General features: G+C 41.2%; 1 protein-coding gene across 1 annotated transcript; it reads right to left on the reverse strand.

The window, feature by feature from the left end:
- Positions 1 to 9,822: 9,822 nt before the first annotated feature.
- On the reverse strand, positions 9,823 to 227,250 carry trpn1 (transient receptor potential cation channel, subfamily N, member 1). The gene is made up of 29 exons (XM_072259540.1): positions 227,032 to 227,250; positions 222,688 to 222,789; positions 187,665 to 187,763; positions 125,667 to 125,780; positions 123,311 to 123,415; positions 117,333 to 117,431; positions 107,878 to 107,979; positions 105,580 to 105,681; positions 98,332 to 98,430; positions 96,385 to 96,585; positions 93,113 to 93,214; positions 90,440 to 90,538; positions 87,207 to 87,335; positions 85,711 to 85,839; positions 84,187 to 84,303; positions 81,274 to 81,372; positions 80,175 to 80,375; positions 69,683 to 69,781; positions 58,340 to 58,546; positions 51,075 to 51,176; positions 44,482 to 44,580; positions 40,499 to 40,645; positions 35,290 to 35,397; positions 30,459 to 30,656; positions 28,403 to 28,609; positions 25,858 to 27,226; positions 15,651 to 15,803; positions 13,535 to 13,642; positions 9,823 to 12,298 (listed from the first exon to the last, which is right to left on the reverse strand). Exons 1-29 carry the CDS (start codon positions 227,179 to 227,181, stop codon positions 12,219 to 12,221), a joined length of 4,926 nt encoding a protein of 1,641 aa, XP_072115641.1. The 5' UTR covers positions 227,182 to 227,250; the 3' UTR covers positions 9,823 to 12,218.
- Between the last annotated feature and the right edge of the window lie 46,947 nt (positions 227,251 to 274,197).

The raw sequence follows: 274,197 nt of genomic DNA on the forward strand, positions 1-274,197 counted from the left end.
GGAGCATTTTTTTGATCTGGAACCTATTCGCATAGGAAAAATATCAATTCAAAGTTTAAGTATTGCTGCTGAACAATAGTTTCAAAGATATTCTTACTTTCTCCAGATGTGCCTGTTGTGCTGTATAATTACCAGAAGATGCACATTAAGTAGTTATAGATATTAACAAGCTGAATAATATTTGTTTTCCACACACCATTCAGCTCTGTCAGACAACCACTTTAAAATAGTTATATAATTTGATGTTAAAATGCTTAAATTATATTTTTTGCATGCATTGGCTGTCATTATAAGACTATAAGACATAGGAGCAGAATTAGGCCATTCAGCCCATTGCTGATCCAGATCCCACTCAACCCCATACATTTGCCTTCTCGCCATATCCTTTGATGACCTGACTGATCAGGAAACTATCCACTTTTGCCTTAAAAATACCAATGGACTTGGCCTTCTCTGCAGTCTGCGGCAGAGCATTCCACAGATTCACTACACTTGGGCTAAAAAAAATCCCTCCCCATCTCTGTTCTAAATGGTCGCCCCTCAATTTTGGGGCTGTGTCCTCTAGTTCTGGATACCCCCATCATAAGAAACAAACTTTCAACATTCGTATGTGAAGAGCAAGAGGATAAGATGTGAGAGAATAGGACCAATCAAGTGTGACAATGGAAAAGTGTGTATGGAACCGGAGGAAATAGCGGAGGTACTTAATGAATACTTCGCTTCAGTATTCACTATGGAAAAGGATCTTGGCAATTGCAGGGATGACTTGCAGTGGACTGAAAAGCTTGAGAATGTAGATATTCAGAAAGAGGATGTTCTGGAGCTTTTGGAAAGCATCAAGTTGGATAAGTCACTGGGACTGGATGGGATGTACCGCAGGCTACGGTGGGAAGTGAGGGAAGAGATTGTTGGGCCTCTGGCAATGATCTTTGCATCATCAATGAGGACGAGAGAGGTTCGGGAAGAATTGGAGGGTTGCAAATGTTGTTCCCTTATTCAGGAAAGGGAGTAGGGATAGCCCAGCAAATTATAGGCCAGTGAATCTTACTTCAGTGGTTGGTAAGTTGATGGAGAAGATCCTGAGAGGCAGGATTTATGAACATTTGGAGAGGTATAATATGATTAGGAATAGTTAGCATGGCTTTGCCAAAGGCAGGTCATACTTTACGAGCCTGATTGAATTTTTTGAGGATGTGGCTAAGCAGATTGATGAAGGTAGAGCCATAGATGTAGTGTATATGGATTTTAGCAAAGCATTTGATAAGGTAACCCATGCAATGCTTATTGAGAAAGTAAAGAGGCATTGGATCCAAGGGAACATTGCTTTGTGGATTCAGAACTGGCTTGCCCACAGAAGGCAAAGAGTGGTTGTAGACGGTTCATATCCTGCATGGAGGCCGGTGACCAGTGGTGTGCCTCAAGGATCTGTTCCGGGACCCCTACTCTTTGTGATTTTTATAAATGACCTGGATGAGGAAGTGGAGGGATGGTTTAGTAAAGTTGCTGATGACACAAAGGTTGGGTGTGTTGTGGATAGTGTGGAGGGCTGTCAGAGGTTACGGCGGGACATTGATTAGATGCAAAATTGGGCTGAGAAGTAGCAGATGGAGTTCAACCCAGATAAGTGTGAAGTGGTTCATTTTGGTAGGTCAAATATGATGGCAGAATATAGTATTAATGGTAAGACTCTTGGCAGTGTGGAGGATCAGAGGGATCTTGGGGTCTGAGTGTAGGACACTCAAAGCTGCTGTGCAGGTTGACTCTGTGGTTAAGAAGGCATACGGTGCATTGGCCTTCATCAATCATGGGATTGAGTTTAAGAGCCGAGAGGTAATGTTGCAGCCTGGTCAGACCCCACTTGGAGTGCTGCTCTCACTACTAGTCGCCTCACTATAGGAAGGATGTGGAAACCATAGAAAGGGTACAGAGGAGATTTACAAGGATGTTGCCTGGATTGGGGAGCATGCCTTATGAGAATAGGTTGAGTGAACTTGGCCTTTTCTCCTCGGAGCAACGAAGGATGAGAGGTGACTTGATAGAGGTGTAATGAGAGGCATTGATCATGTGGATAGTCAGAGGCTTTTCCCCAGGGCTGAAATGGCTAGCACGAAAGGGCATAGTTTTAAGGTGCTTGGAAGTAGGTACAGAAGAGATGTCGGTTAAGTTTTTTCCACAGAGAGTGGTGAGTGCGTGGAGTGGAGGTTGAAACGATAGAGTCTTTTAAGAGACTCCTGGATGGCTACATGGAGCTTAGAAAAATAGAGGGCTATGGGTAAAGCCTAGGTAGGTGGAGACATGTTCGACACAACTTTGTGGGCTGAAGGGCCTGTATTGTGCTGTATGTTTTCTATGTTTCTATTCAGTAGGTTTCAATGAGATCTCCCTACATTTTTCTAAATTCCAGTGAGTACAGGCCCAAAGCTGCCAAATGCTCCTCATATGTATGGTGATATCATGTGTCACATGACAGAGTTTGGAGCATGTGCAGAACTGACAGAATGATTGAGAAGCTTGTATGTTAAGACATGGTTGCTGATTGCTGTTAAATAAAAGTTCCAGTTTTAATTCTTCCAGAATGTGTGTCTTTATGAATAACCCACGGTACGTATAAAGAACACAACATGGTGTCAAAAGTCGGTCTGGAAGAATAATTTGTTTTGCTAACATGGGAGAAGCGAAGATAATCGGGAAAAAAAGAGCACAAATGTTTTTGTTGTTTGCTAACAGCTTTAAAAATGGAAGTTTTGCAACCCCCATCAACGCTTCAGCTGACTGGAAATGTAGCTGAAAACTGGAAAAGATTTAAACAGCATTTTGAAATTTATTTATCAGCAATCAGAGCAGATAATAAAATGGAAAAAACAAAAGCTGCAATTCTACTCCACGTGATTGGGGATGATGCAATTGAGGTATATAACTATTTTACTTTTGAAGATGGAGATAATTTGAATCTAAAAGCAATAATCAACAAATTTGAGTAATTTTGCATACTGAAGTGCAATATGACATGTGAACGGTATAACTTCTTTACATGCAAGCAGAGAGCTGGTCAAACAATTGATCAACTTGTTATGGAATTGAGAAACCACAGTAAAACATGTGAGTTTGCAGAGCTGATGGACTCTCTCATTAAAGACAGAATTGTTTGCGGCATTCTGGATAATGCTCTGAGAGAAAGACTCTTAAGAGAACCAGACGTAAATTTGGAAAAAGCTTTGATTCTCTACAAGGCTTTGGAAACTGTAACGTCGCAGGCTAAAGAGCTTCTTATTGAGAACTGCAGCATGCACGCTGTGAATAACTGTGAACATGTTAGAAAAACATAATGAAGCGACTACGAAACCAACAGAGAGCAAGATGTCATTTGAAAGAAAAAAACGTTAGATTGTACTGACCTAAAATGTGTCCAGCATATTGAAAAATGTGCACCAACTGTCGTAGGTAGGATTATTCATTTTTCATGCTATTGCAGAAGTAGAAAGGAAATAAAACATGTAAATGCAGTGCTTGAAAATGAACATGAGGAGTTTTACATAGATGTGCATTGTGAAAACAAGCAAAGTAAGAATGACTTCACTATGCCATTGCAAGTGAACCAAAACATTATTTTGTTTAAATTGGATACTGGAGCACAAGTAAATGTTCTTGCAGAATCTGAGTTTAATGCATTAAAGCCAAGACCAAAGTTACATCAGACAAATATAAAAATGACTGAGTATTCAGGTGCAGACATTCCAGTTAAAGGAACATGTGTGGCGAAAGTATCACACAAAAATAGTGTGCACATGCTTTCATTTGTGGTTGTGCCAAAAGATGTACAGTCAATACTGGGTTTATCTGCCTGTGAGAGACTGAATTTGGTAAAAAGAGTATTAGTCCTGGACAGTGACATAGACTTAATGAAAGGGCAAGAGAGAACAGAATCTGATTCTAACGTGGCAAAAGTAAAAGAAGTCATAAAGAAAGATCCCAGACCCATCCCTTTGTTACCAAACTTGCCGGTACAGTACAATACGGATCTGAAGCCAAAGAGTGATAAGAATCAGGATCCAATTGAAGAAGTTAAAGTACAAGTGAAGGAATTGAGAAGTTTTATTGAAATGATGAAGTCTCAACATAAAAAAGAGATTACACAGTTAATGAGTGAATTGCGATTTCTTCTCAAAGACCTCAAGAAAGGACCAACTTCGGAGTTTCAGTTAACTGATGCAGACCAGACAAAACATGAAAATAACAATGAAACACAAGAACTGTGTGAACCACTTAGAAGGTTTACTTGTGTTCGTAACCCCCACAGAGACTAATAGAGACATGTTAAATTATGTATTTGTTTGGATTAATGTTACTAATTGTTTTTCTTTTTAAGGAAAGGAAGATGTGGTGATATAATATGTCATGTGACAGAGTTTGGAGCATATGCAGAACTCACAGAATGATCGAGAAGCTTGTATGTTAAAAGACATGGTTGCTGTTTGCTGTTAAATAAAAGTTCCAGTTTTAATTCTTCCAGAATATGTATCTTTATGAGTAACCCATAGTATGTATAAAGAACACAACAATATGTTAATTCCTTCATTTCTGGAATCATTGTTGTGAACCTCCTCTGTACTCTCTCTAATGACAGTACATCCTTTCTCAGATATGGGGGCCCAAAACTGTTGATAATACTCCAAGTGCAGCCTGACTACTGTCTTATAAAGCCTCAACATTATCTCCTTGCTTTTATATTTTATTCCCATTGAAATAAATACCAACATTTCACTTGCTTTCTTTATCACAAACTCAACCTGTAAATCAACCTTCTGGGAGTTTTACACAAGGATTCCTAAATCCCTCTGCACCTCTGATGTTTGAAACTTCTCCCCATTTAGAGAAATCTGCACTATTGTTACTTTTACCAAAATGCATTGTCATACATTTCCCAACTCTGTATTCCATCTGCCAATTTTTTGCCCATTCTTCCAATTTGTCTAGTCCTGCTGCAATCGCTTTGCTTCCTCAGCACTACCTACTCCTCCACCTATCTTCATATCATCTGCAAACTTTGCCACAAAGCCATCAATTCCATTGTCCAAATCACTGACAATCAATGTGAAAAGTAGTGGTCCCAACACTGATCCCTGAGAAACACCACAAGTCACCAGCAGCCAACCAGAAAAGGTCCCTTTTATTCCCACTCACTGCCTGCAGCCTGTCAGCCATCCTGTTATCCATGCCAGTATCTTTCTTGTCATGCCATAGGATTTTATCTTGTTAAGCAGCCTCATGTGTGGCACTTTATCAAATACCTTCTGAAAATCCAAGTAAATGACATCCACTGCTTCTCCTTTGTCCACCATGCTTGTTACTTCCTCGAAGAACTCTACCAGATTCATCAGGCAAGATTTTCCTTGACAGAAACCATGCTGACTTTGACTTGTTTTATCATAAGTCTCTAAGTACCTTTAATAATACACTCCAACACTTTCACAACCACTGAGGTGAAGCTGACTGGCTTATAATTTCCTTCCTTTTGCCTTCCTCCCTTCTTAAAGAGTGGAATGACATTTGCAATCTTCCAGTCCTCTGGGACCATGCCAGAATCAAGTGATTCTTGAAAGATCATGCCCAATGCATCTGTTATCTCCTCAGAAACCTTTCTCAGGACTTGGAGAAGTAGTTCATCTGGTCCAGGTGACCTTTGAGTTTGCCTTGCATTTTTTCCTTTGCAATAGCAATGGCACTCACTTCTGCTCCCAGACACTCATGGACCTTTAGCACACTGCTAGTGTCTTCCACAATGAAGTCTGATGCAAAGTACTCATTTAAGTTCATCCGTCATTTCTTTGTCCCCCATTACTATCTCACCAGCATCCTTTTCCAGTGGTCCAATATCAGCTCTCACCTGCCTTTTACTCTTTATTTAACTGAAAAATCTTATAGTCTCTTGCTTTATATTATTGGCTAGTTTGCCCTCATATTTCATCTTTTCCCTCTTATAGCTGTTTTAGTTGCCTTCTGTTGGAATTTAAGACATTCCAAATTGTGACAACTTCCCACTCACTTTTGCTACCTTATATACCCTTTTCTGTGGCTTTTATGTAGTCCTTAACTTCTCTTGTCAGCCACGGTTGCCTAGCTCTGCCATTTGAGAACTACTTCTGTGGGACTTACCTATCTTGCACTTGTGAACTATTTCCAGAAACTTCAGCCATCTCTGCTCTGCCATGTTCCCCTCCAATATCCTCTTCTAATCCACCTGGGCAAGCTCCTCTCTCATGCCTTTGTATTTCCCTTTATTCCATTGTGATACTGATACATGTGTCTTATGCTTCTCCCTCTCAAATTGCTGCATAAATTTAGTTCATATCATGATCACTGCCTCCTAAGGGTTCCTTTACATTAAGCTCCATAATAAGATCTAGGTTATTACGCAAGTTAGTCTAAAATAGCCTTTCCCCGAGTAGGCTCAAGCGTGCTGCTCTAAAATTCTCATAGGCATTCAACAAATTCCGTCTCTTGCGATCCGACACCAACCTGATTTTCCTAATCCTCTTGCATATTGAAGTCCCCCAATACAATTGTGACAATACCCTTATTACATGCCTTTTCCAGTTCCCTTTGCAATTTCAACCCCACACCTTGGCTACGAATTGGAGGCCTATATATGATTCCCATAATGTTTTTTGTACCCTTGCAATTTCTTAACTCCTCCCACAAAGATTCAACATCCTCTGACCCTATGTCACCTCTTTCCAAAGATATAATTCCATCTCTTACCAACAGAGACACACCACCGCCTGTATCTTCCTGCCTATCCTTTCGATACAAAGTTTATCCTTTGATGTTAAGCTCCCAACTATGGCCTTCTTTCAACCACGACTTAGTGATGCCCACAATATCACACTGACCAATCTCCAATTGCACCACAAGTTCATCCACCTCATTCTGAATGACACGTGCATTTAAATAGAGCACCTTCAATCCTACATTCTTTGCCCTTTTGAATTCTGCCTCTGTGGTACAATGTAACTCTGCTCTGTCTGCATTTGTATCCAGTCACTGGCCTGTCCTTCCTTAAATTCATGTTACATCCATCATCTACTTGCAAACCTGCTGGCTCATTCTCAGCTCCATCATACTGGTTCCCATCCCCATCATATTAGTTTAAACCACTCCCAGCAGCTCTGGTAAACCTGTCCACAAGAATATTGGTCCCCCTCAGATTCAAGTACAACCCATACCATTTGTACAGGCTAGACCTGCCCCAGAAGAGGTCCCAATTATGCAGAAATCTGAATTCCTGCCCCCTGCTCCAATTCTTCAGCCGTGCCACCTCATTCTATTGTTATCCTCACAGTCACATGGCACGGGCAGCAATCTTGAGATAACTACCCTTGAGATCCTGCTTCTCAGCTTTCTTCCTAACTCCCTGTATTCTGTATTCAGGACCTCCTCCTTGTCACTGACACCAATACGTACTACGACTTCTGGCCATTCCGCTTCTTATATGATTGGTGGCCAACTATTCAGAAAACTGACTGTGAATGACAATCTTTCCTAAAATTTCAACACTTCTACAGGCCTTTCCCTTGAACTTTCACTGAAGGGAATCCTTCCTTCACCGAGGTTTATCTTGCAGCTTGGAAAGAGAACATCCATTGCTCCCAGCCTACAAGAGCTGCACCATATTTACCATGCTTAGACCCTTAGTGTTTCATTGCCCATCTAAAATTCAGAATCAGTATCTGATTCAATATCACTGGCACATGTCGTGAAATTTGTTGTTCTATGGCAGCAGTACATTGTTATACAATAAAAACTATAAATTACAATAAAAAGTATATATAAAAAATAAATTCAATAAGTAGCGCGAGAAGAGAGAAAAAATGCTGAGGTTGTGTTCATGAGTTAATTGTTTATTCAGGAAGTAGCTGTTCCTGAAATATTGACGATGTGTCTTCAGGCTCCTGTACCTCCTCCTTGATGGCAGCAATGAGAAGCATGTCCTGTGTGAGGGGGGTCATTAATGATGGATGCCGCCTTTTTGAGGTACTGCCTTTTGAAGGTGTCGAGAATGCTGAGGAGGTTGGTGCCTATGACGGAGCTGTGGGTGAGTTTACAAGTTCCTGCAGCTTTTTCTGATCCTGAGCAGTGGCCCCTCCATACCTCACAGTCATGCAACCAGTTAGAATGCTCACCACTGTACTTCAGTAGAAATTTGTGAATGTCTTTGTTGACATATCAATTCTCCTCAAACCTCTAATGAAATATAGCCACTGTTGTGCTTCTTTTGTAATTGCATCAATATGTTGGGCCCAGGATTGAAGCCTAGAAAATTCATTTCATAATTAGTCATGATCAAAATACGCACAAAACTATCTTAATATGTCATTTAGGCACTAAATGGTTCTAATTTGTAGTCATCAGTTCTTTGAAGTCGGTGAACTGAATACTGCTGCCAGGGTACATTAAAGATACACTATAAAACTTGTTTATTGTATGCATCAGAAGTCAAATTTCAAGCTGGGCTTTTCATCCTGACTTAGTCCAAACTGTCTGAGCTGTTCCCAGCACTAGCTGCACAGACCTTAACTCAGTTAAATTCAGCTGCCATTTCAGTTAAAATTGTAACTTTTCACTTCAGGGTAAGGAAAGAGTGGACTAGATCTTCTGCTGATTTCAGTTGCCTCCAAGTTTCCTACTTCATTCTAACTGTCTTCATCCACCTGGCCAGTATCTCCCTAGTAATTAATTTTATTCTTTTGTTTCATTTCACTGTCATCTTGTTTTTTCCAACTTTATTTATAGTGTGTCCCTGTTCTGCTCTTTCATTCCTGTTTATGTTTCTACCTTCAACTGTTGCTTCTGTGTTATATTACATTCTTCTTGATTACAAGGTTTCCTTTTTACTTTAATTTATTGCATTTATTAAACATTTCATTCTCTGTTAAGCCTGCATTCACTCATTTGGGAGAATTGGCTTCTTCCTGTATTGTTATTACTTCAATAGAGCGGCCATGACTCCACCTGCTGTGTGCGTAAACCCACCTTCAGCTTCGTTCCATACACTCTAGGATTGGGTCACAAAAAATAACCCTTGCTGGATCCAAGTATTGAAAACTAAGTGCATTCTGCAAAAGGAAGATCTTCCAATGAGCTCTGCTGGTTAGGAATATGCCTGGTAGAGTCATCAATCAGCCAGAGCTCCATGACAACTTTGGAAAGTGAATGAGGGATCTTTTCAGCATGCTTAGACCCTTAGACCCTTGACATTCTCCACAGGGATCAAAAGATGGAAGCACCAGAGAGTGAGGAAGATACAAGCAAGGAACAGATACTACTGTAAAATTCCACTGAGGTTAAATTGGCAGTGGCTGCACCTTTAAAACAGTCACTCCAGTCTATATTCATGTCTAATGATTTCAATGGAGATAATTATTGTGCTGTTCTTTAATATGTGACAAAATTGGTTTGGCCATTCTGTATACTGCTCTGACCCAATTTCACCCCAATATTATTCAATACATTCAATTCAACTTTCAATTCAAATCACTGCCTTAAGAAGGGTAGGGTAGGTAGTTTATTTTATTTATTTATTGAGATACAGAACAGAATAGGCTCTTTCAGCCATGCCACCCAGCGAACTCTGATTTACTCTAATCCGACTTACTCTGATTACTCCGATCTACTCCGACTTAGTCTAATCACGGGACAATTTACATTGACTGTATGTCATTGGACTGTGGGAGAAAACTGGAGCACCTGGAGGAAACCCATGTGGTCATGGGGAGTACGTACAAACTCCTTACAGACAGTGGTGGGAAATTAACCTTGTTCACAGGTATGGTAAACCATTATGCTAACCACTACGCTATGAGCTACCATGTAGAATGTAGAATGTGCACAGCTCATCATTATTCAGGCTTTTTCAAATTCTTCACAAAAAAATAATTTTGAATGCTTTTTCAAGAAGACTTTATCATAGGTAATTAGTTCACAAGTGTAATCCAAGAGAAAATCTCCATAGTACGATAATATCTTGTTGTTTGTTAGTCCTATTACTAATTACCAAACACTAATGATATTACTAACAAATTCATGGCAGCATACTTTAAACAAAACATTTTCTTATACTGCAGCAAGTTTACTCTATAACAGTACAGATTAAGCTTTTAATTATTTTCCTTCTCCAAAGTAGACAAGGATCTTAGATAAGAAGATACTATAAATAATTCAAAAATATTCCTCCAATTGTATAAATTATCAAAAACATTGAAAATCTTTGTACAAAGCACAGTAATCACATCAGTAACAAAAGTAGAACAAACAGATTAAAATAGTTTTAAATTCAGGCAGGCTCTTGACAAAAATGCTGGCCTGTTTCTTTAAATGATCATGTGATGCATTCAGTCATTCCATTTGCTAGCTTTTGGTCTGTATGACAGTTCATAGGCGCACCTGAATGCTGCATAAATGTGATGGTGGTTCTTGCTTTGGCTATCCATTTGGGCTCTGAGGTCTGTGCCTTCCCAGTTTACTGGGAGGAAAAAATCCTATTCATTTTTCATATTTTAAGTATAAGTCCACGTGTTATTGATTTTCTGCAAGGGAAATAGACACTTCCTATCTACTATATCTAGGCTCCATACAAAATGTGCGATGCTTTATCTAAGCGACAGTCACTGTTGAAATTGCAGAAAGAAATTGTTTATTTATTTATAAATTAACATTTCATCTGGCCTTAATGAAAGTCAGAATTCATTGAACATGGGGTTAGTCTGGTTTTTGAGCGCACTGGGGAAATGATGAACTAAGTGGTTACGGAGAGGAATGCACCAACTAACCAGGCAGGGAGAGGAATGATTCTAGCAATCTTGTTACTAACCACCCCCCTCCCAACACCAATCCCTGCTACTAACCACAATATGTCTACTTACACCACGTCTGTGATGGAACATCTCCTAACCCATGTTTTGACACAACAGGTCAACAGTCTGAGCAGACTACAGAAAAATCAGAAGGAGATGAGCTCTGTGAGTGAACTTGTTGAAATGGGAGGGGAGGGGAGGGTGAAGAACCAAGTGGAGCACAGTGAGATTAGTGAGGTCTCTCTGCACCCTGCATTTATGGAAAATGCCTTATAACAAGCATATTTTATGAAAGAAGAAGGTACTTCAATGAGAATAAATGTGGTTAAAAAATGGAAAGGGAAAATTAACCCAAAAATCAAATGTTGCAACATGCACCTTAATTTTAACCTACCCCGCTGGAACCTTGCAGCAGTTGCCAGAAAGCTTTCTACATTTGGAGATAACTAAATGTTATGTCCAGAATGGCATTTCTGGCCAGATCAAAGAGGCATTAGAAATACACATTTTTTCAGTGCCCTAGAAATGGAAATAAAATTCTAGCAAAATATGAAGCAAGATAGAATGAACAAGGAAATATGGACGACTGGATGTGGGAATAAATAAAAATTAAAAATAAATAATGGCCATTCGGATTCACTAACTTCTCTGCCACCTGGACTAATTTGTTCCTCTGTTTTCATTTCTGATGAAGGGCCTCAGATCTAAAAGATTAACTATTTCTCTCCCCATCGATGCTGCCAATTTGCTGAGTTTATCCAGCATTTTCTGTTTTTGCTTCATGATGGGAGTAAATTGATTTTATGGCTAATATTTCAATATCAGCCATTCATACCTCCCTGCAATCCATCATTTTCCTTCTTCATTTTTCTCAGAGGAAGGTTTGTCTTCCCAGCTTGCAGAAAATATGGACATTATTTCAGTGGCTTGCAAATGAATCTCAAGGTAGTATATGGTGATACTTTGATAGTAAGTTTACTTTGAACTTTAAAATCAGTGAGACGCCTGTCATAACTACACGATGGACTCAATTTGTCTCACGTTACATTGCAACATGGTGCCAAATGGGGAGAATTACATGCTGCCATTTGTCTTACCAAATAAAAACAGATCTGCTAAGCAATTGTACTGCTATGTAAAATCCTTTAAATAAAATAATAATCACTTAATGAATAAAAACCACACTTTATTACACATCTTCAATGGTTATGATGATCCTTCTCCTCTGATTAACGTTACTCGATGAATAGCTGCTTGATGTATGGTTGATGACCTTGAAAGGTGCAGAAACCACTAACTGGTTACGCAGACACATAGCTGAACAATGTTACAATCCTCATGATTTTGAGGTTATCGGGATTTGGCAAGTCAAGTTTGATACTTGGTGCCAAAATCACACTTACAGACCTTTGGTCTTTCATCATGCTGGAGCTGTATCAACACCAGGCCTAAAAATATAAAAGGTCAAAACAGATCTATTTGTAATATTATAGCTGAAGCAATCTTTAATTAATCTGTCACAGAAGATCTTATTTTCCCCCTTTATAGTAATTGAGAATTTATAGATCTAAAATTGAATAAAGGAACAGAAGAACAAATTAGTCTTGGGTTAGAATGATCAATATACTTCACTTCCTCTTTCTTCAGGATACACAATTTGATAATTTGTGGTCTATGCTGTAATCCATAAATTGTGAATGGCAGTGAATGTTACTTGGTATAATCTGCCTCTGGCTGGTCATGGAAGGCAATTTTCAGGATGCTGAGAAATACTTAAGTTTAAACTAATCATCTTCAATGTGACATTGTGCTACTTCAAGGGCTATGCCTTTTACAATTTCCATTCCATTTACACGTAACAACCATAAGTACTTTTTGTTCCACTCTGCGCTGAGCAGCAATCTTGCCATTTCTTTAGCATTTGTCTGTCTTTTACAAGGCCAAGATGTTAGCTCAATGCTCAACCCAGCAAGGATGGAAAGTGTGAAAGGAGCCAGCCAGATTTGAACCTGAGACTGCTTGTCTCAAAGTCCGGTGCGGACGCCATTACACCATTACACCACCGGCCGGCTGAACCATAAATACAGTTGCATATATTCTTTGTAAGCATGCTTATAGAAAACTCTCACTGAAAATGAGTGCCTATTATGGTTTAGTTTCTAGATTACTTGCATCAGGATACCTTTCTTAAAACTTCAAGAAACTGTAGAGAGTTGTGGTCACAGCTCAACAAATCCCAAAGACCAGCCTTCTCTCCGACTACACTTCTTGCTACCTTGGAAGAGCAGCCAACATGATTAAAGACCCCTCCCATCCTGCATATTTTGTCTTCTCCCTGTCTCATTGGGTAGAAATTTAATAGCTTGGACGCATGTACTACCAGGCTCAATCTCAATCTCAATGTATGAAGTCTGTTGAGTGGATCTCATACAATGAAAATGAACTCCTGATCTCATAATCTACCATGTAATGGCTTACCACCTTCTCTGTAATTGTAACACTATATCACGTTTCAGCTTTTCCCTTGTACTAACTTGATGTACTGATGTGGTGTAAAGATCTGTATGGGTGACATGCAAAACAAACTTTATCACTATATCTCAGTCTAATAAACCAATTAGATCCTAGCACCTACTAGAAATGAAACCAACCCTCTAATTGAGAAGAATCCTTTACAAACATACCATCAGTCTGGCCTTTCATTGTTAAATAGCGAAAAGCTACATTGTGCCAGTCAATAATATCTTCAATTTGCATTGGACCATTTTGCCTTATGCCTCGCAAGAATCCAGCTGTGGAGAAGGAAATGTTAGAGGTCAGTTTTATCATATTCACACATATGAGGGGTGATTGGTAAGTTCGTGGCCTAGGGTAGAAGGAGTCAATTTAGAAAACCTAGCACATTTATTTTTCAACATAGTCCCCTCCTACATGTACACACTTAGTCCAGTGGTCGTGGAGCATACGGATTCTTTCTTTGTAGAAGTGGTCCACAGCAGAGGTGATTGATAAGTTCCTGGCCTAAGGTCGAAGGAGGTGAGTTATTAACTTCAAACTTTCTGCATTATCACTCAAAGAGTTGAACTGCATGTGCATGTAACGAGAGCGTCTTGGACCTCCAGGTGGTCCACAGCAGAGGTGATTGATAAGTTCATGGCCTAAGGTAGAAGGAGATGAGTTATACAACTCTGGTTACATGCACATGCAGTTCAACTCTCTGAGTGAAAATGCAGAAAGTTTGAAGTTTTTCCTCATCTCCTTCTACCTTAGGCCACAAACTTATCAATCACCCCTGCTGTGGACCACATGGAGGTCCAAGACGCTGTCATTACATGCACGTGCAGTTCAACTCTTTGAGTGATTATGCAGAAAGTTTGAAGTTAATTACTCATCCACTTCTACCTTAGGCCACAAACTTATCAATCACTCCTGCTGTGAACCACTTCTGGAGGTCCAAGACGCCGACTTCTACAAAGAAGGGATACGTATGCTCCATGACCGCTGGACTAAGTGTGTAAATGTAGGAAAAATAAATGTGCTAGTTTTTCTAAAATTGACTCCTACCTTAGGCCACAAACTTATCAATCACCCCTCGTATCTAAAGAACTATTTTTCTATTGTTTCATAGTCTTCAATTCAAATTTTTGCAAATGGTTTAGATTAAGCTATTGTGTATTTTTTCTTGACTGTTAATCTCAATCCTCATAAATACAAAAAATTTTAAATGAGACAGTAAATCAAGCCATTAAAATGTCCTTTTAATTAATTTTCTTTCATTTTTCCATTCTCTTTCCTGGGCAACTTCTGTATTTATGAATTTTATATTCACTGACAAGTGTGTACATTGTATTTTATCCATAATCCCCAGAAATTGTTGTCAGACAGATTTCACTCTAGAATCAGCAAAAATCTTCTCTGTAGACTTCGCCTCAACTAAGTGATAAGCTCAAATGTGATTAATTTTTCCAATGAAAATTTCAGGAACAAAAAATGTGAAATCATATCTATTTTACTCTAACATTTTAAAAAATGTGGGCATCATTGGTAAGGCCGGAACAATTGCCTTTGAGAAGGTGGTGATTCTTTAGACATTAGTCTGTTGATGAAACAGTTGAATGAAGCAACAATGCTGTATTACCAGTGAGAAAGAGGTGTACAATGGGGCAGAAATTCATCTTAGAGGGAGTGGATTTGAGGGGAAGTGGATGTTCAAAGATAATAGTCAACATCAAACATGGTGCTTTTTATTTATCCACGTTGATCGGCAATTTCACGAATGACAAAATACTTATCAAGTAGGCTTTTTAAAGCTCAGTAATGAAATAGATGCTATTAAACTTCAAAGAGTACAAGACATTTTTCCAGGCCTCCTTATCTTTAATGTTCACATATTGAAACAGAGGCTCGGATTCTGCTGTCAGGGGAAGTAGAAAGAGAATCATTGGCATCCAAATGTAGAGCGAAACTCTTCATTGATCTGCGGTTGCCTCCTGTACCAACACCTATGCAGAGTGTCAATGGCACGTGCTTGCTCCAAAGTTATGTTAATATCTCACAGCTTAAAAAGAAGTGTTTCAGCTGCTAATTATTCTTCACATACAGGCAAAAAGAAATCTGTGCTGTCTTCCAACAACTTTTGCTGCATTATCTATTCAATTTTGCAATTTATAGTCAGTTTATATCTTTGCCCGGGGCTGCTGCCTCAAAACAATAGTGTTTTAATGAGTTCAGAATCCAAAAGTTATTTATACATTGTGAACTTTGTTAATACTTCAGTACAAAAAGGAGCCAATATTGTACCTTCGGGAGAGACTTGTGTTGCTCTTTTAGAGGTGCTTTGTATCCATCCGGCAGATGCATGCGGCAACATGTCAATAGAGCGTGTATCCGATATGGTGTCGAGGTTATCTCCTTCATTCATCAATTCCCGGCCCTCCATAGAGCAGAGTTTACCTATGGGTTTGGAATACAGACACCATTCAAATTTGCCCAGTCTTGAAAACGTGACTGCTACGCATCCATTTGAGAAGGCATGTGAACTGAGGAACGCAAATGGGAATTGAAACTTTTACCTTTTCCTAAAAGGAGAAAACGTAACAAAAAATGAAATATAAATCACTTCAAAAGAGAAAAGATGGATTAATGTAGAGGCCAATTCTGACAGGCAGCTTACCTGACATGTGTGGAGTTCTTTTGATGCTGATTGGATCATTGTGTGTATTTCAGTTTAGAGGGGTGGGGTAACTTTAGAGAAACTTTAGACAATTTGTTAAGGGGAAAAAATTCTCAGTAAGTGAGAGTTCTTTCCCCCATAACAGGTTTCTAAAATCTGAGGGTGTAATTTTAAGTCAAGGAATAAAAGTGTTTGAGGTAATCTATGGAACTTTTTTCATTTGGAGAATGGTGGCAACCTGAAATGCACTGCTTGACAAGTTAATCGGGGCCGGTACTGTCACACCATTTTAAAAGTACTTGGATGAACACTTGAATCACCATGGCATAGAAGATTATGGACCAAGAGCTGATAAAGTATAGATTGGTACTTCATAACAGGAGTAGCAGGTCTGTTTCTGTGCCATGTAACTCTACTGAACAGTGTTAATGCCCATTTATTTATGCAGAAATTACGTCAGAGGATGCAATGATTTTTGAGTGAAGGCAAACATTATTATTGGACTGGACAGAACATGAAAAATATTAGACTGACTAAATGCAGGCAGATGGCATTAGTACGAATGGCAACATGTTTGTTGTAGTCACGATGGGCCAGAGCCTGCTCTTGTGCTATGTTCGATCAGCATAGGTGCACCACAAGGCTATGTACTAAGCCCCCTGCTCTACTCACATTACACCTTTACACTTATGACTGTGTGGCTAAGCACAGATCCAATGCCATAGATCTGTGGCATTCAAGTCTGGTGACCCAGGTCTGTACCAGAAAACCAGGTATGACTTGCAGAGGGCTATGTCAAGCAAAGTTAAATATGGCATTGGGTTTGTGCTAACACTCATTGTCCACTCTGCTGGCATGGTCTTTTATTGATTCTGTTATGATCATTGGATTTATTGAGTATGCCCGCAAGAAAATTAATCTCAGGGTTGTTTATGTTGACATATATATATAGGCATCCGTTAGTCTCATGAGACCATAGATTTGCACCTTGGAAGGTTTCCAGGGTGCAGGCCTGGGCAAGGTTGTATGGAAGACCAGCAGTTGCCCATGCTGCAAGTCTCTCCTCTCCACGCCACCGATGTTGCCCAAGGGAAGGGCACAAGGGCCCATACAGCTTGGCACCGGTGTTGTCGCAGAGCAATGTGTGGTTAAGTGCCTTGCTCAAGAACACAACACGCCGCCTCAGCTGAGGCTCGAACTAGCGACCTTCAGATCACTAGGCCGATGCCTTAACCACTTGGCCACGCACCAACACATATATGTACTTTGATAATAAACTTTCTTTGGAATTTGAACTTCCTATATTCTATGCTCTATAAACTATAGACAATGGAGTGAATACCGGAGAGCGCAAAGTGGAATGTATTTTCTTCCCAATGGTAGAAGCTGATTGTAGCAACCGGATCTGCAGTTTAATGACCTTCGAGTAGTACGAGAGAATGAGGACATGATAGATAGGAGCTACAGGGAGATAGTCACCCCTAGATTGCAGACGACAGGCAACTACATGACTGTCAGGGGAAGGAGGGGAAATGCACAGCCAGTGCAGAGTACGCCTGTGGCCGCTCAGTCCTGCTGGAAATAACAGGCACAATTCTCTGTTCACCCAGCTGCACTATTTTCTAAATGGAGAGAAAATTTGAAAATCAGAGGCACAAAGGGACATGGGAGTCCTTGTGCAGTATTTTCCTAAAGGTTAACTTGCAGGTTGAGTCTGTGGTGAGGAAGGCAAATATTATGTTAGCATTCATTTCAAGAAGACTAGAATATAAAAGAAAGGATATAATGGTGAGGCTTTATAAAGCACTAGTGAGGCCTCACTTGGAATATTGTGAGCAGTTTTGGCCCCATATCTTAGAAAGGATGGCTGAAGCTGGACAGGATTCAAAGGAGGCGCATGAGAATGATTCCAGGATTGAATGGCTTGCCATATGAAGAGCATCTGGGCCAATATTCACCAGAATTCAGAAGAATGAGGGGTGACCTAATTTAAACCTATTGAATGTTGAAATCCTTGATAGAGTGGAGGTTGAGAAAATGTTTCCCATGGTGGGAAAGTCTAGGACCAGAAGAGACAGCCTCGGAGTAGAGGGATGTCCTTTTAGAATGGAGATTAGGAGGAATTTCTTTCATCTGAGAGTGGTGAACCTGGGGAATTTGTTGCCACAGGCAGCTATGGAGGCCAAGTTTTAATGTATATTTAAGGCAGAGATTGATAGATTCTTGACTGGTCAGGACATGAAGGGATCCGTGGAGAAGGCAGGAGACTGGGGCTGAGAGGAAGAATGGTGGAGCAGACTCAATGGGCCAGATGGCCTAATTTTGCCCCAGTACCTTATGGTCTTATGAGATGGGTTTGGCCAAGGTGGAGAACTTACAGTATAGCGAGCTCAAAGCTGAAGTGGGGGCAGTAGAGATTGGTAGAAGCAAGTAAGATGGAACTGAAAAAGGATCTCGTGCTTTCCCAATGTACCTGTGACTTGAGCTTCCTTATGGGTTTGTGGATGGTATTAATCTGGTATTTCTTCAGGATCCTGGTGGTCCTTCTAGGAAACTGGGGAAATACAGGGAAGACGGGCGGTAGTGATGGGTTCCTCCGCATTGTTAGGATTAATACCATCCACAGGCTCAAGTCACAGCTTCTGCAGGTCAAAGGTGACCTGGGACTCAGGATGGCTGGTATTTACAGGATTCCTTGTGTATGCAGAGCAGCGTATATACAGCCGTACAGGTCGCACAGTGGAAACCTGCATCAAGGAGCACAGGAGGTCTATCCATTTGGGTCACCTGGAGAAATTGCTATAGTAGAACATTGCATTTGCAATGGCCATAGGATTGACTTTGAATGCACAAAGCTACTGTACCATGCTAATGATTTCTGGGACTGCCTGGTGAAAGAAACCATTAACAAAGATAAAGGTTTTGCTCTAAGTAAGAACTGGAAGTCAATTGAAAACAAGGTGGGACAGAGAAAACCTGATTGGATAAGGACTAACCAAGCAGGAGAGACAGATGTTGGGGGTATATATACTATCAGACTAGATAAATACCATTGGATTAGTCATTCCCAGGCATCATCCCTGATGAAGATGGCAGTTTGTCATCAAATCATCCGTTAAAATTGATACCTGTACCCAGCTGGAAGCCCAAGAAGACTTTATAAGATGACAATGTTTAAAGATATGTTCAGACAGATAAATTAACGGGTAGGTTATGGAGGGAGACATAGAGACTACAGATGGTGGAAATCTGAAGTGGTACAAAACAAAAAGCTGCATGAACTCAGCAGGTCAGGCAGCATCAATGGAGAGAAACAGGCAGTTGCGTTTTGGGTTGAGACCTTTCATGAGGTTCGTGGGATATAGGAAATATGACTGTGTACTGACAGATGAGATTAGTTTAGATTGGCATCATGACCAGCATAGACTCTGTTCCAGAGCTAAATAATTAATGTTCTATTTATATGTGGGATTGTGGCGAAACATTGCGAAAAAGGTATTAACTATTGTGGTATTGGAATAATGGTTTAAGTGCCCATAATAAGCCTTAGATGCACTGTGATGTGTGATCTACTTTTTCGAAGGTGGCAACAAAGAGGGTGCTGCATTCTTTATATTTGGACATCAAGCATTATATACTGTATGAGTCTGGTGATTTGGAATGGATGGCTATTATCTGGAGCTGTTGCCCGGAGAGGTCGAGTGAGTTTATTGACCTCACCCTGCTCCAACATTTCAACAGCCCTATTTCCCACGGGATTTCTCTCCCCTTCACACTATTGCAATTATGATTCATCATGTTATCATACAAGTATGCATTGACTTCTTTAACATCACAGAGATAGAAATATGTCAAGTGATTGTAGAATAATATCATTCAATCATTTTCAAGCTGATGAGTGGAATCTCTACAGATTAAGTTTGTTTCTGGCATCATAATTCTTGTAACATTTAACCTAATCTATCAATCTACTTAACAACAAGACCAAATGTGACTAAAACTTTCACATGCTATGGTTAGTTTTTGTAAATAGTCAGAAATGTTTTTTTGTGAATGAAAACAAGTTGTCGAGGAATTGAGTCCAAGCTTTAGGGCTGTGTGGCTGGAGGTTCAAAACCATTTGGATGACCTTAAAGAATTGTTGGAGTTTGGGAAGGGTTGTCAGTTGGGATAAGTATTATAACAGTGATATAATCGTGGTTGTGCGGATGGTATGGTCTGTATCTTGGGGCATAAGGGGAAGTGAGAATCAAGATCAAGAAATGGGAAGACGGGCCTGTAATTGTGGCTGAGGATTAGGACAGTGATGAGTCAAATGGCGGAGACAGCAAAGCTACTGCAAACTAGGGAATAGGAAGTCTATTTTTCAGATCAAGATCCTTCAACTGGACTGGGTCTGTGACAATCTGGAGGTTCTAATTAGAATTGTAGTGGAGGGGTTGACTGAGAAGTGGGGGGAGAATGTGAAACAAAGGGAAGAAGGATGGAGGTAAGGAACTTATCAGAAAGGGACTCTAATTCATGTTCAGTGTGAAGACCAAGTTCTGGAACAAAATATTTACCCCCAATGCTTGACAACAAATGTTGGATGAGGGAACTATATAATTCTGTTCATGGATAATATGGAAATGAGGTCAGGGATATAAGAGTGGCAAAATACCAAGTCAAAAGTATAGAATGGTGTGAAATGCCCCAGAAGTAGCCATTATCAAGTTTCAACAGGAAATCAAATACATTTTCAGTTGCATATGTGCTTAATAAAAGTGTTATTCAGATGAATTTCTAGAGGCTTAGGGATTGAAATGAGGACTATAAGAAGGAAAAAGTGAACAATAAGAAGATAGGATTGGTGAAGCAGAAAGACTCAGCTTGTAGAGAAGCTGCATCATAGCTCCTAATAACCCGGGTTAAATTCAAACCTTCAGGACTATCTGTGTGCAGTTTGTAAATTCTTCCTGTTACTATGAAGTTTACCCTAGATGTTTTCCTCCCGCCTGCCAAATTAACCTGGTAAACAAATTTGCCACAGTAAATTGCCTTGTGTAGATCAGTGATAGAATCTGAGGGAAATCATTGGGAATACAAGAAAAAATAGGGGCTAATACATCCTAGCCTTGCTATTGACATCCAGACCCCAACCCCACCCCCACCCAAAATTTAAAGTGGTAAAAGGAGTAATCACAGGGCATACGAAAAAACACAGAATTTTACCCTAGTAAAATGTTAAAGGAATATTTTCACCAGTTGGATAAATAGAATGGAATCTGATGAATCCATAGAAAACCATAGAAACCATAGAAAAACTATAGCACAGAAACAGGCCTTTTGGCCCTTCTTGGCTGTGCCGAACCATTTTCTGCCTCGTCCCTCTGACCTGCACACAGACCATATCCCTCCATACACCTCCCATCCATGTATCTGTCCAATTTATTCTTAAATGTTAAAAAAGAACCTGCATTTACCACCTCATCTGGCAGCTTATTCCACACTCCCACCACTCTCTGTGTGAAGAAGCCCCCCCTAATGTTCCCTTTAAACTTTTCCCTCTTCACCCTTAACCCGTGTCCTCTGGTCTTTTTCTCCCCTTGCCTCAGTGGAAAAAGCTTGCTTGCATTCACTCTATCTATACCCATCATAATTTTATATACCTCTTATCAAATCTCCCCTCATTCTTCTACACTCCAGGGAATAAAGTCCTAGCCTATTCAACCTTTCTCTGTAACTGAGTTTCTTAAGTCCGGGCAACATCCTTGTAAACCTTCTCTGCACTCTTTCAACCTTATTAATATCCTTCCTGTAATTTGGTGACCAAAACTGAACCCGATACTCCAGATTCGGCCTCACCAATGCCTTATACAACCTCATCATAACATTCCAGCTCTTATACGCAATACTTTGATTAATAAAGGCCAATGTACCAAAAGCTCTCTTTACGACCCTATCAACCTGTGATGCCACTTTTAGGGAATTTTGTATCTGTATTCCCAGATCCCTCTGTTCTACTGCACTCCTCAGTGCCTTACCATTTACCCTGTATGTTCTACCTTGGTTTGTCCTTTCAAAGTGCGATACCTCACACTTGTCCATATTAAACTCCATCTGCCATTTTTCAGCCCATTTTTCCAGCTGGTCCAAATCCCTCTGCACGCTTTGAAAACCTTCCTCACTGTTCACTACACCTCCAATCTTTGTATCATCAGCAAATTTGCTGATCCAATTTAGCACATTATCATCCAGATCATTGATATAGATGACAAATAACAATGGACCCAGCACTGATCCCTGTGGCACACCACTAGTCACAGGCCTCCACTCTGAGATGCAATCCTCTACTACCACTCTTTGAGCCAATGTCTAATCCAATTTACTACCTCTCCATGTATACCTAGCGAATGAATTTTACTAACTAACCTCTCATGCGGGACCTTGTCAAAGGCCTTACTGAAGTCCATGTAGACAACATCCACTGCCCTCCCTTCATCTAATTTCCTGGTAACCTCCTCGAAAAACTTCAATAGATTGGCCAAACATGACCTACCATGCACAAAGCCATGTTGACTCTCCCTAATAAGGTCCCTGTCTATCCAAATGCTTGTAGATTCTGTCTCTTAGTACTCCCTCCAATAACTTACCCACTACCAACGTCAAACTTAGCGGCCTATAATTTCCTGGATTACTTTTCGATCCTTTTTTAAACAACGGAACAACATGAGCCATTCTCCAATCCTCCGGCACCTCACCTGTAGACACCGACATTTTAAATATATCTGCCAGGGGCCCTGCCATCGCAACACTAGTCTCCTTCAAGGTCTGAGGGAATACCCTGTCAGGTCCTGGGGATTTATTCACTTTAATTTGCCTGAAGATAGCAAGCACCTCCTCCTTTTCAATCTGTACAGTTTCCATGATCTCACTATTTGTTTCCCTTAATTCCATAAACTTCATGCCAGTTTCCTTAGTAAATACAGACGCAAAAAACCCATTTAAGATCTCCCCCATTTCTTTTGGTTCTGCACATAGCCAACCATTCTGATCTTCAAGAGGACCAATTTTATCCCTTACAATCTTTTCACTCTTTATATACCTGTAAAAGCTGTTTGCATTATCCTTCACTTTGACTGCCAAGGCAACCTCATAAACAACAGGAATTCTGCAAATGCTGGAAATTCAAGCAACACACATCAAAGTTGCTGGTGAACGCAGCAGGCCAGGCAGCATCTGTAGGAAGAGGTGCAGTCGACGTTTCAGGCCGAGACCCTTCGTCAGGACTAACTGAAGGAAGAGTTAGTAAGAGCAACCTCATGTCTTCTTTTAGCCCTCCTGATTTCCTTCTTAAGTATTTTCTTGCACTTTTTATACACCTCAAGCACCTTATTTACTCCCTGTTTCCTAGACATGTCATACAACTCTCTCTTTTTCTTTATTAGAGTTGCAATATCCCTTGAGAACCAAGGTTCCTTATTCCTATTCACTTTGCCTTTAATCCTGACAGGAACATACAAGCTCTGCACTCTCAAAATTGCTCCTTTGAAGGCTTCCCACTTACAGATCACATCCTTGCCAGAGAACAACCTGTACCAATCCACGCTTTTTAAATCCTTTCTCATTTCTTCAAATTTGGCCTTCTTCCAGTTTAGAACCTCTACCCTAGGACCAGATCTATCTTTATCCATGATCAAGTTGAAACTAATGGTGTTATGATCACTGGAACCAAAGTGTTCCAGTGGAGTCAATTGAAGATTAAAGAGAAAAGGTAGAAGAGAGATTTTCACACCATTGGCTGACTACATCAACTCAGAGACAGAAGAATAGACATCTGCCTAAACCCTGCCACCAACTCAGATACTGTAATGGAACAATAGCTAGAGTACATCTCGAAACAGATAGTTCCAACTTCCCCAATATTCAATGCTTTCACCTCAGTGTGAAAGGCTTACAGGAGAAGGGATTTTTAAAGTGCATCCTGGAGAGCTTTTTAAGGTAGTCAGAGAAGGTTTACCCAGACCTCACTTTTGGGACTGTAGCCAGTCAATGCAGGGAGTATCAATGGGCAATCATTTCTGAATTACTGACAACAATTCTCTATGTTTTAAAGTTGTTATTGTAAAAGCTCAAAGACCAGAAATAAGGATCCAAGATTAGGCGAAGGCTGATTTGCATATGCAGACGGAATAGATACCTCGAGGCAAGAATGCATGCAATCTGCGGGAATCATTCAAATTGGATTAGAATAGAACTCTGATTACCTGGCACCTTCAGGACTTGATGGTGCATGGGGCAAGTGATCAGGTTATTTTAGTCATCCTGTCTTTTGAGAGCATATAAACACATTGCATGAAAACAGTGGTGGGGATAACTTCTATCCTGCTGGTATCAGACTCTTGAATGGACCTCTCATATGCCTGAAGGTGAGCTCTTGGACTTCAAATTGACCTGGCCGTGGCCCCTGGACTTTATTTGTCTTACTGAACTGCACTTTCTTTGTCACTGTAACACAGCATTCTGCAGCAACAATCTGCAGGAGAAATTCAGCAGGCTGAACACCATCTGTGGGAGGAAAGGAATTGTTGACATATTGGGTCAGAATCCTGCATCAGAAATTATTCTTTTACTACCTGAATGTACTTAGGCATGGCATGATTTGTCTGGATGGCATGCAAACAAAAGCTTTTCACTGTATTTTGGTACTTGTGAAAATAATAACCAATGCCAATTTTGCATGACTCCAATGAGTCTGTGCCTATTAAAGGCATAAACCAGACTCTGCTCTTTCACACAAATCCCTGGGTTTCCTGTGCCTTTTGGTTTACTTCTGTCAGTTTCCATAGATACACATGCTAGGAAAATAAGGGCTACAATGCATGAATAATGGCTTGAGATGGCAACTGCTTTGCACGTGACTGCAAGAAACTGAAGAGATTTGTGAACACAGCTCAACACATCGTTGAAACCAGTTCCCCTCCCTGGACTCTGTCTACACTTCTCATTATCTCAGTAAAGCAGCTAACATAATCAAAGATCTCACCCACTCTGTTCATTCTGTCTTCTCTCCTCTTCCATTGGTCAGAAGATACAAAAACCTGAAAACACATACCACCATCATCCAGAACAGTTTCTTCCCTGTTGCTATAGTTCCCTAGAAAGCTAAGAACATAGAACATTTCACAGTACAGACCCTTTAGTTTACAGGTGCCATCCTTTGTTAACCTACTCTAAGATCAATCTAACCTTACCCTCCTAAATTGCTCTCCATTTTTCTATCATCCATGTGCCCAACAGGTTCTTAAATTCCCGTAATGTATCTGCCTCAACCCCACCCCTGGCAGGGCATTCCATGCACTCACAACTCTCTGTATAAGGAACTTGACTTTGTTATCCCCTCATACTCTCTTCCGATCACCTTAAAATTATGCCCACTTGTATTAACCATTTAAACCGAGCAATCCACTCAACCTATGCCTCCTATCATCTTCTGTGCCTCCTTCGAGTCATCTCCTGTCCTCCTTCACTCCAATAAGTTTGACTCTTAACCTCCTAGTCTGCCTTGTGATCTTCCTCCTTATTGTTTACCTACAGTTTTTCTGTTACATTGTGACAGTCAGCTACTAGTTACAGTAAATTCTGCATTGCTACTGTTTTACCTTGTTCTACCTCAAAACACTGTGTAATGATTTGATCTGTATGAACAGTACGCAAGAAATGCTTTTCACTATATCTCCCTACATATAATGTGACACTAGTAAATCAATTCCTATTCCAAATTTAACTTCACTCATGAAGTACTCATAAAAAATTTGGTCCACCCTTTCAAATGAATGTAAATCATTGACTTACCCCTACGTTTGCACAGCATTTTGATGTAGTAGAAAAGATTGGTGCATAGATTGAATGGAGAAGGGGTCCCTGATTTCCTGAACATGTCACGGATTAACATGGCCCTCCCAAACTTCCACTCAGTGTCTGACTGTGCCTGGATTCGCTGGTATGTGTCGCTCATCATAGCAATCAGCAAGTTGATCAGGACAATCAGAGTCATGACAAGGTACATTCCAAAAACAAACTTGACAATGAACTGGGTAAAAATGGGCGTCCGATACAATTTGGGTAAGGAGTCTGGATCCATCATACCAAACAGAGCAAAGAAAAGTAAGACAGTAATATCCAATGGGTCTTGAATGTCATAATGTGCCTCTTCAGAACCTGATCTATTTCCAGCAGATGGTTTGAGTGGTGGTGCAGGGTATACAGGTTGGTAAACTGCTACGAGCTGCATGGTGAAAGCTGCATGAAACAGCGCAAGGATGACTGCAAACCTGGCCAGGTCCTTCATCAGGTCTCGGATGATGATAGCCCAGGGGCCGAAGAGGTGGTGGAAGGTGAGAAACTCCAGAAACTGCACAAAGCAGAGGGTCATGGCTACTGCGAGGAAAATATTTCGTGCAAAAAAACAGTGCAGCCGCTCATTGTCCTGGAAGGCAAAAGCAAGCAGGTGACAGAAGACAGCGACGGCTGAAAATCCCAAGAGAAATATCCGAATCCATGCCAATCCGACTCTCTCGCCTGGGTGGGTCAGTTCAGAGGCCAGCATTCCTGAAAGCCAAGCCAGCAGGAGCCATTCATTCCAATAGGGAAGCATCCGACCTTCATATATTGGGCTAAGTGGGGGATAGACTATTGTTAGTATAAACAGCACCAGGAGGAAGATATGAGAAACCAAATGACTCATGAATTTCATAATTGGAATCCTATTGAACTGGTGAATTGGGAGGGAGAAGAGCAGCCAAATAGGAGGACAGATGAGGAAGATAAAAAACAAAAGGACTATTTTCCAGTGGGCCCACTTCAAGTTGCCATACCAGACGTCAGTTAGGTATTTCTGCACCGCTGGGTGAGCTACCACTTCCTTCTGTTCGCACTCTATTAAGGAGTCCAGCATGGTGGTGCCTCGCTGATCCACAGCACGAAGCAAATAGCCAGCACTCTTGCAACCAGACGCCACTGTAAGCAGCTCACTGGCCATGTTCTCACAGTACTTGGCAGCTTCCAGCCACTCCCTGTATCTCTCCTTTTCTTTCAGAGCCGTGATGCCAAAAGCATGGGAGAGTTTGATGGCCGTGTCCATGGGGGCAGCTGAGTGCAGAACAAACTCTTCAATGACCTTGTTCCCATTCAGTTTTCCACAGACCATAAGATCAAAGAGGAACTGCAATAAAATCCATAAGAACTATGTTAGTTCATTAATGCACTGACAAAATCAGAACAATTCAGCAATTGTAATTATATTTACAGTGAATCTTATCCATTGAAATCTCTCAAAAGCTTTCACACAATTAAAGCACAGAGTGTTGGTGTGAAATGATTGCCAGCCCATCTCTTGCAGACTTATGTAGTTTAAACAGAGAAATACAACAACTGGCCAGTTCTCAACAAAAGCTTCCTCATATCCTTCACATAATCTAGCCGATATATTATTTTATTCTTTTTACCGGCTTCAGCTTGCTTGGTTTCCCTAAGGTTTACAAGATTAATACCAGGAATGGGGAAATTGTCTTAAGGAGGAAAGTTGGAGATGTAAGACTTGTGTCTATTGGAGATTAACAAAGTGAGAGTTACTTCTATAAGATCTGCTGAGGTCTTAATGTGGTAGATGTGGTGAGGATGTTTCTTCTTGTGGAAATATCTAGGAATAGGTGTCAGTATTTAAAAATATGAGGTCACCCACTTAATACTGGCTGCAATGTTACTATATTTTTAAAGTAAGAAGACCAAAAATGTAGGTAATAATCAAGCTGAATACTCTGTACAATTGCAATTATGTGTTGAACTTGCCTTCTAGCATTTTGTGATTCATGCATCAGAACACCTAGATCTCTCTGTACTTTACTCACTTGCAGTCTTTCTTCATTTAGGTAATAATCTACTTTCTTTGATTTTTTTAGACAAAGTGCATGACCTCACACTTCCCTAATTAAACCTTTGCCCACTCATTCAACCTGTCCATAACCCATTGCAGTGTCCTGCTTTGTTCAAAAAACACACTTTGCAAAAATGTATACTTATGAAAGCAAAAATATTTAGAAAATGACTTGAAGGCAACATGAAGGAATAAATATGAAGTGTTTTGCTTTCATCTGGAATGAAAGAACAGTAAAAGCATGTTTAATAGTGTGACTCAAAGTGAACTGGATAAATTTTCAAAGAGCTATGGGGAAAGTGCAGAGACAGTAAGCATAACTGAGTTTTCATTTCAAGGCTTCTGAGTAACATTGTGCCATGGTTCTATGAAAAATATATTTCCGAGGTGTGCTATAAAATGTTGGATCCAGGTGCAGTTGGTTCTAGTCTGCACTGTTTAGAGTTTTGAACCTCCATCACCTACCTTGCGGTCCTCTGTCAGTTTCAAGGTTATGTTATTCTTTTGGATTAAAAAACTCACCACCTCCTGGTGGCGGTCAGCTGCTGCATACTGAATGGGTGTCTTTCCTTCCTTACATTCCAACTTGGGAGAAGCTCCATTTTCCACCAGGAACTGTACTGTATCCAGGGAACCAGACTTTGCTGCAAAATGCAATGGAGTCCAACTATTCTGGAAAAAAAGAGCAAGTAAAAAGCCTGCTTAATCCAGTTCTCTGCAACCACTGTCCTCTCACACTTCACTTATTCTCTAACCGTTAGAAAAATTGAGCCCATACTCATAACTGGAGATATTTAACTGAGGCAGGTACATTAGGGACATCTAAGAGTCTCGTAGGTAAGCACATGGATGAAAGAAAAATGAAGGGCTATGTGGGAGAGAAGGGTTAGATTGTTCTTGGACTAGGGCCAAGGGTCATCTCAACATCATGGGCTGAAAAGCCTGTACTGTGCAGTAATGTTCAATGCTCTATGATTCATTTACTATTTGCCCACACCAAGGGGTCAATTATGGTAGCCAGTTATTAATGTCTTTTGGGATGTGGGAGTAAGCCCGAATAATAGAAGAAATCAGAAGGAGAACGTCTGATTCCCAGACATCAAATCTAAACTGTCCACAAACCTATAAACGTTATCTTGCTATTCCTCTTTATTTTATACAACTGCTTATTTATTTACCTTTATTGTAACTTATATTAATTTTTTATGTCTTCCACTACAGTCACAAAACAATATATTTTACAATTTATGTGAGTAATAACAAACCTGAGGTAATGCTGGAGGAACTCAGCAGGCCAGGGCTTACTGGTCCTGTGTTGCTTTGGATTTCCAGCATCTGCAGATTTTCTTGTGTTTATAGTAAACCTGATTCTGGTAACCGGTTGGGGAATGGAGTGACAGTATGGGGTGGAGGTGTAGGGGGAATTTGAACTTTTATTGCAAGTCCCCAGCACATCCTTAGATGTATTGGTGGTGAATGCAAATGGCACATTTCACTGTTTGTTTCAATATACTTGTGATAATTAAATCTGAATCTGAAACTAAAGTGAAAACTTAATCATTTTATATCCTAACTGATCTTGGTGTTAATGGAAAAGTCAAGAAGTTGAAAAAAAATTATTATTTATAAACTGATAATTAAAATTAAAAATACTCTTGGACGTTCTGATAAAGTAAACTAGTTTACTCTTCCTGTAGTCTGTCACCAGTGACCAATCTGAAGAATAATGTTGGCTAGTGCAAAGTTTTACGATGGCCAGCTGTAATATCAGGTTTTGATTTCCACCTCTTTCTTTAAGGAGTTTGTACATTCTCCCCGTGACTGTGTGAATCTTTTCAGGGTGCTCCGGTTTCCTTTCACATTCTAAAGATGTACGGTGAGGGTTAGTGAGTTGTGGGCATGCTATGTTGGCATCGGAAACGTATTGATACTTGTGGGCTGCCCAGTCCACTATTCGTTAATGTGACTTGATGCAAAATGACTCATTTCACTGTATGTTTTGATGTACATGTGACAAATAAAGCTAATCTTTTATCTTTATAATACTATGCTCTTTGATTTAACCCTCTTTGCCCCCTGAACTTCAGCCCAACTCATGTCTTCTGCCTCCTATCTACTGTCCCTACCCCAACCCTTGCAGATGCTTGACATTGACATGAAGCCTTTGCCCTCATTTGTCATGTAAAGGTATACTTGCGATTTTCCTTGATGCTAACCGGGTGATCTAGAAAGATATGTCTATGCTAATCACCAGCTAAAGCTTTGCTTTGTGCTTTGGACTACAGATGAACACCTGAAGTTATTTGAGGTGAGGAATCCGCAGCTAAGTTCTTCTGTGCACTCCAATCTTAAATTTAGAAGTAGCCCCCTTGAAAAGGAATAGGACTGGCTTGATGCAAGGGTCTTGTATTGTGGTTTGGATTGCAATGTTTTATATACAGCATCTAATCCAGTCATGACACAAAAAAGCATGAAAGGAAACTGTCGACAGGGGCAGTGTATTTTGCTCCTTCCCACGCACCTTGTCGATGACATTGATCTCAGCTCCTTGGCCAAGGAGAGCTCGGGCCATCTCAATGTGTCCATTGGCAGCTGCCAGGTGAAGGCAGGTGCATCCCCGGTTGTCCTTCAGATGCAGCTGAGAGGTGGATTTACTCAGGAGGAGTCCGACTACTGCAGTGTGACCATTCTGTGCTGCGAGGTGGAGTGGGGTGGCCCTCTGGAAAAAAGTCAACCAACCACCCTCTTAAATCGACATAGAGACCATTTCATCAATGTGTCTGCATATGAAAATCAACTTACAATAAAAAATGATCGTGGCAAAATAATCTGATAAAATAGGGAATAGCAAATACAAGATGCTGGAGGAACTCAACAGGGCAGACAGCCTCTGTGGAGAGAGGAGTAAACAGTTGGTCTTGGCTTGAAATGTCAACTTTATTCCAGAGATGCTGCTTGAGCTGCTGAGTTCCTCCAACATCTTGTATGTGTTTCTCTGGATTTCTAGCAAATGCAGAATCTCTTGCGTCTATGAATCAGATAAATTACGTTTGTTTAGTATCCTCCTGTTCCTGAAGACACATGCAATGTATTACACCACTTAGACTGTGAACAAAAGAACATTTGGTTCTTTTGGCTATTCTCCTAGCTTAAACTTGATATTATCTGCCAAACCTTCTTAAATGAAGTCATTGCCCATTTGACCTAATACACATGAACAAACAGTGATGACTGCCCACTCATAGACGCACTAGATATCATACTCATATAGACATGGGTCAATAGGTAGCATCGGGTTCAAAGGCAGTGAATTCAAGTCCCACTCCAGATCATAAGTGTAGCTTCTACTTTCTTTTTTCCTATATATATTTACAGTTCTCTGGGGTTGAATGCTCGGATTGATTTTTTTTCTTTTATATGCAAAATGGTTGGCCTGGGTTTTTTTCTTTTTTTAGTGGATACTAATCTTCCATAGTTGCCTTTTGGGTGCTTTTTTTCTTATTGTTATGAATTACATATTGGATTTGTTTGTTTCGCACTGTATAAATCTCCGTTTTGTTGTTGGGTTCTCTCTCTGTAGTTTCTTGTAGAAGTGCATTAAAAAATTAATTTTAAAAATTAATTAAAAAAAGTGTAGCTTCAGGCAATCAGATGGGCCCAAGCTCTGTCAGTCTTTTGGTGGGACATGTGAAAGAGAACTTGAACCAAACTTTGAAATGTTACTGAAGAATGCCATAAAGAGAACTCAACTAGATAGGCCTGTTAGAAACAAATATACTGTAACTGTCATGCTCAAAATAAACGTGACTGTTCAACCATGCAGGAATGGAACTTCATCTGACAGAAACACATATCAGGAATACCAGCACATCAGCAACTCTATACCATTGATGCATTGTAAAATCAGCCACAAAGAATTATATATGCAATTCCAGGTTGTGTTTTCTTGGAAGCTCACTTATGCAATGGAAGTGAAAGGCATGTTTTGTTTTAGGGGTATAATGTATTCTCTGAGAGATTGTAGACTAAAATGCTTGGAGCACATTCAACATCGCTCATAAATAAGTATGAGTGAATATAATTAATAAGTAAGAGGCATGTTTTCTTATTTGGTACATGAGAACAGTTTACACGTATGCATGTGCAATTATGGACATCAATTATGTGTGTGTATGAACAAGTACATCTGAATGAGTGCATAATCATGACTGGATTTATATTATGAGATAAAGGACAGTAAAAACTACAGAAAGGCGGTAAAAGATTCTCACTGATGGAAAAGTTTTACTATAGTAAGAAAATAGTTTATTTCTGTGCCATTATGAATTCCTTTGGAAAAGGTTGGCTCTGGGGACTCAAAATTCATATTTTCAATTGTCATATTCCAATTAAGTAATGTTGTGTAACATTCCCTTTGTCAGGAATTTCACTGGAAGGTGTTGCTTTTAGGTAAATAATGCACTTTATTGAAGCTGTCCATTAAAGAATGCTGCTCCTTGGGTACAGGTCGATTTTCTGTGAAAACAGGAAAGCTGGATGGATATGTTAAATATTTGGGAAGAAATAAAAATAAAAAATTCTGGGTATGCTGGAAGTCAGCAGAGAGGTATACAGGCTTATCATTTCTGATCAATGACTCTTCAGCGGACACTGATGAAATGCCAGTGATCCCAAATATTAACCATTATTTCTCTTTTCACACTGCCAACTAAACTATTTAGCTTTCCCAGCATATTTCATTTCAGACTGTTTGCATATGCAGCATCCCACTTTTGAGATGTTGAAATAAGCTAGAAGGGGGTTCACATGAGGTATAAATCTTTGGGTAAATAATCTGTTTCTTTGCTGCAAAATTTGATGTAAATTCCAGTTTTTTATTTTCACTAATGGTACCTTAGACTTAGCACAGAGTGTTGATTACAGTACTGTGCAAAGGTTTTAGGCACATTTATAAATTGCTAGGGTGCTTTAGACTTTTGCACAGTACTGTATTTCTCACTGGAAAATGAGTTTGTAAATCTGGCGGGAGCAAAGGGTGTTCGGAATGCTGAGGGACAGGTGGCCGTGAAGGAGTGCCAGAGTGGAGGGTGTTGTGCAGGTGCAGAGACACCTAGCCCTGAGATACCTTGCAATTACATTTGTTTCTAAACAACTGCTTTATTGATCATTACAGAATATCTCTCTGTTGATCCCGGCTCCCTTCCTTCTCCCTTTCCTTTTTCCCATCCGTGATTCTCTTCTCCTTTTCCCCTTCCCCTCTCAGTCCACAAAAGAGACATATATCAGAATCAGGTTTATCATCACTCACCTATGTCATGAATTTTTTTTGCAACAACAGTACAGTACAATACATAAAGTTACTACAGTACCGTGCAAAAGTCTATGAAAAATATAATACTTGTTCAGGTGTATTATTTGTCTGTATAAAATAATATTGGAATATCCTAATACCTTTCATTATTACCTATTTAATGCTCAGTATTATTTTGGATAAGTTTGAAATGGAGACTTGATATGTTTCTGCCGCAGGATTAGAAGCTACCTGAAAATAACTCTCCAAACCTGATCATGAAACAATATACAATGCTATATATATATAATTACAGTACTGTGCAAAAGTCTTAGGCATCTGTACAGTACTGTATTCTTTAATACCAATTTTGTACATCCAGTACACATCCCTAAAATGATATGACACATATTAATGCTTTTAAGTATTGAATGTCTTTTGAAACTTTCATTTTTGATAATGGCCAAGGAAGATTGTTCTTAAGGAGAAAATTCAACTGGCTGATTCCCATAGATTTATCAAATATGGAGAAGTATCAAAACTCTTGCAAAATAACTAAAGAACCTAAATGCATATGAAGAGTTGTTTTAATTACTACTTCCCGAATGAGTCATAGAATAAAGTGGCTGGTTTTCTGCTACGTTCCTACCAATCATTGCCTGACGTCATTTGTTATGTTCATTTGTTAAATGGCTGTCACGTCCTGTACTGCACTAATCCTCAGGAATCCTGAGGAGTGGAAGAGGCACTCTCAGTTATTGGAGTCTTTATCTACTTTGACCAATCAAATCATAAGCTTTCAGGCAGATGTCCTTAATGACAATTGCTGAGTCAAGAGCAATAAATCAGTATGTGTAGTTTCAAAGATGACTGATCTCTCCAACAGTTCGTGGAAAACAAGTATTCCAGACTTACTGAAAGTTAGATTTTATACTCAAGCTTGCCCTTCACTCTGTGTACTCGGAGTACTCACAGTTGCCTTTGGAGCTTGACCCAGAAGGAACACGGCTAGCAGGTCATTCTGGCCAAGTGGAATTCTGTTACCGTTGATGGAGTGGTTCAAAGGGTTGTGAGGCTCTAGGTATGTCAGTTGGCAGGTGGCAACTCATCATTTCCATTGCACAACTGTGCCCTAAATTAAGCACTAAGTTCAATTGTCTTACCTAGCCCATCATCCTGCTTTGGTCCACCAACTCACCCAAGGTGTTCAGACACACTCCATTATTCCAGCCAAAGGGTATTAAAATAAGGGCTACAGACTTCAATTGAGAGCAGGAGATGAAAGGAAAGCAATCTAGAAGAACACGGGGGAAGATGCCCTAATTAATAAACAAGAGCAGAAACATTGCAATAACAGAGACTGTAGACTGTAGTGTTAGAGCTCCCTATGATGGCCATCAAGGGAAATCCAATGTTATGACAGATCAGGGCACCCTTGGGTTTAATAACTTGACTTTCTCTGCTGAACTAGGTGCAAACGAGACTTTCACTGCACATAATTTTGGCTCCAGACAATAGTGAAAAATTAGAGATGCTGTCTCAGTAATCCTTTAATCTCAGCACGTTTGCTTCTATCAAAGGCATCTAAGTGAATATTGGAAGAAATATATCAAGCCAGAGACTACCATTTGTTGAAACATCAAACTCCCAGCAGCAATCACCTCAATGCTTGAAGCAATGACTGGGATTGTTTTTCCTACAGTGTCTTCACCGTTATAATGCTGAGAGCTGGAGATGTTTGAGTGGACCTTTCTTAAGAGGTCCAGTGATGAGCCAGATGATCAGTCAATGGTAGATGTGCCACTATCTGATCTTCACCATGTGTCAAACTTCTGCATTTGGCAGCATCCAGATGGAAGTCTGGGATTTCCTTTGATGTGAGCAACTTATAGCACTTAATATACCTTCTCTTTAGAGCCACAGTCTGTCTGCACATTAATATACACCTTATACCATCTCCATGAGCTTAAAAACCTTATATTCAGTAACGTGACAAAAGTGATAAGCCCCGTAATACAGTAACAAACACAAATATATTCATTTACTGAAAGTGACTACTCACCTGCAAGCTGGTTTGAGTATCCACCTGGACCCCTGGGTAATTAAGTAGAAGACGGACCAAGTTTTCATGCCCAGACTGTGCTGCCAAGTGTAAAGGTGTGTATCCTGACTGAAATTAAAGTAGTAATAGCATTAAATCTCGATTCACCTGGATTCACTTTTCACAGTAATAAGACCATAAAACCATACACAGGAGCAAAATTGAGCCACTTGCCCATCGAGTCTGCTCTGATATTTCATCATGGCTGATTCATTTTCCCTTGCAACACCATTCTCTCCTGTCTTTCCGGCCTGACAAATTAAGAACCCATCATCCTTCACCTTAAGTACATCCAATGATCTGGCCTCCACAGCCCACTGTGGCAACAAATTCCACAGATTCACCACCCCCTGCCTAAAGAAATTTCTTCTCATTTCCATTCTAAATGAATGTCCCCCTATTTTGAGGCTGTGCCACCAGGTCCTAGGCTCTTCCACCATAGGAAGCATCCTCTCAACATTCACTCCTTCTTGGCCTTTCAACATTTGATAGGCTTCAATGAGATCCCCCTTCATTCTTCTAAATTCCAGTGAGTACAAACCTAGACCCATCAAATACCCCTCATATGATAACTCTTTCATTCTCAGAAACTTCCTCTGAGCCTTCTCCAATGACAGCCCCAAACTGCTCACAGTACTTCAAGTGAGGCCTTATCAATGCCTTATGAAGGCTCAGCATTGCATCCTTGCTTTTATATGCTAGTCCTCTCGAAATGAATGCTACCATTGCATTAGACTTCATCACCACTGACTCAATCTGAAAATTAACCTTTAGTGAATCCTGCACATTGACTCCCAAGTCCCTTTGCAGCCCAGATTTAATTTTCTGCCCATTTAGAAAATAGTCTACACTTTTGTTCCTTCTACCAAAGTGCATGATCATACATTTCCCAAAACTGCATTCCATCTCCCACTTCTTTTCCCATTCTCCTAATCTGTCTAAGTCCTTCTGCAGCCTCCCTGCTTCCTCAACACTACCTGCCTCTCCATCTTTCTTATTATCATCAGCAAACTCGGCACAAGGTTATCAATTCTGTCATTGACATATAACATAAAAAGTGGTCCCAACACTAACCACTGTGAAACACCACTAGTCACTGGCAGCCAACCAAAAAAGGGTCCCTTTATGCCCACTCTTTGCTTTCTGTCAATCAGCCAATCCTCTATCCATATCCGTGCTAGCATCTTTCCTGTAACACCATGGGCTCTTATCTTGTTAAGCAGCCTCATGTGTGGCACATTGTCAAAGGCTTTTTGAAAATCTAAGTATACAACATCCATCAATTCTCCTTTGTCTGTCCTTCTTGGTATTTTTTTAAAGAATTCTAACAGATTTGTCAGGCAAGATTTTCCCTTAAGGAAACTCTTGCTGACTTTGGCCTATTTTATCATGTGCCTCCAAGTATGCTGAGACCTTATAGTTAACAATCAACTCCAACATCTTCACAACCATTGCGGTCAGGCTAACTGGCCTATAATTTCCTTTCTTCTGCCTCCTTCCCTTCTTGAAGAATGGTGTGATAATTATCATTTTCTACTGCTCTGGAACCATACCAGACTGTAGTGGTTTTTGAAAGATCATTACTACTGCCTACACCGTCTCTTCAGCTACCTCTTTCACCTGAACCCAAGTGGGACCAATATCCTTGTGGGTAGGTTTGCTAGAGCTGTTGAGGAAGGTTTAAACTAATTTGGTATGGAGTATATGGCACTCATAAGAAAGGGGCAGCCATTTTATTTTTCATGTTTTTCTTGAGTAATTGAACTATCGCTTTGATTCCCATTGTCACCTTCTACCTAGTTTGTTCAAAATGAGATAAACCCCTGACTTTGTGTAGAGAATTTGATGAAATTCATGTGTCAAGGAGCAGGAGGACTTCAACATGTACCAATGAGTTAAAAGCCTAACTCCCTTCTTATGCTTATATTCCCTATGCTTCAAGCAATTTATTACTGTTGCCCCACTGCAGAAACAGAAGCCAAGAGAAAATCTGACTCTGCTTCTCTCTCCACAGATGCCGCCAGACCTGCTGAGTATTGCCAACATTTTCTATTTTTTTAAATCTCAGACTTCCATTTTCTGCAGTATATAATAGATTTGTTTTTAATTAAACAATCAGGCCCAATTAAGTAACAAATCATCCAATATTTAAAATGAAAATAGAGAGATTGATCTCTTTGAAATCAGATCCTTTCAAAGTCCCAAACTTGCCATCATCTTACTGTCATTACTTTCTCTTCTCTCCTGCCCCCTTTACAACTTTGCTTCACAGCAAGTATATTAACCCTCAAGTGCTAAGTTAGAGAAGCTCAATTTAAAACAAAACCTTATAACAATAATTACAACAAGCAAAATAACCATTAGGGTTAAATACCATTCCTGATGTGCATACGGTTAAATTTCACTGAAGCTATGAAATAACCATGGCTGAAGATAATGGGTAGAAGTATGGCAATGAATGACACAAATTAATATCAATGAACTAGTTTTTAAGTACTTCACTGAGATTGAGAAATCACAGACTTGTGAATGGTTTGCTGGTATCTCCTTGACTGTAGTTTCCCCTTGATTTTCATGCAGTAGCTGTTTTTGCACATTAATAGGCCATTAGAGCTGATATAGAGAGTCAACTCTAATAATTAATCGTGTAAGCACACTCCAGTAGGTTAATGATTGTGAATCATTTTCTCTTACCCACAAGCTAAATAACAATTAATATGTAAACATATTATGTTATTTTATGATACTTACATGTGGAACACTTCTAATTTTACTCTTTTTTTTCCTTTGCTCTCTTCTTCATTGTATAATCTAAAATTTGTCCCCTGTTGAAAGTGCTAAATAGTGATTTGGAAATTCCATTGGTCTATACTGTGGTTCTGAATTTTGAAGCGAATTACAAATCGCTGGTTATAATACATAATTGGCTTACTACTTCTGAAAAGTGATACATTTCTTAGTAAGTCTTACTTTTAAATGGATTTTTCTTTCCTTTCTTTAATTCTTCAGACCTGACTTGACAGCAAATTCACTCACTTCAAAGCATCTTCATTTGTGGATCTCCTATTTATTTCTCATTGATCAAGAAAACGTTAACAGTGGTCTTGCTACATTTTTTATCATTTGCTGGCTCCAATGAACTTATAGGCAAATTCATTAAAAGTATGTGTGTGTATATATATATATATAATATATACACACACACACACACACATCTATTAAATAGTTAAGCTAAAATAAGTGGTACAAAATGACAGAAGTACAAAAGTAGTGAGGGAGTGTTCATGATCCAAGGTCCATTTAGAAATCTGATGGCAGAGGGGAAGATGCTGTTTCTGAGTCACTGAGTGTGTGCTTTCAGGCCTCTGTGCTTCCTTCCCGACAGTAACAGTGTGAAATGAGCATGTCCTGGGTGGTGAGGATCTTTAATGATGGACACCACCTTCCTAAGGAGCTGCTTCTTGAAGATGTCTTGGATACTGTGGAGGCTGGTAGCCATGATAGAGGTGATTAATTTTACAAATTTCTGCGACTTATTTCAATCTTGTGCAATAGACCCCCCACACCAGACGGTGATGCAGCTGTAACAATATATCATCAGAATCAGAAAAGATTTATTTTCACTGACTTACATGTTAATGAAATCTGTTCTGTGGCAGTAGTAGAGTGTAGAGATATAAAATTATTATAAATTACAAAACTGAAAGTGCAATAAAAAAAGAAATAACAAGGTAGTGTTCATGGGTTTAGGGACCATTCAGAAGTCTGAAGGTGGAGGGAAAGAAGCTGTTACTGAATGTTGAGTTAGGTCACATGAAGCCAAGGGAGCAGGTGGTACATGTTTGTATGAGCAGCTGGTGCTTCTCATATATCCTGGTTATGTGACCATTGACACCAGGCAGACAATCTCTTAAGAGTATTGATAATGGCTGGCGTCACCCATCTTATAAAGCTAATGCCCAAAAGAAGGCAATGACAAACCACTCCTGTAGAAAAATCTGCCAAGAGCAACCATGATCAAGACCATGATCACCCATGTAATACGACATGGCACATAATGATGATTACCAGCAGCAACAGGGATTTACTGCACCAAAGGTGTATTGTTTCTTAACATCTCCCAGACATTGACTTGGGTGTCCTCTGAGTTTGATGAAATTAAGACTAAGTCCTTAGGCTTTAAAAATTTATTTTTGAGAAACGTACAGAAATGTAATATGAACTTTGATCTGACACTCTTTTCAGAGCATTCAACCACTTGAGTCTTTCCTGCCATTTGTTGTTCTTGGCCATATTTTGATACTTCTGCTGAGAAAAAAATATTTTGGTCTTGAATTTAAAATAATGATAAGAGCTAATGACATTACCTTTTGATAAAACGTAACACCTATTGTCTTTCTTTGTTCTGGACAACACAAGCATATTCCTTTAAGTGCTTTTTATAACCTGATATATGGGATATATGGGGTGTCCAGGGAGGGTAGCACCTCTGGTGAAAGGGCTTGTTGTGTCCATTCTGGGGCAGCTTCCTCACCTTTGGTCCCCACTGGAAGCTCAGCTCACACCTTGCTCCAAGTAGCTGTCTGCGTGTGACAGCGGCCACACCCCAGTATACCTCTTCAAAAGGTGGGCCAAACAAGGTGAGGGTAGCTGGCGAGCCTCATATCCATAGGGACATGCTCATCCTAAATCTGCACTGGCGGACTGGGCAGATGAGATCTACAGTGAGATCCAATGGCCAAGAAGGCGGTTCTGCATCGCTCTGTGGAGAGTGAAGGGCATGACAAGGCACAGAAGATGTCATGGTCATCCACTGCAACCAAGGAAGACCCCAGTTTGTGACACTTGTTTGTACCACTGGACCTGGACTTCTGTGGTCAAGAGAGTTGAACTGCCCCAGTGCAATGGGTTTTCCACTTTAAAAACTCTCCTGCACAAATCTGTTGGACATGATGGACAACCACCATACCCTGACCTGAAGGCAAGTATTTTATTTACTTTATTCAGCACCATTTGCAAAAGTATTGAAATCCTTGTTTGGAAGTATGTTTAACTTAAAATACAGAAGTAAGTGGAGGTCTAATAAAATTGCTTCAAATCAATACACCTGATCATAGTGTCCCAGTTTGTTGTTCATAGCAAGTGGAAGAAGGATAGTAACTCTTATTACCTCACTTGGTTGCTTTTTTGCTAGTTGTCCCTCACTGGTGATCTTTGGGGTCTCACTGCATATGGTTGCCGGCATCTTGGTGAGAATCTCCCTCACAAAGTCCATCTGGCCAAAGTGTGCAGCCACATGAAGGGCTGTGAATCCAGTCTTCAGGGAAAGAAAGGAAAGTTTGGTTAGATTAATTGTATTTTAGTTTTATGGAGCTTGGGCTCACTAGTGTGCATGCTTGAAAAAACAACCTAGAATCACATGATGAAATCATAGCTAATTTGTCTTAATATTTTAAGGCTTGTGAGCATTGCACCAAGATTTGCTTTTGCTTTTGGATCAGTTATGGATATTTATGTTCAAAGCAGGCCGCAAGGTGGGGACAAGGGGTGTAGTGCATTGATTCTGTTATATTTTGCTTTCCCAGGTTTAATATACATATTTCTATCTGAGCTGCAGAACATAAGAAATAGGAGTAGGGAATGGCACCTTAAGCCTGTTGCAATCAATAATATCATGACTGATCTGATCTTGACCTCAATAAATCAGCCTTCACAGTCCTCTGAGAGAGAAGGTTCCAAGATTTACAACTTTTGAATGAAGAAGTCCCTTCTCATCTCCATCTTAAATGGGTTACCCTTTCCATCTACTTCAGAGCAGGTGAGCAAGTCAAAGTTGTTTTTAAAGGCTACTGCCACAAAGTTGCCAGATTCTATTCCTATATTTGCATAATAAAATGCTAAATCCACTAATAGCCTGTGAGGAGATCACGTTACATAGAGTTACAGAGTAATACAGTATAGATACAGGCCCTTTGGCCCAATTAGTCCATACTGACCATGGTGACAACCAAGCTGGTGCAATTGGTTTTTATATCTTTAAGCAGTGCCTCTCCAATTGTTTCTTATAAATGATACCTGCTGTGACCATCTTGTATGGCAGTTCATTCTTTATATTCACTGCCCTCTGCATGAAAAAATTGCCCTCAGTTCTCTTTTAAATGCATGCTTTCTCATTTAAGCCTTTGTCTTTTCCCTTCAAACAGGCTCTCAAATTTAACCTAATTACCCGAAAATTAGCCTTTCACTATTTTAGGAACCTTATTGCATTCTTAAAACCAACAGAATTAAGGTCACTAGAGCAGCTTCAGTTATTTGCCCTGCCTTATTCCCTAAAAGGAGCCAACTATTGCTCCCTCCCATAAAGGGTCCTCCATACACAGACTCAGGAAGGTTTCCTGGACAGAGTTTACAAATTACACCCTGTCTGGGGCCTTATCACTCTGGTTGGCCCAGTCAATACAGGAGAGACTAAAACCCTCCACTAATACCACCTTATTGTTCTTACAGCTATGAGCAATGTTTCTGCATACCTGCTCCTCAAGTTACTGCTGACTATTGGGGGATCTATAATGCAGGCTCACTAGAGGGCTGAAAGATGGCAGATGGAGTTTAATGCTGAAAAATGTGAGGTGCTACATCTTGGTAGAGCTAATCAAAATAGGACACTACACGGTAAATGGTAGGGCATTAAAGAATGCTTTAGAACAGAGGGATCTAGGAATAATGGTGCATAGTTCCCTGAAGATGGAATCTTATGTGAATAAGGTGGTGAAGAAAGCTTTTGGTTTGCTGGCCTTTATTAATCAGAGCATTGAGTATAGGAGTTGGGATGTAATGTTGAATTTGTATAAGGCATTGGTAAGGCCAAATCTGGAGTATTGTGTACGGTTCTGGTCACCGAATTATAGGAAAGATGTCAATAAAATTGAGAGTGTACAGAGGAGGTTTATTAAAATGTTACCTGGGTTTCATCTCCTGAGTTACAGAGAAAGGTTGAATAAGTTAGGTCTTTATTCTTCGGAGCGTAGAAGGTTGAGGGGGGACTTGATAGAGGTGTTTAAAATTATGAGGGGGATTGATAGGGTTGACGTGGTTAGACTTTTTCCATTGAGAGTGGGGAAGATTCAAACAAGAGGACATGAGTTGAGAATTAGAGGACAAAAGTTTAGGGGTAACATGAAGGGGAACTTCTTTACTCAGAGAGTGGTTGCTGTGTGGAACGAGCTTCCAGCAGAAGTGGTTGAGGCAGGTTCTATGTTGTTGTTTAAAGTTAAGTTGGATCGATATATGGACAGGAAAGGAATGGAGGGTTATGGGCTGAGTGCAGGTTGGTGGGAATAGGATAGGGTAAAAGTTTGGCACGGACTAGAAGGGCCGAGATGGCCTGTTTCCGTGCTGTAATTGTTATATGGTTATATGGTTATAGAGTGACTCCTCTCCATTTGTTTCTAAGTTCTGCTCATATGGCCTCACTGGATGATACTTCAGGACCGTCATCTGCAAGCACTGCTGTTATGTCCTCACTTATCTAAATGCTACCTCCACCCACCCCTCCAGATTACCTGTACCTCTGTCATGCCTAAAGCATCTGTATCCTGGAATACTGAGCTGCCCATTCTGCCTTTCTCTGCCATCTTTCTGTTCATCCCAGTTCTCAGAGCAAATCTTCGTACTGAGTTTGCCCACCTCACCTGTTAAACTCACACATTGAAATAAATGCAGTTTAACTGAGTTTTCTTTTCTATCCCTTTACAGTGATCATGGCTATCCTGGTTACTAAACTTACTATTGTTGGCCACTACTTTATCATAGGACTTACTCCCACAGATGCCCACACCCTGACAGTGTAGTTCAAAAACTTCAATGTAGCACTAGAACATTTCCTTGCAAGGTCTCTCTTCGGTTCAAGTGCAACCCATCCCTCTTGTACTGGTTATCTCTACCCTGAAAGAGATGTTAAAAGTCCAAGAACATGGGAACAGACAAGGTGGGATAGCTTGAAGAACTGGACAGATAATTCCTGCTCAGTGTTTCCATTCTTTCACTTCCTTCCTCTTCATTGTGTACAGCAAGCACTACTGCCATTATCTTTACATATTGTACTAAGCATTTCAATACATTGCCTGACAATATGTCAATGTTACTAATGTTTCATCTCTAAACATTGCATATGTGAATCAGTTGAGAGGCTGTTACATCAGGCCCAGACATTCAGTAACTAGTGATGGTGGGACCCTTTTGTTTATCTTTTTTCTCAAAAGTATACCTTATCTATAATATATACAATAAAGACAATCGGGGCATGTCTTTCTCTGCATTCATTTCACCTGCATTTTCAGACAAATTAATCCTACTTCATTGAAAACACTATTAGAGAGGTCAAAAATCTTATCACAATATATTCTTGAATAACGTACCAATTTATGAAAATGGTTTTGTGCTCTGCAATTGAAATGACCATTACTTCACAATAATAATCATTTTAGCATTGTTAACTGAATCTGGATTATTTTTACTCAGCTCTGTTCAAATCTGTGTCTATATTCTAGACACAGATTCCCCAATGGCATTATATCTACAGCTCTGAGGAGGAGGAAGGCACAGAAGAAATGGTTAGTCTGGATACAATTTCTTCCTTTCTAGTACATATTCAATCATTATGATCCATGTACTAGGACATTCTCAAATTTCAGTGAGTCCACGTATTGGCCCACTCTTTTCCTGTTCATCGCTGTGTTGTGTAAATGAACTCGGTATTGCTCCATATGCCCAGATCTTTCCAAGGGAGTGAAGATCTGTTGCAATAGTTCTCTGAAACATGATCCTGGTTTAGTTCATTAGTAAGTGTGAATCTCTAGAGACTTATCACAGAAATGCAACAGGAATCATTTAATTTTTACACTGGGTAAGTCTGCTTTACAAGATAACTGGGTGGCAGATTACCAAGTGTAATGATAGAAACTGTTTAGTATGAGTTAGCAGTCAATTATCAGAAAATAAAACTGTAAGTATACAATTGCACAGTAATAACTGAAACTACTTGCAGAAGATACGGAAGTTGATTTTTTCTTAAAATTGTAACAAAATTATTAGCAAGGATCTTGTAAATTTAAATGATGAGATTGTGGAATGAATACTCATTTACTGACTAACCTTTGTGCTGGTTATTTTAAAGGACAGAGTGCCTTTGAGAGCTTCAAGGACATTAATGTGTCCATTTTTAGCAGCCAAATGAATTGCGTTCATTCCCTCCTGGAAAGTGAAACGAAATCAACAAAAATGATTATATACTGGAGGAATCAGAAGCATTAATTATAGTGAGTAAGCAGAATGATTATAATCAAAATATAATCTAACCCTGTCTATTATCTTGCACAGGTTATTGATAGTAAATTGTACTGCAGTGCTACATTCTCAATAGTCCAAGTCATGAAAGAAACTGCTTAAACACGGGTCAACAATAGAACTGAGAGAGGCTCAACATTGGACAGAATGAGAAAATCATCAAAACACAATTGTGGAAGGAAATGTATAAGAAATTAGTGACAAAGACATCTTCTAGGTGCAAGTGAGTGTTGGATGAAATTCTGATGAAGGTTATTGATCTTAACTAGTTTTTGCTCTGAATAGATGATGCCTAGCGTGATAGGCAGCAATATGTGGTTGGTGAGGTGAGTATAAAGGCCATCATACAGTAGTTTGGTTAGCTATGCAACAGGTGGCCTTCATGTCACCTAGGGCCTGAATGCTGCCTGGGATCATCTGGCATTAGGAATGAGCAATGATGGCTGGAGTTTGGGGTCCTGCCAATGCAAGGATGGTGGCCATATGAAGTAATCAGGCAACACACATCAAAGTTGCTGGTGAATGCAGCAGGCCAAGCAGCATCTGTAGGAAGAGGTGCAGTCAACGTTTCAGGCCGAGACCCTTCGTCAGGACTAACTGAAGGAAGAGTGAGTAAGGGATTTGAAAGTTGGAGGGAGAGGGGGAGATCCAAAATGATAGGAGAAGACAGGAAGGGGAGGGATAGAGCCAAGAGCTGGACAGGTGATTGGCAAAAGGGGATATGAGAGGATCATGGGACAGGAGGTCTGGGAAGAAAAGACGGGGGGGGGGACCCAGAGGATGGGCAAGAGGTATATTCAGAGGGACAGAGGGAGAAAAAGGAGAGTGAGAGAAAAAATGTGTGCATAAAAATGAGTAACAGATGGGGTACGAGCGGGAGGTGGGGCCTAGCAGAAGTTAGAGAAGTCGATGTTCATGCCATCAGGTTGGAGGCTACCCAGACGGAATATAAGGTGTTGTTCCTCCAATCTGAGTGTGGCTTCATCTTTACAGTAGAGGAGGCCGTGGATAGACATGTCAGAATGGGAATGGGATGTGGAAATAAAATGTGTGGCCATTGGGAGATCCTGCTTTCTCTGGCGGACAGAGCGTAGATGTTCAGCAAAGCGGTCTCCCAGTCTGCGTCGGGTCTCGCCGATATATAAAAGGCCACATCGGGAGCACCGGATGCAGTATATCACCCCAGTCGATTCACAGGTGAAGTGTTGCCTCACCTGGAAGGACTGTTTGGGGCCCTGAATGGTGGTAAGGGAGGAAGTGTAAGGGCACGTGTAGCACTTGTTCCGCTTACACGGATAAGTGCCAGGAGGGAGATCAGTGGGGAGGGATGGGGGGGGACGAATGGACAAGGGAATTGTGTAGGGAGCGATCCCTGCGGAATGCAGAGAGAGGCGGGGAGGGAAAGATGTGCTTAGTGGTGGGATCCCGTTGGAGGTGGCGGAAGTTACGGAGAATAATATGTTGGACCCGGAGGCTGGTGGGGTGGTAGGTGAGGACCAGGGGAACCCTATTCCTAGTGGGGTGGCGGGAGGATGGAGTGAGAGCAGATGTACGTGAAATGGGGGAGATGCGTTTAAGAACAGAGTTGATAGTGGAGGAAGGGAAGCCCCTTTCTTTAAAAAAGGAAGACATCCCCCTCGTCCTAGAATGAAAAGCCTCATCCTGAGAGCAGATGCAGCGGAGACAGAGGAATTGCGAGAAGAGGATGGCGTTTTTGCAAGAGACAGGGTGAGAAGAGGAATAGTCCAGATAGCTGTGAGAGTCAGTAGGCTTATAGTAGACATCAGTGGATAAGCTATCTCCAGAGACGGAGACAGAAAGATCTAGAAAGGGGAGGGAGGTGTCGGAAATGGACCAGGTAAACTTGAGGGCAGGGTGAAAGTTGGAGGCAAAGTTAATAAAGTCAACGAGTTCTGCATGCGTGCAGGAAGCAGCGCCAATGCAGTCGTCGATGTAGCGAAGGAAAAGTGGGGGACAGATACCAGAATAGGCACGGAACATAGATTGTTCCACAAACCCAACAAAAAGGCAGGCATAGCTAGGACCCATACGGGTGCCCATAGCTACACCTTTAGTTTGGAGGAAGTGGGAAGAGCCAAAGGAGAAATTATTAAGAGTAAGGACTAATTCCGCTAGACGGAGCAGAGTGGTGGTAGAGGGGGACTGATTAGGTCTGGAATCCAAAAAGAAGCATAGAGCTTTGAGACCTTCCTGATGGGGGATGGAAGTATATAGGGACTGGACATCCATGGTGAAAATAAAGCGGTGGGGGCCAGGGAACTTAAAATCATCGAAAAGTTTAAGAGCGTGAGAAGTGTCACGAACATAGGTCGGAAGGGATTGAACAAGGGGTGATAAAACAGAGTCGAGGTAATCAGGGTTTGATCAGCTCCAAGGAATCATAGAGACATAGAGTACTACAGCACAGAAACAAACCCTTCAGCCTATTTTGTCCATGCCACCTAATCTTCTGCCTAGTTCCAATAATCTTTGAAATTTTCTGAGGACACCAAAAATAATCTTAGCTCTTGTAGCCTTTTCTATAATATCAGTTCTCAGCATGAGTGCACTTGGTGCCAATCCTGCCATTGGCAGATGAAATCTGATAGGTATTTTCAGACTATCAACTTTGAATCTCAATGAGGCCCTCACTTATCTCAAGTGAAGGCCTTTTGCTATTTGTGATGTTCCATTGAAGTAGGTCATGTGCGCTTCCATACCCCACAAGGGTTTAATTCTTTATGGCACCAAAGAATACTAGTTGGTTTAGCACAGTAGCATAACTGGTATAGTAGCTCTCATAGCTCCAGTGTGCCAGGGACAGTCCTGAGCTCTGTTGCTGTCTGTGTGGAATATGCACATTCTCATTGTGACTGCACTGGTTTCCTCCAGGAGCTCTAGTTTCCTCCCAAGTCCAAAAGACATGCAGGCTTGGAGCTCAAATGGCCACTATAAATTGCCTCTAGTGTGCAGATGAATGGTAGAGTCAGGTGTGTGTGTGTGTGTGTGTGTGTGTGTGTTGGGGGGGAATCAATAGGAATGTGGAAATAAAGTGGGATTAGTGCAGGAGAGTGCTTGATGCTTTCTGCAGCTTCAGAGGGCTGAAGAACCTTTTTCTGTGCAGGATGAATTTATGGCCCTATTCAGCTCACTAGATCCATGCCTTTCCTCAGGGGAACAATTAACATCAGAGGTTAAGTTTTAAACAAGCATGGTGGCTTCCAGCCATTATCAACAGGGCCTGGGAGCCATTGGAATGTCCTTTGTACCAAAACCTTTCACATTGAAATGTAATAAATAGTCTCATCTGGCAGAAGAGACAAAAGTCTGAAGCACACACCAGAAAGCTCAGGGAGAGCTTCTATTCTACTGTTATAAGACTATCAAACATACCTCATATATGATAAAATGGACTCTTAACCTCATAATCTACATTGTCATAGCCTTGTGCGTTATTGCCAGCCAGCATGGACTTTCTCCATAAATGTAACATTTCTTTCTGCACTCTGTTATTATTTTCCCTTATATTACCTCGACATACTGATGTGGTGAAATAATCTGTATGAATGACACGCAATACAAAGTATCTCACCGAAACTGACTTATACTCCACTATGTTCATTATACTGTGTAGTCACTGACATATAATGTGATATATGCCACAAAACAAATTTCATGTCATATGTCACTGCTAATAAATCTGATACTAATTCTTTGGTACATATGACAATAATAAACCAATTTACAAATTTTATCAACTTAAGTTCACTATATCCCAAACTTTAAATGATTAAAGCTACCATTCAATTAGAATTTTTTAAATATTTGAAAGGATAATGGAATGTTAGCCTTCATCACATAAAGTAGCAAAGAATCAAAGTTATGGTGCAGGTTTATAGACCTGGGCTTAGTTCTTATCTTACATATTGTGATCAGCCCAGACAGGGCAGCAAGGGGAGGATATATTGGCCTTGAGCAGTCAAATAGGTTACTTTATCATGGATGGTGCTGAGCTGCTTTAGTCTGTCGCTTTGTCCACATTTCACAATGTTCTCCAGTTTATTGAATATTGCCCTTCATTGTTGTATCTCTCCAAATCCATTACCACAGACATCAGAGGTTGAATTTTCTACTTTAAATGTTCGACTCATTGCAATATCTATATTCACCCTGCTGAAGTCACAAGTTTTCCTCCTCCTGGAGAGTCAGTTTTGTATCTTCTGTAAACTTTATCATGCTCCCAAATTAGTTTCACATGAACATGTACAACAAAAGGCACAAGTCAAGTTCTGAGACTAGTGAGAGTCCTTTGGTGACATCTTTCCAGCTAGATATATGGATATAGATAGCTCAACCATGATCTATGAATGATGTTGTGTTGCCTGATCTCCTGAGGGTTTCTAGTCGTGCAGCAGTTTGGGGTGGGAACTATCATATGCACTAGTAATTTCAGGGAACTAGGATAACAGCAGGGTGGAGATACATCTCTACCAAAGGAGGAGGTAGGTGCTCCTTCCCCCTGCAGATCACCCTTGGGCAAGGTCTAGTATCTGCTTAGCCCCTCAATTGGGATCACGTAAAGCCATGGGAGCAGGTGGTGGATGGTCATATGAGCAGCTGGTGCATATCACAAGTCCTGGTTTTGCGACCACTAATGCCAGGCAGGCAACCTCTGAAGAGTATTGATAATGACTGGGGTTACCCGTCTTGTAAAGACGCCGCCTAGAAGGTGGAAATGTCAAACCACTTCTGTAGAAAAATTTGTCAAGAACAAACTTGGCACATAGCAAACAAATGAGAATAAAGGCATTGGTCACCAAATCTCAAAAGACAATTTGAACTTCTTCCAGGGTACTCAAACTACTACCAATTAAGACTTCTCTTTCCAGCCTGTCAAGAACCAGGACTGGTTTGCAGGCAAGTTTCACAGACTGATACCTTCTTTGATACTTCTGGATTTGCATAGGGAAAGGTAAGTGACAACGTAGTGGCATTTGTCATTACTAGTGGGACGTCAACCTGGGCATGTTCCTTCGTTTTATTTCCAAGCATAACTGTGCAGAGGCACTCTAGAGCAACACACACAAAATGTGGGAGGAACTTAGCAGGTCAGGCAGCATTATGAAAATGAATAAACAGTTCACATTTCAAACCAAGACCCTTCTACTCCAATACCAACACATGGGATCATAGAAACACTCAGCAGATCAGATACTATCAGTGGAACAGGATTAACACTTCACCTGATGGCCTTCATCAGCATTCAGAAGAAATAGAGTTAAATTTATTTCACATTACAGACAAGGGGGAGGGTGGAGAGAACGAAGAGAGCAAGAGAAACCAAATAGCACAGAAATGGTGATACTGGAAGGGAGAATATGGTGAAGGCATATTAATTGTAAATGATGTCTCTGGATGAGCCATAAACAAAGAAGCTGAAAAAAAAACAGAGGAGAGGAGAGAGATAAAAAGAACAAAATTGAGGAAAAAAAATGTTGGACTTGTGAGGTAAAATAACACTACAGATGCTAGAAATAAAAACAGGAAGTACTGGAAATGCTCAGCCAATCAGCCAGTAGATAACACAGAGTTAATGTTTCTGATTGATGAACTTTCACCAGGACAGGCCAATTTTGATATAAACTGGAATGGCTGGTATTCTGAAATTGCTTAATTTGATGTACCCCTTAAAATTAAGTATTCTGCTTTCTGCAAATTTACTCAGCCTGCAGAATATTTGAGGAATCAAGTTGTAATCCAGATTTCCAGAATCTGCAGTATTTTGTGTTGCATTAATATAAATTAAGTTGGCAGCATTCTGACACTGGACAAAATGATTCACTAACGTGAATGATCAGAATCACGGTGTGCACACACACATCGTTAAGAACACGACTATTGATGCAGGAAAAAAGTGAACATATTTTCTTGATTTCTGCTTTTAATTGGCATGAATAGGCATTATATGAATTGGGGTGGAAAGGGGAAAGTTATAGAATTCACGTGGAGAAAGAAAAAAGTATTATAAAAGCAATGGAAACCTCTAAGAATTATTCAGTAGGTTAATTAATTCAAATTATTGCATAGAAATAGCATGTCAATGCCAGCCAGCATATATACTCCACATAAACTTTGTTCCACTCTACTACATTGAATCTAACAGGATATCTGTCAATTCTTTTTCTCATCCTTTTCTTAATTAACTTCATCTAAAATGTATCCGTCTGCAATATTTGCCTCAGCTATTGGAATGTGGCAGCACATTCCAGAGTCTTATCCAGAATGTTTGATAGATTGTTTTTAGATTATTGTGACTATATTGCATTAATGACCAAATCTCCTCACCTCTACCCTATCCTCCTCCTTCATATCTTTAGGGAGTCTATTAGACCAAAACTCACAGCGTTCTCATCAGTGGCAGATGCACCGGCCTCCAGCAACACCTTAACAACCTCAGCATGACCTCCAGCGGCAGCTAGGTGGAGAGGACTGGAGTCTTTATTCTGAAAAATACCAAATCATGATTATGAAAACAGGGAAAACGTGTACATCAATATGTTTGTGGGTCTTCTTTCCCATCTTTTTTTTATAATCATCATTTCTCTACTATGTTTGTGAAATTAGAAAGCTTTGTTTTTTTAAACCATTATCTAAATCTAAATCTAAAAGAAGAATAGGGATGGCAAAAGGCACCTTTACGAGAATGAGGAGTATACTGACCAATACTAAACTAGGCATAACAACCCGCCTCAGAGTACTGAAATGTTACGTTTATCCAGTTATGTTATATGGCTCAGAATGTTGTACAATATCTAGTAACATGAAGGAACGAATTGAAGCAGCAGAGATGTGGTTTTTGAGGAGAATGCAAAAAATATAATGGATGAAATGAATATCTAATAAGGATGTCATGAACGGAGCAAACACAAAAAGAGAAATAATGTACGAGATCATGAAAAGACAACGCAACTTCATTGGACATGTGATTAAAAAAAGAGGAGTTAGAATGTATGGTAATTATGGGAAATATTGAAGGGAAGAAAGAAAGAGGAAGACAAAGATGATGGAGACAGCAGCCAGAGAACTGGAAATGAACACCAATGAATTGATCCACTTGACCCGAAACAGGAGTGTGTGGGCCATGGCAGTCAAAGCTCAAACTGGGCATGGCACCTAATGATGATGATGATCTAAATTAGTTTTTAGCCTCTGAAGAAAATCAAATGTCAGGGTTGAAATTTATGTTGTTAGGGGAAACCCTGCTGCAAATGAAGCACATCAACAACTTAAATTTAAAATTTCAAATTAAAGATCCTCAATAAGATTAATCAAAAGTTATCAAAAGCAGTTAAGGTGTACAAAACATGTTATTAGGGCCTGATGTCTGTTTTAATGGGGAACTTCTGCTCTTTCAGGGGATTTATCACTTGTTCTGCTTGGCCCATCCAGTTCTACCAATTGTCATAAATTGAACCCTGTTGCTCTCAGTATGGATGGAGTTAAACAAAAGTATCCCAGTTATGTAAGTTATGGATTGAAGGTGTATACAGGTGTATACAGTTTTGGGGGAGGTTGAGCGAATGGGGGTGGCATGTGTGTGTGTGTCCATCACAAGTGATGAGGATCATTGACATCCTTTGTTTGTTATTTGTGTGTCCAGTGGCGACTGGTGAGTCCAATCTGGGCTAGGGAAGTACCTCCCACACGTGGGCAAGTGTGTGAAAGTTCTGTAGCTGAGAGGTCTGCTGCTCGTTCTTTCCACTGTTTCCTTTTTGCTTCAGTGTTGTGATCCTTTTCAGCTTCAGTGGCACCTTTATTGAGAAGGCTGCACCATGATGAACGATTCAGGGTTGCATGTTCCCAAGAAATGTAGTTGATCTTAAGGGCCTTGAGCAAAGTCTTGAGCATGTCCTTGAATCGTTTTCACTGACCACCACGAGAGCGCTTCGCTGTGGACAGTTCCTTGAAGAACAACTGTTTGGGGATGCAATCGTCTGACATCCTGGTGACATGGCCTGCCCACTTGACTTGATGTTTTATCAACAGTGTGTGGATGGTGGGCATGTCTGCTGCAGACAGCATCTCCATGTCAGGAATTCTGTCTTGCCAATTAATTTTCATGATCTTCTGTAGGTGTGACAAGTGGGAGTGGTTCAGTCTACATGCATGTCTCATGTACACATTCCATGTTTCACAGACGTAGAGGAGGGTGGGTAGGATGGCAGCACGGTAAACTTCCAACTTGGTCTTCAGAGTATTTCGCTTTGCCCCAGACAGTGGCACATAGTCTCCCAAAATTGGCACTAGCCTTGGTGATCCTGCAGTGGACCCTGTCAATGTGAACTCCTGAGAGGGTGCTGCCAAGATACGTGACTCTGTTAACTGCCTGGAGCTGCTGGATGTTCACTGAGATGGACAGCTCCTCATAGGGTTGATCTGGGGTTGCTTAGTGCATGACTTCCGTCTTCTTGGTGCTGATGGAGAGACCGAAGCTCTCACATGCAGTGGAAAATTTGTCGATGATGTCCTGACATCTGACTTAGCTTATGTTGAGAGCACAGTTGTCAGTGAATAGGAAGTCTCTTGGCACTGTCTCTTTGACCTTATTAATGGCTTGTAACCTGCACAGGCTGAACAGCTTGCCATCCATCCTCTATTTGATGTGGATTCCAGGATCGCTGTCCCGGAATCCATCAGTTGACATCACACTGAACATCATGCTGAAGAGGGTGGGCACCAGCACACATCCCTGCTTAACCCCACTTGTGACTGAGAAAGCAACAGAACAGTCACCATCATCGAGCACACTGACATCCCGTCGTGAATTTGCCAGGGCACCAAACTTCTCCATGGTTTTCCATAATCCCTCTCACCTCACCTCATGGTGTTGGAAGCCTTGGTAAGATCAACAAACGTGGTGTAGAGCTGTCTGTTCTGCTCCTGGCATTTTTCCTAAAGTTGTCTTGCAGCAAAGATCATGTTGTTAGTTCCTCTTCCTTTCCAGAAGCCGCACTGACTTTCTGGGAGATGACCTTGTTCCAGATGAGCATTTAGTCTGTCTGGCAGGATGCTGGCTAAGATTTTCCCAGCATTAGAGAGCAAAGAGATATCTTTGTGGTTTTTGCATGCTTGGCAGTTTCCCTTCCGCTTGTACAGGTGTACAATGGATGCACCTTTCATTTCTTTCAGAATCTGACCCTTCTCCCAGAAGGACTGGAAGACCTCTGTCAGTTTGCTGGTGATGAGTGAACTACCTGTTTTGTAGACCCCTACTGGTATAGCATCTGCTCCAGCAGCCTTGTCACTTGACAGCTGGCCTATGGCTTTCTTGACTACCTCTTCTTGGGGAAGAGAGTCCATCTTATGGTTGATGTCTACATGATTAAGACGATTAGATAGATAGGTAGATAGATAGACATACTTTATTGATCCCGAGGGAAATTGGGTTTCGTTACAGTTGCACCAACCAAGAATAGAGTATAAATATAGCAGTATAAAACCATAAATAATTAAATAATATGTAAATTATGCCAGATGGAAATAAGTCCAGGACCAGCCTATTGGCTCAGAGTGTCTGACCCTCCAAGGGAGGAGTTGTAAAGTTTGATGGCCACAGGCAGGAATGACTTGCTATGACGCTCTGTGCTGCATCTCGGTGGAATGAGTCTCTGGCTGAATGTACTCCTGTGCCCAACCAGTACATTATGTAATGGATGGGAGACGTTGTCCAAGATGGCATACAACTTGGACAGCATCCTATTTTCAGACACCACCGTCAGAGAGTCCAGTTCCATCCCCATAACATCACTGGCCTTACGAATGATCTTGTTGTTTCTGTTGGTGTCTGTTACCCTCAGCATGTTGCCCCAGCACACAACAGCAAACATGATAGCACTGGCCACCACAGACTCGTAGAACATCCTCAGCATCGTCCAACAGATGTTAAAGGACCTCAGTCTCCTCAGGAAATAGAGACGGCTCTGACCCTTCTTGTAGACAGCCTCAGTGTTCTTTGACCAGTCTAGTTTATTGTCAATTTGTATCCCCAGGTGTTTGTAATCCTCCATCATGTCCACACTGACCCCCCTGGATGGAAACAGGGGTCACTGGTGTCTTAGCCCTCCTCAGGTCCACCACCAGCTCCTTAGTCTTGAGGATTAATTGCTTCCTCATTTATGATAGATGATCTGTTCAGCACAGATTCAGCAAGAACGGACTACTACAGGGATCAGTCCTGGCACCTCTACTATTTAATGCCTACACAAATAACCAACCAACCTTTTCTAACCTAACACGCGCAGGTTTATCTATGCAGACGACCTATGCACAGCAACACAAGCTAACTCCTTCCAAGAAGGTGAAGTATGACTTACAGCAGTCCTTGAAGCAATGAAGCAGTATTATGAAAAATGGTCTCTGAACCCAAATCCATCAAAAACTCAAGTGTGTGCATTCCACCTGAGGAATCGAGAAGCAGCTCGGAAACTCAAGATCTTCTGGTGTGGGAAGGAGCTCGAATACCATCTGACTCCAATTTACCTGGGCATGACACTGGAGAGGACGCTCTCATTTGTCACCCACATCCAAAAACTTTGAGGGAAAGTTGGCTCTCACAATTCTCTCTTGAAAAAATTAGCAGGCACGAAATGGAGAGCTAATGCTCACACACTTAGATCAACTGCCCTAGCACTCTGCTATGCACCTGCAGAATACTGTGCACCTGTGTGGGGCAGATCAGCCCATGCGAAGAAAATAGACCCGTTGCTTAATGAAGCCTGCTGAATAATCACGGGCACACTGCACCCCACACCCACTAACATCATTTACAGACTTGCAGGCATTGCTGCCCCAGAGATCCGAAGACACATTACAACAAAAATTGAAAAAGGTAAACAGAACTCGGATCCACGGCACCCACTACATCATCATGTGCCAGTTTCCAACCGCCTAAGATCGAGGAAAAGCTTTGCTACAGTGGAGGAAACATCCCCCCAAAGATACAGGATTGACACTGGCAACAAACAGAAGCCAAAACCCCACCAAACAATATAGCGCAAGACCCCACAGAAATGTTACCAGACGGGGCACTGCTTGACAGACGGAAGTGGTGCACTCTTAACAGAGCGAGAGCAGCAGTTTGTAGGACGAGAGACAATATGGTGAAGTGTGGTTTAAAGACCAGCGAATCCTGTGAGTGTGGCGAAAATGGTGTAGAACATTGAACATGTTCTGCGCAACTGCCCACTCTCACCTGATTTAGCTGACACTGACCTGCTCAACATCAACCAAACAACACTAGAGTGGCTGGCTGTCTGGTGTGACAAACTATGATGATAAGCACAGATTCAAAATGCTCTGCCCATCTGTCCAGAATCTTGGCTTTCTCAGTGATGAGTGAGGTGCCATCTGCACTTAGGAAGAGGTGAGATCCCAGAAGTTCGAGGGCCGTAGAGTGTTTCTTAGCAAAGAATCTCTTTGAGTCATGTTCATCGGTGTAGCCCTGAATCTCGTCAGCTGTTTTGCAGAGCCAAGAGTAATGCATCTTTGTGAGTTTGGCTTGAACTGTTCTGCATATATTGGCAAATGCTGTCTTCCTGGAGATGCAGGAAGGATCATTCTGATAGGCTCTGTGTAGCCTGTGCTTTTCCTATAGGAGCGCTTTTAACTCCTCATCATTCTCATCAAACCAGTCTTGGTTCTTCCTTGTTGTATGGCTGAAGACCTCAAAGGAGACAGAGTAAACGCGATCTCTGAAAGCAGCCCAGCCTTCTTCCACATCCCCTCCAAGACAAATATCGGCGTGCTGTGACTGGAGGCTTTTAACCAAGTGGTCTGCAGTAGTACCCAATTTCAGCTTGCTGATGTTGAGCTTCTTGGCAAACTTCCTTGCCTGTGGATATTGTTTGAGTTGGATGTGGACATTAAGCTTGGAAGTGATCAGAGAGTGGTCTGTCCAGCAGTCTGCACCACACATAGCTTTGGTCACTCTGACATTGCATCTGTCACATCTTCTGGTGATGACGTAGTCAATAAGATGCCAGTGCTTAGAGCGAGGATGCATCCAAGACAGCTTCTTACGTTGATGATCAGGTCATGCATGACACAGGTTTGCAGAAGAAGCAAGTCATTGCTGTTGCATTTGTCTACCCCATTGTGCCATAGGACTCCATCCCAGATATTGTGGTCTCTTCCCACTCAAATGTTGAAACCTCCAAGGACAAGGAGCTTGTCTGATCTTGGTGCAGCTGCAATCAGGGGATCAAGCTCTTCACAAAACTTGTCTTTGGCTTCTTCTGGGTTGGTCATCATTGAGACGCAGGCGTGATCAGCGTGATGTTACATTTGTTTCTCAGGGGTAGTTGCATGGTTATTAGATGATCGTTGAATCCTCTTGGTAGACTGGTAAACTTTTGGACAAGGTGGTTCGCGATAGCAAATCTGACTCCTGCCATGCATCATTCTGTCCTGCTGCACCCACTTCAGAAGAATATGTAGTCACCACCTTCTTCTGTCAGTTGGCCTTCATCAGCCAGGCGAGTCTTGGAGAGAACTGTGATGTCAATCTTGAACCTCTCAAATTCCCTTGCCACCAAAGCAGTTCTTCTCTCTGATCTGTGAGACTTGGCGATATCCATTAAGGTTCGCACATTCCATTTGTCAATTCTGAGTGATGTCACATTTGTTCGATTTCCTTGATTTTGACTGCTGAAGTGGGATCTCCACCAGCCATGGTTTTCTCACCAAGGTTGAGTGAAGTAGACAATGTTTAGGGAACCTTTTCTAGCCCCTTCCTTGTACTACGGAGGTGAGCAGTGTGGTCTTAAAAGGGCTGCTCAGTCACTCAGGTGACTGCCGAGTTGTTCTGTGACTTTGGTCAATAAAAAAATGACTCATTGGCCTGAGCCACCTGTGTGCAGGTCCACGGCTACAGTTTCCAATGTACCCTCGCTTGCTGCTTCATCATTCACCCATTGCTACAGGACTTGGTGGTAAGAGAGGACAAAATGGAGATCCTGTGTTAGGTAGGAGTGTGGAAGAGATTAATTGGGGGATAATGGTGTAAAGCCAGTATGGGTGGTACCAGGTCAAACAAAGAAAAATAATTGGTCAGGATGAGATGTAACTGGGAATACCAGAGTTGCATCTGAAATTATTGAATACATTGTAGAGTCAAGAAACCAGTGACATGTAATTTTGAAAGCTGAGGTACTATTTCTTAAATTATATTGAAATTTATTGGAACAGTTTATTAGATAGATGACAGAGTAAGAATGTGATGGAGAATTAAAGCCTAAAAGTTTGATGTCATATTTGTGGTGTGAATGACGAGCTCTGCTAGGATCTAATATTCCTCTGCATTTGGCCTACTTAATGCAGTAAAGACCATACAATGAATGGAATTGTTGGGTAAAGGGTCTTTGACCTGAAATTTGAACTCTCTTTGGATGCAGCCTGATCTGCTGGAATTCCCAACATAATTGGTGTTTATCTCAAATTTTCAATATTTGCAGTCTTTTGTTTATTTTTGATGAATTATGCTATTTTGTTTTTAGAAGTATTAAGCTCCAATGTTTATTCAAAATGTATTAAAATGATATTTTTTTTACCTCATATAATCAATAGTTTATATTTATTCTCCCCTCAGTATGAAGCCTATAGTTGTCACCTTATTCCGAGCCATGGTAACTCCAGCTTTGTTGAACTTCAGCAGCTCCTTGATCACAGCAACACTTCCCTTGGATGCAGCGATGTGTGCACAAGTGGACCCCTCCATGTTTGCAGACATCACCAGTTCAGGCTTCTGCTTGAGGAAGAGTTTCACAACCTCAGAGTGATTATTCTCTGCAGCCAGGTGGAGAGGTGTTTGTCCATGCTGAAAAAACAGCACAGAAGGATAATCAGAGAACAGCGGAAGTGGGAATGTGATTAGCAGGCTAGAAGAGTCTCTTGACAAAATAAGAGCTGGCTGTCATTTTGGCACTAATTGGCAATAAATTAGAAATCACTTTCCTGACAGCCATAGGATTGCTAGGAGAAATAGAAAAAAAAATCACACAGGGTTTTACACAGAGAATGATTAGAGTGCATAATTTATCATCAAAAAGAGTAGTAGCTGGGGTTGATAACAAAGCTGCACTGACAAGGAAGCTAGATTAGCACACAAAACTTTGGAAGTAGAACATTCTGAAATAATTTGTAAGCCGAGTTACAGGGATGTAGGTTATGCAGAATATAAACAATGGCATGCACCAACTGACCTGTTGCTGTATTAGAAATTTTAATTAAGTGAACAACAAAAGTGACAAAAACCTTTATTTCTTGTGGGATGTTGTCCTCTATTTCCAGTGAAAAAGTAGCATTGGTGACTTTATTAACTTTTAAGTAATTCATCTGCAGAACGGTGCGTTAGTTTTAGAAGAGTTCCACAAATGATACTGGAATTTTGAAGGCTAAATTATGAAAAAAGTTGACCATCTCCAAGAGTTTGTAAGTCTATATGTTGTTTCAAGTTACAAGCTTTTGCACTTTTACTTTACTGCCATTGATGATATAGCAGCTATGTATCTATTTTCTGTCTGCTTTTTATTTTGTGTTGTGTGTTTATTATGGGTAATCTGTCATGTGGGTTGAGGCGTGGTAGAAGCAATAGAGTTACATATTCATGCTTTGTCTAAATTCAGTTTAGTCTGGTTAGAGTCAGAGGGTGGGTAGGGCAGAGGGTAGGTGATCTTTTTTGTGGCTTAGACCATTATATAATTATTAGACTGCTTATTTTGTTATATTACTGGTTTTAGTTCTGTTAGTTTTTTTAAAATCTCTACACGATTGTTTCTCTCTGCTGGCTTCTTAATATAAGTTTGAACATACTTTCTTTGACTTTGGAACTTCACCATTTTGAAGTGTTCATACAGTGTCAACCCACCCACTTAATCTCTGGGCAGTTTTGTTTATCTTCAAGTAACTGCTACAGACAAGTTTTCAAACTGATCAAATCCAGTCTTTATAATGATAGAAGGTGTTTTTCCCCCTTTCTCCCATTTGAAAGTGTTGTTTCCTACGCTGGTGGTGTAGTGACATCAGCATTGGACTTCGGAGCGAAGGCTCCCGAGTTCAAATCCAGCTGGTTCCCTTGCATGCTTTCCATCCGTGCTGGGCTGAGCGTCGAGCTAGGAACTCAGCCTTGTAAAAATAAGAAAGCCTGCTAAAAAAACGCCGCCATGACGGCGTCCCGATGACTCCACTGGAGTTAAGGGCTTTCTTCTTCTTCTCCTTTCCCATAGAAGAGTTCACAATATTAAATGTCTACCAATCTGTTTAAAACATAGAAATTATAAATCTGGAATTCTCTTGCTTAACAGCCTGTAAATTCTTGGTCAATAAAAATTATACATTCTGCTTAAGGAGGAATATTAAGGCCAGATGTGGAACAATAGAACAAACTGTTGAATTTGGAACAATGATGCAACTTTAGGAGCTGGTCTATCCTTACAGTATCTGTGTGATTCATTTGCCACAGCGCCTAAGTCTTTCTCTTTCAACATGTTGTCCAATATACTACTGCTTGGCCATTGACCTTTTCCAGGTGCATAATAACTTCCAATTTATTTAATGACATCTGCCAGATACTAACTCTATCCTTCATCACATTTTGATCTGATGTATCCAATAATTGAAATACAAGGAGTGATTGATAAGTTTGTGACCTAAGGTAGAAGGAGATGAGTTGTACGGTTCTTGTTACATGCACATGCAGTTCAACTCTGAGTGATTATGCAGAAAGTTTGAAGTTAATAACTCATCAGTTAATAACTCATCGGGGTAATTGATAAGTTCGTGGCCTAAGGTAGAAGGAGATGAGTTATGCTGCTCTCGTTACAAGCACATGCAGTTCAACTCTTTGAGTGATTATACTTTATACATTATACTTTATTGTCGCCAAACAATTGGTACTAGACCGTACAATCATCACAGCGATATTTGATTCTGCGCTTCATACTCCCTGGATTATAAATATTAAATATTATAAATATTTAAAATAGTTAAAATTAGTAAATATTAAAAATTTAAATTATACATCATAAATAGAAAATAGAAAAATGGGAAGTAAGCTCGTGCAAAAAAACCGAGAGGCAGGTCCGGATATTTGGAGGGTACTGCCCAGATCCGGGTCAGGATCCGTTCAACAGTCCTATCACAGTTGGAAAGAAGCTGTTCCCAAATCTGGCTGTACGAGTTTTCAAGCTCATGAACCTTCTCCCGGAGGGAAGAGGGACGAAAAGTCTGTTGGCTGGGTGGGTCGTGTCCTTGATTATCCTGGCAGCACTGCTCCGACAGCGTGTGGTGTAAAGTGAGTCCACGGACGGAAGATTGGTTTGTGTGATGTGCTGCACCATGTTCACGATCTTCTGCAGCTTTTTTCGGTCTTGGACAGGACAACTTCCATGCCAGATTGTGATGCACCCTAGAAAAATGCTTTCTATGGTGCATCTATAAAAATTAGTGAGGGTGTTAGGGGACAGGCCAAATTTCTTTAGTTTTCTCAGGAAGTAAAGGCGCTGGTGGGCCTTCTTGGCAGTGAACTCTGCTTGGTTGGACCAAGTCAGGTCATTTGTGACATTGACCCCGAGGATTATGCAGAAAGTTTGAAGTTAATAGCTCATCTCCTTCTACCTTAGGCCACGAACTTATCAATTACCCCTGATGAGTTATTAACTGATGAGTTATTAACTTCAAACTTTCTGCATAATCACTCAGAGTTGAACTGTATGTGCATGTAATGAGAGCCGTATAACTCATCTCCTTCTACCTTAGGCCATGAACTTATCAATCACCCCTGCTGTGGACACTTTCTGGAGGTCCAGGATCCGTATGCTCCACGACTGCTGACTAAGTGTCTAACTGTAGGAGGGGACTATGTTGAAAAATAAATGTGCTAGGTTTTCTAAAATTGACTCCTTCTACCTTAGGCCACGAACTTATCAATCACTCCTCGTATTTCAATTATTCTATTAAATACTTCCTATAAGTCTAAATCAAACTAATATAGGTTCCTGCTTGAGAACCATTGACTCTTTTAAATACTAGTGCTCTATCAACTATCCCAATCCATACTTACAAATCCAGAGCCCAATGAATTGTTCATTATGATTAATAGCTGCCATTACATTAAAGCCTGAAGCTGCTTAATTTTTTATTGACCTACATCCACTTTGATACTTTCATTTGCAGCATGAAATTATTGATTCTCCCTTTTATGAACTAATGCAAGGTAACCATCTTAAACCCTGTCATATTCAATTCACCTTAAGAATTATTCAAAGGTTTATCGCTAATCATTAATTGCTCTCTAATTCATAGCATAGATGAAAGAAAAAGATCTTGCTCGTGTTACTATAACTATCCACTATGTTCTTTAATATTCTTTTGGTAGATCATAGAAAGAAATTACCTTTTTTTTACCCTTAGCTACAATTTATCTCTATTCTTCTTTTTCTTTACTATTTCTCCCTGAATATGATTTGCCCTTGAAGATGCAGCTTAAATGATTAATAAAATGTTTTACATATATAAAATGTTCATGACTTGGCTTGGTGCTCTTGTATTGTTGTTGGTACAGCGTTGTGAAGATTGTTAACATAAAAAAAGATTGCAGAGAAAATACAAGCTGTAACACTATTAAAATTGAGAAAAAAATTGTGATGGTGAGTTCAGTCAGAATATTACTAACTGCAAAGAATGTGCTGAAACAAGATAATTAAAACTTGCTGAATGTGAGAGTGAGAATATGAATGTTTCTAACTTTACATGTATATAGATGCCTCTGAAGTCATTATAGTTATGCACTCTCTACTAATATGTACCTCTTCCCCTCCCCAATACTTGACTCGTGAAGCTACTGAATAAATCCAGTTCAAGCCATAAGGCATCTTTGTTCCCTTGAATTTCAGTACTGGAGTTAAATTTTCAGTAGTTTTGATTTAACTAATAAAACTGAAAACAGAAATATTGCCCTTATGGCATTCATGTGCCCGAGACTTGAAACGAGTCTGATTCTACTTAGATCCTTTCATTTAGCACACTCACTGGGACAATGTAAACACATGGCAATACAGATGAGAGAAGGGTGTACATAAATGAGTAAAAGGTAGCCACAATACATTTCATCCCACCAGTGCAGTATGCGACAGGCTCTTGGCCCATCACATTGGTACACAACATGATTCCAATCGAACTAATACCACCCGCCTGCATCTTCCTCTCAGCTTACCTCCTATTTAAGAAACAGGGGTAGGTCAATCAGTTCTTCATGCCTGCTTCACCATTTCATTATGGCTATTTATTTTTACCTCTCACTAATCTCCTGCTCAAATCCTAACCTCGTGATTTCCTTTATATCTGAAATCTATTCCTTGAATGTATTGAAGTATTGACCCTCCATTGCCCTCTTGGGCAGAGAATTCCAGAGATTCACTATGTACTGGGTGCAGAATTAGATTTCAACTCTCTCCTGAATGGCCAGAACTTTATTCTGAGACTTTGACCTGTGGTTCTTGACAATACAGAGAAAACATCATTGTCACATCTATTCTGTCAAGCCTTATTAGAATTTTGTACGTTTCAATGACATAAAGTCCCATTTTTCTAAACTTCAGAGAGTATAGACCCCACCAAGTTCACTTTCTTCATATCATAAATCAACCATCACAGAACTATTGCTGTACCCTCTTTATCATTAGCATATCTGTCCTTAGGTAGGTAGAGCACACCTGTATATGTTACACTAAACACTGTTTCAACAGGGCCATACCTAATTGGACAACGGCTTCTCTAGAATTCTAATCAAATCTATGAGTAATAGATTCATAGCGCTTACGGCATAGAAACAGGCCCTTCAGCTCAACGCATCTATGCCAACCCAGTTGCCTAAATGAGCTACTCCCACTTGCCTGTATTTAGCCCATTTCCTCTAAAACCTTTCTACCCATGTAAAACCTGTCCAAGTGTATTTTAAATATTGCAAGCGATTGTAATCTGTACCATTTCCTCTGGCAGCTTATTCCATAAATGTTGTTGTTGTTGGCCAAATCAAGAGTGGTGACAAACTGACATGAAGGAAGGAGACTGAAAATCTCATTGAATGGGGCACAGCAACAACCTCTCACTCAATGCCCGCTGATTATTGGCTACAGGAGGGAAAATCTAGAGGTCTATGAGCCAGTCCTTATTATGGGAGCAGAAATTGAGAGGTTCAGTTGAAAGTTTCTGTCCTGGGACCAACACGTAATTGACATCACCAAGAAGGCATGACATTGTCTCTACTTTCTTAAAAGGTTTGCATACTGTAGAATCAACATGTTATCTAAAACGTTGACAAACTTCTATAGATGCACAGTGGAGAGTATCCTCACTATAGTGGCATCACAGCATGATATGTAAACACCAATGCCCAGGAAGAGAAAAGTCACAGCCTAGTCCATCACAGGCAAAGCTCTCCCCGCTACTGAGCACACTTACAAAGAGTGCTGTCAACAGAAACCAACATCCATCATCATGGACCCCACCATGCGAGCCAAGCTCTCCTTTCACTACTGCAGTTGAGCAGGAAGTACAGGAGCCTTAGGCCCTACACCACGAGGTTCAAGAACAGTTATTACCCTACGTCCATCAGGCTCATAAGAACATAAGAATTTAAGAAATAGGAGCAGGAGGAGGCCTTCTGGCCTGTCGAGCCTGCTCCGCCAGTCAATAAGATCATGGCTGATCGGGCCATGGACTCATCTCCACCTAACTACCTTTTCCCCAGAGCCCTTAATTCCCCTACTATACAAAAATCTATTCAGCCTTGTCTTAAGTATATTTACTGAGGTAGCCTCCACTTCTTCACTAAGCAGAGAATTCCACAGACTTACCACTCTTTAGGAAAAGTAGTTCCTCCTCACCTCCATCCTAAATCTACTCCCCCAAATCTTGAGGCTATGTCCCCTGGTTCTAGTCTCACCTACCAGTGGAAACAACTTTCCTGCCTCTATTTTATCTATCCTTTTCATAACTTTATGTTTCTGTAAGATCTCCTGTCACTCTTCTAAATTCAGTCTCAGGCAACTCAATCTCTCTTCATAGTCTAACCTCCTCATCTCTGGAATCAACCTAGTGACCTAGTGAACCTCCTCTGCACCCCTTCCAAAGACAATATATCCTTCCTCAAGTAAGGAGACCAGAAATGCATGCAGTACTCCAGGTGTAAGGGGACCAGAAGTGCACGCATTTCTCCAGGTACTCCCGTACCAACATGGATAACTTCACTCACCTCAACTCTGAAACAACTTCACAACCTATAGACTCTATAACTATTGAATTTCTTTATCGTCCTGTAAATGCCTGTGAGAAAATGAATCTCAATAGTGACATATATGTATTTTATTAATAAATTTACTTAGACTTTGACTCTGAAATGCACCATTCTCTGTGTGAATAAGTTGCCCCCTCAGGTTCCTTTTGAATTTTCCTCTTTCTACCTGGAAGCTATATCCTTAGACTCCTCTACCTTGGGTAAAAGACTGTGACTATCCACCTTATCTATGCTCATAATGATTTTAAAACAAAGATAAACATACTGTTTATCTTCCTAATTAATTATATTTCAAAGGTTCAAAGGTTCATTTATTATCAAAGTATACAATTCTTGAAATACTTCTTCTCCGGGTAGCCATGAAGCCAAGAAAGAAACGAAAGGCAGCATGATCATCAAAGTCAAATTCAAAGTACATTTATTATCAAAGTATGTATACTTTATACAACACTGAGAGTTGTCTTACAGGCAGCTTCAGAACAAAGAAGCCCAATAGGACCGATTATAACAAAAGAAGACCATCAAACACCCAACATGCAGAGAAAGAAAATGTGGAAACAATAAAAGTAACCAAATAGCATTCAGAACTGAAGTTCACAAAAGTGAGTCCACACTGTGATAGTTGCATGTCACAGCCACAGCTCGGTGCAGAGATGAGTAAACCTTGCAGAGTAACGAGTTGAAGTTCAACGCAGTGACGAGTAAACCTCACGGAGCAGTGATTTGAACTGGACTGTGCCTTTCCTCGGGCCCCCTCACCCTGTCCTTTTCAATCAGGCCCGGTGCTTAAATTGCCCAGACTTTGCTCTCGAACCCGACCTGCGCTTCGATATGCTCTCAGGCTGATGCCCCATCACCTCAATTCAGCCCATGCACAACTTTTTCAATTCAGCTCGGTAATTTAATTGATCAAGTCTCGGATCTTTCCTCACTTTCAGGTTCAGGTCCCGGAATCCGCCCCAGAGACTACAGAGCGCTGGAACACACAAATGGTCTCGAAACAGCAAATCACAGGTTCCAACTGTTCAAGAACTGCACCCAAGACAAAAAAAAAGTAAAAGACATAAAAAAGTGAAATATATAGTTTGATAATCTATCCAGAAGAGGTCAACCAAAGGAGCATTGTACGCAGGTGCCATCTTGACCAGAAGTCCTACATTAACTCTCAGTGATCTGCATTCAAGGATAACCAGGTCCTGTAAACAATAAACATTTTCAATTTCTCACTACTTAAAAAAATACTCCCACTCTCTATGTTTGATTACCTAATGCACTGACCTTGCAATTTCTCCATGGTTTAATCTGCAAATTCCATTGACTTATCACTTCTCCACTTGCAGTCCATATTTAATCATTTAAAACACTCATCCTTGGTTCATATTCCTCAAAACCTTTGTCCTCTTGTAAACCCCTGGCAGCTGCCACAATCACTGGGCTCTGCTTCTTAGAGTTATAGAGCATTACAGCATAGAAACAGGCCTTTTGGCCCATCTATCTGTGACGATCTGTTTTTCAGCCTAATCCCATTTACTAACAAACATCTGGCCCATAGCCCTCCATACTCCTCCCATCCATGTACTTATCCAAACTTCTCTTAAATATTGTCATAGAATCTGCATCCACCACTTCCACTGATAGCTCTTTCTACACTTACATTACCTTATCTCCCTAAATCTATAACCTCCAGTTGTAATCTCACACAACCTCAAGGGAAAATGACTGCATGTATTTACCCTATCTATACCCTTCATAATTTCGTAAACCTCTGTAAGATCTCTTTTTATTCTTCTACTTTCCAAGCGAATAAAACTAACCTATCCAGCCTTTCCTTATAATTCAGGTCCCAAAGATCCTGGCAGCATCCTTATAAATATTTTCTCTTTCAAGTGAGCAGAATGGCACACAATACTCCAAATTCAAACTCACCATCACCTTATTCAACTAACATAACATAATTCCTTTACTCAATACCCTAATTTATGAAGGCCAATATGCCAAATGCTTCCTTCATGACCCTATTTACCTATGACATGACTTACAAGGAATTATGGATCACTATTTCCAGATCCCTTTGTTATACCGCACAACTCAGTGCCCTTCCTTTCACTGTGTAAATCCTACCTGGTCTGTTCTGCCAAAGTTCAACACTTTGCACTTGTTCTTAACTCTTGGTCTTCCCTGAGTCCTATCCCATGTATTCAGTTCTCCAAAGTTCAAATTTCATAGTAAATTTATTATCAAGGTACTTATATGTCAGTATCTGCATGCCTTCCTTTTCTTGTAGGCATTCAAGTAACACAATAGAATCAATGAAAGACCGCACCCAACAGAATGAACCAATGTGCAAGAGACAGCTAACCGTGCAAATACAAAAGAATAAGAAAAATAAGCAATAAATATTGAGAACATGAGATGAAGAGTCCTTAAAAGAGAGTTCATAGGTGGAGGGGATGAAGTTGAATGAAGTTATCCCCTTTGGTTCAAGAGCCTGACAGATGAGGGGCAATCAACAGAAAATCTGCAGATACTGGAAATCTTAGCAACACACACAAAATGACTGCCCATTTTAATTCCACTTCTCACTCCGATTCCGATTCCGATATGTCCATCCATGGCCTCCTTCACTGTCATGATGAGGCCACAATTAAGTTGGAGGAACAACACCTTATATTCTGTTTGGGTAGCCTCCAACCTGATGACATGAACATTGATTTCTCAAACTTCCAGTAATGCTCCCCAACATCCCTCCCTTCTCCACTTCCCATCCCCTTTTCCCTCTCTCACCCCATCTCATCAATCAACTTCAGCACTTTACTTCATCCCTCCCCCTCCAGGTGTCACCTATCACCTGGTTGTTCTCTCTCCCCTTCGCCCACCTTTTAAATCTACTCCTCAGCTTTTTCTCTCCAGTCTTGCTGAAGTGTTTTGGCCGAAAATGTCAACTGTACTTTTTCCCTTAGATGCTGCATGGCTGCTGAGTTCTTCCAGTATTTTGTGTGAGATGAGAGGCAATAACTGCTCCTGAACCTGGTGCGTGTCCTGAGGATTCCGGAACCTTCTTCCTGATGGCAGCAGTGAGAAGAGAGCACGGCCTGGATGGTGGAGGTCCTTGATGATGGATGCTGCTTTCTTGCGACAGTGCTCCATGTAGATGTACTCAATGGAGGGGAGGGCTTTACCCATCTTGGCTGGGTCAGGCTTTTTGGAGAATTTTCTGTTCAAGGGCATTGGTGTTTCCACACCAGATTGTGAATCAGCCAGAAAAATATATCTCCCCCACACATCTATAGAAGTTTATTAAAGTTTTAGATGTTATGCCGAATCTTTGCAAACTTCTAAGGAAGAAGAAGCACTGCTGTGCTTTTGTTGTAATAGCACTTATGGGCTGGTCCAAGAACTGATGCTCTGAAATGATAACACCAAAGACCCTCCCCACTTCTGATCCCCCAATGAGGACTGACTCGTGGACCATGGACCTCCAGTTTCTCCTCCTGAGGTCAATAATCAGTTCCTCGATCTTGCTGACATTGAGTGAGAGGTTTTTGTTATGGCACCACTCAGCCAGATTTTCAATCTCCCTCCTATATGTTAACTCATCACCACTTTTGAATTGGCCAACGACAGTGATGTCATCGGCAAACCTAAATATGGTGCTTAGCCTCACAGGCATAAGTATAAAGTGAGTAAAGTAGGGGGCAAAGCACATAGCCTTGTGGTGCACCAGTGCTGATGGAGATTGTGGAGGAGATGTTTTTGCCAATCCGAACTGACTGGGGTCTGTGATTCAGGATCCAATTGTGCAAGAAGGTATTGAGGCCAAAGCCTTGAAGCTTATTGATTAGTTTTGAGGGGGTGATACTATTGGATACTGAGCTACAGTCAATAAAGAGCATCCTGATGTATGCAGCTTTGCTATCCAGATGTTCCAGTGTTGAGTGAAGAGCCAATGGAATGGAATCTGCTGTGAATTGTTGTGCGGTAGGCAAGTTGGAGCTGATCCAAGATGCTTTTCAGGCAGGGGTTAATATGTTTCATCACCAACCTTTCAAAACAATTCATCACAGTGGATGTAAGCGCTACTGGGTGATAGGCATTGAGACAGGTTACCATGTTCTTCTTAGGCACCAGTATAATTGAAGTCTGCTTGAATCTCTCCAATTCCTGCATTTTGGAATTCACTTTTTTTTCTTGCTAAAAACTTCTTCAAGCTTTTGGTCACCTGTCCTAATTTCCTTTTATGTGGAGTTATCATTGAGAAACAGGCCCATTGGCTGACCAAGTCTGTGCAAACCATCGAGCATCCATTTACACTAGTCTTATAACTCCTCCTCCCAGAGTGCATCATTCAGCTGCATTAGGAGAATAATTTCAAGTGACCAGCTTATCTCTGGGATGTTGGGGAGGGGGGAGGGGGGAGGGGAAAGAACATGATTGAACCAGGGTCAGTGGAGTAGTGAGGCACCTTGCCACACCTCAGCTCAGGGTTTCAGTTGTTTGTTTACACCCTTCTGGAGTGCCCAGACTGTTTTAAAGATCTGAATGAATAAAAGTTATTGATTTGAATTTAGGAGTAACTTATTATACTCAGGAAGCTTCTTTGGAATTTGGCTTCAGTTTCGCCGGGCAATATTTGGATCAAATAGTTTTCAGTCCACTTACGATGTCAGTGGCATTTGCATCCGCCTTCATCTTGAGTAAAGTGTTGCAGACATCAAGCTGCCCATTTGCTGCTGCCAGGTGTAGAGGTGTCCGTTTCGACTAGATGCATTTAAAAATAAATTATTAATATCTGAAACTATAAGAGCAGATCATTACTCACACTTTCATATTTAAATGACAAAACATTCCAATCTTACTTCTTTTTTCCTAATTTTGGCCTTTCCCTTTATGAAGAGACGGATCTGAAGCTTTTGCCACTATTGCCTCTGTTGGGTGACTGAACCCATGCCAGGAGCAGCAATGATGGCAAAGGTGAGATCAGATGTCTCATGTACCTCAATGAAAAAAGCAGCTGATTTTCTCTAAGTATTTAACGTTAATCATGTGAGATTTATTCTGACTATACTCAAGGGGTAACAGTGTGGGGGGGTGGGGGGCGGGAATTCCTCTCCAGTGTCTTGAGCAATGTATTTTTATTTTCTTATGACAGAGAAGGGCATCATTCAGCTGGTCCACTACAGAGCAATCTCATCCGTTCCATTTTTCAATTGTTTCCCTCTAACAAGTTTTCTCTCAAATGCCTTGCTTTCAACAACCCACCATTTACAGTGGCCAACTAACCCATCAACTGCATATCCTTGGAATGTGTGAGGAAACCAGATAACCTGAAAGGAACAGCCACCAGGAGAACATGCAAATTCCACACAGACCAGAGGTCAGAACTGAACACAGGTCACTGGAGCTCTGTGGCACCAGTTCCAATTCCGGTGCCACATCAGTAATTGAACACATATCTGACTTTAAGGATGGGTAGGTTCAGTACAATCTATACACATCAAAACACATTAGGAGATTTGGGTAATTATAGACAGAACATTCTGTAAAGAAAGGACAAATGACAGATGTTAGAAAATAAAACAACACAGCCAGGAACAAACCTTTGGCCCATGATCTGGTGTCACATTAATTAAGCTAATGATGTCTCATTAAGCTAATCCCTCCTGCCTGAATGTGGTCCAGATCCCGCCATCTTTGCATATTCGTGTACCTATTCATCTGCATAATCATGTGCTGATCAGAGAACCTCTTAAAAACTTCTATCATATCTGCCTCATTGATAACGCATTCCAGACACCTATCATTCTCGTGTAAAAATGACTTGCCCTGCACATTGCCTTTGAACTTTTCTCCTTTCATCTCAAATACATGTCTTCTAATACTATATATTTCAAAAGTAACACACACAGAATGCTGGAGGAATTCAGCTAGTCAGGCAGCATCTACGGAAATTAATAAACAGTTGATTTCAGGACTGGAAAGGAAGAGGAAGGGGGGAAGATGCCAGAATGAAAAGGTGGGTAGAGAAAGGAGGATAGCTAGACGGAGATAGGTGAGGCCAGGTGGGTGGGAGAGGAAGGAATCTGATAGGATAGGAGAGTGGACTACAGGAGAAAGGAGAGTGGACTACAGGAGAAAGGAGAGGAGGAGGAGGGGACCCAGGGAAATTGAGAGGCCAGTGTGGGGATCAGGAGAGGGCAATTTTTTTTTAACGGAAGGAGAAAACAATAAGCCATCAGGTTGGAGGCTACCCAGATGGAATATAAGGTGCTGCTCCTTCACTCTGTGGGTGGCCTCCTCTTGGCACAAGAGAAGGGCATGTCAGAATGGGAATAAAATTGCTTGCCCACTGGGAAATTCTGCTTTTGGTGACTGAAGCGGAGCTGCTCGATGAAGTGGTCCCCCAAATTACAATGGGTCTCAACAATGTAGAGGAGGCCGCATCGGGAGCACCGGACACAGTAGAAGACCCCCGCACTTCGAGTACAAATCGATAGTAAATATTAAAAACTTAAATTATAAATCATAAATAGAAAATAGAAAATAGAAAAGGGAAAGTAGGGTAGTGCAAAAAAACCAAGAGGCAGGTCTGGATATTTGGAGGGTACTGCCCAGATCCGGGTCAGGATCCCTTCAACAGTTTTATCACAGTTGGAAAGAAGCTGTTCCCAAATCTGGCCGTATGAGTCTTCAAGCTCCTGAGCCTTCTCCCAGAGGGAAGAGGGACGAAAAATATGTTAGCTGGGTGGGTCCTGTCCTTGATTAGTCTGGCAGCACTGCTCCAACAACGCGCAGTGTAAAGTGAGTCCAAGAACGGAAGATTGGATTGTGTGATGTGCTGCGCTGTGTTCACGATCTTCTGCAGCTTCTTCCTGTCTTGGACAGGACAACTTCCATACCAGGTTGCGATGCACCCTAGAAGAATGCTTTCTATGGTGCATCTATAAAAATTAGTGAGGGTTTTAGTGAGGCCAAATTTCTTTAGTTTTCTCAGGAAGTAAAGGAGCTGGTGGGCCCTCTTGGCAGTGAACTCTGCTTGGTTGGACCAAGTCAGGTCATTTGTGATATTGACCCCAAGGAACTTAAAGCTTTTGACCTGTTCCACTTGCACAACACCGATGTAAATGGGGCCATGTTACTCCTTCTGAAGTCAACAACCAATTCCTTCATCTTGCTGACATTGAGGGATAGGTTATTGTCTTCGCACCATGCCACCAGGTTCTTAATTTCCTCTCTGTACTCAAACTCATCATTACCTGAGATATGGCCTACAATTGTGGTGTCATCAGCAAACTTATATATTGGGTTCATTGGAAACTTGGCTACACAATCATGGGTGTACAGTGAGTACAGCAGGGGGCTGAGTACACAGCCTTGTGGGGCACCGGTGCTCAGAGTGATTGTAGAGGAGAGCTTGTCCCCTATTTTTACAGCCTGGGTATCTGCAAATGTTGTCACAAAACCATCAATTCCATTATCTAAATTATTGACAAACAATGATAAAATTAGTGGTCCTAATTCTGACACCTGAGGAACACCACTAACCACTGGCAGCCAACCAGAAAAGGCCCCCTTTATTCCCATTCACTACTTCCAGTCTGTCAGCCATTCCGCTATCCATGCCAGTATCTTTCCTGTAATGCCATAGGATTTTATCTTGATAAGCAATTTCATGTGTGGAAAAAAACTTTTAGAATCCTGCTTTATATTATTGACTAGTTTGCCCTCATATTTCATCCTTTCCCTTCTTATAGTTTTTTTTAGTTGTTTTTAGTTGGATTTTAAAAGCTTTCCAATCAGCTAATTTCCCACTCACTTTTTCTGCTTATATAGTATGTCCTTTCCATGGCTTTTATGCAGTCCTTCCCCTATCAACCACGGTTGCCTACCCCGACCATTTGAGAACTTCTTCTGTGGGACATATCTATCCTGCACCTAGTGAACTCCTCCCAGAAATTTTAGCTGCCTCTGCTCTGCCATCATCCCTGCTATTATCCTCCTCCAATCCACCTGGGAAAGCTCCTCCCTCATGCCTTGTAATTCCCTTTATTCCATTGCGATACTGATACAGGTGACTTATGCTTCCCCCTCTCAAATTGCAGTATGAATTTAATCATATTATGATCACTGCTTTCTAAGGGTTCCTTTACTTTAAGCTTCCTAATAAGATCTGAGTTATTACACAACACCCAATTTCAGAACCTTTCCCCTACTAGGCTCAAGCACAAGTTGCTCTAAAAAACCATCTCGTGGGCATTCAATGAATTCCCTCTCTTGTGATCTGACACCAACCTGATTTTCCCAATCCCCTTGCATATTGAAGTCCCCCATTACAGACTCAGTGCCAGAGGCACGACGGCTGTTGCTTCCCCCAGGTAGGTCGTTCCTCCCCCCCTGGCCAACAGTACTCAGAATGGAGTATTTTTGAGGGGGATAGCCACAGGGCTGCTCTCCACTATCTGATGTCCTCCCTTCTGTCCCCTGACAGTCACCCATTTATCTGTCTTCTGTAGCCTAGGGGTGACTAGCTCTCTGTAGTTTCTGTCTATCACCTCCTAACTTTATCTAACAAGCCGAAGGTTCCAGTTCCTTAACACAGTTTCTAAGGAGCTGTATCTGCACAGTAATCCAATCAAAGACAGAGGAAAATGCTGTTCTTTGAAAAGTAGGAGGACATCTCTGATGTCCTGGAATGGAAAGCCGAATCCTGGGAACAGATGCTGTGGAGATGAAGGAACTGAGAAAAGGGAATAGCATTTTTACAGCAAACAGGGTGGCAAGAGGTATAGACCATAAGACAGAAGAGCAGAATTAGTCATTTGATCCATTGAGTCTGCTCCGCCATCCAATCATGGCTGATCCTTTTTTCCCCTCTTCAGACACACTCCCTGGCCTTCTCCCCATAACCTTTGATGCCATATCCAATCAAGAACCTATCAAGCTCGGTCCTAAACACACTCAATGATCTAGCTTCCATAGTTGCATGTGTTGACAAATTCCACAAATTCACCACCGTCTGGCTAAAAAAATTTCTCTGCATCTCTGTTTTAAATGGATGCCCCTCTATCCTAGGCTGTGCCCTCTTGTCCTCGACTCCCCCACCATGGGAAACATCCTTTCCACACCTACTCTGTCTAGGCCCTTCAATATTCGAAAGGTTTCAATAAAATCCCCCCTTATCCTTCTAAATTCCAGCAAGTACATACCCAGAGCTATCAAACATTTCTCATGTGATAACCCTTTTCAATCCCGGAATTTTCCTGTGAACCTCATCTGAACCCTCTCCAATGCCAACACATCTCTTCTTCAAGGTGAGGCTTCACCAGTGCTTTATAAAGCCTCAGCATCACATCCCTGTTCTTGTATTCTAGACCTCTTGAAATGAATGCTAAATGAACGTATAGTCAAGATAACCATGGGAATCAGTATGTTTACAAACTATGTTTGTTGACAGTTTGTCTCCGGAGATGGATGCAGACAGATCAAGAAAGGGAGGGAATTGTCAGAAATGGCCTAAGTAAATGTAAGGACAGGGTTATGTATTTCGACCCTTTGAAAAAGATATCGCCTGCCTATAGCATCAGCAGCATAAACTCTCATAATTTGAAAACTTCTATCGTGTCTCTACACAGCCACCGCAGCTTCAGAGAAAGTATAGTTTTTTAGATTTTTTAACATGAGCAATACTCGAGCTGATTATGGAAAGCTTAGGGGGTAGTAGAAATGAAAATAAGAGAGAGTATTAGAAAACATTATCAGCAAACGAAAGAAAATCCAAAAATATTCAACCGGACTGTTCAGAGTAAGATGAGAGATGGAGTTGCTCAGGAGCCAAGGAAAAGATTTACTCATGGAGGTAAAGGATACTGATTGTATATTTTATCACAGTTTGCACTCACAAAGAAGATGCTGGTAAAGGAAAGTATGGTGAGATATTGCATGGGCTAAAAATTGATAAGGAGATACCAGGAGGTTAGCAAGACTCAAAATGAATACATTGACTATCCAGATAGTTAATTTATAGTTAATCTGGAAGAAGGGTCTCGGGCTGAAATGTGGACTATTTATTCATTTCCACAGTTGCTGCCTGACCTGTTGAGTTCCTCCAGCATTTTGTGTGCGTTGCTTTAGATAGCCAGCACCCGCAGACTTCCTTGTGTTTAAAACTACCCAGATAGTTCTGTTCTAGATTGCTGCGGAAAGAAGCTTGGAATATTGGCCATAATCTTCTAAATGTCCAGAGATTCAGGCTTGTATCTTAAGAACTGGAGGATCACAATTGTTATAACAGTGTATAAAAACAAAGTGTAACAATACATCCAGCTAATATATCCTACTCTGTTTAACCTTGGATTTGGCAGAACGTTCTTCCGCAAGGAATTCATGATGAATCTTTACAAAATATTTGTCAGGTTATGAGAAAGTCAGGGTGAACATGCAGGAAATACACCAGTGTTTGATCACCCTGAGTAACACAGTCCTTGACATTCATAAAACATCCCATAATAGAAATTACCCAGGCAGAGCAAACTTCAATGAAAATCTCTAGATCAGTGCTTTCTGCACGTATACATTTGACAGCTTAGTAAGATGTCTGAAGAGATGCAGCTGCCTCACAACTGGGGACCCCTGACAGTACTTACAGTGCAGCTATTTGGCTACAGTGTTAATGAATACCAACTGTTGCAAGTCTTTCCGATATGTAACTTGTTCATTCCTGCACTGTGTCATAAGGAGGATCAAGTCATCCATTGGCTTTTCTCTGGGAAAGTGTCTTTCAGCTTTTCAGAGTTCCGAACTCTAAGTTTTGAAAAGTCTTCGGGGAATCATCTTATCTAAGCACAATGAAATACCAACGTCACTAAGTCAACATCAACATAATCTATTCTTAAAGCTAAATGTCGCACTTCACTGCTCTATATATAGTTTAAATCTTGGCAAGTGTTCTTAGAAAACTGCAGATCATAAAATATTTTCACTTCACGTTTAGAAGAGATTTTGACTTTAAAAAGAAATCTGTATTTGTATCAACATGGATCACCTTGTATTAAATAGACGAGCAAGAGTCGTACTTCCAACCACCCTCTGCACCAGCTGCAGGAAGAATGGACTTGCATGGCTTCACTTGACAGAACACTACAAGGACAGAAGGGCTTAAGGCCAATTTACACCTTCTGTGTCGAATCTACGCCGTAGGTATGGCTTGCCGCGTACCCTACGCCGTAGCCTGACGCGCACCTCCCCAAAAATGTAACTGCGTGTCACAGACCACAACAACTGTGATTGGTCCGCTTGGAGACAATGAACCAAATCATCAAATCTACCTGCCAACATCTGAAAATATTTGAAATGCATTTCCTCATCCATGTCTCTCAGTGGCCGGACAAACACAGAAAATTCACCCTCCTTCTGCCTCAATCCGTTCAATGGTCGTACACACCATCTCCCCTGACGTTTTCTCTCTTTTCTGCGTAGCAGTAATTTCAATAAAGGTAACTCTTGTTCAACATTTATTAGCTCCAACTCCAACATGATAACGCTCAGTTTCAGTCGCCATTGTTTGAAGTACACAAAGAAACTCAACACGAAGAAACTCAACACGGTGGCATAAAAACCCCAACGCCAACTAGCGTTTTGGCGGTGAATTGCAGAGCGACGCAGACACACCAACGCACAAGTATAAATGCTCACAACAGCGTAGGCCACTTGCATAGAGCCTACGCAGAAGTATAAATCAGCCTTTATTCTCTGCCTCACAATGTCATGTCTTCTTTACTAAATGACTGACCAGAATTTCTCTTATGTTAGCGTACAGTGCTTAATCTTCCCAGGTCACATTGATCGTGAAACTCACCACAGAAAATTAATTCTTGTAATTAATAGGAAAAGTTTCCTTTCAAAACCATGATGATTTTAATGACTGGCAAACAACATCTTTTGTCTAGTGAATGGAAAACTGGTGGACTGGTGTCACATTCTTATCTTGTTGAAGATTTTAAAACCAGCATATGCTCAATTTTTTTCTTACTCCTTTTTCTTTTTCTATTTGTAGGCAATCAATTTTCTATTTCTCTATTTGCACTTGATTTGGCACTGAATTCACCTATTTAAATTCACTATTTTGTCTCAGTATCTATTTCTCAACCCTTTAGTCTCAGTAGCTGAGAAGGTAACTTCCTAGAAATTCATTTTAGGTCTGTCGTGTTAAAGCTGATTGGCAACAAAAACAGAAGTGCTGAACATGCAAATATAAAGTGTGGCTGAACACAGAATTCTTCTTCCATATTTCAACAATTGATAAATTTGGAAGTGCACAGTACAACCCACATGGAAAATATTATTGTTATTTGTTAAAGCTGACCACAGTTCTATTTTTATCATCTAGGTGCATGAGGTTCCTGCGGTCTAGCTGTCCCATCGTCAGCTTACTTGAAAATTCATGGGAAAATATAATTTAGAAATGAACGGAGCGAAGACAAACCCGATCGGGCAAAGTGGACAGGATTGTGCATCTCCTACCTCACAGTTCCATCGAGACCGTTCAGCTATCTGCTGTTTATGGGTCCATTTGTGCCTGACTTTTATGCCTGTGGAGTGTAGCATGGAAGACAGAAAAGAGGTGAAATTCATGCTGAGTACTAGGTCTCTCCGTTAGTCAGGGTCAAACATGGATGTTGCATTCCAGCTGTCTATGTGTAATCTAGCCAGTATATAGGCCTGGACAGTGTGATATGGAGAGCAAGCTGTTGCCCATGTAGCAGTCTCTCCCTCTCCTCGCTGCTGATGAATCCAAAGGAATGGCAGAGACTGATACAGAATGGCACCAGCAGCATCAGAAAGTTGCCAGTCAGCATTTAACACATTTAACGTAGGACTTCCTTCGGGACTCCAACTCCGGATTTTGCCTCTGGGTTTACTTCCAGAGCCTTTCCCACGAGTGGGTACAGCCGCAAGACAGTGGAAGTTTGTGATCGGAGCTTTCTTTCTGGATGAGCTGCCAACCACAGCGCCCCAGCTGCCCGAAGTAACTGGATTTCAGATCTAGTAACCTGCCTTTGTCCCTTCTCCTGTCAGTAGAAATAGTTCTACTGGGCTTAGTAGCTAAGCCACACATGAAAGACTTAGTAGACAGAGGCTATTTGAGATGCGTGCCATTGGGAGCATTTAACAGGTAGTGAGAGCTTATCCCCACTACCATTCCCGACGACAACAACCTTAAAGAACCTGAGTACTAGGACAGAAGGTTAATATCCTTACCTGAATGAATCAGGGCATATCTTTTTCTAGAAGTTGCTGACCTATGTAAGCACTATCTCATTCATTTGAAAAGATTCACTGAACAATTTGAAAAAGTGTACTCATATCATGGATTGACCACAGCAATGAGACTTTGAGCTTGACTGGATAAGCCTGAAAACTAGTACCACCAGGTTCAAGGACACCTTCTACCCTACTGTTATAACTATTGAGTGATTCCCGTAGATAAGATCAAGGGTCAAAAGTTTATTTTTTTAAATCAAAGCATGCATCCATATACAACTCTGAAATCTGTATTTCTCCAGGTAGCCACAAAACAAAGAAAGAACATGAAAGTCACTTAGAGTGAAACATCAAACCCACTGCTCCCCCTGTACAAAAAAGAACAGCATCCCGATCATCAACACCCCCCACCCAAAAAATCCCCTCTCTCGTACAAAATGGAACAAGAACAAGGCAGAAGCATGATCCCATCCCCTGATATCACCGACATTCATCAAAAGAGAGGGACACCACATGAGGCAGAGAGGCCTTCTCGCCTGCCGCACTGCAAATGGCCGTTCACAGACTCCTCTGGCAGCGATCAGAAGGCCAGCTGTCAGTGCTGAAACTCTCGCTTGCCTTCTGCATTCGCCTCAATGTCTCAGTCTTCCTCGAAGCTTTAATCAGCGATTAGTGGATGCTTTATACAGCGAGATGGAGTCGAACATCGATTCACACCCCACCTCGAAGGTTCTTTGCAGTGAGGCCGTCCCAGTATGTGCTTGCTTCGCGGAACTTTCTCAGAGCCAGCAAAGCGCTGGATCACTCAAATGATCTCCAAGCTGCAAATCACAGGCTCTAACGGTCCCAGAAACACATTTAAGGTGAAAAATAGACGTAAACGAAGTAGGAAAGCTATTTTTGTGAACTATTTAGAAGATGTTGACCAAGGGAGCGTTGCATGCTGGTGCCATCTTAACTGGAGCATTTCATGCTGTTGCCTTTTCAAGATATTCTCTTGACCTCCCAATCTATCTCATTATGATCTTTCTCCCTAATTATAACTGCAACACACATTCTGTGTAGCTGTTGCAGTTAATTCTGCATTCCATTATAGCTTTGCCTTATACTACCTTGCTGCATTGTGCAATGACTTGATCTGTATGAACAGTACGCAAGACAAGCTTTTCACTCTACCTCGGTACATGCGACAATAATAAACCAATGCCAATTCCAATTCCAGTTTCATTGGGCCGTTGGTGACTGTGTGCAGACATCATCCCAGATCAAGTACCATTTCACCCAATTTCGGGTGCTACGTCCCAGCTCATTTGGGTTTTATTAATGTTTAATTTGATAAACCATTCAAAGCTCACCAGTGATATATCAGCAGTTGCCTCATAACTCCATGATGTGGGTTCAGTCCTATCTTCGTGTGCTGCCTGTGTGGAGTTTATGGAACCATGTACAGTATTTCTGCTGGATGCCCTGGTTTCTTCTCACAGTCCGAAGATGTGGTTAACTATAAGTTACCTCATAAGGTAGATAGCAAGGGCATTTGAATAAGAATGAGCCACAATGCTAAAGAAAAGAGGAATGAGACATGACATTCCTCTGTTTGGAGCTGACATTAACTTGATGGGCTGAATAGTCTCCCGTGTCATATTAGTAACAAAGGCAATCGACCTATTCATTTCTTCAGGTCTTGGGAGGATATCTACGAGCCTCTGTGATTTCCTTCTTTCACTTTTTGTTGGTTGCCCTGATGTTTCCTCCATAATGTGAAGACATTGTGGTCAGCCTAGTCTAGTCATGTCCTTGAGTACCAAGGTTGCCCATTATCTGCTGATGCAATGTGTGTGCTTTTAGCCAGCTATAATCTGGAGATACGATTAACTCATTGCAAGTGACTTACCAGAGAGAGTGCGTCAATGCTGGCGGCATGGGTCTCTACCAGAAGCTTTACCAGCCTGTTGTAACCATCCTGTGCTCCCAGGTGCAGTGGTGTCAAGCCGAGCTTAGTTTTGGCATTGACAAAGGCCTTGTGCCAGAGCAGGATATCTGAGATCTGATCATGACCGTTCTCTGCTGCCAAGTGAAGCCCAGCTTTACCATGCTGTAGAATAAACCAAAAAGAAGCACCACACTTTACAGAAGTACTGCAGGGCCTGGTGTTTGACATACTAATTATCACAGAACACTACCCATGTCCCAGAGTCAGAGAGATACTGCAAGGAAATGGGTCCTTCGGTCATTAGCTCATTAACCCATTAAAACTAATCCTACATCAATCCCATTTTTACTCTACCCGCATTCTCATCAGTCTACCTGCCCACCCCGAGATTCTACCACTCCACACACTGGGCACAATTTACAGTGATTAGTTAGCCTACCAACCTGCACAACTCTTTGGGATGTGGTGAGGATCTAGTGCACCCAGACAAAGCCAATATGGTCACAGGGAGAACATGTAATCTGCACACTAACGGGAACAGGGGTCCGAATTGAATCTAGCTCACTGGATCTGTGAGACAGCTGCTCTGCCTTATGTGCTCTCTGCTGCCACTTGGTTTATTAAACTGCTCCTTAAAAACTGCCATCTGAATGAATGGTTGGTAAATGTTACTGAATTTCCACCATTTCATTCCAACAGAGATGTAAATGGAAAAGAAAACTACAGACGGTGGAAATGTGAAATATAAACAGACAATGCTGAAAACACAGCAAGTCAGCCAGCATCAGTGGATGAATAAATAATATCATGAGTATCTTCAGTGCTTTTTTCTGTTTTTATTTTTGCATCAGTCATAAAATATATTACAATACCCACCATAACTGTGAGGCTTTGAACTTAGGGATCCTTCGGTTGCAAAAAGTTCAGTGTATGGTATGTTGAATAATGAATTTAGAATTATAACTTCTCAGTGTCCCTTTATTAAGCAAACATATTTTTAAAGATCTCTACTAACATTTAAATTATTAGCTAAATACTTTAAAATAGACGTCAGAGTTACCTCGTCAAATACATCCACTCTAGCGTGGTTTAGCAGCAATATTTTCACCATCTCTGTGTGTCCTCTCTCTGCAGCCAGAAGCAATGGTGAACAGCCATTCTGTTTTACAGTGAGAATTGTAGGAATTTTTAAATGGGTTTCATTATAAAGACACACAAGCATATAGTAATCATTAGTGTAAACATTTACTTTGTTACATATATGCATGTACCGAGGCTGAAGCTTGAAGAAAGTAGCCAAGATCAGGAATATTAACTGGAAACAGGTAGGCTACATCTACTTCCTCAAGTCCAAATGATCAAAGTTAACCATTGGTGAACCTGATAATTACCATCTATTATATTAAGATAGAAACACATTAGCACACTGACATCTATAAGAGGCAAAGCAATCAATAAAACTTGCAAACTCTAAATCAGGACTACTGCTAAATCGTAAACACGGAAAAACATGTAAACGTATTTGATGTAGATCCTTTGTAGCTCCAGTGTTGGTGCCACTATTAAACAGCAAGGAAGAATGAATCTCATTTATAAAGCTTCCTTCATGAGCTCTTTTATTCATGCATAGTTAATGTCTATGGCATTTAGATATTAAATGCCGATGAGAGTAAGTAATTTATAGCAATACTCAAGATTTGCACAGAATATTTTGGAGAATCTGAAAATAGCATAACTAATGAGTACTATATTGGCTTGACTATTTATTGAGATAGCATAAGTTTTGCACAAAAAAACATGAGATTAATGTTTTACATTATTTGAGGCTCATTGAGGGATCAGAAGTAGAAAGGGTGAGCAGGTTCAAGTTGCTGGGTGTCAACATCTCTGAGAATCTAACCTGGGCCCATATTGCTGCAAATACAAAGAAGGAACAACAGTGGCTATATTTCATGAGGTGCTTGAGGAGAATTGGTATGTCACCAAACCCACTTGAAGATTTCTACGGAGGGCATTCTAACTGGTTGCATCACTATCTGGAATGGAGAGGCCACTGCACAGGATTGGAAAATGCTGCAGAAAGTTGTAAGTTCAGCCAGCTCCATCAAGGAAACTCGACCACATTTATCCGGGACAAAAGACGATGTCTCAGAAAAGCGGCAGCCATTTTTAAGGACACCCTTCACCCAGGACGTGCCCTCTTCTCATTGCTACCATCAATGGGTCCGAAGACAGACACTCAATGTTTCAGGAACAGCTTCAGCCCCTCTGCCATCAGATTTCTGAATGGACAATGAACCCATGAACACTGCCTCAGTACCTTGCCCTCTCTTTTTGCATTACTTATTTCATTTATTTTTTCAGATATACTTACTGTAATTTATAATTTTTTATTACTATGTATTGCAATGTACTGCTGCCACAAAACAAAAAATGTGACAGTGATATATGCCAGTGATATTAAAGCTGATTCTGATTCGGATCATTGTTACTGTGCTGTTTTCCCAGAATGCACAGACTGTCACATTCACACTGTCCTTGTAGCAGTCTCTCCATTTTAAATTACTAGACTAGAATAAGATGACACCTGCACAAATAAACTCCTGAATGTATTGTGGTTCCTTACAATGCTAAAAGCTTGCATTTAGATTAGACTCAGAATGGGATAAAACATTCTGATGTGCTTTCCAGGAGCACAATCTGACAGAAAGTTAGGAAGTCAAAGCAGAAATCTTTAAGAAGCTTATAGGAGAGAGAGAAGGAGAGGGAGAGAGAGAAATAGAAAAAATGCAGGTATCATCAGGGTGAAAATATTAGACCAGACTCAATCTAAACTGGTAAGTAAAATATGTTAGGAATAGAGAAGAAGCAAGAGGTTGTTACGACATAGAAGAGAAAGGCCATAAGTTGACTTAAATGCAAGAAACGTCATTAATCCATGCTTAAGACTGATTGTTGTTTAATTACTCAAGGGTCTGGAAGTGCAGCTAATTGCTGACTAAGAAACAGCCAATTCCTCACTGTTATGATGTTCTCTGAAAGTGACAACACAGTCTGACAGGGTGGTGAAGAAGAAATATGGGATGTATGCCTCCATTGATAGGGACATTGAGTACGTGAGTTGAGATGTCATGTTGAGCCATTGGATAATCCACGCCTAGATATTATGTGCAGTTCTGATCACCTGACTATTGGAAGGAAGTGATTAAGTCAGAGAAGGTACAGAAAAAGATTCAGAAGGATGTTGCTGGGATTGGAGATCTGAGTTATGAGAACAACTCCTTTCATCTCATTCCCCTCCTTATTACCCAGTATGCTTGCAACTCACTTTCTGTCATATATCAATTAACTTCCCTTCATTTTGTCACTTGCCTACTCTGAGGGTCATTTACAGTGGCCAATTAACCCACAACAAGCTATTGGGAGGAAATGAAGCACCCAGCAGAAATCCAAATGGTCGAGAGGTGAACATGCAAACCCCAGAGACAGCACTGGAAGTTAGGATCAAACCCAAGTCCCATCTTTGCATTGCCCATCTTTAATGTAGTTTTTTGTATTACATCCAGTCTTCTGATCTGCCACACACCTTGGGACAATTAGATACTTTTAGAGATAGAATCAAACTTAAATAAACTTTTATAGTTTAGTCCTTCCCATGTTTTTTTTCTTTGTCACTGGAATGTATCTAGTCTTTTGAAAATGGTCAGCTTGTGGTATTTATCTTTATTTTTACAACTGAAGCTATAGGTGGTTGGATTAGTCCTTTATTCTTGTGAGCTGAGTGCATTTTGCATTTTCTTAGTCAATGTCGTAGTTATGTTGTACAAATTTTGCTAGAAGTCCACAGTACTACAGTCAAGACGTTGTTATAGTCTATGGCTTGTGTGAAGCCTATTTACGAAGAAGGATCTATTCCTAACATCTAGACAGTCGACACACTGTTAGAAATTTAGAAGATATGGAGGAAGCGTACCTTAGACTGTTTATTGATGGCCTGCTGCATTCTATTTGAGCCAATGTGTTTCAAGATTTCAAGAAGAACATCTGAATTCCCGACATGTGCACAGTAATGTAATGGAGTTTCATGCATCTACGAAAGAAAGTTACTCTATATTAAGTTTCCCAAGACAAAGTTCATAGCTAAAGCACAAGGTATTTTGCTTTATAATTATCTCCCTTTGACAGGTTAGATATTCAACCCTTTTCACCAAACCAACAACCATTTTGCTTCCATATATTCAACTTGCTCATCTATTGGCATGGCAGAAAAGTGGGGCAATGGGTGGTGCTGCTTCAGAGCTCCAGAAACCAAGGTTTGATCCTATGATATCTAGAATCATAGTCACAATGTGGGAACATCCTCTTCAAGTCTGCATTGAGCATTAACCATCCATTTTATACTAATCCTACATTAAAAACATTTAATCTTCTTCCCACATTATCCCCAATTCCCTCAAGATATACAGTGGCCAATTAACCAACCAATCTGCATGTCTTTTGTATGCAGGGGGATATCGGAGCACCCATGTAATCACAGGGACACCATGCAAAATCCACACAGGCAGCACTCAATATCACGATTGAACCTGGATCTCTGGCACTGGGAGGCAGCTGCTCTACTCTTCTGTAAGCTTGTGGCTTCTCATAGCTGTGGAGACATCACTAATACGTGCTGCTTGTTAGGTTAACTGACTGCTGTAAATTACTCCTAATATTGGTGGATGGTAGGAGAATGTTGGGGGAGAATACCCGTGGATTTGTAATAGAGAACTTGTTACAGGGAAGTAACAACTTGATAGAATACTCAATGGAAAGATGAGAGGAATATCATCTCTCGATCTAGCCCTGAATTTTGGAGTTTGAACAAGCACTAGTGGCAGAAGCTGTTTTCTGAAGGAACTGAGTAATAATAAATAGAAAGATGGGATGAAGAAGTGTTTGAACCAGGAATTAATTATAGAACAATGATGGACTTTTGCATTCAGGCACTGTAAACATGTAAAGACCACCGTCCTAGAGCTATTAGTTTTATTTTTACTTCAGTCGCTGATAGAACTTAATCCAGAAGCTTTCTTCCATTTTACTACAAACTATGTCAGCTTCAGTTAGCAGTATATTTTTTACTCCACATAGATCAGGCATCTTTATTTAAATATCAAAACGTGAAAAAAGGATGAAATTCAAATAGGACATTTGGACATTTCAAATAGTATGTTGCTGCCTAGTTTGTGGATTCATTTTCATCCAGCATCTCCACGTTTTCCAACTTCAATAAGAATAAAAATAGATAAAATGAAGGGATGCTCAGTCAATCAAATGACAAATTTGATACATCTGATGCTTTCAGTGGTGTATTGGCCCTTTATGTTTGATTCCCAAGTACATATCTTGTTCATTTATATATATATATAGTCCCATCTCCATCAAAAGTGTCCCAGAGGATATGCTGCTGATCTCAAGCAACATATTTGACTCCTTGTGCCCCACATTATTTTACCAGCTTTGTTGTTGCAGTGATGTCAGCATCATACTCCAAGAGAATTTTAACGATCTTAGTGTCCTCTTGATTGAAGTGAATCATGTCCTTTGTTATCTCTGCTGCTAAGTGCAGGCATGTTTCTCCTTCCTGAGAAATAAAGTAAACGTAGGAGTTTAATGTGGAGGCAGTAATATATTCCACAGCACGTCAGCTTGCAAATCTGGATGTTCAGAAACAGAAAACAACAATACTCTTCTCTTTAGTTCCTTTCTTATTTCCAAACTGGCTTAGTAGTATCTAGTTTTTTTCCATGGAATTGAAAAGAACAAGTCAAAAGGCTGTAGATAATGCTTTATATACGCAGATCATATACTTTTGTAAGCAGCCTCAGAGGCTTTACAGAGGGAATGGTGAGTGTCATTTGAAAGAGAGATAAGGATTGATACATGTGACTGAAGTCTTAAAGTTTTGAGGATGTGGGGGATGTTGCTAGGTGAAGAAGCTTATGAAGAGCATTCCAGTGTGCTGGATCTCCACAACTGGAGGTCAAATATATGAAATAACCTTCAAAATATTTCACAGTATGTTGTAAAATAAGATAAAAAGATTTGTTTTTCATATTTCTGGAAAGTGGATCTTCTATCTGTATCTTTTCACATGACAAATTTTTCCAAAGGGAAGATGCCTATTTGTTAATCATCTATTAGTCAAACCCTGCATCTGGAAACTTGAGAATTTCAAGAATGGCATGAGGAAATCTGAATACTGATCTTGTATTGCATTAATATTACCTTAAGATCACTCTGCATCATGGTTGCTGTCTTGTAGCAAGTAAACTCATGAAGTTTACTTGCTACAAGAACATGGGTTCCACAATTTGTTTGGAAATGAGCAGCCTTGATCCAGAAAAGTTAAAGGTTCACATTTGGATTCATAGTGTAATTGAAAACCACAATATTGTGAGTCAGGAGAGAGATGCAGGTTTTTGAGCTCATATTCAATAGGATTAGATGAACGATGGAGGGCAGTCCAGATGCTATACTTAACCTGGATTCTCCACTTCTGCAGAGATAAATAATGGCCTAGTTTTAGTAATGCACTTCGCCAGGGTAAAAAAAAAGAGAACTTTTTTGAGTTAAAAAGGGCATGCTTGCAGAAGTTGAAATAAGAAAAGGGAATCAACTTTGATAACATAAAGGTCAATGAAGAGGAATGCAGCAATTCAAATAAGGTGGCATAAGCAATGAAATTAGATAAACCAGTAAAACAATCAGTGGTATGCTGACTTTAATAACTAAGGGGAGGAAAAGAGAACTTGGATGAACATGCAAATTTTTTGAAGGCTTACCATTAGAGTTATGTTTTTGTCCGACACAACCTGTCCTACTCTAACTTAGTATGACATTGGCATTATTTTTGGTGGTTGGTGAGAGGCAGGAGGCATAGATTTAGATTTCTAGGTCTTTCAGCTCCTTCATTTGCTTGAATCATAAAAATACTCATCTTTCTTTTACCTGGTTTTCCTGGTTGACACACACAACAGCCTTGAGGCGACTCCTCTCATTGGTCAGGTAGTTCAGGATTTCTTCCACAACATTGACATGACAGTGCCGGACTGCAACGTGAAGTGGATTCTCTCCAGCCTACAAGGAAGCAGTCATCACATCATATAGTAGTTACTAAAAACTGGCCCTGCAATATACCCATTTTTCTTATGGCATTGCTAATCCTCAAGCTGAGAGCTACATTAAACCACATGAGCAATCAAGTTATCTGTACTCCTCGGATTCTGACCTCTTGCACAAATCAAAATTTCCATGAGTGCGATACTAGTGACTGCAAGGCTTTGGAATTCCTTCGCTCCCTCTTGCCATCTTTATGTTAGGTTTCCTTAGACCATATGATATATTGGGCCCAGGATAGATCATCAGTGATGTTGACACCCAGGAACTTGAAATTGCTCCTCCTTTCCACTTCTAATCCCTCTATGAGGACTGGTGTGTGTTCCCTTATCCTACTGTTTCTGAAGTTCACAATCAATTCTGGGGTCTTACTGATGTTGAGTGCAAAGTGGCTGCTGCGACTAGTTGACATATCTCACTCCTGTATGCCTCCTTGTCACCATATGAAATTCTGCCAATAGTTCGTCGTCAGCAAATTTATAGGTGGCATTTGAGCTGTGCCCAGCTACACAGTCATGGATGTAGAGGAGTGGGCTAAATATACATCCTTGTGGTGTGCCAGTGTTGATTATCAGGCAGGTGGAGATGTTATTTCTGATTCGCACAGACAGTGGCCTTCTGGTAAGGAAGTCAAGAATCCAGTTGCAGAGGGAGGCCCAGGTTTTGGAGCTTTTAGGTCAGACCCGTAGGACTGCTTGTGTTAAACATCGAGTAGTGGTCCTTTCCCATACCGAAAGTTGATGCAGCCAGTTAGAATGTTTTCCACGGTACATACAGTACATATACTCTTTGCCACACATCTATAGAAGTTAGTCAGAGTTTTAGATGACATGCCAAATCTTTGCAAACCTCTAAAAAAGTAAAGATGCTGCCATGTTGTCTTCATAATGACACTTATGTGCTAGAAATAGATTCTTCAATTAACCATCAAGCACCCAATTACATTCATTCTACACTCAAGCAACACACATCAAAGTTGCTGGTGAATGCCGCAGGCCAGGCAGCATCTCTAGGAAGAGGTGCAGAAGACGTTTCAGGCCGAGATCCTTCGTCAGGACTGTCCACACAACTTTGATATCTGTTGCTTGAATTTCCAGCATCTGCAGAATTCCTGTTGTTTGCATTCTACACTCATCCCATTTTGTTCTTCCCACCTTAATCATCACCCTGGTGGCTAGCATTAAACATAACTAGATCAGTGATGTATGGTATATGGTTGTATATGGTGACATAGATGTACTTTGATAATAAATTTACTTTGAACTTGTAAATTTGAATGTCAGAAACTGGGACCCTACTGTAAAAGACTCAGCTCCTGATCCCCCAAAATCTTTCCAGCATCTACGTGGCATAAATCAGGAGCATGACAGATACTTTCACTTGCCTGGATGTAGCACCAACGATACTCAAGAAGCTTGATGCCATACATAAGAAAGCAGCCCATCCACCATCACTACCACCAGAAAGTGCATGCGCTGTGCCATGTACAAAATGTACCCGTCACACCTTTCACCTGCCATCTTGCCCTCCCCCTCCCCACCTTTGTATTCATTCTTCTTCCCCCCTCCTTCCAGTCCTCATGAAAGGTCTTGTCCCAAAATGTCCCGAAATTATTCCTCCTCATAGATGCTGTCTGACCTGGGTTGCTTCAGCATTTTGTGTGTGTTACTCGTAAACCATATTAATAAGATTTATATTAAAACTGAAAAAGTGAAATTATGAGAACTGCATGGGTTCTTTCATGTAGAAAGAAGAAATCTTGTGTATGTTTTGCTACAGGTTCACAAACTTTAAAGCATTTTACAAATGTTGATCTATAAACAAAATTGCTGTTTTGGGGTCAGAAAAAGGAGGTGATCCCTAATATATGAAATAGGGTATTCTGTAGAAGTTGCTGCACTCAGCATTAAGTAGGAGTGTGGAATGCTCAGTTATATGTGGATGATTTGAATGTAGATGCTGATGATGTGATCAGTAACCTCACAGATAATACTAAGATCAGCAGAGTTGTTAACAGTGTGGAGGATAGGGTCAATCTTCAGGCGATATGGATGTGATGATAAAATGGGCTGAGAAATAGCAGATGGAGTACTACTGAGGGCAGGATATATATTGTGAATAGTAAGGTCATAATGGGTATTGAGGAACAGAGGGACCTCGGTTTGTGAGTTATTAGATTCTTGATGTTTCAGGCCGAGACCTTTCATCTGTCCTGACGAAGGGTCTTGGCCCAACACGTTGACTGTTTACTCTTTTCCATAGATGCTGCCTGGACTGCTAAATTCCTTCAGCATTTTGTGTGTGTTGCTTGACCTGCCCTGGCAGTTGTTTTAGATTATGAGGAGAGATTGGAAAGTTTAGGTCTGTTTTCCCTAGCGGTTTAGAGAAGACATAATTAATGTAGATAAAGTTATAAAAGATATAAACATGGTAGACTGCAAGAATCTTTGACCATTACCAAAGGTGAATAAAACTTGAGGACTCGGATTTAGGATAAGAGGTTCTAGTTCAAGAGAGGAACTGAAAATGACTGTTTTAACCCAGGCAGTGGTGAGAAGCAGAATTGCTAACAACATTTAAGACTTGACTAGATGAGCACTTGATTCACCTGGGCAATTAAGGCTTCGGGTTGGTAGCTGAGAGTAATATGGAAGGTTGCTCACAGGTTGGTGTGGATGTGACGGATGGAATGGCCTGTTTCCATACTGTATAACTCAATGACAGGGAGGGATTCGTTTGAAGAATGATACAGCCAAGAGGCAGCCTGACAAGAATGTAGGGAGGAAGGAAGATTAGAAATTTCCTCTATGAAGTGAGGTGGGGAGAGGCTTGTGTGGAACAGTTGGTCTGCTTTTGTCCTATAAAACATGACATGAATCTGTTACATGTAGAAAGGGAATGAAAGAGAGTTAAGCCAAGATTCTATTGAATGTCAACACGTCTGTATTGAATGGTAGAACAGGCTTGACAGATCAAAAGTCACATTCATACTTCTATTTACATGCTTTCATGTTTCTCCATGATATATTTGTTCAATCTTTGTGGGCAGTGTTGGGTCCTCCTACCTTGGACTGCCATGTTAGGTCACCTCCCTCCTCAATCAATGCTTGAATCATTTTCAGGTTGCCGTGCCGAGCTGCTATATGCATGGCCGTCTCACTATTCTGTGGACATCAAATAGATGACATTAACCACACTACAGCTCTGAATACCCACCAAAGATAATAAGTCCCAAGCCTTCTGGAACTTCTCAGTATAAATTTTGCTGTAAGAACAAAATTAACCAACTGTTCCAAAGAAATTTGAACCAAACTAACCTACTTTGGTTTTACATTGAAGTACTGTTTGTAGTTAAACTCCTGGTAAATTTGTGGCAAGATATGCATGCTGAAATCGTCTCACACTCACCTGTGCAGCTGTACACCAACACAAGCTCATGAGAGGTTTATCAAACAATGCAGTAATGTAGCCTTAGAGTCATGTTCAAAATTTATGCAGAGCACAATCCAAAAATCAGATAAAATTACTGTAACTGGGTAAAACATTGGTTTAATTTGCCTTAGGAAAGATTCACCAATGTTTCCTTGCATTGATAGATCATTTTATTTCCTTCTACATTAATAATGTGAATATTTGAATGTGTTAGTTTAAGAGATCCATGTTCTTTCCTATTACAAGTCAGCATATCCAAACATGCTAAACATGAATTGATGTTCTACAGTATTCTACATATACTGCACAGACCAACCTTTATAACCTCTATACAACTGTGGTCAAGCTTTATTTCATCATGTATTTTGCATTTAAATAAGTGCAACTGCTGAATTGTAGAGATTGAATCATTTATTGTTATTATTATGTGATTTCATAAAGTAGCATTGTGTAGCATTGATAGTCCCTGTAAATAAATGTATACTGGTCCAGTTCAGCAACAGAACTTATCATATATAATTTTCATAAAGTTTATTAAGATATGACAAAATATATCCACAATTCAGACTTTAAGTAACTGCTCTTTCCATCAACCAAAACAAGGATACATTTCCCTTTGTCCTCATTGGAAGTCTCCGCATCCAACATATCCTCCATATTTCCCAACACCTCAAATGTAATGCCACAACCACTTGTACTTTCATCTTCTCTTAATCTTCAGTATCCTGAAAGGATTATTCTATACAGCATGTTCTAATTTACTCTTCCATCTCCACCAAAATCAACTCCTTTATGTCATGCCACTTTCCCAGCAACTGTAGAAGATGTCATAATCACAAAATACCCTGCAGTTGCTGGGGTCAAAGCAATACTCACAACACGCTGGAGGAACTCAGCAGGTCAGGCAGCATCCGTGGAAACGTTCAGTCAACGTTTCGGGCCGGAAGGGTTCTGGCCCGAAATGTTGACTGATCGTTTCCACGGATGCTGCCCGATCTGCTGAATTCCTCCAGTGTGTTGTGAGTGTAGAAGATGTCAGTTCTCTTCTCCTTTTACCTTCTCCCTTCCTGCATACTCGTCCACAAATGCTCTTCCAATAATGAGTTATTGTCACTTCTGAGTAGAAGTACTTCACTTGATAATTGTGATATGCACTTAACCATTTTGGGAAAACCGAACACATTGAGGGTTACAGCCTTGGAGAGGCTGTTATTCAGTCTGCAAAGACATCTATGAGCTTCCAGTTGTCTTTTGTTCTAATTTTTCATTCCACAACCAATCTAATATCCCACACTCTTCCAATGAATCTCAGAGCAGCTGGGGAAATAGAAGCTAATCTTCCAATTATGTAAATTTCAGCCTTCTTGTATTCAATTCGGCTAGAATGGAGATGTGAAGGAAGTTATTTAGCCAGAGCCCAGTAAATATGTGGAATTCATTGCCACAGACATCTGTGGAGGCCAAGTCATTGGGTATATTTAATGAAGAGGTTGATAGGTTCTTGATTAGTCAGGGTGTCTAAGGTTACAGAGAAAAGGCAGGAGGGTGGGGTTGAGAGGGATAATGAATCAGTCAGGCTGGAAAGGTGGAGCAGACTCGATGGGTTGAATTCTGCTCCTATGTTTTATCATCTGATGGCTTTGTGAGTACTTGGTTATTCCAGTCTTGTAACATATTTGCAATCACAGGCTATTTTCCCTATTCACCATTCCTCTAGTCACTTCAGATTTCATTAATTTCCTACTTACATTTTGTTATTCACCAATCTTTATAATAATATATCATTATATCAATCTTTATATCAATATAGCAGATCCTATAATATAATATACAGATAATTCTCTAATTCTTAGTTCCTGTGTAAATCTTGTTTGCTGATGTGGATCAGTCCTTTATTAAGATTGACATTAGGAAACCCTCTTAGTGACTCTTCAGCTTTTAAGTCACTTCATTAGGTTTTGTGTTATTGAGCTTCCATAAAAGAATATTCAATAGAGAGTAAGCTTCTTTGTTCAACCTAAATACCTTACTTCAACCTCATGGTGAATTGCATTCCAACTCTTCAGTATTCGAAATGCAATATGAAGTACTTTTGTGATATCGATGCCTGTCAAATATAATTTCTTAAAGGGCATTTGGGAGCTTGATTTGTCCTCATACACACACAGTGTAAGAATATTAATTCTGTTGTGCTCTACATCAGTCTCTCCAGGGTTGCATAATTCAGTGGGAGATTTCAAATACTGCCCCCTACTCTATCCCATGACTGCTCTACATGCCTGAAGTTTGATTATGTATATTCTTACCTCTTGCTCAGCATTTACTTCTGCTCCACTTTTTAACAGCATTACTGCCACCTTCTCACCATCTTTTACTTGAGCAGCAACATGCAGTGGAGTCTCCTGCACCTGCAGAGGGAAAGGAGATGTAATAGGACTCAGTTATGTGCAAGAAAGGATTGGCACAAGAATTAGATCGAGTTGTATAAATCTCATGCCTGGAGAGAAGCTTACTTTTTTATATCCTTGGAATTCCCAATGGCCTTCACTCTCAATGAACGTGTTCTTAAGTACAGTTACTTTTATAGTGTAGGGAAATGTAGCGAGCAATTTGTGCAAAGCAAGCTCACCTCAATGTGAAATAGATAAATGGCCATTAAACAATCCCTATGTTGTAAGCACAGAAAGAGGCCATGGAGTAGGATGATTTTTAATACAGAAAACATGGAGGAACTATTGCTTTCTATTGTGTCTTTTAAGATTCAAGAATGTTTATTGTCATTCTCAGTACAAAAGATTAAAGGAGAATGAAATGATTGCTACTCTGGATCCAATACTGCATAAAAAAGTCAATAAACATAAAGGTAACAATAAAAACATAAATATAAAATATTTATATTTATATTTTCCACAATAAATATAAAAGCATTCATATAAAACACAACGTAACTGTTATATACATAGATGGATTGCATGTAAAGTACCCAAAGTGTTGCTAGGTGATGTGTTTGTAGTGGTGGTGGGCTGGGTTAATGGATGAAGGTGTTGACCTGCCTGCTTGGGGGAAGTAACTGTTTTGGACTCATTGTCTTGGCATGGATAATGCATCGGCTCTTCTCTGATGGGAGTGGGACAAACAGTCCATCGGCAGGGTGGATGGGATCCTTCATGACTTTGCTGGCCTTTTTCTGGCACTTTCCTGTATATATGTCCTTGATGGTGAGTAGATGAGTGCTGGTGATGTGTTGGGCAGTTTCACTACCTGTTGTACAGCCCTCCTGTTGGTTGCAGTGCAGTTTCTGTACTGCACAGTGATGTAGTATGTTAGGATGCTGTCAGCTGTGTATCTGCAGAAGGTTGTGAGTATTGATGTGCAAAGACCAGCTCTCTTCAGCTTCCTCAGAAAGTAAAGGTGTTGCTGAGCTTTCTTGTCTACAGAGAATGTGTCCTGGGACCATGAGAGTTTGTGCAAGATGTACACTCTGAGGAGTTTGAAACTGCTCACAGTTTGCATTGCTGTGCTACTGACGTGAAGAGGACTTGAGTGGTGAGTAATGGTTCAATCTTTGAAGGAAGGTGAAGCATTAGTAGTAAGACCCCACTCTCAATTCAATTGACTTATATCAGGAATTCAGAAAGTTTGCTATGATATAAATTAGGGCCTGTGAATGTATCATATCTCCATTTAATATGGAATCTATAATATGTTAAAGGCATGTGCCTGCACTGCCCACTTCATTTTTTTTCCTGTCTTCAGACCCTTGGCTCAGTTGTCTTTAGGATGGCACAAGCTGCACATATGGCTGTTAGCTGTTGATGTTAACCACCTGTCACTAGGAAGCACTGCTGAGTGATTGAATTCATCTGTGGCTCCTGAATTTGCATTGCAGGCAATCTGTTTCAGGCCACCATATGCACTTGGGCCTGAAACCTTGTGCTCAGAATCTGGGGGGGAATGACAGTGTCAACGCCAAAGATCTACTCCCATCATCTGGAAACCTGAGAATGGGGGGCATTGTCTCATGATAAGGGGCCAGTCAGTGGAAGGGAATAAGTCATACAGAATGGAAACAGGCTCTATGGCACACTGACCTTCCAGCAATTCTACATTAATCCCATGTTAGGACTGAGAAAGTTCTTTACTCAGAGATGTAAGTCTCTGAAATTCTGTCTCTCTTGAGGGCTACTCTTTATTTTCAGTTATGCCACACGCTAGGCATAGATCAAATACCATCTACAAATTTGCTGACGATACAACCGTCGTTGGTAGATTCTCAGATGGTGACGAGAGGGCGTACAGGAGTGAAATATGCCAACTAATGGAATGGTGCCGCAGCAACAACCTGGCACTCAACGTCAGTAAGACGAATGAGCTGATTGTGGACCTCAGGAAGGGTAAGACGAAGGAGCACATACCAATCCTCATAGAGGGATCAGAAGTGGAGAGAGTGAGCAGCTTGAAGTTCCTTGGTGTCAAGATCTCTGAGGATCTAACCTGGTACCAACATATCGATATAGTCATAATGAAGGCAAGAAGCGGCTATATTTTATCAGGAGTTTGAAGACATTTGGCATGTCAACAAATAAACTCAAAAACTTCTATAGTTGTACTGTGCAGAGCATTCTGACAGGCTGCATCACTATCTGGTATGGAGGGGCTACTGCACAGGACCAAAAGAAGCTGCAGAAGGTTGTAAATCTAGTCAGCTCTGTCTTGGGCACTAGCCTACATAGTACCCAGGACATCTTTGGGGAGCAGTGTCTCAGAAAGGCAGTGTCCATTATTAAGGATGTCCAGCACCCAGCGAGTACCCTTTTCTCACTGTTACCATCAGGTAGGAGATACAGAAGCCTGAAGGCACACACTCAGCGATTCAGGAACAGCTTCTTCTCCTCTGCCATCCAATTCCTAAATGGATGTTGAAGCTTTGGACACTACCTCACTTTTTAAAATATTAAGTATTTCTGTTTTTGCACATTTTAAAAAATCTATTCAATATACCTTATTTATTTATTATTATGTTTTATTTTATTTATTATTATTATTATTTTCTCTCTCTCTGCTAGATTATGTATTGCATTGAACTGCTGCTGCTAAGTTAACAAATTTCATGTCACATGCCGGTGATAATAAACCTGATTCTGATTCAGATTCTGAGATCAATAGATTTTTGGAGGTTAAGAGAATCACAAGTCGATGGGAATTGAACGTGTGTACAAAATATGACATGGTATTGAATGGCATATCATAGTCCACTCTTGAGTTACGTTCAGGTCTATGCAACCACGTAATTTTTCAACATACTGTCTGGCTTTATTGAATGGCGTTCACCTGGGGGCAATGAGAATGGTTACAAGAGAAAGTATCTTCTCCTTTCACTTTAGGCAGTAATATGAAATAAAATAAACTAGCTTCAGGCAACATATTTTAATAATTTTGTGTCAAGATATGTGAAGTGAGGGTAATTACGAGTTAGACTACCACCACCTTCTTAACACAATTGCACTTGGACCAGAAACACAGATTTCTTAACATGGCCTTCATTGGTAATCTCCAGCACACGATAACTATTTCTTACCTTGCCTCCTTTGAGCTGAACCTGAGCCCCAAAGCCCAGCAAGGTCTGCACCACCAGAGGCTTACAGTGCTGCACTGCAATGTGTAGGGCTGTGTAGCAATCCTTTGTCTTTGCATCAACGTGCGCCCCCTTCTGGAGTAACACTTTCACTACAGTTGCGTGCCCTCTCTTTGCTGCAGTATGGAGGCACACTGCCCCAGACTGGAGGAAGAAAAAAATTTAATATCATGAGAAAATATGCTAGAAATACAATCCACCGCGAATTTGTTAACTTCTTTCTGAAATTCCTTAGGAGATCCTTAGGAAATAAATTTACTGTTTATTACTCTAGATTTTTAAAAAATAAGTCTACACAGTTTTTCATGGTGAATATAGAAACTTCAGAAGTTATTGGATTTTTGAACCACTGGGAAATTAAGGGATATGGGGACCAGTAGATGATAGAGGCTTTGTGACTTACCTGTGGTTTTACTTCTTATGTTCTTCAATATTAAAAAGTTCCTTGTAATCATACATTCCAATGTACATTACTTCAGAAGTAATACAGACTGTTATAATACTTCATGGAACAGACTTAAAACAATTATAGTGACATAGAAAAACAAGTCTTCAGTGGGCAAATTTAGAACAATAATGATGTCAAGTTACATTATTACAGATTCTCTGGGAACTGAAACATAATTTTCCATGTCACTTCACATGGTCAAGCACTGAAGACTTCTCATGAATGGAAATATACAGAAATAAATGCTTTGAAAAAGATTTTATGACCATGTACTTTTAAGCAAAGCACAAAACAATTGTATTTCCCATTAACTAAAATTTACAAGCATTGTCACAGTTCTTCCTCATGGTCTTCTAAATATCACGTAGACAAGTGTAAGGCTGAGAGCTTACCAACCTGAACATGGTTTAATGGGGATAGTTGGATCGGAAGGGGGAGGGAAATAAACAAGAAAACCCCCACAACATCTACTATCTCCATATTGCAATTCTGGATGCTTTAAATTACCCTTAAGAGGTACACTTTTATTAGGTTGGTGTGAGGCAAAAATATCCCAAAGCGTTGAGTCATTTAAGAGAAGCATTGGTGTACATATGGGCAGAAAAGAAATCAGTCAAATGCTTAAAGGAGTATCATAAAAAAAGGGAAGAGATGTAAAGAGATGGAGAAGCAGAGGAGGGAATCCTAAAGCTTCGGGCCTCAGCAGCTAATGTCATGGCCCTAAAATCTGGTAAATTAAATGTATGCATGAGTGAGAAACTAGAATCAGAGGAATATGTGTCACTGAAAAAAAGTAGAGAGTGGGAAGGAATTACAGGGAGGAAGGGAAAAACCATGGAGGGATTTGAAAACAAGGTCAAAAGTCTTTAAATTGGGTCTGGTTTCATATCTAATGCAGCAAGATGCTTGCCATCTGTCTCAGTCACAGGACACTGTTACAGGAGATTTTCCTCATCTGAGCCTCCAACAGGCTCCAGTCAAGTTCTGATGGTTTCCCTGACATTACCATAATACTGGCTGGACTGCTAACACTTGTGGAACTATGCATTTTAGCTTGGAGATGGAGAGAGAAAAGTTGGCAAAGAAATGCATGTTTTTAAAGAAAAATTTAATTCCTTAAATTCCTTCTTTCTAGTTCCTTAAAATGTACACTTAGCGGGATGGAGTCTGGAGAACTGGGTTAAATTCATGGGTACAATATGTCAATAGATACAGGAGGAGCCGAACTATGAGGAAGTACTGGCTGGAACTTCTGAACTGTAGATCTGTGGTCTCTCCCCTCAGAAATACTTCCCCTTTGGGAGAGCCAGATTGATGACTACAAGAGAAACAACACTTGCCAAACTGGTGCAGACATCGTACAGCTAAGCTCTACCCAGCTGGCTTGTGGTCAAAGACGCAAGGTGAAAGAAACAAAAAGCACAAAAAGGGACAATTGCTACCTTATTGGGCATGTGGAGAGGGACTCCTTTTTTCAGGAATGCCAGCACTGTTTCAGGGTGGCCGCAGTGTGAGGCGATGTGCATTAAAGTACTTCCATCCTATTGATAAAACACATTATATCTGTTTATGCAACAGTGATAGCTTTAAGTTTTTATTTCCATTAAAAATAAGTACTGTCTCTGGTATAGGCGTGAGGTATACAAGCCTGATTCCAAGCTTGCAGAATCAGCTGACTTCAGTTCAGATGGCAATACTGCTCTTATTGTTTCTGGAATTGGCATGAAAAACCCAGAAGGATAAGTCACACTTGCATGTGTCGTTATATCTTATATAGCCTGTTTGTATCCATGTTGATGGTATTAATAGGGTAGCTTAAGTGTGCGGGGCACCTGCACTCAGCCCAAAGGAATGGTATTCAGCTTCCTGTTTCTTACCACTCTAATTCACCATGTCACTCCTACTGTAACCAGCATGTGCAGTTCTGTTCCAAGAAGGTTCAACTCAAGCTTCAGGAACAAAATCTCATCTTTCTGGGCATATTACAGGAGTCAATTTAAAACTCGGCAACCATAGATCATCACTCTTTATTTTTGTCTATAGCATATCTAGCCTTTCCTATAATAATTTTGGCTTAGCTTTTCTTATTTTTTTGTATAGTTTATGATGGGAATGTCCCACATACTCACCATTGGAGCAAAACTTTACGTTGACAAAGAAGCTTTATCTGTTACTTCATCACCACATTAAATTGTCTCACCCTATCAAAGAAATTATTTTTATTCTACCCACTTGCTCTGCTACTTCAATTAACTTTTTTTTTCTCTCTGTTTCACTGTTCTGATGGAGGGTCTTGGAGCTGAAATATAAACTGTTTTTCTTACAACAGATACTAAGTATTTCTAGCATTCTCTGTGTGTACTTCAGGTTTCCAGCATCTGCATTTTTCTGGATTTTACTTTACGTTTTGTTACAGAACATGGAAAATAACACAGGAATAGACCCAAAATCAAGAGAAAATCTGCAGATGCTGGAAATCTGAGCAACACACACAAAATGCTGGAGGAACTCAGCAGGCCAGGCTGCATCTATGGAAAAAAGTGCGGTCAATGTTTCGGGCTGAAATCCCTTGGCAGGACTGGAGAAAGAAAGGTGGGGGGAGGGGAGAGAGAAACGTCAGGTGATAGGTGAAACTTGGAGGGACAGAAGGCCATGGAAGAAAGAAAAGGGGGGCAGGGAGGAGCACTAGAGGGAGGCAATGGGTGGTCAAGGAGATAACATGAGAGAGGGACAAAGGGATGGGAAATGGTGAAAGAGGGGAGGGGCATTACTGGAAGTTTAAGAAATCGATGTTCATGCCATCAGGTTGGAGGCTACCCAAATGGCATATAAGGTGTTGTTGTTCCTCCAACCCAAGTGTGGTCTTATCCCGACAGTGGAGGAGGCCATGGATGGACATATTGGAATGGGAATGGGAAGTGGAATTAAAACGGGTGGTCACTGGGAGATCACACTTCTTCTGGCAGACAGCTTGTAGGTGCTCAGCAAAGCGGTCTCCCAATCTACATCGGGCCTCACCGATATGCAAGTGGCCACACTGGGAGCACCAAACACAGTATATGACCCCAACAGTCTCACCATACCTGTAAAGACTGTTTGAGGCCCTGAATGGTACTGGGGGAGGAGGTGTAGAGGAAAATGTTGCACTTGTTCCATGTGCAAGGATAAGTGGGGAGGGATGAATGGACAAGGGAGTCGCGTAGGGAGCAATCTCTGTGGAAAGCAGAAAGTGGGGAGGAGGGAAAGATGTGTTTACTGGCAGAATTCAGTTGGAGGTAGCAGAAGTTTTGGAGAATTATGTGCTGGATGTGGAGACTTGCAGAGTGGTACGTGAGGACAAGAGGACCCTATCCCTGCTAGGGTGGTAGGAGGATGGGGTAGGAGCAGACATGCATGAAATGGAAGAGATGCGGTTGAGGGCAGCATTGATGGTGGAGGGAATGAAGCTCCTTTCTTTGAAAAAGGAGCACACCTCCTTCGTTCTGGAATGAAAAGCATCTTCCTGAGAGAAGATGAGAGCATGAATAAACCCCTCAACTTATAATGCGTATTTTAACCATAATACTATGTAAAAAAACTTGACTTGTAAGTCTCCTTTAAACTTTTCCCCCTCACCTTAATGCTACAACCTCTAATATTTGATATTTCTACACTATCTATGCCTCTCTTAATTTTATATGCAGAATTTCTATCAGGTTGCTGTTCAGCATCTGATGCTCCAGAGAGCACTGAAATACTCCAGATGTTTCCCACTTAGACAATAGGTGCAGGAATAGGCCATTCAGCCCTTCGAGCCAGCACCGCCATTCACTGTGATCGTGGCTGATCATCCACAATCAGTATCCTTTTCCTGCCTTCTCCCCACATCCCTTGACTCCGCTATCTTTAAGAGCTCTATCTAACTCTTTCTTGAAAGAATCCAGAGAACTGTCCTCCACTGCCTTCCGAGGCAGAGCATTCTACAGAACCACAACCCTCTGTGTGGAAAAAGTTTTTCCTCAACTCCGTTCTAAATGGTCTACCTCTTATTCTTAAACTGTGGCCTCTGGTTCTGGACTCCCTCAACATCGGAAACATGTTTCCTGCCTCTAGCGTGTCCAATCCCTTAATAATCTTATATAATAAACTTCTCGTACTCTTCAGTCCTGGTGAATCTCTTCTGCACCCACTGGAAAGCCTTTGCATTCTTCCAAGAATGGGGTGACCAGAAGTACACACAATACTTCCAACGCAGGCAAACCAAATGTTAAAACAGCTTCAACATGACTTCTGAGTCTTTCTGCTCCAAGCCCATTCGTTACTATTCTATCGATGGAGCAATGGACCTGCGCCTTGAAATCACTCTGTATACCAATGCTCCACATTTAACGTATAATTTCCTCTTACATTTGACCTTACACACGTGCAAGAATCTGTTCCCTTATCATATTGGCATTCCAATATATTTTCACACTCATATGTGCTGCTGCCTCCTGAGTTCATAAGAGTCTGGTTCTCTGATGTTACTCATATTTGGATGCTAATATGTGTTCCTGATATTGCAGCCATGATTGACTAGTGGAGTCTAAATGTATCATCACTGTGTCCATGTCCATTTAATTGCTTGTATTTAAACAGCATGTTTGTTGAGGTGAGATTTGAACTCCCATCTGCCAGGTGCGGATCTCAGGGTGTCAGTTCAACAGTGTAATCGCCAAGCACCTTGCAACTTCCTGAAATTGTTATGATCAGGGCAAGGATGTATTTCCCGCTCTCCCATTGTGCCACGTCCTCTGTGCTCCACAGGAATTGTGCCTGCCTTTAGTCACTATCCATTTTCCAGTGGCTATAAAGCAGCAGACATTGAAGGATACAACTGACAGTCGGGATAGTATTTTATCATGTGCCTGGCTTTCCAGAGAGAATGTGAAACCGGGCAGTATCAGCTGTTCCCCACACTAATATTGGTTCCCTCACTACAAACAAAACCAACATCAATTGAATCTGAATGTTTTGGACCTTTTCCCTTCAGCATACAACTTCATGTCATTAAACATGTTACCCTATAGTGGATAATGGAAGGAATTAACTACATCACAATCATCTGCCAATGAATTAGCTTCGGTTTCAGAAGCGCATTTTATTTTTAATTGTTTTTGGTATTATTCTAGCCGAATGGCTAGCTTGTGTTTCCTGCTATATGGAAACATCCATATTTACGTGGCTTCATAAATCCCCTAACTGCTCTGCAGCCAATCAGAGGCAGTTTTGAGGAACAGTTGCTTTTGCAATGCAAGAGAATGTTTTTTGACAAGTTATTGCAGCAAAGGAGTGATGCAACGGGATGAAATAGCAGGCCTCTACTGTACACAAACACACCTGGGCTTTTATTTCTTTCAAGGTTCACTGAGGCTCATCCTTCATGCTATTGCACCTGTCCCTAATTGTCTTGTTCCTGGACTCTCCTGCATGCCAATTGAACAGCAACCAGATGGAATGTACTGAGCCCATTCAAAGCATAGAGGCAGGTACAGTACAATCTGTCCTTTCCAAGACCTCACTGGGTTTTTAAAGAGATTCATACAATTTTGCTAAATGCTGCGAGACCAATTGCTGACAATTAATACTGCAATCAACAAACATTGCTCACACAGTGGGCTGCATGGTTCATTGGTGTTAAAGCTTGGAAGTTAATACAATTAACAGTGGGGTATAACCTAGCCCTATTCTAAGTTTAACCTTCTGGCAAATATCATTTTCAACAAAGAGGTGCTCAGCACAGGACATTTTGTCAGCTGTGTTTTGCACTTCCGTGTCATTTATTATGTAATCTTTGTGAAAAGGAACTTACGCCTTTATATTTAATGTTTTTAAAACAAACTGATGACAGTTTTATTTGTTCCTGCTATAATTAAATTCATTAGAGCCACTATGTAAACACAAATTTAGGCATTTAGTTTTGCAACATTAATGGTCACATGATTAACAGAGTAAATGCTGAAACATATCTTTGATATACTGACCGGAGTGCTCCCATCCCCGTGCACAGCACTTTGCTTGACATTTACAGGAGCTAAAAACTGAAGCAGTTGAAACCGGCAGCTCACTTGCCACCCTCTCAAAAGCAACAGACACTGACATGTCAGCATCTTGCAGATTTATGTAACTGAATCAAAATATATATCTCTTTTATAAGGAAGGATAATAGCTAAGTGGAATCTAGCCCTCAAGTGGAAGAACCATAGACATGTCTGAAAAAATAAACTATTGATTTCATTTATTCATTTACAGGATGTGGACATTGCTGGCAAAGCCTGCATCCCTCAGTGTGTCTGATGGACCAGAATCAAGTTTATTATCACCGTCATGTGTCATGAAATTTGTTAACTTAGCTACAGCAGTACAATGCAATACATGATAACACAGAAAGAAAAATTAAGCAAATCAGTTACTGTAATTATATATATGTGTACATTAAATAGATTAAAAATAGTGCAAAAACAGAAGTAATATAAATTTAAAAAATGAAGTAGTGTTCCTGGCTTCTGTATCTATTTAGGAATCATATGGCAGAGGGGAAGAAGTTGTTCCTGAATCGCTGAGTGTGTGCTTTCAGGCTTCTGTACCTCCTTCCTGAAGGTAACAATGAGAAGAGGGCATGCCCTGGGTCTTTAATAATGGATGCTGCCTTTCTGAGGCACCGCTCCTTGAAGATGTCCAGGATAACGCAAAGGCTAGTACCCAAGATGAAGCTGACTAACTTTACAACTTTCTGTAGCTTCTTTCGGTCCTGTGCAGTGGCCCCACAATACCAGGTAGCCTATCAGAATGCTCTCCATGGTGCATCTATAGAAGCTTTTGGGTGTTTTAGGTGACAAACCAAATCTCTTCAAACTCCTAATGAGACATATCCACCGTCTTGCCTTTTTTATAGCTGCATCAGTGCGTTGGGACCAGGTTAGATCCTCAGAGATCTTGATGTTCAGGAACTTCACACTGCTCACTCTCTCCACTTCTGATCCCCCTATGAAGATTGGTTCACGTTCCCTCGTCTTGCCCTTCCTGAAGTCCACAATCAGCTCTTTGGTCTTACTAACGTTGACGGCAAGGTTTTTGCTGTGACGCCACTCAACTAGCTAGTATATCTTGCTCCTGTACACCAACTCCTCTCTATCTGAGATTCTACAAACAAAGTTGTCTCATCAGCAAACTTATAAATAGTATTGGAGCTATGCCTAGCCACGCAGTCATGGGTACATAGAGTAGAGCAGTGGGCTAAGCACGCACCCCTGAGGTGCACCAGTGTTGATCATCAGCGAGGAGGATATGTTATCACTCATCCGCACAGATTGTGGTCTTCTGGTTAGGAAGTCAAGGATCCAATTGCAAAGGGAGGTACAGAGGCCCAGGTTCAGTGGCTTATTGATCAGGACTGGGGGAAAAATGGTGATAAACGCTGAGCTATAGTCAATGAACAGCATCCTGACATGGTTGTTTGTATTGACCAGGTGATCTAAAGCCGTGAGAAGAGCCATTGAGATTGTGGCTGCTGTAGACCTATTATGGCGATAGACAAATTGCAGTGCATCCGGGTCCTTGCTGAGGCAGGAGTTCATTCTAGCCATGACCAACCTCTCAAAGCATTTCATCACCATAGATGTGAGTGCTACTGGGTAATAGCTGGGAGATGTTGGAGGTTATTAAGCACCAACCATATCAGTGGTACATCAGACACATACAGGTGATGGTAGATTTGGATAATAGCAGATTTTCTATCCTGAAGAACATTCAGGATTGTTTACTGGAGTTCAATGCCTGAGCTGTGGGTGAATCTCCAATCTTAAACATTTGCTGCCATCTAGTGACCATGTGGTAATATTGGCAATCTTGACTATCTTTCAGTTAAAAGGGGCCTTATTACTTTCTACTACAACTTTTTCCAAAATTATTGCACTTTGTTTTTTTTTTTGCTTGTTTATGCCTCTTGTTGCACTCAGCTATAACTTGCCTAAAATAATCTTGTGCAGGATGTTGTGGGTGGCCCAGCCAATTGAGCCACTGTCTCAGTGATCCAGCTACCCAGGTTTAATCACGACCTCTGGTGCTGTCTGTAAGGAGTTTACATATTCTCCCTGTGACCATGTGGGTCTTCTCCCACATCCCAAAGGTATACAAGTGGGTTGGGGAGGAAATACAGGAAAGATCAAGGGAAAATGGATTGCTGAGAGCTGGCATTCACTCAACGGGCTGAATGGCCTTCTGAGTTGTGAAGATATGTGGAAATTTTAATATAAATTTATGGTGGATAGTGGGAGGAGTACCATTGATCTAAATTACAATAAATCACCATAAAAGTCTATATAATCCAATGTTATTATCCCAATTTTATTTTGGAGTTCTGACAAAGCCTTTCAAAACCGAAAGCATGATTTTTTTCCATAGATGCTGCCTGACCTGCTGAGAGACTCGCACACTTCCTGTTTTCATTTCCAATTTCCAGTACCTGCCATTTTTGATTATTGATTCCTGATGTTCAGACAGTTTTTGTCGGATTGGATTGATGGACTGGTTGATAGTTCACTGGCCACCATTTAGATATGTTTGTGAGAATCTTACTTGTCCTGTTCAGAACACGAGGCACCTAATCTTTTCGTAGATTCTGCTCACTTAGTTACAATTGAAGCTTATCGACGTTTGAGTGGTGGAAATACCTTTGTTTGGGCCAGTACATTGGATTTAAATTTCTCAGTTAATACTTCAACCACATTGGTGTGTCCTCGTTCAGCAGCAATGTGCAGTGGTGACCGGTCCAGCTGTAATAGTGAAATAGACAGGATTAATCCAAATTCAATCACCATTCATGTATAATCTAATGCTATTAACCGTAAGTTATTTCATAAGCCTATAGAATCACAATGAGGCCTTTAGGCCTATCATTTCTGTGAGGTATGGGCATACATACAGACATAGACACAGAAACCCACCAGGTGCACACTGGCCATTATCCACCCATTTACACTAATCCTACACTGTTCATTTAAAAAAAATTCTTCCTGCATTCTCATCAACTCCCTCCAGAACCTCACGCTTTGGGACATGCCCTCTTCTCATTACTACTATCAAAGAGGTACAAGAGTTTGAAGATCCATACTCAATGATTTAGGAATAGCGTCTTCCCCTCCACCATCAGATTTATGAACAGTCCATGAACCCATGAACACTACCTCATTATTCATTTTATTGCAGTGTTTAGTTATTTTTGTAATTTATAGAGTTTTATGTCTTTGCACTACTGTACTCCTGTGGCAAAACAACAGCTTTCACGTCATTTGTCCAGGATAATAAATCTGATTTTGATTCTGATTTAGATTCCACAAATTCACCTACTCATCAGTGACAAGTCAGAGTGGCCAACCTACCCACTGAAGAACGTATCTTTGGCTCAGATTGAACCAATGTAGCTGACACTGGGAGGTTATGCCACAGTGTCACTGAATACGTACCTCATCAATTTTGGCTAAAACCAATGGAACTGAAAACAAATTGGTTTGCTGATTAGGAAATGGCTGAGTGATAGGAGATAGGTACCTGTTAACATCTTGCATAGATAATGAGCTAAGGTTCTGATTGTATTTATTGACATAATTTATTTGTTCCCTGCAACCTTCATCTCATTATCAGTGCAAAATGTTAGCATTGTTTCAGGTGTCCACAAAAATAGAATAAAATGTCAGGCGGCCAAGGTCATAAATCTTATTTTGATTTCTAATATCTCCAAATGTCTAATTGTATCTCCAGTGCTTTTTTTTTCTCATTGTTACCATAAGGAAAGAGGTACCTACCGAATGTTGAAAAGACGAGACAGGGTGAATGAGGAGAGGATGTTTCCTATGGGGGTATCGAGAACTAGAGGACACTGCCTCAAAACGGAGTGGTGACCCTTTAGAACAGAGGTAAGGAGGATTTTTTTTTTTGCCAGAGAGCAGTGAATCTATGGAGGGCTCTTCCACAGACTACAGGTGGGGCCAAGTACGTGGACATATTTAAGGTGGAAGTTGATAGCTTCCTGATCGGTCAGGGCAGTAAAAGATATGGTGAGAAGGAAGGTGTATGGGGTTGAGTGGGATCCGGGATCAGCCCTGATGTAATGGTGGAGCAGACTTGATGGGCTGAATGGCCTAATTCTGCTCCTATGTCTTATGGTTTTATGGTCTAAGAAGCCTGACAGCACGCACTCAGCGACTCAGGGACAGCTTCTTTCCCTCTGTCAACCGATTTCTGAACAGACATTGAATGCATGAACATTACCTCATTCCATTTTTTACTTATGTTTTTGCACTACTTATTTAATTTAACTATTTGATAGTCATACAATATATATATACTCATGTAATTCACAGTTTTTCCATATATTATGATGTATTACATTGTACTGTGGCCGCAACGTTAACAAGTTTCACTACGTATGCCGGAGATATTAAACCTGATTCTGACTTTACAGATTTGCATGACTTCTCTCACTCTCTACACTGGTTATTGTGAATCTCAGCTCCCCTAATTTGTTGTTTATGGTCCTCTGGGCTTGCTCCACTCCTCCATGCGTGTCAATTAGAATGGGGCCAAAACTTAACTTCCACGTTTCCAGCTGGAATCTTTTCATCACCTAATATAGATATCCTACCCAACAGCAGTTAGCACAATGCTTTACAGGGCAGGTGACCGGGGTTCAATTCCTGTGCTGTCCTTAAGGCGTTGGTATGTTCTGCCCGTGACTGTGTGGGTTTCTCTTGCATGCTCTGGTTTCCTCCCACAGTCCAACGATCTGCCGCTTGCTATCTTAATTGGTCATTGTAAGTTTGTAAATTGTCTCTTAATTAGGCTAGCATGAAAAATTGGGGGTTTGCTGGGTGGTAACAAAGGGCCAGAAAGGCCTACTCTGTGCTGTATCTCAATAAAATAAAAATAAGAGAAATTAAATATCTTCAGCGCATGAGAACTGAAGAGAGTACCTTGTCTGTAATGTTTGGATTGGCTTTGTACTGATAGAAGAACTTCAGCATGAGTTCATCTCCTTCCGAGGCAGCAATATGCAAAGGAGTTTGACCTTCTTTCTGCAATGAAGGAACAGGCAGAGCTGAGAAGTACCATCTTCTTTTCTGTCCATTGAATCATGAATATATTAACATTGTTGTGAATTCTGCTGCCCCCACCCCCACCAGCTAATCCTCTTGGACACTTGGTCTTTCCTTCAGTTTTAGACAATACAGAGAAATCATTACAAGCCTCAGAAACAAATGAAATTCCAGGAATGGTTCTAATTTAACGTCCCATTAGAATTAATTTTTAATCCCCGAGTTTGCCAAATGTGAGGTTTGATATTAACTCTACAGCAGGAATGTGTCAAAAAGCTGCAAGCATCCATTCATAACATTAATGAGGTATAATTCACAAAATATTTGTAGCCTCTCAGATTATAACTCTATTCTCTTGTGCACTGAAGTCTGATCACATCATTTAACTTCATCAGCAATATTTATTATACTGTCAGAAATTCTTCGCGGGTACAGTGTGAACAAGGAATGCAGAACTAACTTGTTTATCCCTGAGGCAACACTGTTTTCCTTCTGTCATTTAACAAGTTTTCAGCACAGTAAATAATTTACTTATTAATCATCTACAGCCTTTCAGAATGTGTTCTCAATGGCCACACTATTGTAGCTATTCCTTTAAAATTACTGGAGAGTTTACAATTGCTCATAGAACACGATGCTTCTGAAATTACTTTTAACACTGCCTGACTTGTGTGCACTTTCGCTCATCTGTGTATTTTATTTCTTGCAGTAGTTGCCTTTCTGTTCCATTTCCTGCTACAACTAGCATTTATATACTTTTGATGTTACCAAAAATTTATCTTGCTATTTTACTGTTCATTATCGTGCTTACGTAGGAATGTGAGCAGAAGAAATCCACAGAATCCCCTGAACCTGCCCTGGCATTTAATGTGGGAAAATGTCAAACATCCCACATAGTAAAGTGTGACAACCACGGACTCAGCTGCGCAGCAGATTCGACAATTCCACTCATGAATGTCCAAGTGTCAGCTAATTATTATTTCATTATGGCGGTATTTAACTCCCTTCTTTTCATCATAGCGCTTGTTGAGACTTGAGCAAAGCACACATTGCCTGCTTGCATTCGGCCTTGTCTGAGAAAGTGGACTATCGAGTCAAATGACATTGAAGACTAGCGATTCACATTTTATATTTAGATATTACTTTTGGCCACAGTATTGGCATCTAGTTTTTTATTTGAGGGTTTTAGTTAATGGTCCTGTTTGGCCTAGCGTTTATTGTTTTCCTTTTCTTTAAAATCCTGTTTGCATTAAAATCCTGTCTGTGCACTATTGACCCGCTTCAGTGTCTCTTTCTCTCCTCACTTGGGCCATATCCGAACATCCATACAGTAAAGTCCGTATCAGCAACTTCTACTACCCTGCTGTTGTCAATTCTTTTAGAAAAACCCAAATTTGTGAGTCAACATACGTTGTCCACTTTCTTCAATGATATAAAATTTACATAGAAATTAGAACAGTATGTAACACGCTGTAAGGTTTCACTGCTAAATGTAGTGGCCTCTCTGTAGCAGCAATGTTTGGGTTATGACTAGAGATAATGGTGCTTTGGAATGTGGGGACTATCCAATGAGAGAAATTTTGTTCTTTTTTGTTCTTTTTTGTGAGAAGAGAGAGTTTTGCGGTCTTTTGCCAGGTAGAGATGAGGAGAGAAGCCGCGAATGAAGAGAGTTGGTAGACCACTGGACGGAGTGGGCTTGGAGTGAGGGTTCGAAGGTCAGCGACGATCGAAGAAGGTCGATGGTGGACAGACGGCTTATCAGGGAGCTCCAACATTGTGCAATAGACTGTTTCATGAGAATGGGCCCTTTTCCTTTTTTTGTTTTCTTTACCAACCATATAGTCAAATTAAGAATTATAAAGCTCAATCGTTTAATCACATGTTGTGTACTATTTGTTATTTCATGGCACCGATTTGTAACAGGGGACACATCGTACAGCATCCACCCAAACGAGATTCCTTAAGTTTAGCCGGGCCAGAGGCTATCACCCCCTATATTAAGTCACTAGCCGAAGCGAGAATTACAATTCTGGGGGCTCGTCCGTGATTGATTCTGGCGGATGCTATGTGATTAACCGGCGCATCGAACCTGTGGGATAGATATCTGTACTCCAGATGAATCGTTAATTCGCCTGTTAAATAATGTTAAAGTTGCAATTGTGGGTGGAGGTTTGATAAAACGGTTGGCTCAGCTCTCGTTTTAACGCAGACCAGCGCTGAGGTAGTGGTAGCTGGTGGTGGAGGTTTCAAAGACAGGGCTCTAACATTTCTGAGGAGTGAGGGGAAAGAGTCGTTGGATTTGGGATGTCTAATTAGTCCATGTCCCCCTGGTGAAGAGTGAGAATTCTGGGGTAGTATCCGTCCTTACCTCTCTGGCGAATAAATGGAAAACTCAGATTCAAAGTCCCAGCTATGGTAGGCTCCGCCTATTCTCTGGAATAACGCCCACCCCTAACGGGGAGGAGGAGTATGAGACTTGGGCAGAGTGGACCTCTCAGTTGTTAGATGAGTGGCAGTGTTCTGATGATGAAAAGCAACAGAGATTGGTTGAGAGTTTAAATGGGCGGGCTGCTGACGTTGTGACAGCCTTCAGGTTAAAATATCCCCTAGCAACCTGTGAGCACTGGAAAGCTCTTTTGGCCCAACAGGAAGCCCAATGGAGCTCATGGTGGGGTTCCAGAACATGCGTCAGGAGAAGGGGGAGAAGCTTTCTGCTTTTATTTTTCGGCTAGAGAAGCAGCTAAATTGCTTGCAGCACAGAGGGGTCATTCAGGCGGCTGAGGTGGATCAGTTAAGAGTGGACCAGATAGCCAGGGGTGTCCAGTCCCATGACCTGATTGCTTGGGATCTCCGACAATCTCATAAGATGCACCCCCCTCCTTCTTTTGTTGAGCTGATCAGAGAGGTACAGGAAGAGGGGAACGCCGCGGCGGCGTGGGAGGACTCTGTCAGCAGGGTACAGTCCCTGGTAGTGGTCCCCTGCGGTGATAGCCTACCCCGGGGAGCGGTAGAGGAGACTGTGACAGAGTTGAGAACGGAGATATGTCAGCTGTTATCAGCGGGTGTGACCCCCCCCCCATATGATGGAGCTGATGGGGGGGGGTGGATCCCCCAAGGGGACAAACAACGTGGAGAGCTGCTGGCAGCAGGTGTCACGCCAGATGGAGAGTGAGCCCCTGGGTACTTAAGCAGAGGAAGTCCTTGGGAAAACAGAGGAGACCCAGTGAGGGAACAGCCTGGTGTCCCTGGTGGAACAATGTACCAAGGAACCCCTGAAAGCAAAAGGCCCAATTCCTGAAGGCTTAGTGGGTCCATGCTCCAGTGTGTTGCTACAGATAGAGGGTATTTATGCTAAAGCCATACTCGACACTGGGTCGCAGGTCACGTTGTTGTACTGTTTGTTTTACAACTGGTATTTGAAGCATTTACCCTGGGAACATTGTCTGCGCACTCGGGGTTTCGAGCTGCTTTTGAGGAAGTGCGTGGCTGCATTAGGCTAGATACTGAATTTAGACGAGGGTCTGTGTGGTTCACCCAGTCAAAGCCAATGGTAGTACGGCCCGGGGAAGTAGCGAGATAGATGGGGACCCTCAAATTTCCTGCAAGCCTGAGAGCAAGGCCCTCTTAGTGGATACTCTGAAAGACCATGAGGATGAGTCAGGATTTCCTGCTGGTGTACTGGTGAGGCCTGAATTGCAGAAGCCTTCAATTGTACAGGCAAGCAGGATGGCAGTGATTGTCAGGAACACTATGAAGAGGGAGGTCACCTTCAAGCCGAGGATGCCCCTGGTGCTTCTGTTCCCAGTAATGGTAATGTCTAGTGTCCCTGTGAGACATGCCGGGGAGAAACTATTGGAAAAAGGGGGAAAGTTGACTGAGTCATTCAACTTCAGGGACTCCCCGGTTCCTCTGGGTTGGAAGAGGAGGTTGGTAGAGAAGATTTTGAAACTGGAAGGTGTCTCTTCCACTGACGAGTTTGATGTTGGTTGTTCCAAGAGCATGTGTCACACTATCTGGGTGACCGAGGACAGAGGTCTCGGCAACTGGCTCCTGCAGAGGCGGAGGATGTTCGGCAGCACTTGTGAAAGTTGAAGGAAGCTGGGATCATCACTGAGTCCTGAAGCCCCTATGCGTCCCCAGTAGTACTGGCCAGAAAGAAGAATGGGAATGTATGGATGTGTGTTCGCACCGTCCCTGACCAGTATACTGTCCCGAGGATTGAAGATGCACTGGCCTGCCTGAGTGGTGCGAAGTGGTTCAGTGTGCTGGACTTGAGGAGTGGATATTACCAGATCCCCATGAGTGAGGCCAACAAAGAGAAAATGGTATTTATATGTCCCCTGGGATTTTTCCAGTTTGAAAGGACGCCCTAGGGCATCTCAGGAGCTCCTGCAAACTTCCAGCGGTTCATGGAGAAGACGGTGGGGGATATGAACATGCTTGAGGTATTGATGTATCTGGATGACCTCATAGTGTTCGGATCCACCTTGGAAGAACATGAAGTGAGGCTGCTGAAGGTGCTGGGCTGCCTGAAAGCTGAAGGGTTAAAACTTTCCCTTGACAAGTGCCAGTTCTGCCAAACGTCTGTTAGCTATGTTGGGCACATAGTCTCACGGAATGGAGTACCTACATTTTCGGCTAAGATAGAGGTGGTAACCACATGGCCAAGACTCCAGACTGTGAGTGCTCTGAGCTTGTTCCTCGGGTTCTATGGTTACTACGGAGGTTTGTGAAAGGCTACATGAAAGTGAGTCACCCATTGAATCAGCTTCTGTGTGGTTACCCTCCCTTGGGGAAGAAAGGGAGGGGGGGATAAAGGACAGAAGGGTGGAGAACACTGATCCCTCTAAGCTGTGCACATGTGTGTGTGCACTCACATTTTTCAACCAGTGCACAAAGGAAATTAATGTGCTTATAAAAGGTTAGTTACCTAAAATAATGTAGTAATTAATAATTATACTTATTGAAAATAATCTTTTAGCTACCTGTTTCTGTTAACTAGTTAGTCAGTTTTTCAAATACCACAACGCACGTCATTAATTTATGTCACCTCACCATTCCTGTTCCAGTTTGTACAGCTGCCTCACGGCGGCAGCCACATTTGGCGGACAATGTTCATATAGTAAAGTTTACAAAGATCTGTTTCAAATCTTGTAGATAGCTTACTAAGTTTTTATTGAAAAAATATTGATTCACTATGTCAAATTCAAAAGAAGTGAAGGGCGTGAAGCGCAAAAGAATTGCAAATTTGATTTGCGCGAGGCAAAATTAACAAGATAAGAAAGCAGTATCTGGGAGACAATGTTTTGTGGAGTGACAAAGTTAAAGTTTTGCTAAGCCAACAACGTGAAGAAAATGTCACAGTAGATACAAGTTTGCTGTTGACTTTTATAAATAGGCTTTGTGTTCATTTAGAAGAAAGGTTTCCTGAAGGTGAGGTACAAGAATGGTCAGCTTTTGATTTCTCCACAATTGCAGAACGTGACTTCACATTTGGCGATGAACAAGTTAATGCCTTATGTCTAAAATATCATGATTTTCTAGCTGAAAATACTGTAATAGTTAGACAGTTTAATGGTTTCAAATTTCCCTTGCAAGAAAAAATTAAATCCAAACTGATTTCAAACTTTACTCAAGTGGTGGCATTTGTACTTCAAAATGAACAGTTTTGCGACCCTGCACAGTTGATGGACATTGGGGGAACCTTTCTTGTGTCTAGTGCAAACTGTGAGCGAGGTTTTAGCCTAATGAATCAACTCAAAAACAAGCTGAGAAACTGTTTAGGTGAATGTCATTTGGATATGTTAATGAGAATCAAAAGCTATCAATTGGATGGAAGTTCTGTTAGTCTAGATAGAGTTTACAAAGAATAAGTAAATTCCAAAGACAGGAGAGAGAAAAAATAACTGAGTGACTTAAATATGTATGTTATTTTGTTGTTATTCTGTGCAGTTTTATGTCAAGTATTTTGTAAACCTACATAAACTGTGTCATGTGTGCATTCAGTGCGCACATACTTTTGTCACAGGAAAAAAATCATCACCGAGATGATCTGGGCATCAGTACCACTTGGGCAGCAGTTGAAAAGGGAGACATGGCTCAGGCAGAGAAGGTGAAACATGCGTCGGTCCCTCCATTACTGCAAGAATGGCCTAGGTTGGAGTTGAAGAACTAGATCTTGTACTGGGTCACATCACCTCCGGACTGACCTTGGCGTTGCTAGCTGGTTTTGCCCGAGAAGTATTGGAGGATTGCGTTGAAGTCACTTCATGATGATTCTGGACATTTGGGAGTGGAAAAGACCTATGGATTGTTCAGGGACCTTTTTTACTGGCCCCGAATGAAATTGGAGGTCGAAGGATACTGCAAGTCAGGCATTCGATGCATACAGCGGAAGGCACTGCTGACGCAGGCGAGCCTTTGTCCCACCTGCAGAGTGTGGGTCCTCTGGACCTGGTGTGTATGGATTTCCTGTCAATAGAACCTGATGCCAGCAACACGGCGAATGTCTTAGTCATCACGGACCACTACACCAGATATGCTCAGGCTTTTCCTACCAAGGACCAGAGGGTGTCTACAGTGGCCAAAGTGTTATGGGAGAAGTATTTCATCTCTTATGGCCTCTCCAGACAGATACATAGTGATCAGGGACGGGATTTTGAGAGCAGACTCATCCATGAGTTACTGGGCATGCTTGGAGTCAAGAAGTCGAGGACCACGCACTATCACCTGCAGGGTGATTCCCCGCCAGAGAGGTTTAATTGGACCTTGTTAGACATGCATCTGGTTCACAGTTATAACTGCACACAAAATGAAGCTACTGGGTGCTCGCCATATTATCTGATGTTTGGGCACGAGGCGAGGTTACCTATTGGCCTTTGTTTTGGGACTGACGAGGGTGACTTACCCCTGAAAACTTATCTGAAGTTTGTGTCTGACATGAGAAGAGAGCTGAAAAGGGCTTATGAATTAGCTGGGTTCGCGGCTGCCAAGCAGAATCAAGGGAATAAGAGGAGGAATGATCAAAAGGTGAGGTCCTCCCAACTCCTGCCGGGAGACAAGAGTCCTCATAAGCTGGCGACTGCTGGGCAGCTACACCCTATGTGGTGGAGAGTCAGATGCCAAACCTACCAGTTTTCCGGGTGAAACCAAAGGAGGGGAATGGACCTCTCAAGATTCTCCATCGCAACCACCAGTTGCTGTGGGTCAAGAGGCGCAAGTAGACCCAGAGCCCAACTTGGAGCCCACACCTCGTAAGAGGACTCTGCAGAAATGGGGGGTGACTACCGGGCCCCCAACAGGTGAGGTTAGGCTGGCCCCAACCCCTGAGAGGAATACTGATTCGGAAGATGAGGACCTGGATGTGTGGTATATACTGCCTTTCGCTAACTCCCCATTGATTGGGGAAGAGACTCCCGGTCCTTCTCCCATTGAGTCAGATGAAGTGGGGGTGGGGGCTATCTGTGGGCAGCCTGGGTTACAGTGGGACTCTGCAGGGTTTGATCACGGAACAAAGGGCTTTGAGTTGCAGGTTGGCACGAATGATAGATCAGGGGAGGCCCCGCCAGGTAGACCAGAAGTATCCACAGTAGTGTCTGAACCTGAAGAGATAGATGAAGGGGTGCGGAGGTCTCAGAGAATTAGGAGACCACCGGATAGGCTGGCCTATGTAGCAACAGGGGAACAGAGTGTAACCCCTACCATTTTCAGGAGCCATGTCACTGCCTTTTACACCTGGATTGGGCTTTGTGTTTTGCAGGAAGGGTTGGTGAATTATCTCAACATCATGAGGACATGACTAAATTTGGTGGGGGTAGAGTGTAACATGCTGTAAGATTTCACTGCGAATGTAATGGACTCTCTGTAGCAGCAATGTTTGGGTTATGACTAGAGATAACGGGGCTTTGGCATGTGGGGACTATCCAATGAGAGAAATATTGTTCTTTCTTGTGGTTCTGGAAGAGAGAGTTTCGCGGTCTTTTGTTGGGGAGAGATGAGGAGAGAAGACGCGAGTGGAAAGAGTTGGTGGACCGTCGGACGGAGTGGGCATGGAGCGAGTGTCCGAAGGTCAGCAACGATCGGAGGAGGTCGCTGGTGGACAAACGGCTTATCAGTGAGTTCCAACATTGTGCAATAGGCTGTTTCATGAGAATGGGCCCTTTTTTTGTTTTCTTTGCTAACCATATCGTCAAATTAAGAATTATAAAGCTCAATCATTTAATCACATATTGTGTACTGTTTGTTATTTTATGGTACTGATTTGCAACAGGGGACACATCACACAGCATCCACCAAAATGAGATTTCTTAAGTTTGGCCGGGCCAGGGGCTATCATCCCCTATATTAAGCTGTTAGCCAAAGCGAGATTTACAAGTAGAACACAATTTAACCTACTCCAAGAACAACTGAATGCTTCCCTCCCACACAGCCTTCCAGCTTTCTTTCACCCATGTGCCTATCCAAGAGTTTCTTTAATGTGCCTCTACCACCAACCTTGGCAGCACATTCCACGCACCATCATTCTCTGTGAAGAAAACCTATCTCTGACATCCTCCCCATACTTTCTTCCAATCACCTTGAAATTAAGCCTTCTTGTATTAGCTATTTCCTGCTGGATTGAAAAATATCTGCCTCTTTCAAGACCAGCTCAGCATCCTATCAAATGTCCTGTTGTAGCCCATGACAACCTTCTACACAACACCACCAACCTTCGTGTCATCTACCCACCATTCCACTTCCGTGTCTAAGTCATTTATAAAAATCACAAAAAGTAGGAGACCCAGAAGAGATCCCTGCAGATCACCACCAGTCACTGATCTCCAGGCAGAATATATTCCACCTGTGTCCATGCTCTGCCTCTGCAGGCAAGCCAGTTCTGAATCCACACAGCCACGTTTCTCTGGATCCCATATCTCCTGACTTTCTGTATGAGCCTTCCATGGGGGAACCTTGTCAAACGACTTACTAAAATCCAGATACACTACACCCACTGTTCGGCCTTCATCAGTCTGTTTTGTTACTTCCTTGAAGAATTAAATCAGGGTTAATCATGACCTGTCACTCATTATGCCCTGCCCACTAACCTAATCAGCCTTTATTTAGGCTGTATTTAAATGTTTATTTAAATTAATTTTTGCATCGTAATGTGGTAGAACTTTTTCATTTTATAACTTATAGATTTACTACTTTGTATCTTCTGTGGTAGCAGTAATTTGATCATTCCACTAATGAATTTGAAGAAATTTCTCCCAGACATATTTAGTTTTAAGTGTTTATTATTATAAGGGAATGGTGTAATTTCTCATAGTTGTTCTACACTTGTGCTTACTCACATTCTGAAAGTCAACACCAGCACCAAGCTCTACCATGAGTTTAGCCAATTCTAGATCTTTCTTTCTGCAGCAAACATGTAAGACTGTATCCCCATCATCCTGGAAAGGAAGGCAGACGGTTAGGTGGATATTTCTTCTTTTTAAAAAGCTCTTCCACGTAAATGATTTTCCAAAGTCCATGTCAACCCAGTGCTTCAGAAAAGCAAACAGATGGCTTTGAATTATCCGATACCACAGAGTGTCAACAAAGTCACAACTCTTTAAAATGTATTCAATGGAAACGGAACAAGACAGTTACAAACTGAATTGTTGATTCACTTTCATCCATATTGCACCATACTACAGAGTTCAAAGTTTATTAAACCAGCTCATGCCTGGAACAAGTGAGATGAATCATCTTCATGAATCATTTAATTTTTATTTGCATAATTTGTCCTCTTTTGCACATTAGTTATTATTCAGTCTTTGTATATGTAGTTCTTCATCAATACTAATGTATTATTTGAATTTTAAATTCCACATAAAGAAAGCAGCCAGAGCAACATTTGTACACAAGAAATATTGAAAAGGTACATCCGTTTCTGTCACATAATGATGCTGAAAACCTAATTCATGTCTTTATATGGAATAGACTAGATTACTACAATGCACTTTTTACTGGCCTTCCAAAGTAATCTATTGACAAACTTCATCTCATTCAGAATGCTGCTGCAAGAATTTTAACTAGAACCAGGATGAGGGGGCATACAACTCCTGTCCTAACCCCTCTGCATTAGCTTCCTGTATCTTTTAGAATTAATTTTAAATTTTTCTTCCTTGTTTTGAAGCTCTCAATAGTTTGGGACCAGAGTACATCACAGAATTGCTTTTGTTTTATAACCCCACTCAAGTTCTTGAATCTTCTTCTGTTGAACTCTTAAATTTAAATAATCTCCCTCAAAAGATAGTTGGCAGGTCAGTTTTTTTGAACTACATTCCAAAGCTGTTGAACTCAATACCAAAACTATAAGGGATACAGACTCAGTTGACACTTTTAAACACTAGCTCAAAACCTATTTAATATCCTTACGATTCACTAACATCACTTTGTCTTTTATTTTCATGTTCACACTTTATCCCATTGTAAACCACTTCAGACTACATTGTTTGTATGAAAAGGGCTTTATATGTTTGTAAATAAATGATTATAATTATTATTATTATTTCTTCACTTTTCCCGTAAATACCTGTAAAAATGAATTTCAAGGTAGTATATGATAACATATAAATACTTTGATAATAAATTTACATTGAAGCTTACTTCTCAACTGGATAGCAGTGTGAATTCTGGTGCCTTTGCAGTTGTCAGTACATGACCAGAAGGGCATGGTTCAGGACTTCCAACAGAAATCCACATACAAGGTAATGGCTTTACTTAACATAATAGTGGAATTAAAGGATGAAGATTATTTCACAAAGCTCAGGATCCCTATGGACATCACTACCAAAATGCAGTCTTTTTCATATTCTTCCAATGAATTTGGAGGGTTTTGCAGAGGCAGTGTTATCTTTCTGGTGTTCCAAGTCCCTGCTATATGTAATGCATGTAAGCATGTAAGAGGTTAGGGGTCAATGCTGCCCAGCCAACCATAATTTTATGCTAGGACTGAGGTCTTGAATTTCAAACACCTTTTCCTCAAACAACCAAAGACTAAGCTAATCCATTAACGGCAATAGAATATTTTATCATTAATGTTTGATTGTGCTGGGGGTGGTTCTCAAGACAGGGAAAGTGGTTTAAGTTTAATTGTCATTCAACCATACACATGTATACAGTTAAACAAAGAGCATTCCTCCAGGGGCAAAGCGTAAAACTCAGTACACGTAGTCACACATAGCCCACAGCACATACAGTCATAAAACAATATTAGCACAAATCCCTGAGTGACATGGCCTACAGATTAATGGTGCATGGGATATTGTCCTAGAGCCACGTTCCTGCAAAAACAAGCACACAGCAGTTTTTCATCTCGCAATCCAGGCAATGAACACTGGAGAGCAGCAACGATGTGAGAGCTGGCGAGACGCCAACCCAGCAAAGATGCTAGCACGTCTGCCACACCTCTGTTCTCTCCCACACACAGGGGTGCCTCCTCCCCTGGGTGGCTGTCACAGGAAACCCCACACAGCTTCCCTGCCGTCAGTCTTGCTAAATGATCCAATGAATTGAACTTGCAGTATTTTGTACTACCAATGTTCAACAGGGTCTTGTCATTGCGACCAAGTGCACCGCTATCTTACCAGAAATAAGAAGATGGTAATGTCTTGTGTTAGCTGATGCAGAAGAGATGTCTTCTGTGGTAGGTTCTATTTTACTTATGACAGCAGATCCTTTACCCACAAAGGTATTGGTTAAAGAGAAAATTTATCACACAGATTATCGTAAATGTAAATAGAGAGAAAGTATTTAGAATAAATCACATTGACTTAGTCAATTGTAGCTAGTCTGCACATGATATAGAATTATGCCTGCAATCACCACACAACTCCTTTCATACTTTAGCCAAATAAATCTGTTTCCAATACTCTACCAAAGTGTGCAATTACAGCTCAGGGTGTTGTTTAGTTTAATGTTGTCCTGTTGTTTAGAAAAGGTAGCAAGGACAAGCAAGGGAACTACAGACCGCTCTGCTTGACATCAATAGTGGGAAAGTAACTAGAGGGAGTTTTGAAGGATAGCATTTGGATAGAAGGAGTTCGATTTCGCTTGTACAACTGGCCCGGCTGCGAAGTTGGATTGCTCTGGACACTGAGCTGATTTGAAGAGCTTGAGAGCGGCTTTCGGCTGTGCGATAAAATCTGGGCCTGGAGCAAGTTGCTAGGCAGCGTGGTCTAGGCCTGAAGCCTTTCGCAACAGCGGTACCTGTGTCCTAGTGTGAGGTATGAAACGCTGTTTAGACAACTTAAACATCGACCCAGATGGGAGGTGAGAGCCGATTTCTTTCACTCTCTGCAATCTTCACTCCTATCTCCAGGCATGAAGCCTTTCACTGTTCCGTTGTTGAGTCAATTTAAATGCCGGGCCAGATAAACTGAAAAGACAGGGTATCAACACACACAAAATATGCTTGTGAATGCAGCATGCCAGGCAGCATCTATAGGAAGAGGTACAGTTAACGTTTCAGACTGAGACCCTTCGTCAGGACAACTGAAAGAAGAGATAGTAAGAGATTGGGGAGGGGGAGATCTGAAATGATAGGAGAAGACAGGAGGGGGAGGGATGGAGCTACGTGCTGGAAAGTTGATTGGCAAAACTGATACCAGGCTGGGTATCAGTTGAGATGAGAGCAAATTTTACTCGTTCTCTATGATGGCACTCCTCCCTCCATGGCGCTGAGGCTTGGCCTCAGCTGCTGTGCTTCATAAGACCATAAGACATAGGAGCAGAATAAGGCCATTCAGCCCATCATCTGCTCTGCCATTCCATCATGGCTGATCCCAGATCCCACTCAACCCCATACACCTGCCTTCTTGCCACATCTTTTGATGCTGTGACTGATCAGGAAACCGTCAACTTCCGCCTAAAATATACTCATGGACTAGGCCTTCACTGCAATCTGTGGCAGAGCATTCAGAATCAGAATGGGAATCAGGTTTATTATCACCGGCATGTGATGTGAAATTTGTTAACTTAGCAACATCAGTTCAATGAAATACATAATATAGAAGAAAAAAAGAAATAAAATAATAACAATAAAATAATAAACAAATAAGTAAATCTTTATACAGTATACGTATATTGAATAGATTAAAAATTGTGCAAAAAACAGAAATACTCTATATTAAAAAAAGTAGTGGGGTAGTGTCTAAGGGTTCAATGTCCGCTTAGGAATTGGATAGCAGAGGGGAAGAAGCTGTTCCTAAATCGCTGAGTGTGTGCCTTCAGGCTTCTTCCAGCATTCCACAGATCCACTAAACTCTGGATAAAAAAAAATTCCTCCTTACCTCTGTTCTAAAAGGTCGCTCCTCAGTTTTGAGGCTGTGTCCTCTAATTCTAGATACCCCCACCATAGGAAACATTCTCTTCTCACCGTATCTAGTTCTTTCAACACTCGGTAGGTTTCAATGAGATCACACTACATTCTTCTAGATTCCAGTGATACCGGCCCAAATTAGTGAGTACAGACTCCATGGCCACTAAGATGTTGAACTGATAAGCGAAGCTTTGAGCCTACTGGGGTCTGCTCTGGGGTTTGGATCTGAGGACTCAATTGTGGTTCAAAATGCTGATGTTCGCTTCAGTTGCTTCTATGATTTTTTTTCTTTCTCTTGTGCATCTTTTAATTTTAATTATTTATTTATTATTTAATTATTATTCTTTTTTTCTTTAATCGGTTCTTTGGGGTTTCTTGTTTTGTTGTATCTGTGAGCAATTAAGTCTCAAGGTTGTATAATTTATACATTGTTTGATAATAACTGTAATTGAATCTTGGCTCTTCATGAGGAAGAGTCAATTTGGCTTTCTGCGTGGAAAGTTGTGTTTAATAGATTTTTTTAGAGTATTTCAAAGAAGTAACCAAAAGTTGGGTGAGGGTAGGGCAGTGGATGTTGCTTACTTGGACTTTAGCAAGGCCTTCGACAAGTCCTGCATGGTAGACTGATCTGGAATGTTAGGCCCCATGGAATTTAGGGAGAACTAGTTAGGTGGGTTCAAAATTGACTCATAGATAGGAAGCAGAGTGTGGTGGTTGAAAGTTACTTCCCAGAATAGAGGCCGGTGACTGGTGATATACCACAGGGATCAGTGTTTGGGCCCTTATTATTCATTATTTATATCATAGATAATTGGTTTTGACTATTGTTATGTACACTCAATGGCCACTTTATTAGATACACCTACTCTTTGATGCAAATATCTAATCAGCAGATCAACTCAATGCATAAAAGCATGCAAACGTGGTCAAGAGGTTCAGTTGTTGTTCAGAAAAAAACATCAGAACGGGGAAGAAATGTGATTAAAGTGACTTTGACCATGGAATGATTGTTGATGCCCAATGTTGTGGTTTGAGTATCCCAGAAACCACTAATCTCCTGGGATCTTCATGTACAACAGTCTCTAGAGTTTACAGAGAATTTTGTGAAAAACAAAAAGAAAAATCCCGTGAGCAGCAGTTCTATGGGCAAAAATGCATTGTTAATGAGAGAGTTCAGAGGTGAGTGGCCAGACTGATTCAAGCTGACAAGAATGTGACAGTAACTCAAATAACCGTGTGTTACAACAGTGATGTGCAGAAGAGCAAATCTGAATGCACATCACATTGAACCTTGAAGTGAATAAGTTACAGCAGCAGGGGGTCACAAACATACACTCATTAGCCACTTTATTAGGTACAGGAGATACTTAATAATATGGCCACTGAGTGTATATGGAATGAGCTGCCAGAAGAAGTGGTTGAGGCAGGTGCAATAGTATCGTTTAAGAAGCACTTGAATAGATATATGGAGGACTGGGGCTTAGCAGGATATGGGCCAAAAGCAGGAAATTAGGACTAGCTGGGTTGGCACTGTGTTCAGCATGGACTGGGTGGGTTATATCCGTACTGCATTGCTCTTTCACTTATTTTCAGCATTTTGAGAGCATCAAAGGAGAATTAATAGACCAATCCAAAATAAATGTGATCTTCTGAATGACCTCATACTATCCCAACATTGAGAAGAAACTTACTATGGATCCAATACAGAATACACCAATGGGGATAAAAGATTCTACCCCCAGCATGAAAACAAAGCAGGTTTGTATTTACAGGGAAGAATAATATCAAATTATTTCAGGTGCCTCATTGGAGATTAAGTAGGTACTCTCAGCAGAGCCAGCATTGAAATTTTTGCAGTGAGAACAAACATTAGTATGGTGGACCAATGAGTTTGCTTCATTTGTTGGCAAGCCCTATAGGACAATGTTCTGACAGCGCTTGACCCTGGGCCCAGATAACCTGTACCTTCCGTTGCGTCCTGAGTTGTAGACCAGCATTAACACTGAGTAGTTCCTTGCACACTGCGACATTACCAACTTCAGCACTGAGAAACAAGGGAATGCAGCCATCCTATGAAGAAAAACAAAGTGGAACAAAGTGCGATCACAGAAGAAGAAAAGACCGACATTTAGGTATTGCCTTTCATCCCTTCATAATACTTTTGTGATGTGGTTACCATGGTAGTGCAAGAAGTACAGCAATTAGCTAACACACAGCAAGATCCTGTAACTATATTGCTGTCCTTTCCCAGATGCCCCGAGAAGCTGCTCTCTTAAATATCTGTGACTCTTTTAGCGAAGGTACTTCCATAGCACTATTGTGCAGGGAGTTCCAGGATCTAGATTCACTATTGTATAATTTCCGTGACCTGAATTGGATGATGGTTAAGGGATAATAATATTTTTCAAAGCCAGTATACCATACAACTTAGAGGGGAGCTTGTAAGTTACACCATTTCCATCTGCTTGATGGGATTGAGACACTTGGACAAAGTATGTGATTATTACTGGAAAGTCTTTATTTATCCTTGTTTATTAAATTTGACCCAGAATACTGAGACTAACTCCAGAAACTACAGATGTTGGAGTCAGGTAGCATCTGTGGATCAACTAGATTGTTGATATTTTGGGTTGAAGCCCTTGCTCTGGATTGATGAATTGTCTCGATGAAGGGTCTAAATGAAACTCTTAACCCAAAAGATCGACTGTCCGTTTTCCTCTGCAGATGCTGCCTGGCCTGCTGAATTCCCCAGCAGCTTTTTTTTTGCATTTAAGATGATTTTCTCACTCCTCGTCCACACTAAAGGATTTATTACACATATTCAAGAGAAAAGATAGACCCTTGGTTGAATATCTTATCCTGAAAAAATAAAAGAATGAAAATCAAATTTTTAAGACTATTAATTTGATCTATTAAAAACACCACCATTAAAATATTCCTAATAATCATTATAAATTAAAAATAAATTGTTGCTACTAAATAATAATTAGGCATTGTTTAGTACCAACAATTCAGTTAAATCTATGATGATTATTAAAAATAGTTTAATGGCAGTTTTGACATTCTATCCTAAATATGAATTTTCGTAAAATATTGCAGTCCTAAAAAGCACCTGAATATTGAAGGTGGCTTTTCAGAAGAATTCTAACTCTGTAATTGCTGTAATATCTGAATCAGATTTACCACCGTCTGGTTTTGGACTGGAAAATCATGGAGAAAATTGTTTTTGGTTGCTATTGTTAAATATGGGCAAGTGTGTCAGCTGACGATTATAGGCACCTCCAGAAACTCAGCTCAAGCAATGTCATTTGAGTTGAAAACACTGCTTTCTTGTGAATTATTACAACAGCAATTAATACTAGAGAATGACACATTTATGCAAAATCTTAAAGAAAGAAAAACAAAATAAGCTGGCAGGACCAGTAAGTTAGTTCTCAGGCAAGACCACTGGCTTGAAATCTTAGCTGTTTTTCTTTTGCAGATGCTGCCTGACTAGCTGAGTAGTTCCATGATCTCTGTTTCATTTAAGTACAGATGATTTGAGTATATTCAGTAATTTGGCAAATGTGAAAGATAAATGAAATGCATCACAATTAACAGGTATTGTAGGTATTGATAGCCAGCCGGTGGTGTAGTGGCATCAGCACCCAGCCTTTAATGCGAGTGGTCCTGGGTTCGAATTCAGCCGGCTCCTCACATGCCTTCCATCGATGCTGACTCAGCCTCATAAAAAACAGACAAAATGCAAAAGAAATGGCAAGGTTGTTGCCCAGTGCACCACAAGGCACAGAGAGGAATAACAACTCTGTAGGTATTGATAAGTGAAAAGATTATCACATGCAAGAGATTTGAAAGTCATGATGATCAAGTAAGTTCTCTACACAGAGCTTTTCTTTGTCTTGAAAATCCTAGATTTCCTTGTAATCTATTTTTTATGTAAGTAATCCTCTCCCAGAGAGAAGATATTTCAGCAGTAGGGTAGTCAATTATTGATCAGCAGAAGCTAGTTTATTAGCTGTTCTTCGTTGCAATGTTATACTGATGAACATTAATGAGGCAAATCATTGCTTTTTCTGGACAATAGATAAGAATGAAAAATTGTCATTCCATTACTATTTGAAATAAAAGATTCAAGTTTTCATTCATTGATTAAAAGTGTAAGCTCTTTTTTGAGAAAGAAGTATAGCAAGTTAACAGTATATCAGTAATATTTTATAAAACCAAGGACAAGGCCAGAATTTATTACACATTCACTATACATGAATAGAACCCAAACATACTTAGCTACGGTTTTTAAAGGTAAAGAGTCCCTATCTCCTACCTTATCTTGCATCAATCGAGCATCTTTGTTTGAGGACCTCAGTAGCATCTGTACTATGTTGAGAGCACCACTGGGTCGACTGGCAGCAAAATGTAGAGGCAACTGATCCTTATGCTGAAATAAAGACAATGAAATAGGCATTATATAGAACATGTTAAAGAGGACACAATTTTCCCACCAATTCCCTGTTGCTGTCTGTGTCTCTAAGCAGAAGGCTGCAGAGTTCAGCATAGATATCTGGCATCAAATGCCAAATCTCAAATGTCTATTAAAAAAATTCTCTGGCATCCTTCTAAGAAAAGATGAGTAATCTTTGCTAACCAGATCATTACCTATTCCTCAGGCAATACCATATATACAAATTATACCAATATACAGGATGTTATTTATTTATTAAGATACCATGTGGCATTGACACTTCTAGCCCTTTGAGCTATGCCACCCTGCAATCCTCAAATTTAATCCTTGCCTAACCACCGGACAAATTACAATGACCAATCAACCTACCTACTAGTAGATTTTTGGACTGAGGGAGGAAACTCACGTGGTCATGGGGAGAACATACAAACTCCTTACGGGAATTGAACCTGGGCCGCCTGTACTGTAAAGCATTGTGCTAACCACTACACTACCATGCCACCCTAATGTAAGAGGCTATAGAGAACAGTGGACATAGTCCAGTCAATCATGGGCACAACCCACCCCACCAGCGACAGCATCAATAGGAGATGCTGCATCTTCAGTGGGCCTTATCATCTAGGATCCCTGCTGCCTGGGTCATGACTTTGTTCCACTATTGTCAGACAGAAGGTACAGAAGCCTGAAATCTCACATCAGAAGGTTCAGGAAGAGCTCTTTTCCTTCAACTATGAGGTTCTTGAAACAACCTACCCCTGCTGCAGCAACCAAAAATTAAGGACCACCTGTTATGGACTTCTCTCTAAATGTGTTTTGACTTGCACACGTTTTGCTTTGCGTAGTCTTTTTCCTCTTCACTGCCTTATATAATTTATGAACTATTCATGTATAATTTATGTTTTGTATGTTGTCTATATCTATGAGTCAGTGGTGCAAGCTTTTCATTGGAACTGTACTTCACAGTACTTGTACATATGGTGATAAATTTGACATGACTAGCAATATTACAAAGGTAAAGTACTGAAGAAGCCAATAATCTGAAATAAAAATAGAACGTATTGGAAATGCTGAGCAGGTTAAGCAGCATTTATAGAGAGAGATAAAGAGTTAATATTACAGGTCAACGTTAATCAAAATCCTTTGTTATCCAACTGAGTTTGTAAAGCATTACTATATGCAAATTAGCATCTGCTTTTCATATAATAAAAGTATTACATTTCAAAAATATTTCATTGCCTCTGAAGTTCTTTGGGATGATGGAAAACATGCTATGGAATGCAAGCCTTTCTTTTTATTGCACTTCTTGCTGATGCATTCAGCAGTCCATGGCATATTCACGAAACAAGGGGCAATCTATGGCAGTTGGATTAGCATGGTTTTGCATTCAGCAGTCCATGGCATATTCACAAAACAAGGGGCAATCTATGGCAGTTGGATTAGCATGGTTTTCTACGTTGTTCAAACAAACTGGCTTGGTGCTTCTCAATGGAGTCTTTCCTAGTTGATTTGAATTGGGAAACTTTTGAGCCCAGTGATTAGTTTGCAATGCACTATTGCCAGACATTACAGAAGAGGCAACAGCTCCAATGTGGCTTATGAGGGTATTTTTCAGGCTATCAGAATCATAAGGTCTTAGAGCTTGAAAAGAGGCCCTTCAGCCTACCAAGGCCCTGCTAAACATCCATTTGTTCTAATCTACTTTTACTCATGCCACACTCTCTCCTCACACCCACACATGAGGGGCAATTTAACCCTACTCAGTCTGTGTTTATCCAAATACTTTTATATACAATCCCTTAAAACGCCTTCCAACAATGTATCCACTATTGATGTCAGGCTCACTGGCCTATAATTTCGCAGCCTGGAGCCTTTCTTAAACAATGAAACAACATTTGCTATCCTCCAAACCTCCAGCAAACTTGCAGGGTAAATTCTATCATATTATAATCACCCTCTCCTAAGGGTTCCTTTACCTTAAGCTGTTTACTCAAATTTGGTTTATTGCACAGCATGAAATCCAGAATTGCCATTTCCCTAGTGAGAGCCATCTAGTAGGGATACTGTACATACATTCCACATAACAATGTGTAGATCAACCGGAAAAATCAACTCCTGTGACAACTTGATTTTTTTCAGTCTATTTGCATATTGAAGTCCAACATTACCATTTTAACATTGTCTTTCTTTCTTCCTTTTTTAATCTCTTGTTGTTATGTGCACCTCACATTCTGGCTTCTATACACTGTATATAAATCCCACCAGGTTCTTTTGAGACAAGGAGGTGAGACAACTTTTTGAGATTAATATAGGAAGTCAAGGCTCAAGGACTTGAAAGTAATATTGCAAAAAAAGCCACATAAACTCACACACAGTTGGAAGATACAGATTTGAAGTAATTGGTTAAGAGCCAGAGAGGAGGTGAAAGTTCTTTTACCCACTACACCCAGAATGCTTTACATGAAAGTCTGTTGTCACATGCTCATATAAGGACTTAGGGTCAACAAATGGTTTTTTATGTAAATAACTTTATTTTGTAATATTTCTGAATAAAGTATATTTTTGGGAAAAATAGCTCCTTATGCAGCTCTCTCTAAAGTTTGACTAAACTTTCATAAAATCCCTTGAGGTAACCACTGCATAAAGATGCCACCTAAATTGGATGTGTTTCTTTAGCTGTTGTGGAAGTATGAGTTGGTAATGACTTTCAAAAGGAAATGAGGTTAGTGGTAAAGGGGAGACAATTGCAAAGAACAAGCAAGTGGAAATACTTAAGACAGTTCTTTCATAGAAGTCACAAGACATAACAAACTGAATGCCCTTCTGTACTGCATTCTAAAGCAATTAGACTATCTGCTTAAGTAATAGCAACTTTACCCTTTTCATGAGGAATACACATGGACTGCAATGCATATTTTATATCTTTTCATCAGACATGCTGGATTTAAATCCAGTTCTCAAAATTGGGAATGCTGGAATCCAGTCTCCATAAATCTTCCCATTGAGCTGCCATTTAATATTAAATCTGGAACAATCAGCCCAAGAGCAGCTGGTAAAGTTTGCTGCTGTTGGTTTAATTGTTCTGTACTTATTATGTTCATGGAGAGTGATTAACTGAAAAAGCCAATACACGGCTTCACTCATGTCTTTGTGTTGAACAAACCCCTCTAATTTGGCATTTAATTAATGATGTACTTATAAGGCAATAATGGTGGCTTGTGCATTATATAGAAATAGGGGAGCAGTGTGAGGACAGTATTAAGTAGTGAGAGGTTTACTCTGCAGTTACTTGTGCTCTACCTGACCTAAGAAATATAGATATCACTTGCTGTTCAGGGGATACTGATTTTTTTTTTCTCCAAAAATACTTTATTCAGAAGTATTACAAAATAAAGTTATTTACATACAAGAAAAAAACATTTGTTGACTCTGAGTCCTTATTCAATAAAGGTATTTACAATAAAATTATGTGTTGGCTCTCTGTTCACTTACAAATGAAATATGTTTACAATAAACCGTTCATTTACTCTCAACCTGTTCAGGGGCTACTGATGAACTTGCTCTACACAAAATTTTAACAAAATGAAGGACGAAAAGGAGATAGCAGATCCCAGCTGTACACAATTCCTTATAAGGTAGCGATATCACCTCTCCATTGCAATTGAAGCTGAATACATCATGTTGTCAAGACCTTACAAGGCATGAATGGTCACAAAAATCTAATACATCATAATGGATACCTCATATATTTAAGCTGTGAAAGATATTAAATATATTTAAACAAAGACAAGACGCTGGGATTTAAGAGTCAAAAGTAAGGTGGATGAGACACAGTAATGAAGCGCTCTAAGCCAGTTAAGAAGACAGAAACTTGTTATTTACGGAGGCGGCACTTACGACGATTATGTCTAACCAAGAGGGACAGGTCTAAAATATATCGAAGAAGATGCCACATTAGAAGATTGCCAAAAAGAAGAAGAAGAGGGAGAAGAAGATGTTAAGAATTGCTTGTCAGTCTTCATCCAACAAGAACCATTCCTAATGAGTTTTCTCAAGAAACGTTCACTGTTTGTGATGAAGTACTCCCTGAATTCAATACTCCTGCTGCTTCTTTCACTGAAGTCATTTTGAATAAAATTCAAATCAAATAACTATTGTGTACCTTGACTCTAATGTACTGAACTGAGTTGGAGAGGATCAGTAACTTTAAATTCCTTAGTGTTATCATTTCAGGGTATTTGTCCTAGGACTAGCATATAAGAGTCACTACAAAGAAAGCACAGCAGTGCCTCTATTTTTTTTAGAAATTAGCACAAATTCAAATTTACATCTAAAACTTTAAAAAACTTCTGCTGAGGCACAGTGCGGACTATCATGACAGATTCTGTCACAGCTTGCTATGGGAAGGCCAATGCCCACGAATGGAAAAACCTATAAAAAGTAGTGGATACAGTCCATTCCATCACAGGAAAAGCCCTCCCACCATTTAATACACCTACAAGTAGCACTGCCACAAGAAAGCAGCATCCACCAGCAAGGGCCCCCACCATCCACGGTCTTTTCTCTCTGCTGCCATTAAGGAAAAGGTACAGGAGCCTTACATCCAATGCTACCAGGTTCAGGAACAGTTATTGCCCCTCAACCAGCAGGCTCCTGAAGCAATGTGGATAACCACACTCACCTCAACACTGAACTGATTCCACACTTATGGACTCACTATCAAGGACTCCACAACTCATGTCTTAATATTATCTGTTCTTTATTTATGTGTTTGCACAGTTTGTTTTCTGTTGTTTTAAATTGAGAAATAGCATGGAATATGCCCTCATGGCCCTATGAACCATGCCATCCAGCAATTTCCCGATTTAATCCTCGCCTAATCACAGGACAGTTTATAATGGCCAAAGAACTTACCAATCGGTACGCCTTTGGACTGTGGGAGGAAACTAGGGGACCCAGCGGAAACCCATGCAGTCACAGGGAGAACGTACAAACTCCTTACAGGCTGTGGTGGGAATTAAACCCAGGTAATCTGTACTGAAAAGCATAGTGCTAACCACTAAGCTACCACACCACCCCGTTGCACATTGGTTGTTCATCTGTCTTTGTTTTTATTGATTCTATTGTATTTCCTTGTATCTACTGTGAATGCCCGTAAGGAAATGAATCCTGGGTAGTATATGGTATCATATATAGCAGCGGTCCCCAACCACCGAGCCGCGGACCGGTACCAGGCCACGGGGAAATGATATGAGTCAGCTGCACCTTTCCTTATTCCCTGTCACGCACTGTTGAACTTGGACATAGGGTTGCCAACAGTCCTGTATTTGTTGGGACATCCCATATATTGGGTTAAATCGGTTTGTCCCATATGGGACTGCCCTTGTCCCGTATTTCCCCCGCTAGGGTAGAGTGTTCCTACGAAACCTTTCATGCCGAAATGGCGTGAAGTGAAGGAGCAATTACCATTAATTTATACGGGAAAAGTTTTTGAGCGTTCCCAGACCCAAAAAGTAACCTACCAAATCATACCAACTAACACATAAAACTGAAAATATAGTGAAAGCAGGAATGATATGATAAATACACAGCCTATATAAAGTAGAAATAATGTATGTGCAGTGTAGTTGGGAAGATAAAGGCAAAACCGATTTGTGGAAAAAAATCAACACGCACGCGCACACAAGTGCCCGCGCAAGGCTTTCATGGTCATGGTAGTCTTTCCTGGGGTAAAGTGTCCCAGGACTGCTAGTTTTATCGCTTATTTGGGGATGAGAAAATTGGCAACCCTTACTGTAAAAGACATGTTGAGGTGAGTTTAACCCTACTTGAATATACCTCCCCCCACCGGTCGGCCGGTCTGCAAGAATATTGTCATTATTAAACCAGTCCGCGCTGCAAAGAAGGTTGGGGACCACTGATATATAGACTTTGATAATAAATTTATTTTAAGGTTTCAGAATCAGAATCAGATACATTACAATACATAATAAAAATCTATAAAATACAATAAAAATACATAAAATAAATTAAACAAGTAGTGCAAAAAGAGCAAAAAATAAATAGTGAGGTAGTGTACATGGATTGATTTTCCATTCAGAAATCTGATGGCGGTGGAGAAGAAACTGTTTCTAAGACATTGAGTGTATGTCTGCAGGTTCCTGTGTCTCCTTCTTGATGGGAGCAATGAGAAGGGGGCATGTCCTGGGTGATGGGGGTCTTTAATGATGGATGCCACCTTTTTGAGGCATCGCCTTTTGAAGATGTCCTCAATACTGGGGAGTCTGCTGCCCATGTTGGAAATGGCTGAGTTTACAGCTCTTTGCAGCTTTTTCCGATCCTGTGCAGTGGCCCCTTTGGAACAGATAATGATGCAACCAGTTAGATGCTCTCCATGGTACATCTGAGAGTCCATGTGAGAGTCTTTTGTGACATACCAAGTCTCTTCAAACCCCTAATGAAGTATCGGCACTGTCGTGCCTTCTTTGTAATTGAATCAATATTTTGGGCCCAGGACAGGTCTTCAGAGATACTGACACGCAGGAACTTGAAACTGCTCACCCTTTACACTGCTGAAACCTCGATGAGGACTGCTGTGTGTTTCCGTGACTTCTACTTCCGGAAGTCTACAATCAATCAGGTCCACAATCTTACCAATGTTGAGTGCAAGGTTGTTGTTTTGACACTACTCAATCAGTTGATCTATCCTTCTCGTAGATACCTCCTGATCACCATTTGGAATTCTGCCAACAATACTTGTGTCATCTGCATTTGATCTGTGCCCAGTTGCGGGTGTAGAGAGTAGAGCAGATGGGGAAAGCACGCATCCTTGAGCTATGCCCACGTTGACTGTCAGTGAGGAGGAGATGTTATTTCCAATTTGCATTTCTGTGGTCTTCTGATGAAATGGTCAAGGATCCAGTTGCAAAGGGAGGTACAGAGGCCCAGGTTTTGGAACTTTCTAATTCGTACTGAGGGTATGCTGGTGTTGAACTCTGAGCTGTAATCAATAAACAGCAGGTGATCCGATGCCAAGTGGGGAACCAATGAGGTTGCATCTGCAGTGGACCTATAGTGGCAATAGGCAAATTGCAGAGGCTCCATGTCCTTACTTAAGGCAGGAGTTGATCCTAGCCATGACCAACCCCTCAAAGCACTTCAGCACAGTAGATGTGGGTGATAAGTATTGAGGCAGATCATCCTGCTCGTCTTGGGCGATGCCATGATCGTCACCTTTTTGAAGTAGGTGGAAACCTCCAACTACAGCAGTGAGAGATGTCCTTGAAAATCTCCCACCAGTTGGTTGTCACAGGTTTTCAATGCCCTACCAGCTCCACCATCAGGGCCTGATGACTTAGAAGGGTTATTTCTCATGAAAGAAATTATAATGTTGGCCTCTGAGACAGAGATTACAGGGTCATCAGATGTGACAAGGATTTACACAGGTGTAGTTTTACTCTCCCTTTCAAAGCATGCATAAAAGTCATTTAGCTCATATGGAAGTGAAGCATCAGAGAAATTCATGGTGTTAGGTTTTGCCTTGTAGGAAGTAATAACCTGCAAACCCTGCCAGAGCCAACATGCATCCAATTCCACCTCTAACTGCAATCAGAATTGTTTTTTTGCTCTTAAGATAGCCTTCCGTAGGGTGTACCTGGATTTCTTGTATAGTTCTCTATCAGCAGTCTTAATGTCACAGATACAGCCCGCAGCAGACTACGAATCTCCTAGTTCATCCATGGCTTTAGATTTGGGTATGCCCGGTATGTTATCGAAGGCACACACTCATCCATACAGGTGTTGATGAAGTTGGTGAAAAGTGGGGTGTTTTCAATCAGATCAAAAGATGAATCCCTGTATATAGTACAGCCCACCAATTCAAAGCAATCCTATAAATGCTCCTTTGCCTCCTTTGACCATACGTTCTTGGTCTTCACCACTGGTTCTATGGTGTTAGTCTCTGCCTATATGGAGACAGTAGAAGCATAGCCAGGTGATCAGACTTTACAAGGTGCAGGTATGGGATGGTATGGTGAGCATTGTTGGTGGTGGCATAACAGTAGACAAGTTTGTTGGCTCCTCTGGTTCCACAGGTGATATGTCGATGGTAGTCGACAGAGACTTCTTCACGCTGGCCTAGTTGAAAACCTGCAAAGACAAGGAAGGTATCAGAATTCGTTTCAAGACTGCTGATCATGGTGTTCAACGCCTCCAGTGCCTGTCTGACATTGGCCTGAGATGGAATATACACCACTATCAAGTTTGCTGATGACATTGGTGTCGTAGGCTGAATCAAAGGTGGTGATGAATCAGCATATGAGGAAGACTGAAAATCTGGCTGAGTGGTGCCATAACAAAAACCTCTTCCTCAATGTCAACAAGATCAAGGAACTGATTATTGACTTCAAGAGGAGGAAACTAGAGGTCCATGAGCCAATGAGGTGGAGATGATCAGCACCTTTAAATTCCTCGGTGTTATCATTTCAGAGGACCTGTCCTAGGCCCAGCACATAAGTACAGCAAAGACAACACAGCAGCACCTCTACTTCCCGAGGCATTTGCAAAGATTCAGCGTGACATCTAAAACTTTGACAAACGTTTATAGATGTGTGGTGAAGAATATATTGACTGACTGCATCACAGCTTGGTATGGAAACACCAATGTCCTTGAACAGAAAATCCTACCAAAATGTAGTGGGTATGGTCCAGTCCATCACAGTTAAATCCCTCCCAACCAGTGAACACATCTATACAGGCCATTATCGCAGGAAAGCAGCATTCATCATCAGCGACCTCTACCACCCAATTCAGGCTCTCTTCTCACTGCTGCCATCAGGAAGAAAGTACAGAAACCTCAGGGCTCGCACCACCAGGTTCAAGAACAACTACCCCTCAACTATCAGGCTCTTGAATCAAAGGGGATAACTTCACTCAACTTAATGCCCCATCACAGAAATGTTCCCACAACTTATGTACTCACCTTCGAGGACTCTTCATCTCATGCTCTCGGTATTTATTGCTTATTTGTTTATTATTATTATTTCTTTTTTTGTATTTACACAGTGTGTTGTCCTTTGCACACTGGTTGTTTGCCCAGTTGGGTGTGATCTTTCATTGATTCTATTATGGTTATTGGATCTATTGAGTATGTGCGCAAGAAAATGAATCTCATGGTTGTATATGGTGACAGATTGAACTGACCTTATTTCTTACATCCTTCACAGATATGAGGAGTAAAAATCTTCATCTAAATATGCAATGTGCAATCATAGTAATTTATAATAAATAGAACAGTCAATGTAATATAGAGTACACTCAAATTAGCAGGAGTTTATCAGTCTGATGGCCTGGTGGAAGAAGCTGGCCTGGATCCTGTTGGTCCTGGCTTTTATACTGCAGTACCGTTTCCCAGATGGTAGCAGCTGGAATAGATTGTGATTGGGGTGACTCCAGTCCCCAATGATCCTTCCGGCCCTTTTTACACACCTGTCTTTGTAAATGTCCTGAATCATGGGAAGTTTACAACTACAGATGCGCTGGGCTGTCCGCACCACTCTCTGCAGAATCCTGCGATTAAGGGAGGTACAGTTCCCATACCAGGCAGTGATTCAGCCAGCCAGGATGCTCTCAATTTTGCCCCTGTAGAAAGTTCTTAGCATTCGGGGGCCCATACCAAACTTCCACAACCCTCTGAAGTGAAAGAGGCGCTGTTATGCCTTTTTCACCACACAGCTGCTGTGTATAGACACACGTGAGGTCCTTGGTGATGTGGATGTTGAGGAACTTAAAGCTGTTCACCCTCTCAACCCCAGATCCATTGGTGTCAATAGAGGTTAGGCTGTCTCTATTCCTCCCGCAATCCACAACCAGCTCCTATATGAACTTTGAAGTACCCCTGACTGTGACTCTGCATTCAGCTGTAGTCCTAAATGGGAGTATCTGATGATTTTCTTCGGAGTTGAATGCAAAGAGTCACCACTGAAAGCCGCCAACTTGGCATCTGGTTGAATTTCTGCAGCAGCACCAGTTGATGTGGAAAGGGCCACAATCACATTTAAATTTGGAAATAGGTGGCTTTCAGAAGAGATTGTGCTGAAAAAATAAACAAGAATCTGGGTTTCAGATCAATCTATGAATAGAGATGCAGCATAGGATGAAATTTTGTAAATGCCTACAAAACAGGGGGACAATTCAGAATCATAGGAATGTAAATCACTATATGACATTACTATGGTGAGACAGGAATTGTTGGAGCTTTGGTGCTTTTAAATGCACAAAAGTTGCCAGGAGAGAGTGAGAGAGGGAGAGAACAATGTGCATGCATAGACATCAGCGCATGCGCAGACAACATATCAGTATGTAGTGCTAAGGGGGAAAGTCATTGGTCTAAAAGAAATAGATCCATACATTACAGTCCATTGACGAGAGTCCTTGATGAAGATGGTTTGAACCCAAATGCTGGGGTATCCGAAGCTAGATTTGAGACATGTTATCAAACTGGATCGGAGCACAAAAGAAATGCTGGACGATATCACTAGTAGGCTTACTATTGAGCACAGAACTTATGCTCATGTTTTCCTTAAGTACCCAATTCTTGGCACCCAACACATGATTATCGATTAATGAGAACGTCCTAAGCCCTTAAAGAGGCCATGCCAGCTATCCGTATTCTGGAGAATTAGAGTGTTTAAATCTCGGAAGCTGGCGTAGTTGCAAGCTGACCCCTGATGGCCTTGGTTGCTCAGAGAGTTGGTAATGGTAATCGTGAAAGAGATTCGGATCCACGATGTCTCTTTCTGGCACCCAGCACCTTTCCTCCAGTCCACCAGGTATTGCTGAACACCTCCAGCACCTCACGAGTCCAAAAGTCTTTTCCCCATGAAGCCTGTTCCCCCTCAATAAACCTGGGTGGTGGGGAGGCGATAGTTGTGGGGCCAAGGGGCTGGTGCAGACAGGTTTTAATTCAGAGATTTAGAAGGTGGGGTTGATCTTTAGGGTCTTGGGGAGCTGCAGGGTGTAAGCCACTGGGTTTACTTTCCTCAGGATCTCAAAGAGACCAAAGAATTTGGGTGCCAACTTTCTAGATTCCACTCGGAGAGGCAAATATTAAGTGGACAGTTAGACCTGTTGCCCAGGCTGTAACGCGGATCGCAGACTTCTCCTTTGGCTTGCCTTGGTCTCCGCTCTCCGCTCTCCACATGGAGGCCAGCAAAATCTCTCTTGCCGTCATCCATTACTGCCTGCAGCATTGGACAAGTTCTTCTTCCTCAGGGACCCCAACTTCGGTTTCTTGCTCTAGAAAGAGGTGGAGGATAACAAAACTGGCACTTGAATAGAGACATCCCATGCACCGAGTGCTGTACAGTATTGTGGGTGATCTCTGCCCACATTAAATGGTCACACCACTGCTCAGGTCTTTCCAAGGCCAGGCATCTCAGGGTACATTCTAAATCTTGAATGGTCTGCTCCATCTGACCGTTGGACTGTGGATGAAACCCAGAGGAAAGGCTTGCTGTTATTCCTATCAGTTTACGGAGAGCCTTCCAGAAATGTGATGTGAATTGTTTACCATGATCTGAGACAATGTCCACTGGGGATCGTGGATCCTGAAGACCTGGTACAGGACAACCTCTCGTTCCAGTTCATCAAATTTATGGGACGGGGCATCTGGATTCTGGTTCTTCAACCGCAGTTGATAGGTCAGGATGAAATTAAACTGGTTAAAAAACAAAGGCCACCTGGCCAGCCTGGAATTCAGCCTCTTGGCTTCCTGAATATAGGGCGGGTTTTAATGGTCAGTTCAAATGATAAAAGGGTTCTTGGCCCCTTTGGGCCAGTGAAGCCATTCCTCCAAAGCTAACTTAAGCACAAGAAACTCCTGATTCCAGATGTCATAGTTTCTCTTTGCCAGGGATAGCTGCCTGGAGAAGAATGCACACAGGTGCAGTTTGCTGTCTGAAGGTAACTGTTGAGACAAGACAGCACCTACTCTGATGTCTGAGGTGTCCACCTCCCCAATGAAGGGAAGGTCCAGGTTAGGAGAAAGAAAGATGGGAGCTGTTGTAAATGGCTGTTTAAGCTCTGTGAAAGCAGCTTCTGCTTCAGTAGTACAGACAAAAGGGCCCGTAGATTTCTTAGTTAGAGCCATCAGCATTCCTAATGAACTTCTGGTAGAAGTTAGCAAATCCCAAGAGTCGTTGGACCTGTTTGATATTGGATGGTGGTGGCCAGTCTCTGACTGCCTGGGTCTTGGTAGGGTCCAACTCGAGATTACCATTAAGGATGATGAAACCCAAATATAAAACAGTCCTCACATGAAACTCAGACTTCTCCATCTTGACGTAAAGTCCATGGTCTAGTAGCCTCTTTAAAATGTCTCTGATGTGAGTGATGTGCACCTCCATGGACTTTGAGAAGATTAAGGTACCATCCAAGTAGACGAAGGCACACTTATGGAGAGTATCCCGGAGCACAGTGTTTATAAAGGCCTTGAAAACAGCTGGGGTGTTCACTGGGCTGAAGGGCATAACCTGGTACTTGTAGTGTCTATTGAACGCCATCTTCCACTCATTGCCCTCCCTGATACAGACCAGATTGTAGGCACTCTGGAGATCTAATTTTGTGAATGCCCTCACTCCTTGGAGCATCTTGAAAGCCATATTCATAAGAGAAAGGGGGTAGCCATTCCTGGTCATTATGCAGTTTAATCCCCTGTAATTAATGCACTACAGCAGGCTCCCATCATTCTTTTGTACAAAGAAGAAGCTTGTGCCAGCTGGTGAGGTGGAGGGACTAATAAAGTCCATGGCAAGACCTTCCTTTATATACTCCTCCATGGCATTTCTCTCCAGGCCTGAGAGCACGTACAAACGACCCTGTAGAGGACAAGGACCAGGCAGCAGTTCCATGGTACAATTGTAGGGTCAGTGTAGTGGAAGAGTCGAGGCCTTTCCCTTGCTGAGAACCTCCTCTAAGTCCTTCTAAATATTGGGGATTTTGGCCGGTTTGGATGGTGTTACCTCCTCCGGACTTCACTTTGAGGATGACTCCTGAGACCTTTTTGGTGACAGGGGTGATTCAACGGGCTTCAGGGTCCACAAGCAACAGCAGTGAGGTTCTTACAGAGGGTTCTTGCATCCCCAGGATTAGGCTTCAAGGGCCAGCATTCCCTTCAGTGTCCTATCCTGAGTCCCTTCACTCCAGTTCCCAGCCCCTGGCCAAATTAGTTTAAACCCTTCCCAAGAGCCCTAAGTAAGCTGTCCATGAGAATATTGCTCCCAGGTGTCACTTTTGTACAGGTCATTCCCCCCTAGAAGAGATCCCAATCACCCAAGAACTTGAAGCCCTGCCCCCTGCACCAGTTTCACTGCCACACATTTATCTGCCAATTCATCCTGTTTCTACCCTTACTGGTGTATGGAATAGGCAGCAATCCAGAAATTAGTACCCTTGAGGTCCTGCTTCTTGGCTTTTTGCCAAGCTCTCTGAATTCTCTTTTCAGGCCCTCTTTGCTTTTCCTTCCTATGTCATTGGTACCAATCTGTACCAAGACATCTGGCTGCTCTCCCTCCCCCTCCAAAATGCTGTGCTCATGATCAAGACGTCTCTGACCCTGGCACCTGGGAGGCAACATACCATCTGGGTGTCCTGTTCATGTCCACAGAATCTCCTGTCTGTCTCTCTGACTGTCGAGTCCCCTATCACTACTGCTCCCCTCTTCTCCCTCTTTCCCAGGTAAATTTGAGGGCAGGGTGGAAATTGGAGGCAAAGTGGATGAAGTCAATGAGTTCAGCATGGGTGCAGGAAGCAGCACCAATGCAGTCATTGGTGAAAAAAAAAATAAGGAATTATAATAATGGAGTAGAATAATTGTGCCGTTTTCTGGGAATGTTGCTGTGATCCTTATTGTTTTTACTTTATATTATTGATTGATTTCAGGACAGCAGCTCTGAAATAATGACACAAATACATAGAATTTGCTGAGAAAATAACAGATTTAAGCTGTAAGGATATGTCTGGAATGACCTAGCCATTTATGATTAGAAAGAAATACTTTTATGATGTTCATATCTCCATAAATTAACCTGCCTTGTGACTTTTGCACAAGAAATTGCTGAATTTGCAGAAAGATGGGGTTGGTATTTAACAGAGCCAGTATCCCCTTGATTGCATGTTCCTTCAGTGCTAGCCATTATTTCCAGTTCAGAAACAGAACAAATAAAACTATGGTATCTTGGTCCAGCAGTTAGTAAATCAAATTTAAAAGCTTTATATTATTCTTACTTTTCTTTTGTCTTCTTTGCTCTCTCCTTTATTACAACTTTTTTTTCTCTTGGTGAAACTTAACTTCTCCAATCAATGGTACAGGGATTGTGCATATAGACTCATTAGCAACCCAGCAGCGATGCAGTGACAGAGCACACACCACCAGGTTCAGGAACAATTACCCTACAACTACCAGGCTCCTGAATCAGCGTGAATAACTTCATCTGTGCACCATAACTATGAACTGATTCTACACACAAACTCTTCAAGAACTCTTTACAGCTCATGTTCTCAGTAATATTTCTTATTTACACAAATAATTATCTTTAGCACATTGTTTGTTTGTCAGTGTACATTTATGAATTTTTTTTCATAAATTCTGTTGTATTTCTTTATTTTCCTGTAAATGCCTGCAAAAAAACGGATCTTAAGATAGTATTTGGTAATATATACGTACTTTGATAAATTTTACTTTGACATTGAGGTTCAGATACAGTTAATATCCTACAACAATCAGGCTCTTGAACCGACATGGATAACTTCAGCAACCACTACTTTGAATGGATTCTAGAACCTTCTTGCTGACTCACTTTCAAGGATTCTGGAACTCTTGCTCTCAGCATTAGGTTGTTTTGCACCGTTTGATTTCTTTTGCACGTTGGTTATTTGTCAGTTTTTAACTGTTTATGTATAATTTTCAGTAAATTCAACAGTATTCATTTTATTCCTGTAAATGCCAGCAAGAAAATGAATCTTAAGGTAGTAGTATATGGTAACATGTATGTACTTTGATAATAAGTTTACTTTGAACTCCTACATGACCATCATGATGACATGACAATAGGGCAGGATGCTGAAAAGTCTATAAAACTAGAGACTGAACACTTCCAAAGCGGTCAGTGGCTGAAGGCTGAAGCATGAAGAGGTGTGTGCGCAAACGCAGGCGCAGGCGTAGAAATGGCAAGAAACCTTGCAAACGAAAATCAAGTACTATTGTCAGAGCACATCTTGTTCATCGGCGAAGAGCTGGGTGATTGAAATTCAGGTAAAATTAACTAGTTTGATGTCATTTTTTTGAATTGCTGTTCTTATTAGTGCTAATGTGCTTTAGCAAAGGAAATTTGCCATCTTTCTCTGGACAAGCCTTTATGTGAAATCTTTAATAACTCATATTTACAGTGCATGGCCCCATAAAAAAGCCCAGCTAGCCATTCAGTTCAAGGGCAATAAATGCAGGCCAGTCATGGGATAATTGGCAAAAAAACAATTAACCCTATTTCTTTAACTGATACAATCATTCACCATTTGGTCCTAGATTTCCAACTGCACTCACTATGCTGCTAGCATCACACACATTAGTAATGGATATTCACGCTGAAAGTTGTGGAGAATAATCTAACTCTTGGTTCTCCACTCAAGGAGACTTGGTGCCATTCCTGAACTTGGCTGAATAGAACAACTGGATAAATGTTGCCAGGCCATATTGAAGTAACACCTTAGTGACTTGCTTTGTACTTTGACACCTACTTCAATAATATTGACTGAGAATAGCAGAGTTGGAATTTTAATACCTAAAAAATACTCTCCATTGGATGGAAACAAATGTTTCATGCATTGACTTCAAATAGTTTAGCTTAAATGTAGAAAACACTAAAGCTGGCCAACAAGATTTTGCTGAACCATATATAGTGTTATACTATATGATAATCAAGAGAAATTCATGATCAAATTGTACAAGCAATTGTTTGGGGAGACCAGACAGGTACCAACAGAGCAAAGAGAAGCTTCCAAAGACTTTGATTTAAACTTAAGAGGGACAGAGGTTCTTTACTTCGAGTGAAAGGTATGTTGTGGGAAAACTCAATTGTCTCTCGGTAAATTTAGAATTATCAAGTTAAATTAAATCCAATCAGCCCTGGCAGATAGGACACAAATTTGATTGTGTTCAACATTTCACTGGTGAGAATATATACATGGGAACCCTTTGTAAGTTTTAACCCATTGTTGTGTTCCAGGATAATTGTGATCTGAATAGAAGTAGCTTTGCACGAAATACCTTAAAATCAGTTATCTGCTAAACATATACAATCCCAAAACAACTTGGCCCAAGTGCCAAATATAGACAAATACCTTAAAAGGCAGTTTGGGAAAAAAATACCTTAATAGGCAATTATATGTTGAACATACACAGCCCAAAAAAAATTTGTGACAAAATGCCAAATATGGAAAGTAGCTGAAACCTGTAAAATCATGATGACATGACAATAGGGCAGGATGCTGAAAAGTCTATAAAACTAGAGACTGAACACTTCCAAAGCGGTCAGTGGCTGAAGGCTGAAGCATGAAGAGGTGTGTGCGCAAACGCAGGCGCAGGCGTAGAAATGGCAAGAAACCTTGCAAACGAAAATCAAGTACTATTGTCAGAGCACATCTTGTTCATCGGCGAAGAGCTTCAAGACGTTGTCATCGGTAAGAAGCTATGACAGATCAAAGAAAAGAACCATGTTTTGAGCTATTCGAGTACTAAAGAAGATGTGCACAAGGCAGACTGGATGAGGAAACTGCTTGAATTGAAACTTCGTTCTTCACACCATGTTCACTGATTCAAATTGAAAATAAAAGCCTACAAGTACTGAGACTTGGAAAAAATATTTTGTTTGACTCAAGTTTTTTCAAATATAATTGCAGAATTATTTCATTACATGGTCAAGGGTGCTTGAATTGAAAGCGAAAGTGGTGCAAATGAACCTCCTATAGATGTCAGTCAAGAGAACATTGAAACACTCATTCTGTTGGGAGGGCATTCCAGGACTTTGTAGATACTGTTTCTATGCATCTGCTAGTCTATGACTAGATGGTAGAGATAATGTATGATCGGTAGGATTCACCATTCTGTTGGTTGAGACTGGTGTAAGTGCAGGGGGATTTGATGAGTGAAAGACAGGGAGAAGGTGTGAAAGACATCCCAAAGCAGGCCCATCATCAACCATTGTGCTGGTGTGGTCATTGCCATACTAAAGGAAATGTAAGATTTACTTTGCAGTCAAACCACAATGTAATAATGAACAAGAGAAAATCTGCAGAAGCTAGAAATCCAAGCAACACACACCAAATGCTGGAGGAACTCAACGGGCCAGGCAGCATGTATGGAAAAGAACACAGTCAATGTTTTGGGACGAGATCCATCACCACTCCTGATGAAGGGTTGACTGTACTCTTTTCCATAGATACAGCCTGGCCTGCTGAGTTGGACCACAAGGCAAAGGAGCAGAATTAGGCCATCTGGCCCGTTGAGTTTGCTCTGCCATTCAGTCAAGGCTGATCCTTTTCTTTATCTCCTCCTTAACTACTATTCCCGGCCCTCTCCCCAAAACCTTTGATGCCATGTCAAATCAAGAACCCATCAATCTCTTGTCATGGCTCGGTCCGTGAAGTCCGCATTCTGGTTCACGGTCTGGTCCATCGACCCTTGCTCCAGGTTTTCCTGTCTACCCTGTTTCTGTTTCTGTTGAGCACTAATTGAGGCAGCTGATTCTTGTTGGGGCTGGCTGTATAAATACCTCCAGAAACCAGGGGCATGGCTGCTGGATTGTTCTTGTCCTTACTCCTTGTATCCCTTCCCCTCTCTTCTGTTTCCTTGCCTGAAGCCCTGCCTTGTCTTGCTGGTAACTCCTGCCTCGCCTCGCCTGTAGTCTTGTCTTGGAGCCACCCTGTACCTAGCTCCCTTCCTGTCCCTTGCCTCCGTCAGGTAGGCCAGGCCGTATTGCCGTTACCCTGCAGTGGGTTCTGTCCCTTTCTGTCCCTTGCCTCCGTTGGGTAAGCCAGGCTGTGTTGCTGTTACCTACAGTTGGTTCTGTCCCTTCCTGTCCCTTGCCTCTGTCGGATAAGCCGGGCTGTTTTGCTGTTACCCTGCGGTTGGTTCTGTCCCTTCCTGTCCCTTGCCTCCGTCGGGTAAGCCAGGCCATATTGCCCTTACCCTGTGGTGGTTTCTGTCCCTTCCTGTCCCTTGCCTCTGTCGGGTGGAGATCCGCGCCCTGCCCAGGAGGAGCTTCAAGACCCCAAGCCTCTAGCTGAGCCTCGCCTCATGCCGAGCTTCAAGACCCCAAGCCTCAAGCCTCTAGTCTCAAGTCTCTGGTCTCCAGCCTCACCTCAAGTCTCAAGCCTTACCTCGAGTCTCAAGCCTGAAGACTCCAGCCTCGTCTTGCCTGCCAGCCAAGTCACGTCCTTGCCCGGTTCTGGGGTCCGAGCCAGAGGCAAGACCCAGATTCTGGGTCCTTATACAGTCTCTGGCTTGGAGTCCAAGCCCTGGTTCCTAACTCTCTTGTCCAGTCCTGTTCCGGGTTCCCGGTTTTCATGTCCATGTCCTTACCCTCACCCTGTATCCTAGTCCTGTCCCTAGTACTTCAGTGTCTGTGTCTTGCACTTGGGTCTGTTCCCAGCCACCACCTTATGACATCTCTGCCTTAAATACACCCAACCATCTGGCCTCCACAGCTGCATGTGGCAACAAGTTCCACAAATTCACCACACTTTGGCTAAAGAAATTTCTCTGCATCTCTGTTTTGAAAGGGTGCCCCTCTATCCTGAGGCTGTGCCCTCTTGTCCTAGGCTCTACCACCATGGGAAACATCCTTTCCACATCTACCCTGTCTAGACCTTTCATCATTCGAAAGGTTTCAATGAGATCCTCATCCTTCTGGATTCCAGCGAGTACAGACCCGGAGCCATCAAACGTTCCTCGTATGATAACCCTTTCATTACTGGAATCATCCTTGTGAACGTCCTCTGGACCGTCTCTAATGCCAGCATATCTCTTCTAAGATGAGGGGCCCAAAACTGTTCACAATACTCAAGGTGAGGCCTCACCAGTCCCTTATAAAGCCTCAGCATCACATCCTTGCTCTTGAATTCTAGACCTGTTGAAATGAATGCTAACATGGCATTTACGTTCCTCACCACTGACTCAACCTGCAAGTTAACCTTCAGGGTGTTCTGCACAAGGACTCCCAAGTCTCCCTGCATTTTAGATTCCTGGATTTTCTCCCCATTTAGAAAATAGTCCACACATTTATTTCTACTACTAAAGTGCATGACCATGCATTTTCCAACATTGTATTTTGTTTCCCATTTTCTTGCTCATGCTCCTAATCTGTCCAAGTCCTTCCACATCCTACCTGTTTCCTCAACACCACCTGCCCCTCCACTAATCTTCGTATCATCTGCAAACTTGGCAAAAAAGCCTTCTATTCGATCATCTAAATCAGTGGTCCTCAACCTCCGGGCTGCGGACCGATACCGGGCCGTGGAGAATGCAGCGGTGCAGCGGTAGCTGGAATGTATCCAGCACATCTTTAAGAAAAAAGCTGAAATAAACAAGCTAATTGATTAGGTGCCGCCCAGCAAGTAAATGTCGGCCCAGATCAGAGGCGCCTCCTAATCAATTAGCTTATTTATAAGCTGCATTCTTCGCGACCCAGTATCGGTCCACGGCCCAGAGGTTGGGGACCACTGATCTAAATCATTTATATACAGCATAAAAATAAGTGGTCCCAACACCAGCCCCCGCGGGACAAAACTAGTCACTGGTAGCGAACCAGAAAAGGATCCTTTTATTCCTACTCACCGCCTCCTACCGATCAGCCAATGCTCTAACCATGTTAGTAACTTTCCTGTAATACTATGGGGTCTTAACTTAGTAAGCAGCCTCATGTGTGGCACCTTGACTTAGGCCTTCTGAAAATCCAAATATATAATATCCACTGTATCCCCTTTATCTATGCTACTTGTAATCTCCTGAAAGAATTCCACCAGGTTCATTAGGCAGGATTTTCCCTGAAGGAAACCATGCTGACTTTGTCCTATCTTGTCCTGTGTAACCAAGTTCTCCATCACCTCATCCTTAACAATTGACTCTAGCTTCTTCCCAACTACTGACGTCAGGCTAACTGGTCTATTAATTTCCTTTCTGCTGCCTTCCTCCTTTCTTAAAGAGTGGAGTGATATTTGCAATTTTCCAGTCCTCTGGCACTATGCCAGAGTCCAATAATTTTTGAAAAATCATTTCTAATGCCACCACAATCTCTAACCCTACCTCCTTCAGAACCCTAGGGTGCAGTTCATCTGGTCCGGGTGACTTATCTTCTTTTAGGTCTTTCAGCTTTTTCAGCACCTTCTCTCTTGTAATAGTAACAGCACCTACCTCTCTTCCTTCACACACCACAAAATCAGGCATACTGCTCGTGACTTCCACAGTGAAGGCTGATACACAATACACATTTAGTTCATCAGCATCTCCTTGTCCCCCGTTATTATTTATCCTCCCTCATTTTCTAGCAGTCCTTTATCTACTCTCATTTCTCTTTTATTTTTAACATACTTGAAAAAACTTTTACTATCTACTTTGATATTATTTGCTAGTTTGCTTTCATATTTCAACTTTCCCCTTCTAATAATTTTTTTAGTTGATCTCTGTAGTTTTTTGAAAACTTCCCAATCCTCTACCTTCCCACTAATTTTTGCTTTGCTGTATGCCCTTCCTCTTGCTTTCACAATAGCATTGACTTCTCTTGTAAGCCACGTTGTACTATTTTACCATTTGAGTATTTCTTCATTTTTGGAATATACATGTCCTGCACCTTCCTCATTTTTCTCAGAAACGCACGCCATTGCTGTTCTGCTGACATCCCTGCCAGCGGCTCCATCCAATTTACTTCGGCAAACTCCTCTCTCATACCATTGTAATTTCCCTTACTCCACTGAAATACTGCTATATCAGACTTTACTTTCTCCCTATCAAATTTCAAGTTGAACACAATCATATTGTGATCACTGGTTCCTAAGGGTTCTTTTACCATAAGTTCCCTAATCGCCTCCGGTTCGTAACATAACATACAATCCAGTATAGCTGATCCTCTAGTATGTTCAATGATAAACTGGTCTAAAAAGCTATCTCTTAGGCATTCAACAAACTCACTTTCTTGAGATCCATTACCAACCTGATTTTCCTAACTGAACTGCATGTTAAAACCTCCCATGACTATCATAGCATTCCTCTTTTGATCCGCCTTATTTCCCGTTGTAACCTTTGATCCACCTCCCAGCCACTGTTGGGAGGTCTGTATATAACTGCCATCAATGTCTTTTTACCCATGCAGTTTCTTAACTCACCCCACAAGGATTCAAACATCTTCCGATCCTATGTCACACCATCCCCTCTGCCTACCTTCCTATCCCTCCGATATAGCATGTAACCTTGGACATTCAGCTCCCAACTACAACCATCCTTCCGCCACGATTCGGTGATAGAAACATAGAAAACCTACAGCACAATACAGGCCCTTTGGCCCACAATGCTGTGCTGATTTTGGAAATTATCTAGGGTTACCTCTATTTTTCTAAGCTCCATGTACCTATCCAGGAGTCTCTTAAAAGACCCCATCGTATTCGCCTTCACCACCGTCGACGGCAGCCTATTCCACGCACTCACCACTCTCTGCATAAAAAACTTACCCCTGACATCTCCTCTGTACTTACTTCCAAGCACCTTAAAACTGTGCCCTCTCGTGTTAGCCAATTCAGCTTGGGAAAAAGCCTCTGATTATCTATACGATCAATGCCTCTCATCATTTTATACAAGATATAGGAGCAAAATTAGGCCATTTGGCCTATCTAATCTACTCTGCCATTTCATCATGGCTGACCCAATTTTCCTCTCAGCCCCAATCTTCTGCCTTCTTCCAGTACCTCTTCATGCCCTGACCGATCAAGAATCTATCAATCTTTGTATTAAATACACATAAAGACTAGGCCTCCACAGGTGTCTGTTGTAAAGAATTCCACAGATTCATCACTCCCTGGCTAAAGAAATTCCTTATCATCTCTGTTCTAAAAGGATGCCCCTCTCTTTTGAGGCTGTCCCCTCTGGTCTTAGACTCTCCCATCACAGGAAACATCCTCTTTACATCCACTCTATCAAGAACTTTCACCATCTCAGGGTCTATCCTGTGCTGCTCCCTTAGGATCTTGTGTACTTCAATGAACCTCCTTATTCTAAACTCCAAGGACAGATTCAACTATTCTTAACCACTCACGTATGATATTTCTTGTGTTCCAGGAATTAGTCAGGAGAATCTTTTTTTGAGACTACCTCCAACACTAATATCTTCTTTCATAAATAAGAGATGAAAATTGTGTGCAGTACTTCAGGTGTCTCTGTAACAGGACTTCCCTATTTTAAACCCTTAACCACTTTGCAAGAAGAGCCAATATGCCAGATGCCTTCCTAACTACTTGCTGTACGCGTCTGTTAACTTCCTGTGTAGTGTGCATATACACCAAGATCCCTATAAACTTCATTCATCTGCAAATTCTCTTCTCTTAGATACTGATCTGTCTTTTGTTTTCTCTTTGCAAAATGCATGGCTTTACATTTTTCCTCTTTAAATTCCACTTGCTAATCTTTTCCTACTCAATCTACTGTATATCTTATTCCAGAATCCAAAATGACATCACAACATACCCTCCCTCCTATCTTACTTTAAGCACTGCTTCCTGCTTAATACTGTATAAACAGTAAATCATTGAGGGGCAAGAACTGATTACAGTATTAGGGCACTTCCTAGTTACAACTTTACAGCCTAAATGTTACAGAACCTGCACCAGTTCACTCACGGTCTCTTAGAGAACAAAATCTACTATTCATTTCTGATCGAGCCTATGTGACAAAGATTGCTGTCTTTTGATTAGAGATTACGGCCACAGCATCATACCTGGCAATCTGTAATATTGCAACAAGATCATCCACCTTATTTCTTATACTACACACATTTAGATACACAGCTTGAGGACCATATTTGCTATCCTTTCTGATTCTGCATCCCTGTTGGCTGCAATTAAGTCCCATCACCTGCCTGCCTTTCCTGACAATCTGACTGCACGCTACCTTTACCTTTTTACCATCCATCCTATCCTGAGTACTTTCACTCCGGTTCCCAACTCCTACCGAGTTCTTCCAATATTTTGTGTGTGTTACAATGTAGTAATGACCTGTTTTGAAATTGGTGAGGGCAGTACTGAGGGAGTGTTGTATTGCTGGAATATTCTTTCACATTAAGCATTAAATTGATACTCTACCAACCCCGCTAAGTGACCTTGAATAATTTTAGGCATTTCTCTGAAGAAAACTGAGCAGGTGTGTTATCCCCTAGGCTCTGGCCAAAATCGTCCTCATTCAGCATTACTAAAACATATTCCCAATTCTGTACTACATTCCTGTTTGAGTGAGTTTGTTGTGCATAAAATATAGAGTAAGAAACAATAACTACACTTTAAGAATGTGCCTTGAGTGTAAAGCGCCTCAGGATGATATGAAAGTACTTTATATGTGCAAGCCTTTCTGTTTTATCTTATTTTGTTTTCAAGCTTTAAGCAATGCAGCTAGTTCTTCAAAGTAATGGGGGAGATGTTCTGTTCTCAGGCCGGCAGGCATACTGTGAATTATCTACTGATCTTTCTCAGAGGAAGTCCTAATTTCCAGAGTTGGCCTGGGCTTGCAGGGTACCTTCCATCCTATACTAGTGACTCTGAGTGGTATCCAGAAGAGCCAGACAAACTGCAATGGGTTTCACAGCTCCCGGGTAGGAAATAGCTGTAAGTACAATCAGTCTGTTCAAATAAATGGAAGAAGTCAGCTACCGGGAGCTGTAAGTAGGGATTTTTTAAATATTTAATTGTTAGGGTTCGTTTTTAATATATGTGTGTTCTTTACAATCTTAAAGTAGTAAAGTGAAAAGTAAAAGTGGCAGGCAGGCAAATCCAGGGCAAAAATCTGTAGGTCCCTTGAAAAGTGGCCCTTTCTGATTTTTGCCTTGGATTTGCCTGCCTGCCACTTTAACATAATTGTATAAGGGCTAAGAGTGTTGTAAAAGCAAGCCTGAAGGCTTTGTGTGGCAATGCAAGGAGCATTCGTAACAAGGTGGATGAATTGAATGTGCAGATAGTTATTAATGAATATGATACAGTTGGGATCATAGAGACATGGCTCCAGGGTGACCAAGGATGGGAGCTCAACATTCAAGGATATCCAATATTCAGGAGGGATAGACATGAAAGAAAAGGAGGTGGGGTAGCATTGCTGGTTAGAGAGGAGATTAACACATTAGAAAGGAAGGACGTTAGCCTGGAGGATGTGGGATCAATATGGGTAGAGCTGCATAACACTAAGGGGCAGAAAACGCTGGTGGGAGTTGTGTACAGGCCACCTAACTGTAGTAGTGAGGTTGGGGATGGCATTAAACAAGAAATTAGAAATGTGTGCAATAAAGGAACAGCAGTTATAATGGGTATCTTCAATCTACATATAGATTGGGTGAACCAAATTAGTAAGGGTGCTGAGGAAGAGGATTTCTTGGAATGTATGCGGGATGGTTTCCTGAACCAACATGTCAAGGAACCAACTAGACAGCAGGCCATTCTAGACTGAGTATTGAGCAATGAGGAAGGGTTAGTTAGCAATCTTGTCATGAGAGGCCCCTTGGTAAGAGTGACCATAATATGGTGGAATTCTTCATTAAGATGGAGAGTGACATAGTTAATTCAGAAACAAAGGTTCTGAACTTATAGAAGGGTAACTTTGAAGGTATGAGATATGAATTAGCTAAGATAGACTGGCAAATGATACTTCAAGGGTTGACGGTGGATATGCAATAGCAAGGATTTAAAGATCCCATGGATGAACCACAACAATTGTTCATCCCAGTTTGGCAAAAGAATAAATCAGGGAAGGTAGTGCACCCGTGGCTGACAAGGGAAATTAGGGATAGTATCAATTTCAAAGAAGAAACATACAAATTAGCCAGAAAAAGTGGCACACCTGAGGACTGGGAGAAATTCAGAGTCCAGCAGAAGAGGACAAAGGGCTTAATTAGGAAAGGGAAAAAAGATTATGAGAGAGAGCTGGCAGGGAATATAAAAACTGACTGTAAAAGCTTTTATAGATATGTGAAAAGAAAAAGATTGCTTTGACAAATGTAGGTCCCTTACAGTCAGAAACAGGTGAATTGATCATGGGGAACAAGGACATGGCAGACCAATTGAATAACTACTTTGGTTCTGCCTTCACTAAGGAGGACATAAATAATCTTCCGGAAATAGTAGGGGACCGAGGGGCTAGTGAGATGGAGGAACTGAGGGAAATACATGTTAGTAGGGAAGTGGTGTTAGGTAAATTGAAAGGGTTAAAGGCAGATAAATCCCCAGGGCCAGATGGTCTGCATCCCAGAGTGCTTAAGGAAGTGGCCCAAGAAATAGTGGATGCATTAGTGATAATTTTTCAAAACTCTTTAGATTCTGGACTAGTTCCTGAGGATTGGAGGGTGGCTTATGTAATCCCGCTTTTTAAAAAAGGAGGGAGAGAGTAATTGGGGAATTATAGACTGATTAGCCTAACATCAGTGGTGGAGAAAATGCTAGAGTCAGTTATCAAAGATGTGATAACAGCACGTTTGGAAAGCGGTGAAATCATCGGACAAAGTCAGCATGGATTTGTGAAGGGAAAATCATGTCTGACGAATCCCATAGAATTTTTTGAGGATGTAACTAGTAGAGTGGATAGGGGAGAACCAGTGGATGTGGTATATTTGGATTTTCAAAAGGCTTTTGACAAGGTCCCACACAGGAGATTAGTGTGCAAACTTAAAGCACACGGTATTGGGGGTATGGTATTGTTGTGGATAGAGAATTGGTTGGCAGACAGGAAGCAAAGAGTGGGAATAAATGGGACCTTTTCAGAATGGCAGGCAGTGACTAGTGGGGTACCGCAAGGCTCAGTGCTGGGACCTCAATTGTTTACAATATATATTAATGACTTAGGCGAGGGAATTAAATGCAGCATCTCCAAGTTTGCGGATGACACGAAGCTGGGTGGCAGTGTTAGCTGTGAGGAGGATGCTAAGAGGATGCAGGGTGACTTGGATAGGTTAAGTGAGTCGGAAAATTCATGGCAGATGCAACTTAATGTGGATAAATGTCAGGTTATCCACTTTGGTGTGAAGAACAGGAAAACAGATTATTACCTGAATGGTGGCCGATTAGGAAAAGGGGAGGTGCAACGAGACCTGGGTGCCATTGTACACCAGTCATTGAAAGTGGGCATGCTGATACAGCAGGCGGTGAAAAAGGCGAATGGTATGCTGGCATTCATAGCGAGAGGATTCGAGTACAGGAGCAGGGAGGTTCTACTGCAGTTGTACAAGGCCGTGGTGAGACCACACCTGGAGTATTGTGTGCAGTTTTGGTCCCCTAATCTGAGGAAAGACATTCTTGCCATAGAGGGAGTACAAAGAAGGTTCACCAGATTGATTCCTGGGATGGCAGGACTTTCATATGAAGAAAGACTGGATCGACTAGGCTCATACTCGCTGGAATTTAGAAGATTGAGGGGGGATCTTATTGAAACATATAAAATTCTAAAGGGATTGGACAGGCTAGATGCAGGAAGATTTTTCCCGATGGTGGGGAAATCCAGAACGAGGGGTCACAGTTTGAGGATAAAGGGGAAGCCTTTTAGGACCGAGATGAGGAAAAATTTCTTCACACAGAGAGTGGTGAATCTGTGGAATTCTCTGCCACAGGAAACAGTTGAGGCCTGTTGATTGGCTATATTTAAGAGGGAGTTAGATATGGCCCTTGTGGCTAAAAGGATCAGGGTGTATGGAGAGAAGGCAGGTACAGGGTGCTGAGTTGGATGATCAGCCATGATCATACTGAATGGCGGTGCAGGCTGAATTGCCTACTCCTGCACCTATTTTCTATGTAAACCTATGTTCTGTAATAGCTAACACTGGCCATCTACCCTTTCTGTGCCCCTCATAATTTTTATAAACTTCTCTTAGGTCTCCCATGAACCTCCAATGCACCAGAGAAAATAATCCAAGTTTGTTCAACCTCTCCTCATAGCTCATACATTCTAATCCAGGCAGCATCCTGGTAAAGCTCTTGTGCACTCCCTCCAAAATCTCTATACCCTTCCTGTAATGGGTGTCCAGAAATACACCAAGAGTGGCTTAACGAAAGTTTGATACAACTGTAATATGGCTTCCTGATTCCCATGCTCACTGTGCATACCACCCTTACCAATCTATTAACTTGTGCAGCCGTTGTCAGAGAGCTATGGAAATGGAACCCAAGATCCTTCTGTACATCAATGTTGTTAAGGATCCTGCCAGGAGCTCTATACCTCCCCTTAAACCTGACCTCAGAAAGTGTAACACCTTACACTTTCCCAGATTAATCTTCATCTCTCTGCGACATCTGTAATTGATCTATCTCCTAATGTATCCTTTGATGATCTTCTTCACTTTCTATAATGCCACCAATATTTATGTTGTCTGAAAACTTACTGACCAACCCATCTACATTTTTCTCCACGTCACTATATAGATAATCCTTCATGTTCAACAAAATTGAGTGCTTTGAGTAGGAAGGGCACAGAATATAACCTGGTCAAGGGACTTAGTCCCTGCCCTAATGCACTGGCTGCCAGTCTAGAATCCTGATGAAGGACCTTGGCCCAAACGTCAACTGTTTATTCATTTCCATAGAGGCTATCCAACCTGCTGAGTTCCTCAGTATCTTGCGTGTGTTGTTCTGGATTTCCTGCATCTGCCGAATCTTTTGTGTTTATGTCAGTCAGTCTGTATGAGATAGTAAGCAAAACCATATGAGTGAGAAATATACTCAACTCAGCTCGGCGCTTCACAAAAAAACAGCCTCTCCTCCGTGGACTCTTGATATACTTCTATCTGGCTTGGTAAAGCAGCCAGCATAATCAAAGATCCCACCCACCCCGGACATTTTCTCTTCTTCCCTCTCCCATGGGGCCGACAATAGATAAAACAAGGGGAGTATCTCTGATATTTGAGACCAAATGTAGCATTTAAAATTAGACTGTGTTTCTATGTCTACCTATTAAATGTTGCTAGCAGCAAGGTTGCGATAAATAACTGAGCAATAAATACTGAAAACATGAGATGAAGACTCATTGAATCCATAGATTGTGGAAACGCTTCAATGATGGGGCAAGCGAAATTGAGTGAAGTTATCCCCTCTGGTTCAAAAGCCTGATGGTTGAGGGGTAGTAACTGTTCCTGAACCTGGTGCTGTGAGTCCTGAGGCTCTGGTACCTTCCTTCTGACGGCAGCAGCAAGAAAGGAGCATGGCCTGAATGATGGGCTTCCCTGATGATGGATGCTGCTTTCCTGAGACAATGCTTTATACGGCATGTGCTCAATGGTGGGGAGGGTTTTACCCGTGTAATCCAACGGGCCATATCTACTATTTTTTGTAGGATTTTCCATTCAAGGGAAATGGTGTTTCGAAACTAGGCTGTGATACAGCCAGTCATATACTCTCCATTATAGAAGTTTGTCAATGTTTTAGATGTCATGCAAAATCTTCACAAAATTCTAAAGAAATAAAGGCACTGCTGTGCTTTCTTCGTAATTGCACTTATGTGCCAGGCCCAGAACTGTTCATCCAAAATAGCTGCACTGAGAAATTTAAAGTTGCTGACCCTCTCTACCTCTGATCCTCCGATGAGGACTGGTTTCTTCCTCCTGAAGTCAATAATCAGCTCCTTGGTCTTTCTAACATTAAGTAAGGGATTTTTGTTATGGCACCACTCCAGATTTTCAATCTCTCTCCTATACTGAGTCATCATCACCATTGATTTGGCCTAAGAGAGTGGTGTTGTCAGCAAACTTTAATATGGCATTGGAGTGTAAATGTGTAGAGCAAAGGGCTAAGACACAGCTTTGTGATGCACCTATGCTGATGGAGATTGTGGAGATGTTCTTGCCAGTCCAAAATGACTGGGGTCTGCAAGTGAGGAAATCATAAACAAGAGAAAATCTGCAGATGCTAGAGAACTCAACAGGCTAGGCAGCATCTAGGAAAAGAGTACAGCTGACGTTTTGGGCCAAAACCTTTTGGAAACATCGACTGTACTCTTTTCCTAGATGCTGCCTGGCTGCTGAGTTCCTCCAGAATTTTGTGTGTGTTGTTAAATCGAGGATACAATTGTACAAGGAAGTATTGAGGCCAAGGTCTTGAAGTGTATTGATTAGTTTTGAGGGGATGATGGTATTGAATGCTGAACTGTAGTCAATAAAGAGTAATCCTGATGTTCCAGGATTGAGTGAAGAGTGAAGAGTAAATTAGATTATGAGGACACTCAGTCTTTGTCTGTTGTCATTTAGAAATGCATGCATTAAAAAATGATACAACGTTCCTCCAGAATGATATCACAAGGAAACACAGGATAAACCAAGACTAAAACTGACAAACCCACATAATTATAACATATAGTTACAACAGTGCAAAGCAATACCATAATTTGATAAAGAGCAGACCATGGGCATGGTAAAAAAAAAGTCTCAAAGTCCCGATAGACTCATCATCTCACGCAGACGGTAGAAGGGAGGAACTCTCCTGCCATGAACCTTCAAGCACTGCCAACTTGCCGATGCAGCACCATTGGAAGCACCAAACCGCAGCGGACTCTGAGTCTGTCCGAAAACTTTGAGCCTCTGACCAGCCCCTCCGACACAGCCTTTCCGAGCTCCATCCTCTGCTGAGTGCTTTGAGCCCGCCCCGGCCGTCGAGCAGCAAGCAAAGCGGAGGACTCAGGGCCTTCCCCTCCAGGGATTCTGGACCACACAGTAGCAGATGAGATGGCATTTGTTGTGGATCTGTTGCTCTGGTAGACAAGTTGCTTTTCAGTCAGGAGTTGAACATGTTTCGTCACCAGCCTCTCAAAATGCTACTTCACAGTGGATGTAAGTACTACTGGACGACTTTCATTGAGGCAGGCACCAGTTCATTGAGAACTGGTGCCCACGTTCTTCTTAGGCACCAGTGTAACTGAAGCCTGCTTGAAGAAAGTAGTCACCTCTGACTGCCGCAGTAAGACATTATAGATCTCAATGAACACTCCAGCCAGTTGATCAGTACTTGGTCAGGTACCTCGTCTGGGTCAGACTCATTCTGTGGGCTCACCCATCTGAAGGCTGCTGCGCAAACGCCTGAAAGACTGAAATCACAGGATCATCTGGAAGTGTGAGTGTTTGTGATAGCTCCTCCATGTTTTGACGCTCAAAGTGAGTATAGAAGGCATTGAGCTCATCTGGAAGCGAAGCCCTGTAGTTGTCTGTATTACTTGATTAAACTTTATAAGCAGTAATAGCATTCATCCCCTGCCACAACTGTTGAACATGTTTTGTTGATTCGAGTTTAGCCCAGAATTGCCACTTTGCCCATGAGATGGCTTTTCAGAGATCGTACCTGGACCTCTTGTAACTTTCCTGGTCACCAGACTTGAATGCCTCTGATCTGACCCACCTGTAGACTACATGCAGATTTTTGCAAAGTTTTTGCCTGTGTTTGGTTTCTTCAGTGTAGAGGAAACCACTTTGTGGATCACATTTTGAACACTAGGTTGGGAGATTTGTTGTTTCACCTACAAAGAAATATGGACTCTCTAGAAGGGGATAAGGAAGAGATGTTGTTATTTACAGGGACATAGTTGATGGAGAGCAGGACTGATGGAGAATGGACGTGAAAGCACAGAGGAACATCTGGAGAAATTTCTGAAACGCCCGTTCGCTGCTGTTGTTACTGTGTGGTCGGGAATATTTCAGAGGGTAGGCTTCAAAATCCCCGGCCTTGCCTGCTTTTGGCGACGGAGATGGAGGTCGAATCGTTCGGACAGAGATGGCGCTCAGTACTCGGTGTCGGAGAGCTGATCAGAGCTTGAAGTTTTTGGATGACTCAGGGTCAGATTGTGGTCGGCACGGCAGGGAGAGTTTTTCTTCCTTCTCCCGTCTGCGTGAGATGTGGGACATTTGAGAAACTTTGAACTTTACTGTGCTCACGGACTTCTTCATCAAGTTATGGTATTGTTACACCGTTTGTAACTGTATGTTAGAATTATGTGGTTTTGTCAGTTTTTTCAGTCTTGGTTTGTCCTGCGTTTTGTGATATCACACCGGAGGAAATAATGTATCATTTCTTAATGCATGCATTACTAAATGACAATAAAGGAGGACTACGTGTATTCATAATCATAATAACTCAGCATTCCATGTTATAGAATCTCCAGGCCTGACAATGGGGGCACATAAAAGAGAATGTGGCACTGTCATTTACAACTGAAATGAGGCCGTGTGGGTAGAACTTAGCAGTAAAAAGGGGATGATTACGTGCCTTCTAGTAGTCGGGCAAAGTGACAGCAGATATGCGGACAAGTCACAGAGGTGTGCCAACAATAGAAATATAGCAGCAGGGAATTTCAACTTCCCCAGTATTAACAAGGATTACTGTAGTTTGACAGCTGCAAGCAGGAGAGATTTCTGAGCTGGTGTGTAGATAGTAGACTTAAGATAGTAGATAATAGACCTAATTTTAGGGAATGTAGACATGAAAGTGGATGACTAGCTAGTTGGATAGTGAGCATACATTTAGAGGTAGTTATGGAAAGGGATATGCATGGCCCAGTTCCTGGATTGAGGGAATGCTGATTTTGAAATAAAGTAAAATCTGGTAGAAGTATAATAAAAAAATTGCTAGAGGAAATCAGTGTGTCAGGCAGCATCCGAGGAGGGAAACAGACAGTTGATATTTCAGGTGGAAATCTGGCACCTGGATTGAAAGTGTAAGGGGACATAGCCAGTGAGGTGAGGGGAAGGGGTGAAACAAGAGCTGGCAGGTGACAGGTGGATCCAGGTGAAACAGTGTAATAAGCATTCTGAGGACAGAAGGGCAAAACAAGTCCTTGTCCGATGTATGGGTACCCTTTACATTTCCCTGCTTATCATCCCTCTTCACCTGAATCCCGCTGTCAGTCGCCAGCTCTTTTTCCCTACTCCTTCCCATCGCCACTTTATAATGACTATCCCCCTTTGCTCTTTCAGTCCAGGTGAAGGGTCTCGATTGTTCTTTTCCCTCCACCTGACCCAGTGAGTTCATCTAGTAGTTGGCTTTTTACCCCAGATTCTACCATCTACAGTCTCTTTTTATCTCCTGGTAAAAGTAAGCTGGAAGAGACAGGCCTACATCAGACAAGTGGGAGTCATTTAACTGTGAAATAATGGACTCACAAAAGGCTGACAGGTGTCAAGGAATATTGAGTTTTTCCAGAGCAAAATTAATACATTGCCAGTTTCTTCAAAAACAGTGTTAACTTGTTTTAAACAATTTTTTCCCGGGGCTGAAACGGCTAGCATGAGAGGGCACAGCTTTAAGGTGCTTGGAGGTAGGTACAGAGGAGATATCAGGGGAAAGTTTTTTACGCAGAGATTGGTGAGTGTGTGGAATGGGCTGCCAGCGACGGTGGTGGAGACGAATCTGATAGGGTCTTTTAAGAGACTCCTGGACAGGTATATGGAGCTTTGGGTAACCCTAGTTAATGTATCAGGTAAGGACATGTTTGGCACAGCTTTGTGGGCCAAAAGGCCTGTATTGTGCTGTAGGTTTTCTATGTTTTTATGTTTTATTTTATTTATCTTATGGTACTAAGATATTTACATCTTGATGAATACAAAATATGGTTCTTCAGACCGTACACGGTACGATTACATCACTCACCAAAGGCATTACAAGTTTTGTCCATATATGGCATGACGTTGGTATAAAGACACTGAAATCCATTGTGTATTGATCAAACTCACCAATAAAATGATATGATCAATGTATCAGTGTATTCACCTTATAAGGTGCCATTTACATCTCTATGAATACAAAATATGGCTTCAGACCAAACATGGTATGATTATGTCACTCAACAATGGTGCTTGCAGGCATTAAAAGCTGCCTACGGGAGCTAACATTCAATTGAAAATCTCTAATCAGTGAGATAGTGTACAAGACAATTTGCTAATCAAGAGGACATGACCAAGTCACGATATCGTACCAGACGCAGCCGACCACGTAACCGATATGGTAGGCGGCTGCGTAAATCAAAGGGTCGAAGGAGAGGGCGGCGAGTCAGCCGCAGACCTCGCCATGCCTCCTACAGGAGAAAGGTACAGAAGAGTGTGCATCAAAAACGCCGCAGCAGACTCCGAGATGAAATTGAAAATTTGAAAGTAAAGAACAACAGACGTCTTAATGAATCGCTTAAGCAGCATAGAATGCCCATGAGGGTGCCTGTCTGAATGCCATGATGAAAAGAGTATCACTTGATATTGAATAAAAAACAAGTACTTGAGACTTGGAAAACAAAATCTTCCTGTTTCGTTTTACATTTTTCTCAACCTATTAGAAATAGTGAATCAAAAAATTAATCTCAAAGACATAATTAAATCTTGTATTAAAAAGGTTCCATCTGCAAAAGAAAGCTACCCTGCAGACCTCTGGCAGTATTCAGTAGTGGTGTCTTATGGCTATGAATGATCCTTGGTTCTGATAAATGTACTTTGCAAGAACATCAGGCTGTAGTTGTGCCCAAGTCTGAAATTTAAGGCATTTTGCAACTATGACCTTTGGAGGGTATCAAAGTCAAAAGCAGGGTGCAATGGGTGATTGTGACATTTTGACTTATAAATAAGATTTTGGATGAGTGAGTGCCAAGAGGTCACAAGTTAACTGTGAATGACAGATAGGGCAGGAGCAGACACAGGCAGCAAATTGGACTGGAGATGGAGGATGAAGGGAGAAGGTCTTTGATGGGTTGTCATGATTTCTTGCGATCAATTATTTACCATTCTTTATGCCATAACAGATTGAGTGCATCATGGCATCATCAGAACCAGAGCGAAAAACAGAAATAATATAAATAATATAACATAAAAAGAAAAAAAGTGAAGTAGTGTTCTTGGGTTCAATGACCACTTAGGAATCGTATGGCAGAGGGGAAGAAGCTGTTCCTGAATCACAGTGTGTGCGTTCAGGCTTCTTTACCTCCTTCCTGATGGTAGCAATGAGGAGAGGGCATGTCCCGGGTGATCAGGATCCTTAATAATGGACACTGCCTTTCTGAGGCACCGATCCTTGAAAATGTCTTGGATATTTTGGAGGCTAAACCCATGATGGAGCTGACTAATTTTACAACTTTCTGTAGCTTCTTTTGATCCTGTGCAATCGACCCCTCCCCCAATACCAGACACCATGTAGGTAACCGTGGTATTTATTACCTGTCCTTATGTTTGTCCTTTTCACTTGGGTGGTTTTATAAAAGATGGACTCCTATTTATGTGGCTCTTGGCATCCCTTTCAAGATATCCCAAAGCACCCTACAGTGATTGATGTATTTCTGAAATATAGGTCAGTCAACTTGTGCACATCAAACTCCCACAAGAGGCAATATTGTAATTTGTCTGATAACCTATTTCAGTTATTCTGAGTGTGGGATAAATAGTAGCCATTAATCAAGGTCAACTCCCACTCGCTCAAAAATAGTATTGTGGAATCTACAATGTCCATCTGAAGGACTATTTGAAAAATACAGATATAGGCCACATTTTACGGGAGCATAGAATTATTATGCACAGTGGGTTATTTAAGCCTGGTGAAGCTGAGTCAGCTGCTGATGAAATATCTCTGGTATCTTTTGGCAAGGTTTTAAATCTGTGCTCCTTGAAGTACCTGCTAAACAGAGAACTTGTCTCAATTATCTCTTTGGAAACCAGCCATGATGTTATTATACAGCTTCATCAAATATCCTCTGATCTTCAAAGGGCAAAACACTTACTTTTATAGTCTAACCCTTTAGCTGAGACTCCCTGTTTCTTGGAACTCATCCACTAAATCATTTCTGCATTCTTGTTTGAACCTACCAAGACCGGACACATTGCTCACGTTGTTGCCTGGTCTCTGAGTGATATATTCAGTGTAACTTCCAGTGGTACTGTATACCTCTGTGAATCCTAGAACCCCAGCTACTTTTCCAACCACTCCCAACATGCCTTGTTTCTTTCAAGGATCCATGCTTATGAACACATACTGTAGGTCATTATGTACGTGCACAATTCTTCAGAGCTGTGCCATTATAGTTTAAATTGTTTCCTTACCTTCTCTAACATAGTGAATAACTTCATACTTGTGTTTTATCTGCCATTTTTCTGCACATTCATCCAGCATACTTATGGTTTCTTGCATTCTTACCCTCCTCCTTGTTGCTTACCATATTCTGAAGCTTTGTGTCACATACAAATCTTATTCAGCGTAACCATATCTAAGTTACTAGTAAATTATATATCTATCCCACTGCTGCCTGTAAGGAGTTTGTACATTCTCCTTGTAACTGCATGGGTTCCTCTGGGTACTCCCGTTTCCTCACATATTCCAAAGATGTACCAGTGGTAGGTTAACTGGTCATTGTAAATTGTCCCATGATTAGGTCAGGATTAAATCAGGGGATTGCTGAGCAGCACAGCTTGAAGGGCCTATTCCGCACTGTATCTCAAAAAATAAAAATAAATAAATATATATCAACTGTCCACTGTGGAATATTCTCCAATTTGAAATACCACTATTTCCCACAGATGTCAACTTCCTGCCTTTAAGCCAATTCTTACCCATATTGTTCCATTTTTATTCTATAGACTTCGGTTTTGTTAACTAATCTTTGTGTAGAACTTTATCAATCATCTTCTGAAACTCTATACAGATGGCATCAACCACACTCCCTTCATCAGCCTCTCGTTTATCTCACTATCAGGTTAACTAAATTCAATTTTCCTTCAACTAACCCATGTTGACTCTTTTCCAAATGCCTGTTACTCTCTTAATTGTATTTGGATTGGTTACTGAAATTCTCTGTCTCCAATTGCCATAATGGTAGGTGAAATTGTCCTGGATGTAATTGCCAAGTGTTGGCACTACGTAATGATGCAAGTGGAATCTGTTCAGAGGCCAAAACAACCTCCACTGATGTGGAAATATTTAACAAATAAGAAAACCATTCCCATGGCCTAACTGTCTGTCAAAGCTGTCCTACTTAGAAATCATCACTGGATTCAGAAGTATCATTCACTATTAAAAATGAATCAAAAGACTAAAACAGCATTTAAAATTCTACATAAAATCAATATTAATGCAAACAAGTAAAGGCATTTTAAAGTTGCTACAAACATCACTGCAAATGTGTGTAATCATTTTTCTTCCTCGCAGCTGTAAAATCTCCAAGTGTGTTGGGTGTAACCTGGCCCTGGATCCAATGGGAAGATTACTAAGTGTAAATGGAGCAGAGCGTCAGCAAATGTGTGGCCTGTGCATCAAGTCCCATTGAGAGAAACATACTGACGTAATCACTGGCAGAAATCTAGCAGCAAGTATAGGATATACACATCCCCAAATTCTCTGATCTTGTGCCAAAATTTACCTCAGCCTTCAATAGAGACAGAAGAGACTGCAGATGCTGGAATCTAGAGCAACACCAGAAGTTCAGTTGAGTCAAGTTCAGGTTGACACCCTTCATTTGGACCTATTTGACTTCGGCTTTGAATCAAATTGTTCGAGACAGCCTTGAGGAGGGCTTAATAGAATGCTCCCTTAAACAGCTTGTTAGTGAAACACAGAAAATGCTGGAGGAACTCAGCAAGTCATCAGCGCTTATAGAAAACAGTAAACAGTCTATGTTTTGGGCCAAGATCCTTCTTCAGGACTCATGCTAGTGAACCTAAGAGGGAAATGCTATCTTAGATCTGGTTCTGTGCAATGAGACAGTTAAATTAGTGATCTTGTCACTAGGATCTTCTTGGAAAGAGTGATCATAGGATGAGTGAATTTATCATACAAATGGAAGATACAATGGTTCGACTTAAAAGCAATGTATTATGCCTAACCAAGGGAGACTGCCGAAATGCTGAATCAGGTTTATTATCACCGGCATGTGATGTGAAATTTGTTAACTTAGCAACATCAGTTCAATGAAATGCATAATCTGGAAGAGAAAAAAAACAAAATAATAATAATAAATAAATAAATAAATAAATAGATAAATAACAATATATGTTTATTGAATAGATTAAAAACCATGCAAAAACAGAAATAATATATATTAAATAAAGTGAGGTAGTGTCCAAGGGTTCAATGTCCATTTAGGAATCCGATGGTAGAGAGGAAGACGATGTTCCTGAATCGCTGAGTGTGTGCCTTCAGGTTTCTGTACCTCCTACCTGATGGCAATAATGAAAAAAGGGCATGCCTTGGGTGCTGGAGGTCCTCAATAAAAGACCCTGCCTTTCTGAGATACCGCTCCTTGAAGATGTCCTGGGTACCTTGTAGACTAGTACTCAAGATGGAGCCAACTAAACTTACACTCCTCTGCAGCTTTTTTCGGTCCCGCGCAGTAGCCTTCAACCCCACCCCCTCATACCAGACTGTGATGGAGCCTGTCAGAATGCTCTCCACAGAAAAAAAAACATCTATAGAAGTTTTTGAGTGTATTTGTTGACATACCAAATCTCTTCAGACTCCTAATGAAGTATAGCCACTGTCTTGCCTTCGCTATAACTGCATTGATATGTTGGGAACAGGTTAGCTCCTCAGAAATCCTGACACCCAGGAACTTGAAGCTGCTCACTGTCTCCAATTCTGATCCCTCTATGAGGATTGGTATGTGTTCCTTCGTCTTACCCTTCCTGAAGTCCACAATCAGCTCTTTCGTCTTACTGACAGTGAGTGCCAGGTTGTTGCTGTGATACCACTCCACGAGTTGTCATATCTCACTTCCGTATGCCCTCTTGTCACCACCTGAGATTTTACCAACAATAATTGTATCATCAGCAAATTTATAGATGGTATTTGAGCTATGCCTAGCCATACAGTCATGGATATATAGAGAGTAAAGCAGTGGGCTAAACACACACCCCTGAGGTGCACCAGTGTTGATCATCAGTGAGGAGGAGATGTTATCACCAATCTGCACAGATTGTGGTCTTTCAGTTAGGAAGAAGGGTCTCAGCCTGAAACATTGACTGTTTATTCATTTCCATAGATGATGCCTGACCTGTTGAGTTCCTCCAGCATTTTCTGTGTGTTACGTTGGGATTTCCAGCATTTGCAGACTTTCTCATGTTTATGATAGACTACATTGGGATGAAGGAGAAGCTGCTAGCGTACACTGAGGACACAGGCAATATTTTGGGACAGTTAAAGAATAGTGGAAGACTTTCAAAGTGATTTTTCATGGTTCCCAACAAAAGTATATTCCAGTCTAAAGCAGGAGCTGTAAGGGTGGGGAGAGCCAAAGAAATAAAAGAAGACGTCAAGCTAAAATCAAACTAAAATATTGCAAAGTTGTGTCTATTTCTGTCACATAATGATGCTGAAAAATTAATTCATACCTTCATATGGAATAGACGAGATTACTGCAACGCGCTTTTTACTGGCCTTCCAAAGCAATCTATTGACAAACTCATTCAGAATACTGTTGCTAGAATTTCAACTAAAACCAGGATGAGAGGGCATATCACTCCCATCGTAGTTACTCCATTGGTTTCCTGCATCTTTTAGAATTGATTTTAAAGTTCTCTTACTTGGATTTAAAGTTCTCAATAGTCTGAGGCCTGTGTACATTCTTGCATTGCTTTTGTTTTATAATCCTGCTCAATCTCACAGCTCTTCTTCCATCAGTCTCTTAAATTCAAACAAGCTCCCTCTAAAGATAATTGGCAAGTCAGCTCTTTTGAACTGTGGAATTTCACACCTAAAACTATACACTGACACTTTTAAATGTCATTTTAAAACTACTTATTTAACCTTGCTTTTAATTAACATCTTTTTTCAAGTTCAAATTTACTTGTCATTCAACCGTACATGAATTCCAGTTTTACTCTGTGGCCAAGGTGCAAAACACAATACCAACAGTCAGTCACACAAAAAATATAGTCCAAGACTTCTACCTTTTATTCTATGTTCGTACTTTATTCCATTGTAAAACACTTTGAACTACATCATCTGTATGAAAGGTGTTCTATAAGTAAGTTATTATTATTAAAATTCATGTCTACAAAGCAACAAAGAGTAGTGGGAAACTTGAAGATTAGGGAAACTTTAAAAAGCAGCAAAGAGCCATAAAGCTGAAGAATGGATTTTGGAGAACCAGAAGGGAATATGAGAAGGTCTTGGCAAGTAGGATTAAGGAAAACCACAAAGCTTTCTATATGTGCGAGAAGAACCTGAAGATGACTAATGTGAAGGTAGAATTGATCAGGGATGAAAGGAGAAACATGCCTGGAGTTGGAGGAGCTGGGGAGGTTCTTAACTTGTTTCAGTTTTCCCCAGTGAGGGGGAACTTAATGAAAGTTAGGACAACGTAGACAGGCTAACATGCTGGAATGTGTCAACATTGAGCAAAAGAATGTGTTTGAATTTCTGAAAACACATTAAGATAGATACTGTAAGTCTCCGAGACTAGACTGGAAACAAGAGAAGAAATTGCAGTGTATTTAGCAATGATCTTTGCGTCCTCACTACCACAGGAGTAGAATCATTAGATTGGAGGGCAGCAAATGTTATTCTTTTGCTCAGGAAAGATAATGGAGATAATCTTGTGAAGTACAGAGTAGTAAATGGTCAGTTGTCAATTACATCTGTGGTAGGCAAACTATTGGAGGATTCATAGATTCTTAGAGAGAATTTATGAGCATTTGAAGAAGCTTAGTCTGATTATTGATAGTTCGCATAGCTTTGTAAGGTGCAGGCCATGCCTGACGAGTATGAATGACTTCCTTGAGGAAGTGGTGTGTGGTGAATATGGACTTTAGTAAATTCCCCATAGCAGGCTCATTCAGAAAGCCAATAAATATGGGATCTAAAGAAAGTTGACTGCATGGACTTGCCCACAGAAGGCAGAAAGTGATAATAGATGGAACATGTTTTGCCTGGAGGCCAGTGAGTAGTGGCGTTCACCAGGGATCTTTTCAGAGACCCGTGTTCTTTGTTTTTGTTTATAAATGACTTAGATGAGAAAGTGGAAGGTGGGTTAGTAAGTTTGTAGATGACATGAAGGTTGGTGGTGTTGTGGATAGCATAGAAGTTTGTTGTAGGCTATAACAGAACATTGATAGAATGCAGAGGTAGCCTGAGAAGTGGCAGCTGAGGTTCAAAGCGGAGGTGTAAAGTGATTCATTTTAGAACTTGAAGGCTATATACAAGGTTAATGTTAGAATTCTTTGCAATGTGGAGGCACGGAAGGATCTTGGGGTCCTTGTCCATAGATCCCTCAAAGTTCCTGCACAAGTTGATAGGATGGATGAGTTTAAGAGCCATGACATAACGTTGCAGTTCTATAAAACTCTGGTTAGGCCACCCTTGGAGTATTCTGTTCAGTTCTGATCACCCCATTATAGGAATGATGTGGAAGCTTTAGAGAGGGTGCAGAGGAGATTTACCAGGATGCTGCCTGGATTAGAGAGCACGCTTCACGGGTATAGATAAATAGAGCAAGCTATAGAGGACGAGACAGAGTGTATAAGATGCTAGAATGGACAGGCAGAGACAATTTCCCTGGGCAAAAGTATCTACTACAAGGAGATATCATACGGAGGAAAGTATGGGGGGAGGTCGGAGGTAGAGATTTCTACACAATGGTAGGTGCTTGGAAAGCGCAGCCAGAGGTGGTGGCATAGATAAATACATTAGGGATATTTAGGAGACTTAGACAGGTACTGTACCTGGATAAAAGAAAAGTGGAGAGCTGGGGTGGGATTAAGAAGGTTAGAATAGGCTAAAAGGTCAACATAAGTTAATAGGTCATGCGCTGAAGGGTCTGTGCTGTTCTGAAGCCATCACCGTGGTAGTGGGAGATAAAGTGCTGTGGGGATGTGCAAATATTGCCCATACAAACTATGCAAAGAGAGTTTTTGGTTCTATACTGAACCTAGGTGACCTGGTTTCCCTCCACGTTCCAGAGACAAAGGGGTTAATTGGTCACATAGCCATAATTAGGCAGGGTGGGCTTTTGGGCCAGAATGGCCATGTCTGTAAATAAAAATATATACTTGTTGCACTGATACAGGATCTGGGTGAGGTCACACCTGGAAAACTCTTATGCAGCGAGATAACTTCATGCAGCCAGAAGATAACGTTCCTAAGAATGTTGCTGTGTATCAACAACTAGAAGAATGGATGCTGAGCAGAAACAGGAAATCCTAAAACCTGCCTAGGTGTTATGTCTGTCCATTCATCTCCTTTCTTACCTCTGTTCAGGGCCCTGAAAAGGCCTTCTAGGTGAGGCAACACTTCACCTATAAATCTGCTGGGGTCACCTATGGTGTCCGGTGCTCCCGATGCAGCCTCCTCTACATTGGTGAGACCTGTTGTAAATTAGGGGACCGCTTTCTTGTGCACCTCCACTCCATCTGCCAAAAGCGGAACTTCCCGTAGGCCAAACACTTTAATTCCAATTCCCGTTCCATTCGGACATGTCAGTCCATGGCCTCCTTGTGCCACAGTGAGGTCACCCTCAGGGTGGAGGAACAACACCTTATATCCTGTCTGGGTAGCCTCCAACCTGATGGCATGAACATCGATTTCTCCTTTGGGCAAAAACACTTTTCGCTCCCCCTCCTTCTATTCCCCACTCTGGCCTCTCACCGGCCTATCATTAATACTAATACTTCTGTCAGGCTGCTGTTTATTAACTACAGCTCAGCACTTAACATAATTATTCCTCCCTCTGCAAATGGATCCTCGACTTCCTCCTGGAGGACCACAGCCTGTGTCAATTGGAAATAGCATCTCTACCTCTTTGACAGTCAACACTGGTGCACCTTAAGAATATGTGCTTAGCCCAGTGCTCTACTCTCTCTACACCAGGAGCAAGAAATATCAGCTGGTTGAGTGGTGTCACAGTAACAACCTTGCACTCAAGGTCAGTAAGACCAAAGAACTGATTGTGGACTTCAGAAAGGGTAAAATAAGGGAACAGACACCAGTCCTCATAAAGGGATCAGAAATGGAAAGAGTAAGCAATTTCAAATTCCTGGGTGTCAACATTCCTGAGGATCTAACCTGGGCCCCACATATCAGTTACAAAGAGGGTATGACAGCAGCTACATTGCATTAGGAGTTTCAGGAGACCTGGTATGTCACCAAAGACATGCGCAAGTTTCTACCGTGGAGAGCATCGTAGTCTGGTATGGGGGTTGGGGTGGGGGGGGGGTTAGAATACAGGATCAAAATAAGCTGGAGAAGGTTGTGAAGTCAGTCAGCTCTATCATGAGCACTAGCCTCCCTAGCATCCAGGGCATTTTCAAGGGGCGATGCCTCAAAAAGACGGCATCCATCATTAAGGACCATGACATGCCCTCTGCTCATTGCTACCAGCAGGAAGGAGGTACAGGGGCCTGAAGGCACATACTCAATGATTCAGGAATTGCTTCTCCTTTGCCATCAGATTTCTGAATGACACTACCTCACTACTTTTTTGTGCACCACTTACTTAATTTAACTATTTTATATGTAAAACTTACCGTAAGTTAGTTTCTATTATTATGCATTGCAATGTGCTGCAGCTGTATAACAAATAATTTCAAGACATATGCTGGTGATATTAGACGTGATTTTGATTCGAATTCTGATTTATCTCCCGAGTCACCTCCTCCTTCCCTTTCTCCTATGGTCCTTCCTCTCCAGCCCTTTACCTTTCCTATCCAACTGGCTTCACCTGTCATCTTCTCGCTATCCTCCTTCCCCTCCTCCCACCTTTTTATTCTGGCATCTTCCCCCTTCCTTTCCAGTTCTGAAGGAATATCTCAGTGTGAAACGTTGACTGTTTATTCATTTCCATAGATGCTGCCTGACCTGCTGAGTTCCTTCAACATTGTGTGTGTGTGTGTGTAGCTTTGGATTTCTTGCAACTGTAGACTTTCTCATGTTTGTGAAATTCTCATTGTGTTAAAAGCATAAGTTAAGAATCTTTCCTCATTTCTGCAAACAAAATTGCTTGTGAGGCCTCATCTGTTACGTTTTGTAACTCCAAAGCATAAAACTAGTGGAGCTGGGAATAACACATCTAACTTTATTTTTACTTTAAGTGAGGTGCAGACAGACGTATTATGTGGTGGCATGACGACGTAAGCCATTCACACACTATTACATATAATCTGTAATTAATTATATGATCAAACAAAATATTTACAACATTATTTAAGCATTAAATACACATCATATGAGATTAATATTTGGTATAGTTGGTCTGTCAGCTGCAAATGATCATTACTCCTCTAATTTTATTAGTTGCCAACTGAAAACTCGCACTATAAAAATAAATGTATAACTAAGGCATATGATTTTCAATCTCGGTATTTGGATAAGGACCAATCATGTACCTCTATAAGTTAGATATTTATTGCCATTCCCCTGTAATCTGGAAGATCTATATTATTACTGCCATACAAGAATGTTATTTTTTTGCTCAATTTCTCAATATGACAAGCTTTCCTTACAAGATAATATAGAATTTATTTTATGATCAATGTATACCTCAGTGAAATGAATTTTTTTTAATGTGGTGAGATTGCACAATAACCGTTTATCCTTTGCAATTGTTAGAACATAACCCACAAGAACAAACGTAGGACAAAATCCCTGAAATCCAAACAGTATAGCAACAGGAATAAAAGATAATAAACTTTAATGGTCCCTACTGCAAACCAGCAAGACCAAGCAGGGCCAATCACAACAATACCTAATAAGGATATACCACCTGTGGTGTATCATGATATCCACATCAATACCAAATAAGGTAATGCAGAATAAAATACAAATTTCAAGTTACATTGTGTTGCAACACAGTGTACGCTATATAAGTAATAGACTGATAACCATTTAGTAGAGAGATAAAAAATAATCTGCTGATAAAGCAGAAGTGAAGAGAAAACTATGGTCAAGTCAAGGAGACAGAACCGTGCCCGCAAACGGCTAGCAAAAGTACGACGAGCAAGAAAAGTCAGCGGCAGAAGAACAAGAATCCAACGGAGGCCTCGTTATGTACAGCCCAAACGAAGGCCGCCAAAGATTCAGAAGTTAGATAACGAACTCGATAATACTTTAAAAGTTAAAAACAAGAGCCTTAATGAAACACTCAATCAAAAAATATCTTTGAAGAAGAATGTGTGATCGGCAGCAAGCGTCAGAGATATTATCAATTGAATACAAATAAAATTTTAAAAAGCAAATATCAGAACTTGTCCAATTTGTACCTTCATTCTTAAATTATACTCAAATATGGGGAAAATGTATTTTGTATGCAAATTACCTGTGACAGAAGTATGGGCTATTTATTGCTTATTGTGATATTTAGGTGCATATGAACTTGGAAAAGAGGATTGTATACACTCAAATATGGCTGCTGCTGTGAATTGTGTTATCTAGTTATTTAGAGATAGGTTGCAGAACCAGGTCCTTTCATCCCAATGAGCTGCAATGCCCAGCAGTGGACATATTTAATCCTAGCCCAAATCACAAGACAACTCACAATGACCAATTAACCTACTAACTGGTATGTTCTTTGGACTGTGGGATGAAAATGGAGCACCCGGAGGAAACCCACGTGGTCATAGGGCGAATATCCCAACTCCTTACAGACAGACAGCACTGAAATTGAACTCCAAACTCCAGAACATCCAGAGCTATAACAGCATCACGCTAACTGCTACACTACTGTGGCGCCCTAACTCCCATGAGAGAAATGAGATGATTCCGCACGTTAACAAATTCTACTTCAAAGCTAAACAAATAAAACTGCAGATCTGAATATGGATGAACTTAGCTAGTCAAGAAGTATCTGTTTAAAGAGATTTCTACCTAAATGGTTGCTGTTCTTGAAAATATCTTTGCATGATAAATTAGAAAAATGTTATTTGTAAATACTTTTTGCATGTAAATCATTAAATGTTAGTTGGCTACTGAAATGTTGAAAGAATTTAACTAGAATGACGAAGCAGACTTATGAGTGGAAGTGAGCAATATCAATGGCCTTTTTACATAGAAACATAGAAAACCTACAGCACAATACAGGCCCTTCGGCCCACAAAGCTGTGCCGAACATGTCCTTACCTTAGAACTACCTAGGCTTACCCATAGCCCTCTATTTTTCTAAGCTCCATGTACCTATCCAGGAATCTCTTAAAAGACCCTATCGATTCCGCCTCCACCACTGCTGCCAGCAGCCCATTCCACGCACTCACCACTCTCTGCATAAAAAAACAGAGGTCTCCTCTGTACCTACTTCAAAGCACCTTAAACCTATGCCCTCTCCGCTAGCCATTTCAGCCCTGGGAAAAAGACTCTGACTATCCACAAGATGAATGCCTCTCATTATCTTATACACCTCTATCAGGTCACCTCTCCTCCTCCTGGAGGAAACCCAATTGGTCACTGTCCCATTGTAACCTCTGACGGCCCTCCACACTATCCACAACACCCCCAACCTTTGTGTCATCAGCAAAATTACTAACCCATCCCTCCACTTCCTCATCCAGCTCATTTATAAAGATCACGAAGAATAGGGGTCCCAGAACAGATCCCTGAGGCACACTACTGGTCGCCAACCTCCATGCAGAATATGACCCATCTACAACCACTCTTTGCCTTCTGTGGGCAAGCCAGTTCTGGATCCACAAAACAATGTCCCTTGGATCCCATGCCTCCTTACCTTCTCAGTTTTACCATCTGTGAAAACTCGGAATGGTTGCTCATTGCAGTAATCTTCCCATGGGTTTATTTTAATAATTAAGAACAAGAACTTCCAATTTTGCATTAATCTTCATCAAAGGGAATGGAAAAAATAAAACTGGAGATGGAATGCTTTGATAACTTCTGTGAAATTTGCAGATGAATTGCCCAAGAGGTTGACATATTTTAACAATTATTTAGCACTTTACTCATTTAAAAAATCAAGCAAGCTAATATAATTGTTAATAATAATTGTTAAGACATGACCTGAATCATATGACACTAATATAGATTTTGAAGTGATTTAAAATACATAGCTGGTTTATATAGTCATAGTACAGGAACAGAACCTTTAGCCCATCTGAAATATAAATCTATCTAGTCCCATTGACATGTACCTGCCCATAGCCCTCCATACCCATCTTATCCATGTACATATCCAAATTTCTCTTAAATGTTGAAAACAAACCTTCATCCACCACTTCCTCTGGAAGCTTGTTCCACACCCTAACCGACCCTCTGAGTAAAAAAAATTCCCCCTTATGTTCCCTTTAAACATTTCAACTTTTATCCTTAACCCATGTTCAAGAATCTAGCTCTGGTCTCACGCAATCTCAGTGGAAGAAGCCAGCTTGCATTTACCCTCATAATTTTGTATACCTTTATCAAATCTCCCTCATTCTCCTATGGTCTAAGGAATAAAAGTCCTAACATATTCAGCCTTTCTACATAACTCAGGTCCTCAGTTCCTGACATCATCCTAAAATTTCTCTGCACTCTTTCTATCTTATAGACATCTTTCCTGCAGATAGGACTAAAACTGCACACAATACTTCAAATTAGGCCTCACCAACATCTTATTGGTGAGCGTTTGATGGCTCTGGGCCTGTACTTGCTGGAATTCAGAAGAATGAGAGGGGAATCTCATTGAAAGCTATCAAATACTGAAAGGCCTAGGTAGAGTGTATGTGGAGAGGACGTTTCCTATAGTGGGAGAGTCTAGGAACGGGGGGCACAGCCTCAACATTGTGGGATATCCGCTCAGAACAGAGATAAGGAATTTCTTTAGCCAGAGGGTGGTGAATCTGTGGTATTCATTGCCAAGGATGGCTGTGGAGGCCAAGTTAATGGGTATATTTAAAGAAGACAGGTTCTTGATTAGTCAGGGCGTCAAGTGCTACAGAGTGAAGGCAGGAGAATGGGTTTAAAAGGGATAATAAGTCAGGCATGATGAATTGGCAGAGTAGACTCCATGGATTAATTGGCCTAATTCTGCTCGTATGTCTTATGGTCTTCTACAACTTCAACGTAATATCCCAACTCCTGTATTCAATAAAACACAAAAAATGCTGGAGGAATTCAGCAGAGCAGGTAGCATCTATGGAAAAAAATACAGTCGATATTTTGAGCCGAAACCCTTCGGCAGGACTGGAGAAAAAAAGCTGAGGAGTAGATTTAAAAGGTGGGGGGAGGGGAGAGAGAACGCCAGGTGATAGGTGAAACCTGGAGAGGGAGGGATGAAGTAAAGACCTGGGAAGTTGATTGGTGAAAGAGACAGAAGACCATGGAAGAAAGAAAAGGTGGGAGAAGGCGATGGGCAGGCAAGCAGATAAAGTGAGAGAGGGAAAAGGGGATGGGGAATGGAGAAAGAGGTTTGGGAGGCATTACCAGAAGTTTGAGAAATCACAGTTCATGCCACCAGGTTGGAGGCTACCCAAATGGAATATAAGGTTGTTGTTCCTCCAATCTGAGTGTGGCCTCATCACGACAGCGGAGGAGGCAATGGATGGACACATTGGAATGGAAATGGAAAGTGGAATTAAAATGGATGGCCCATGGGAGATCCTGCTTGTTCTGGCGAACGAAGCGTAGATGCTCGGCGAAGCGGTCTCCCAATCTATGTTGGGTGTCACCGCTGTCCAGGAGCTCACACCAGGAGCACCAAACACAGTAAGTGACCCCAACATGGGTGACACTTCACCAGGTTTCACCTATCACCTACTGGTTCTCTCTTCCCTCCCTCCACCTTTTATATTTACTCCTCAGCTTTTTTTCCTCCAGTCCTGCCGAAGGGTTTCTACCCAAAACGTCGACTGTACGTTTTTCCATAGTTGCTGCCTGGCCTGCTAGGTTCCTCCAGCATTTTGTGTGTGTTGCTCAGATTTCCAGCATCTGCAGATTTTCTCTTGCCTTTGTCCTGCTTTTCTTTTAGCACCCTATCTACCTCTGGTGGCACTTTCAAGTAACTATGCATCGTATTCCCAGATCCCTCACTCTCCTCAGTGCCCTACCACTCACCATGTAAGTCTACGTCCTGTGGGAAAGCAGTTAATTCTCTGTCTAAAGGAATTCACCTGCTCAAGGCCTCATTTAAGTTCAAAGGAAAAGTGTGGAAACAGGTTTTTATATTAGCAATGAATAGGTATAATATTCAATGAATTAATTATACTCATCTTGGAAGAATCATCATTTCTTCCTGTTAAATATTGATAAATTCAGATTCCGTGTTAACTCCTCTTGTTTGACCATGTTATTATTTGACTATGTTATTAGCTAGCTATCTCTCCTTACTTAACACCATTTACATACTAGTATGCTGAGAATAATATTTTTCATTACGTTTTAGATCAATACAAGCTGCAGTTGTAGCAATTAATTAATTTGAAATCTGTATATGTATTTTATATGCAATAATCAGAATCAAATTTAGTATCACCAACATTTTTGCTGATTCTAAATGGCTCCCAATCCTCAAGCTTGCTGTTCCTGGCAATTTTATAAGCTTCTTTGATTCTGATGCTACCCTGAACTTCTTTTGTAAATCATAGCTATGTTGCTTTTCCTTTTGTGTTTTTGCATCAGTATAACTACCGCTGTTCCTTTATTTGTTCCTTAATTGTTAGCAGTCATGAGTTTCAATGAAGTTCCCCAATGTGTTGGGCATGTGGCTAAGTGGTTAAGGCATTTGTCTAGTTACCTCAAGGTCGCTAGTTCGAGCCTCAGCTGTGGCAAGGCACTTAATCACACATTGCCCTAGTAGTGCCCCACATAGACTTCCAATCTGCGCCTTGTAAGGCATGAAAATGCCTGACGCAGGCCTCTCATGGTCTGAGTCGATGTTCCCCCCGTCCCGAATGCATCATTATCAACTCATTCTGCATCCTTTTACCCGTTTGTATATTTTCATTTGTTTAAATTTAAAACCCTACTTTCAAACTGAACTAATTCATATTCCATTCTACCTCCTTTTCTTCTTGTGCCTATCATTGCTAAAAGGTTGATATTGGTTGATGTTAAGCTCCCAGTCTTTATCCTACTGCAGCCATATCTCTGTAATAGTAACGGACAATATCAGATGCTGCTCAATCCTCCAGCAGACTGTTTCTTGCTCTCTGTAATATCAGTGATATTGTATTCATTTACATCTATTTGCTCTGCTCATTCGTCTAACATATTACAAATGCTTTGAGCATTCGGATCAAGCACTTTTGGATTTGCACTTTTAAATATTTTTGTGCTAGTGACCATGTTTATCACTTCACTTTTTCTTACTTGATCCTTATTAAGCAATGAATTTCTGTTTTTGCACTGTCCCATTCTGTTACAGTCTAGTTATCCTTACCCCCAAGCCACATAATTGGGCAGCACAGTGGTGCGGCTTGAAAAGCCACTGCTTCTCAATATCAGAGGCCTAGTTCAATCCGGACCTCGGGCACGAGCCGCATAGAGCTTGCATGTTCTTACTGTGACTGAGTGGCTTTCCCTCAGTTTCATCCCGATGGTGAGGGATGATATTTTAAATGGACACTCTAAATTGCCACTTGTATGTAGTGAGCGGTTAAATCCAAAGGGGATTAATGAAACTGTGGGGTGTTTTTTTTAAATGGGACTTGTGCAAATAAATGGGTAATTGATGGTCATGGTGGACTCGCTGGGCCCAACAGTAATTTTCCATGTTCTATCTTTCTCTTACTCTATTTTTTTGATGTAATTAGTAATGCATAATACTCAAAGGAAAGTATGTAACAAATTACAACTTTGTAAAACAGTGATCTTGCACCATAGGAAATACATCATAATCTGAATATATCCTAATATCTTAAAAGGCAATAAATTACCAGAAATGATGATGATGATCATTGTGTGCATCACAGCCTATGTAATACACAGCTGAAATCAGGGTGAGCTGCGTCGAAGACAAACACAACCATGACTAAGTCAAAAGCCTATACAACCCATAGCATCTGCCGTCAATGGCACAATAAACGAGGCAAGAAAGCAAAATCTATCAGATATGTGTCCCCGAAATATGTTCAACACAGGTCTCTACCCAAACTGAAACCCAACAAAAAGTGCAAGAAGAAAGGAGGGAAATGACTTGCTGCCATCTACTAAGCTCCAGAAGAAAACTTCAATTGGATGAAGGATAGCAGAAAAAATGAACTACTGTACATAAATAACATCTTGCTACCATTGAAGAGCTGTATCTGATGGCTATGGGATTATGTTTACCTTATGAATAAAACCATAACTTTTCTATGAATTAAACAATTAATACTGGAGACTTGAGAACAAGGTGTGTTAAATGTGTGTTTATCATTCTGTGTACATAGATTAGGGGAGTAATGATAAATGATTTCCAACACATTATAAATCTTCATTGAAATAAGTTTACTGTGATATATTGACACAATTTTCCTTAAGAATGGAAATACTGTGCAACGTTAAGTGCACCTTTGTCAGAATCAATGTGAAGGGAAATAGGGTTAACATTTCAAGTTGATAGCAGTCTTCTGTCAGTGGTTCCATCGATACACTAAATAGGTAGGCATGTACGCAAGGCATGGATGGCTATCACCTTCATGCAGGCAGTTGTGATTGGTGCAGTTGAGCAAAAGGGTCATGAACTTTCTGTGATTATGCAGTATGTTCATAGTCACAGAAGATTACTGACTTTAGTTAGAGCAGTTTATGTGGTCAGGATGTATCCTAACTAGATTTAAACCTGCAATTTCCAAATTTCTTTACACCAGGGGCCCATGCTATACAGAGCAATCCCATTCCCCTATCCCTGTATCCCAGTAATCTTAAGTAAACCCTATTAGATTAATGAAGCTCATAGTGTCCATGTCTTTGGGGTTTGGGAAGAAAGTAGAGCACCCAGAAAATAAATACATACAATCACAGGGAGACTGTGTAAAGCTCACACAGCACAGGAGGTCAGGATTGAACCTGGATCACTGGAGCTGTGATTCGAATAAGGAACATTGTCTTGGGAAGCAACATTACATGCAGAGACTTCAGTGTACATGCCCATGGTCTGTGTGGTTGAGTTGGTTGTCTCTGATTTTCACACTCCCACTCCAATCATTGGGGTCCCATCCCAGTTCCCATGCTCTCTTTAAACTCATATAGCTTTGTTGCCTTGAAACTTACTGGGTTCACTGAAATGGTACTGCATAAGAAAGGAGAACGAAAAGTTTTTTTAATCAAAAGAAGTGTATCAACACATTGATGCGATCATGAAGAAGACATGCCAAAGGCTATATTTCAGTAGGAATTTGAAGAGATTTGGTATGTCACTAAAGATGCTAGCAATGTTTTACAGGTGTAGGGTGGACAGCATTCTAAGAAGTTGCATCAGCGTCTGGTAGAGGCAGCATTGCACAGAATCAGCTCCAGCACGGATATTAACCTCCCCATCAACAACAACATCTTCAAATGTGATGTTTCAAGAAGACAGATCCAATATGGAAGTACCCTCATCATCCATGACGTGTCCTTTTCCTGTTGCTACCATCAGGGAGAAGGGACTGGAGCCTGAAGACACACACTCAATGTTTTTTGTAACAGCTTCTTCCTCTCCGCCATCAGATTTCCTAAGTGTCCTATAAGCCCTTGAACACCAACTATTCTGTTCTCTTTTCACATTTTTTTAATATATTCATTGTCATTTAAGTACCTTTCAAGTATTGCACTGTACTGCTGCTGCAAAACAACAGATTTCAGGAGATATGTTGGTGATAATAAACCTGATTCTGATTCTGATTTGTTGGAGTGTTAATAAAAATAACCCCATCTGATAGTCTGGAAAACTATTAGAGACTCTGGAGACAACAGATGCTAGAAAGATGAAGGGCCATGACATGAAGGGTTGACTGTCTGGTTCCCTCCACAGATGCTGCCTGGCCCAGGTCAGTTTCTCTAGCATTTTGTTTGTTGCTGCAAAATCTATTAGTTCAACATCGTGAGCTTGCTGGATGAATGGGACTATATTGATTTTAATATATCCCAGTTAAAAACAAGTGTAGTTGGAATAAGGCCCTTGCATACTTCCTGAAGTATCTGGGCATCCAAAGCACCTTTGCTTAACTAACTTCAGGATGGCTGGCACAGTTCCGGGCCATATTGAGTGCCTCGTGGGAAGTGGTTTTATTCTCACGTGAAAGTTCATCATAATGTCCTTAAAAACCAACTACAGTCCTCTGACTGAAAAGTTTAGCAGGCTGCTAGGAATAACAAGAAACTAAAAATAAATTATCGGCATTAAATCATCAGACTTTTTGTTTTTTTTTTGTTTTAACCATACATAATTATATATTATTTTATGTAGAATTATACATAACTTACATCAAAGAAGCCTCAGCAACTGAATCTCAATTTATCCTCCTGGTCTTGATGAAAGTTAATAGAATGTCCAACATGCACAGAGATGTCTGGATTGTTTATGTCATCCACAGGACATTCCATTTCTATGGCAACCTTCACAAGGAAACATTCAGCACTACACTCCAGGGCTCAGAAACTTCATAAAATGGAAACAACTTCTTGGAAATAACTGTTTGATACTCAGATAAAATTGACTCTTTTATTAGCAGAATGACTTGTTAGCTTCATTGAACTAACAAGCAGTGAGCAGATCCTGTTGTTCATGGAAATTGATTTTCTACATTAGGAACATCACCTTGCCGGTCAGCTCTGGGAATCAGCTTACTATTATCCAAATCTCTAATTGTCTCAGAAGAAAACAATAATATTCAGAATTACAGATCTAAATGCAGGCAATCTTGTGCCAAGATTGATAATGTGTGAGGTCTCCAATTCACTCCAAGCACTGCTGAACTGTTGTTGCTGCTCAGATGGGAAAGGACAGACAGAGTCCAATTAACTATTTGAAAACAAAGAACCTTTATAGACTTGTGTTCATGTTACATGCCACAATAAATCACCTTTATAAGCACCATTTCTGAAGGTAGTTCATGAACCAAGAAGAGCATCTTCTTCTACCTTAAATCACACTCCAATTCTGAATTAAAACAAATATCTGTCATACAATGTAACCATCCTTTTACCTTCAAACTTCAACCTCTCCTTACATTACAAGCTGTTCACGTTAGAGAATTTCAATCCTTTTTTTCTTTCTATCCTTTGTCCTGCTCAAACAGTGAATTGACATTTAGATTAACCAATTTGATTCCATGAGCTGACCTCTGGAAGTTTAAATGAAACCATTGACTTTCATACTCCTAGATTGGAATTTATCTTGCAGCGAAATGTATTCAAAGATCCATTTGTTTATATATAAGATATGATTCCTCTCGTGCCTGCTGAAACTCACTATCAATGTCAGCAATGAAAAACGACCGCTTGAATGATGAACTGGCGATCAGTGGACATCTGGAGAACCGCAGATAGAATGAAAAATGAAGAAAATCAACAGCAAAACATCTAAATAAAAGAAAGGAGTAAGCTACAAAACAAACAAAGGGAAAACATTAACACAAGAGATTCCACAGATGCTGGAAATCCAGAGCAACAAACACAAAATGCTGGAGGAACTCAACAGGTCAAGCAGCAGCTATTGGACATTTCTGGTTGAGATCCTTCATCAGATTGGGGAAAGAAACCAGAATACGAAGGTGGAGTGGGGGGTAAGTGGAAAGACTACAAGCTAGCAGGTGATGCGTGAAGCCAGGTGAGTGGAGATGTGGGATGAAATAAGAAGCTGAGAGATGATAGGTGGGATAGATAAAGGGCTGGAAAAAAAGGAATCAAATAATATCAAATCAAATCAAGTTTAATTATCATTTAAAACATGCATAGATACAGCTGAACGAGACAACTTTCTTCTGAGGCCAAGAGGCAAAACATTAAAAATAGGAAGCAAACTTCAAAATAGTGAGTAACATAATTCAAAATAGTGAGCAAAGAAGTATATTCATTAAAAAAAACATATACATAGTCCAAGACGCTGAGCGACAATGTTGGGCAATTGATGGTATAGTCTCCTGGCAGTGTACAGACACACACAATCCAGCCTGTCATTCCACTGCGTGAACATGGAAGGGCAGCACTGATGGGGGAGGCCAGGCCCCAGCTGGCCGTGGACACAATGCTGTAGCGCTTCTGTGTCTCTCACCTGGTCTGCAGCAGGCTTGAGACCTAGTCCTTGCTTCAGCCAAGGCTAAACAGCTTCAATGTCATCTGGCCCTCCATCAGACAAGGGTAGCAGGCCTGCAGCAACTTACATTAGCACGGTCCAACAGTCTTACGATTGCACGTCAAATGTCCAAGACAATCTCTCACGGTTATACTGCACCAACTTTGATGCCTCTGAGTAGCGGGCAGCAACGCGGTCTGCAGTCAGGACAGCTCCTCCAAACTAAAACCGGCTCCTCCAACATCTTGGCCGGCCCTTTCAACACCAGTCCAGCTATTCTGATCAACAAACAGCACTTCAGTGTTCAGTGTTCTTGGAGTAAATTGTCCTTGGATTGTAAAAAACAAACTTAACAAAGTAAAAAGCACTTTTGTTTGGCCTGAGAGGCTGCTGTGTTTGCATGTGTCACCATCTTAAAGGAGAGGAGAGTCAACCATGAGAGAAAGGCCAGAAGGGTTACCGGGGGAGGTGATAGGAAGGTGAGGAGAAGAGACAAAGCAAGAGGGGGACCAGAGTGGGGAATTGAAGAAAAGAGAAAGGGAAGGGGGAAAAATCACCAGAAGTAGGAGAACTCATTATTCATACCATCAGGTTGGAGGCTACCCAGATGGAACACGAGGTGTTGCTCCTTGAAATTTTGAGAGACATCCAGCAGGCCAGGCAGCATCTATGGAAAAGAATACAGTCGGCATTTCGGGCCAAGATCCTTCATCAGATGCAGAGATGTTCAGTTTACAGAAATAAGTACCAGGAGGGAGATTAATGGAGAGAGACAGATGGACAAGGGAATCATGGAGGGAGCGATCCCTGTGGAAAGCGGAGAGAGAGGGGGTGGGGGGGGGGAGTGTAGAGATATGTTTGGTTGTAGAATCCCGTTGAAAAGAGAAAACATCCTAAACTTTGCATGTTTAAATATACACTGGTACATTACAAGCAGCTCTGTGATCTTGGGATTGAAGTGCTGATCTCAAAGTGTTTGGTCAAGTAGGTGTCTGGTCATTCCATTGGCTCTGATGGGACTGGACATTTCTTGGTCTCTAAGTGGTAAATTGTAACTTGGTTTATTATTGTCACATGGACTGAAGTACAGTGACAAATTTGTTTTGTATGCCCAGTGTGGGCACGTGGCCAAGTGGTTAAGGCGTTCAACTAGCGATCTGAAGGTCATGAGTTCGAGTCCCAGCCGAGGCAGCGTGTTGTGTCCTTGAGCAAGGCACTTAACCACACATCGCTCTGCGACGACACTGGTGCCCAGCTCTATGGGTCCTAATGCCCTTCCCTTGGACAACATCGGTGTCGTGGAGAGAGGAGACTTGCAGCATGGGCAACTGCCAGTCTTCCGTACAACCTTGCCCAGACCTGTGCCCTGGAGAGTGAAGACTTTCCAGGCACAGATCCATGGTCTCACAAGACTAACGGATACAGATCATTGCTCACAACAGTGCATTGAAGTAGTACAAGGGAAAACAATAACAGATTGCCAAATTAAGTATTATAGTTACAGAAAATATGCACTACAGACAGTAAGGCCATTATGAAATTGACTGTATGATCAGGGGTCTGTTTTATTAAACTGTCAGCCATCCATTTTATCATACTTGGGGACAATTCAATAGTCTTGTAACTATTAGATAGAAGCTCTCCTTGAGTGATTCGGACACATCTTATGCCAATCTGAATCAAACCATCGTAAATTAAAATGTAACATTAAAATTACATAAGATTTACAGGCAACCTTGGAAGGTGGCAGCTGCTTTTTAGCACAGTTAAATAGGCAAAGACCAAAGTAGAATGCAATAGAACTGCAAAGTTCAGAATACTTCTTAAAAGCTTTGTTGGACAAATTAACAAAAAAAAAATCAGGTTTCCGGTTTGTTTATAATCTCATAGAATACTGTACTTGTGAAATGTAAATAAATTATGCATTTTTCACTTTATGTAATAAAAAATAAAACATTTTCACCTAAAGGAGTTTATCTTCATTTTATTACTTTAAGAAGGTAGAGTTTTGGTAACTTTGGGTTATGGCTAACAAAACTAGTTACCATAGACATGAGAAAGTCTGCAGACGGTAGAAGTCCAAAGCAACACACAAAAAAAGCTGAGACCCTTCATCATGGTTGGAAAGGAAGGGGGAAGATGCCAGAATAGAAAGGTGGGGGAGGGGAAAGTGTCTATCTACAAGGTAGTAAGTGAAGCCAGGTGGGTGGGAAAGGTCAGGGCAGGAGAAGAAAGAATCTGAGAGGAGAGGAGAGGGGACCATAAGAGAAAGGGAAGGGGGGGACCCAGGGGGAAGTAATAGGTAGGCGAGAAGTAAAAGGTCAGAGTGAGGAACAGAGAAGGGGGATAACTTGTTTACCAGAAGGAGAAGTCAATATTCATGCCATCCGGTTCAAGGGTACTCAGGCAGAATATAAGGTGTTGTTCCTTCACCCTGAGGGTAGCCTCAGCTTGAGACAAAGGAATGGGAATAGGAATCAGAATTAAGAAGTTTGGCCACTGGGAAGTTCCCCTTTATCACAGATTAATTTCTAAAACAAACCCTGGGCTCACAGTACCTTCTACATGTTTCCAAAGTCCAGGCAATCAGTACAAGCAATGGTGCATTCTAGCAATTTAACCTTCTCAACTGCTTCTTTGACCATTGACTAAAACAGAAAGTAATTTCCGAGTTTGCTGGCAAGTTCAGCAAAGGAAGGAGCAAAAGCAAACAGTCGGCAACAATTTAATCTGATTCATAAACTTTTAGAGTTATTAGGTAACTAGGTGACCGGCAACAGGGCAAACATGTCTGAAAAATGGATCATGTAGCACATAAATCATTTAACGCAGAATAATATTGCTATTTTAATTGCCTGTGGTAGCCTTTGGGAAGTTAGTGTCTCCCTTTATGTACGTTCACATTAGCATGGTTAATATTCTTCCCAAATGATTTCACTTCTTGCTCAATGACTAATTCCATATTCTTCACCATAATATGAGGTATGAACTGCAATACAGTGTCATATAATGGACTCCTGACCTTGTTACAATCTTGCATCTTATTGTTTATGTGCCCACAATTTCTCTGTAGTTGTTATACTTTATTCTGCATTGTTATCACTTTAACTTGTTTTACCTAAATGAATTGTATAATGATTTGATGTCTATAAAATGGTATGCAAGACAAGCTGTTCAGTATATCTTGACGCATGTGACAATAATGGATCAATTCCAATTCCATTTCCAACATAGAAAGTTACACTATAGTCAGCTGCAACATATGAAGTCACAGTACGATCTCTTGTAATCCCTTGTCCAGGTACGATCAACTGCATATGAAATCACTGTTTACTCAGAATCAGGTTTAATATCACAAACAGTTGAAATTTGCTGCCTTTGCTGCAAACACACGATGCAGTACATAATAATAGAGAAGAAAAACATCTATTACAGTAAGTATACCTGTACATATATTAAGTAGTTAAACAAAGAGTGCAAAATCAAAATAAATAGTAGTGAGGCAACACACATCAAAGTTGCTGGTGAACACAGCAGGCCAGGCAGCATCTCTAGGAAGAGGTACAGTCGACGTTTCAGGCTGAGACCCTTCGTCAGGACTAACTGAAGGAAGAGTGAGTAAGAAATTTGAAAGTTGGAGGGGGAGGGGGAGATCCAAAATGATAGGAGAAGACAGGAGGGGGAGGGATGGAGCCAAGAGCTGGACAGGTGATTGGCAAAAGGGGATATGAGAGGATCATGGGACAGGAGGTCCGGGAAGAAAGACAAGGGGGGGGGGGACCCAGAGGATGGGCAAGGGGTATAGTCAGAGGGACAGAGGGAGAAAAAGGAGAGTGAGAGAAAGAATGTGTGTATAAGAATAAGTAACAGATGGGGTGCGAGGGAGAGGTGTGGCCTAGCGGAAGTTAGAGAAGTCGATGTTCATGCCATCAGGTTGGAGGCTACCCAGACGGAATATAAGGTGTTGTTCCTCCAACCTGAGTGTGGCTTCATCTTTAGAGTAGAGGAGGCCGTGGATAGACATGTCAGAATGGGAATGGGATGTGGAATTAAAATGTGTGGTCACAGGGAGATCCTGCTTTCTCTGGCGGACAGAGCGTAGGTGTTCAGCAAAGCGGTCTCCCAGTCTGCGTCGGGTCTCGCCAATATATAAAAGGCCACATCGGGAGCACCGGACGCAGTATATCACCCCGGCCGACTCACAGGTGAAGTGTCGCCTCACCTGGAAGGACTGTTTGGGGCCCTGAATGGTGGTAAGGGAGGAAGTGTAAGGGCATGTGTAGCACTTGTTCCGCTTACATGGATAAGTGCCAGGAGGGAGATCAATGGGGAGGGATGGGGGGGACAAATGGACAAGGGAGTCGCGTAGGGAGCGATCCCCGCGGAAAGCAGAGAGGGGCAGGGAGAGAAAGATGTCCTTAGTGGTGGGATCTAATTGGAGGTGGCGGAAGTTACGGAGAATAATATGTTGGACCCGGAGGCTGGTGGGGTGGTAGGTAAGGACCAGGGGAACCCTATTCCTAGTGGGGTGGCGGGAAGATGGAGTGAGAGCAAATGTACGTGAAATGGGGGAGATGCGTTTAAGAGCAGAGTTGATAGTGGAGGAAGGGAAGTCCCTTTCTTTAAAAAAGGAGGACATTTCCCTCGTCCTGGAATGAAAAGCCTCATCCTGAGAGCAGATGCAGTGGAGATGGAGGAATTGCGAGAAGGGGATGGCGTTTTTGCAAGAGGCAGGGTGAGAAGAGGAATAGTCCAGATAGCTGTGAGAGTCAGTAGGCTTATAGTAGACATCAGTGGATAAGCTGTCTCCAGAGACAGAGACAGAAAGATCTAGAAAGGGGAGGGAGGTGTCGGAAATGGACCAGGTAAACTTGAGGGCAGGGTGAAAGTTGGAGGCAAAGTGGTGTTCATGGGTTCAGAGTCTAATCAGAAATCAAATGGCAGAGGGGAAAAAGCTGTTCCTGAATTGTTGAGTGTGTGCCTTCAGGCACCTGTACCTCCTCCCTGATGGTAGCAATGAGAAGAGGGAATGTCCTGGGTAATGGGGATCCTTAATGTCATCGCTCCTTGAAGACCTTGTAGATACGACAGTGGCTGGTGCTCATGGTGGAGCTGACTAAGTTCACAACTTTCTGCAGCTTCTTTCCATCCTGTGCAGTAGCCCTCCCTCACCCCCATACCAGGCAGTGATGCAGGCAGTTAGAATGCTCTCCACTGTATATCTGCAGAAGTTTGTGAGTATCTTTGGTGACATACCAAATCTCCTCAAACTCCAAATGAAGTATACCCACTATCATGCCTTCTTTGTAGCTGCATCAGTACGTTGGGCTCAGGATAGATCCTCAGAGACCTTGACGCCTGGGAACTTGAAGTTGCTCACTCTTTCCACTTCTGATCCCTCTATGAGGATTGGTGTGTGTTCCCTCATTTTACCCCTTCTGAAGTCCACAATCAGTTCTTTGGTCTAACTGACATTTAGTGCAAGGTTGTTGCTTTGACAACACTCAACGAGTTGATACATCTTGCTCCTGAATGCCCTCTCAGCACCATTTGAAATTCTGCCAACAGCAGTTGTACTGTACTACTTTGTGGCATTTGTTGTTATTTAAGCAACATTTTGCTAATGTGGAAGACTTGCCTGCACTCACCATAGTGAGCTCAGATACCTTCTGAATTGTACTGTACATGGTGTGAAGAAGAGTGAGCATTTTCCCCAACATTCAGTTGCTGATATTTGTGAGTAGCTCAGTGGTGAGACCATTGGAAGAATTCCTTTACCAAAGTCTTTGCTGAGGCAACAATTGTCCAAAAAAGATGAATTAGGAACACAAGGCAAAGACATACCCATCTGTGAATAGCGTATTTCCACAGCATTTCCAGATACATTACATCTTATCCAAACCTCTCCAATACAGTTTGGTTTATCAAGGCTGTTCTTGAGGTGTGAAGAATGATGTGGGAAGACCTTTAGCCATTTTTGTACCTGTACTTTTTCTGAGGAAGTCATGGTCATAATCTTCCAGCTTTCTTGTCACAGGATCATTCCAAGCAGTGCAGCAGATCTCTGCCAAATTTTTGGTTTGCTACCAGAAAGAGGTTATCCAGCACTGTCTTCAGAATCAGACTTATTATCATTAATGTATGACATGTAATTTGTTGTTCTGCAACAATAATACAGTGCAAAGGCATAAAGATCTATAAACTACAAAAATAAATAAATTGTGTAACAAATGTAAAGAAGGGGGTACTGTTCAGGGGTTCACAAACCATACAGAAATCTGAAGGTAGAGTGGAAGAAGCTGTTCCTAAATCATTGAACAAGGGTCCTCAGTCTTCTGTCCCTCCTCCCTGATGATAGCACAGAGAAGAGGACCACATATACTTTGATTTCCCCCGGGATCAATAAAGTATGACTATGACTATGACTATTTCAGTGAGGAGCAGGCAGCAGTTTTAGCAGCAGGATTTTCCTGCATTCCTGGCTTTCCATGAGGGCAGACAGCCACTGACAGCCATTGCCCATGAGGTCTCTTCTTCCTAGGTTCTTGAAACCAGCTTGCAGTCCTAGCACCACCAACATAAGATCCTAAATATTCATTCCCTTCACTGCCAGCGAACAGCGACTGCAGTGCCCAATATAGTTACTTGCCCAGACAACTGTGACAGCACAACCAAGCCAATGACGTCAGAAGGTCCATGAGATCACCATCATCGACTGGTTCCTCCAAACTGCACACTTTTCAAATCTGGAAACATATCTCAGTTTCTTCATCATAGCTGGCTCTAAAACTTGCAAATTCCTTCCCAACAGCTGGAATACCTCAGCCAGTCAGATTACTTTTCGTCTCCTCGTCACATTCTCAAGGGCAATCAGATATGATCTATGGCCAAATCTTGAAAAAGTAATGAATAATAAAAAAAACAATGAAAAGTATTGTTGAATAACACAGATCTTATGAAGGTGAGATTCTAGTGCCCATATCAACCTGGGTTATCGTATAGGTCCTACAGGTGGAGATTTTGTCAGTATCATTATCATCTCTGTATGCTACATGAACTCAGAATCTCTGAAGTACCTGAGAAAGAAAAGAATGCAAACTCAGAGCATGAAGCACTGCAGGTTGAAGATAAGCAAGAGAACAGCAATACCTCAGCTCACAGCAGAGCAGAAAAGGGGACCACTGCACTGACCGCTCAGGAAATGAGGGACTTCTTTTCATAAGCAGCATACAGTACAGACCAGAATCCCCCTCTTCCACCAATATACTTTACTAGTAATTAGCCAAGACAGCCTGGGTCACACCTTGCCCAGTGGACACAATTTAAGGATGTTTTTCCTTTCCCAGCTCTAACCAGGGATCACTTGCCTCATTGGCACAACTCTTCACAGGAGTACACAACCCTATAGTTTCACATTTTTCTCAAAAGGTGTTGAGTAACTTCAGGTAAAAAAAAAGCACTACCAGTAGCTGCATCCATACCCCTCCAGTGAGATTAGGGTCCCATCTCTTTGCCAGAAGCAGCCGAACAATCTCTTCCTTTGAATGTGCTGCAGCGATGTGCAGTGCGGTCCTTCCACCCTAAAAAGTTGGTAAGAGAGCAATGTTACACACGGTATCTGGGACGTGAAGGAACAGGACAAGCCACAGTGCATCTTCCTCAAACAATCAGACTGAAGAACCAAGAAATTACTAGCTTAAAAACTGAGAAGAAGTGTTGATTTAAGTGAATAAATTGAATATCATGTATTAAATGAAAAAAAAGATGAAAGATACAGCACAGAGATGAAGAGGAATTTCTTCAGTCAAAGAGTGGTGAATTGAATCAGACAGCTGAGAAGACCAAGTTACTTAAAGCAGTACATGTGACATCATTAAACCAATTAGTAAAAGAATGACTATAATACAATAGAGGAAATAAAAAGAGTATCTCAAACTGGCACAGAATATCCAACTGCACTATTACAAAGGGTAGTGTCATAGATTCACAAGGAGTTACAGCACAGAAAGAGACCTTCAGCCCACCTAGTCCATGCTAACCTATTTACTTGAATCCTACTTTAAACTTTTCTTTAATTCTCCCCACATCTATTCTCATCTTTTATCAGCTCCCCCCTTGTTCTACCATTCACCGGCACACTAGGAACAATTTATAGTGGCTAGTTAACCTGCATGTCTTTGGGAAGTGAGAAGTGAACAGATCACCTGGAATAAACAAATATGTTCACAGGGAGAACATGCAAACTCCATGCGGAAAGCATCTGGAGCCATGATTGAAACCAACACGTTTACTGTGGCCACTTTTTTACATGACATCTTTTCACTCACCTACATGACACAGCACATACCGCTAGCATTGCACACAGTAATTTCTTGCTGAAGGGAACAAAACAATAAATATTGTGTGAGGACCTGTCACTTTGTTGATAGTGGTTGTGTTTGTGATACTGGGAAGCCGGGTGGCTGTGAATAATACACAGGAGAGACGGAGAGGTGAGGAACAAATGTGCTACTGTTTATTTTACTTGTAACTCATCTACCCAGAATGCTCCGTCACATTACGTTCAATACGTAGCATATAGGGAAGCTCGACAGCGACATGTAAAGGTCAAAATATACATGAATAGATAACAGGCTTCAGTTCATTCCCTTCAAACCACTTTTGGTCAACTTGAAATCCTGAATGGCGTACTGGAAAAAGAAGTCTTTCTTACCTTTAACAATGGACTTTGAAGGTGCAGTGGTTAATTTTCATTGCCAATGAGCTGAATTGCCTCTGCTTAATAATTATCATGCAGGTTTAAGTTTGCAAATACAAGGAGGCTTGATCTGTTTCTAACACCCAGTTAACCATGGCAATCAATGTAATTCAGTGGTAAGCCAACAACAAGATCCTGTTTGCATGGAGCAACATGGAAGAGCACCGTTTGAAAAGGTTCAGAAATGATTCATGCACATGCAGCAATGTTATCCATATGCAGCATGAAATTAGAGCGAAATGACAGGGAGCACTATTCATTTCATTGATATTCTAGAAACATAATATGGGCCCAGATAACGAGAAGTATTGTTATGCAAGATCCGAATCATATTTAATGAAATAACATTAATTGTGTCCATCCACTGATTTGTCTTTACAGACGGCTAGGAAATTTTCATCAAAGGATTTAAATTAATTTAGTAACTATTAAATTCAACTTTTGTGCAAAGCTATACAGAAAAACAGAATTCTAGATGCAATTAAAGAGGTGTCAGCTTTAAAAACAATGACAACAGACAAACCCAGGGGTGGAGTTTCTTCTGGCTTACTTCTGTCCACTGATTAAGTCTCTCATGACAAATGTACCACAAGTGACACTGTTTTGCTCCAGGAATGCTTTGGCTAACAGGTTCCACCATGTCTGGGGCAACAGAGAATGCAAGTTGTGAGTTTGCGCCTACCAACTCAGGCATTTGTGTGCAAATTGGCATTTGATATCTCAGACTCAGCCTCACAATAAAAACAAAAATTAGCTAAACTAATTCAGAAGTAACACATTCAAGGTTGACTTTCCATGTTTGGGTTACAGGTGGTCCAAAGGCATTACACTTCATGCTTCTATTTGGATGTTGCATTTACAGTCTAGTTCAGGTGTTCCCTTACTTCTTCATCAATGTCTTCATTTTCTTTCACGTAATCCTACATCTCATTGATATTATTTTATCATTTACTGCTACAGAGTGGGTAGATGATGCATATATCTTAAGAGCATGTGTCGAATCCTGAAAGCAAAATAGAAATTCTGTGCATTGACGTTATTTACAGGACAGAATTTTAATCCAAGTAGCTTTTTAATAGGTTGAGTGAATTGCCCACAAAACTATTCATCTGTGTGTCTTCATAAGACCATAAGACATAGGAGCAGAATTAGGCCACCTGGCCCATTGAGCCTCTTCCGCCATTCAATCATGGCTGATCCTTTTTTCCTGTCTCCTCCTCAACACCAGTTTCCAGCCTTCTCCTCATAAGCTTCGATGCCATGTCCAATCAAGAACCTATCAATCTCTGCCTTAAATATGCCCAACGACCTGGCCTTCACGGCTGCATGTGGCAACAAATTGCACAAATTCACCACCCTTTGGCGAAAGAAATTTCTTCACAACTCTGTTTTGAAAGGGCGCCCCTCTATCCTGAGGCTGTGCCCTCTTGTCCTAGGCTCTCCCACCATGGGAAACATCCTTTCCACATTTACTCTGTCCAGGTCTTTCAACATTTGAAAGGTTTCAATGAGATCCCCCCTCATCCTTCTGAATTCCAGCGAGTACAGACTCAGAGCCATCAAATGTTCCTCGTATGATAACCATTTGATTCCTGGAATCATCCTTGTGAACCTCCTCTGGAGCCTCTCCAATGCCAGCATATCTTTTCTAAGATGAGAGGCCCAAAACTGTTCACAATACTCAAGGTGAGGACTCACTAGTGCCTTATAATGCTTCAGAATCACATCCTTGCTCTTGTATTCTAGACTCTTGAAATGAAGCTAACATGGCATTTGCCTTCCTCACCACTGACTCAACCTGCAGGTTAACCTTCAGGGTGTTCTGAACAAGGACTTCCAAGTCCCTCTGCATCTTAGATTCCTGGATTTTCTCCCTGTTTCATCCTTCACCTTCCTTTCCAATACGCTCTCCCATATGCTTCTATGGCTCCATCTGCCCACCATTCCAAACCCTCTGACCCAGTCCCACCTCTCACTTACCAGCTCCATCTCACTCCTACCTCTCACCACGTGGCTTCCTTCCCTCTATACATTTAGCCCTGATTTGAAAAATATAACATTCCTTTACCTTCACAGATGCTGCTTAACCGTGGAGATCCTTCAGCAGTTTATTTTTCGCTCCAGATTTGAGCATCTGCAATATTTTGTGTGAACCATGAACCAAGGGAGAACAAAATGGAGTTGAGGCATATGGACTCCAGTTCAGTGGGCCAGGATCAGGAAGAAACAATGGGGCTAATGGGAAACTGAGGGTTGTGGATATTGGGTAGGAGTTAGGAAAAGCAGAGCAGGGTACAATCCCTTGTGTCTCCTAATTATTATCTTTTTAAATCTAATGGGATTTGAGCTCAGTTATAAGACAGCTGAGTAAGGATGTGAAGTTTATCTTTGGTCATGAAGGCTAAACATACAGTATGTGAGAATAGCAGTACCAAGTGACTCAATGGCACCAAATTTTAGGAGGTGAGTACACTACTCAGATACCTTATGTGAACTTACCACAAATAATTTATGAGAAATTACTCCTATGAGATTTTAAAGCCAACCGTTGCTAAAAATTACACAGCCAGCCCAGCACTACACTGAGGCTGAAAGGACAACTTGTTCTGGCGTCTAACTGAAATACTGGAGGGAGAAGTTAGGCCAAACTCAAGCAAATAAATTTACTCAGTTGTCTATAAATATAGTTGGCAAAGACATAAATACTGGGCAGTTCATTAAACTTCTTTCAGCAATAGTTCAGAAATTGTAGCTGTTCGTTTGGCTGAAGTGAATTGAACCAAGCAGAACTGAATAGTTCATTGGAAATCATCAACAGAGCACTTAATTTACAAAATTGCGATTTTCATTTCATCGTTTCACCTCAGAAAGCTGTCTAGTACAACATGTACAAATTGCACATTTATTTGTTTTATTGATGTTGCCAGTCTATCTTTCATTCCGTAAGTTGGCTTGCTACCATGATGCTTTAGGGCTTCTCGAAGATTGGAGAAGATATGAAAGCATAAATGGATATAGCAACTGAGTAAAAAGAAAAGATTTCAGCTTGCATTCCGGGCAATGTTTTACAATTAGGGCTATTGCAAATTTGCTGACTGCCTATGGACTTGCATTCAAAAAGCAATCCAGAGTGTAAATGTCTTCAGTAACAGACACAGAAAGTGGTCCATATTCACTCCAAAATGCAATGTCTTGTAGTCACGATAATGACATGGTGGTGAAATAACACTTTTCTTTGAGTTCATAGATTCCAATGGTTAATCACAGATTCATCAGTTTGCCCTTTACTCAGGGACCTCAAAATAACAATGACATTCTCTGGGTCATCTTTCTATCTTCCCTTAACCTTTCTGAACAATGACACTTCACTTGCTGAAAACCATGACTTAAATGACCTATTTGCACTGGGACGACCAAAAACTGGCATAGATTTTTATTCAGATCCAAGTGCAATTTTTACTTGCCAGTCTGAGCAGAAACTGGTTGTGAATTTTCTCTCTATGGAACAACAAGGTCAGAAAAGATTGAGGAGAGAAGTTTTTACAATTTGATGTTTTGACAGTCCTGTTCCAAAAGTGCATACCCTCCCCAACTAGGAGCCTTGCAGGCTCTGACCCATGCCACTCTGAATGGGATGTTAGAAACTATTGTGCAGTAACAGTTAAGCTCGCAAGAATATGGCAAAGAACAATAAAAATTGATTACTATAGTAATATTTTATATTTCAGGAAGCACTTCTTGCATGATAAGAAGTTATTTGATCATTTATATATAAAGAAAGATTTTTCCCACTGTGCGAGCAGAATCCTCCTTTGGGCTAGGGTTGTGAACAGTTTCAAAGGCCATAACACGGGAGATACTCTTGTATGTTTGATGTTGTTAGGGGTTAATGGCAGAAAAGGAATCCTAGAACACTCCTGCTTCAATTGAGTAGATTCCCCCTTTTAATAGCAGCTCTATCAGAGCACATCAAGGGTTACTGAAAGACTCTTAAGTTTGCTGCTGCCAGGAGTCCTTAATAGTTCAACGGATGTTAAAACTGTGATAACTTTATAAGGACAAAGTTTACAATTTCTTGCATCTCATAATTTAATAAAACAGATTTTAGACCATATTGATTAAATTTGAAACTTATTGCAATACTGTGTTTCAGTAGTTACCTCTCAAGCTCCTTCTGACAAAATAAAACTGTTTATCGATCTAAATCGTCAATTGCTCTACAACAGATCACAAGTTATTTGATTAGCCATTGGATATTAAGGCCGGTGCTCCAGCTACTGGTTGAATAATTAAATAAACATTTCTCCTCATTAAGCATGTGTGATGTGTTGTTACTGACTGGGAGTAATTCTATCCTTCACTATTTTAGTAGAGGCTTCATCTATTTGTGTTATCACCACCATTTATTACAGTAACATTGACCAAAAATACCTCTACCCAACTGTAACAAAGGATGGTCCTCCTTTTTCAGACTTTTACATCAATGTTGTTGAAATGCAAAATGAGTTTGTAGTGCACAAGATGCTCATGAAACAGTGTGGTTTAACTACAGATGAATTGCTTGCAAATAAAGCAATCACTTGCAAATCATTGCAGAGTGAAATTACTTAACATATTGTTTATTTTTCCACATTTGATATCATGCTCTTTGTCCTGCCTTAGGTACTTTAAATTGCTGAGCAGAACATTGCCCTTACTCTGCAGTGTTCACTTTACATTGTACAGAACATACAGATCAAGTTAATGATCTAACTAAGTGTTTAGTGATAGAGTGAGGCACAGGTGCTACAAGTACAAGTACAAACCACCACTGTTCTACAGTGGGTTAAAGAACAAGGGAGAGATTCAATTTGTGCCAGAGTACTTCTTCATAATAATAATAAACATCATTTCGCTCATCAGAGAATTTGTCTTTCCACCAGTGCTAGATGTCAATATGGAATTTTAGAGCCAGAAATTTCTTTTGAGCACTTGCCATCTTGTAACTGTAGGTTTGGGAAACTGGGTTGAATGGGCTCTTCACTTAGCATCAATTAGTTGGTGGTGTTCTCACCGCTGAGTTGGAAAACTACTAATCGATTCCCTTTCTAGACACATGAACGCAAAGATGTTGGTGGGCACTACATGATTGATGGATTGCTACACTGTGCCTTCTATGACATGATTTCCCAGAAGTACGAGGGAGCTATCTCTGTCATCTTGGCAAATATTTATACCTCAAGTAGCATCACTGAAGCAGTTTGCTGACAATTATTCCACTAGCAATGGGCAAGTTGATTGCTGAATGTCAGACATGACAAATAATGTTTTAACCTTTGAAATGTTTTACCGAGCTGTCGGCTGTTCAGAAGGGAATGAGAAAGGATGGTGGAAACCCCACGCTTTCCACTTTTGTATTTCTGCCAAAGCTGTGGCTTGCCGGGGGTGGGGGAGTGTTCTCGAGAGATTCCTGGTTATTTCCCAAGGGAAATGTCCTAAATACTTTCATGGAATGGACAGAAATAGAGGAACCAAGGGGAATAAGCAAGGTTCACGGTAACTGGAAGACTGCAAAGTGAAGAAGATAAATCATGAAAAATGAAAGCCAAGGTCAACTCTCCAAAAGCTCAAAAATGTTGGAAATGGAAAAGCTGAGTTCCTGAAACTCTCTTGTAAGATAAAATTACATGCTTACTTATTGATTAACCATTTAACCATTTACTTAGCTGGGAAAGGTAACATATAGAATCAACCATCACAGAACTCAGAGTAAACAGTGGATGTTTCAGGCTGAGGCCCTTCATCAGAACTGAGAAAAAAGATAAGAGATCTGAGTAACAAGGTGGGGGGACGGGAGCAAGAAATACAGGGTGGTAGATGATTGGTAAAACTGTGAGGGGGAGGGTGAAGTAAAGAGCTGAGAAATTGATTGGTGAAAGAGATACAGGGCTGGAGAAGGTGGAATCTGAAAGGAGAGGACAGAAGGCCATGGAAGAAAGGGGGGGCTCACCTTTGTCTCCCTGTGCCCACACCTCAGTATGTTCTTCGCCCACCATGACTCTGAACTCTTCTTCCGCTGCCTCCGTCTTCAGGCCTATTTCTTTGACAAGGACTCTCCAGCCCGGACTGATGTCCCTCTCTCCGGTCTTCAACCCTCTGGACACCCCACTCTCGTCTTCTGCCTGCTCTGGATCTTTTCATTGTTAACTGCCTATGAGACATCAACCATCTCGATTTTACCACTCCTCTCTCCAATGCTAACCTCACCCCTTCCGAACGCGCTGCTCTCCACTCCCTCTGCACTAAAATCCTAAACTCACCATCAAACCCGTAGATAAGGGAGGTGCTGTAGTAGTCTGGCTACTGACCGCTACCTTGCTGAGGTCTGGCGACAACTGTCAGACACCTCCTCTTACTTCCCCCTCGAACAGGATTCCACTAAGTAATACCAGGCCATTGTCTCCCATGCCATCACTGACCTTAACTCCCGTCCTCTGCCATCAACCTAACTGGGGATCTCCCATCCACCGGCACCAACCTCATAGATCCCGCACCAATCACCTTCCATTTCTACCTCTTACTCAAGATCCTCAAATCTGCCCGTCCAGCTAGACCCATTGCTTCTGCTCATTCCTGCCCCACTGAACTTCCATCTGTACATATCGACTCAGTTTTATCCTGTCTGGGTTCAGTCCCTTCCTACCTACATCCATCACACTTCACACACTCTTGATCTTTTCAATGATTTCAAGTTCCCTGGCCCTGAGCATCTTGTTTTTACTATGGATGTCCAATCCTTATACACCTCCATCCCCTACCAGGAAGGCCTCAAAACTCTCCGTTTCTTTCTGGACACCAGACCCAACCAGTTCCCCTCCACCATCACGCTCCTCCACCTAGTGGAACATCCTCACTCTTAATAATTTCTCCTTTGGCTCCTCCTACTTCCTTCAAACAAAAGAGGTAGCCATGGGCACTTGCATGGGTCCCAGCTACGCCTGCCTTTTTGCTGGCTACGTGGAACAGTCTATATTCCAAGCCTACACTGGTGTCACTCCCAAATTTTCCCTACATCGATGACTGCATTAGTGCTGCTTCCTGCACCAATGCAAAGCTCGTCAACTTCATCAACTTTGCCTCCAACTTCCACGCTGCCCTCAGACTTACCTGGTCCAAATCCGACACCTCCCTCCCCTTTTCAATCTCTCTGTCTCTGTCTCTGGAGGTAGCTTATCCACTGATGTCTATTATAAAACACACCGACTTTCACAACTACCTGGACTATACCTCTTCCCACCCTGTTACTTGTAAAAAACCCATCCCCTTCTCTCAATTCCTCTGCCTGAGCCGCATCTGCTCTCAGGTTGAGGCTTTTCATTCCAGAACAAAGAAGATGTCCTCCTTCTTCAAAGAAAGGGGCTTCCCTTCCTCCACCATCAACACCGTTCTCAACCGCATCTCTTCCATTTCGTACACGTCTGCCTCACGCCATCCTCCTACCACCCCACCAGGGATAGGGTTCTTCTTATTCTCACCTACCACTCCACCAGCATTCTGCATCCAGTACATAATTCTCCAGAACTTCCGTCAACTCCAACCGGATCCCTCCACCAAGCACATCTTTTGCTCTCCCCCTACTTTCTGCTTTCCACAGGGATTGGTCCCTATGCGACTCCCTTGTCCATTTGTCTCTCCTCACTGATCTCCCTTCTGACACTTGCAAGTGGCACAAGTGCTACAGCTGCCCCTACACATCCTCCCTCACTACCATTCAGGGCCCCAGTCAGTCCTTCCAAATGAGGTGATACTTCATCTGTGAGTCTGCTGCAGTCATATCCAGTGCTCCCAGTGTGGCCCCTTGTATATCGGGTAGACCCAATGTAGAGCACCTATGCTCCATTCGCCAGACAAAGCAGGATGTCCCAGTGGCCAGCTATTTTAATTCCACTTCCCAGTCACATTCTGACATGTCAGTCCATGGCCTCCTCTACTGTCATGATGAAGCCACACTCAGGTTGGAGGAACAACACCTTTTATTCCGTCTAGGTAGCCTCCAACCTGATGGTAGGAACATCAATTTCTCAAACTTCTGGTAATGGATGCCCCCTCTCACCATTTCCCATCCCCCTTTCCCTCTCTCTCCTTACCTGCCCCTCACCTCCTTCTGGTCCTCCTTCCCCTTTTCCTTCTTCTGTGGCCTTCCGTGCTCTCCTATCAGATTCCCCATTCTCCAGCCCTGTATCTCTTTCAACAATCAACTTTCCAGCTCTTTACATCACCAGGGCCGGACTTTAGGCAGGGCTAGGCTGGGTTGCAGCCCAGGGGCCAGAGCTACAGAGGAGCCTAAAATAGGTAGCTATCATCCTGGCGGACAAAAAAAAAATATGAGAGTGGAGCACAGAAAAGAAAAAAAGAAACAAGAAAAAGAGGTAAACACGAGGAATTCTGCAGATGCTGGAAATTCAAGCAACACACATCAAAGTTGCTGGTGAACGCAGCAGGCCAGGCAGCATCTCTAGGAAGAGGTACAGTCGATGTTTCGGACCGAGACCCTTCATCAGGACTAACTGAAGGAAGAGTTAGTAAGAGATTTGAAAGTGGGAGGGGGAGGGGGAGATCCAAAATGATAGGAGAAGACAGGAGGGGGAGGGATGGAGCCAAGAACTGGACAGGTGATTGGCAAAAGGGATATGAGAGGATCATGGGACAGGAGGCCCAGGGAGAAGGAAAGGGGGAGGGGGGGAAAAACCCAGAGGATGGCCAAGGGGTATAGTCAGAGGGAAAAAAGGAGAGAGAGAGAGAGAAAGAATGCGTGTATATAAATAAATAACGGATGGGGTACGAGGGCGAGGTGGGGCATTAGCACCTCCCTCCCCTTTCTAGATCTTTCTGTCTCTATCTCTGGAGACAGCTTATTTACTGATGTCTACTATAAGCCTACTGACTCTCACAGCTATCTGGACTATTCCTCTTCTCACCCTGTCTCTTGCAAAAATACCATCCCCTTCTCGAAATTCCTCCGTCTCCGCCACATCTACTCTCAGCATGAGGCTTTTCATTCCAGGACGAGGGAGATGTCCTCCTTTTTTAAAGAAAGGTGCTTCTCTTCCTCCACTATCAACTCTGCTCTCAAACGCATCTCCCCCATTTCACGCATATCTGCTCTCACTCCATCCTCCCGCCACCCCACTAGGAATAGGGTTCCCCTGGTCCTCACCTACCACCCCACCAGCCTCTAGATCCAACATATTATTCTCCGTAACTTCTGCCACCTCCAACGGGATCCCACCACTAAGCACATCTTTCCCTCCCCCCCCCCGCTTTCCGCAAGGATCGCTCCCTACACGACTCCCTTGTCCATTCGTTCCCCCCCCATCCCTCCCCACTGATCTTCCACCTGGCACTTATCTTTGTAAGCGGAACAAGGGCTACACATGCCCTTACACTTCCTCCCTTGCCACCATTCAGGGCCCCAGACAGTCCTTCCAGGTGAGGCAACACTTCACCTGTGAGTCGGCGGTGTGACATACTGCATCCGGTGCTCCCGATGTGGCCTTCTATATATTGGCGAAACCCGACGCAGACTGGGACATCATTTTGCTGAACACCTACGCTTTGTGCGCCAGAGAAAGCAGAATCTCCCAGTGGCCACACATTTTAATTCCACATCCCATTCCCATTCTGACATGTCTATCCACGGCCTCCTCTACTCTAAAGATGAAGCCACACTCAGGTTGGAGGAACAACACCTTATATTCCGTTTGGGTAGCCTGCAACCTGATGTCATGAACATTGACTTCTCTAACTTCCGCTAATGCCCCACCTCCCCCCCCCGTACCCCATCCGTTATTTATTTATATACACACATTCTTTCTTTCTCTCTCTCCTTTTTCTCCCTCTGTCCCTCTGACTATACCCATCCTCTGGGTCCCCCCCCTTTCCTTCTCCCTGGGCCTCCTGTCCCATGATCCTCTCATATCCCTTTTGCCAATCACCTGTCCAGCTCTTGGCTCCATCCCTCCCCCTCCTGTCTTCTCCTATCATTTTGGATCTCCCCCTCCCCCTCCCACTTTCAAATCTCTTACTAGCTCTTTCTTCAGTTAGTCCTGACGAAGGGTCTCGGCCTGAAACGTCGACTGTACCTCTTCCTAGAGATGCTGCCTGGCCTGCTGCGTTCACCAGCAACTTTGAAGAAAAAGAGGACTGTGAGAAAGAAGCATTAAAAAAGACATTGAAATTGAGAGAATTTTTTAAACCTGTTCTTGATGATGCAGCAGTACCATCGCTCTTGTCACAGTCTGAGACCGGTGGACAAACGGAGACTTGTTCAACAGCTAGTGCTAGCACTAGCATTAGCACAGGACCACCGTCCTTGCCACAGTCAGCAGCTAACGTTGAAGAGGCAGAGAGCATGACTTTGGGATTCCCGACCACAGAGGCCTCCGAACAACCAAGTCGGGCCACCATTAATGTTAACGTTACCACTACTGAGGATCCTTACAGCACTGATCCTGCTCGCTGGGGAAAGGAAACGTTAGATGATTCAGTCCGAGCATACTGGGCTAAGAAAGGGCCGGAGTCCTGCCAGAATAAGGATGTGGATATCAAAGCTTCGGAACGAGTATACAAACAGCAAAGACGTTTTTTTCTCCCAATTTCACTTCAAACGCAAGCTCGTAAATTGTGAGTACATATCAAGGCAGTGGCTCTTATATTCCCCTTCCACCGGCTGTGTGATTTTATTTCATGCCGCATCTTCAGTGATGGTAACCGTCAGTTCATCTTCGAAACTGGCTTTAGCAACTGGAAACATGCCGCTGAAGGCGTAGGAGAGCATGAAAATAGTGAACACCACAGGAAAACAATACTGACCTCTGAGCAAATTATGGCATTGCATTCTTCAGTGCTTTGAAAGTTCAAGTGTTGCATTGCAAGCTGTAAATCTAGACCTGTGTAATGCTGTGGATTTGGTGAGATCACTACGGGGATACATAGCAAGCTTGCGTGATCAATTTGATACTTTTGAGACCCACGCTAAAACTATGTCTCCATCAGTCTCACAAGTGTACAAAGAAGACACCCAATGACAAAGAAAACGTAAAGCCTTTCTGGGTGAATCCACAACATCTGATGTTGGCTTGTCAGCCAGAGAAAAATTCTCAGCTACTGTTTTTTTGGTCATGATGGATAGATTATTTGCAGAAATTGATTGCAGATTTGCATCATATAATGAACTTAACAATACATTTGGCATCCTAAACAATATCCCTTCTTTCTCTGTACAAGATCTGCGCAAGAGAGCATCTGATCTCCAAAGCAGATATTCAGCTGACCTGGAGGAGATTGCCCATTGCAGGGAATTTGTAAGAGGCAAAGATATTTCATCCACAACAGAGCTTTTATGCTTCCTCAGAGAAAAAAACTTGCAGGTCATCTTCCCAAATGTAAGCATTTCTTTGAGGCTTTACCTGACTCTCTGTCACAAATGCAAGTGGTGAGCGATCTTTCTCCAAGCTCAAGCTAGTGAAGAATAGGCTCAGATCCACAATGGGACAGGACAGGCTGAATCATCTTACTCCGATGTCACTTGAAAATGATCTTGTTCAGAAACTGGATTTTAGCCATCTGATCAAGGACTTTGCTGTGAAGAAATCCAGAAGAACTGGGCTTTAATTTTGAAAAGCAAGCATCTGACTTTGTAAATATCTAGGCTTGTGTGTCAGTGCTGTTCCTGTTTTCATGGCAATAGGCTAATAGTTAACTGTTTACAAATCTAGTAAGTGATAAGTGGTCTTTACTCTGCAAGCCACACAGCACAGCAATGGGTTAGTACGTGCTAGATCTCATTTTTCAAAAAGATTGTTGGAGTATTGTTAAATTTCCTAGTTTGCCATAGTGCCATCTCTCTTGGCCTTTTTGTCTCTCATTTCCATTTTACTTTCTCAGAACGCATGGTTGAGAAAAATACCTAGATAAAAATGCTTTGGCATTGTTTGAGAAATAAGGTCTATGGTATGTGCAGCAATAGCTAAATAAAGATTTAAGATTGGGTACATCATACTTCATCTCCCTCATAACTTTACTAAGCCAACTAAGCCTAGGTCAATTTTTGAGTGCTTTAGATGCTGTCCTTCAAACTAAGAATCTTCATTACTTTCTGTCCTCCTTCTTAAGGCCTGTAAGCTTATAGCCTACATATTGTACTAAACCAATGTCTTGGTCCACAGCTTTGATAGTTAGACCAGTACGACCTTTGTCTTGTTCATGCCTTTGTTTGCTTGGTACAGCAGCATTTTATGGTGTCAGCAGGGGCCCATCAGGGCCTCCAGCCCAGGGGCCCCAGCCCCACTAAAACCAGCCCTGTACATCACCCCTCCTGTGCTTCCAGTTTCACCCATCATCTATACCTTGTATTTTCCTTCCCTCCCCCCGACCTTCTTACTCTGAATTCTCATCTTTTTTCTCCAGTTCTGATGAAGGGTCTCGGCTCAAAATATTGACTACTTTTTTCCATAGATGCTGCCTGGCCTGCTGAGTTCCTCCAGCATTTTGTGTGTGGTGCTTGGATTTTCTCTTGCTTGTGATTGGATAACTTGGTAACATTTTGGATAAATTTTCATATGATTTTTTAAAAAAATCTATTTTCGGCATTTACCCAATTAAGTTGATGGAGAAAATAGTTATATCATTTGGATTAGTTCCAGAAATCACTTTGGAAAAAATATTGAATAGGAGATGAAAAGGTAACTCTTATAGTTGCAAATGCCTGCTTGTAACAAGGCTATGAAGGTTAAAAAAAATTGCAGCTATCATTGCAAATTGATATGACTGAGTAATGTTAGCGAATCCCTTGGCTTTTATGCCAGCAGCAACAAATAAAGTGGTCAGAGATAGAGACTCTTCCTGTCTTGAGTTCAACAGGTCTGAGAGTTAGTCTACCATGCTCCTGAAGAAAACTCATGACACCTGCAAACTAATGGTGCACTGAATGAAATGTACTCCCAGATCTAATAATCTCAAAACTAACCTAACATATGCAATTGTACAATTAAGGGAGGTACTGCCCAGGTTACGACATTAAAAGTAAGAAAATAATATTACATTCTTGGAAATTTAAATGTAAACATTATTACGTTTGCAACCACTTATATCTCGAAGAACAGTTTCAAATACGTTTGACGATGATATCCTTATAGAGGTTTACAAAATCGCGAGAGCAATAGATAAGATGAAAGGCCAATGTTTCCTGAGGGTAGGGGAGTCCAAGGCTATAGGGCACACATTCAAAGTGAGAGGGCAAAGACTTAAAATGGAGCTGATGGGCGGTGTTTTCCACACAGAGAATGGTGAGGGTTTGGAACAAGCTGCCAGAGGAAATGGGAGAGGCAGGTACAATTAAGAAATTTGGACAGGTACATTGAATTATTTAAAGAGTTATGTGCTAATGCAGGTAAATGGGACCATGTTACTTAGGCAACTTGATTGGCATGGGTCAGATAGTGCTGTATGGCTATGAGTCTATGACCAGGGAAGCTACAAATCGTCAAAAAATATTTCACACCCACGAAGCTATTAAAACCACCGTGCGATGCATCAGTGGAATATCAGTGGAGGCCTATATTTTGCTGAGAAATACCTTAGCAGGCTCTGAATAATTTCTGGAGATGATCAGTATAGAAGCCTCGAATAAGCCATACACATCTTTGAATTCTTTGTGTCTTACACATATCAGTTTCTACACTCAGCAGTGATCTTGATTAAAAGTGAAGAATCTATGGTAAACACATACCTCACACTGGTGGTATGGGTGGGAAACAGTTACAACGTTATTGCACATAGCAAGAAACTGTTAGACTGTGAAGCTCACAATTAATCAGATCAGACTTGTGCAGACTTGCGCGTAAGACAAAAGCAGCATCTTCTTGTGTCTAAAAGGGCAGGCCAAATAATGATTAATGTGGGAAGCAATAGCAAATGAAAGGCCAGTACCAAAGTGGAAATTGTAGTATTTACAACAAAGTGCCAAAACCCCTCAATTTGTACATCAAATAGACAGCAATGTCTTTTAGGGTGAATACAATCATTAAAATTGAGGGAGAGTGTGAAAATACTCAGAATGACACCATATGGGAATGTAAATATATAGAGCCAAGTACTTCTGTCAATGTTGAGAAGACCTATGATTTGCCTCTTATTTACAAACGTAATTAAGACATAGAAAAGAAGACTAGCACTATTGGAGATTGTGGGAAGTTATAAATCAGATTCTACGTGTAGAGGTCGAGCAAAACAACATGTAATTTGTGATTTCAGGACATTACTCAGAACACTGTCTACAGAAAAGACTATGGAAGCAGACAATATTCTAGCAGAAGACCTGCACTTCAGAGCTAGCTAAGCTCTGGAGGGTGGAAGGGGATTTGGGGCTGGATGTTCTTGTTGTGTTTTGTGCAGGGGAGGGAGGGTTTGGGGGGGGTGGTTGATCATGTTGCCATTCTTTTTTTTTGTGCTGGCATGTGGGTGGGTTTGTTGTTTCTCTTTGAACTGACTTCCATTATTTTCTTTGTTTCATGGCTATCTGGAGAAGATGATTTTCAGAGTTGCATACTGCATACATACTTTGATAATAAGTGAACTTTTGAACCTTTAAAGTCTGGCCAAGCTTTACTAGTACAATTACAATACAGGTATCTAATTGATAATTCAAAAATTATCTAGTTATATCCTGTTTATAAAAAGCGGAACAAATCCAAACCAATTAGTTACCAATTCAGTGCATTACCTCCCAGCCAATCATCAGCACAGTAATGGAGGGTGTCATTGACCACATGTTCATCAAACACCTGCTCAACATTGCCTATTTTGGCTTTCACTGGAACCACTTGTCTCCAGACATCATCACAGAATTGCCAGTGGCTGTCCTTCATGTCAAGGCAGCATTTCACCGAGTTTAAAGCTCTCCAAGTACGCAGGACTGGTCAGCATCTGTCAGCAGGCTGGATGGAGAGCGAGGTGTCTCCCAGTGGAGGTTGGTTGTAGGGGATTCGTAGCCCATTCTTTAGTTAGAGCCTTCAGCATTTTGGGCATCGAGGGAGAGAGGAAGAGGAGAGCCATCCGCAGTACCACCGATGCGGCAGAGAGGGCCTCAAGATGGCTGTGGCTCAAAAGAGGGGAGCCATGGAGTCATAAGTAACTAGCCATCTGGACACAAGCTGGGGTCTGATCAGCCCTGGCTGGGTCACCTGGAGGAGGTTGTATGATGTTGAAAGACCCGAAACACCCGATGATTCCAGGAACATCACTGAAGATGTGTCCAGAAACATCAATAGATGTATGTACACAGCCTCAAAGAACTTTGATAAACTTAACTTGATTAGTATTAAGGGGAAAATGTTTCAATGGTTGTACAAAGGAAGGTGGCTGTGATTGTTGATGGTAAATACCATGCCCATGGTCTATTCTTTATTAAATTACGGTAATGCTTTGCACCGTTGTAACTATATGTTATAATTATGTGTTTTTTGTCAGATTTTCAGTCTTGATTTGTCTTGTGTTTCTGTGATATCATTCTGGAGGAACATTGTATCACTTCTTAATGCATGCATTACTAAATGACAATAAAAGAGGACTGCGTGACCTCATAATCTAATCTAATCTAATCTAATCTAGATCATCCTAGATCCAGGATATCACTTCAGGAGTTTCTCCTGGTACTGTTCTAGGACCAGATATCTCAACTACTTCATCAATGACTTTCCTTCAATTGTAAGGCCAGCTTTGCAAATTGGATTGAAAATTGTGCAATCATACGTGGACAATTAGGTTGTTTTTTTAATGATTGCACATTGTCCAGATCTGTTTGCAACTGCTCAACAAATGAGGCAGTGCACTCAGGTGTGCTGCAAAATCTAGACACCATTTAGGCCTAGTCTTCTGTAATATTGTTTGTCAATGAGCTGGTTCAACAAGGGAGAACCTAACTACCGACCCTTGACCTGAGATCACCACCACAAAACACCGCACGCCATAGCATTGTTTATGGTCATTGAGTGATTACGTAAAATACAAGAGCAAAGCAGAGGCTGTGAACTCCAGGCTGTGTCTTGTGGTGAGTGACTCAGCTTCTGACATCCAAAGCATTTCCAGCAACAATAACTGAATCAAGAACGGGATGACGTATGCTGCATTTGCCTGGCAGTGTTCAGATCTTGCTGCCTCATTATAGGAAGGATGTGGAAGCTGCAGAGGAGATTTACCAGGTCGCTACCTGGATTACCATGTCTTATGAGGATGGGATGAGTGAGGTAGGGCTTTCCTCTTTGTGGGCAAAAGAGGATGAAAGGTAACTTGACAGAAGCATACAAGTGGCTAGCCAGAGACTTTTTCGCAGTGCATAAATACGAGAGGAAATAATTTTAAAGTGATTGGAGGAACGTGTGAGTGGGGATGTCAGAGAGAGTTTTTTTTGACACTGCGAGTGGTGGATGCATGGAATGTGTTGTGAAAGATCATGGTAGAGGCAGATACATTAGGGTGATTTTAAGAGACAGACAGGTATAGGGAGGAAATAAAGGTGGAGGGGTATGTAGGAAGGAAGCATTAGATTGATCTTAGAGTAGGTTAAAAGGTGGGGATAACATCGTGAGCTGAAGGGCCTGTACTGTACGGTAATCTTCTATGTTCTGTTCTCAATCCCTTCCAGAACAAATGCTTAGAACATGAGCAAGGGGGTTTATTTTAGCATGACCCTGCCATTGAGCACAGATAATCCAAGTTAGTAAACAAATAAATCTAATATATAAACAGGCACACAAAATAAATGCTGATGTGATATGACATGTTTCTCATGGTTCCTCAATGAATGATGCCTCACCAGAGACCACCTGCATGTGTGTCCAGTGGAGTGGGCTGAGGCATTTTGTGCAATAGTGTTGAAAAGGTACATGCAGTTCTCACTATCTTAAACACAATTATATTACAGTTTATGTTGGAACAACACTGCTCTTTCATACCTAAAGGCTAAGGTACTGAACAAATAGGTGAACTACACAAAACACGGGGACATTATTGGAAGCACAAAAGTTTCTACTGGTGCTGGCAATCAAGAACAACACACACAAAATGCTGGAGGAATTCAACACGCCAGGCAGCATCTATTGAGGGGAATCAACAGTTGACTTTAAGGTTGAGACCCTCAGAAAAGGAGCCTTGGAAAGGAAGAGGACAGAAGCCTAAAGAACAGGATGGGGGTAGGGGGAGCAGCAGAAATGCAATCTGGCAGGTGATAGGTGAAGAGGGAAGGTGGGTGGATGGAAGAGTGGGTTGAAATCAGAAGCTGGGAGATGATAGGTGGAAGAGGTAAAGGTCTGAAGAAGGAATGTGATAGGAGAGGACAGTGGACCTTGGAAAAAAGGAAAGGGTGTGCACCAGGGGGAGTTGACGGGCAGGTGAGGAGATGAGCAGTACCAGAATGAGGACTGGAAAAAGGGAGAAGAACATAAAGAGGAGAATTTATCAGAAGTTAGAGAAATCGATTTTAATGGCATCAGGTTGGAGGCTACCCAGATGGAATGAGGGGTTATTCCTCCAACCTGATTATGGTTTCATCATGGTAGTATGGTTTTGTTGCATTGTTATACTATTTACTGTACTCCAACTCCCTTCCCCCATCAACACTTCACTCCTGAACAACATTTACATCCTAGAATCTCAATACCCTAGGGTGTAATAAGTCTACTGTCACATCCAGGAGATTCGTGGATCTGTCATAAGGTGAGAGTACTTCCTGGAAAGAAGCTGGATTGATTCTCAAGATTGGCTTACTTTTGTGATAGAGAAGGCTGTAGGTTGAGACAATAGCTTACAAAATATGTTTGTGTTATAGTTGGTGCAAAGGATATTCAAGATTATCCCATATGGCCACAGTACCCCCACTCCTCAAACAGCACAGTCACTGAACCATCAGAGACCACAGACAGCTCAGAGAGTACAGTTGTCCACAGCCCCCCTCACAAAAAGCACAATCCCCCACAGCAAGTAAGTCACTCCCACCACAGCAGGAGGATGGGAACCCAGAGTGCCAGAACAGTTAGTGGACAGGTTGTGGGGGCAGATGTTGGTAAGACCTCAGACAAAGTTACGAATCAAAAGGTTGAGTGTGGACTAATGTCCTGAGCTGCACATATTTCAATGCAAGAATTATCATAGGAAATGTAGATAATAGTGCTAAAGATGAGGTAGCTGGTTTACAAACAGAGGGATCGTGTAGAGAGGAGAGGCTTTTGATAGAGTAAAATTGCAGCCAACAGGATGAGTTGAAACATAAAAGGAGGAACAAAATTGAAAAAGGTGAATACAGGACTGAATGTGTTGTATTTGAATATGCGCAGTACATGGAATAAGGTAGATGAACTTGCAGCACAATTGCAGATTGGCAAGTATGATGTTGTAGGCATCACTGAAACATGGCTGAAAGAAGATTATAGCTGGGAGCATAACGTCCCAGGCTACACATTGTGTCAAAAGGACGGGTAGAAAGGCAGAGGGAGCAGCATTGTTCTGCTGGTAAAAATGAAATGAAGTCATCAGAAAGAAGTGACATAGGCTCAGAAAGTGTTGAATCACTGTAGATAGAGCTAAGGAACTGCAATGGTAAAAAGACCCTGATGGGAGTTATATGCAGAACCCCATACAGCAGTGAGGATGTGGCCTACAAAGTACAATGGGAATAGAAAATGCATGGCAAAAGGACACTGTTACAATAGTCAAGGGGGACTTCAAAATGCAGGTAGATTGGGGAAATTGGGTTGGTACTGGATTCTAGAAGGGGGATTTTATAGAGTAGCTACGAGATGGCTTTTTAGAGCAGCTCGTGGTTGAGCCCACTAGGGGATCAGCTATTCTGGAATGGGTATTGTGCAATGAAACAGGATTGATTCAAGAGCTTAAAGTAAAAGAACCCCAAGGATAAGTGATCATAATATGGTCAAATTCACCCTGAAATATGAGAAGGAGAAGCTGAAGTCAAATAATACTGTATCAGTACTAAAGTGGGAAGGGAATTACAGAGGCACTGAATAAATATTTTGAGTTAGTCTTCACTGTGGAAGACTCTAGCATTAAGTTCCAGGTGTCAGGGGGCATAAAGAATGTGAAGAGTGTACAGTACCACCCCAACAGAATACAGATGCTCCCAGAGTACAAACATCCCCCCCCCCCAGCCAGTGTAATTCTCCCAGGATATAATTTCTGCCCCCCCCCCCAGGAGAGTTCAGCCCCTCCCACAGAGAGTACATTCCCATCCCAGAACTGGAATCACACAAGAAGCACAGTTCATGAGTGGTCATAGTATTCATTTTCTCTAGACAAAACCAAACTATTAAATCGTTATTTCATTGTCCAGCATATACTTGAGAGGCAGGACAGGAAGACATGAAATTGGATGTTGAGACAAGTAGTGAAATAAGTGCATTTCAAACAGAATAGAAAACTGATATATCAAATAAATTAATTAAACTCAGAGAATAAAAACCCTAGTCCAGTTGCAATCATGCTTCAGAGACTTGTTGAAAATCTAGATGAATTTTAGCATATTACCATTGTTCGTTCCCTGTTACTTCCTCAAGAAATCACATATTTTCCCTTTTGAAATCTTAGTCACTGTTATATTTTTGTCATTAGATATTCTCCTTTAGTGGGAGAAATTTCTCTTGCCTCCATTGTTAAGTTGACTAGTCTGTATTTCCCAGGAAAATCTTGAATATAAATATTACATTTGCTATCCCAAGTTCTTCAGATGCCATACCTCTCCAAATTATTATTTTAAGATGCATGGATGTAGAGGTTCATTTGTCAAGAGATTTTATCCTCTTTGATTTTGATTGACTTAATTATCATATTCCTTTTTTCACTGCTCATCATCTCTCCTTTCTCCCTCCTTTCCTCCCTCTCAAAGACTGAACAGACTTAGAGAACCATAAACACAAGAAAATCTGCAGATGCTGGAGATCCAGAGTAACACACACAAAATGCTGGAGGAATCAGCAGGCCAGGCAGCATCTATGGAAAAGAATAAACAATCGACATTTCGCGCTGAGACCCTTCTTCAGGACTGGAAAGGAAGCAGGATCCCTTTCTGAGGAATGAAGCCTTCCTTTCTTCCTGTGTTAATCTAAACAGATTGATATCATATTTATACAATTTCACTATTGAAGTCTGTGGTATTCTACATTCTCTTTAATCCCCCAATTCCCATCCTAACTTTCTCATTTTTATTGCATCTGTGTTAGACATTACTTCATTTTATCTGTCACAATAGTTTAACAGAGACTACTTATGATCTGAGGTTTTTTTTTCCAAGACTGGAGGAAGGCTCCCCAGAGGCAGCACTGGTCTCATTGCTTTTCTCAGTATGTATGTTCACAATCTGGACTGGGTGGTGGAGAGCACAATTTTCATTTTTCCAGATGACACAAACAGTGAGGAAGAAAATGACAGACTTCAACAAGATGTATACAGACCAACAAACATAGAAACAGAAAATTGAAGGCTTTGGAAATGTTCATGCTAATATCATTGCCAGAGAGAAACCCATTCCTCAGTACTTCAGAACACTGATAAACACAGATACAAAAGTCTACAAAAGTTTGGGCACCCCAGTCAAAATTTCTGTTATTGTGAATAGCTAAGCGAGTAAAAGACAAACTGATTTCCAAAAGGCATAAAGTTAAAGATGACACATTTCTTTAATATTTTAGGCAGGAAAACGTTTTTATTTCTATCTTTTACAGTTTCAAAATAACAAAAAAGGAAAAGGGACCGAAGCAAAAATTTGGGCACCCGTCATGGCAGTACTTAGTAACACCCCCTTTGGCAAGTATCACAGCTTGTAAACACTTCTTGTAGTGTAGCCAGCTAAGAGTCTTTCAATTCTTGTTTGGGGGATTTCCGCACATTCTTCCTTGCAAAAGGCTTCTAGTTCTGTGAGATTCTTGGGCTGTCTTGCATGCACTGCTCTTTTGAGGTCTATCCACAGACCAAAAGGTTCTATTTTAATTTCATCAGTCCACAGGACTTGTTTCCAAAATGCATCAGGTGTGTTTAGATGTTCCTTTGAACCTTTTGAATAGAACTTTTTGGCCACAATGAGTGATGCACTATCAATTACTCCAAAAGACTGGAATTAGAGTAAATACTGAAAAGGCTTTTATTAACAGTAAATGGTCCAACGTCCATGCTGAGTATCTGCCCCGGACAGAGGGAGGAGCAGTGGCACAATTGCCTTTATTCAGGGGTCTGTGGGAGGAGCCACAGGATCAGTCAGCAGTGGGGCGTGTCCAGGCATATCCAGACAGGTAACCCAATTACAACATATATATACGGCTTACCACAATGAACAAAGGTATGCTTGGAGAAAAAAGGGTGCAGAATTTCATGAAAAGCACCCCTCTCTAACTGTTAAGCACGGGGGTGGATCGATAATGCTTTGGGCTTGTGTTGCAGCCAGTGGCACGGGAAACATTTACTGGTAGAGGGAAGAATGAATTCAATTAAATACTAGCAAATTCTGGAAGTAAACATCACACCGTCTGTAAAAAAGCTGAAGATGAAAAGAGGATTGCTTCTACAACAGGATAACAAACCTAAACACACCTCAAAATCCACAATGGACTACCTCAAGAGGTGCAAGCTGAAGGTTTTGCCATGGCCCTCACAGTCCCCTGACCTAAACATCATCGAGAATCTGTGGATAGACCTCAAAAGAGCAGTGCATGCAAGATGGTCCAAGAATCTCACAGAACTAGGAGCCTTTTGCAAGGAAGAATGGGTGAAAATCCCCCAAACAAGAATTGAAAGACTTAGCTGACTACAAAAAGCATTTACAAACTGTGATACTTGCCAAAGGGGGTGTTACTAAGTATTGTCACGCAGGATGCCCAAACTTTTGTGTTGGGCCCTTATCCTTTTTTGTTATTTTGAAACTGTAAAAGATGGAAATAAAAAAGTTTTCTTGCTAAAAATATTAAAGAAATGTGTCACCTTTAACTTTATGCCTTTTGGAAATCAGTTCATCGTTTACTTGTTTAGCTATTCACAGTAACAGAAATTTTGACCAGGGGTGCCCAGGCTTTTGCATGCCACAGTATTTCCCATCAAGATGATGGTCAGAACATCAAATAAGGTGACAATCCCCTGAATGGTCAATTGACTAATAAACTGACACAGGTAAGAGGGGAAGGTGTTTCACAAACCTAGCAGCAAACAGACAAGTCAAGATGGCACCTGCAAACAATGCTCCTCCAGTCGCCATCTTCTGGATAGATCATGAAACCATATACTTCCCTCCATTTATGTCTTTTACATTTGTTTTCACCTTGAATGTGATTCTGGTACCGTTGGAGCCTGTGATTTGCAGGTTGGGGATCTTTTGGGTGTTTTAATGTTCTACAGTCTTGGAGGGGATTCCGGCAGGCAGAAGCCGTGTGTGGGAACTGTGGCGAGAAGGCTGTGAGCTGATATTTGACTCCATTTTGCCAATTTAACCTTCCATTGTTCACCGATTAAAGTGACAAGGGAGATTGAAATGCTGGTGAGGTCACTCTGCTATAGAAAGGGGAAACTGTATTTTTAAATCGCTGGTGAGGTCACTCTGCTACGGAGAGGGAGAATATCGCCTAGGTTTTCTGTGTTTTGGATGTAGTCTTGGACTGGGCACTTCTTTTTATTCTTATGGTCTTTTTGCATTCTGTGTTTTGCCCAATCTTTTGCGTTTTTTTGTGTTCAGGAGAGACTGATTTGGGGGTTGATGTGCCTGCACTATTTTTGTTCATTTTTTTGTGCAGGAGGAGGGATTTGGGGAGATTGAAAATAATGCTGCCTTTCTTTTCTTTCTTGGTTTCCTGTCTATCTAGAGAAGAAGAATTTCGGAGTTGTATACTTCAGGTCAAGTTCAATAATTATGACATCAAAGATAAGATGAAGGTCACCAGCTTACTAGTGCTACACTTGTGGAAAAATGTGAATACCTTGGAGAGGGTGCTGAAGAGATTCAACAAAACAATATCAGTTATTTTTTGCAGCCTGTTGTAGATGTAGTTTTTTTTCTCCTTGGAAGATGAGCAGTTTGTGAGGATGTATTTAGAATCATGAAGATTATAGACGGAATAAATGGAGATAAATTATTCCTGTTTGTCAAAAAGTTAAGAGAACTGGCAGACATAGAATGAAGTTGAGTGGCAAAGAACCAAAAGTGACTAGTGCTGTGCTGTAGGGATTGGTGATGGGTCTATTGCTGTTTGTCATTTATATTAATGATTTGGATGATAATATGGTAAACTGGATCAACAAATTTACAGAATACACCAAGATTGGAGGAGCAGTGGATGGTGAGGAAAGCTGTCAAAGCTTGCAATAGGATCTGGACCAGCTGGAAAATTGGCCACTCTTCAGCCCACTTCCATAATTGATCAGAACCTGTGCATTCACATTCAAATCTTCAATATAAATAACGAATAACAAGGGTCCCAACGCTGATAATTGTGGCACACCTCTAGTCATCAGCCTCCATTCTGAGAAACAAACTTCAACTGCAATCATCTGCTTCCTATCTCTGACATAATTTAAATCCACCTAACTATTGCATCCTAGATGCTATGGGACCTAACCTTCCAAAGGCCTTGCTAAAATCCAAATGGACAACCACCACCCTACCCTTATTTACCTTGTCGATCATCTCTACAAAAAACTAAGATTTCCATAAAGCACCACTTCCCATACACAATGACTCCTCCAAATCAGACCACGTCTATCCAAATGCTGGTAGGTCCTTTCCTTTAGGATTCTCTCCAGAAACTTCCAGACTACTGATGTCAGGCTGACCGTGCTAAACAACGGAACAACATTAGGTACCTTCAGGTCTTTAGCAATTTTACCATTGGTTAACAATGAAGCAAATACTTCCACAAGGGCTTCCACAATTTCTGCTCTAGCCTCCAGCTGCTTGTATTTGACATCTTATATTGGCCTGCAATATAATTCAGAAAATACTAACTGACTATCCCCTTTCTTCACGCAATCTGTGGACGCTATGGTTAATTATCTTAGCATCTCTCTCAGCCTGAGGTATTCTTCCTGGGAGGTTAAACAAAGCTAGACTCCACTAGCCATATCAGTTTTATTGTATCTACCTAGGACTTAAAAAGACATATTGCTTATGAACTGTAACCATCCGTCACTTAATAATAGCTCAGCCAAACAATCAAAAAAGATCAACTCCCCCCCCCATCTGTAACTTGCTCACATAATTAAAATAATTATTTCAACTAGTAGAAACCTACAGAAAGAAACAATAAATTCATCAAGTGTATAATTTGAATACACTGACTATAGAAATTTTAATAGGATTCAAATATCAGTTTCATTGGAGATCTTACTGAATGGCGAAGCAGGCTTAATGGACCAGATGGCCTACTCCTGCCCCTATTTCTTATGTTCTTACTTTGGCAATAGAACGTCACCAATAAAAAAATCATTGTGAGCAATGTTAGCAATAAATAACACATGCTACCCAAGTTCCAGTTAACTGTTTAATGACTCCTAGCCTCCACCATATCACAGATCTTCCCACCATCTCTTCTCCAATTCTGTTCTGCATTTCTTCATCTCCGGTATCTTCCAGTCTTGTTGTGAAAGCAATTATTTGAAATCTCAAATACAAGGCCCTTATAAAGACATTCAAAGGGAAAGAGTGATAAATTCCGAGATTGGGCATGGATTAGAAGAGATTAAATAACTGATGTTAAAATGTCTTAATATTTCAAGCTGTTTTGAATTCATCCAAGTAAACTTTGTCATTCAAGGAGGAGGATTCTGGGGCTTGAGTGAGAGGGTGGTACTGGTGGGGGGCAACCAATCTCTCTTTAGGCAGAGAATCTGTAAGCAGAATGAATACTTCAATAATTGGTAGTATTGCTGAGTGTGGTGGCATTTGAACAGGTGCATGGATAGCAACGGTTTAGAGGGATATATCACAAATGCAGGCAGATGGGATGAGCTTAGGTGGGCATCTTGGGGAACATGGATGAGTTGATGGAGAAGCATTTAATAGAATTTGTTCTAACTGCCTTGATTTGCTTTCTTATACAGCTCTTGTAGACCACTGGTAGAGCGACATAATAGCCAAGAAACAAGCCATACAGAATGAGAAAGAAGACATGCACACACTATGCATTCCTCAATATCACTTAGTTAACAAATGTCCAACAAGGTTAAAGCCTATGTACACCATGCGAGTACAAAGACTAAGATCTGGGGCTCCATGCTGTCTCTTTGATGTGAAGAATGTAAAAGCTGCAGAGAGAGAGACAAGAGCTTCAGTCCCAAGATTCACAGCAGAGTGTTGCAAGGTTTCCCTGTTTCATGCTTCAGTGAAGCAAACCTAGTTGGTTGCAGCTCGCACTAATCTAAAACATTAACTCAATTCCTCTGTCCGACATGCTGCCTGACTTGCTGATTGTTCCCATCATTTTGTATTTTTATTTAAGGCACACATAAATGTGGGAAAAATACTCAATGTTTACTTGGTTTTCAAGTGTAAGTTTTTCAAGTTGTGCTAATGCATTTTCAACCTCAGGCTCCCAGTGATGGTGAATATTAATACTTTTTTGCTTTCCAATCAAAATGGCAAAAAGCCAGATTTGAATTCCTTTTTGTGTCTCGCAAACTTTTAAAATCATACTCCATTAAGGAAACCTTGAGCAGTACTACTAGGTGCATTGGAGCACCAGAAAGTATTTGACAATAAAAGGGAAGAAAAGCAGTGTTTTATACATATACATACATATATATATCAATTCCTGAATCAGGCTATCAGCTACGTGATAAATCTGTGAGTTATTCCTTGATTCTGAGTGCACCTTGTGTTTTGCCCTTCATAAAATACATCTTACTTTACTGAGGGAAAGTCTGAACTAATTTAAAGTAAACAATCAAAAAAACATTTCTGCTTCCTTCACATTCTGCTCCTAGTATGGACAAACAGACTAATCTTTCAGTCATTAGGCTTCCGCAGCTGATAAACCTCAGAGCAAAGTAAAATACTGCCTCACTACTTCTAATCCTTCTACAATGTACAAAAAAATGAAAAACTTTCCACTGAAAAATATTTCTCAGGATTTTAATTAAGTTAAGAAAAGGTACCATTTTCCTGAGAATTAATTCCAACTTAATGACTTCTATCTCTCTCCCTTCCTCTTCAACCTCCTTGTGCAATGTTGCTAGCATAAGGGACCAACTCGAAGCAGAATATATGGGACAAGTGCATTTATTTAAAGGTCAGCTCTAAATCCAAGCTGTTTTATTGCAACTCTGTCATCCCAATGACCTTTCACGGATTCATTCTCTTTGCTGCGAAGAAGCTTATTTTCATTTATGTCACATTAAAGAAAGGAAAGGAAAAATGAAGAACAATCACTTTGGTGGCATAGCTTGTCCCTGAAAATAAACAAGGAATATAAACTCATTGTACACTATAAATTCAAGAAAAATAACATCACCCGCAGTGGCATCTCACTTCATCTAATTTATATCTTTTATCTATTTATTTGAATCCTTTTAAGCTGTGTTTAAAAATTTTTACGTACATTTGTTTCTAAAGTTAAACTACAGACTTAAATCATGATCCAACCAGAATAACACAGTCATATATGTCCTACCGTTTGGAGTGATAACCTCAGTTTTTCTGATCTCTCCTTGCTTCTTACATTCTATACTTGCATAGTCGATTTTGTTGTAAAGAATCTGTAAGTGGATTCTTTCTCTGTGGGTTTTTTTTTGTGCCTTGGTTAATATCCCTTAGAAAATGATTTGAGGCTCCCCAGATAACATTTAATTATTTACATTAATTATGAACAAGTGCTACACATGCCCTTACACTTCCTCCCTTACCACCATTCAGGGCCCCAGACAGTCCTTCCAGGTGAGGTGACACTTTACCTGTGAGTCGACTGGGCTGATATACTGTGTCCGGTGCTCCTGATGTGGCCTTTTATATATTGGCGAGACCCGACGCAGACTGGGAGACTGCTTTGCTGAACATCTACGCTCTGTCCGCCAGAGAAAGCAGGATCTCCCAGTGGCCACACATTTTAATTCCACATCCCATTCCCATTCTGACATGTCCATCCACGGCCTCCTCTACTGTAAAGATGAAGCCACACTCAGGTTGGAGGAACAACACCTTATATTCCGTCTGGGTAGCCTCCAACCTGATGGCATGAACATCAACTTCTCTAACTTCTGCTAATGCCCCACCTCCCCCTCGTACCCCATCTGTTATTTATTTTTATACACACTTTCTTTCTCTCACTCTCCTTTTCCTCCCTCTGTCCCTCTGACTATTCCCCTTGCCCATCCTCTGGGTCGCCCCCCCCATCTTTCTTCCCGGACCTCCTGTCCCATGATCCTTTCGTATCCCCTTTGCCAATCACCTGTCCAGCTCTTGGCTCCATCCCTCCCCCTCCTGTCTTCTCCTATCATTTTGGATCTCCCCCTCCCCCTCCCACTTTCAAATCTCTTACTAGCTCTTCCCTCAGTTAGTCCTGACAAAGGGTCTCGGCCTGAAATGTCGACTGTACCTCTTCCTAGAGATGCTGCCTGGCCTGCTGCGTTCATCAGCAACTTTGATGTGTGTTGCTTTAATTATTTACATATTTGTGCTCCCGGTATAAGTTTCTTTAACTCGATTTGATTCTTACTTTTTAGATTTGCATAGATGACTTTTTTGTTACTAACATATTGCATATCCCCTCAAAATAAAAATTCATTTTCTATATTCCCTTACATCAAAAAAGGCCATCATCTGTTCTGATTCATAGAGCAATCCCATTCTATCAATAATTTTCCCTGTAACCTGTACTTCCCACATTCTCATTAAATCTCTCCAGTCTCTAGCTTGCAGTTGCTGATTTACCTTCTAACCTGCATGTGCTTGGTGTGTTAGGGGGAACAGGAGCACCAGACAAAACTTATGTGATCACAGGGAGAACAGTAAATTGTCCTCCTGTGAATTGCCCCAAGTGTGTAGGTTATTCTCGTGTGTCAGTGACAGGGGTGTTCCCCGAGTTTGTAGGTGAAGGGGGTTCCCGAGTGTGTAGGTGAAGGGGGTTCCCGAGGGTGTAGGTGAAGGGGGTTCCCGAGGGTGTAGGTGAAGGGGATATCCCTACTGTGTAGGTGACGGCAGTGCCCCGAAAATCCGGTGATTAGGGAGATTTGATGAAAATATAGGATGAATAAAATGGGATAGTAGAATCAACAAGTGCAGTCCCAATGGGCTGAAGGAACTGTTTCTCTGCTGTATAACTCATTGACTCTAAATATATGCTATTCCTGAAAGATTACCAACATCTTGTAGTGGAAGTTAATCTGGATCCATTAAGACTTCTGTCATAAAATCCATGGGTGTGTAGAAAATGAATTTTGTGAGATTCAACTCACAATTACCTGTGCTTACTACATAAAATCCACAACCAAACAATAAATTTTACTTGGTGCCAAAACAGATGCCACTTTAACACGGGCAACCTGTAGATATCCTGGTTGTTTCAACATTTTGTTTTCCCTGAATGTATAAATTAGGATCTTATTTCTGCCCAATACTGAATTTGCATTCAAATGATCCTACACTAAATTTACTCAGATTTCTACCAGACAGTGAGCAGTTTAAGGAACAAAAATAATCTTATGTTGTGAGTGTTAATACTCTCCAAACCAGGCTGCATTCTAGTGAACTTCCTCTGCACTCTCTCAAAAGGCTCTACATCCATCCTATAATGTGGTAACCAGAACTGCACACAATAACCAAGATTTTGCACACCTACAGCTCGACTTCCTTACTTTTATACTCACTGCCCTGACTGATGAAGGCAAGCATGCCATGTGCCTCCTTTACCAGCCTATCTACAACTCTCTCTCCTTGTGCGACATTTTCAGGGAGCTGTGGATTTGCACCTCTTAGTACATCAGTACATTAATAATTCTATGGATTCCACCATTTAATGTCAATTGTGACTAGTCACCATCTCCTAGAATATCCAGTCTTATCCTAGAGCATAAGACCATTGGAGCCAGGAGCAGAGCTGGGTCATTCAGCCCACTGAGCTTGCTCTACCATTCCGTCAGGACTCAGTGCCCACTACTATCTGTGGTAATGAATTCCACAGATTCAACACTCTCTGGCTAAAGACATTCCTTCTCATCTCTGTACTAAAGGGACGTCCTTGCACTCACACCCTCCCACCACCACCACTACCCTTCATTCTTCTAAACTTCTGTGAGTACAGGAGTCCTCAAATGTCAATCCTTTCATTCCTGGGATCATTCTCGTACACCTCCTCTGGATTCTTTCCAATGCCAGCAAATCCTTTCCTTGATATGGAGCCCTAAAATGACTTGCAATACTCCACATGTGGTCTGACTAACGCCCTTTAAACCCTTAGCATTATATCCTTGCTTTTATCTTCTCATCCTCTTGAATATGGAGACTGACACACTGATGTTCTCTGGCGTACATGAACAAGTACAAGGTGATAGGGAAGGGGTGTTAGATGGGATCCGAGAAAGAATTTTTACACACAGAGATTGCTTGAATCCTGAATGTGCGGCACAAGGAGGCTGTGGATGGAGATACTCTCACAAGTTTTAAGGAACATCTAGCTATGCGGCTAAATTGCTAAGGCATTGAAGGCTAGGGGTCAAATGCAGGTAAACAGAATTCGATACTCAGCATGGACACTGTTAGGAGGAAGGGCTGTTTCTGTGCTGTGTGGCTCCTGAACTCTTTGATGTTTTCTCTGCCCTCTATGCTGTCAGATAATCTTCATGCACTCATGACCACCTCAGACTGACTATCCTCCCAGGTAAGGTTTCTGGACAGAGTAAGTCACTGGTCCTGAAGGCAATATCCTCGGCTGAGGTGTTTTCTTTATTTTACTCTAGCCATGATCACTTGTGATTAGAACTTCTGCTTTGATCCTATAATAAATTTTGCTCTGCCCCACCATTACCTGAGCTAGGAGGACTTCAACACGTTCCACCATAAGTACAGTCTTTCTGAGACTATGTTAGCCTTTTGATACAATCTTAACATTACATGGTCACAATGGAGTTACCTTTTGGGATTGGGGGATTAGGAATGCTGTAACAATGGAGCAGTACAGTTCCAATGGTTTAGCCTTCAAATAAAACAAAACACAAATCTTAACGAACATTACAGGGGTAAGATGTTAATTCCACGACTCTCCAACACCTCCTCTCCTTCCTTGGATGCTCTGTCTTTATTTTCTTTGCTTATTATCAGAGCCTGAATTAAATTTGCTACTGCAATAGTAAATTATCATTCTGTAACAAGCCAGTCCTAATGACTTGCAGTGAGGTTTCTTTCACGTGAAGTTATTTTGTGTTCCATTGCACACTGAAGTGCTGTTTTAATTGATTTTACCTCAACGGCTATCTGACCACTTTGCACTTCCGAAGAGTTTTGGAATGAATCCAGACACGTTGAGCCTGAGAGGGCCTTGTGAATTCCATCGATTTTGTGGGTAATCAAAAACCCAGGGGCTCAGACGGAAAGGGCAAAAGCACAGGAGCAAAGAGGAAGTTATCTAAGTTGATGCCCATTAGCCCCACCCTGTATATTTTCTATTTAATCAAGCTTTTTAGGTCCTCTCTGGCCATTCGAGGAAATTAAACTGTAGTTAAGTCTAGGTACATGGACCACAACCAGCCTTTACTGTACAGCTTCCTGTCCATGTTATTGAATGTAAAATTAGCCATGTTCTTCCTGCAACTATGACCATCTGCTTAGGCAGGGCTACAACGTTCCAAAATACGAGTTGATTACAGAAATCCTCACTGTCCACTGAGATGATCATATAAAAAAAATAAGCTCCCTGGAATAAGTGTATTCCAAGCATATTTGGATGGTTCATAACTATATTGAGAAACCTTTTCATCTCTGGGATCCAAAAGTTCCCTCCTTCCATTACCTGAAGAGTACCTCTTACAAATGTACTATGCTTTCAGCTTGTCTCAATAAAAAAGGGCTTGAGGAATTTCAGAAACGCACATGTTCTGGTATTTTGTAATGAATTGATTTGTACGAACAGTACACAGACAAGTTTTACACTGTACCTTGGTACATGAGACAATAATAAAAAAATTCCAGTTCCAATTCCAATTCCCAAACTCTCTTCCTCAAAGAATAGCAGCAGAAGAATATTTGAAAATTTTATGCAAAAGTTGGCAGATTGTTCACAAGTGAGGGTTCGAAAAGTTACTGGAGGTAGGTTGGAATGTGAAACTGGGTTTAGAATCTGATCAGTTGTGATCTTGTTAAATTGAAAATGAGGTTTGAAGAATCTGATGAATTATCTTGATCTGAATTTGCTTTGTGCTCACATACATCAGAATCATACTAGACAATTGAAGGAACAATTACACTTAAAAACACAAAATATAAAAAGGAGAGGACAGACTAGCAGCCTGTGCTAAGACATCCATTGTGTTAACCTGGTGCGGCAACTGTAACATGATATTACTGCTACTTTGGTCAAAAGTTGAAATTTCCATGCCCTTACTTAACCTTGTTATGAGATGCAAGGATCAATTATTAGCCAACAAATTGTTCTGGGCTAATTACCCCCTTCCCATGAACTAATGGAAATACACAGAAATAATGCATGTATCGATATCATATGTTGATCTGTCTCCTGGTTAAATCATCATCTGAACACATTTCTGTTATGTTTTGTAACTCAAAAACATCAAACTAAATGAAAGCAAAAACATGAAGCCAGGCTATCTTGTGCATGTTAGCTTCATTTTTACTTTTAGCGGACGCACACGTATGAAGTGGTGGCATGATTATGTATGCCATTCATGTACTTTTACATATAACTTGTAATGAATTATTTAAATAAAAAAGAATGCTTAATCAAACAATGTATTTACAATATTACTCAAATATTACTGAAATATAAAATAGGCACCACTCCTTCCCGCTGAGTTATAAACTCCAACTCAATGCAGAATACAACTCAACTTATGTACAGAATTTCAATCTCTGAAAAACAATTGTAGGTTATGGGGCCTCCTCCATGTTGATTGTAGAAGTTGACTCTGGGACTGTAGGAAGTGCTTCTGATAGCCCTGATCACCTTCCTTCTCTAACAATTGACTCTGCTGTCCCCAACTGACAGCGATGTGTCATCTCCAGACAATATCAGACGCAATATCCACTGAGTAGGACAGTGGTCTATTTCTGACCTTAATCTTTCCAAGTACCCGCTTTTGATCATCTCTGTAGTCCAGGAGTGCAACATCAAACCTCCTTTTTTGAGGAGCCATCAATTTGTCTCTGCTGTTTGTCCTGCATACTCCTGAGACTGGGTTTAAGGAGATACAAGTGAAAACACAAGGGATGACCCAGGAACAGCATAGCTGATGAGTTGTTGGTTGTGCAGTGTGCTACATTGTGGCGTGCAAGGAGGACAGCGGTGAGCTTCTGATTCAGTGTCAGTGTTTTGTGTTCTGCTGACATTGATCTCAGTGTGCTCTTTAGACTATGATAAACCATCTCACTAAGCCATTTGTAGCTCGATGTGTAGATGTAATATGATTTATCCCATTCATTTTCAGGAATGATTGAAACTGCTAAACAAAAAACTCGTGTCCATTATCATTGAATAACTGTTCTGGAACACTAGTCCCTGAGAAGAGGCTTCTCAATGCATCAACAGTGTGCATGGCTGTAGTGAAAGCTATTGGGAACACTCCTGGCCACTTTGTAGTTGCGTCCACTGCTACCAAGAAATTTGTGCCGGTGAACGGTCCAGCAAAATCCACATGAATCCTTCGCCAGGGCAATGCAGGCCATTCTCAGGGATGAAGAGGCACTGCTCTTGGCATCTTCTGGGCATATTGGCAAGCTGCTCGATCTCCTGATCTGTCCCAGAACCAACACTTGGAACCAACACTTTTATTTTGTCCATCCTAGATGATCAGCATGTAGCTCCTCCAACACATAGCTTGGATGGTAAAACAACTCTCAATCCCCACACAAGGGAATCTCGGTCAAGGAGCAAGTTCATCCCAATACTGGTAAAAATGAGGGAACTGGGGTTTCTGTTACACATTCCAGCCATTTTGGTTGTCGTGTAGATCTGAGACAGTGTGGGGCCTTTTCTGCTTACCCTTTGAATCATCTCTGCCAAAATAGGGAGACCTTTGATTTGCATTAGGGAGAATATGTCCAGAGGAGTGTCCACTTCTGTAAATTCTGTACAAAGCCAGGATGGCTTCTGTACATTAGTTTCATTTTTACTTTTAGTGAGATGCACACTTATCTCCTGGTGGTATGATGATCTATACCATTCACATACTTTTACATATAACCTATAATGAATTACTTAAATAAACAAGAATGCTTAATCAAACAATATATTTACAATATTACTCAAATATAACTGAAATATTAAATACACAACTATTTCTATGATTTGAGAGTATGTTTTTTTACTTCTGTGAGAGGCTAGAATATCTTTTCCAGTGATAACATAGTCCAATATCACATTAATTAGCAGGCATATTACACTCAATTATCCTTGTTGATATCAGCTATAGATTAAACCAGTTTGTAATTTTAATACTATATTTTTCATATATATACACACTCACTATAGTAGATTGGTTCATGTAGGTATTATGAAACTGACCTTTGACCGATCAATCTGATTGGCTCCTAACTCAAGTAGTTTTTCCACAATTGCCAATTTATTTTCCCGAACAGCAATCAAAAGTGGGGTTAGACCAGATTCCTACAAATCAAAATACAATAAAGTATCTATAAAAGCCAGTTTATTTGATATGTAATTTCATGAAAGTTAGTGTCATTAAGTTCAAGTCACAATGTCAATGGCTGTTCTTTCCAGAGGTAGATAGTCCATCAGCTAGAATCCTACTAAGAATTCCACAACTATCATCAGTGTTGCAGGATTAGGAAAGCTCAAGCAATCAGCACTCCCAACTCTGGTTGTCATGGAACCCATGCTGAAAGTAGGTTCAGAGAGCATTGTGTTCCTCCATGATATTTCTGCTGGCACTCATTGTTCCTACTTACACACGAGGATTGAATGAGCACTTGGGTACAGGCAATAAGGAACATAAGACCTTAAGACATAGGAACAGTGTTCAGCCATTCAGCTGATCGAGTTTGCTCCACCAGTCCATCATAGCTGATTTAATTTCTGTCTCAAACCCATTCTCCTGCCTTCTCATGTAACCTTTAATGCCCTTCACCAATCAACCCCTGCTTCTAATATACTCAATGACTTGGCCTCTACCGTTGTCTGTGGCAATGAATTCCAGAGTTTCACAACTGGCTAAAGAAATTTCTCCTCATCTCTGTTCTCTAAATGTATATCATTCTATTCTGAGGTTGTGTTCTTTAGTCCTAGACTCTCACGCTATTGGGAAACATCCTCTCCACATCCATTCCATTTGCCCTTTCAATATTCAGTAGGCTTCAATGAGATCTCTCCTCATTCTCCTAAACTCTAGTGAATACAGGCCGAGTGCCATCAAATGCTATTCATATGGGAACACTTTTCTTCCCTGGTATCATTCTTGCACACCTCTTCTGGACCTTCTCCAATGCCAGCACATCCTTCTGTACATATAATAGACAATAGACAATAGACAATAGGTGCAGGAGTAGGCCACTTGGCCCTTCAAGCCAGCACTGCCATTCACTGTGATCATGGCTGATCATCCACAATCAATATCCAGTTCCTGCCTTATCCCCATAACCTTTGATTCCGCTATCTTTAAGAGCTCTATCCTTCTCTTTCTTGAAAGCATCCAGAGACTCGGCCTCCACACCCTTCTGGGGCAGAGCATTCCATATATCCACCACTCTCTGGGTGAAAAAGTTTTTCCTCAACTCAGTTCTAAATGGCCTACCCCTTATTCTTAAACTGTGACCCCTGGTTCTGGACTCACCCATTAGCACGAACATGCTTAATAATCTTATATGTTTCAATAAGATCCTCTCTCAGCCTTCTAAATTCCAGAGTATACAAGCCCAGTCTCTCCAATCTTTCGACATATGACAGTCACACCATCCCGGGAATTAACCTTGTGAACCTACGCTGCACTCCCTCAATAGCAAGAATGTCCTTCCTCAAATTTGGAGACCAAAACTGCACACAGTACTCCAGGTGTGGTATCATCAGGGCCCTGTACAGCTGCAGAAGGACCTCTTTGCTCTTATACTCAATTCCCCTTGTTATGAAGGCCAGCATGCCATTAGCTTTCTTCACTGCCTGCTGTACTTGCATGCTTGCTTTCAGTGACTGATGTACAAGAACACCTAAATCTCGTTGCGCTTCCCCTTTTCCTAACTTGACTCCATTTAGATAATAATCTGCCTTCCCGTTCTTACCACCAAAGTGGATAACCTCACATTTATCCACATTAAACTGCATCTGCCATGCATCTGCCCACTCAACCAGCCTGTCCAAGTCACCCTGCATTCTCATAACATCCTCCTCACATTTCACACTGCCACCCAGCTTTGTGTCATCGGCAAATTTGCTAATGTTACTTTTAATTCCCTCATCTAAATCATTAATATATATTGTAAACAGCTGCGGTCCCAGCACTGATCTCTGCGGTACCCCACTGGTCACCGCCTGCCATTCCAAAAGGAACCCATTAATTGCTACTCTTTGTTTTCTGTCAGCCAGCCAATTTTCAATCCATGTCAGTACTCTGCCCCCAATACCATGTGCCCTAATTTTGCCCACTAATCTCCTATGTGGGACTTTATCAAAGGCTTTCTGAAAGTCCAGGTACACTACATCCACTGGCTCTCCCTTGTCCATTTTCATAGTTACATCCTCAAAAAGTTCCAGAAGATTAGTCAAGCACGATTTCCCCTTCATAAATCCATGCTGACTCGGACCAATCCTGTTACTACTATCCAGATGTGTCGTAATTTCATCTTTTATAATTGACTCCAACACCTTTCCCACCACCGACGTCAGGCTAACCGGTCTATAATTCCCTGTTTTCTCTCTTCCTCCCTTCTTGAAGAGAGGAACAACATTAGCCACCCTCCAATCCACAGGAACTGATCCTGAATCTATAGAACATTGGAAAATGATTACCAATGCGTCCACGATTTCTAAAGCCACCTCCTTAAGTACCCTGAGATGCAGACCATCAGGTTCACAACACTGTACCCCAAATACATTCTGAAATACCTTATAACTACCTCACTATATTCTTGTTTCATATTCTAGAAATCTGTATTGAGGTGTTTAAAATAAATACAGGAGCTGAAAGGATTAAAATAGAGAAAAAATTTCTGACACGGTTATGTCGAGGCCAAGGGAGCATAATTTTAGCAGTGAGTTTATGCAAGGGCCTATGTCACTTTTGTAAGAAATAGTTAAGAATTAAATTGAGACTCTTTGTTGAAGCTAAGTCAATGGAAAATCTCACAATTAGTTACTGACAAAATAAGGTATAGAGGAATGGGATAAATTAATGTGAAGGTGGAACCAGAAATAAGTTACAGGAAAAAAAAAGTTAAACAGTATACATCAGTTCCTATGCATGTCCAAATATCCTCACTTCTCCAATTGAAAATCATCGTATAAACATGAAAATAATTGGGTATAATTTGGACAATGGCAAACACACAACTGTATGGTTAAAATTTTAATTTTAATTAACTTAACTCTCATGCATGCTCATCAAGCAACTGCTATGAGGGAACTGTTATTAGGGAAACTTTCCAGATTTTAGCATGAAAAGTGCTTATGCCATGGAAATTTATAATTTATATTAAAAATAACAAAATAGATAATAGGTCTCCTAGAAAATACAGCTTTTAAAACCACTTAATACATTCTAAATGAATAAAGCTGACTTTATTTCCATTGTGCAGAAAACAACATTATTAATCACAGTATTAAGAGATCCTTTTCTTGAGTGAAGTGCACTCTCTTTCCAGAGCTGGGGAGGGAGAGGATGTGGTGAGCTCATCAGATGGAAGATGCATCCATATTGTGCCTTTAACAATCTTGAGATAGCCCAATGTTCTTTACAACCAATGATATACCCATGTTGTGTAGTCACTGAAGGTATAGGTAGTTTTGCAACCAAGTTTTGACCAAATGATATTTTGTAAAGCAACCATGTGCCAGAACACATGGATAACTCCATTACCAAATCACTATAGAATTATTCCACTTCAGAAAAAAGTGATTTGGTTTCATGGCTGATTCAAAAGTAGACTGGAGAGTATGTCAGGAAGAAGACATCATTCCACATGGGAAATAGTTCTACTATGACATTAGAATTAGTTTCAAAAGCCAAGAAAGGATTACCATATGCAAAAACAAACATTTAATCAAAGCCTATAATCTTAGTCTCTTTGATTTACAATATCAAATTGGATTTTCACAGCTCTTTCAAAGTCACTAAAGGCCACTTTCCCAACGTTACATTCTCTTCTAGTCTCTTTGGTTCCTGTTCTTACATCTTATAAAATTATGCCCATTACAAGACCTGTCCTACTTACACACATTTGACCAATACACCAGAACAAATGGCAGGATATATATTGGTGTCCCCTTTCTGTTGAATTTATTATTAGTTTGTTCTAAAGAATTCCAGAAAAAAATAATCAATCCATTTTAAGTGACCTTGGAGAACGAGAAGTTCCTGATGGGCTTGTTACCTTGGTGACTGCAACCTTGCATTAAGAACAAATTAGTTTCCTTTAACAGGCCGACTGCGCTTCTAGTGAAGTCATTGTACGACTTTTATCTATGGTATTTGTCAGTCAGTTGTCCTTGGGAGCATGCACCTTCCAATTCTAGCGGCTGAAATACGATTTGCTCTTTTTGTTAAAATTCACCCTCCCACCGAAACACAAATATGACTTTGAACCGGAATACCACTGGGGAATTATTGGTTGCCTGTAAGCGAAGCACCCGCAACAATGCCTAGAACGAATGAAAAGTGGGGAGGGAAGAAAAGTCGCTCACTTCGTCCGTGTAAGAGATGTCCTGGTCTCCCTTGTCAATGCTTTTCAAAGCTTGTTCCAGGGCTGTCCATTCTCCTCTGCTCGCCAGCTGTAAAACACGACTGCCTGAACCCGCAGCAGACCCAGAGCTGGTAGAACTCGTCTCGGACATTTTCCCATTTGAGCTGCTCCTCCAGTCCAGAGCTCCACTTTAGAATTGCTCCCCTTTCTCTCAGCCTGGGTTTGTGCCACTGTGTGCCCAGGTAGATGGCGCTGATGGCAATTTTTTTTTTCCCGATTGGCACCAATCCGGACCCTCAGTGTGCTCTCGTTTAACGTTGCTAACTCCGCCTTGGTCCCGTTACCTTGGATTCAGCTTGGACATTAAGGCTGCTTTTCTCCCCCGAGCCTCCGGAAAATTCGCTGTCTGTTTCGACCCCTCCCGAGATTTTAAAAAAATACCAGTTCATTTGAGAATTCAATCTGATAACTTTTTTTAATCTAAAAGTTTCACTCAAAGTTTACCATTTAATAGAGACATTATATTCCATTATAAGCCTCAAACACTGCAGAATTTTCGGAGACACTTTTAATGACATGTTTTATTTTGAAAACAGAAATACTTTTTCAGTAAATTTGATGGAGAGAGTGTTGAATGGTATTTTAAACCTAGTGTTCTATGTAAACGTTACAAAAGGAAAATAAAATTCTTTTATTTTAGCAAATAAAGTATAGATATCACCCAGCTAGAGGAGGTGAAAATGACAGGGTAAACTATAGAGACACAAGACATAAGAGACTCAGATGCAGAAACCTGAAGCATAAAAAAAAACAAAATGCTGGAAGAACTCCGCAGGACAGGTAGCATCTCTGGTGGGGGGAATGTAGAAATGAACTGTTGATTCTGGGTCTTAATTGATCATAGGATGGGCTGAAAAATGGTCCTGCAACCTCTACAGAATCTCAGGCTCAATCATTAGGGACCCCAACAGCAGTTCCAAGATGAGTTCATGGAATCCCGCAAGATGAAGGGTCTCAGCCTGAAATGTTGACTGTCTGTTCTTCTCCGCCGATGCTGCCTGACTTGCTGAGTATTTCCCAGTGTGTTCTGTTCTTACTGCATATTCCAGGTATTGGTCCAGTGAACCATTTGTTTAGATCCTTCCTTTAAAAAGGAGGCCAGTACAGTAGACTGTACTCACTTCCAGTCTCAACATTGCTTCATACAACTGAAGCATAACCTCTCTGATTTTCCAATTACCCTAACAATGAACAAGTTTTTATGAACATTTCTGTTTCCTTGGTGCATTTATAACTAAACTTTTGCATATCATGCTCTGATTCCACTCCGAGCACTGCAATCTCTCATCATTAAGATAGTGTGAATCTTTAATTTACGTGCCAAAATGGATAATTTCATGAAAAAATATTTTTTAAAACCGCAGATACAGAAAATCTGAAAGAAGCGTAGAGATTACTCGAAACACTCAGCAGGTCAGGCAGCATTTGTGGAAAGAGGAACAGTGTTGATGTTTCAGGTTGAAGATCTTTGTCGGATTCATGCTCTTCTTTCCCCGGTCATCAGATCTTTGCCCAGTCATCAGATCTTTCCCCAGTCACTTAATCATTCTGAAGGATAGGTCTATGCAGTGATTTCAACATATGAAAATGTATTTTCAAATTATTGATTGGCCAGTTTGGATCAAGAGTAGAAGTGAGCAGGTATGGTGTGAGATAGACATGAGCAGTAGAAGTAGAAGAGTTAAAATTTACAAAAGGTGGAAGATGAGAAGCTAGTCTGAAGAAATCAGATAATCAGATCTGGAGGTTAAAATAAAACATGTTTGAATGCACTTACAGTGCAAACAGTCAGCAAGCCAGGAGATATCTATGGTGAGAGAAATACATGTAAAATTTCATATTGAAAATCCTTTATCAACTTATCAACTCTGATGAAATATCATTAATCTGAAACATTAACTGTTTTTTTTACTTCATAAATACTGTCCAGCTCGTTAAGCACGTCCAACATTTTCTATTTATAATTCAGACACTGTTAGTGTGGCAGGGAACAGTTTTCATGATGGCCAGATATAAGGTTGGAAGATCAAATAGTTTAGTTCCATTTCGAATTTACTTCCATCTCTGCTGTGTTGTTTTGCTCGATATATTGTTCTTACCAGGAGTTCTACCACTGAATGTAAAACCTGGATTAAGCAGTTTAGTCTGGCAACCTTTAACTTATCTTTCAATATATGAAGCCTAAGATAGTATTAAGTGCAAAGACTGAGCTATGCTTCTGAGAATGTTCATTTAATTTGCTAATATGAAATAATTCATAATTCTCAACCTATTGTTATTGAAAAATAAAGTCTTCATGTCAAAAGGGATCAGCCTCTGGCTTACTAAATAGGCTTAAAGTAGATTTGAATTAAAATGAGTTTATGATTTCTCTACAATGTTAGCAAGAGGAAGAGACTTTTACAAATAAGTAAAATATAAGGAAGAAATGGTAAATGGAGATTATAAAAAAGAATACGCCTGCAAGAAATATTAAACCCAATAGATTGATAAGATCCATGTAAAAACAAATTGCAAAAGTAAGCATGTGTACTTACAAGTTGAAACAGGAGAGACGATGTAGAAAAATGATGCTATTTTCATAGAAGAAAGTACAAAAACATGTAAAATTCATAGGAAGTAAGTTTGTACGAGACGGAGGATTTAATATTAATACAGATAAAGGAAAGCTGCAGTAGAAATTTAAAATATAAACTAAAAAATAAATCCTCCTTTTATATGAAAATTTGTTGTGATCTTCTAAAATTCCTTATTTTTTTGGAATGGCCCCCATGGATTTGAAGCAAGTATTACGATGTTTTTCTGTAAAGGAAGGAGAGAGAAAATAAGTAACCACAACTACTAAGAATACTTGGAAGTGCTGACTTCCCAATATTAGTTATTAGAAAAATGTTGGAAAACATTAAGGAAGAGGGAACAGAATAAGATTTATTCCAAAATATTAGAGTGAAACAATAAGATTGTCTTTCTGCATTTGAACGGGAATTTAGTGAAAGCACACCTGGAATCCTAGACAATTCTGATTATTGGGATGAAGATGTAAAACTCTATCACTGTAGATTTTCTTCAAGATTCAGTTTGTGATAACAATAATCCACTCCAGTTACACATATGTTTGGAATATACTGTATGATTATCCAGTTCCTTACATCCAGCACAAATTGATAGTTAACAAGGATAATAGTCGAAGTCATTTCCTTGAAGCCTTGATGAAGGTTTAATTCTATTCCTTCCTTCTCATACTGAACTGTTCCATATCAACCCAATTTCTTTTTCAACAGCCTGAGTGACTCCTTGTCTGGGAGTTCCACAAAGAGCATTTCACACTGTTTTATATTTATTATATTTTAGTGATAAAGTTCTTTGAATGTTTCATCCCCATATTGACTATCAGTTTGCCCCAATTTTACTTTTTCAATTATTACATGTTATTATCACTTTCCTTGTACTTCTAATGAACTTGTTTTGGCCCTCGTTGTCTTTCTGTTTCAGGCTGAGCACTGGTTTTGTATATTCTATACCTGGTGTACTGAACTTCACATTAGAAAACTTGGAAGATATTCCTGATCCAGCATACTCTTTGATGATGGTATAGGTTTTTGACTTCATTAATAATCATAAACACAAAAACACAAAGTTAGTGATTGTGCCAAATGGAAGCCTAACCCAAGTATAAAGGGAGGAGAAGATGGCAGCTGTTCTGAATGAATATCGTATGTGTAACTAGGGGGCTGTGCACAATCCGGATTTGATGGAGACAGCCGTCAGAAGCACGGAGGAACACCTGGAGTAACTTCTGAAATGCCCGCTTCGCTGCCGTTGCTACTGTGCGATCGAGAATCTCCGAAGGGGAAGGCCCCAAATCCTCGGCTTTGCCTATTGCCAGGGCCTGGGTTGGAACGCTCAGCAGAGATGGTGCTCGGTGCTCGGTGTTGCAGAGCTGGTTGGAGGCTCGGAGTTTTCGGACGGACTCGGAGTCGGACTGTGGTCGGATGCTTCCAGTATGCTGCATCGGCAAGTTGGCGGTGCTGGAGGTTTACCGTCTGCGTGAGATGATGGGTCTTTCAAGAGACTTTGAGACTTTTACCGTGCCATGGTCTGTTCTTATCAAATTATGGTATTGCTATGCACTGTTTTAACTATATGTTATAATTATGTGGTTTTGTTAGTTTTTAAGTCAGCTTGTCATGTGTTTCCATGATATCATTCTGGAAAAACATTGTATCATTTCTTAATGCATGCATTACTAAATGACAATAAAAGAGGACTGCGTGTCCTCATAATCTAATCTAATCTAAGTGTTGCATTGCATGCTCAAGGCGTGCAGCACACTGTCAAGGAGCCCCAAAAAAATCTTCCACAGTTACAAATGAAATAATTATTAGGCCACTCAGCCCCTCTAGCCTGGCCTGCATTTAACATGATCCTGGTTGATTAGCTCCAGACCTCTTCTATGTCAGTTCCCCATAAACCTTCAATTTCCTCACCTTTGAAAATAAAATACCTGTTTTCTCTTTAAATACCTCAGATAGCTAGCCTTCACAATCCTCTGAGATAGAGAATTCACAGTTACCTGTAGCAATGAATTCCAAAATTCACCAAACTCTTAAGAAATTTCTCCTCATCTGTTTTAATAGATGTCCTTCTATTCTGAGGCTGTACTCTCTGGTCCTAGACTCTCCCACTATTGGAAACACTCTTTCCACGTCCACTCTGTCTGGGCCTTTCAATATTTGATACTCATCAATGAGATCCCCACTAATTCTTCTAAATTCCAGTGAGTGAAGGCCCAGAGCCATCAAATGCTCTTAATACATTAACACTTTCATTCCTGGGATGATCTCATAGATCTCCTCTGGATCCTCTCCAATGCCAACACATCCTTTCTTACATATGGGCCTCTAAACTGCTCACAATAAATACTCCAAATGTGGTCTGACCATTGCCTTATAGAGCTTCAGTATTACATCCTTGTTTTTATATCCTAGTCTTCTCAAAATGAATGCTAATGTTTCTTACAACGGACTCAACTTTCATTAGTTTCCAATGCAGATCCATAGTAGAATTAAGTGGTCCTAGGCAGACCCAGTAGGTTAACTAAGGAAAATGCATAAGCTTTCATAAGCATGTTCAGCCAGAAGTGCAGAGTTGAGGATCCATCTTGGGTATCCCCTGAGATTCCACTGACACTGAAGCTGGTCTACAGCCAATTTCATTTCACATTACAAGATCTAGGAATGGCTGAGATCACTTGGTGGGACAAGACAACGTCCTAGTAGAAGTTTCAGAACAAACTGTGTCTCTAGAATAGCAGTTGTAATGGTGGTGTAGGTGATAAAATGGCAGAGGTATTTTAAGTTTAAGGGAAACCATAGCAACTCACTTTATTGTCAACCAAACACAGAGAGCTTGGTAGAACCCTTCATGTCATTATGTCATCACATCAGACCATCCTCTTAAAGTGAACTCCAACTCAATGTCGGTGGTTGTAAGTTATGCATATGTTTCCACCCATTACATTACCCGACACAGGCCAGCCCAGAATTCACCAAAATTGTCACTGTGATCCTGCCTGGGGCTCAGAAGATCCACTCAGCTGGTTTCCTGTGTTCCATGGATGAGTAAAAGCAGTTGCCTCTGGCTTGCTCAGAGGTTTGTTGACACACTCATTGTCATGCCTTGATGCCAGGGGAATGGTCGCAGAATACTCCAAATCTTAGTTGGCTGGTTTAAGGCAATCTACTGAAATGCACTCAAGTTTACCCTTCCAATCTATAAAAAAGACTTTTCGCTCCATTCCAAAATGCTGAATGGACCATTGTAAGGGAGCCTAAGGGGATGCTGGTGTGTATCATGGTGGACAAGAATGAACAAGGTGGAATGTAGGTCAACAGGAACCCGAGAGTACTGTACATCATGATGGTAGATAGGAATAGGTGCAAAGGAATTGAGTTTACTGAGGAAGGTGGAATGCTGCTGAGAGGCCAATCAGGCAGTTGCAGCATCAGAATTAAAATCACCTGGCACTGGTAATGGCTGCCCATATATCAACTCAGCCATAGACGTCTGCAGGTCCTCTTCTGGTGTTATTCAGAGCCACAGCAGGACCCTCGGGAGATGAAAATGCTGATACTCATCCATCAGGGAAGCCCTCAGAGTAGCCTTTAAGGACCAATGAAACCGCTCACATAGGCCACTGGACTTCGGGTGATACGCCATGGTGTGATGTAGCCTAAAGCCTAGGTTCTGAGCCATCGCAGATCAGCGGTCTGATGTGAATTGGGGACTGAAGTCAGAGGAAATATCAGATAGGGTCCAATCCGAGCAATCAGCGGGTGCTGTTGAACACTCAAGCCACATCTGTGGCCGTCATTAATGCTGGAGGGACAACATCTAGCCACCTGGTTGTATCATCCTCCATGGTAAGGAGGTGTGTGAAACCACAAGGGGGGAGGGGGAAGAAGACTAACCAGGTCCACATTAATATGGTCAAACCATTGCTCAGGAATCTCAAAAGGTGCCAATAGTGCCCAAACATGCCAAGTCATTTTCACCTGCTAGCACTCAACCCTCACTTCTCTGACCAACTGTTCACGCACAGCACCCGCAGCATAGTCTGAAGTGTCAGTAATAATGGCTATGGGTGCGTTGGGGAGTGGGTGTGCCAGTAGGGTCGCATTGGAAAGAGCTTGTTTAGTGTCATCAAACACTCTGGTCGTGTCCGCTGACCAGTCAAGCACGCAATTAGGAGTACTGTATTTAGGGGCACTATACAAGGAGAGCATAAGTTCAGCAACTTGCGGAATGAAATGGTGATAAAAATTCACCATACCTAAAAACTCTTGTAGTTTTAGTATAGTGCAGGGAAATCCATAAAACGGCAACTTTTGATGGGAGGGGTTGTGTACATTCTGCAGAGATGCAATGACAGAGAAAATCAATGGTTGACATCCAAACTGGAATTTAGCAGGATTAATAATCAATCCGTATTGGCTTAAGCACTCAAAAGATGTGCGGAGATGTGATAAACGTTCAGATTAGGATGCACTTGCAACAAGTATGTCATCCAGGTAAACAAAAATGAAATCTAAGTCTTTTAATACAGAGTCCATCAGTCTGTGTTGCATTTTTCAGTCTAAACGGCATGCACAGAAACTCAAAGAGGCCAAACAGAGTTATCACAGCTATTTTGGGAATGTCCTCCGAGCACGCAGGCACCTGATGGTAGCTCCTAACTAAGTCAACTTTAGAAAAATTTAACTTTCTGGCGAAATGTGCTGAAAAGACTTGAATGTGTGGGATTGGATAACAATCATGGGTGGTGACCTTATTAAGGTGTCGATAATGGCCACATGGGTGGCAATCACTATCGGGCTTCAAGACCATGTGGAAGGCGAAGACCAGGGGCTATTTGACCTGCATACAATACCAAGCCTTTCCGTGTGGGCAAACTCAGCATTTGCAGTGGCCAGCTATTCTGGGTTCAGTCTACGCACCTGGGCATGGACAGGTGGGTCAGTTGTGGAAATATTGTATTCAACCCCATGTTTCGTGACTCTAGTTGAGAATGAGGGCTTGGTGAGGTCTGGGAATTTGCCCAGCAGTCGAGTGAAGTCACAAGCGGTGGTGCATATACTTGCCAGAGTTGCTGTGGGGAACTTACTGGGGGAGCAGGGCAATAACCCAAAGTCCTTTACATCCACAGCCAGCTGTTCTTAAGACCAACAAACAGTCCTTGGTCATACAGGAAATCTGTGCCAAACAGAGGTCTAGCCACTTTAGCCAGGGTGAAGTCTCACGTGTGATGTCAGAACATCGTGTCCTGTAAGTTTGGATCCTACTGCCGTTGACGGCCTCCATTGCGGTTTTGTTGCTCTTTGCTTTTTGTTCAATAGGTGCTGCTGGCAGCACAGTCACTTAAGCACCCACCTGTCACACAAAAAGCGTCGCCCTGAAAGGGTGTTTGTGATGAACGGTAGACGATCCTGCCAGCTAGAACCCATGGTGTCCCATCAGACCTCTCATGTCCCAATGCACTGGCACTGTCGCAGCTGCAAGATGGTCGCACTTCCTAGCATCTCTACCAAAGCAATGATGGTAAAAGTACTCACCTGGTGTTGTCAGTTTCACATCCGCGGGTGTGCATGTGTTGGAGGCTCTGCTGCCCAGGCTTATTAGGCAGGGAAAGAAGAAGGAAGTATACACCTCTGCCTAGCTGAGTGTAGACTATCAGCCATTTTAGCAAGCTCCCTATAGTCATTCATGGGTGTATTAGTGAGGGCTATGTGAACTTGATCAGGCATTTGCTGCACAAATAAAACAAGTATGGTGATTTTCCAGGAGAGACAGAATGTGGTCCATTAGCTCCGAAGGCCAAGCATCCCCCAGGCTGGGAAAGGAGAGCAACTATTTGCCGCTCTCAGACTGTGATGGTAACAGGCGAGTCTTCAGCGTGCAGGAGGGTGTTCAAGCAGACTCTCCACTCTCACTGCCATGGAATTACTGAGCACGCAGCTACATAGTAGTATCTGGTGTCATCCACAGATATTTTTCTCAACCAGAATTAGGCCTCGGCTTGTACAAACCAAATGACAATATTTTGCTTCCAGAACTCCAGCACCTTCAAGGAGACTGTGTTGGCCGACGTGTTGAATACCTCTAAAATTGTGCTTGAGCATTAGTGTCACCAATGTAGGTTTTCGTAAATAAAATGGCAGGGGTGTTTTAAGTTTAAGGGAAACAGTAGCAACTAACTTTGTCAACCAAATACAAAACGTAAAGCTTGGTAGAAACCTTCATGTCATTATGCTATCATGTCAGACATAGCTTCTTAAACCGATCCCCAACTCAATGTTAGTGGCTGTGAATTATACATATGTTTCTACCCATTACATTACCCTACAGTGGCATCTATCTAACTATGTGTAAAACTGCCCAGAAAAACAAGAACAGTTTCGATCTAATCTGGCTAATTACTGCCTAGTCAGTCTACTCTCAATCATCAGCAAAGTGATCAGACACTAACTACTCACCTATAACCTGCTCATCATTGCCCTGTTTTGGGCTTTGCCAGGTCCACTCAGCTCCAGACCACATCAAAGCCTTGGACCAAGGAGCTGAACTGCAGGAGTACAGTGAGGGTGACTGCTCTTGGCAGCAAGACAACGTCCACCTAGTGTGGCATCAGATACATTGAAAGAAGTTGAAGTCAAGAGGCAGCTATTGTCCTCATAATCTAAATCTAATCTAAATCTAAATCAAGGGGAAAATATTCTAATGCAGGAGTTATATGATCACATGTGTCTGTAGTTGTTTGAGGTCAATCTTTCCAGCCCAAGGACGTGCAGGAGTTCATCTGGTTGATGACCCAGGCCTAACTATCAGTGAGCTACCTTCCTCAATAGGGTGAGATGTTTACTGATGATTGTGTAATGTTCAAACCTATTTGCGACTTCTCAGTGAATGAAATTTTGTTTTGGGTTTCCAGCAAGAAGCATGGACTGGTGAGTGACAAGTAAAAACCATGTCACAAAAGTAGCAGTGGTGGGTGCGTGGAATGCACTGCCAGCCGCTGTGGTGGAGATGGATACAATAGGGTGTTTTAAGAGACATGGATACATGGAACTTCGAAAAATAGAGGGCTACGCAGTAGGGAAATTCTAGGCAGTTTCTGGAGTATGTTACATGGTCGACACAACATTATGGGCCGAAGAGTTTGTAATGTGCTGTAGATTTCTATGTTCTATGATCTAAAAGTCTAGCACCTGCTCCTGACTTGCAATGCTACCACCATCAGTGAGCCCCCATCATCAACATCCTGGGAGTATGCTGAGGTGAATCTCAACTGGCCATTCACACAAATACTGTAATACGAGAATAGGACAGTGTTTTGGACTCATCTCCTAACATGCCATCACATCGGTCAGCATCCCAGCACAAGTCAGTAGAGTAATAAAATAATATCCACTTGTATGATGCCTCCAATAGTTCTCAAGAAGCCACACCATTCAGGACAAAGCGGCCCATTTGAATGCCACCCTATCCATCACCATAAACATTGGTTCACTACATTGTTGGCATGTCTACCACCCACAATGGAAAGCCAGCACATTTTGCCCAGTGTGGCAATGGCTGTTGTCAGAATATATTCTCTAAGGTGATTGGGAGAAAGATTAGAGGAGGTGTCAAGGTAGGTATTTTCTCACAAAGAGTGGTAAAAGCCTAGAAGGCACTGTGTGGTGGTAAAGGTAGATACGTTAGGGACATCTAAGAGACTCTTAAATAGGCACACAGATTAAAAAGAAAATGGAGGATTATGCGCTATGTAGGAAGGGTCAGGCTGATTGAGGAGCAGGTTTAAAGGTTGGCACAACATCATAGGCTGAAGGACCCATACTGTGCTGTTCTCTTCTGTATTCTATTACAAAAGAAATGGGCAGAGGCTGCATGGAAATATCACCATCAGCTCCCACAGTCACTGGCCTGTCTTTGTATCCACAGTAGTCATAATTACTGACATACACTCACTGCATGGGATCCCTCCCCAAGTTACACACTACCCTGATTTAGGAATATATTGCCAGCTCTTTGTTGCTGGATACAAGTCCCAGAACTCCATATCTAAAAGAACTGTGTATGTTTCTTCACCAGAAGGATTGCAGCAGTTCAAGAAGCTGGCTCACCATAACCTTCTCAAGAGCAATCAAAGACATGGAACGGCTGCTGGTCCAGCAAACTGTGCTGAAATTCTAGAGAAAGTAAAAATCTCTGAGACAAAGATCATGGCTTCAGAAATTTAGAAAAATGTAATGACAAGATTAATAAATTATCATTTTTATTTATGCACAGAATTCCATTAAGCAATGCCAGCATTTATTTCCCATCCATAATTTCCTCCAAGATGAAGTAACAGTTAAGAGTGGATTTGAAATCACATGCTGGTTCACAAATAAAGACGGCAGATTCTTTTCTTGAAGGACATTTACGAATCAAATGGGATTTTTAAAACAATTGTGGTTACTGTCAGTGAGATCAGCTTTTGTTCCATATTTAATAAATTACTTAAATTAGGATGTCATGATAGGAGGTAAATTCTTGTCTCTCGGTCAATGGCCATTATAAAGGAATATCTGAGGCAGCATGGGATATCACTTTCAGGTTCTGAGTGTGAAACTCATTTCTGAAACTAGTGTTTTACAATTAAATAAGGACAATTATGAAAATGCCATTCCACTGAGAAATAGATATCATCAGTTGATTAATAAAGTTAGAGAGGCCATTTAACCCTTAGAGTCATAGAACACTATAGCACAGAATTTTCTCTTAAATGTTGAAATTAAACCTGCATCCACTACTACCGTTGCTAATTCATTCCACACTCCTATTCACCCTCAGAGTGAACAAGTTCCCCCTCATCTCCCCTTTAAGCATTTCGTCTTTCACCCTTAACCCATAACCTCTAGCTCTAGGCCCACCCAACCTCAGTGGAAAAGGTCTGCTTGCGTTTACTCTGTCGACACCCCTCATGACTTTGTATACCTCTGTCAAATATCCCTTTATTCTCCTATGCTCTAGGAAATAAAATCCTATCCTATTCAACCTTTCTCTATAACTCAGGTCCTCAAGTCCTGGCAACATACTTGTAAATTTTCTCTGCATTCTTTCAATCTTATTTACCGTACATCTTTCCTGTAGGTAAATGACCAAAACTGCACACAATACTCTAAACTAGGCCTCACCAATGTCTTATACATTACTCACATGTCATTTTTTTGCAGCAGTATAGTGTAATACATAGTACTATGCAAAAGTCTGAGGCACCTTAGCTACATATGTGAGCCAAAGACTTTTGTGCAGTACTGTACAACTTCGACATAACATCACAACTCCTGTAGTCAATACTTAGATTTATGAAGGCCAATGTGCCAAAGGTTTTCTTTATGACCCTATACATATGTGATGCCACTTTCAATAAATTATGGATCTTTATTCCCAGATCCATTTGTTCTACCACACACCTCAGTGCTGTACCGCTCTCCGTACATGTCTGAACTTTGTCTTCACAAAGTACAGCACCTCACTCTTGTCTGCATTAAATTCTGCCTGTCATTTTTTCAGATCATTTTTCCAGCTGGCCCAGATCCCACTGCAGTCTGTGATAGTCTTCCTCGCTGTCCACTACATCCCCAATGTTAGTGTCTTCTGCAAATTTTCTGAATCAGTTTACTACATTATCATCGAGATCATTGATACAATTGATAAACAACAATAGATACAGCACCATTCCCCTACTCACTACTCCAGTCAGAAAGGCAACAATCTCTGGCTTCTCCCACGAAGCAAATCTTTTCTAATCTAACTTACTACCTCATTTTGAATGCCAAGTGACTGAACCTTCTTGACCTACTTCTCAAGTGGGACCTTGTCAAAGGCCTTGCTAAAGTCCATGTAGCACTCACAACACACTGGAGGAACTCAGCAGGTCGGGCAGCATCAGTGGAAAAGATCGGTCGACGTTTTGGGCCGGAACCCTTCGTCAGGACTGTAGGGGGAAGGGGCAGAGGCCTTATAAAGGAGGTGGGGGGAGGGTGGGAAGGAGAAGGCTGGTAGGTTCCAGGTGAAAAACCAGTAAGGGGAAAGATAAAGGGGTAGGGGAGGGGAGGCAGGGAGGTGATAGGCAGGAAAGGTGAAGAAAGAATAGGGGAAAACACAATGGGTAGTAGAAGGAGGCAGAACCAAGAGGGAGGTGGTAGGCAGCTGGAGGAGGGGGCAGAGTGACAGAGTGAAGGGAGGGGGAGGGAATTACTGGAAGCTGGAGAATTCTTTGTTCATAAAAGTCCATGTAGACAACATCCATTACCTTGCCTTCATCAACTTTCAGAGTAACTTCCTCACAAAACTTTATAAGATTGGTTAGACATGACCTACCATGCACAAAGTCATGTTGACTATCCCTAATCAGTCCCTGTTTAGTGAAATACTTGTCTATCCAGTCCCTTAGAATATCCTCCAATAACTTACCCACAATTGATGTCAGGCTCATTGACCTATAATTTCTTATTCTTAAAGCCTTTCTTAAACAATGGTACATTAGCTATCCTCCAATGCTTCACACTTCACTGGCTAAGGACATTTTAAACAGCTCAGCCAGGGCCCCTGCAATTTCTGCACTAGCCTCCCACAGGGCCCAAGGTATACCTTATTTGCCTCAGGCAGCAGACGACTCCTCCTCTGTAATATGCATGCAGTTCATGATCTCACTTCTGCTTTGCCTCAATTCTATAGACTCTGTGTCCATCTCCCATGTAAATACAAGAGCGAAAAATCCACTTAAGATCTCTCCCATCTCTTTTGGCTCCATGCATGGGTGGCCATTCTGATCTGCCAGAGACCAATCCTGTCCCTTGCTATCATTTTGCTCTTAATATATTGTATAAGCCCTTGGGATTCTCCTTCAGCTTGCCTGCTAGTATAACGTCATGCCTTCTTTTAGCCCTACTTGTTTCCTTCTTAAGTGTTCTCTTGTATTTCTTATACTCAAGTACCTCATTTGCTCCTTCCTGCCTATACCTGCTATATACCTCCTTCTTTTTCTTAAGCAGAGCCTCCTAATCCCTCAAAAAGCAAGGTTTCCAAAACCTGTCATCCTTGCCTTTTATACTGAACATACACTCATGCTCTCAAAATTTCACTTTTGAAGGCCTCATACTGACCAATAACACCTTTGTCAGAAAACAACCTTCTCAATCTACACTTGCCAGAGCCTTTCAGATACCAACTAAACTGGCCTTTCTCCAATTTAGAATCTCAACCAGAGGACAAGACCTACCTTTCTCCATAATTAATGGTATTATGATCACTAAATGCAAAGTGTTCCCCTACACAGACTTCTGTCACCTCCCTTGTCTCATTCACTAATAGGAGATATAGGAGATCACACCGGGAGCACCGAGCACAGTATATGACCCCGACAGACTTACAGGTGAAGTGTCGCGTCACGTGAAAGGACTGTTTAGGACCCTGAATGGTAGTGAGGGAGGAGGTGTGGGTGTAGGAGCTCTCCAGTTCGTCCTGTCTGAGCACTGCTGTGACATTTCCCCTGACCAGTATGCCACCCCTCCCCCTTAATCCCTCCCACTCTATCGCGTCTAAAACAACAGAACCTGCCCCTCCTGCAACCATATCACTAATGGCTCAATATCATAATTCCATGTCTTGATTTATGCCCTGAGTTTATTTGCCTTTCCTACAATATGCCTTGATTTGAATACACAACTCAGAACATTCGTCCCACCACGCTCAGCATTTTGATTCCTGACTTTGTATGTAGGCTTAACATCAAAGTTCCCCACAACCACTCCTCCATCTGCTCTGGCACTCTGGTTTCCACCCTCTAACACATCTTTACACAAGAATATTAGCTCCCTCTCCAGTTCAGGTGAAAACTGCTCTGTCTGTATAGGTCTCACCTTTCCCGGAAGAGAGCCCAATAATCCGGAAACCTGAAGCCCCCCCAAACTCCTTAGCCACATGTTGAAGTACATGATCTCCCTATTTCTGGTCTCACTAGCATGAGGCATGGGTAGCAATCATGAGATGACAGCCCTGGAGGTCTTGTTCTTTAACTTAGCACCAAACTCCATGAAATCTCCTTGCTGGACCTCGTCACCCTTCCTACCCATGTCATTGGTACTGATATAGACCATGACCTCTGGCTGCTCACCCTCCCACTTAGGAATGCTGTGGACTTGATTCAAGATGTCCCTGACCCCAGCACCCAGGAGGCAGCATACCACCCGTGAATTTAGTTCTTGTCCACTGAACCTCCTGTCTGTTCCCCTAACCAATGAATCTGCTATCACTACTGTTCACCTCTTCTCTCCCCTCCCATTCTGAGCTACACAGCTGGACTCAGTGTCTGAGACCTGACCACCACTGTGGCTTTCTTCTGATAGGTCATGCTCTCCCCCACCAACAGTATCTGAAGTAGTATATTAACGGGAACAGCCATAGGGGTACTCTTCACTAGTAGCCTATCCCCTTTCATGCTCCTGATGGTTATCGAGTTATCTGCGTCCTGCACCTTGTGTTTAACTACCACCCTATATTTCCTGTCAATCAACCCTTCAGCCTTCCAAATGATCTGAAGTTCATCCAGCTCCAGCTCTAATTCTTTAACATGGTCTGAAATAAGCTGCTAGACGATCAGCTTGAAGGTACATCAAGGACACTGGAGGTCTCCCTGCCTTCCCACATCCTGCAAGAGAAGCATTCCATTTTCTGCCTGGCATCACCACTGCTCTAACCGTGCTGTGCAATCCAACATCTCTAAGGAAACCATTCTAAAGGAGGAGACAGAAAGAAGCTAAATCATTTCATCGTTAATCTATTTCTTTTCTGTCTACTAGCTCAAATGGTATACTGTTATATACTTTTTAGATATTTATGTATCAAGATGGGAGCTGGTGAAACTCAGGGATGTTCTGAGGGCTACATACAATACTTTTAAACAAACTCCTTATGAATTACTCTCAGTGTAATCTGCCGCATGTAATTTCCCTCCAAGCAATGTACTGTTAAATCAACTTAATGATCTACAGATTTCATGATCATCTGAAGGACTTGGTGCACCTTTATGCGAACGAAAGTTCATTGCCATGGCTAGAAGCCGGGGGAAGGGGGGGTGAACTCCAAGCCAGACTGAAATGTCGAAGGATGAGGCCCCCTCTAGCCAACATCTCATTGACAAATGTGCTGTCGCTGGAGAGCAAATTGAGACCTGAGGGCAAGATTGCTGTATCAGAGGGAAATGGAAGATTGTTGTATTTCATGTCTGAGCAAGATTTGGCTTTCTCCCTGCACGCCAGATCCAGTGATCAGACCATAAATTTTCTCAGTTTACAGAATGGATAGAACTGTTGATTTGGAAAAGGCAAAAGGTGGAGGGGTGTGTTTTTATGATAAACTCTCAGTGGTGCTCCAACGTGGTGGTTTTGTCAAACTCATGATCTTCTGAACTTGAACACCAAATGGTCAAATGCAGTCCATTCTATTTACCTAGGGGGTACATCATCCTGATTGCAGTTTACATAATATAACTATAGCCAACTATAACCAAGCACTTGAAATACTGTATGATGCCACCTTCAAACAAGAAACAGTTCATGCTGATGTACTTCAAATCATTGTCAGACACTTCAACTAAGCTTGTTTGAAGAAATCCCTGCCTAATTACCAACAGCATATAACCTGTAGCACCAGAGGTCCCAACACATGAGACCACTATTACACTAAAATAAGGAATGTCTACCATTCCATGCCCAGACCACATTTCAGTAAATCGGATCAATTGGCTGTCCTCCTACCCGCATACAGGCACATGATAGAGTAAAGCTCCAGAGGTTAGGACAACAAAGAGACAGTCATGGGAGGTAGAGGAGTCGCTACAGGATTACTTTGAGTCAGTGGACTGGGCTGTGTTCAAGGACTCATCAGTGGATCTGAATGAATACACCATGTTTGTCACAGGCTTTATTAATATAGTTGTAGATGAGAGTGTTTCCACAAAATCATTCAATCTTCTGCAATGAGAAGCCCAGAATGACCATGAGAGCTGCAATCTGCTGAGGGCTAGATCAGAGGCATTCAAGTCTGGTGACCAAGAAAATTACAAGAGGTCCAGGTATGATCTCTAGAAAGCCATCTCATGGGCAAAGTGACAACTCTGGGCTAAACATGAATCAATGAAGGATACTCGACAGTTGTGGCAAGGCTTGTATACTATTACTTCTTACAAAGTTAAATCAAGCACCTTTGGCAACACCAGGGCTTTGTTTCCAGTTGAGCCCAATGTCTTTGATGTCACTTTGACCATCAAGACATGGAAGAAACATCACGAACACCCACCACCCACAATGATCCTGTGATTTCAGTCTCTGAGGCTGACGTGTGAGTGGGCCTTCAGAAGGGTGAACCCACAAAATACATCCAGCCCAGGTGGGATATCTGGCCAAGTACTAAAAACTGTGCTAATCAACTGGCTGGAGTGTTCACTGAGATGCCTACCTCTCAGTTCGGCAGTCTGACGTTCCCACCTGCTTCAAGCATGCTAAGAAGACCGTGGTAACCTGCCTCAATGACTATCGTCCATCAGCACTTACATCCACAATGATAAGTGCTTTGAGAGGTTGGTGATGAAACATATCCACTCCTGCCTGAGAAGCGATTTGGATTCACTCCAATTTGTTTTTCAGTGCACCAGGTCAACAGTAGATGCCAACTCACAGGCTCTTCACTGAATCCTGGAACATCTAGGCAGCAAAGATACATACATACATCAGGATGCTCTTTATCAACTACAGCTCTGCATTCAATACTATCATCCCTCAAAACTAATCAATAAGCTTCAAGATCTTGGCTTCAGTACCTCTTTGTGCAATTGGACCTTCGATTTCTTCACTTGCAGACCCAGTCAGTTCAGATTGGCAACAACATCTCCTCCATGTTCGCTGTCAGCACAGGTGCACCACAGGGCTGTGTGCTTAGCCCCCTGCTCTACTCGCTTTAAACTTAAGATTGTGTGGCTGAGCACAGCTCCAATACCATATTCTAGTTTGCTGATGACACCATTGTTGTGGATTGAACCAAAGGTGATGAAAACAGCATTTCGGAGGGAGATTGAAAATCTGGCTGAATGGTGCCACTATAACAACCTCTCACTCAATGTCAGCAAAGGTCTATGTGGCAGTCCCCATCGGAGGATCAGAGATAGAGAGGGTCAGCAACTTGAAAATCCTTGGTGTTATTATTTTGGAGGACTTTCCCTGGGCCCAGCACGTAAATGTAATTATGAAGAAAGCACAGCAGTGCCTCTACTTCCTTAGGAGTTCGCAGAGATTCAGCGTGACGTCTGAAACTTTGACAAACTCCTATAGAAGTGTAGTGGAGTGTATATTGACTGGTTGCATCACAGCTTTGTGTGGAGACACCATTGGCCTTGAATGGAAAATCCTACTATAAGTAGTGGATACGGCCCAATGCATCATGAGTAAAGACCTCTTCACCAGAGCGCATCTATATGAAGTGCTGTTGCAGGAAAGCAGCATCCATTATCAGGGACTCACCAACACGCAAGACATGCGGTCTTCTCACGGTTACCATCAGGAAGAAGGTACAGGAGCCTCAGGATTGACACCGCCAGGTTCAGGAACAGTTATTACCTCTCAACCATCTGGCTCTTGAACCAAAGTGGATAACTTCATTCATCTTCACTTGTCCCATCATTGAAATGTTCCTACAAACAATGGACTCACTTTCAAGTGGAAGTAATAAAAGTAAAAGTAAAAAACCTGTTAACCGTGTGCATATATGTCATGTCATACAACCCTGTGGTTTAATTTCCTGCAGTCATACTTAGCAAATCTATAGAACAATAACTGTAAACCGGATCAATGAACAACAAAATGTGCAAATGCAAATATAAATAAATTGCAATAAATAATGAGCATGAAATAACAAGATAAAGAGTCCTTAAAGTGAGATCATTAGCTGTGGGAATATCAGAAATAGAAGTGTAGTAATCCTCTTTTCAAGAGCCTGATAATTGAGGGGGGGGGGGGGTAACTGTTCCTGAACCTGGTGATGTGATTTGTGAGGCACTTGTACCTTCTACTTGATGGCAGCAGTGAGAAAAGGTATGGCCTGGGTGGTGAGGATCCTTGATGATGGATGCTGCTTTTCTACAATAACATTTCATGTAGATGTGCTCAATGGTTGGGAGGGCTTTACCCGCGATGTACTGGGCAGAATCCACTAACTTTTGTAGGATTTTCTGCTTAAAGACATTAGTGTTCCCATACCTGACCATAATGCAACCACAACTTCTCATCTCATTTGCACAGTTAGTGTTTTTTACATACTGGTTGAACACCCAAATTGGAGTGGTCTTTCATTGATTCTATTATAGTTATTATTCTATTACGGATTTATTGAGTACGCCTGCAAGAAAATGTATCTCAGGGTTGTATATATACTTTGATAATAAATTTACTGTGAACTTTGTTTTTAGCCTTCATGGATTCTGTGCTTCCAGAGGTTGGATCTTTCCTAAATTTGGAAAATTTACCCACATATTCATACCCAAGTTTTTAATAAATATCAGAACCAAATGTGACTGCATTATTGATCTCTGATAAGCACAGACATCACTTTGTGGACACAAGCCCCCAAATGGAAAGGCATAAGTGATCAGATAATCAAGTTCAGTGACTTATTTGTGATAAAAACTAATTTTTTACACCTGACCTGTCTATCTCAGGTTTCATGCACTGTTATGAAGAGGCCTATCACAAGATTGGGGAACAGTTCATCATCTCCTGCCTGGGCACATTGAAGCCTTTCAGATTCAATGCTAAGTTCTACAACTTCACATAATGCATTTTTTATGCTTTTGTTGGAACAGGCCAGTTATTCTATGGGTTGTCTATATCTAATATTGACTCAGTTTTTCTCTCTGCACTAGTACAGCCTGATCTGCTGGTTATTTCCTTCAGCTCTGAGCTTCTGCTCTTACATTTCTTTGTTTGTGTTTGTTTTTTTTCCACTCGTTCTAATTGTCCTCTTTTGCATAGTTTTTATGTTCATTGTTCATCTCTCTAAATACCCTGCTTAATCTATCACAGGATGATTTCATCAATAGCTTGTCCCTAAGGCAAGCCAAGCTTCATTCAGAATCAGAACCAGGTTTAATATCACCAGCATATGTCTTGAAATTTGTCGTCTTTGTGGCAATGGTACAATGCAATACATGATAATAGAGAAAAAAACTGTGGATTACAGTTATATAAAATTGTTAAATTAAATAAGTAGTGCAAAAATAAAGATAAAAACAGTGAAATCGTATTCAAAGGTTCAATATCCATTCAGATGGCAAAGAGGAAGAAGCTGTTCCTGAATCATTGCGCGTGTGCCTTGAGTCTCCTATACCTCTTCCTTAAGGCAGCAATGATTCAGGGCATGTTCTGGGTGAAGGGGTCCGTAATGATGGATGGCACCTTTTTGAGGCATTGCTCCTTGAAGATGTCCTGGATAGTACGGAGGCTAGCACCCATGATGAAACAAAGCGAATTTACAACTCTCTGCAGCTTATTTCGATCCTGTGCAGTAGCCCCCTCATACCACATGGTGATACAGCCCATTAGAATGCTCTCTATGGTACATCTGTAGAAATTTGAGAGTTAAAATTTCCATCAGATATATTCCTATTATCCTACAATATCCATCCCACATCCTTCTGCAACTTAAAACTTCCTCAGTTTACTTTCTTTCACTGTTTGATGAAGGAACAGTCAGTGACTGAAGATTTTAAATCTGCTTCATTTCCTACAGATACCTTTTGACCTGCTGAGTGTTTCCAGCACTTCCTGTACAATATCAATTTTAGTTGATTGGGACTCAGATGCAGGACAAGACACACGATTGAGATTTTTGGTCCAAGTTCAAGGGATCTGTAATGTCCACCGGTGGGAGTAGACAGGAATTGAATTTATTGTTTTATCTGAGAGACTGCACTTCCAGTAGTCTGGTTCTACTTCAGTCTTATACTGGATAGTCAGCTGAGAATGTTACACTGGTACTTAGACAGGTGTGAGAAGCTGACATCCATGGACCTTTCCGATCTGTTTCCTGATTTTTAACGTACACAATGACCTTGGTCTTCTATAGCTGTTGAAACAGCACAACAATTATATTGATAGGGTTGTAGTTTGAAAGATGCACATGTCTGAAGTAACCACCAGGTGGGAGCAAAGCTGCAGAATTCGGTTTGTATTTATAATATCCAGGAGCAGGAGTTAGTTGGAAATTGGAGATATTCAGGTGGAAATAGACAACTGAACTGGCATCCATTTGTTGCATAAGTCCTGCAGATGTACTATGTGTGGCTGCAGCACCACAAAGGAAATACTCAGAAAACAGAGGCTCGAAAGTAGACAAAGAGAAGGCTGCGGATGCTAGAAATCTTGAGCAACATACAAAATGCTGGAGGAACTCTGAGGTCAGGATGTAAAGCACACGGACTTATCTGGGAAGAGACACAATGATAACATTATTGAAAAGATGGATGCAAGGGGCAGCACAGTAGGGGGATACGTGGGTTGCATAGCAGTTAGAATAATGTATTACAGCGCCAGCAAGAACGGTTCAATCCCCACCGAGGCTGTAAGGAGTTTGCATGTTCTCTTCATGACCGTGTAGGTTTCCTCTGGTGTTCCTGTCCCTCCTACATTCAAAAATATACGGATTAGTAAGTTGTGGGCTTGCTATGGTGGTGCCAGACGCAGAGCAACATTTGCAGGCTGCCCCCAGAACATCCTCAGACTGTGTTGGTCGTTGATGCAAACAACACATTTCAATGAAAGTTTTGATTTCTTTTTCAGTGTACCTGCACCAAATAAAGCTAATAACTTACAAGGTGAAGTTTTGGAATCTAAGCTGCAGGTGCAGCACTGCTGTCGCTGTGAAGGCCCCAGCATTTTGAATGTTGTAAATTAAATTTATTATCAAAGTATATATATTTCCATATGCCTTCTTGAGATTCATTATCTTGCAGGTATTCACAGGAAAATATACAACAGAATTAATGAAATTATACATAAACGAAGACTGACAGACAACCAGTCAGCAAAAAAGACTAACTGTGCAAATGAAAATATAAATACGTAAATAATACTGAGGACATAAGTTGTACAGACCTTGAAAGTAGGTTCAGAGGTTGTGAAATCAGTTCAGAGTTGAGGTGAGTAAAGTTATCCATGCTGGTTCAGGAGCCTGATGGTTGTAGGGTAACACTGTTCCTGAACCTAGTGGTGTGGGACCAAAGACTCCTGTACCTCCTGCCCAATGGTAATAGTGAGAAGAGAGCACATCCTGGATGATGTGGTCCTTGATGCTGGATGTTGCCTTCTTGTGGCAGTGCTCCTCGTAGATGTGCGTAATGGTTGGGAGGGATTTCCTTGTGATGGATTGGGCTGTAACCAGCACGTTTTGTAGACTTTTCTATCCTTGGGCATAGGTGTTTCCAATCCAGGCTGGGATGAATCCAGTCGGGATGCTGTCCACTGTGCATTAATTAAAAATTGTCAAAGTTTTAGATGACATGCCAAATACACACAAATGTCTAAGAAAGTAGAGGCACTGTGGTGCCTTCTTTGTTATGATACTTACTGTCCCAGGACTGATCCTCTGATATGATAACATCAAGGAACATAAAGTTAATGACGCTCTCTACTTCTGATTTCCTAATGAGGACTGGAACCTCCAGTTTCTTCATTCTATAGTCAATAATCAGTTCTGTGGTCTTGCTGACATTGAGTGAGAGGTGTTGTTGAGACACCATTCACTAGATTTTCAATCTCCCTCCTATATGCCAATCAGCTTTCATACCATTACTCCTCATCTAAAGAACCAGCCTTACAACAGAGGTTTAAGGAGTGGGCAGTGATGTTGTTTGTCAATGAAGACTCAGAAGTCCAATTTTGGAGCTGACTGTGGCGGGTAAATGACTCTGATCAATGTCACGTTATCTCACGAGTTTGGAAAACTATCCTATTCCCTCTCAACTGCAATATGGTTGACTACAAGATCAACTTCTCTTGCTTCTCCTCAGTCTCCAGTTAGCTAAACCACATTTGCCTGGTTCCATTCTTATCTAAAAATCTGCTGATGCTGGAAATCTGAAATGGAAAAACGAATTGCTGAAAATACACAGCAATTCAGGCAGCATCCGTGGAACGAGAACTAATTAGTATTTCAAGTCAAAGACCCTTCAACAGAACTGGGAGAGAGAGGGTCAGAGAGGACAGAAAAGTTGAGATAAGGCAATGGGTAGTACAAAGGTAAGGACTTCAGTATGTGAAATAACATTTGTGTAACTTGCTGTCAATATTGTGAGATCTGATTTCTTTACATTCATACGAAAGGCATTGAAGAAACTCAGTGGGTCAGGGAAAAATGCACGGTCATGCACTTTGGTGGTAGAAATAAAAGTGCGGACTATTTTCTAAATGGGGACAAAATCCAGGAATCTGAGATGCAGAGAGACTTGAGAGTCCTTGTGCAGAACACCCTGAAGGTTAACTTGCAGGTTGAGTTGGTGATGAGGAAGGCAAATGCCACGTTAGCATTCATTTCGACTGGTTTAGAATTCAAGAGCAAGGATGTGATTCTGAGGCTTTATAAGGCACTCGTAAGACTTCACCTTGAGTATTGTGAATAGTTTTGGGCCCCTCATCTTAGAAAAGATGTGCTGGCATTGGAGAGGGTCAGGAGGAGGTTCATAAGGATGATTCCAGGAATGAAAGGATTATCATATGAGGAATGTTTGTTGGCTCTGGGTCTGTACTCACTGGAATTCAGAAGGATGAGGGGGGAATCTCATTGAAATCTTTTGAATGTTGAAAGGCCTAGACAGAATGGATGTGGAAAGGATGTTTCCTACGGTGGGAGAGTCTAGGACAAGAGGATAGAGCGCAGGATAGAGGGACGCCCTTTCAAAACAGAGATGCAGAGAAATTTCTTTAGCCATAGGATGGTAAATTTGTGGAATTTGTTGCCACATGCAGCTGTGGAGGCCAGATCGTTGGGTGTATTTAAGGCAGAGATTGATAGGTTCTTGATTGGACACGGCATCAAAGGTTACGGGGATAAGGCTGGGAACTGGGGTTGAGGAGGAGATTTAAAAAAAGGATCAGCCATGACTGAATGGTAGAACCGACTCGATGGGCCAGATGGCCTAATTCTTCTTCTATGTCTTATAGAATTGGAAATTTAATGTTTCATCTGAATTATATGTTTCAAGGGCCTCAACCCAAAATATCATTTCATTTTAAAATCTTTTTAATTATTATTGAAAATCAACAACAAAGAAAAACACATCAAAATAATCAAGACAACATATCCATATGTATAATAAGAGTTAAACTATCAACCAAGCTAAACAGTATATCAATAATAATAAGAAAAAAAACAAAATGTTAAAGCTATAGTTTTTGGAAAAATGAAAAAAGGAAAAAAGAACCCCTACTAACTAAACCAAACAAAAAAAACCCTAATAACAAAAAAAGGGGGAAAAAACCCATTTGGAGCACAAACCCAGAGCTATATGCCATACAAGCTTCCATTAAAAGAAAGACATCAATCCGCCAACCAAATCCATTTACCCAAGAATCAGAAGAGGACCATCTTAATTAACTCAAATCAAAAGAGCCCCACCTTTTCTCGGAGTCAAATCTAGGATCAAAAGTTAATCCAAAATGTTGACTGTCCATTTCCCTCCGTAGATGCTGCCTGGTCTGCTGAGTTCTTCCATTTTTTTTGCACCAAGTTTCAGCATCTGCAGTCCTTTTCATCTTGATGTTTTATAGAGAGAGCTGTTGAGATACACCTGAGGCCAGAATATACAAATGAAAGCCTAAATGGAAGAGCAAGTGAAAAACAAATACAGATTGGGCAGTCAATCCTGTACTCAAGCCACCAGAGTGACCCTGAGCTTCTGGTTGCCTGGCATTCAAACTTACTAGCTCACTCTCACTGCAACTTCTCTACCAGTGTCCTCCTGCCCTGTTACAATGAACTCAGAGTACGCTTAAGGAACAACACCTTGTTTTACATCTTGGCAAGTTGTAGCTTGCAGGACTCAATTCTCCAACTTCAGGCACCTTACTCTATTTTTCTTGCCTGTTTCGGGACTGAGTATTTCACTTGTCAAAAATAAAATTAGATCTTATTTGGTTCTAGTCAGTTTAGTTTTCAATCCGTAACACAATATGAATTGGTAAATTGAATTGATTTATCATTGTCCCATGTACAGAGGCACAGAGAGAAACTTTGTTTTGCGTGCCATTTATACAGGTCAATTCATCTCATCAGTGCTCGGACGTAGTACAAGGGAACAATAACAGAATGCTGAATAATGTGCTACATTTACAGGGAAAGCGCAGCACAGGCAGACAGTAAGATATAAGAACATGAGGAGGTAGTCTGTCAGGTCAACAACCTAAGGAAATTTTCAACAGTCTTATAACAGTAGGATGGAAGGTGGCCTTGAGCCCGATGGACTGTACTTTCAGGCTTTTGTATCTTCTGCCAGACAAGAGAGGAGAGAAGAGAGAATGACTGTGTGGGGGGCGGGGGGAGCTTTGATGATTATGTTGGCTTTACTGAAGCAGTGAGGTGTAGACAGGGTTAATGGAGGGGAGGCTGGTTTTCATAATGTGCTGAGTTTTATCCAATAACTTCCTACATTTTCTTGCAGTCTCAGGCAGTGCAGTAGCTATACCAGGCTGTTACGCATCTGGATAGAATGCATCCTATGGTGCATCAATAAAAAATGATAAGTGTTAAAGGGGATAAACCATACTTCTTTAGCCTTCTGAGATACTGGTGTACTTTCCTGGCCAACAATTGGTTTGACCAGGACATGTTGGCGATTTTTATTCCTACGAATTTGAAGCTCTCAACAGCTCATTGTTGATGTAACCAGGACCATGCACAATTCCCCACTACTTCCTGAAGTCAATGACAAGCTCTTTCGTTTTGCTGACATTAAGGGAAGGGTTGTTGTCATGACACCATGTCACTAGACACTCTTATCTTCTTCCTTTACTTGGACTCATCATTATTTGAAATTTGGCCTGTTACAGGGCCAACATCTGCAAACTTGCTGATGGAGTTAGGGAGAATCTGGCCACATAGTTGTGAATGTGTAGGGAGTAGAGCTGAGACCTGAACAGGTCTTCTGTTTAAAGTACAGCCTCAGTTCAGACACCAACAGAATCAACAAACTCATTCATAAGGCCAGTGAAGTTGTGGGGATGGAACTGGACTCTCTCACGGTGGTGTCTGAAAAGAGGATGCTGTCTAAGTTGCATGCCATCTTGGTCAATGTCTCCCATCCTCTACATAATGTACTGGGTGGGCACAGGAGTACATTCAGCCAGAGACTCATTCCACCGAGATGCAGCACAGAGCGTCATAGGAAGTCATTCCTGCCTGTGGCCATCAAACTTTACAACTCCTCCTTTGGAGGGTCAGACACCCTGAGCCAATAGGCTGGTCCTGGACTTATTTCATAATTTATTGGCATAATTTACATATTACTATTTAACTATTTATGGTTCTATTACTATTTATTATTTATGGTGCAACTGTAACAAAAATCAATTTCCCCCGGGATCAATAAAGTATGACTATGACTATGACTAAGTACATTTATCAAAGTACAGTATGTATACTACATGCACCCTTCAGATTCATCTGCTTACAGGCAGCCACAAAACAAAGAAACCCAATAGAACCCATTTAAAAAAGATTGCCAAAGCTCAATGTGCAGAAAAAAAAATGAATCATGCAAACAATAAAAGTAAGCAAATAACATTCAGAACTGAAGATCACGAAAGTGAGTTCACAGCCACAACGCTAGTCATCACTACAGCCGGTCCAGGAGCCTATTAGTTGCAGACCACAGCCTCAGTTCAGTGCATAGATGAATAAATCTCATTTAAACCTTGCATCAGTCCTTGCTCCTAGGCCCCTTTCACTTCAGACGGTTGAAGAAGTTTGGTGTGAGCCCCTCACTTCCTGTAGGGGCATTATCGAGAGTGTCCTGACTAGCTGCCTGGTATGGGAACTGTATTTCCCTCAATCACAGGGCTCCGCAAAGAGTGATGCGGACAGCCCAGCGCATCTGTAGATGTGAACTTCCCACTATTCAAGACATTTACAAAGACAGGTGTGTAAAAAGGGCCCAAAGGATCATTGGGGACCCAAGTCACCCCAACCACAAACTGTTCCAGCTGCTACCATCCAGGAAATGGTACCACAGCATTAAAGCCTGGACTAACAGGCTCTGGGACAGCTTCTTCCACCAGGCCATCAGACTGCTCAACTCATGCTGACACAACTGTATTTCTGTGTTATATTGATTATCCGGTTGTACATACTATTTATTATAAATTACTATAAATTGCACATTTAGACAGAGATGTAACGTAAAGATTTTTACTCCTCATGTATATGAAGAATGTAAGTAATAAAGTTGATTCAATTCAATTCAATTCAATACTGTAACTTCTTTTTTGCAACATCCATCAACTCTCTTTTGATTTTCTTGACACTAACCTGCAGAGTAGTTTGTTAATCAACTGGCATGCTAATTGCTGAACCATCCTGTATATTAAATTAATCACTTGTTTAATCTGATTCACAAGCAAAGAATAGGAAATATGATCAGAAGGAGAAGCAAATATTTTCTCTATTTATTTATGGTTTATAAATACAGATCATCAGATTCAATTTTTTGACTACACCATTTTTTGGGTTTGCTGCTTGTTATAAATTTAAGCCGATGTGGGAAATAGTAATTGAAAGTGTTACACTATTGCATGAACTAAAATTGTAACTAAAGTATTTCAGGGAAATATAAAAATTCAGCTTCTTTGGGTTTAGCCATTTAGTGAGCACAGAGCAATTGGCCCTTCCTGCCCGTGTTGGCTTCTTAAATAAGTCATCCAGTACGATCCAACCCTTTGCTCTTTTCCCATACTCTGGTGTGCTGGATCTGAGCCCAGTTCACATTGAATAGGGACCAGTGATCTGATCCTTTACAGTCCAGTCCCAACCATTGAGATGGTATCTCTTTGTCAGGTCTTCCAAGTCAGTCCAAGGCTTGACATAGCATGCTGAGCTCCTTAATCTACAAAGAGGACATTTACAAAATCAAAAAAACTCCTAAAGTATCTGCAAGCACAGTTGAAACATTAAATTGTGAGACAGTAGCAGATAAATAGTCATTAAGTTTGCATGGAATTACTTTCCAGGGACAAATCGACTTTTTATAAAGAGATAGATGACTTGGCCAAAACGACTGTTGAGGGAGATAGAATTATCTTTTTTAATTAAAAGGTTAACATTGTTTCCCAGAGTATGTGTATTGCAAACATAACCAGGGTTTCAATGAAGCAAGCATCTCATATATACTGCACATTACTAGAGTAAGAGCTCATCTGGCAAACAACTCCACAAATGGACAAGAGACTCTGCAGGTGTTGGAATAAAGAAGGTGAGGGAGGGCAAGGTGTACAAGTTGGTAGGTTATAAGTGAAACCAAGTGAGCGGGATGGTGGGTAGGTGGGGGAGGGAGTGAATTAAGAAGCTGGGAGGTGACAGGCTGAAGAAGAAGGAAACTGATAGGAGAGGACAGAAGACCATGGTAGAAATGGAAGAAGGAGGGGCACCAGAGGGAGGTGACAGGAAGGTGAGAAGTGGTGAGAGAGGAACCAAATTGGGAAATGAGAAAAGAGAAGTAGGAGGCAGCGGAGAAATTACTGTAAATTAGAGAAAATGATGTTCATGCTATCAGGTCAGAGGCTAACCAGATGAAATAAAAGGTGTTGCTCCTCCAACCTGAGTGTGGCCTCATTGCAACAGTAGAGGATGCCATGGACTGACAAGTTGCACTGGAATGGGAAGTGGACTTGAAATGAGTTACCATCAGAGGCTAATGTACCAAGAGCACCAGATACAAGCAATGACCCTGACAGGCCTGCACATGAAGAGTCACCTCACCTAGAAGGACTGTTTTGGGACCTGGATGGTGGTGAGGGAGGAGATGAATGGCCAGGTATAGTAATTGACAAACTTGCAGGAATAAGTGCAGGAGGGAGATCGGTGGGGAGGGATGAGTGGAAATCAAATCACATGGGGAACAAGCCTTCCGAAAAGTAGAGAGTGGGGTACGGGAAGATGTGGTTAGTTGGCAGGATCCCATTGTAGATGGCAGATGTTACAGAGAATAATGTGCTGGATACGAAGGCTGTGGTGTGCTAGATCAGGACAAGAGAATCTTCTCCCTGTTATGGCAGTGAAAGGATGGGGTGAAGGCAGATGTGCGGAAAATGGCAGAGATATGGGTGGGGACAGCATTCATGGAGGAGGAAGAGAAACCGTGTTCTTTGATAAAGAATTCCAGTGATGCTGCTTTTTCACTAGTCCTTCTCATATAACATCACAAACTTTTTAGGAGACACAGGATCCCCTATAGACATGGAATTTTGGCCAAAATCCAAAACATAATGTATTACAGATCAAAATGGAGCTAGTTTTCCACTTCCCTCTGCCACATGCATACATGTAGCAGCTGTGTAATTTGTAAGCAGCAGGAAGGAAGCGTTAATACTGAAATCAGTTTCAGCAACCACATCAACTTGCATACTAGACCACATGTTTGGGTTGAATTTCAAGCCCCTTCAGGACGTGTGGTACTATCTCCAGACATTTACTTTGTTTCCTGGTGCCTGCAACATTCCAGCAACTGAGGTGAAGCAGGAAAATAAATTGGATCAGCTAGCACCCTAAGACTTCTCTACTTCTGTAGGAATTTCCTGTAACTGGTAATTTCATACATAAAACCACAATAAAAAGCAAAAGAAAACTCATTATTCATTTCCCTCAGTGGAGCCAATTTTTTGTGTGTTGCTTCAATCTGCAGTCTCCTGTGTCCCTATTATAGAAGTCCTATCGGCCCAATGAAAGCCTGGAATGTGATTTGCTTGCTGTGTTATCTGTGTGAATGTCTCCACTAGTTCAATGCACCCACGTGGCACAGGCAATCTGACCATAGTCTAGAGATTTGAAAGTATCCATTTTTGGTCATGCTGGGAATGGTGTGGTCCATAGACCCCCTTATATTAGGCCTTACGGATCATATCTGCTGAGTAGGTCAGACTCTGCAAGTGTAGGAAAGAGAAGAGAAAACTGAAGAAAACATGAGTCGCTCGTCCCCAAATTTTAGTTTTATTCAAATGCAAAATGGGCTTTCATCTTAAAAGCAGGATCTTTTCTCTGAAGCTCAGAAAGGTAACCAGGCATTATCTTGCTCTCAGTGCCCCTGACTTCTGTCCCACTGAAGAACACAGTTTCTCTCTGTTAACCTGTGTTCTCCATTGATGCAAACAACAATGTGCTTACAAACTGATACCACCTCTACAGTGTGCAGTCACTCACAGCTTTCTTCTCTGCAGGACACACTCCCCAGTATGTGCCACAGGGACCTCACACAGTGACTTAATCTCCAAATAAGAGCTTTGAGTGAAGTTCTCCTCGGTTGTATTGATGCTCGCTGGTTTGGCAAGAACATCACTGCCCATCAATGTGGTGCAACTACTAAGTATCAGAACATCTCTTTTCTGCTGTCAGTCATTGCCATAAATGATCATGTAGTGAAAGGCCATCAGAAAACTCAAACAGCAAATGAGTGAAGCATCCTCAAAAGAGTAATGCCAGCTATCATTCAAGGTAGAAAATAGCAACGTCTGAATCAGAGGAGAAACAAATAAACTTGATAGCATATAAAAAGCATGGAAAATGCTGGTAGAAATGCTGGTGGTCAGGCGACATCTATGAAAATGAATAAATAGTCGAGACCCTTCTTCAGGACTGACAGGAAGGGGGAAGATGCCAGAATAAAAAAGTGGGGTGGGGGAGGAGGCTGGCTGGAAAGTGATAGGGGAATACAGGTTGGTGGGAAAGGTCAAGAGCTGGAGATGAAGGAATCTGATAGGAGAGGAGAGTGGACCACAGGAGAAAGGGAAAGGGGGCGGATGGCTGGGGGACCCGGGGGAATTAATAGGTAGGCGAGAAGAGGTAAAGAGTCAGAGAATATGGGGTGGAAGAAGAAATCAATATCCATATCATCAGGTTGGAGACTACCCAGACGGAATATAAGGTGTTGCTCCTCCACCCTGATGGTGGCCTCATCTTGGCACAAGAGGAGGCCATGGAATGACATCTTGGAATGGGAATGGGAATCAGAATTGGAATTAAAATGTTTGGCTGTTCCCACTTGCGGCAGATAGAGTGGAGGTGCTTGATGAAGCTGTCCCCCAATTTATGATGGGTCTCACAAACATGGGGGAGGCCGCACTGGGAGCACCGAACCCAATAGATGACTCCAGTGCCTCACCTAGAATGACTGCCTGAGGCACTGGATGAAGATGAGGGAGGTGTATGGCAGGTGTAGCACTTGGTCCGCTAATTGTGCTGGGAGGGAGATTAGTGGAGAGGCAATCATGGAGGGAGTGATCCCTGTGGAGAGCAGAGGAGAGAGGTAAAGTTATGTTTAGCGGTAGGATACCTTTGGAGATGGCAGAAGTTGTGGAGGATAATGTGTTGTATGTGGAGACCGATAAGGTGGTAGGCAAGGACAAGAGGAACTGTTAAGCTGGCAGAAAAGGGTGAGTGCAGATGTTCAGGAAATGGAGAAGATGCAGGTGAGGATAGCATCAATAGTGGAGGAAGGAAACCCCTGTTCTTTAAAGGAGGACATCTCTGATGTCCTAGAACGGAAAACTAAGTCCTGGAAACAGATGCAGCAGAAGTGAAAAAACTGAGAAAAGGGAATAGCATTCTTACAGGAGATAGAGTGGGAAGAGGTATAGTCAAGATAACTGTGGGGATTAGTAAGTTTACAGAAGATGGTGGTTGTTAGTTTGTCTCCAGAGATGGAGACTGTGAGATCGAGAAAGGGGAGGGAGATGTCAGAGTTGGACCAAGTGAATTTAAGGGCAGGGTGGAAGTTAGAGGCAAAATTGATAAACTGACAAGCTCAGCATGGGTACATGAGGCAGCAACAAGGCAGTCTCCAATGTAGTGAAGGAAGATTTGGGGAGTATTTCCAAGGAAGGCTTCAAACATGGACTTCTTTACTTAGCCAGCGAAGAGACAGGCATAGCTGGGGTCCATGGCTATACCCCGAGTTTGGAGCGAAAGGAAAAATCATTCAGAGCGAGGACCAGTTCTGCCAGGTAGAAGAGGGTCATACACACACAAAATGCTGGACGAATTCAGCAGGTCAGACAGCATCTAGGAAAAGGATACAATCAAATTTTGTGTGTGTTGCTCAGATTTTCAGCATCTGCAGATTTTGTCTTGTTTGTGAGAGGAGGGTGGTGATGAAGGGGGATTGGTTTGTTCTTTTGTGGACTGTTTATTCATTTCTATAGATGCTGCCTGGCCTGCTGAGTTCCTCTAGCCTTCTGTGTGTGTTGCTTTAGACTTCCAGCATCTGCAGACTTCCTCGTGTCTATAATTTGATAGCTAGGACACATTGTTAAATGGAAAATCCATTAACTGTGTCTGTATCATTGGGACATCAACTGTGACTAATATCTCAGTGTGCTCCTTGTTCTGCCAAGGTGGTATTAACATGTGTATTCACTTGATATTAAACCTGACCAAATTTTTTGGTACATTCGGGTCTGGTACATTTATGGCTAAGAACTGCAAGTGATGCAAGTAACCAGGGAAGGGGGCTATGGTGGGAGCTCATGAGATCTCCTGATATTCTACTTATTGAATGCTGGGTCTGTGGGGGAAGGAGGCTGAGGATCTGGATAGAGAGGATGTGCAAAGGATGTTTCCTATAGTGGGAGAGTCTAGGCCGAGAGGGCACAGCTTCAGAATAGAGGGATGTCCATTTAGAATGGAGATGAGGAATTTCTTTAGCCAGAGGGTGGTGAATCTTGGAACTTGTTGCCACAGCCATGTGGTCATTGGGCGTATTTAGGGTGAGGTTGCCTTGAATTTATTTCTTACAGCCTTCATATACATGAGGAGTAGAAATCTTTACGTTACTTTTCTGCCCAAATGAACAATGTACAAACTATAGTAATTTGTAATAAATAGTATGTATAGTAAGATATACAACAAAACATTCAATATAGCTTAGAAATACAATTGTGTCCATGTGAATTAATCAGTCCGATGGCCTGGTGGAAAAAGCTGTCCCAGAGCCTGTTAGTCCTGGCTTTAATGCTGCGGTACCGTTTCCTGGATGGTAGCAGCTGGAACAGTTTGTGGTTGGGGTGATTCGGGTCCCCAATCATCCTTCGGGTCCTTTTTACACACTATTGCTGTAAATGTCTGGAATAATGGGAAGTTCGCATGCACAGATGCACTGGGCTGTCTGCAGCACTCTCTGCAGAGTCTTGCGATTGAAGGAAGTACAGTTCCCATACCAGGCAGTGATACAGCCAGTCAGGATGCTCTCAATTATGCTCCTGTGTTGACAGGTTCTTGAGTAGTCACGGCATTTATGGTTACGGAGAGAAAGCAGGAGGACGAGATTGAGATGGAAAATGGATCATCATGATGAAATAGCGGAGCAGACTCTATGCGCTGAATGGCTTAATTCTGCTCCTATTTCTTATGGACAGGGTGGTCTGAGGCTGTTCCTAGTGACAACACTGTAATGCCACAGTGTGGAGGTGGGTACGGTCAGATAAAAGATATGCAATCAACTTACTCAACAGGGTTCCTTGTTCAGCACCACCCAAAGATAGTCAATTTGGGAACAGGTTCCTCCTGTGTATTGCACAGGAAAAGATGTCTATCTCTGAGCCAGAGATCTCAAGAGAGCAAAAAGATGACCCATGACTGATTGAAATCCCAGAGCGCTGCAAAACAGCCTTGAACTGAGTCATGGAAAAGAAAATAGTTTATAACACTCTAGGCAGTGTAATTAATTCTCTTGTTAATACGGATTATTGTCAATGGACACACCATGTGCTTATAGTCTGATAAGTCATTCAGAAACAGTTCGCTGTGATAGAAATGCATGTTGTTTTTGTTGTGTTCAGTAAAACCACTGAAAAAAAAGAACAGAAGGGTAAAATACAGACAAAAGCAGATTTATTCACTGCTTAGTGATCTGCCTGTCTATTGTATTGTAGTATGACAGGCCATTCATGTCTCACACTAGTCACTGATTGTGACTGATGGGAAGTCATTCATAATCATTCATCTGGGATCAATGGGCCATTGTTAATTCTTCTTACAATAAATGTTGAATGGTTGACAGTGAAGCAGAAGAGAGGTCTTCCAACTTGAAGCTGCTTTTGTTCGTATACATACACTGCAAAATGGGAATCTCCCTTTAAATTCTTTATTGGGAAGTACACAGATGGGAGGTAACAAGATCTGCATGGAAAAAAAAACATTAAGCCAAGTGGTATATTTTTCAACAGGAACTTCTCATAACAAGTCACCTGCCTCTTAGGGAAGAGAGTCAGTGTGGATCAAAATAAACCACTTTGCCATTCCTTTGCTAAAGTAAACAGGTGCTCTTTTTATCGGTAAAACAGAAATCCTGCCTTGATTAGATGAATGGGGATTCAGCTCGTTCTGTGTTGATGTGTATCTGTAAAGTAGAATGCAGCCACTAACACATGGAAACAGGGTTCTTCCTACTGAACTCATCTGAACTTTGTCCTTGAAGGCAGGAAGGATGCTGACTGGAAAATATCATCAGAGACCAGGAAACAGACTTAAAAGTGAGCAACTGCCAAATCTCTTGTGTTTGTGACTGAATGCCAATTAACCCAGCAAGGTCACTTTGGGATCCGGGTCAAACCCACGTCCTGGCAAATGACGAATCTTCCCTTCCCAGTGACGACAGATGCGATTCAGTCAGTACTTGCTGAAGCAAGACTGCCACAGACGTGGTCACTCAAAAACAAACCAATGAACTGCTGCCAAATGTTTCAATATTTTGGTTTAAATTTTTTCATACTGAAGATCTGACTTTGAGAAAGCAGTTCAGTTACTCTTTGGAAAATTTTAAAAGGCCTTATGTAAAATTAACTATTCTGAACTTCAAAGGCTGTTTTGCTGAGAATTCTATCTCTGGTTCCACAAAAGCCATGTAGTAGATGTAGTGTTTCAGGCTCTCCCTTTGAAATTCAGACTCCCCCCTTCATTGTTATCACGGGGAGATAATATTTTAGGCCATTGTTAATTTCTCATAAATCCATTATGGGATGCCAACATTTTCACAATAAATATCTTTGAGGAAGGATGTGGGAGATTATTTGCTTTTTGTCTTGCATATAAACTAGCAAATCTCAAATTGTATTTCAAAACTATGTATTCCCCTGATTTTCTGGTTTAAATAGTTTATCTTCTAACATTACAAAGTTTCAGGCCCAGTTTCTAAATAGAATTTATGCTAGTGTTTACATCATTCAAAGAAGCCAAAGCATTGTTTCCCAAGCAGGGTAGATTTCCTGCCTTTTGGCTCATTGGTTTCCATTACCTATGTCAGATGCACCAAGGGACCCATTATGAGATTTCTATAGTTAAAAGAATAAAACATTGGAGTGAAATATTTATAGCAGTAAAATACTGTGGTACTGGAAAACGGAAATAAAAAAAATGCAGGAAACACACAGCAGGTCAGCTTCTATGGCAAGAGAAACAGAATAAGTGATTTGGGTCAATAGCATTTAATTTTTAAAAACAAAATACAGGCACATGAAAAAGTAGGAGCAGGAAGAGGCCAAACAGTTCTTTGAGCCTCCTGTATCATTTAATTACAATAACATATTTCTGATTTCACCCCACACCACACTGATGCTTTTTGTATTTAGAAATCTGCCTTCCCTTAGAATATTCAGTGACTTGGCCTTCACTACCTTCTGCGACAGAGAATTTCACAGGTTTGCCACCAAACCAATTTTTAAAAAAAAAATCTATATCAGATATTTGAATATTTAATGTGTTGAAGAGCATCTGGTAAAATGGCCTCTTTTTTATGCAATAGTGGTAACAAAGAACTTGCTCTTTAAAAACTTTCATAATTTTATGCATCTCTGTTGGATCCATTCTAGCCTTTTACCCTCCCACAGAAGGTAAGCACCCAGCCTGTTCAATCTTTCCTGATGTGTTTAACTTTGCACTTCTAGTTTCAGCCACACAAACCCTTCTGTACCCTCTCCACTGTCTGTTTATATTTATTTATGTATTGAGATACAACCGCAGAATAGGCCCTAGGAGCTATGCTGCCCAGCAATCCTTGATTTAACCCTAGCCTCATCACGGGACAATTTACAGTAACCAATTAACCTATCAAATGATGTGTCTTTGGACTATGGGAGGAAACCAGAGCACTCAGAGGAAACCCATGTGGTCATGAGGAGAGCATACAAACTCCTTCCAGACAGTGGCGAGAATTGACCCTGCGTCACTGAAACTGTAAAATATTCTGTCAACTACTACGCTACCATGCGGACCATGGTATAGACACTGTAAATAGAACTGTACACAGAACTTCAAGAGTAGTCCAGCTCAGGTTAGCCACAGGATACCTTCTGCATGGTAGGTTAGGCTAGTCACAATTTGGAAGTACCACAAAGTCATACAAAAGATAAAGTATGCAAGTAAAAAAAAATTCTCGTAGATCACCTGTTGATTTATATTTTAATGAAAATTAAATATTCCTTTTCCATAGCAGTCAAGATCACATAGTATACAAATGATGCTATTGATGGCATAAAGGAAATATTTATCCAACTGTCATGCGAGTAGCAGATTACACTATGCTGGAGGTATGAAATGTGCTGTACGCATGTATGCATCTTGCCTTTAAATCTAGCACTCGGCCCTGGAACCATTTGCATCCTGACATATCCACAAGGGTATTCACTAAGTTCCACCCTGCTAGATACTGGCATTCATTTATACAGGCTTTCCAGACAATAAGAAAGTAGTCTTACATTATTTACTCCTAAATTTTCATGTTAGACAATGTGATACAGAAATATTGAACTCTATGCTTAGTAAATTCAATACAAGAACCACTACTCCACAGATTTTGCATAGTTTGATTGCTCAAAATGGTGCCCTTTGATGGCAACAAGAAGTTAGCAATGAGAATATGTTATCGAAGTGAATTTTATTCTCATCAGGAATTTGTAAATGGCTACATTGCCTTGTACCTTACCAATAAGGTAATGATGAAGAGGAAATCAGCAGCGATCAGAGCATCACTACTACTGTCATAAATAACCAAGACCCCTTCATCACTGAAAAGACTTTATGTTACACATGAACCAAGGCTAAAAGGGGTCTTTCATGTGTATTGAAAGGTGCAGTAAGTAGTTAGGAGGCAGCAGATATGTATTATGAGATAAGCTGGTTACAGGAGGAAAGATGAATGGTGCATTGCTGAGACCATATATGGACAAGGTCTTCTTCCTTAAAAAGGAGTATATTTGCCACAGAGGGAGCACAGTGAAGATTCATTCAACTGGTACTTGAGATGGTGGGCTTGTCCAGCAAAGAGAGGTTCAGAGATTTGGCTTGTATTCTCCAGCGGTTAGGAGAATGTGAAATGATTTTACTGAAACATACCATATTTTGATAGAGCTGAATAGAGGGAATATTTGAGGAGTCAAAGTCTCAGAACAAATAGTAGCCATTTTAAATTTGAAAGAGAAAATCCTTCACTTACAGATTGCTGAATCCTTAGGATTCTCTGTCTGAGGGTTGCGGAATTCCTTCAAAAAAGAGATTGATAGATTTATTGTATTAATATATGAATTAGAACAGGAGTAAGACACTAGACCCCTCAAGTCAAATGCTCTGCCTGCCTGATCTGGTTGAATGGTAATTCTGCATTCCCTTCTATTTACAAAACACTTGGTCTGCAGCATTCTATGTCTTGATGATTCAAGTGCTCTTCCAGTTAATGCTTAAATGTTGTGGCATGTCTGCCTCCACTACATACTCAGGCAGTATAATCTGTCCTCTGGATGATACTTTTCCCCTCTTAGATTCTCCCTCATCCTCATTTTAAACCTGTATATTTTAGCTGTTGCTATTTCTCCCCATCCACCTCCATTATGCCTGTATCTATTGTCTCCATAACATCCACAGGAAATTATGTTTACAAATCAAGACAATCTCTTAAACTTCAATAGATGCAAGACCACCCACCCATTCTAGGTAGCCTCTGACTAACTGCTTGCAATACATTAATATCCTTTGTAAAATAAGGAAAGACATGTCATGCACAATATTCCATATGCACCTCTATGTTATTGATGCATAATAACCTGCTTAATTTTGTTTACAATTCTTCAAGCAATAAGCGATAATATTCTATTCGCATTCCAGATACTTGCCTATCTGAATAGTAGGCTTTTGTGAGACTTGCACTAAGATTTCCAAATGTGTTTATGTCTGCAGTCTTTCACGCCTTCTCCCTCTGCCTTCAATTGACCAGATCTTTGACCAGTGTTTTGGGTACTCTTCGTGCTTTTATTTTAGGCAATAGCCTTTAATGAGCTACCTCATGAAATGCTTTCTGGAAATTTTAGTACATCCATCCTTTATCCACAGCACACATTATTTCTCAACAACACACACAAAATGCTGGAGGAACTCAGCAGGCCTGGCAGCACATATGGAAAAGAGTAAATAGTCAACATTTTGGGTTGAAACGCTTCATCGGGACTGGAGAAAAAAGATGAGAAGGCAGAGTAAGAAGGTAGGGGGAGTGGAGGAAGAAATACAAGTTTATAGGTGATAGATGAAACCTGGAGTGGGGGAGGGTGATGTAAAGAGAAATGGGAATAGGGAATGGTGAAGCTGGATGGGGATTACCGGAAGCTCGAGAAATTGATGTCCATGGCATAATATAAGGTGTTGCTCCTCCAACCTGAGCATGGCCTCATTGTAGCACTAGCGACAGCCATGGACTGACATGATGGAATGGGAATGAGAAGTAGAATTGAAATAGGTGGCCACTTTTCTGGTGGATGAAGCGTAGGTGTTCAGGCAAGTCGTCTCCCAATCTACACCGGGTCTCACTGATAAACAGGAGGCCACACTGGGAGCACTGAATACAGTAGATGACCCCAGCAAACTCACAGGTGAAGTGTTGCCTCACCTGGAAAGACTGTTTGGGACCCTGAATAGTAGTGAGGAAGGTGGTGTAGGGGCTGGTATGGCACTTGTTCCGCTCTCAAGGATAACTGCCAGGAAGGAGATCGGGGGGAGGCATGAGTGGACAAGGGAGTCGCGTAGGGAGTGATCCCTACGGAAAGCAGAAAGTGGTGGGTAAGGAAGGATGACTGTAATTCCACCCCTTTCCTCTCGCCTCCCTCCACCCATAATTCCTTCTTCTCTTTGAATTCACAGCTTTAATTCTGGACTATTATTCATATCCATTTAATAGCTGTTTAACTCATCAAACCTTTCCTTATTTCCCGTTATTGATTCTATAGAATTACTTTTGATAGGCCTAGTAGGCACTTAGTTTAAATAAAGAAAAATTAACAATCTACAGAAACTCTTAGCATCTGTTGTACTAGTTCTGGCAGTTTATTTTGCACTCAGATTTCTCCTACCACATTACTCTTTTCCTGAAGATTAATATAATCAGATACAGTACTGTATAAAATTCTTAGGCATATATAGAGTATATAGCTATTGTATTTGTCAACATGGAGTGGAGAGCAAATCTGTAAGTCTGATGGGAGCAAAGAATGTCTGGAATGGCACAGGTGCAGACACACCCTGCCCTAAGATACCAGGCAAAGTCAATTGATTCCAAGCAGTTGGTTCATTGATCATTACTGAATGTCTCTTGGGTGCTTTCTGCTCTCTCCTCTCTCAATTCCCCATTTCCTAACCAGACTGCCCTCTCCCTGACCCTTTCCCACTCTCAGTCCACAATAAAGACCCATATCAGAATCAGGTTTATCATCACTCACATACGTCAAGAAATTTGTTTTTATTTGTAGCAGCAGTACAGTGCAATAAAATTACTACTGTATGGTGCAAAGGTCTTAGGAACCCCAGCTCTATAATATATATATTATAGCATATATATTATAAATATATATATATTTAAGCCTTTTGCACTGTACTGTATATGAAAATAATGCAGGAAAGCAGAACTACAGAGGAAGATCTGCCATCATTTTAATGATTGTTGAAACAGGCTCAAAGGACTACATGACCTACTCCTGATCCTAATTCTTATGTTCAAACAGAATCACAAACTGGACATGTGAGGATCTTGAATATGACAAGTAAAGATAAGAATAGGTACATGCAGCAGGATCTACATGAACCTCCATTGTCTTGATTGATAAAGCAACCAAAGTTACCTTAAATCTATTTATGTATAAATAGGATGTTGTAAAATTAAGGACAGGTGTTAAAATTGTTCAAAAATAGAATAAAAAAGCATTGGTCTAGATTTTATGCATAGCGGCATCAGCACTGGACTTCGGGCGAGAGGTCCTGAGTCCGAATCCGGCCGGCTCCCTTGCATTACTTACCAGGTCGACATACCCTTGAAAAAAAATGGTGACCTCCTTGAACTGCTGCAGTTGTTCTGGTGAAGATAATCTTATAATGCAGTTTGTTAGATGGCTTCAGTTCCAATGAGGAATATTTCCAGGTCAGAATGCTGTACAATTTAGAGGGAAACATGAAGGTGCTGGTGTTCTCATGTGCCTGCTGTCCCAGTGGCATGAATGAGCAATTGTAGTGCATTATACTTAGAGCACATACCATAACCATGATCTGCCAGTGGTGTATAGTGTACCAACCAATCAAGCAGGTTTATTTGTCAAAGTATTTGTCACACTTCTGCCTTGTGTAAGGGAACAGCCTCTGACTTACTCCCATAGCAAAATTATTTCACGTGGTTAAGTTTTACAGTGGATGGCGACCATAGGAATGTTGATAGTGAGGGACCTGCCAATGGAAATGCCTAGTGTGGGTGGTTAGATCCATTCCCAAAGGAGATAACCAATTCTTGGTATGAAATGCTATTTCCCATGTACCAACCCATGCTGTCTAGGTTTTACATCATGCAGGCATGAGCTGCTACATTTGCTGAGCAAACATCAGTATTCATCTGAACTTTGGAGCTTAAGATAGGAAAATGAAGGCAGAGAGAGAACACATCTTACACGACATGTAGATCAGTATGGTATAGGAATGAAGTGCAATATTTCAGAAACCACAGTGATGGGATGGGGAGAGAGAAGGCAATATATACTACACTTTAGGAAAGATATACTAATGGGGGAATACAGTGTAGATTTATTGCAATAGCAGGAGATGTTAAGATGTTACATTAAATTTTAATCTCAGGTGGCATAAACTTGATTTGCATTTTCTTAAATTAAGGCTGTGGTATGATATATTGAAGTTTTCTGAAATGATTAGGTATCCTTCTGGTGTAGATGAATCTAGATCAAGGAATCAGAATAAAATAAAATGGCAGGCCATTTAAATGAAAATTAGAGATGGAAACTAGAAAACAAGCCAATAAAGTTATGGATGCCTTGCCAATTTAAATTGGCAATACTGTGATGAATATCCATTTCATTGGTCAATTAATTTATGTGGAAGTATTGAAAGATATATTAATTTTAGCAACCAAGCATCCATTTTCTAATTGAAGAGCAAAACAGATGAAGTATCAAATGCTCAAAAGTATAATCAAAAGTAGGCTATTCAATAGATACACTGTACATAGATGCGAACCACTGCAGGATGAGTTAATCAAGGCTGCAAAGAGGTTGATTGAGAAAATGAAATCAACAATCATAAAAGATCATTCGTGACTTTTTTTAAAAAGGGGCTTTTGATGTTGTGAAAGTAGGAAAAAATATCAGCATTTAGTATGTGTCAGAAAGGTGAGAGCTTGCATGGAACACTTCATAATGAGAAAAAGGAAATCAACTTTAGAACAGCAGTCAATGCAGGCAGAAAAGTTAATTTAATCAGAAAAGTATAATAATTCCGATGTGAAAAGGAGATTGACACTGAGGGCAGGTCGATGGAGGTGAGTGGTGCAGGTTAATGGAATTTTTTTTGTTCTCAGGAAGAGAAGTCTGATATTCAAATACTAATGTGATAGGGCCAAGAGAGTAAGGCTTGTTCTCATAAGTGAGATGAGTTGGATAGACAACCATACAAAGGACGGGAGAAACTAGATAGATAAGGTGCAGGATCCATACCATAAGCATCAGGAAAGTGTGAAGAATTGCCACACGAGAGCTGTGCCCTGAACATACAAAATACTCTTCTTTATATGTGGCCCTTATTTTATACTAAAATTAGAATACAGGTTGAAACTCCACAAAGAGATCAAAGGTAAATCTCAAATAGATAATCCAAGTTGTTAAGTGTGCTCTGAAGCCCAACTTAAACAACAGGAAATCCTGAAGGATGGTTTAATGTTGAACTGTAGTGCAATCTCAGTCAACAAACAGGACAAGGCTACCTCATGTTTTTTATGTAAATAACAAGTCTGATGTTTCTACTACACTTTAATATTTGATATTTGTTTATTATTATCACATGTACCAAGGTACAGCAAAACACTTGTTTCACATAGTGTCAGTGCAGATCGAATTACTGCACACTGCATAGAGCTAGAATAAGGCAAAATAAACATCACAAGAAATAATCAATCTTTGAACATTCAACCAGGATTCATAAACTTTTGTAAACTCACAGTATGGTTATGATGCAGTAATATAGTCTTTGGAGCGACAGAGTCTGATTAGGAGGAATCAACAAGGTGTTGAAAAGGAAGGTAGGGCAATGAATATTACCTACTTGGATTTTAACAAAGTCTTTGACGAGGTCCCACATGGTAGGCTGGTATGGAAGATTGCCTCCCATGGAACCAAGAGACATCTAGTTAGGTGGATTCAAAATTGAATCAGAAGTAGAAGGAGAGGGAGGTGGTTGACGATTATTTCTCAGAATGGTGCGCCATAGGGGTCAGTGTTGTGACCCTTATTGTATATTATTTATATACAGTTGCAAGAAAAAGTTTGTGAACCCTCTGTACTGACCTGTTTTTCTGCATTAATTACTCATAAAATGTGGTCTTTTCCCCCCTGTTGTGTAGGATGTTGACCTTATCAGAGTATATACAGTACTGTGTAAACATTATAAGCACATACTGTATATAGTTAGAGTGCTTAAGATTTTTACCCAGTACTATATTTGTCAATATGGAACAGAGCAAGTTGTAAATCTGCCAGGAGCAAAGGATGTTGGGAATAGTGAGGGTGAAGCACCTTCCCTCTCCTTTCTTCTTCTCCCAACCATGATTCTCCTCTCCCTACCCCCTTTCCATAATAGAGACACACACAGAATCAGGTTTATCACTCACATATGTCATGAATGTCTTTTTTGCAGTACAGTGCAATACATAAAATTACTACAGTACTATGCAAAAGTCTTAGGCACCCTTATTGCTTAATTATTTGGCTGGCCAAATTCAGTAAGGTTTAAGGTAGTCATGGAAAAAGAAAAGGTCAGGCTTAGAGCTAAGCTCTTTAACTGGGAGAAGACAGAATTCGACAGTATAAGACTTACCAAGATAGATTGGGAACATCTGTTAAAGGGAAAACCAACATTCAATGTGGGAGGTGTTTAAAAGTTTGTCCCTTTCAAAAAGCAACGATGGTAAGATTGGGGAATCTTGGTTAACAAAATAAATTGAGGGGCTGATCGGGAAAAAAGGAGTAAGCGTATGTTGACAAGAGGAAATTGTTATCCTTTAAAATTTATGGACGATATAGGAGAGATCTTAAGCGATTAGGAGGACTTTAGTAAGGCTTTTGACAAGGTCCTGCTGAACATGCTAGAACAGAAAGTTAGGGCATGTGGGGCCCAAGATATTTTGACAAATTGGATGGAAATTCAATTGGTGATATGATGCAGAGGGGAACAGTGGAGGTTTGTTTATATCACTGGGTCTGAAACTAGTGGTATTTAGCAAAGACTGGTGCAAGGACCTTGTATGTGAACATCAGAACACAGACAAGCAAGTTAGCTGCTTGCATTAAGAGTGGTGGAGTTGTTGATAGTGAGCATAGTTTCCTAAGGATACACAGTTCAGCTGAAAAATTGGGTGGAGTGGTGGCAGATGGAATTTAATCCAGACAAGTGTGAAGTGATGTATTTTGTGTTGTCTCACACTGTCTAGGCATGTACAGTGAATGGCAGGGATCTCAAAATTGTTTACATCTAGAGGCAGATTGGGGTGCAAGTTCAGAGCTCCCTCAGCAGCTAACTTAGATAGATAGGGTAGTGAAAAAGGCAGTTAACTTGCTTGCCTTCATAAGGTATGACAGTTGGGACATCATGATGTTGCAGCTATGCAAGACATTAATTGGGCCACACTGAGAGTAATGTTTGCAGCTTTAGTCACTGACCTATAGAGCACATGTGATATTGTCCAGAAAGAGTGTAGAAGAGATTCACCAGCAGAACATTGCCTAGAACAGAGGGCTTAAATTACAAGGAAAGATGAGATGCATTAGGATTATTCTCACTTGAGCACAGGAGACTGAAAGGTGACCTTTTAGGTATTTATACAAGTATAAGGGACATAGATACAGTATAGTCTAAAACTAGACATTTAAATTCAGAGGGAACATATTTGAAGGAGTGCTTCCATACAGAGGATGGTGAGCATATGGAATCAGCTGCCAGAAGTAGACATGTTGCTTTCAAAGGATTTGGATTGAAAAGCAATAGAGGGATGTGGGCCAAATGCAAGAAAATGGTACAGTATTAGCAACAAGCATTTCAGTCAGCATGGGTAAATTGGGCCAAAGAGCTTTATGACATTTAGTATATCTTTACTAAAGTGTAGTGTATTAATGCCTTCTCTCTCCCCATCCCAGCACTATTGTTTCTGAAATATTGCACTTCATACTTATACCTTCCTTATGTACATGTTGTATAAGACGCATTCTTTCTCTACCTTCATTTTCCCCATCAGAAGTTGGGATGAATGCTGATTTTTGATCAGCAAATGTAGCAGCTCATGATGCCTGCATGGTGTAAAATCTAGACAGCACGTTTAGTACATTCATGCCAAGGTATGATTCAGTATGCTCCTATCAAACTTAACACTGAACATGCTTTCTCAGAAGATTCTAGGCAGTTTCATCAGGTATTCAAAAAGTGTTCAGTCACTAGGCATACAACAGGAATTCTGCACATGCTGGAAATTCAAACAACACACATCAAAGTTGCTGGTGAACGCAGCAGGCCAGGCAGCATCTCTAGGAAGAGGTACAGTCGACGTTTCAGGCCGAGTCTGACGAAGGGTCTCGGCCTGAAACATCAACTGTACCTCTTCCTAGAGATGCTGCCTGGCCTGCTGCGTTCACCAGCAACTTTGATGTGTGTTGCAGTCACTAGGCATGTAAGCTTTCTGCTTAGGTACTCAATATCTGAAGGCCAAGATGATCGACCAGAAATGTTAAGTTCAAATCCAATCATGGCACTAGGGGAATTTAAATTCAAGCAAAAAAATCAAATAAAAAAACTAGAAACAATAATAGTAAATATTTTATTTGTATTGTTTAAACTCTCACCTATTTCACAAATGCCCTTTAGGGAAGGAAATCTGGCATCCTTACCTGACCTGTATTATAGGTGATATTAATATAGTTGATTCCTAACCATTTTCTCAGTCATCAAAAAAAGTAAACAGAAATTTTTCATGTTTCCATAACCAAAATAAGTAATAAATGGGCTATGAGAGAAATAGAGATAACAATAGATAGCTCATGTAAAATGATTATAACTCATTTATATAGTTGAGGTATTAACACAGCCCATCATTGATTTTGAAGCATAATATCTGAATCAATTTTGAGGAAACCAAATCCAGAAGGAAGTGCCTGAGGCAATCAAGAATCCAAAGAAAGATTGTGAATTTTAACCGCTAATTTGACCTACAGCTTTAAGATCACTGCTTTCATCGTTCTTGTGGGGATGCAGAATAAACAGGAACATCCAGGTACCCAATCACAGGTACCAGAACATGAACAGTGCTTCTTGTAATTGTTTTTTCAACTCCAAGTGGTCTACCATCAAAGTGTTAATATAATTTTCTTTCCTTTGGCAAGACATGACTTGTATCTAACAAATTCAAAACGAATACGTGTTGTGAAAATGAAAGCCCCTTTTATTTACCTTGCTGGAGGCAAATAGTAATTACAATTGTTTTGAACACTAAAAATTGTCCACAACAAACCAGCAGTCTGACATAAAACAATACTTTGCAGTCCACAAAAAAAAAATCAAAGGCTGGATATCAAACTTTTAGCCACATTAGCTCCATCTAAGTATAGTAGATAAATTCAGATTCATTGCTAATTTGGACAAGTTCTGTGGGCGTAAATTTCCTGTTTTCTCCCCACATAAAAAACTTTTAAGCCATTTTCAGAGGATGTTTCTTACGCTACTGCAATTTTATCTTTGCAGCGTAGCTTATTTGACCTTGGGACAAATTAACAGCATAGCATGTGGAATTAGCCAGGATTCATTAGAACTGGACTATGTAATTATAATCAATTTCAAACTTTTTTTATTGGTAAGATAAGCATTTTAATCACTCTCTCTTTTACCATTGGTTCCCTATTTATTGTAGGAAGCAAAAAGTCTCAACTAGAATATAAGTTACTAACAAATATTAAAAGTAAAAAATCTCTATTCAAATGATTTGAGAGGAATATTGTGAAGTCTTTCAATTCTTCGCTAATTCAGACAAAAAAAAGAAAAGCAGGTCACGTTCTTTAAAGCAACTGGATGAATAAAATTTAGTTCAATCAAAAAACGTTACTAGAGCGCAATGAAGACCAAATCTCACTGTTCCCCATCTGCTAAGGAGACTGGCACTTTTGTTACTCAGTAAAACATTAGTATTTGGATTCAAAGTAGTAGGATATATAATTCTGTATATTGAAAGATTAAGTGTTTTACTCTGCAAGCCTATAACACAAACACTAAAAAATGTATTACATTATTGTCTGTACACACGTTTTAAATATGTAAACACTTCATATACCATTTCTATAAAATGAAGGCCACTGAGCTCAGATTTATTATCTGAAACTTCAGGCAAAAATGAAGCAATTTTAGTACACCATCTTTAGCACAGGGGAGTATTACTCACCAATAGTAAGACTAACCATACAGGACTTCACAGCTTACAATTATTATATACAAGGGAATATTTTTCTTTCAGATACAATCCATAAGTTTCAAACCCATTAACAAATTCAGTACACTAGGCTATCTATTCACAAGCAAAACTTGCAAATTTGAATACTGCTACATGTTTGTCTACTAAATAAGATCATTGGCAATTAAGTTAGCTTGTTCAGTATTAGGAAGTGAAAACCACTTCAGATAATGATGTGCAATTTCACTA

This window comes from Mobula birostris, chromosome 1, assembly GCF_030028105.1.
Source record: "Mobula birostris isolate sMobBir1 chromosome 1, sMobBir1.hap1, whole genome shotgun sequence".
Classification (NCBI taxonomy): Eukaryota; Metazoa; Chordata; class Chondrichthyes; order Myliobatiformes; family Myliobatidae; genus Mobula; species Mobula birostris.

Excerpts from the sequence above, each read along its gene's own strand:
- trpn1 (XM_072259540.1), bottom strand. The coding sequence starts at position 227,181 with ATGTCCGAGACGAGTTCTACCAGCTCTGGGTCTGCTGCGGGTTCAGGC. Across the intron at positions 123,416-125,666 it reads CTCGATTGATGCAAGATAAG|GATGGCTGCATTCCCTTGTT; the intron begins GTAGGAGATAGG and ends TTTTCTTCATAG. Across the intron at positions 107,980-117,332 it reads CTGGTGTTGACTTTCAGAAT|AAAGAAGGTCAAACTCCTTT; the intron begins GTGAGTAAGCAC and ends CCTTCATTGCAG.